At 40.1% G+C, this 211,826-nt stretch overlaps 5 protein-coding genes across 5 annotated transcripts; 2 read left to right on the top strand and 3 right to left on the bottom strand.

The window, feature by feature from the left end:
• Positions 1–429: 429 nt before the first annotated feature.
• Positions 430–37,445, bottom strand: RC3H2 (ring finger and CCCH-type domains 2). The gene is made up of 21 exons (XM_081104110.1): positions 37,226–37,445; positions 29,217–29,514; positions 26,150–26,267; positions 23,533–23,766; positions 20,693–20,868; positions 19,171–19,371; positions 18,565–18,697; positions 18,346–18,464; positions 16,248–16,360; positions 13,591–13,899; positions 8,235–8,449; positions 7,117–7,547; positions 6,380–6,550; positions 4,243–4,389; positions 3,738–3,951; positions 2,503–2,587; positions 2,156–2,201; positions 1,938–2,072; positions 1,571–1,678; positions 1,329–1,477; positions 430–780 (listed from the first exon to the last, which is right to left on the bottom strand). The coding sequence occupies exons 2-21, from the start codon at positions 29,445–29,447 to the stop codon at positions 582–584; spliced, it is 3,534 nt and encodes a 1,177-aa protein (XP_080960236.1). The 5' UTR covers positions 29,448–29,514; positions 37,226–37,445; the 3' UTR covers positions 430–581.
• A 5,103-nt stretch (positions 37,446–42,548) lies between these two features.
• Positions 42,549–43,799, bottom strand: ZBTB6 (zinc finger and BTB domain containing 6; the record flags this gene model as incomplete). The annotated part of the gene is made up of 1 exon (XM_081103739.1): positions 42,549–43,799. The coding sequence occupies one exon, from the start codon at positions 43,797–43,799 to the stop codon at positions 42,549–42,551; it is 1,251 nt and encodes a 416-aa protein (XP_080959865.1).
• A 5,623-nt stretch (positions 43,800–49,422) lies between these two features.
• Positions 49,423–53,682, bottom strand: ZBTB26 (zinc finger and BTB domain containing 26; the record flags this gene model as incomplete). Its single annotated transcript, XM_081103740.1, has 1 exon — positions 49,423–53,682. Exon 1 carries the CDS (start codon positions 50,746–50,748, stop codon positions 49,423–49,425), a length of 1,326 nt encoding a protein of 441 aa, XP_080959866.1. The 5' UTR covers positions 50,749–53,682.
• A 14,468-nt stretch (positions 53,683–68,150) lies between these two features.
• Positions 68,151–198,692, top strand: RABGAP1 (RAB GTPase activating protein 1). Its single transcript, XM_081104111.1, has 26 exons — positions 68,151–68,256; positions 82,853–83,052; positions 102,193–102,427; positions 103,294–103,498; positions 109,023–109,197; positions 110,281–110,438; positions 120,405–120,515; positions 121,281–121,347; positions 121,970–122,072; positions 123,185–123,354; positions 127,622–127,796; positions 131,405–131,498; positions 138,066–138,216; positions 166,371–166,484; positions 171,259–171,333; positions 174,811–174,936; positions 175,541–175,684; positions 177,952–177,993; positions 178,244–178,372; positions 190,061–190,153; positions 190,513–190,623; positions 192,462–192,566; positions 193,396–193,479; positions 193,866–193,937; positions 195,635–195,832; positions 197,080–198,692. Exons 2-26 carry the CDS (start codon positions 82,903–82,905, stop codon positions 197,200–197,202), a joined length of 3,210 nt encoding a protein of 1,069 aa, XP_080960237.1. The 5' UTR covers positions 68,151–68,256; positions 82,853–82,902; the 3' UTR covers positions 197,203–198,692.
• On the top strand, positions 145,750–148,723 carry GPR21 (G protein-coupled receptor 21). The gene has a single exon (XM_081102892.1). The coding sequence runs from the start codon at positions 146,018–146,020 to the stop codon at positions 147,065–147,067; it is 1,050 nt and encodes a 349-aa protein (XP_080959018.1). The 5' UTR covers positions 145,750–146,017; the 3' UTR covers positions 147,068–148,723.
• Positions 198,693–211,826: the final 13,134 nt, after the last annotated feature.

Here is a 211,826-nt window from a genome sequence, read left to right on the forward strand (position 1 = left end):
CAAGAAAGCTAGTATATAACCCTGCAAAATTCTATGGTAAGAACATCTAACTCCACTCTTCAAAGTAAAAAACAAAACTAAAAAAATTCATGCAAAGTCCCATGAAAAAGATAAATAAAGCAGCTGGAATGAGATGGAAATTTCTCTTAGTGAAACATAAAATAGAAATAAATAAGTTAATTAAGTCTACTTTCACTAGATGTATCATTGTAGGATCCTGCTAGTTTAATAACTGAGTTGTTAATTTTCTATAGAAGCCATTTAAAATAGGAAATGGCTCAGTTACTGCACCGGATTGCTACAAACTCATAAAAAGCTGCTTGAAGCTTAAGTTAAATGTCCAAATTCCAATCACTTCTGGAAAGTGAACATGTTACACCCTAGTAAATTTTCTTTTTTTCTTTTTTCATAATGCTAATGCAAGAGGGCTTGAAGTATCAAAGAGTCCACAGGAACTGGATGCCCCCAGTAATATCTTTTTTTTAAAAAAAATATACATTATATAATATATATTATATATATAAAAAGCTAGTGTAAATGCTTCCATGGTATGGTCACAAATTTGAAAGATGAATCTCCTTTCAGCTGTTAATCATCTTCCCATTTGCAACAACAGGTTTTAAAAAGTCATTTTTATCTTCAGACATAACGTGAGTTTTCAGAATGAGGTTGCCAACGCTGACAGATGTGGTGATGGGGAGGCAACTTGCATTGCTAATGGACACTGGAAGTGGCTGGCTAAAGCAAGCCGTTACCGGCAGAATTGTTTTTTGCTCCTCCCTGAGAAAAAAAAATAAATGACATTGAAAACAAATTAGCTTTAAGTGAAAAATTAATACATATGTGAAAAGTTATACCAAACTTCGAAGGCATGTCTTTAATACTAAAAAGTATCAGAGATCACTAAAAATGTTCTATTATTCCAATAACAAAAATACTGGGTAATTTCAGGCTAACAAACTATCAAGTTTAAGATTAGACCATATTTTTTACAGTAATTATACACAGCGGCAATATTAAAACCAAGTTCTCGTACCAAGATTTTTAAAAAGGGAAACCCTCAGACTGAGGAGTATAACCTGATGCTAGAGCACAAAGACTAATTTTTACCCCCCCCAAAAAGTAAATTTCAGGCTACTAAAATGGACTACTTTGTTAGTTCAAATTTAGTTATTCTCTCCTAAAAATCTAGACTGACCAAAATCATTGCCCATTACATAAGATCTTCCCCTCGCAGGATAAAAAAGTGCCAAAAATGAATTAAATTAAACACCGCATCTATTTCACTTTACATATTCATGGTTATGAATTTTCTGTCTAACACTCACAGAATCACATGGTCTTCACCTAAACTCTGTCTCTTCTGCTCCAGTGGCTCCTTTTGGTGCGGTTGGACTGGATGTCCATTTTCCACTGCAGTTCCATTCAGCAACTGATCATTTTGAGAACTGATACCAAGTTGTATATCCAGGATCTCCTAAGAAAATAAAGTGTTAATCCTTCAGTATAAGTATTTTATTTTAGTTGCCAATGGAATAAAGCCTCCTAAACATCTACCTGTGTTACTTACTTCAATTTGTTCACTCTGTCCATCAGGTTCATCAGTGTCAAGTGCCGATAGCTCTAATTCAATATCCCTATCAGGCTTAGTATCAGTTGCATCTTCTGTATAATCACTCTGTAATGTAAAAAAAATAACGATTTTATACCTGTGGAAACGGGGGCTTCCCTTTTAAATTTAAGTGGGAATCCCAATGATTGATCTAAAAAATTATTTAAGAAATCTGGGACCACAATTTTATTGCTACTATTAAGTTTTAAAAGCAAGCATGTAAGAAAAAGGCACACTAAAATGCACTAAGGACATAAACCTATGCACAGCAACAGCAAACAACAAATCCATTTAAACATGAAGCTGGTAGGCTCACTTTCTTTACCTCTCCATTTCTCAATTCAATTTCCTTGCTTAGTAGATTTAAGGTAAGGTGACGGCCTTCATCCAGGGAATTCCACTTCTGTTGCATGGCCAGAGCATTGGCCTCCCTCTGAAGAAGCAATGAGTTACTCTTGGCCTAGACGGGGGTGAAAAATAAAGTTAGCTTCCAACCACCATTCTATTTTTTAAAAAGTCAAAGCTGAGTGACACAGAACCTACCTGCTGAAGTTCAATGCTTAAAAGGTCTCCAGTACTGGAATGCTTTCTATGACAAGATAAATCAGTAATAACGAATCTGTCCCTTTAAAGAGAAACATGTTTATTGTAATAAAAGTGAAATAAGTGAAGCAGTAATAAGTATATTCTACATATGTTTTATGTAACAGATCAATCCTGAAAATTTCAGTCATCATTCCAAATGTAAAAGTAAATATTTTTTCAGAAATTTGTTACATAGTTAAAACTAGCAAAGCACATTTTATGAATAATTGGGGATAGAATCTGTACTCTGAGAATATATACAAGTCTGAGAATAGAAAATCCTAAAGAATTAAGAGTAACCTTACCGTTCGATATAGTGTGCTGATGATGTGGACTCACTACCATAAGAACTCCACCTTGAATCAACAGCATTGACATAAGGGACATAATCTACAGAAATGTAGAAAGAAACAATGACCAGAAAAGTGAAAAATCAGTATCTACATGTGAATACTTTTTTAAAAAAAGATTTACTTATTATTATTTTTAATATGTTTTTATTGATTTCAGAGAGGAAGGAAGAGCTAGAAATATCAATGATGAGAGAGAATTCTGAAAAGATGGTCTTCTTCAAATTTTGTCCCACTGCCTCTGCACGCCTGTGACTGGGGATCGAGACTGCAACCCAGGCATGTGCCCTTGACCGGAATCGAACCCAGGACCCTTCAGTCAGCAGGCCGACGCTCTATCCACTGAGCCAAACTGGTTAGGGCATGAATGGGATACTTTTCAAAAGATCCATATTTTATCCAACGAGCCATGTTCTCCTGGCTAAACCATTTAATTCTGAGTTGTTAAATTGAGGATTAAAAAAAAAATGCTAAAGATAACAACAAAACAACAAAAAAAACCCGCTGAAGAAAACTTTATCCTTTCCAACAGCATGGATGGACCTGCAGAACATTATGCTAAGTGAAATAGGCCAGTTAGAGAAAGACAAGTACCATATGTGGAATTTAATGAACAAACTGAGCTACCAAGCAAAATAGAGACAGACTCATAAATAAAGAGCAGGCAGACAGCCTGGGGGATGGGAGATAGGAGGAACTGAGATGAAAAAAAAAGAGAGAGAGAGAGAGAGAGACAGAGAGAAAGCTCATGGACACAGACAACAGTGTGGTAACTGTGGGGTGAGGGGTGGGAGTGGAGGTGAAAGCGGGCATAGAGGTGATAGATAAATGGTGATGGGAAAAATAAATAAATAAATAAATAAATAAATAAATAAATAAATAAAATTTCAAAAAACAGGGCTGCCCTAGCTGGTTTGGCTCAGTGGATAGAGCGTCGGCCTGCAGACTGAAGTTCTGCAGCCTGGGTTCAATTCTGATCAAGGGCACATGCCCGGGTTGCCAACTAGATCCCCAGGGTGGGGGTAGGGGGGTGCAGGCGACAGCTGATCAATGATTTTCTCTCATCATTGATGTTTCTATCTCTCTCTCCCTTCCTCTCTGAAATCAATAAAAATATATTAAAACAAAACAACAACAACAAAAACACTGTGCTAGAGTATATCAGGTGAGGTATTAGTTAAATGGGTTACCTGATATGCTGATGGGCTTAGTCGCACTTCCTTGGGAAGCAGTGGCCTGGACAGGATCCGTGGTATGGTAACCTGTACGGGAAGATCTGGAAATTGCACCCCATTTTGAGATGATAGGTCCATCACTAAAAGGAATTATTGGGTCTTCTTCTTTTGTCCTTCTCTGAGTTTCAAATAAATGTACTCTTCTCTTAACATCTCCACTGTCTAGGTCCTGCATAAACCAAAGAAAATCAGTAATAGGATTACTGGCAATTACTTCAGCTAGTATTACAAGCACATGCTTTCAGAAGACATATAATTAAGTTTTCTGCGAAATTCAACACTAGCTGTAGATCTCAATGACAATCCAACATCTATTTTAAACCATCAAACTGGGCTCAAATAATTAAAACATTAAATTCAATTCAGTTCAGACTTATAGCAACAATGAAGATGAAAGTATTCAAACATTCTAAAACCTGAGTCAACATGCGTAATAGCCTCCCAGCCCCTGGAATCATACCATTAACACAGCATTTGAATTAGCAATCACATCTCTGGGCTCTGAATCAATGACATTTATACAGGAGCCTATGGTGCCACAAGACCAGGGAGAATAATGGGAAAGATGGTCTTCTTCAAATTTTGTCCCACTCACACTGTCAGAGAGCTGATTAAAAAATAGAAAAAGGCACAGCCAATTAGTAAAAAAACCTTACATTTATACACTTGTAACTATTAAGCAACTACTATAGAATACAGAGGACTTCATAGTGAATAATTAAAACTTCAGTGACTAAAAAAACTGTCATAAATAACACATAGTATTTTTAAAATAGAATGTCTTCTCCTTTTACTTTGTCTTTAAGTGCTCATTAGGAATCCCTGACTGATACTATTAAAACCAATCAACAAATCATTTATAGCATGCCTCTAACATGGTATAAGGTGCTCCAGAAAAGAAAAAAAAAGGAAACAAACATACACATAGATCACAGTCCATGCCCTAAAGTAGTTTATCGTTTGGAGAAAAGAATAAGGAAATAAGGAAACATAACTGATAAACCATACAGTATTAAATAAAGAACAAAAATAATGCAAACAAGGCTCTGGATCTAGAAGGGGAAGTGGATAAATTTTAGAGAGACTATAAGGATAACTGTAGAACAAGAATACTAAAGTTGAAAGAATCATTAAATCTAGTTTATTAATTAGATAGATAAGAAACTCAAGGCCAAAAAGATTAAAGTACTTATCCCAAGTCATAGTACTAATAGCAGATCTGAGTCTCAGGGAAATACTTTCAAAAGCATAGTATAAAAAATGTAAATCCAATTTTCTATTATTAAGCAAGTGGCAAATCTATCACTCTGTTTTCAAGATATTTACCTGGTCTTAAGAAGCCTAAGTTTGGCCCTAACCGGTTTGGCTCAATGAAAAGAGCGTCAGCCTGCGGACTCAAGGGTCTCAGGTTCGATTCCGGTCAAGGGCATGTACCTTGGTTGCGAGCACATACCCAGTAGGGAGTGTGCAGGAGGCACCTGATCGATGTTTCTAACTCTCTATCCCTTTCCCTTCCTAACTGTAAAAAATCAGTAAAATATATTAAAAAAAGAAGTCTAAGTTTGATGAAAAAAATTTGGATCTAGTTTTAAAATTCAATAGTTTATTGCAATATCCATGGATGGGCCCTGGCTGGGTCGCTCAGTTGCTTAGAGCATCGTTCCAATACACCAAGGTTGCAGGTTTGATCCCCAGATAGAGCACATACAAGAATCAACCAATGAATGCATAAAATAGATGGGTCAATTAATCTCTGTTTCTCGCTCTCCTTCCCTCTCTAAAATCAATAAATACATTTTTTTTTTAAAGCTAAAAAAAGAAATGTGCATGGATGAAAATATTTGATGTCTAGGATTATTTCAAAATAATCCATTTGGAAGAGGCGGTTCAAATAAGGTTCACTGAGTTGGTAACTGTGGAATCCAGGTGAGGGCACACGGGGTTTATTATATATTCTCTCTACTTTTGTTTAAAAGTTTTCATAAGGAAGGGACTCAAAAAACTTTTTATATTAAAAACTTGTTTTGCGATGGCAAGAACAATAATTTACAGTGATGTAAAACACCATGAATAATACAGTAGGCATTCCTGCACCTTTTGTAAAGTAGGGAAGAAATATCTCAGGTAAACCAAGATTCAAATCTCAGCTACTTATAGACTGAATTTATTAGTTGGGCAAATTACTTAACTTCTCTGGGTAGGATTCCTAACCTGCACAATATGGATAGCACCTACCTTCTAAGGTTTTTGTGAGAATTAAATAACATTATGTAAATGCTTAGTACAATGTCTGGCACAAGTAGGTGCTCAATAAGTGGCAGATATAAATGCTATTATTAATAAAAACCATAAAAAATAATGAGAACTAGATTGCTGAAAAGATTTTGAATTCTTGGTGAAAAAGGGACTGTGTCCTAAAGGTCTTCAGTGTCTCATAAAATCTATCGATAATGCTTACAAATTTAACGTGTTGAACTAAATTCAGCTGCGAACCAAACCACTGCAGAATAGCCACCATAGCTAAGCCTGATTGAACGAGTGCTCTGAAGTCAGTTGTTTGACCTATCCCTGCATCAAGTGATTGAAACCTTGCTTACGTCAGTGCGAAAGTCTACACTGAACAGAGGAGAAGGTGGTGTTGGAGACTGTGTTGCCACAGGAAGAGCTGGAGAGACAAGAGGTGCTTTCTGAGTGTGGTACTGTGCCCACTGTTCTGGCTTTCTTCTTATCTGCTCCTCGCAACTGGTCTTCAAATGACCACAAGGATCCTAAGGGGGGGGGGATAAAAGAAACAATCTTAATCATGTAGGGAGCAGTAAATAAATTTAATTATATTCTGTGGAGATAAACAATTTATTATATATTTGGGACAAAAAATACAATAGGGAAGTCATCCTAGCCTATTCTTTACACAATTAAATGAAAGGGTCAAGGTATATTAAAGTAAAATCTGAGCACTCACTTTTGGGGTTTTGGAAAGTCATTTGTATGAATGTGGGGACACTGAAAATAAACCCTATTCCTGTATTTTGAAGATTTCTTTTTATCTTCCCATCAGTTTCCTATCCAAACAACAGTTACTGAGCATGAATATGTATCAGGTCCAGTTCTAAGAGCTTTGTTTTTCTGATTTAATCCTCACAACAGCCTTATGAGGTAAGTATTACTATTATTTCCATCAAACAGATGAAAAAACTAACAGAGAAGTCAAGTAACTTCCATACGTCACATAGTAAGTGGAGGAGCGAGGATATATACCTGGGTGGTTTGACACCAGACATTGGGTTCTTAGCCATTACACTACAGCAGCATTCCTATTTCCATCATCACTTACTCTTGGTAAAGGCACAGTTGTCCTTGGTTCACTTGGCTGCTGACAAGCCACTGAATAATACCCATCTAAGGAGTTAAATCTTTCTCGCAAAGACGTCTGATAGACAGACGAGTGCATCACATCCATAGGAGGTAAAGAATTGCTTCTAATAATGTCATCTCGTTGGTACATAGGTGGACGCCAGATGCGCCTACTGTCGTACACAGGAGCATACATTCCAGAAGGTACTGGAGGAACTGGTCCATATGGCTGCGGAGGAGGAGGTTGGTAAGGAGAATTCATTCGATCTCGAGGGGAAAATGTACTGTAATGATCGGCATATGGCATGGAAGCAGGTGGGAGGGAGGACTCTGGAACATTATTGGACCTCACAAAGCGAGGAACACAGGGAGCCACACCAGCTGGTACCGTTGGAGGTGGTGGGTAGTATCCTTAAAAATTGGAAAGAGGAATATTTAATGTAATCTTAGTAAAATCTTAGTAAAATTCAACATTTTATAATGGTATAAGTCTAAAGCAATCTTTAATGTGGGAAAATAAAATAAGCTTTGACCTTACTTTAGTTACCCCTGCTTTTGAAAGAAGCTATACCCTCTCAAGACACCACTATATGAAAATCATTAACATTCATTACTTTGTTCTCTAAAAACACATGATACAGCTATTAACAGATGGTTGGTACATTTCCTTCTAGGGCATCTATTCCCACAGGTTTTGAATTAAGTAATTATAATTACATCTTCGATTCTTAACCTTGTTGGGAGCCGAGGTTAAAACCTTTTTCAAAATCTATATAAGTTGTGTGTTGTCTTTCCAAAATTACACCTAAATATATAAATCAAACATTTTGTATATCATTTCAGGGGATTTACAGAACTCCCTGAAGCTCTTCTATGGACCCTATATTTAGTTCATAAGAATGACAACTCTAAAACTATTTGTATGTAGAATTATATATTCTTAGGGCAAAAAAGAAATTTAGGGGTCATGAAGTCCAAAGGATTATTTTTTAAGTGCAAATATTCTAGATAGACATAAATTATTAACTTACTTATCTAAGGGCAACAAATGTTATATTACAGTTTCTTTTTTTCTTAGAACTGTCTAAAATTACTTACCTGTCTGTGGGTACTGTGGGACTTCAAAGGGTATCTGAGTTCTTGGATCTTGAAAATACTGAATGTTTTCAGAATGCTGAGGATATACTGGTACTCTAGTTATAAATGGGCTGGATTTTGGAGGCACAGAATTCAGTTCTGTTCCAACATTAGAGGGCCCAGCTGAGGTAGCTGCTACACTGCTTACAGGAGTCTTGGGTGGAGAACCAATTTTACTGGAGAGAAAATTTAACAGAAAGCAAATGATGAATCACTGTCTATGACTCTTAAGTCTTCCTCAGTAGGCATTTTTTGTAATTATATAGCAAAACAACTAATAGAAAGATACTTTAGGAATTTCCATAGTAACAACTAAGAAAATGAACTTCATTGCCACCTAACATTGCTAACTCACAGCAGCATCGTGACAGATCTCTGATAAGAACAAAAAGAAATACAAACAAATCCCAGGCACTAATGTGACCCATCAGTCTCTTTCACTTGCCTTTGAACAAAAGTTTTTCCTATTGAAAAATTTTAAAAATTCCTTTTTCAGTAAGTTCTCAACAGAAACAACATAGTCTACCAGTAGTATTCTTAGGGACAAAGAAGACAGACATGAAAAGGGTTGTTCTGTTAAGAGTTAGCTTAGCTGAAATATAAACACACAGAGGAACAGCCATTTTGTTAACTGCTATCTCTCCAGGACTTAGAACAGTTCCTGGCACACAGAAGGCACTAAATAAACATTTGTTGGACAAATGAAATCGTTCTTGCCATGTAGTAAATATCTGTTGGATGAGCAAAACTCCAATGAAATATCTACTCATTAAATTAACACAACATACGCAAACCTTTTATCTTAAAAAAAAAAAAAACCCACAAAGGATTTTCTTTGTTGAGTCACCAAGCAATCAGCCCCACAGGACCTCATCATGGCTTTTAACCCTACCAGACTGATTTTTCGGTAATTTCCTCACAAAGGTGAAATATTGGCGCTAGATGAAAGGCAGATGAAAGGTAGACCTATTTTCTACAATGTCTCCAAGTTCCATCTTATTCTAACCACTTGTTTGCATGTAACTAACATTTTTCTATATCATGTTGTTTTTTTCTCTTTAATGCTCAGGAGCTCAGGTATAGGGGACAGTTAGGTTCAGAGCCTCAGGTCTGGTAGGATTAAGAAGTCAAAGTTTTAGCCCTGACCAGGTTGCAGGTTTAGCCCTCAGGTCAGGGCACATACAAGAATCAACCAATGAATGCATAAATATGTGGAACAACAAATCGAAGTCTCTCTATCTCTTTTCTTCCCCCTCTCTAAATTCAATAAATATAAATTTAAAATGTAAAAATTTAAAAAGTCAAACTTTTCCCAGATAAGACAAAGCTAAAAGTGCACCACCACCACCAAACCAGTATTAGGAGAAATGTTAAAGGGACTTACTTTAAGAATAGAAGAAAAAGATTTAAAAAATCCTATATAATAAAAGGGTAATATGCAAATAGACCAAACTGCGGAATGACCGGTTGCTATGACGCACACTGACTACCAGGGGGCAGATGCTCAAGGCAGGAGCTGCCCCCTGGTGGTCAGTGTGCTCCAACAGGGGGAGCGCTGCTCAGCCAGAAGCTGGGTTGACAGCTGGTGAGCATAGAGCCTCTCCCACCTCCACAGCAGTGCTAAGCAGCAGCGAGGCCCCCGGACTGCGCGAGGGCACAAGCCGTCTTCCCCCGAGTGCACGAATTTCATGCACTAGGCCTCTAATATGAATAATAAAATGGCAATAACTACACATCTAGCAACAATTACCTTAAGTGTAAATGGATTAAATGCTCCAACCAAAAGACACAGGGTGGCTAAATGAATAAGAAAATAAGACCCTTCATATGTTTTCTACAAGAGACTCACTTCAGTTGGAAAGGCACACACAGACTGAAAGTAAAGGGATGGAGAAAGATATTTCATAAAAATAAAAACAAACAAAAGCTAGGGTAGTAATACTTATACTAGACAAAACAGAATTTAAAACAAAGGCTACAAAAGACAAAGAAGGACCCAGCAATTCCACTCTGGGTATTTACCCAAAGAAATCCAAACACTAATTAGAAAAGACATATGCACCCATATGTTCATTGCAGCATTATTTATAACAGTCAAGATATGGAAGCAACCTAAGTGCCCCTCAATAGATGAATGAAGAAGAAGTGGTACATATATACAATGGAATATTACTCAGTTAAAAAAAAAAAAAGAATGAAATCTTGCCATCTGCAGGAACATGGATGGACCCAGAGGGTATTATGTATGCTAAGTAAAATAAGTCAGATAAAGACAAATACCATATGATTTTACTTATATGTGGAATCTAAAAAAAGCAAAAATAAATAAACAAACAAAACAGAAGCAAACTCATAGATACAGAGAACATTTTGATGCTTGCCAAATGGAAGGGGAATTGGGGTGATGGATAAAAAGGGGAAGGGATTAAGAAGTATAAATTGGTAGTTACAAAATAGTCACGAGCATGTAAAGTATATCATCTATATATATAAAAGCCTAAGCTGCTGTTAGGACTGGACGACTGGCCACTATGATGTGACCTGACCACCAGGGGGCAGATGCTCAACGCAGGAGCTGCCCTTGTGGTCAGTGCACTCCCACAGCCAACCTTCCGCGGTCCCTCCCCCTGGCCAGTCTGCCCCGATTGGCCCTGATTGCCAGCCAGGCCAAGGGATGCCACCTGTGCATGAATGGTGAAAGATGGGGGGATCACTTTGTAAATTATATAAATATCTAATCACTATGTTGTACACTTGAATCTAATATTGTATATCAACTGTAACTGAAAAATTAAAACATTATGAAAAAAAAAGCCAAACTTTAGCAGAGCTTGACATGTGGTGACTCAAGGAAATGATCTTATTAATGATACAGAAATTCAATATGCTGTATCTCAACTAAATTAGAAGGGTTTTCTCAAACTAGAGAAGCCCCTTTAAAGCTGGAGTAGCAACAACAAGGAGAATGTGCTGCCTTTAAGTCCAGTAAATGTTTACTTCTATGTGTAATTGGGTATTAAAATGTAGGAAATAAAGAACAGTGGGGTAATATTTGATAGAAATATACCGACTTATCGAGTTCAAAGATATTTTAGAGCTATATTTAGTCTTTGAAGTAAAATAATAAAGGCAACAAAGGAAATGATGAGAATTTCCTATAACGAATAACACTTACTGAGCAATTATTGAGAGCACTCTAGGAATATGTTAAGTGTTTTTACAAAGATTATCTGATCCTTTCATATCAAAATGTTATATACTGTAAATATGGGTCAGTACTTTGAGATGAAAAATTCTTAGATGTATCAAGAAAAAGACATCAAAATCCATGACAAAGTTCATGGGCTCAAGAAATCCTGTAAGCTGCCCCAACAATTCAGACTTAAGAAAAAACCAACTTTCAGTCAGACAGCTAGATGGCTATAGCTGTGGATGACTTTCCGGATTCTAGGCTCTCCTTTGCTGCAGCCCCTCTCATACAGACATGCTCTTAGCTGTGCCCCTTCTACTGATGAAGCCACTCCTTCCTAACTATCCATATTTTTGGAACCAGCTCATTGTCTTAACATCTGAGAATCCTTTCACAGTAACTCCCTGCAGAATCAGTTACTCTTTTTTTAATGTCCAAAAACACTTGGAACACAACTCCATTACAGTACCTTTCACAATATATTATATATTACATCTGTCTCTTAAACTACACGAGAAGACCGTTAGAGGCAGGAAGTATATCCAGTTCATTATCATTACTACACCAGCTGGCCTGGTGTTTGGCACATAGAAGACCCATAATTCTTGATTGAATAAATATATGATTTACTTATTTGTATTAATTTATTTTAAAAGTTTCTTCCTGGTCCATCATATTTAAAATGAGATATAATTTACCCTTTTAAAGTATGCACTTAAGTGATTTCTGGTATATTCACAATATACAACTATTAGCATTATCTATTTTTGAAACATTTTCATCAACACCAAGAGAAACCTGTACTCATTAGTATTCGCTCCCCATTCCCTTTTCCCAGCCCCAGCCCCTAGGAGCCACCGATCTACATTCTGTCTATACAGACTTGCCTGCTCTGGACACTCAAATAAATGGAGATATACACTATGTGGCCTTTTGTGTGCAGCTCCAGTGTTGCTTCATTTATGTAAATGCTGTCTTCAAAACTGTATCATCTTGTTTTTACAAGACAGACATCTTATACATCTCATGTATTTTCAAGAGTGCCAAGAACAGAATTCAGAATGAGTGCGCAAGTAACATTTGCTAACTAGACAATGTTGTCTGATATATATAATTTCTGAAATCTCCCCGAGGTAAGAGTATAATGATCGTTTAACAAACAAATTCCCCTATGACATGCTAACTGCAGAAATAAAAAAATATAAATGCTTACTTACCCATCATTTATTATATGAAACCACCAGCAGTTTACTGAGTGCCTAGCATAAACCTAGCATAAAGTTTTTTTCCTAGAAGGTATATACTAGATATTGACACACTAGATATGGGTGACAAAATCTGAACATGCTTTAACTTGGATTTTAAAATAAAAGAATAACAAAGCATGAAATTTTAGAGGTGGAACTTTTCAGATCATCTGAAAGTTTTAAAATTTTTTCTTAAAGCACCAAAACCCCTTTGCCAAATTAAATCTTATGCTGAAATCCAACAATAATGGAGGCAATAATAATGATAATAATGACAGATATTTATTAAATGCTACGTGGCAGGTGTTGTTCAAAGCACACTGCAGTATTAAGTCATTTTATCTTCACAATAGTAGTAGGTACTATTATTATACTAATTCTATGGATGAGTAAACTGAGGAAAACAGATTAAGTAACAGCCAGAATTTGAACCCAGAGAGTTTGGCTCCAAAGATTTCCCTCTTAATTTCTATACACCATTACAGAATATAGACTAGAACTGTTCTCATTAAAGCAGGAGCTGGAAGCTCAAGCCTCTCACCTGCTTAGGTTTCTACTTAATTCCTTTCTGGCAACTCTATGGACTCAACCCTCAAGTTTAAGGAAAGAAGGTGTGAAAAAAATTAATTGTGGTCCAACCTCTTCAGTTTATGATTGAGAGAAACAAAACCAAGTTAAAGTAACTTCCCAAGGTCACAAAGCTATTCAGTTACAGAGCCAGGACTAGCACTCAAATTATTTTGGAATTTCATACTGTTTCTACATGACACATTCTACATAAAACTTCTACTAACTGCTTTTCCTCAGGAAAAATAAAAATACTCAGGCATTTCTACAAAGTCTAAGTAACTCATATTAAGCATTTTTACCTACTACTTACTTTTCAGTTACTGACTCTGAAGAAGGCCCAGCAGCATTCTGACCATTAGTGCCAACCTTCCCCACTTTCTTCACAGTCTCCAGAGCTCTTAATGCACTGTCAGTATTACGTGGGATTAGCTGGGAAACACTGTTTTCTGCATTGGAAATTCCATTTGTACTTGGAACAATTTTCCCCGTTGCTTCAGTACTTCCTATGACAGAAATGACATTTCCGGCTGTGGTTGTGACAGTGTTGCTTACACCAACTTTATTTAGAAGAGGAAATGTTCTTACAGTTGCATTGATCTTTTTGTTCCTTAATCGATACCTGTTTTAAAAACAATTAATGTATTGATGACTATTTCACTATATCTTAAAAAAAAAAAGACAATGGGAAAAGATTTAAAAAGAAGGAAACAGTTTTGAAAGTTTCTTCAGCTAAATATCATATACGGTCTATATCAAACTCTGCTCTAATAGGTGCCACATGAAAATACATATGCCATTCACCTACACACAGACACCTGTACATATAGGCACATATTTAATAGCAAGCAAAGTACACATGCATCCAAAGAAGGCTTCTGAGGGAGTGGGAAGAGATCCTTTTGAAAATTTTGTCTATCTGGAATATAAAGTTCACTAAATAAAAATGAAATAAACCATATAAAATTTAATTGGGAATATAAAGAGAAAGGTATACAAGAGTTGAAAAAATTCTGTTGTTAAAAATTTGTTAATTACATAATTTTAAAGAAAGGAAAACACTGCCTTAGCTGGCTTGGCTCAGCGGATAGAGCATCGGACTGCGGACCAAAGGGTCTCGGGTTCGATTCCGGTCAAGAGCACATACCTCGGTTGCAGGCTTCTCCCTGACTGGGCCCTAGTTGGGGGCACATGCAGGAGGCAACCAATTGATGTGTCTCTCTCACATCAATGTTTCTCTCTGTCTCTTCCTCTCTCTTCTATTCTTCCTAAAAAAAATCAATGGAAAAATACCCTCGGGTGAGGATTAACAACAACAAAAAAGAAATAAAAAAATTAAAACTCATTTTTAATAAACAGATTAGTTTATGAGATGATTATCAGAAAGGTAGGCACAGACTAGATGATGCAAGGTCTTAGAGCCACAATCTAGATTTTACACCTTTATCCATATAGTAATGAGAAAATACCTAAGTACCTACAATGAGTCTTATGGCAAAGTTCTCCCTATTTTGTGGGAAACAATGAGATTGGGGTGGGCAACAGTGGCTGTAAGAAAACTAGTTAGGCCCTGACCGGTTTGGCTCAGTGGATAGAGCGTCGGCTTGCGGACTGAAGGGTCCCAGGTTCGATTCCAGTCAAGGGCATGTACCTTGGTTGCGGGCACATCCCCAGTGGGAGGCAGCTGATGGATGTTTCTCTCTCATCGATGTTTCTAACTCTATCCTTCTCCCTTCCTCTCTGTAAAAAAAATCAGTAATAAAATATATTTTTTTAAAGAAGAAAACTAGTTAGGAGGCAACTGTGTACAAGAAAAGGGGATGACAGCCCTGGTGGGTAGAGCTTCGGCCCTCAGACCAAAGGGTTGCAGGTTCCATTTCCGGTCTAGGCATATACCTGGGTGACGGGTTTGATCCTGGCCCTGGTCGGGATGAGTGCAGGAGGCAATCAATCTCTCTCATATCGATGTTTCTCTCATTCCCCCACCACCTTCCTACCACTTTCTCTTAAAAAACAAAATCAATGGGAAAAATATCCTCAGGCGAGGATTAAAAGAAGGGGGCAGAGGGGATGATAGTTTGGACTATAAGAATGGGAAGATGAAGGAAGAACTGAGAAATATATAGGAACTGATAGAACTTAGTGACTAAGACAAGCAGGTGAAAGAAAACTGACACAAAGATGATTCTTATAACATGACATGAATTAACTGGCTGGCTCAGGGAACACTGGGGCAGAGTAGAATGGAAGGTAGAAGAGGAGGGTGCATAGGACTAGAAAATGAGCTCAAACTGAGTTTAAAGTGTCTAAAAACAAAAGGGAAAGGTCCATTAAAAGTTGATAGTCAGGCCCTAGCTGGTTTGGCTCAGTGGATAGAGCATCGGCCTCTGGACTGAAGGGTCCCAGGTTTGATTCTGGTGAAGGGCACATGCACAGGTTGCAGGCTCAATCCCCAGTAGGGGGCGTGCAGGAGGCAGCTGATCAATGATTCTCTCATCATCGATGTTTCTCTCTCTCCCTCTCCCTTCCTCTCTCAAAGCAATAAAAAATATTTTTAAAAATAATAAAATAAAATAGCTTTTACCCATTTACTTTTATGTTTGGGGTAAATGGACCTAGAAAAAGGAATTACCCATAGGAGAAGAGAAAAGGAAAAGATACATAAAAAGGCTGTTAAAATAAGACCAAAAGTCATAAAAAGAAAATCTGCATTACCATTTACCTGGGCCTTTGCTGTTATCTTCAAGTGAACTGGAGCAAATAAGATTGCACATAGGAGTATTTTCATTGTACACAGGTGCTTAGCAGAAACATGTATTTCAGCTGGTTAACTCACGTTAACCTTGCTCCCAGAAGCAACAAGGTAGTTAATTCCATCGTGAAAACTCATCACAAACTTTAAGATTGTATCTAACACTTTCATAATGGCCCACAATTAAACCCATATGCAACAGAATTCTCATAACTTACTTTTCAAGCTCTTCCTGAGAATGGGCAAAAGTACAGTTTGTTCCTCGTGGACACCCTCCTTGCTGTCTTAGATCTCGGCACATGCTAGTCTTATATTTGCTGTTTGGCTGAGGCTACAAAAAGAATCAGTGTGTGGAAAAGTGAAGATTCCAGGTGTTATTCACTCTTGGGACTTCAAAATTTCATGACTGCACCTTCAATTCTTTTTCACATTAGATATAAGTAATTCTCATGCTGAAACAATTATCATTCCATTGTTTCTTATTAAGAATTACGTGGCATAACCCTGAGTTGGCATTTTAGACATTCCCTCTGGAGATTATCTGAAACTGATTCAAATGTTATGTCTATTTATTTGTCAGTCAACACAAAGCCTATGAAAATACAAGATTTCCTCATCAATTCACTGCTGTGTTAAAATTATGATACCAAGCCCTGACCGGTTTGGCTCAGTGGATAGAGCGTCAGCCTGCGGACTCAAGGGTCCCAGGTTCGATTCCGGTCAAGGGCATGTGCCTTGGTTGTGGGCACATCCCAGTGGGGGGTGTGCAGGAGGCAGCTGATCCGTGTTTCTCGCTCATCGATGTTTCTAACTCTCTATCCCTCTCCCTTTCTCTCTGTAAAAAAAATCAATAAAAATATATTTAAAAAAAAATTATGATACCAAAACCAAACAAAAACTTTAAAAAAGCATTTAAAGGCCGTAAGTTTGTTCAATTAAGCTTTCCCAGGATATGTAGAATATGATTTCCCCTGAAAGTGAAAAATTAAGAAATACCTATTTATTTGTCAAGTTGAGGGTACAACTCTCTTTTAGGCTCGGAGTTAAGTTCACATAATGAGGCAAAATATAAAAACCTCATCATACCTACTATGATTTGCATTAAAATCTAAAATGTCCTCGTTATTTTTGTGACCTTAATAAAGATGAAACATTTATCTTTCAGTTGGTGTTTGAATAGTATAATGTCTTCTAAAGGAATAAGGATATAAGATTGGAAAGATCACTTTGGAGTAGATTTGATCCTACCTCTGTCACCGCCCCATGACTTTAGATATGCTATTTAACCACTTTAAGCTTCAACTTGGGAATAGCAATTATCTTGCAAGTGACTGTGAGAATTAGAAATAATATATGTAAAAGATTGAACATAGGAACTGGCTCATAGTATCTTAATAAAAAAATGTCACCCTGGCTGTGTGTTTAGTGGTTAATGCATCGGCCCATGCACTGAAGGGTCAGGGGTTTGATTCCTGGTTAAGGATACGTACCTGGGTGGCAGGTTAAACCCCCAGCCCCAGCTGTGCCACATGCAGGAGGCAACCAATTGATGTCTCTCTCACATGGATGTTTCCCTTTCTCTTTTCCTCCCTCCCCATTCTTTCCTCCTTCCCACTCTCGCTAAAAAAAAAAAGGGGGGGGGGGATCCTCAGGTGAGGATTAACAACAACAACAAAAGTTAATAAATAATAAATAGGTGTTATTAGATTAAAGGAGTTATACCTTAAATAACTCCTTCTAAAGTACACTGAAAATGTGTTTTAAAATATTTTTATTGATTTTTTTTTTTTAAGAGAGTGGGGGAGAGGGACAGAGAAAAAACAACATCGTTGTGCCCCCTACTGGGGATGGAGCCTGCAACCCGGGCATGTGTCCTAACTGGGAATTGAACCAGCAACTTTTTTGTACACTGGATGACTGGCAACCAACTGAGCCACACAGGCGAGGGCTGAAAATATTTTAAAAATTCAATTTCCACATACTTACAAATAGAAATTCATTGACAGAAATGAAGAAAAAAGTGACAATTTCTCCACATTAGGAAAGAATCAGATAAAATGTTTGGAAGGAATCAATAATCTACATTTGGTAAAAGACATCTGCAATAAATTCATATTCAAGATACAATCCAAACTGTTGCTGTGCTCTGAATTATTTATCAGGTATACTACAACTTGAGTTTCTCCCAAAAGACTAGATAATAAAACTTATAAGAGAGTAGAGCCATTTAAAGAGTTCATTAGCCAGATAGCTTGTTAAATGTTCAGGATGAACCTCTGTTAGAGATAACGGTACAAGTACAATAAACGTGCTTACCTGAGGTGTCTCATGGCCTTTTCTACTATAATTCTGTATGAAGTCCACAAGGCCATGAACTACTGTTTTAACAGCTACCATTGCATTTTCTAGCTGCTCCCAAGTTGGTGAAACAGCATCTAAAATAAGCCAAGGAGATGGGATGGAGGAGAGAATTTGTTAGCAGAAATTATCTTGTTATTATGAAAAATAAAAGCAACTGAGTATTTTCCAACATACCTGGATTGGGGTCTATGTTTGCAAGAAGCTCTAAATGAGGCCTCAGTCTATTTAAGTTAGCTGGGTCACCTGTTCGTTGCAAAACAATTGTCAATTCCTGGACACTCTTTGCAAATGATTCTGGAGATTGCAGCTAACAAAACAGAAGACAGAGTGGTTTTTACTCTAATTCTTACATCTATTTTCAAATGCTTTCATTAAGTCAATATACTAAATAGGTTTTCGAGTGTCTTCAGACTCCATAGTAGGAGTATCAATGGTGAATTAGATTTTCACCTCAGAATCTGCCCTATGAAATTCATCATTAGACACTCAGAAAACTCATTTATAAGCTGTATTAGCTCTCTGGAGTTGGAATGTAGATAAATGACAGACTTTGTAAGCCAAGCTGCTTTTATCCTGTATTTGCTTCCCTATTGCCTCCCTTAGTTTATTTTGAAAGTTAAAAAAAAAAAAATAACAATTAAAAGGGGAAAAAAAAGATTTTATAAGACTCTGATTTTTAAAAACATAGAATCTTCAACTGGTTGTCTCTTTAGTCCTTTCAGAAGATTCCAGTATTTTCCAATGTAACAACAATAGATTAGGATCTCTAATTTCACAAACCTTATCAATAATAGACTGCATGTGTGATTTATGCGCTAAGTCACCATATAGAAGTGAGGACCACTGCTCGGGTGAAATACGAAGTCCTGCTTCCATAGCAATATGAACAATTTGGGCATCATGTTCTCTGCGTAATGCCTCATAGCTCCGAAATTCTTCTTTTAATTGCATCAGAGAAGAGTCTTCATCTCTTTTAGTAACCTAAGCAATAGAAAGGAGAAATACACCCAACCCATCAGAACCGGTCTGCTTTCCCTCCTTCCATAACCAAACCTTCTTTTTTTTTTGGGGGGGGGGGGGGATGTAAGATGGGGGAAAACTACTACATATCAGATACCACAAAAAGACGGTACAAGAAAGAAAAGTTTAGGACACCCAAAATTCTAATCTGGCATAATTTAAGAGCAGAGTATAACTTAGAAGTCACAAAAATCTATATTCTGTCATAACCTACTTAAAGAAACACTGAGGAAAAAAAAGGAGGAATTATCAATCTAAAAAGTAGAAAAAAAGAAACCCAAAAACCAGAGGATGCTAGCACCTCTCTAACCACCATCTATGGTACAGGGTATCTCCTGGGAACCATACGCATCTATCTACCTGAGTAGTAAAGATGGACACAGGTGATTAAGAGAACCTGGTCCTATTCAAATTCTATTAATATACATCAGAATCACCCATGAAGTTTTGAAAACTATAATTTCAGGTCTACTGAATCAAAACCCTTGGCTTGAAGATCACAAAATTTAAAGTATGTATGAATGCTCAAGTCCTACGTGAGATATACCCAATCTGAATATCTCTGCATTAAACAGAATCGTTAACTTCCCTTGTTCTGACTCCATGCTAAAAGCAAACAAAAAACTCTTTTAAAGAAAAATGAGAATTCAAGGCAATTAAGAGTTGCACTTCTGCCACAACCGGTTTGGCTCAGCGGATAGAGCGTCGGCCTGCAGACTCAAGGGTCCTGGGTTCAATTCCGGTCAAGGGCATGTACCTTGGTTGCGGGCGCACCCCCAGTGTGGGGCGTGCAGGAGGCAGCTGATCGATGTTTCTCTCTCATCGATGTTTCTGGCTCTCTATCCCTGTCCCTTCCTCTCTGTAAAAAATCAGTAAAATATATTAAAAAAAAAAAAAAAAGAGTTGCACTTCTTGCCCTAGCTGGTTTGGCTCAGTGGATAGAGCATGGGCCTGCAGATTAAAGAGTCCCGGGTTTGATTCCAGTCAAGGGCACATGCCTGGGTTGCAGGCTCGATTCCTGGTGGGGGGCATGCAGAAGGCAGCCAATCAATGATTCTTTCTCATCACTGATGTTTCTATCTCTCTCTCTCTCTCCCTTCTTCTCTAAAATCAATAAAAATATATTAAAAAACAAAAAGTTGTACTTCTCAAAAAAAGAGTTTCCTTCAACTCTTATAAGCATTCTGCATTTGTGGGGGCCTCTAACAGGATAATACCCATTACAGAAAGCCTATGTCCCACATATAGGCATGTAATATTTAGATGGTTGCTTATTACTCACCTTAAAACAAGAAGCTCGATACAGTAGTTGCACAACATGACCAATACTTGTTTTTGATGCCTGAGGAAATCTTGGTTCTAATCTTTGCACAACAAAAAGTACCAGAACTTTCCTTGAGAGAGCAGAACCATCTTCTAGTGCCAGCAACACCAGCTTCAAGGCCTCTTCTTGCATAGCTAGAAGAAACATGAGTTCATGATAAATGAGAAACCCTGCAGATCACGTCTGTCAAAGATTTCCTTGGTATTAGTTTACAGTGGTTCATTTTCCAGTCTGTATTTAATTAGAACAAAAATAGGACATCACACATACACAAATACAGCTTGATTAAAAAATACGGTAGTCTACCCTTATCCACAGAGGGTATGTCCTAAGACACCCAGTGGATGTCTGAAACTGTAGATAGTACCAAACTCCACATACAGAGGTGGGCAAAAGTAGGCTTACAGTTGTAAGTATGTGAAACAGAGCGTCTTCTTTTTTTTATTCCTCACCTGTGGTCCTGCTTAGAGAGAGGAAGGGAGAGGAAGAGAGGAAAGAGGGAGAGAAGGGGAAGAAAAGAGGGGAGTGGAGAGAGAAAGAAACCTCGACCCACTGCCTTCCATACCATAAGTGCCCTGACTGGGATCGAACCGGAAACCTTTTGGTGCACAAGATTACACTCAAACAACCGAGCCACTCAGCCGGGGCAGAGCTTATTTTTGTATGATTATTTATTTATTAATTACAGTATTATTAACACAACTGTAAACCTACTTTGCCAACCCTGTTTAATATGTTTTTTTCCTAAACAGTAAAGTCCTCACTTAACATTGTCAATAGGTTTTGCAACTTTAAGCAAAACAACCTATGATGAAACCAATTTTACCATAGGCTAATTGACACAAACAAAAGCTAAGTTCCTATAGCATCTCATCAACGTTATAATAAAATGATGTTGAATGTTATTCGAGAACCTGCTGTACATACATACATACATACCTATGTAAAGTTTAATTTACAAATTAGACACAGTAAGAGATTAACAATAACTAAAAATAGAACAATTATAATATACTATAATGCTTTGTGAATATGGTCTCTTCCTCAAAATATCTTACTGTACTGTATTCAAGATTTTTGTGAAGATACGAGATGATACAATGACTACACGATGAGATGAAGTGAGGTGAATGACATAAGCATTGTGACTTAAAGTCAGTCTACTATAAGTGTTAATTGAACACAAGCAGTGAGACACCTCAACAGACTAATTACCAAGATGGCTACTAAGTGACTAATGGGTGGATAGAACATACTGTAAGGACATGCTGGACAAAAAAATGATTCACAATGACATGAGATTTTATCACACTGCTCAGAGTAACGTGCAATTTAAAACTTATAAATTGTTTATTTCTGGAATGTCCCTCCTAATATTTTTAGACCTCAGGTAACTAGAACTGCAGAAAAAGAAACCACAGATAAGGGGTCTGCAATCAAACAAAAGAAAACATCTTTCCTGTTAAACAACCAATCAGAACACAAGTCAAGAACACAAGTCAAGAGAACTTAACATAAAGTGAAAAAAAGTCCTCATTTATAAAACACACACGCTACTCTGACAAATAACATGTGAAGGACACACAGTCTTATTTTTATTTATTTATTTTTTTAATATATTTTATTGATTTTTTACAGAAAGGAAGGGAGAGGGATAGAGAGTTAGAAACATCGATGAGAGAGAAACATCGATCAGCTGCCTCCTGCACACTCCCTTGGATGTGCCCACAACCAAGGTACATGCCCTTGACTGGAATCGAACCTGGGACCCTTGAGTCCGCAGGCTGACGCTCTATCCACTGAGCCAAACCAGTTAGGGCAGGACACACAGTCTTATGATAAATGGTAATTTTTTCAATGCATGAAACTATTACTCTGCCTGTCAGAACTAATTTTTATATAATTTTAAAATGATACTAGCCTCTAGGTGCAATACCTAAAGAAGGTATTAATTTACGTTGTTTTCCAGCCAGGGAAATATTTACAACATAAATGCCATAAAAAACATTTTTGGAATAATTGATAAAACTGGAATATAAACTATAGACTGTAGTATTGTACCCTTGTTTTTAGGAAACACACTTAAGGATTAATGGGTATTCAACCTACTTTCAAATGGTTCATAAAAGAAAGAGGGAATAATATAACAAATGTAGCAAATTAAAAAACTAATCAATGTGGATAAGGAGTACACAGGAATTCTCTGCATTATTCTGTATTTTACTTATGGATTATGAAGAAAGAGAAAAGAGAGAGAGAGAGAGAGAGAGAGAGAGAGAGAGAGAGAAACACCCATCTGTTGTTCCCCTTATTTATGCACTCATTGGCTGATTCTTGTTTGTGCACTGACTAGGAATTGAACCTGCAACCTTGGCATATCGGGATAAGGTTCTAACTGAGCTACCTGGTCAGGGGCTCTGCATTATTCTTGCAGCTTTTTGTTAAATTTGAAATTATTTCAAAATTAAAAGTTAAAAAAAATTTACTTTTCCTTTACTTACCACCTGTGCAATCTTAACTCACTCAGTTAACTCAGTTTTCTAATATGTAAAATTGGATGTGTGTTACCTCTCCTGAAGGACATTGAAGATTAAATGAGAGAATCTGTTCTAAAACATTATAGCACTTATCGTATAGATTATGATCAACAAAAACTGGCTGGTTTATCTGTAATTATGTCAAGCTTTGTATGTATAAATAAAGATGGGTTGAGTCTGGGGATTCTCACCTACCTCTAGAAATTGGCATCCTCTAGCCCTGATAACCAACAAGAAAGGCAAGATAGTGATCTATCTTACCTGGCCCTAGAAACTGGCATCCTCGAGCCCTGACAGCAGCCCATAAGTTGGCAGACAATTGCTGAGGGTTCTGGTGCTGTAATATTAGTTCCGTTACAGTTCGCTCTCCAAGTGAACGGGCTGCTCGCATGGCTCTGACACGACCTTCTTCCTCTACCAGTTGACAATTTACAAGTGTCACCAGTTTCCTTTGCATTGGACGGCTCAGTGCACTCTGGTTCAAACTAGCTACACCTTTAGGAAAAAGGAAACAAAGAAAACTAACGTTTTTTCAATTAAAAAAGACAAGCCAATTTTTATTATATGTATTTAACTATTAAGCCACAATTCCTAATGAGCCTCCTATGAACAAATTTACTTTTTTTTTACTCAATCTATTTCAGTTTATTACCAGTCACTGATAATAAGAGCCTAATTTTTAGTTTCTTCAAATTTTACTTAGGTATCCTCTTATCTGGGTTATATGAGTGCCTCAACGGAGAGTACCTTTGGTTTGTTTATTTAGTCTATTTACTAAAATTATTGAAGGTAAATATAAAGTTGAATGAATAAAGTTTAAAAGTAATTACTATTAACAGAGTTTTTTTTTTATTATATACGAGATATTAAGAACATGGCGTAGTGACAAAATCCACAATCCTAACCACTTTTCCCGACTCAAGGACATTGCTCCAACAATCCTTGTCTTTCTTCCATATCATCAGTTTTTCCCTTCCCACTGGATCATTTCCATCAGCATTAATAAGAACAAGCCAGTTGTATTTCATCTGTCTTAAAAGTAAATCTTATTTATTCTTCTTCCCCTACCTCTGTCCCATTTCTTCCCCCTCTTTTTTGAGTTTTTCTTTCCTTCCTTTTGTAGCAAATCTAGAATTATCTCAATTCCTTTCTCCACAATCTTTAAAATCTATTCCAAGTTTTTGCCACCATCACTTAACCAGTTTTGCTCGTCATGACAATTTCCTCATCTTTGCTAAATTAACGGTCCATTCTCAATCCTTATCTTACTTGACTTTTCAATAGCATCATCACAGATATCACCTCTAACTTATTTGATCACCTTTCTTTACATGGCTTCCAGAACACATTCTCTTAGTTTTCTAACCTTCTTACTTTTTTTTCCAGTCTTATTTTCTGATTTTATCTTTTTCTTCCTGTCTTCTTTTTTTTTTTCCTGTCTTCTTAATATTAAAGGGCCTCAGGACTCATTTTTCATTTTCTTCTCTATCTACACTAGATGATCTCACCTAGTCTTACTGCATTAGAACCATCCATATGTCAATGACTTCCAAAGTTACAGCTCCTATACTTCATTCCTTAATATATATCCATCGGTTACTCAACAGCATTCAAGTGAAGATTTGACATAGCAGTTAACATGACCAAAATTGAACTCCAGGTTTTCCTACTTAAACCTGATCTAGTACACTATCCCTTATCTAAATTGACGACAACCTCTCTTTTTCATGCGCAGGCCCCAAACCCAACAGTCATACTTGACTCCGCTCTTTCTCTCCTATCCCACATCCAGTAATTTAAGAAAGTCTCTGGCCCTAGCTTTAAAATAGATCCTTGTTATTCTTTGAAGATACTACATATGCCTTGAGGACTTTACTATTCTGTCTGCCTTTAACAGTCTTTTCCCAGGAACCTACATAGCTAACTACCTCACCTTTTATCTCAAGATCAAAAGCTACCCTTTAACTGAGGCCTACACTCATCACCTTATTTCAAATTGCAATCTGCCTTTCTCCACTCACTCTGACATTTCTTATCCCTCTAAATGTATTATTTCCTTTCCATAGCAATTATTTATAACATGTTACATAATTTTCTTTTTTAATATATTTATTATTATACTTTCTCTCTTTTCTAAACATGATTGCTAAAAGGGCACGCATATTTGCTCAAGTATACCCAAGTACCAAAATAGTGTCTGGTGCTTACTATATGCTCTTAAGATATCTGTTCAATGAATGAATGAGGTGTACAGGGTAAGTCTCTCAAAAAAAAAAATCACTATATCTAAAATATCGAACAGTGCAAAGCACAGAGCAGGTACAAAATAAATACTTGATTGATTTTTTCATTCAACAACATTTTATTACATATATGATATGCTAAACACTGGGTATGCAGTGTTAAACAAAACAGAATTTCACTTCTGTCACAGCACTTAAAATAATTTATTGTGCTTACATGGCTATCACCCCCAATAGACTGCGGGCTCCGTAAAGACAGGGACTGTAACCTCTATAAGTGCTCAATAAAATTTAATGAATGATTGAATGAATGCATGAACACATAAAACTTGTCTTATTAGGGCTTATCAAAAGTAATATCCTGATATAGCACTATTAGTTTAATCAATGAATACAAATATTGCTTAAAGCTCAATGTTGTATGTCTAATGAATTATTAAATTAATAACAATATTGGTTGTTTTCAGAAAATAGTGTAATAAATGTTTTCAATCAAAAAGTTTTCCAAGATCTCTCCAAGCAAACTCATTTTCCAAAACTCAAAATGTTTTAAGAGGGCATCAGCATCAAATCTGTCAGAGTAAATGTATTACCAAGTCCTCCTCACCAGGAAAAAACACTTTTTGGGAACTTACCTTTACCTCCACTTAGTGGTTTTAAGTAGAGTGCCAAATCTTCAACACATTTCTTTGCAACTTCATAATGTTTGTTCTCACCTAGATTACTTAACTTTATTGACTGATGGTCTGGTACCTAAAAACAAAACAAACAAAAAATTGAAGAAATACATTCACCCAGCTTACAAGCTGTTATTTATATATTTGATAATAGTCTTGGTGAGTATAAATTATAACAGAGACATACATCGAGGTAGTTTAAATAAAATTAAAGGCAAACATCTAATAAATCTGCTTTCCAAGAATCAAGAATATCATACTTAATAGCAGGGTCTGGGTGGGTTAATGGATGAAGAAAAGAAGCAGGCAGTTAATAGTACTGTATCAATGTTAATTTCTTGGGGTTGATAACTATGCTGTAATTTTATTTTTATTTTTTTTATTGATTTTTTTACAGAGAGGAAGGGAGAGGGATAGAGAGGTAGAAACATCGATGAGAGAGAAACATCTATCAGCTGCCTCCTGCACACCTCCTACTGGGGATGTACCCGCAACCAACATACATGCCTTTGACCGGAATCGAACCTGGGACCTTCCAGTCTGCAGGCCGATGCTTGCTCTATCCACTGAGCAAAACCGGTTAGGGCTATGCTGTAATTTTAAAAGATGTTAATATTAGGGGAAGCTGCAGGAAGTTATACAGGTCCTCTGCATAACTTTTGCAACTTTTTCTAAAAGTATTTCAAAACAAAAAGTAGGTAAAAGGAGAAGAATTTTTTCCCCTTAGCACTAAGTACCTTCTTACTATATAATGTACTTACTATATTCACTGTACCCCCTTGCTAGAATATAAGCACCACAAGGCACAGTGTTCTCAATGAAAGGTCAAAACTGCAGCTCGGCCATTTCTACGAGTGATCTTGAGTAAATTATGTAACTGCTCCAAGTCATGGTTTCCCTATCTGCAAAATGAAGATGAAAATCCCTATTTCATTGTGCCATTATAAAAATTCAATTTAGCTTGTTGGGGGGGGGGGGTGCAGGGCGAGGGGGGTCAATGGGGACAGAGGGGACATCTGTAATACTTTCAACAATAAAGATAAATTTTAAAAAATGTTAAAATTCAATTTAACAAATATTTATATTTATGGAGTTATTACCATGTACCAAGCACAGTGAGCTAAACAGACAAAATTTCTTGCCCTTGTGGAGCTTACATTCTAGTGGAGAAGAGAGAAGGCAACCAATAAATTTAAAAGAAACATAAATAAAAAACATAGTATGATGAAGGGTGATCAATATCAATTATCCAACAAGAATAAGGAAAATTACGAGTACTGGAGAGAGGCTGCCATTTTAAGGGGGATGGTCATGACATTAGAAAGACTTAAAAGAGGAGAAGGAATGAGCATTCTAGGCAGAGTCACTACACAAACGCCCTCAGGTGGGAAGACTTCTGGCTTATTTAACAACGGTGGGAGGCAGTGTGGCTTAAGCAGAAAGAGTGAAGACAGTAGTAGATGAGCCTGAAAAGATAAAAGAAATCACACTGCATAAGCCTGCTGGCTATTTTTAAGAACCAACTGAGAGGACATTTATTTAAAAGACAAACACAATACCTGCCCTATAGCAGATGGTAAATAAATGGTAGCTAGTATTATTACAAAAAAGTCAACAGTATTTTGTTGGATCTAAGATGCCATTATTTGCAAGAGCCACCATTATTTTCTGCACTATTAAGAAAAATTGCTGCCAATTAAATTATGATGCACTAATAATTACAACTGCATCTTGATTTCAGAGTGTCTGGATTATGAACATTGAGAAGAAATGTTGTTCTTTAATAGGAAAACTTCAAATATGAAGATAGTATGGAACGAGATATTTTAATTCATTGAATTTTCTAAGATGTGACTGATCAGAAAAATTCTTACTTTCTTATTTTATGTAATACACAATGTACAGAATCTTCTTCCTCACTTATAAAATGGGGATATTAAATACCTGAAAAGCAATAGCAAGAATCTATATATATAAAAGCCTAAGCAACTGGCCAACTGACCGACAGCTATGATGCGCACTGACCACCAGGGGGCAGATGCTCAACGCAGGAGCAGAAACCACAGGCACGGAAAAAGGGAACAGGCTGATGAATCTCAGAGGGAAAGGGGGTAGGGGTGATGGCAATCAAAGATTAACCAAAGAGCTCATATGCATACTAGAGGCCTGGTGCACGGATTTGTGCACTGGTGGGGTCCCCCGGCCTGGCCTGCAGGGATTGGGCTGAAACCGGCTCTCTGACATCCCCTGAGGGGTCCTGGATTGCAAGAGTGCAGGCCAGGCCAAGGGATCCCACAGGTACATGAATCCATGCACCAGGCTGCTAGTTAATAATAATAGATATTGAATGTTTACAATCATACCTACATAAAGTAGACTCTCATTAAATGAAAATTACTACAAATCTAGGACTTTGCTCTGATTCAATAAAATGATTATCAACAAGAAATAGTTATTTTTTAGCATGGTTTTCGATATACTTATCCCCAAATAGGGCTTATTTTATCACTAGAGGCCCGATACATGAAATTTGTCCAAGGGGTTTGGCCCTCGCAGCCACAGCAGCTGCCTCAGCCCTGGCTGTTCGGTCTAATTAGCATATTACACTTTTATTATTATAGATGTCAAGTGAAATTAAAAAGAAAACCAAAAAACTTCCATTTGAGGTTTCTAGTTGGTTGCTCTCTGGCCAAAACTTTGATTACATTTCTTCTCGTATCACCTAATGAATAAATATTGATGTATGCTTATATCAAAATTTTTCTTATCCACCAAAATCACTTATAAAATAAATTTTGACCACAGCATTGAACACAGAGAATCATATAGCCATAATAAAATTATGGTTCTGCATAAGGATTTATGACATTATTTAAAGAAAAACTTTTGCAGGATACAATCATGAGAATCAGGTACACTGAATATTTTTACGTATCAAATATCATTAAACATACTTTGTACCCCTTAATGAACTAAGTACTATAATTATTGCACATACCAAATTAGTGAAATCTTGGAAGTTTACCTGGGCTCCAACTAATTGGAGAAGTGCGAAGTTGACAGGAAGCACATCAATGTCGGTGTTGATGGCAGTCTGATCAAAGGGACAAGCTTTTCGGTGAAGTTTGTTCAAGCAGGTCTTGCAAACAGTGTGTGAACAACCTAAACTGATGGGTTTGTGCACATTCTCATCAAATTCATTATAGCAGATTGGACAGGACAGAAATTCTGTCCATTGAGCTGCCTGCACAGGCATTGTGGAAGCTGGATGCTCGGGTTAGCAGTCTAGCAGATCATTATTTTGCTGTGTAGTGTTTTGTAAGCTGGAAATGGACAAAAGTAAGAATTAAACATATATTCATCATTCCCTTTCAAGAGCTAATTGTAAAGACAACCATCACAGCCTCAAGACCTAAAACACTTCTGAGTAACTTTGTATGTTTTGGATATCTTTTTCTTTAAGTCTATTTGCTGAATTAAATTTCTGAAATTTTGCCCAGAAACATTATTCTAAGAGTGTTCCTTTCAACTAAAAATATTTATATTAGTAGCTAATAAAACAATCATCAGAGCTATCATTTGTTTTTCTTAACTACTACATCAAATGGACATATTAATATTCCACATTTCATTTTTAGGAACACATATTAATTTGGATAGCTGATTTTTTTTTTAAAGTGTTTCCCATAGGTATCTACTACCCCAAAACATATTAAAATAGAGCCTAGAGTTAGTGAACTTTGGAAACCATTGTTCCAAACAATATCATAGTGAATCAAGTGTGAAGAAACAGCTTTGCCACCTGAATGACCACATTAGTCCAGGATATATATTCAACTTGGCAGCTTCACAAAAGAGGAAATCTCTGGTCAGGACTTGATTAGGAGGCTAACTGAGGTACTGAAAATCCTATATAATAAAAGTGTAATATGCAAATCAACCAAAGGTGGAACGACAGGTCGCTATGATGTGCACTGACCACCAGGGGGCAGATGCCCAATGCAGAAGCTGCCCTCCTGGTGGTCAGTCCACTCCCACAGGGAGAGCGCCACTCAGCCAGAAGCTGGGCTCACGGCTGGTGAGCCCAGCATCGGAGTTGGGAGCCTTTCCCGCCTCCACTGAAAGTGGGCAGGGCAGTAAGGAGCAAGGGGTCTCAGACTGCAAGAGGGATGTCTCACTGCCAGATTAGGCCCACTTCCCCTTGGGGATCAGGCCTAAGCTGGCAGGCAGACATCCCCCAAGGGGTCCTGGACTGTGAGAGGGCACAGGCTGGGCTGACAGAAACCCCCCCCCCACCAGTGCATGAATCTTGTGCACTGAGCCTCTAGTAAGGGTATAAAAGGAGATTATAATGACAGAGCTGGTTATACATAAATGAAAAAAAGATGCTGACCTCAAAATACATTGCCGAAGTAAAAAAAGAAAAATATTGTCTTACAGCCCTAGCCAGTTTGGCTTACAGGATAAAGCATCAGCCTATGAAATGAAGGGTCCCAAGTTCAAGTCCAGTCAAGGGCACATGCCTGGGTTGAGGACTTGATCCCCAGTAGGGGCGTGCAGGAGGCAGCTAATCAATGATTCTCTCTCATCACTGATGTTTCTATCTCTCTCTCCTCACTTCCTCTCTGAAATCAATAAAAAAATATTGTCTTGCCCTAACCGGTTTGGCTCAGTGGATAGAGCATTGGCCTGCGGACTCAAGGGTCCCAGGTTCGATTCTGGTCAAGGGCATGTACTTGGTTGCGGGCACATCCCCAGTGGGAAGTGTGCAGGAGGCAGCTGATTGGTGTTTCTCATCGATGTTTCTAACTCTCTATCCCTCTCCCTTTCTCTCTGTAAAAAATCAATAAAATATATATTAAATATATATATATATATTGTCTTACAAATCTTGAATGTGGTGCTCTACAATACTTTCGACAAAACATATTTTGTGATTGATATATTAACATAAATATATATATGAGATAGATAATATACACACACACACACACACACACACACACACACACACACACATATCTCCAAAAACTGTCAGGTCCAATGAGCAAGATATAGAAGAAGAGCCCTGGCTGGTGTGGCTCAGTTCGTAAGTGCGTCATCCTATACCAAAAGGTGGTGGATTTGATTCCCAGTCAGGGCACATACCCAGGTTATGGGAAGGATCCCCATTGGGGCACGTGCAGGAGGCAACCAATCCATCTTTCTCTCACACTGATGTTTCTCTCCTTCTCTCTCTCTCTCTCTCCCTTCTTTTCTCTCTATAATCAATGAAAAACATATCCTAAGGTGAGGATTAAAAAATAAAATAAAAACACGTTTTAGAAGACTAAAAGAATATTAACATTTAATAATTATAAATTGAAAAACTGCAAAATATAAATTTCTATTTTTGATATTATAGTGTGAGAAAAATTACATTTGTATATGATTAAAAGGGACATGGGAAAAATAACAGTAAGTTTTCTTTTCTTATTCCTAAGATCCAAATGTTTGTTCCATAATTTTTAGTAAAATAAAATATTTAGTATCAAAACTATGCTGTCGTCTAATTAAAATCTTTAGATTCCTAACTTGAAGATTCTACAGTTCACAAATTTTCTGTATCTTCTAATACTAAACTTATATAAGTCTGACAAAGGCTCTTTGGTGAACAAGAAATCTAGGTATTTAGGGCAATTAAACAGCCAATGGTTTATTTCATAAAAATGTTTATCAGCCCAAATAGTTTAGTTCCACAGAAATTACATGTTTAAAAAGGAAGTCAGATTTAGAACAGAAAGGTCTATAACTCATTCTCCAATATCATCACATCCAAATGAATTTTATTTATTAGCCTTTATTGTGCTTTTATGTTCACAAAAACTTAAGGTTTTAAAAATATCTTGTAAAAATAAATGATAGGGCTTGCTATGTAAAAAGCTCCCTATACAAACTTCTCCTCAAATAGCTCTAATAGGATGCACCTAATATACATTGCCACACCTATTAATGCCATCAATCTTAAAACCAGTCAGTTGGCTTTCAGCTTTAAGGATGAGCACGAAGTAGGTGAATACATCACTCCTTGAAACTATATGACATTTTTAATGTTCAGCTTACCAGACTGCAGAATTATACAAGGAAAAGGCCTCTGAGGAAGAATAAATTTTATCTTAAATCTATGATTGAGGGCCCTAATTTAGTTAATAACTTGAACTGATTATTTATCAAAACAAGACACTGCATCAATTTTTTTTCCCATAATTCAGGGGGTCAGGGTATCAAAGGCCACTGAGTAATATAAAACTAGTAGCAAAATACTCTTTCCTAAAGGAACACTTGTGCACTGCTGGTGGGAATGCAGACTGGTGCAGCCACTATGGAAGACAGTGTGGAGTTTCCTCAAAAAACTGAAAATGGAACTCCCATTTGACCCTGTGATCCCACTTCTAGGAATATATCCCAAGAAACCAGAAACACCAATCAGAAAGGATATATGCACCCGTATGTTCATAGCAGCACAATTCACCATAGCTAAGATCTGGAAACAGCCTAAGTGCCCATCAGTAGATGAATGGATTAGAAAACTGTGGTACATCTACATGATGAAATACTATGCTGCTGTAAAAAGGAAGGAACTCTTACCATTTGCAATGGCATGGATGGAACTGGAGAGCATTATGCTAAGTGAAATAAGCCAGTCAATGAAGGAAAAATACCACATGATCTCACTCATTCATGGATAATAGAGACCAGTATAAACTTTTGAACAATAATAGATACAGAGGCAGAGCTGCCTCAAACAGATTGTCAAACTGCAGCGGGAAGGCCGGGGAGGGTTGGGGGGCAGGAGGGAGGGGGGTAAGAGATCAACCAAAGGACTTGTATGCATGCATATAAGCATAACCAATGGACATAAGACACTGGGGGGTAGGGGAGGCTAGGGGACTGTCAAGGGTGGGGGGAAAAAAGGACACATATGTAATACCCTTTGTAATACTTTAAGCAATAAAAAAAAAAGATACTCTTTCCTTATAGTTTTTCAAGATCATCCCCAAATGCTTTAAAGTTAGTGTGTGCGTGTGCATGTGTGTGTGTGTGGTTGGGGGGGAGGAATTGTTTGAACATAAAAATTATATTTTTCATATTTTCACCTATTAGCTTTAAAGTGTTTCAAACTATTCCAGAATATACTTGATAGTTGTATGTTATAATATTCTATATATATTTCTAGGTCAACAAACACCAGATGCTTTAATATTATTAAAGTTTAATTTCTAGTAATTTAATTTATACCTTTAAAAGACAGATTGTGCCAAAATTTTTACAGTAACTGCAAATTTTCCTTCTGTTGTGTGTCAGATTCTAACTTTCTAATAGGAAAATTATGAACTAAATTTTCCTTATTTAATATATAAGGAACGGTTTGATTTTTAAAAAATGTTTTTCTTCAGTACCATTATCAATAAATTCTAGATTCCTCAATAAATATAAATACAAAATAAAAATTTACCTAAGACAGAGTTCATGCTGTTCACTAAAACATTTAATTAATAATGACAAAATAGGCCTTTCATTTATTTAAAAAAGGCACTTTGTAAACATTTACCTAGAATATATTTTTATAATTATAAAAAGTGATAGCCTATTGTCTTTTTAATTTAACAATGGCAAGCTAAGAAAACATATTAATGTGTAAAGTTTCTAGATTTATATTAATACATTCCATAGTAACTTATTTGAATCTATGGAAACCTAAATTACTATTAACATTTATAGTTAATATTGATGTAGTCATTCTAAAAATGCTACCAAAATATCTGAACTTGAGGTAAAATGGATTAAAAAGCTCACAACTCTAGATATGCAAAGGGACTACTTAAGAAAAACATTCTAATTAATTTTTTTGTATTTAACTAACTTTAGTTATTAGTTACTAAAATTGAAGATGAGTAAAACCATAAAGCATAGGAGTGAGAAACATTAAAGGTGGGACCTTAAACACATTTTTACTCAAGTAATTTTTAAGACTATAAGTCTCATATGATGCAAATTATAAACTGCTTTAAAAGCAAACTGCATACCAGCTAAGTACTTTCATTTTCTCATAACAGACTGCCATGATATTGTGCAGCTAGTTTATGACTATGATATCTGATTTTAAAATGCCAGAATAATGTTTATGCCTCTTTCACTATTGTATAAATATATACATTACTTTATAAAGGTGTAAAATTAGGGCTCAGGTCTGTTAATTAAAACACTCATTGTTTTCATTCTAGTTTACCCATGTGAAGAATTTAAGCTACTGAAATGGACCTATAACAGTATTTAAAACCTTTAAAATAATTACTTTTGGACTTAAAATAGTATTTAAAGCATCCTAAGTACAATTTAGACCTTAACCTACAAAACAAACAAAACCAACTAAAATTAAGCATTCAAACATATCAAAAGGATTGGAGCAAAAGGAACAGAATTACCATTTTAAAGACTGCTATGTAACTTTAGTCTAAGTTAGGAAAGATTTTTGACTCAAGTTTTACTTCAGCTCACTATGGGGTTGAACTTGGTTTTTTATTAAGTATGAGGTTTTTAACTTTCAGTGTATTCCAAAAGAACAGTAATGAAATAATTCTTTGTTTTAATTAATATAAGCAATACAGTTTTGCTTCTTTAGTGATGATTAGACTTGAAATTTTTGGTTTTCATGTCTTTTAATTCAGGTAATTTATTTATTGTAAGAGATCCTCTAGAACAGCACTGTCCAATAGAAATAATGCAAGCCACAAGTAATTTAAAATTTTCTAGCAGTCATATTAAAAAAGGAAAAAACAGGTAAATTTAATTTTAATATCTTTTCTTTAACCTAATTTATACAAGGTATCATTTTAACATGTAATCAATGTAAAAATTAGTGAGATATTTTAAATTCTTTTTGTTGTTGTTGTACTAAGTTTTCAAAATCTTGTGTGCATTTTACACTTTCAGCACATCTCAATTCATACCTGCCATATTTCAAGTGCTCAACTGCTACATGAGACTACTAGCTAGTATTGGACAATGAAATTCTCCTTAAAATTAAAAATAAAGTAAATTTTATTGAGAATTTGAGGTGAAAGTCACACCTACACTTAAGAAGGTTTTCATAAAACTAGAAAACCCTGAGGATTATTAAAGATATAACTTACAATAGTTATAAGACTGGGTGCAAAACATTATTTTTAATTTTCAGCTAGCTTTATTTGACCACATGCTTCCTTTTTCACATCAGTAGAAAGTGAAACTTCAACTCAGTCCAAAACAATATGCAAGTACTTATCATGATAAAACCTTGTTGTAAGTTTACTTAGCATTCTTAGATATTACATACAATACAGAAGTTCTATTTTTTTAATATAAAATTCTGTGTAAAGAAAAATACTTTCCCTCCCAAAAGAATTTTTGTTAACTTTTTTCAAACGAAAAGACAGCAAATTACAAAAGCAGAAAGTGAACTAATGAAAACATATAAACAAAGGACATAAAGTATTTTTGCATGTCAGGTGAACACAACAGTAATAACAGATCAGGAGTAACTCAAAGGATTCACTAATCAACACGACAGCAATTAAATGCTCAAAGAATAGGAGCCAGCTTGAATTACATCTGCTTTTGGAATATATGTTTAACATTGTTTTTTTTTTTTTTCTAGCAAATTTCCAAACTCCACAACTCTTAAAACAAGAATCTCCGACAAAAATGGCAACGTTGGAAAAAAAATGGTCTCTATTTCTTCAAGAACTGAATGTGGAAGTAAACAGACAAGGGATGTTGTGTTAGAACAGTGGTGTAGCTCTTTAGGCAGATAAAAGAAGGTAACGATGGGAGAACTCTTCCTAATGTTTCAAGAAGCCTTAACTAAATTTGTATAACTATAAAAAGGCTCCACAGGCTAACTAAAACATTTGCTTCTTTGCTTTTGGGAAATTACAGCCGTTTAGTACAGCAACATTGGCTTTCTCAGGTTAACCCAAAGTTCCTACTGGAACGTAAAAGTTTGACTAACACAAAAATGGAAAGGATCCGTTAAGCCCTTTATTTGGGATACAAAGTCCTAATCGCAGCGGGTGGGAAAATAGGGATTAAAAAGAGAGGGTCTGGGTACATGGAGAGAAGGAATGAAAAGGGAACGTAGGTGGTTATAAAAAAAAATAAATAAATAAAACCGGTAGGGAATCACGAGATTAGCTCTCCTTTATGTCAGTGATTACTTGAGACTCTTGGTGTCAAGGTTCTACCTACTGGCATCTTGCAACTCTATTGTGACTCGAAAGAGGTAAATGACAGCTACCCTCATCTCCTTTCCGAAAGCTACAGAAAAGTAGCTCTGCATCTGAGAAACAAAGATGCTTTCTACCATTTTTCTAAGATGGTGGCAGAGTCTCCCCTTAAGAGGCTTCCCCAAGAAGGAAAAAATGCAAGAGGGGAAGAAAGCCGCAGCAGAATTCCCTGGCTCCGTGTCATGCCAGCGCCCCGTCACAGGCACGGGGCGACCCCTCCGGGCCGGCCTTCTCCCTCCCGGGAGGTTGAGCTCTCCCAGGGCATTGTCTGGCCAGGGTCCCCGCGTACTACTCAGACCGCCGCCACCATCCCTGCGTTAGGATCCGGGGAAGCCTCAGGGCAGAAAGCCGAAAGGCTAGGAGGGTACTTGGGTTCGAGAACCTCCTCCAACGCCCCTCTTACTAACTGGGGTGGAAAGGGAAGGGGAGCCTGGCCTTTGCTCGGGTGGATTGCTTAGGGGTCAGAGGCGGCCCCTCCGCAGGAGGCGAAGGGAGGTGGCCATTTGCGCCAGGCCTCGGCATTGAAAGAACCCGACCAAGGCCGGGGGCCTCCTTGATCTCCGGACTCCCGGTTGGGGTGTCAGGTGCGGCCCTCAGTTCCCAACCCTCTGTGCACCGACAACGACCGGGCACAGGCCCCGGGCTAACATAGGTCTCCCGCCCGATCGATCGCCGGGGACCAGGGACCCGGACTGGGGCCCAAGCTGCATCGTGCCCGCCCCCGCCCTACCTGTGGGGGCCCGGGCGGGGTCGCTAAGGGCCGCTCCCGGGAGCCCCGCGGCGGCGCGGCTCGGCGACAGAGGCGCCTCGTCTCGCCGGGGCAGAGCTCGGCGGCGGCTTCACGACCTCAAACTCCATCGGGAGCTACAGGGACAGCCCCGTTGGCGGCGGCGGAGGCCGCGACGGGGCCTCCTCCTCCTCCCTCCACCTCCTCCTCCACCACCGCCTCTTCACCATGGAGGCGGACCTGGAGGGATCCAGACCTAACTCTCGCGAGAAGATACTCCCCACATCACGCGAGATCACGCAAAACCGGGAGTAAGGGCGGTGGAAGGAAAGCGTAGTAGCTCCAGCCACCTGGACCGCGCATTAGCTTCCCTCTGCTGGAGCCGAACCACCCTTATCACGTGACATGGGAAAACTGGAATAAGGTGGGAGGTGCTGTTAAGATGCCTAGGCAAGCCGAAGGGGCTTATGGGAAACTCCCAGCACATTCATCTTCTCCTTGAGCCAGCCTCTTGGACATTGGTTTGAGTTAGTGTCTGACTGCCCTCATGATATTCGTGAAAATCGTGATATTCATTTAACTTAATCTGATACATTTGCATTACAATCTTATCACTCTCCCACAATCAGATGCTGACCCCATCCCTCAATCCCTCTAGGTGCCAACCGATCTCCCTGATTTAAAAAATGAAAGAAAAAGAGAGCATTTGTTTGGCAGGCAATAACGCACACCTCTTTATTAACGAGAAAATTGAGTTTCTCGGAAGCTGGCACGCATCAAAATTCAAGCACAAATTTTGGCACTAATAACTTCATAAATAGTTGTTGCAGGATTTTTCACAGTAAACTGCAAGGTATAAATTATTCTCACTGTTTTTATATCGGAAGAAATAGGCTTGGAATTAATATTTATGGCTAACTTACTATGTGCCAGGTCCTGTGTTAACAAAATTTTCATTTTTACTTTCATTTATATTTCATTTACTCATCAAAATAATCCTAAAAGGCAGATACTATGTATTCTGTTCCTGATGAGAAACTGAAAAACTCAGATTAAGAAAATGGTCATGAGTTGCAATTAAACTCAAGGCACTTTCCAATATGAAACCAGATATCCAACAAAAGACTCTATGGAAGCAAACCCACCATGAATTAGAAGACATATGGAAAAAGTTTATAAACTATAATGAACTTAATAAGTATGGTTATTACTGCCTGGAAGATGAAAAAATACCAATTTTTAAAAATTCAATGGCCACACCAAAGACTATTCTCCCACACATTTTTATCCTTCTCATACTCTTCTATTTATGAAATATATGCCAATCCTATAGGTTCCCAACAATGGTTCATTTGGTTCAGTTTTCCATTCAACTAGTGATGGGTGTGTGTGTATGCTTTCCATTTTACTGGATAGTTGTACATGATCTGAAAAGATTTTTCAAAGGTGGCCTGACCACTCACTATATTTAAAATTACAATCAGAATTTCCCTTCCCTTGCACTCCCTGCTTTATTTTCTCCATTTCCAAAATCTGAGAAATACATTACATTAATTTTGTTCACAAATGTTGTCTCCCTTCAGTAGAATTTAAGTTTCATGAGAGCAGGGATTTTTGTTGGTATACTTAACTTCTAGATATTGTAAGCACTCCATAAGTATTTGTTGAATGAATGAATAGCCAGGAGAAATAGTTTCCTTTTTCAAAATTCATAGATGTACACAAAACACAAAGCTCTCCATTCCCATCTCCAGTTTATTATTTCTTATGTAAACATATATGATAGTTACATCCAAGGAAAAAAAAAAGGATTTTCTCTTATACCAAAGTAACAACTACCTCTCCAAGATCTTTTATTCAAAAATGCAGTAAATGAAGAGGCTTAAGACAAACATTTTGCATTTTCCCCATCATATAGAAAAACAAACAACTAAAAGTGAATGTTTAAATGATTAAATTCAACACTTAACTTTGTCATGCCTGCATTTAAAAAAAGATTTCTTTTTCCTGAAATTGTTTAAGCACATCATGCAAACAGACATTCACCTAGAAATGTTATGAGATCACTCTGTGCTAAATGAACAGGAATAAATAAATAAATAACCATCACTTTCACAAAACACCCCTTCCCCACACGCAAAACATCTCAAAGTGCTTACAAAAAATTTCACAAGAATCTTACAAGGCACACATAAAACTTAAACATAGTTCAACCATAATTCTTTTTTAACATCAAAGATAGGTAATTCATAAAAAACAATAGCAAAAAAGTTTACTATTTGTTCACCCACCCCATCTTCATCCCTCCCCAACTAAATTTTACCGTAAAAAGCAAAAATAAGTATTTCAAACACAAACTATCTCTGATAGAAAAATGTCTACAAATGGCCAATCATAGATCAAATGGGAAAGACGATTAAGCACGGCACTATCATGTTCTCCAGTGGGAGGAAAACACTGTTTGCTTCAGAAAAATTCTGTCTCCAATGGAGTGAGCAAATAGTGCAAAAAGACACCAAACTCTCTTTTGCTTCCCCCTCTTCTCTGTTCTTAGGAACTCTGGAAGATTTAAATATAAAATCACAGAATTTTAGACTTGGAAATGATCTATAAATGGTCAAGATCAAAGTTATTATTTTGCATATAAATTTAAGAGAAGCTCAACAAGAGGTGACCTGTCCAATGATACTAAATGGTGACCTGAAGGGTCATGAAGTTGGCTTTCTTATCAAATATGAGAGCTAGATTCTTTAAAGTCTCTCTCAGAGTTAAAATTCTATAGAAAATATATTTTTCACAAGTATCACAAAAAGGATAATGAACATTTATAACAATCAACAGGTGATTCATCACAAAATTCTTATAAATGGTACAAAGTATATTACATATTAAAATATGGAAGGGCTTCAACTGATACTAAACATAGCAGAAATGCTACATAAAGCTGAGGTGAGTAGAAGAGGAATAGAACATCTTGAAAGTAAGATGCATCCAGTCAGGCTTCTTTACTAAAAGTGGTTCCTGTCTTTTAGAAGATATGACTTGCCCTGCAATATATTTTAATCTGTGTTATGACAACAAAGTTCTGTGTTAAATGTAGACAAGGCTATTGGAGAGCAATGGCTCATAACACAATCTGAAATATTACTGTAAGTAAAATAACCATATGGTCATGGTTTTGCTTTTGGCACATTTCTGGAAATATAGCATAAAACTCTAAAGATAGTTAAGCTTTTTGTCAACATATAGTAAATAAAAATTGCATTAATGTTAATGACTATTAATAATTAAGAAAGCACTAAGATTTCCATCTTTAAACTGTTTATCTAGTGATAACAAGAAAATTAATATGTATGACAATTCAGAAAGAAAAGGGAATGGACTACTAACATACACAAAATGGAAGAATCTCAAAGGGCATGATGCTAGGTGAAAGAAGCATCTCAAAAGAGCTCATGCTATGATTCCATTTATGACATTCCAGAAAAGGCAAGATATACTGAAGAACTATTGGCAGGGTGTAGAGTTAGGAGGAACTGCCTACAAAAGGGTAGCATAAAGGAGTTTAGCGGTGGTGATAGAATGTTCTGTATTTTGATTACAGAGGTGGCTGCATAAATCTATATATGTGTTAAGATTCATGAAACTGGCCCTGACCAGTTTGGCTCAGTGGCTAGAGCATCGGCCGGTGGACTGAGGAGTCCCAGGTTCGGTTCCGGTCAAGGGCATGTACCTTGGTTGCGGGCACATCCCCAGTAGGGGGTGTGCGGAGGCAGCTGATCGATATTTCTCTCTCATGGATGTTTCTAACTCTCTGTCCCTCTCCCTTCCTCTCTGTAAAAAAAATCAATAAAATATATTTAAAAAAAAAAGATTCATGAAACTGTATACCAAAAACAAATCATTTAGCAGACGGGATCACTGTTCGAGAAAGGAAACGAGAAATGAGAAGGAGCTAGATATGGAAAGTGTTCCTCTGTCTAATGACCTCAGAGATGTCTGCTACAAGTGTTTTGAGCATACCATTCCTATTACCTAGATACAAATTTGACAAAGGTCAACTTTACTATGTTAACTAGAAGATAAAAGGGTAGCCCAGCCGACATAGTTCAGTGGTTCAGTGTTGACCTATGAACCAGGAGGTCACGGTTCGATTTCCAGTCAGGGCACATGCCTGGGTTGCGGGCTTGATCCCCAGTATGGGATGTGCAGGAGGCAGCTGATCGATGACTCTCTCTCATCATTGGTGTTTCTCTCTCTCCCTCTCCATTCCTCTCTGAAATCAATAAAAACATATTTAACAACAACAACAAAAAAGGTGTAACAAATACCTTTGGTTAAGTTGGGATTTCTAAAAGTAATTTTTTAGAGCGTCAAACCAATGGTATGTTTTTACTAGCCACAAAATTATTAGATGCCACTGCATTAAATAAAATCAAGACATTTGGGCCTAATGAATAATTTATAAAATACGTATACTAACAAACCATGGACATAGTATTTTAAGAAAGGTATAAGGAAATTCTGCTATTCCCAAGTGAATATGAATTATGTTCTTTTACATTTTATAACAACAGGTACCTTGGTGTTTAGTTTGCAATCCAAAAGCAGTAGGTTAAAAAATTTATTAGTCCTATCTGATTTTAAAGTGACTAATAATGGATAATAGGATGTTTTAAATTTTATCTTTCCATTATCTTTTTTTTTTTTTAATATATTTTATTGATTTTTCACAGAGAGGAAGGGAGAGAGATAGAAAGTTAGAAACATCGATGAGAGAGAAACATCGATCAGCTGCCTCCTGTACATCTCCCACTGGGGATATGCCCGCAACCCAGGTACATGCCCTTGACCAGAATCGAACCTGGGACCTTTCAGTCCGCAGGCCGACGCTCTATCCACTGAGCCAAACCGGCTTCGGCATCTTTCCATTATCTTAACTCATTAAAGTTATTACATGGCTAGGTTATTTTACACTTCCATCAACTACATAGATACTCAAAATCTGAATATGGAAATTCTGCTGGATCCGCTGTCATTAGAATCAATAACATTTAAGAGAAGAACAGTATTTCTCTAGGTATACAACTGGGACTTATATAACACAAGATGTGAGATAGCATTCCATCAGCTTTATCATGTCTCCCACATTTTGGAACTCTTAGCATAAGTTCAGAAAGAATAATGTACAGGCAGACCAAAAATAAGACCCAAAGATGAGGAGAAAAACAATATTACAAATGTTGCATTTCTATAGAAAGACTTGCCTAACATAGCTTCCATAGCAAGGTGTGATTCTACTTATAATAGATTTTGTTTTCTGAGATCATGAATAGGTATTTTTTTCACCACTGCTCCGGCCATGCACAGAGGTCACATGCTTTTTCAGGGCAGATTTGTGCTTGAAATCCATGTCACAACACTGGCATTTGTATGGCCGATCCCCACTATGTATGTTCAAGTGGTCCTGCAACGTGCTTTTAGCGGTAAATGTCTTCAAGCACACAGTACACTGAAAGGGCCGTATGCCCATGTGCCCTCGAATGTGCCGGTTGAGATTTTTCTTCTGTGTAAATGTTTTCCCACACTGTAAGCACAAGAACAGTTTATGCATCTTAAGGTGGCGCAGATAATTTTCCACATGAAGAAATCCTCGTGGACACCTGGGGCACTGGTGCCTCAGTGAATAAATATCTTCCAGGTTCTGAATCTCATTTGCTGTTCCATGACTTCCTTCAGTATTCCCACAAAATGAGCCCTGATCTTGATTCCCAGGAACTTCTGCCACTCTGCTCTCAACCGTAGAATTGATCAGTGAATGCTGTGTTTCAGAGAAATACATGCTTGCTTTTGAAGAGGTACAAGGCTGTGAAAACTGCCCATTTTCTACACCATCGGTATTTATAGATTCCACACGGAGGATACAAATTTCATTGTCTTTAAAACCTATATCAACTGAAGACAGCTCTGGTGACTTCATTTCCTGTCTCTCTGATGTCAAGCTCTCTACTGTAGACTGCAACACATTGCTTTCCTCTTCTTTAACGTGGAAATCTATGTTTACAGGGCTATCTTCTGAAATTTCGATGATCTCACAGTCTTTATCTGTATTTTCTTCCTCATTTTTAACATCTGGGTTAGAGGATTGACACAGGTCGGTATGTTGATTGTTGTTTTTCATAGAAAGGTCGATTTCCAGGTATCCTGACAAAGCTTCTGTACACTTTTCCACAATGTGAACCATCTGAAGGTAACTAGCAGCAGTCAAGTATTTCAAAAGCTCTTTCCTTTTCACTTCAAGTGCTCCAGTATAGCAAGAGAGCAACAATTTTCTGCCAACTTCTGCACTCTGCAAGATGGTAATTCTGACATGTTTTGACTGTGTGAGTAAAAACTGATCTCTCATGAAAGTGGAGCAAGCAGCTAATATCACCTTGTGCCCCTGGAACTCGGTGTCATTAATATAAATTGATACATCACAAAATAAATTCTGCTGTCTCAAGAGATTCATTTTCTGCAAGACTGCATCTCCTTGCTGTTCAAACTGGAAGTGCAGAACATCAGACTCCGCAGCCATGGTCAAAATCTAAGCAAAATATAATACAAACACTGCTGTAAGGATAAGGAATGCTTTCCTACACTGTGCCAGTAAAAACAAACAGAATTTTAAAATCCCAAACCTGAATTGGGTAAAAGAATACTCACTCAAATTTTAATCTGGGTGCTAAGAATAAACTTCAGAAAATTAAACCTCAAAATCCAGAAAAATTAAAACGCATTTCTCTCTGATCTTGTGGCACATTTTTTATATTTTTGTTACAGCATTTATATTATATTGAATTGTAGTTAACAGTTTCTGTATTTTTCTCCTTGGCTAAATTTATGTGCCTTGTATAGTTAATGCCACTACTAAATGGCTGTAAGTTTCCCAAATTAGAAACCTTAATGTAATCTCCAAACTGTAGACTCCCCATCACTACTGCAGGTCTTTATTCTGTTCACCTGGACCACTGCCATGTCTTCCAAAAGTTCTCCTTGATACCAGTCTCTTACATTCCAAACTACCCTACTGAGTGCCACCAAAATTGACATCTTTTATTTATTTATTTTTAAAAAAATATTTTTATTGATTTCAGAGAGGACGGGAGAGGGAGAAAAAGATAGAAACATCAATGAGGAGAGAGAATCACTGATTGGCTGCCTCCTGCACACCCACTACTGGGGATCAAGCCTGCAACCCGGGCATGTGCCCTCCACCGGAATTGAACCCGGGACGCTTCAGTCCGCAGGGCAACGCGCCATCCACTAAGCCAAACTGGCTAGGGCAAATTGACATCTTTCAAAACTTTTCTCCCCCCGCCCCCTCTCCAGCTGTCCTCTACCTAAGGGACAGACTAACCTTTTTAGCAAATAAAAGGTCACTCATGATTTGGCCTTAAGCACCTTTATAGCTTTATCTTTTCTCTACTCTTTTTCATGGAAGTCTCTTTGATATTCATATTTTCACCATTGCCCAGGCAAGAAGACCCCCGAATGCACCTTTGCACATGTTACGCCCCAGTTACTTTTTCCAGCTAGCGATTTGGCTCCTTTAAGGCCTAAATCCAGTAAGGCTTCCTAGACGCCTCCTGTCTCCCCCTTAAGAGTCGGTTGCTCCCAGAGCATCACGAAACAGCGCCTCGTTCAGCCGAGTTCCTGCGGCGAACGCCGGGGGCCGGCACAGAGCAGGAAGAGCTTAGGGAACGTCTGCGGAGTTGAACCTGGGTTCCCCGGGGCCGGGAAGAGCCGCCAGCTTGCCACAGGTCTTCCTGAGCCAAGCCCAACAGGACCAAGGCCCTGTCGACCAGGTGGTGACAGGACCGGCCCAGCCACCGCCGGGCAGCACCCAGCTGCCCTCCTCCTCCTCCTCCTCCTCGTGGGGCTTCCCCACCCGTCGCGTCTCCCTGGCGCTCACTCACCCACTCGGAAAACCAGAACCGACGTTTCCGCAGCGAAGGACCCGGACCGGAAGGTGGGCTTAGTCTGGAAGGAAATACATCCGGTGTCAACCACCTTGACCCCGCAGGGGGCGGGCTGAGCATACCGGAAGGACATTCTGAGACATCCTCCCTTCCTCACTCCCCCACCCCTGCGGAATGACAGAAAGACGCCCGGTGCCGGCAAATCCCATTTCTCCTGTCCCTGATCAGTACGGGAGCCAGTTCCCCTCTGAGTTCTCCCCAACCTCCGAATCGCAGGAGGCTTGTGAAGTTGGGGTACAGTGCGTCCATCAGAATACCCCGCGCCGGGACCACAGGGAGGCCCTCGCCGATTATTATGGCCAGGTCCTCTCCTTTTACTGGGCCGCCTGCAATTTAAAAGGTGACGGAGGAAGGGGAGGAGACTGCCACGGGGATCAGTATCCGAGATTGCCTAGCTAATGGCCCATCAGGATCTCGCCCCAACCTCTGGATCTCTCTTCCTTTACTCTGTCGCTTCCTTCTCACCTTCATCCCCCGCCCCGCCCACGTTTTTGGGCAAACCCAAACCTCTCATCCACTGTTCTCTTCCATATGCCCAATCCCTCCTCCCACTTACCCTTCAAAATCCCCTCATCCTTAAAGCCACCAGGAACTGCCTTGAATTAGCTGGCTCCTAGTTGGGAGCCTGTCAAGCCAACCCTTTGGTTGCCTTCATTATTGCAATTATCATTCCGGAATTGAAATCTGCGTCCCATCCAAGCAGAGGTACTTGGGGCAGTGCCTTACCGATCTTTACATTCCCCAAGACTAGCACTCAGTAGGCATCCAAGTATTTGCCAAATGAAGGAATTTCTGAACCAGCTCTTAAAAGCAGTTGCTTTACCCCTTAGTCAACAGGCTCTCATTTAAGTAACTGACCGTAGAAACAATTTCTGGTTAACTCATATTTGGTTCTAAAGCCAAGCTCAGCATATTTTATTAATATGTGTTTTAAAGAATAGGAATGAAGGAAGTATTCCTGTATTCAAATTCAAGCAATTGAAAAGGAAAGGAGGGGAGAAAAAATAATTAACTACTCACACCAGAGCTTTAATTGTCACACTTTTATTAAGGAAACTTCCCCATAATAAGTGAAGAGGTAGTTCATAGTATGTCTAACATACAACAGGTTTAAAACAGCTATTCACCAGCTGAAATAAAATGTTCTAGGTTGTTTTTTTAGGACAATATTTAAAAGTAGTGACACTGGTCACCCTTCACTTACAGATTTTCTAAAAAAGAAACTAAAACAAATTAAAACCACATCTGATTTACCTCAGAGCTGCTTCGGTTTGGAGTTTGTCTTTAAAATTAAATAATAAATAAATAACTGTGATACAGTATCTTTTTTAAACCAACTATGGTAAAGAGTGTTCTCCCCTTTTTAGTTTTCCTGGGGATCCATAAAATACAAATGCTGAATAACTAAGGTTTTTAAAAATCTTCCTCTATAAAACTTACTTGATATCAATAATTTGACCACTTTGCAATACAATCTAAGAAACATGTATAAACAAAGAAGGAGAAAAGTAAAATCCCACCAAAATTAAGAAAATGTCTCACAGAAACAGAACACCGCCCCAGCCAAGAGGTTTGCAGTACAAAAGGTGAGAACTATAGCTTTTACAGATACAAAACCATCTAGATGCTGACTTTAAGTGATCAAAAAAAGCAAAGCAGTTTCCTTTATTACTCTTAGTTTAAAATCAAATTGATATCTTAGCTCCCTAAGACTACATGAAACTGTAAGATCTGTGAGAGCAGGGATCATTGCAATCTTACCTTCATGTCCTCATCATCTAGCATAGTGCCTGGCAATAGTAGGTGCTCAATAAATGCTTCTTGAATGACTAGATGAACCCAGCAATAGTCTCCAACCAAAGAGAGCAATCTATTTTGAACCCATGACTTTTAGTCTTCAAACCAGTAACAAAAACAGGACATGAATATAAACAAAGGAAGCACTCCAGCATGAAATTTCCATGCCAAAATGATGTTCAAAGGAAATAATGACTTGTTGGTTAACATGGTAATGTCACACTGTTGCAGAGAACTGGTACTCTGCTTGGGTCATATAAAAACGGGAATGCTTGGCAGCATCATTAGACCATATAATGAGTGACCTTAGGCCTAAGGTACCTATTAGTCTTATCACTCAATTTTATTCTCATTTTAAATCTTTTAACAAAAGGTAGAAATAATACCTCAAGTCAGATTCACATGTAAATGTATCAAATTATAACAACTTTAAGAATTCCCTGACTACTCAAGTTAAACCTAATTTTTGGTTTATCGGTATATGCACTCTCATAGTTCAAACATGAAAACAAAATCCTGATGGAAATTAAATAAACAGTTTCCAGACAAAATCAGTTTCACATTTAGATCCTTCTCACATTTATTCTTATTTGTCCTTTCCCTCCCTAATACCCAGCAAATCAGTCACTTGATTGGGAAGAATGTAATATTTATTCTAACTAAAAAATAACAAAAATAAATCCTCCTGTGATATTTTGTTTGCAAAATCCAGGCTGTCTTAGAAAGCCAATAGAGATTCACAAAGGTAAGTTTTTGCTAATGTATTCTTGATTATGTACTAGATCTTGTTAAGCCAAGGGATAGTGAGAAAAAATGAGGAGACATTAGCTCATATTTAGTCACTTATCTTATTTGGCCAACCTTGGCCAGGCCACCTCTTTGGGCTATTAATACCCCAACTTAAAAAAAAAAAAAAAGCCAAAACCGGTTTGGCTCAGTGGATAGAGTGTCAGCCTGCGGACTGAGGGGTCCCAGGTTCGATTCCGGTCAAGGGCATGTGCCTTGGTTGCGGGCGCATCCCCAGTGGGAGATGTGCAGCAGACAGCTGATCTATATTTCTCTCTCATTGATGTTTCTAACTATCTCTCTCCCTTCCTCTCTGTAAAAAATCAATAAAATTTATTTTTTAAAAAAAGAGAGAGGTGGAGTAAATTATCTCTTAAGACTCTCTAAGGACTCTAACACTTCTATTACCTATGTCTAACTCATGGGTCAAAAACTAATAAGACTCAAAATTTTATTTCTGAACTACAGCACACATTTGTTCTGTTTTACCATACTTGGAAGATCAACTTTGTATTAGCGATCTATCAAACATAGCAAGGTGGGGCTATAGGAATATCTGAATGCAAAAGCCTGGTTGCTCATTCCACAACCCATTTTTTTTTTCATCCATTTTAGAAATTAAGGTACATGAGAAAATGAGAATTCAGAGACTCTTAGAATACACTGAACAAAACTCTGAAGCCCAAACACCTTTCTGATGGCTAAACACCTCTCTGATAGCTAACCTCTAAAGCAGAGTCCAAAGACTGACTCCTAAATAGCTTCTTTTTAGAGAGACTATTATACTTTAGCACATTTTAAGTATGCTTGGAGCATCCTGACTTAAAAAGCATCAATAAGTTACACATGAATAAGCGTTTGGCTTCTTTTGAGGAAGACGTCTCATGTTAAATTGTTGTACAAAGGTACTTCTATTCTTTGTTGATTATGCTCCTCATGGTGATACCTAACTATGCCTGCAGGTGTTGCCGGAAAGATTGTACTCTGGTCTATGTGAACAATTCAGTGACATAAAGTTGGGGGCCATAATGCTGTTGAAGAGAGTGCTGAACAACTTAAAATACTTCTTTATAGCCAGTTCCAAGAAAAGTACAAACGGTAGGGAGTCATTCATTCATAGATGAATTATAAGTAGGCAACCAGAAGTTCTATCACATAGTCAGGCCAATAGCAATATCACTTTATATCTTAGCCTATTTTCTGCCAAAGAAAAATATTATTCACTTCTCTTAGCATAGCATCCATCAGTGGATTGCAGGTGATGTTATTAACTTGTTGGTGCCTTCCGAATGTGTCCAGTGAAAAGCCTAAAATGTGTCAGTCTAAAACATAAGTCAATGTTAGGTAGACAAATGGAATACTCCTTGGGAAAGGAAGACAGGCATCACAAGATAATTCAAAACAGAAAATGGGAGAGGGCAAAAGGAAGGCAAGACCACTCCAAGTGGTAAGTTGCCTGGTCTGTTAGTACTTTGATTCATTCTACAACCTGCACAGAGGCTTTGGAGAAGTCAAGCTAGCAAAATCTCTTCTAAAAACACTCAAGACTATTGCCACGTTTTCAGTCACTTCTAGTTTTGAGCATAAAGCCCCTACTCAGTTCACACAAGTACTATCATTCCTTAGGTTCAGGACAGCTTGGGCCAGTTTACCTGCATCCAGGACCTGTGTTGCATCAGGCTGTGGCTGACACCCTTTAGAGTCTGTAACTGTTGTACATGCAAAAGAATCAAAATCCACTGTGAGGTCTTGCACATTTCTCTCATTGGCATTATCAAAGCTGTTTTTGCCATGCAGCTGTTTAAGGTGTTTCCTCAAAACTGGCTTATGTGCAAAAACCATGTCACAATAGTTACACTTATGGGGCTTATCTCCACTGTGAAGGTTAAGATGATCCTGTAAGGAACACTTCTGAGAAAAGGTTTTCCCACAGATCTTACACTGGAAAGGTTTAATGCCGGCATGCACACGCATGTGTCGATGAAGGTTGCCTTTCTGAGTAAAAGTCTTGCCGCAGAGTAGACACATAAAGAGTTTGTGCATTTTTAAATGGTTGGCGTAGTTCTCCAGGTGACGGAACACCCTGGTACACTTTGGGCATTGATGATGCCACTGTAGGCCTTTGTCTACACCTCGAATATTAGGCCCAAAGACATCTTTTGAGGCCAAGACGATGTTATCACTGCCTGTGTAAGAGAGGGCATAATTGTGGAGACGGTTTTGTTCTATTTCACTTACTCTGTTTTCCACAGTTGAATTTATCAGGGAGTGCTGGGGCTCTGATGAATGTAAAGCAGTGGGTTCAGAAGAGATAAACTGGTTCTGATCTTTTTTACTTCTAACCTCTGATACATCCCCAATAGATTCTACCTTAACAATCTGAATATCACTGTCCTCCATATCCATACTGTCTTCAGATGGATGAATACAAGGTGAGTCCTGCTTTGGGGAGCCTCTGGCATCTCCCTGCTGTTCTTTTGACTGGGGAGAAGCACTCTGTGGTTCACATCCCTCTTTACTATCCAGTGGTTGTTTTGGCTTTATAAACTTCCACAAGGCCTGTGTGCACCGTTCTACAATGTGGCTCATCTGAAGAAAACTCGCAGCAGTCAAGTAATTTACCAGTTCCATCTCAGGGAATTCCAGCACACCACTATAACAGGATAAGAGCAATTGTCTCCCCACTTCGGAACTCTGCAATATGGAGATTTTCACCTCTCTGGAATCATTCAGTAAAAACTGGTCTCTTAAGAAGGGGGAACCTGCAGCAAACACAATTTTATGCCCCTGTACCTCAATATCATCTATGAGAACTGTAACATCACAAAATTTATTCTCTTCTCTTAATTTGTTCATTTTTTGTAACATTGAATCTCCATAATTTTCAAACTTGAAGTGAAGGAGATCTGATCTTTCAGACATTTTGGCAGACCTAAAGAACAGAAATGTAAAAAGGATGAATTTAAGAAAATTCAAACAATGAAGAAACCTGAATTTTCTTTCCAAAACCAAATTTGTGTTATCATGTCTGTTTGTATGTATCCAAATGAAATTTGCCTTGAAAGAGGAAACAGTATAACAGCTTTTAAAGGCTGTTGAAAATTACTCCTTGTCAACATCAAGTGTCAACTGCACCTGAGGAGTGGACTTGTATCAGTATAAATAGCTTGGCATTCATTCAACTTTTAAAGATACAGGAACAGTACTTGAGTTACTCCATGAGCATTTTTTTTCTTCACAAATGAGAATTCTTTCAGGTTTCAAAAAGAAACTAAAACATCCCAACAAGTAATAATGACATAACTATTTTCTTTTGCATGACACTGTGAACCTACTTCTTCAAAGACAAAACACTGCTCTTTTGCTTTGTATTTTAAAGAACTGCAATGACATTGCTTGCACCATTCCTGGGTAAACCGTCTTCTGTTTAAAAGGATGTGTATTTATTCATACAAGTATTTCTACAATAAAATGAAAGTTACAGACCTAAAGGGATAATGTATATCCTGTGCATTGGACAAATCTAATTCTCTCTTGAGAAACATTTCTTGATATAGAAAGGAAATAAAATATTTGATATAGAAAAAAACAAACCACTTGGTGGGAATCGGGGTAAGAGAAAATATCTAATTAATTTTTACTAGATTCTGGTCTTTCTTCTTTGCCCAACTTTATACATCATTATGCATCAACTGGACAACTAGAACAGACTCATACATGTTCCGTGGCTTCCTGGTTCTATTCCTTTTAATCCAACTCCTACATCACCACATGACATCTTTAGAAAACACAGTTCTGATTATATTCAACCCCTACCTAAAGTCCTGTGATTGCCCATTGTCTTGTGGATAAAGACCAACCTCTTGAGTATAAATTTTTAAGTAAACTAATAATAAGTAAGATAAACATTGGCATAACACATTCAATTATGGAGAAGGTGTCTTTGCCAAAATTCTCTGCATATCTGTCCCTTTATAGAAAAAATAAATATGGAAAAAGTCCCCATATTCTGATTCCATACACTCCAAATAATTTTCTGGTAACTTGGCTTCCTGTGTGTATCTCTTAAAGGAAGGATGAATTAGCTTTGCCACCAGCCATTGTAAAAATAATAAACTGGCATTCTCTGTCTATATACCAGTCTCCAGTGAGATCAGTAGAATATTAGCTATACCTTGAGAAATAGCTCTATAATTTCAGTCCATCAATAAATTCACCTTGACTTTTGAGCATTCATCAACTCTGTAGTTGAGAATTATATAAGACAACCAGCTGCTGTTGGCCACATTTGGATCCTAAAGCCCAATCTTTATAATTTTACCTTCTACAACACTGACCTGCAAAGGTTCATAGAAAACCAGCTCCTGAAGGCAGAGTCTAAGTCTTCTTTTAAAAATATATTTTATTGATTTTTTTTTTTTTTTACAGAGAGGAAGGGAGAGGGATAGAGAGTTAGAACCATCGATGAGAGAGAAACATCGATCAGTTGCCTCCTGCACACCCCCTACAGGGGATGTGCCAGCAACCAAGGTACATGCCCTTGACCGGAATCGAACCTGGGACCCTTCAGTCTGCAGGCTGACGCTCTATCCACTGAGCCAAACCGGTTAGGGTTTAAGTCTTATATTGCTCAGTGCCTGGTGCATGATGGCATTCTACTGACTCCAAGCCTTAGCACAGTTATTTCTTTAGTCTAGAACACTGCTCCTAGCCAATTCTGACTTTATTTCCTCTGAGAGGCCCTTCCCTGACCCTTTAGACCAGTGGTTCTCAACCTTCCTAATGCTGTGACCCTTTAATACAGTTCCTCATGTTGTGGTGACCCCCAACCATAAAATTACTTTCGTTGCTACTTCATAACTGTAATTTTGCTACTGTTATGAATCGTAATGTAAATATCTGATATGCAGGATGTATTTTCATTGTAACAAATTGAACATAATTAAAGCATAGTGATTAATCACAAAAACAATATGTAATTATATATGTGTTTTCCGATGGTCTTAGGCAACCCCTGTGAAAGGGTCGTTCGACCTCCAAAGGGGTCGCGACCCACAGGTTGGTGACCCACAGGTTGAGAACCGCTGCTTTAGACTAACAGTTTTCTCTACTGAACCCATTGCTTGGTACTTCTATCATAACACTAAAAATCATGTTAAATACTTGTTCCTTCCCCTCCAAACTGCAAGCTTCATGGCTTAGACAGAAACATCTCCATCCTATTCAACAGGCTAATGTTGGGAGCATCCATCTTCTAAAGCCAACCACTTTTTCCTTTCGCTTCAAATTATACTTATTGCAGCCACATTACTGGTCAAACCCTCTTCTGTTCAAACTGGTGTGTCCTCCTGCCACCTAACACTGTACTAACCACACAGCAGTGCTCGGGTTGTGTTTGTTAAACCTACAGGATTTGTTTGGCCGTGGTAAGAAGGAAGAATTGCTGTTAGGAAGATCAGTTCAGCATCTGCAGAAGCATTACAGATCTGAGGACATGGAGCTTAGGAAGGAATGAAAATGGGAATACGGAACAAAGAAAAACAACAAAAGCTATTTCATAGAACTTGGTAATTTACTGGATACAGAGTATGAAAAAAAGGAACGTGTAAAGGGTCTAAGGGTACCAGTTCAGCTAAATGAAACTGTCATTGAAAGAAAGGTGATATTTAGGAGGGAGAACTGGTAGGGTGCAGGTATATTAACAAAAATATACATAAGATGTAAAGAAGCAAATGTTGCATCAGAGGAAATATGGTGAATATCAGATAAAAAGGAATAAATCTAGGAGATACAGGAAATATATCAGTAAAGAAACAGCAAAACTGTATTATCACTGGTCAGTGTTAGCAAATACAGTAGCTTAATATATTCATTCTGGAAAGAGCAAATGTTCCAATTGAAAAACAGAATTTTAAAAATGGCTATTGTTTCAAATAACCAAACAAAAGGGGTATTCATTTTTAGAGTTTAGCTTGTCCTTAATCTACCCTCTGGTCAGTATTTTCCCACTCACACCCCAAAATGAGCATTAACGGCTTCCATCTGTAGTGTGACAGGACTCACAATACTTCATTGTTCCTTGGAGCTCCGAAGATGAGGAGCTGGAAGTTCCCTTTACTTACTCCTATCCATCAGTCTCAATAAACTTACCAGGAGGATCAGCCAAAGAGGTATTCAGGAAAGTGCTCGCATTGAATAAAAAAGACATTTTATTCCGTTTAAGAAGTTTTCAATAATATGTGTCAGCCCACTCTATTGTTTCCCGTTGATAAACTCTTATTTCCAGGCCACAGTTTATCCCTTAATTGTTTCCTGTCACTAGTTTCTCTTTCCAATAGACTGTTAATTATTTGAGGGCAAAGGTCAATTGCTACTTTTTACAGAGATCATTCAACAAAACACAGCAGAATAATAAAAGTTTATTAATAAACTTTAAAATTATTAAAATAATTTGAAATTATTATTGAGTGCCTTGGGAAAAATTTCTTACGAGGGTTTATTTCCAAAATACTTTTGATAATATAAAACTAAATTTTAAAAAAGCCTTTTTTTATTTTTACTTTTTAAAAATGACAAAATGAAAGGAAATAACTGTATTTCTTATAAACTGGCTTAATTTTATTTAAGAATTAAGAATTAAAGGAATAGTAGTTAATCTTTACGGAAACCTTGCTAATTTTACAGAAACCTTGCTATGTACCAGGTATAGGCTAAGTGCTTTACCAATATTGACCCATTTAATCCTCAAAATCCCTGTAAGGTAGGTATTATTATTTCTCCCACTTTACATATGAGGAAACTCAATCTTGGAGAACATAAATAACTTCCTCAATTTAAGAGAGGTAGAAAGTGTTAAATATTAGAGTGGAACTTGTGCCCAAGCTTCGTGATGCCAAAATGTGTCCAACAACTAGGCTAGCTCAAGTTTTATAGGAATAATGTTAACTGTGGAACTGTTCAAATTTCCCTCCTCATATCCATTCAGCTGGATGCTTATGATTTATATGCTTTTGTGTATTTACTTCAATAAAAGGCTTATGTTTAAAAACAAAAAGTACAACTTAAAGTGAAATCTGTGTCAAGTCTAGAGGACCTTAATATTAATAGTGATTTATGTATTAGTCTTATCCCTGATTGCATTTTATACCCTTTCCCTTGTTTTATCTTGTTTTCTCACCTATTTTAACTGTTATTTTTCCATCTTTTGTGTATTTATCTTTTTAGACTGAAACAATTCAATTTGCAAATAAAACAGAGAATAAAAATTACAAATATATTGGGTTTACAGAGTCCCCAACTGTAGTTAACATTTTAGTACAGTAATTATTCATACTTTTCATAAGAACCACTCATATAATTCTAGATTATGGCAGAGCTTCTAGTAACTGGAAGAAATAACTGAGCAGGTAGAATTGGTCACCACATCCTGTTGATTCTTTCCTCAGAATGATTTCAAAATTCTCTCTATTCTTTTTTAAAATAGATTTTTATTGATTTCAGAGAGGAAGGGAGAGAGAGAGATACATAAATGATGAGAGAGAATCATTGATTAGCTGCCTCCTAGACACCCCCAACTTGGGATGGAGCCCACAACCTGGGCATCAGACCTGACCGGGAATCGAACCATGATCTCCTGGTGGTTCATAGGTTGATGTTCAACCACTGAGCAACACCAGCTGGGCGCTCTCTCTCTCTGTCTCTCTTATTATTGCCATAGTTCTGGTCCTAATCATCTATTGCTTAGATTACTTCAATTAAATCTGAATCCGCCGTTTCCATCAGCAAGTTTTGAATGACCTATTTCTCAAATATCAATGTAATTCTCACTTAAGATCACTTTCTCTTTGTTTATAGTTACATAATTTTTCCATAATTATGTCCATGTAACAAATGCGTCAACTGATTTGAAAATTTCCCTTTGTTCAAATGTGTAACCAAAAAGGATCAGTGAATACGTATTCCAGGTTAGACAATGTTCACTGGTATGCTCTGAGCAGTGAGAATATACCCAAGTTTCTTATGTCAAATGCCTCTAATAATTACTGATAAGGAAAACTTTTCTATCTGTACAATAATCTCCCAAGCTGTATGTCAGTCTGTTTCCTCATCTACCTCATAAAAGTGTCTTTATATTTCAACTTAGCACTCACAACTATTTGGAAATCTTTGTTTATCTCACTAACATCATATGCCATTTTTTAAAGATGTTGTAATATACTACAGCCTTTCTCTCTATAAACCTCAATCCTTTTCTTCTTTTGGGTAACTGTCAGAACACTACAGTCTCCAAGTTTTCACACTTTTGTGTGTTTTCCCCCTTATTATTCTACATAACATATACAGAAATACATCATTTCTGGGAAAATTTTGAACATTATAGATAAAGCCAAAGTCCCCTTTCCCAACTACCTTTCACTCAGTACTCAGCTTGTTCTAAGTTTGGTCCTTAATGACTCTCCCTCTCCCCGTTTAACTTTTTTAGTTGGTTTATTTTAAAGAGAGGGAGGGAGGGAGGGAGAGATTTGTTGTTCCACTTATTTATGTGTTCATCGGTTGATTCTTCTATGTGCCCTGACCTGACCAGAGATGGAACCCACAACCTTGGCGTCCCATGACGCTCTAACCACCTAAGCTACCTGGCTAGGACCCCTTCCTCATTTTAAAAACACTTCTGTATGCCTACCCACAGAAAATATAAAATGATGTTATTAGACGTAAACTATACATATTGTTTGCAACGTTCTTTTCTCATTTATTGTTTTTGAGACCTATATGTGATGAATAATTATAGACCCAGTTCATTTTAAAACTGTTGTACAGAAGTGGGTAAGTTACTTAACTAGTGGCCTCAGTTTCCACCAGTCTTTTGCAAGCATGCACAAAAGTGTAACAGTACATATAACCTTCACAACTTAGTCCTTGATTTTTTTCTGTGTTTTATTTTTTTCAAGGCTTACTTCCTCAGAAAGCCTGTCTGGTTTCTCAATGTTTTATTACATTCTCTATTTTAAAAATTCCTAAATCCTCACCCTCAAGGCCAACCTTAACCAAACTTAACGCCAGTTCAAAGTACTCAAAATACTTGCCTAAGTCTATTACTGTATCACTTGAAATACATGATGTCCAAACTATTGCATTATCTTAAAATTCAATTAGTCAAAAATAAGAATTTATGGAGAATGGCTCTAAGGAAAGTAGATGTGGAGGCAAAGAAACCTGCTAGTATGCTATTACTCAAGCAGATCAAGATAGAAATGATAAGGACTGAACAGAGACAGTAATAATATGGATGGAGAGAAGAAACAGAATTGAGAGTTTTTCCAAACAAGCAACTGATGAACTTGGTGACCAAGGGGATGAACAAGAAAGGAAAGGTCAAGATGACACCAAGATATTTGGCTAGAGTGACTGGATGTCTTCAAGAGTGCCATTCAATAAGCTAGGAAATACTGGAGGGGATGATTATGGGTCTGGTCTTAAAATGTTTAGTCAGAGGAGCTGGCATGGCATCAAGGGGAAGATCCATTAGCTAGTTCAGTGGTCGGCAAATTGCAGCTCGCGAGCCACATGCGGCTCTTTGGCCCCTTGAGTGTGGCTCTTCCTAAGCCTTAGGAGTACCCTAATTAAGTTAATAACAATGTACCTACCTATATAGTTTAAGTTTAAAAAATGTGGCTCTCAAAAGAAATTTCAATCGTTGTACTGTTGATATTTGGCTCTGTTGACTAATGAGTTTGCCGACCCCTGAGCTGGTTGGATATGAGTCTGAAGTTGAAGAGGAGACTAGATTATAGATAGTAAGTGATAGATGAAAGCGTAATACAAATTGACCTAATTGTGAAAGAAATGGACCTAAAATGGCACAGATTGAAAGAAGATCTAAGACGGGAGGAAAGAAATAAAAAAGAAATACATAACAAATATAAAACCGTTACTTACCTTCTTCTCAATCTGGATCACTTTCCAAGCCTCTCCATTTTTTACCAATGAGCTTACCTTTGCTTAAAATTTCCCCACTCCTTTGACTCCCATATTTAGTCACTGCTTACTTTAGTAGTATAAAACCATGGATTCTGGAGCCATATTTCCTAGGATCAAAACCCTGCTCAACCACTTACTAGCTGTGTGACCTTAGGCAAGTTATTTAACCACTTTTGTGCTTCCATATACCCAATGTCAAATAGTAATATTACTTCATAGAGTTGTTATGGGAAATTAAATTCATTTTAAAGTAAATTAAATTTAAAGATTAAGTTCATTTAAAAAAAAAAAAAGCTTAGAACAATACCCAGAATGAGCTTTATAAGCATTCCTTAGGTAAATAAACAAATAAAGCCTGTAAATTTTCTCTGGGAAAGCCTTCATATGTGGCCTTTTCTCATTCTCATTTAACAACCAGTTGAGAACTCCATTATTTCATATATCATCACCTCATCACTCTGCTAAAATTGCTTTTTGAAGGATCATTAATGATTTCTTAATACAAAAAATTCAATATTTTTTTCCCCTCACTCCCCAAATGCTCTGCATGAATTGTTTCAGTGGCTTCCTTCTCAATATTCTCTTCTCTTGATTTCTGGGTCTTTTTGGTTGTAAAAACTTTATATTCTTATGCTTTATCCCCTAAGTCTGCTTCTGCTGCTACACCAACTACTATTTCATAATGCAACCATTCCCCCAAATTATTCCCTTCAATATCAATAATATCTTCCTGTTGGCAACTATTCCCATAGCTCCCACCTCTATGCAGATGACTCAAGCCTTTACCTCTAGCCACAATATTTAGGCTAAGCTGCAGATTTGCACCTCAACTATACACTGGAAAGTTCCATTAGACCTCTAATGCAACATATCAAAAAAATAAATTTGTAATCTACACTAAGCTTATGGCTTTATTGCTGACAATGGCATCAATGTTCTTCAAATACCAAAAGCCTAAAACCTGGGAATCGGCTTGGGTGCCTCTTCCACCCTCAAAAGCCAATTTATTATGGAGTCTTCACACCATTCACTATAGCACACTTGCTTGCTTTCCAGTAATACCTTCATAACTCGATTTCAGGACTTCAATACTGTTTACTAAGCTGGTGTCATTACTCCTTAAACACACACACACACACACACACACACACACACACACACACACACAAAACCTCCCATAAGTATACCTAGATTTTAGCTACAGAGTTCAGAATCAGTCTATAGAAATTTCTATTCTATATCCAGAATATGGCTTTCTACAGTGCAACTTTGTATCATTCTCCTCCTTAAAATTCTGAAGACTATCCACCTCCTTTAGGAGTGAACCTTTCACCATCTGGACCTTGGTCTACTTTCCCAATCTCACATCTTATCTACAAACAAGGACGCCCCCCCATTTCCACCCCCCAATTTCCTCCTCTCCCCACACAAGTTACGCTCAGTCATCCTTTCAAAGCATTGCAACTGTTTCTTCTGCCTGAAAAGCGCTTCACCTGATGTTCAAGAAGTATAATTCAGAAGTCACTTTCTCTCTTCAGCCTTCCCAGCAGCTGCCCCTTGAGCAGTTCACACATGTATGACTCATACACACTCGATTGTAGGAGCACTTATTTGTTTATATGTGGCTCCCAAACTTGACTATAAAAACTGGAACGGTATCTTACGAATCCCCAGTGCCTGGCACAGCGCCAGTCATAGAAAAGGTGCTGCAGCCAGAAGCTGATGCGCAGGAAACCCCGGCAGAAGGATAACCTCATAGTGCTTCCCGCGGGCTGGCACCAAGGCCTTGCCAAAGCCTCCGCTCTGGCTCTTCCTACAAGAAACCAGAGTCAGGCGTCCGAGCCAACTGCAGGGACCTCGGCCGGGGTCGCCGGAGGAGGTCCCGGGAGCATCCTTAAAAACTCCGGAGGAGGGAAGGGAAAGGGGCGGGGCGCAGCGTGGGCTGGGCCAAGGGCTCCTTAAGTCCCCCCGGGCCTAGGCCAGCCCCTCGGCCCCCATCACGTCCTGGCCCATCGAGGGCCCCAAGGGGCTCCATCCTGAGAGACCCCGTACCCCTGCCCGGTTCTCTGGCCGCCTCCGCACTTACAGACCCAGGGGAAGGCCACGGTCAGTATCCGGCACCACCAGGAGCTCCGGCCCCTCGGGGCTCCGGAATGGGGGAGGGGCAGGGAACCCGAGCCAAAGGGGGACCCAACGGAACCGGAAGGGCAGCCCTCGCGGACAGGGACGACTTCCAGGTCCCATGGTCCTCTCCGCCAATCGGAAGGCTCGGAAGGCGACGGGGCCGCGAGAGGGACTTTCCACGCGGAGGGCGGATCGAGTGCTTTGGGCTCCAGGTGCAAGCGGTTACTCCTGAGACTTGGAGGTGCGGGGGTTCCTTAGCGTTTGGGGTTCTGGCTTCTCAGCGGCTCCTCTCGAGCTGGACCTCGACCTGCCTACATGGTCCTGGTCTGCAGGGGCCTGGAGGGCGCCTCCGCCCTGAAGCTTCGGTAAGTCTCGCCGAGGGATGTGGACTCGCCTGGTGGGGCCCTGAAAGCAAGTTCGCTCTCCTTGCTTTGGGATGTGGGTGTTTCCCGGGGGCCTCGCATTCCCGTGGCTTCCTTTACGTACTGCGTGCTGACCGTTCCCAACTTTCTCTCGCCAGCCCAGACGGCTGTCCTGAGCTCCAGGGCCAACTGCCTACAAGACATCTTCAATTGAATGTCCTAGTGTGAATGTAGCAATGTAGCTCCCGCTCTCCCCGCCTCCCCCCCCCCCCCCATGTACCTTTTGACCTTATCTCACGTTCATCAGCTTCTTATCTCCTGTGGTCCTTGTATAGGTGACAGCATCATCCACGACGCAGCCCTGCCGACCAGGAAGCTTGATCATCCTAGCTCCTTTTCCTTCTCCTTGCAATCCAGTTGCTCTCTGGGTTCTCCCTACTTGGGGGACGTATTGTGGTAGAACACTCATAGTTAGTTATCATTTTAGTAATTTGTAAGTGTAAAGTTCTGGGGCATGAAGTACAGTCACAATGTTGAGTAATCGTCACCACTGCTATACCTAACCGACCTCATTCTTTTGCTTGTGGATAGCGTTTTCTCAGTACTATTGGTTGAAAAGACATTTATTTCCCCATTGAATGTTCTTGGCACCTTTGTTGAAAAATCAACTGACTATATATGTGAGGGTTTATTTCTGGGCCCTCCTATTACATTGAACTATATGTCTGTTCTAGTGCTAGTAATATATTTTTGTTTTGTTTTTTAATATATTTTTATTGATTTCAGAGAGGAAGGGAGGGAGGGGGAGAGAGAGAGAGAGAGAGAGAGAGAGAATCGTTGATCGGCTGCCTCCTGCACGCCCCCTACTGGGGATCGAGCTGGCAACCCAGGCGTGTGCCCTTGACTGGAATCGAACCTGGGACCTTTTAGTTGGCAGGCGGACGCTCTATCCACTGAGCCAAACCAGCTAGGGCAGTAACATAATGTTTTAATTGTTGCAGTTTTGTAGTATGTTTTTTGTTGTTAATCCTCCCCCTAGGATGTTTTCTTCTCCGTTGATTTTTAGAGTGGAAGGGAGGGAGAGAGAGAGGGGTATAAGTAGAGAGAGATTGGTTGCCACCTGCACTCTTTCCCATTGGGACCTGGGATCCAAACTGCAGCCCAGGTAAGTAACATCCACCAGCAATGGAACCCGTGACCCTTTCGTGTGCTGGCTGACACTTTAACCACTGAGCCACACTGGCCAGGCTGTAGTAAGTTTTTTTTTTTTGTTTTTTTTTGTAGTAAGTTTTGAAGTATGAGTTTTCCAACTTCATTCTTTTTCGAGATTGTTTTGGCTGTTCCAGGCCCCCTGAAATCCCATGTGCATTTGAGGGTCAGCTTTTACATTTCTGAAGAAGAGGCTGTTGTAGTTTTGATAGAGATTGTTTTGAATCTGTAGGTCACTTTTGGTAGTATAGACAACTTAATTTTAAGCCTTCCTGTTCATGAATACAGAATTACTTTCCATGTACATAGGTCTTCATTAATTTCAGCAATGTTTTCTAGTTTTCAGGGTATATAAATTATTTTTGACTAGAGGCCTGATGCACGAAAATTCATGTAAGAGTAAGCCGTCCTTCCCCTGGCTGCCTGCACCAGCTTCCCTCTGGCTTCCCTCTGTCCCAGTTTTGTCAGGAAGGACTTCCAGAATGATGTCTGGTCTAATTAGCATATTACCCTTTTATTATTATAGACTAGTAGCCCTGCACACGAATCCATGTGCCAGTAGCTTGCTGCCGCCTTCCTATAGCTCTCCGCCTGCTGCCCCACCCTCCTGTAGCTCCCCGACCCCTTCATAGCTTGCTTCCCTGCCCGCTCCTGTAGCTCTCCGCTGCCCGCTTGTAGCTCACTGTCCCACCCTCCTGCTGATCTGGTCAGCATAATGACCATTTGCATATTGCATCTTTATTATATAGGATACTATTGTAAGTGGAATTTCTTTCTTAATTTTCTTTTCATATTGTTGATTGCTGGTGTGTAGAAACAATTGCTTTTTTTGTGTTGATCTCATACCTTGCAACTTTGCTGAATTTGTTTATTAGCTCTAGAAACTTCATTTTCTATATTTATGATTATGTTGCCTGTGAATAAAGATAGTTTCACCTCTTTGTTTTCAATTTGGATGCCTTCTATTTTTTTTCTTTTTAAAAATAGCTCTGATGAGAATTTACAGTACAATGTTGAATAGCAGCAGGAATGTAAGTTTCCTTTACTTGCTCCTGATCCTAGAGGGGAAGCTAAACTATTTGAATATTGTTAGCTGTGGATTTTTCACAAACACCTTTATCATATTGAGGAATTTTCCTTCTATAACTAGTTTGCTGAGAGATCTTATCATGAACAGGGATTGTTATCTTCAACTGCCTTTTCTGTGTCAATTGAGATGATCATGTGTTCTCATACCCACACCCTCTAGTTTTTTAAAATGTGATATATTACATTGAATTATGGTGACCCTCCCTTGCATTTCTCTGATAAATCCCACTTGGTCATAGTGAATAATACTTTAATATATATATTTTTAAATGATTTCAGAGAGAGGAAGAAAGAAGGAGAGAGAGGTAGAAACATCAATGATGAGAAAGAATCATCAATTGGCTGACTCCTGCACACCCCCAACTGGGGATCGAACCTGAAACCCAGACATGTGCCCTGACCAGGAATTGAACCGTGACCTACTTGGTTCATGGGTCAACACTCAACCAGTGACACACAACTCCTGGGCTGAATAATCTTTTACTATACTGTAGGTGGTGGGGAGAATGTACTATGTAAATTGGGAAAGAATGTGTATTCTGTTGTTGGATAGATTGTTTTTTATGTATCTGTTAGGTGTACTCTGTTTATTGTGATGTTCAAGTCCTCTACTTCCTTACTTATCTTCTATAGCTTGTTCTATTTATTATTAATTTAAAATATATTTTATTGATTTTTTACAGAGAGGAAAGGAGAGGGATAGAGAGTTAGAAATATCGATCAGCTGCCTCCTGCACACCCCCTACTGGGGATGTGCCCGCAACCGAGGTACATGCCCTTGACCAGAATCGAACCTGGGACCCTTCAGTCCGCAGGCTGACGCTCTATCCACTGAGCCAAACCAGTTAGGGCAAGTTTATAATTTTATATCATCATGCTTTATTGAACCTTTTGTTAATATGTAATGACCTTCTTTGTCTCTTGTAACCTATTTATTTATTTATTTATTCATTTATTTACTTTTATTATTGTAACCTTTTAAAAAAAATTACATCCCTGTTTTGCATATCTCAGTATAACCAACCCAGCTCTCTTTTGGTTGCTATTTACATGAAATATATTGTATTTTATCCTTTCACTTTCAACTAATTAATGTCTTTGGATCTAAAGTGAGTTTCTTCTAGCCCAGTTGGTGTAGCTTAGTGATTGAGCATCGACCCCTGAACCAGGAGGTCATGATTGATTCCCAGTCAGGGCACATGCCCTGTTTTTGGGCTTGATCCTCAGTAGGGGACATGCAAGAGCCAGCCAATCAGTGATGTTTCTCTCTCATCATTGATGTTCCTATCTCTCCCTTCCTCTCTCTGAAGTCAATAAAAACATATTTTTTAAAAGAATAGTTAAAAAATAAATAAAGGGAGTCTCTTCTAGACTGCATATAGTTGGATCATGGTTGTTTTTTAATCTGTTCTGCCCATCTGTCTTTTAATTGGAGAGTTTTAGCAATTTACATTTTAAGTAATTACTGATAAGGAAGGATTTCTTTCTGCCATTTTGCTATTTGTTTTCTATAGGCCTTATAGCTTTTGTGCCTTCATTTTCTTCATTGCCTTTTTCTGTGTTTATTTGATTTTTGTTATGTTTTGATTCACCTGTCATACCCTTCTGTGTATTTTCTATAGATATTTTCTTTGTGGTTGCCATGAGAATAACATTTAATAGCCCAAAGTTACAACATTCTAATAGAATTGATACCAACTTCAATACCATACAAAAACCCCTACTGTACAGCTCTGTCCTCTCTTCCTATTATTGATGTCATAAATTGCATCTTTAAACATTTGTGTCCAATAACATAGATTAGTATTTTTATGCATTTCTCTTTAAGTCATGGAGAAAATAAAAAGTGTACCTACAAGTCATAATTACAGTAATACTTGCTTTTATAATTGTCCATGTATTGACACTGAAAGGAGATCTTTATTTCCTCATATGGCTTCTAGTTACTGTCAAGTGTCTTTTCAGGTCAACCTGAAGGATTCCCCTTAGCATTCTTGAAGAGCAGGTTTAGTGGTAACTAACAGCAACAAACTCCTTTGACTTTTTTTTTTTAATTAGGGAATTTGTTAATTTCTCCCTCATTTAAAAAAAAATCTTTTTATTGATTTTCAGAGAGAGGAAAGGAGATGGGGTGAGAGAGAGAAACATCAATGATGTGAATCATCAATCGGCTGCACGCCCCCCACCAGTGATCCAGAGATCCAGCCTGCATCCTGGACATGTGACCTGGAATCTTGACCTCCAGGTTTATGGGTCAACACTCAACCACTAAGCTGGACTCTCCCTTATTTTTGAAAAACAGTTTTGCTAGATAAAGAATTCTTTGTCAACACTTTTTTTTTTTTTCTGTCAGCACTTGGAATATTGTCAACCCACTACTTTCTGGCCTCCAAGGTTTAGGATGAAAAATTGGCTGTTTATCTTACGGAGGGTCCTTTGTATGTGATTAATCATTTCTTTCTTGCTACTTTCAGGATTCTTTTCTTTGGCTTGCTACAGTTTGGTAATTATTCTTCCTCCCCTTTCTCTCTTCTCTTGGGATTCCCACAGGGGTATTTTGTTTCTCTTGACAGTGTCCAATAGGTCCCTATGCCTCTGTTCATTTTTCTTTCTGTTTTTCTTTTTCTGTTCCTCAGATGGAGTAGGAAGTGCAAGGAACTCATCCCTCTACCTAGATAACAATTGTCCTGCCAGAATCTCAAGTAACTATTTTGGAGCTCTGGAGTCTATTTGAAAACTTGCATTTTCCAGGGGAAGGCTTGGTTGGTAAATTGAGGTTCATTTCAGTGTCAGTCTTCAGTATGATAACACCTAAGCTTCTCTTACCCCTTCAGCTTGTGGCAGAATCATCTTTACATTCAAGTGTGCTTGCTGGAGCCAGGATAGGAAATAAGAACCTTGTTCTCCAAATAGTTGAGTTCTGTATTATGTGACATAACCTATGGTATGTGCTAGCCCAAAATGTTTGACTTCAGTCCATTGAAACTTGAGATATAACTAGAAATCATCTCGAGGAAATACAAGGTCTAGAGCAAGCATGTCAAACTCAAGGCCCATGGGCTGCATGCGGCCCACAATGAATATGTTTGTGGCCCAGCTAATATAATTGTATGTAAGAAACATTTTAATAAAAATTTTGTAACTTGTTACAATATCCTGTTATACATAATTATTAATAACGAACTACAACATTTGCTAATGACTGATTACTCTAAACATGTTGCATTCATTTCCCTTACTTGCCTTACCTGCAGGTGCACCATTTCTCTCCACTAATACCAGCAGTGAATATTTTAGCAGTTGATTGCCATGTCATTAGTCTTGTACTTACTTGTTTGGTGTGCCCAACAGGAAATATTTCGCTTTTGGAGAACAAGAAAAATAGGTTTATTTGCGTTGCACTTATTAATTTGTGCAGTTATTCAGTATCTGGTAAGTTAATGTTAAAGGAAAAATATTAATTTTTATTAAAATGTTCTTTTATGTTAACGATTACTCATTTATTTCAGCCCTTTGGATTCAGCATGTCTCTATCGAAATAAACACGTTTCTATGAAAGTTGAAGCTTTTGTTTTTGTGCGTCCCATATAAACTTAAACCTTGTTTATTTGGCCCATGTTAGTCTTTGAGTTTGACATGCTTGGGAGAGGAACAAACTGACCTCCAGGAAGCAAATATTTGGATTCAGAAGGTGCTTAAAGTGGTCTAATTTCTTTAATAAGCCAATGTCTTTAAATTTTTTTCTTTTTTTTTTAATATATTTTATTGATTTTTCAGAGAGGAAGAGAGAGAGATAGAGAGTTAGAAACATCGATGAGATAGAAACATCGATCAGCTGCCTCCTGCACATCCCCCACTGGGGAAGTGCCCACAACCCAGGTACATGCCCCTAATCGGAATCGAACCCGGGACCTTTCAGTCCGCAGGCCGATGCTCTATCCACTGAGCCAAACCGGTTTCAGCTAAGTTTTTTTCTTAAGGGCTACATTAAAAAATACTTGGGAACACTACTAGAAGCAATATGTGGCCCTGGATTTGATACTAACTTGGGAAAACTAGCTGTTAAAAAATGTATTGCAGGTGACAGAAAATTGGTTATAGTTAGGTATTAAATGAGAGGAAGATTTACTGAAATATTACTGATTTGGGAAAGCCAACAGGAAAAACATTGTTAGGTTGATATATAATTTGAATATGTTCTAGGAATTATATGAGAGGAAAAGTGACTGAAATAATGTGTATGTTCGTTGACTAAAGTAGATTTCTATACTGTGACGTCATTTTGAAAAACTATGTTGACACAGAAGGACGTATTTAAAGTATTAACATTGGTGGTGGGAATGTGATATTTTTATTTATTTTAGCGTGTGTGTATTTTTCTCCAAGATATACTATTCTGTAATAAAATGTTGTTACAAAATTTTCTCTCAAGGTTTACATATATATTGGGGTGTACATGAGTCAAGAAGTTCATGCATGTATGGTCACCAAAATAAACGTGGTTGTCAGGAATTCAGGGCATTTTACTTTCTTCCTAATACTGTATCTTTTAAATGGGTATTATTACTATATAAGTGTATAAGGAGAAAAGGAGCAGAACTATTTCTTGAGGGAGTTTAGCTAGTCTATTGTGACAGACAAGTCACAAAGAGGACTGTAACAGAACACAGCTTTTTCTCTGGTTGATTTTGATTCAATATCCACAGGAAAACATTGGGAATGAGTCATTGACCAGGAAAGAGCATAAGCTATTTGAATTAAAAGAAAAGAGTAAGGAAGAGGTTGTAGAATTACAAATTATCAAGACTGAAATATAGCACCTTTAATCACTGTTTTCCAACTACATTGTAAATTTATTCAGGACAGGGAATTCAAAATTCGTTACATTGTCTTTGCTCCATATTCTACTTTTGAATGATTTTCAAATAAAATTCCAGCCGCATTTTCGAGTAACACTGAAACAACCTTGTTCATGTCTGTGCAATTCTGCGTGCCTCTAATAAGTTCAAGGCCTTGGACAGAGAGAAGTTTTACTTCTAGACTGAATTCTCTAACTTAGGTTGGGCTCCTTTGTAAAACGAGAAAACTCAGATTTCTCATATGTTTGTAGTGAAACCAAATAAGATATCCGGGACCCATCACTAGTGATCCTGGGCACATTCGTGCGCTCTCAATAAAGGCCAGGTGCGTTGACTAACGCTGTTAAGCGCTGCTTTTGAAGAAGTACTCAACGTGAAAGGTGAGCAGAAGATCCCCTGCTCAAAAGGTGCTAGCAGCCTGCGTCCTCTCCCGCTGCCTCCTAATCCCTCCGTCCCCGTCCTGCTTCCAGCCCCTGCTCAGCCACTACCTTGTCCAAGCCCACCGGCCACGGGGCTCCTCGCCAGTGCAGACCCCGCGCAGGCGCAGACTAGGGGCGGGCTCAAAGCCCAGGTGGGGCGTCGAGGAGAGGAAGTACGCCCTCGCCGCTTGTTGTTGGGCCAATGGGGCGGCGCGGCTCAGCCGCGGACCTATGACACGGGGCGGGAGGCGGGCAGAGAGCGGAAAAAGCCGCTCTCACGTGAATAGGGGGGCGGGGAAGACGGGGGCTGGGCAGCTAGGGAGGCCCAGGCGACGAAGCCTCCCGGACGGCGAACGGCAGGCGGTGGAGGAGGAGACGGCGGGTCGGGTAGGGCCGCGTTTCCCCTCCTCCTCCTCCCACCTTCCCTCTACCAAGCCAGGGGGTATCCTCCGCGAGGAGCCAACCTGTGTTCCCATCCCGCGGGCCTGGGCCGGGGAGACTGCGTTCAGCTCCCTCGAAGAGCCGTGTTGTGAGGGGAGCTGTGATTGGGGGGAGGGGAAGCTGCGGCGGAGGGGAGAGGGCGCATGCGCAGGTGGGAACGCTCTCGGCGCCCCTGCCCGAACCGGTTCCCCCTGTCTTGGGTGGGTGTCTGTCTTCAGAGTCTTACACTTGTGGCTGCCCCTCTGGGCCCCTAGCAAAGCCGGGTTGGCTTTTGACTTTAATGTTTGGGGCCAGGTCCTGTGTGGGCATCTGGCCTCTTCCTCCGCCTCAGTTTCTCCCTCTTGCCCCCAGGGCCCGTATCTGACTTGGGCTGGCCCCGGCCCGTCTTCCTGGGCTGTGACTCATTTGAAAGACTTGCTTTCTTCTGGTGTGGATCTGCCCTCTCGTGCTGGCCTTACCATCTCATTTTCCCCGCCTAAACTTGAAGTGCCTGCGGCATCCCACTCGCCCCATCTTCTTTAAATATCTGCTCCCAATACTTCCTTGCTGTGGATGCAAACTTCAGGGTTTTCGGTGTTAAGCCAGAAAATAACCAGACTTCCAGGAATTCGCTGTCCATTGCCTGGTAGTACTTTGGTCAGTATCATTGAGACTGTTACCGTCTGCACCTGCTTTTACAGGCATGTCCGTACTAGGGTTACTCGGGGATTCTTTTAATTTATATTGGAAGCAGAAGTAATCATGATACTGGCACTCTACTAGTTCTCCGTTAGTTCAAAATCCTGTTCCAATTTGAATGTGAGATATTTTAGCTTTTGCTATTTTTATCAATGGAGGGGAAAAAAAAAACTGCCAGGGATAGGTTTCATAATTATTTTGTTATTTTCACTCTAATAAACACCTGTATTCACATACGTGTGTGTGTGTGTGTGTGTGTGTGTGTGTGTGTGTGTTTCCAGCTGCTTTGTTTATTTAGGAAGTAAAAAACAATGGAGGGTGACTTGAACTGTGTCACATTAAACTAATGTTTGAAAAGTAGTTGAAAAAAGGCTTAGTTGCCAAGGAAGTGCACATTTAACTTAAAAAAAAAAAAGGGACCTGTTGGTGGAGAGTGCTGTTTTATATATTTTGAAGGCTTTTAAATAGTGTTTACTCAAACTGCAAATGAATAAGGGAGGGAATTCTTTGTGATCTTGCTTTGTAGAACTCAGTTTGCATTAGTAAAATTTGAATCCATGATTGATTTGTATGGGTAACATTTAAAATTCATAAGTGGCTTTAATAGGATTTATCAACTCAAATTTGTAATTGAACTGTTGCTACTTTTTGGTACATTTTCTTTTTGTTGTTTTAGTTTTATAATTCAGTTTACAGTTAATTAACTCGTTGGTGTTAAGGTATATATTTGTCTGGATAGTTAACCTATAAACTATATACACATTTTGGCCTTTTTTTTTGGCATGGTGTTCTATTAGCAGTTTACAGGTGCTTACTCTGGATTAAGAGGTAATTTAGTGGTACTGTAAAAGTGAAGGCACCTGTTTCTTATCTTTTCTACTGCATATTGAAAGAAGTGTATTCTGCATATTTTTTACATGAGGGTGACATGCTTTTCCACAAATATATATCAACTTTACAGCCCAGATTCTTTAAAGAAGTCATTGTCTTTTATTGAGTATATTTCCAGCTAGACTTTGCAGCCCAGATTCTTTTAAAGAAGTCATTGTCTTTTATTGAGAATGTGTCCAGCTAAAATAAAGCCTACTTTGAAGGTCTCATCATTTCACAGTAATTGTTTTAACAAGTGACCTTTGACTGCAGGCTTCAGAAAATAATTCATTTAAATTGGTGCTACTGTTGAGTGTGCTGAGGTTTTGACATAGGCTGCCTATAATATCTGTGTAGTTTTCAATATAATCAGATATCATTAACCTTTTCAAGCATGTGGAATAAATGAATAAAACTCATATCATCTTTCTTGGTGATAAAACTCAAATATTAAAGACATACTAATTTAGCCAACATAGATAACTCATAGTTGGGCATGACATTTGGGTGCTTTGTATGTACTTGCCTTATTTTATTGGTTTTCCATAGTTAGGTCCCAAAGAAAGAAAATCCAAGGCTAAAATAGAGTCATGCCCATTGGTATATATGAAAAAAAAGTGTATCAATTTAACAGCTGTTTTATTTTGCAATAATTTGGTTACCTTGTTCTGTCCCTCCTGCCCTCTTGTTTTCTGATCATCCTCAGATCATTATTCTTTAGAAAACTTGTAAGTCAAAACAATATTAGATAGACATTTAAACTTACATTGTAACCTCTCTTGTTGACCCTAACAGCTATGTTTCTCTTTGTGTGCAAAGACTGACCAAATATGGCAGTTTGCAAGTCATTAACACTTTAGTTTATAGAATTTAGCCTGGCGAGTTTTTCTCTTTCCAAAGCAACTGTAATACTTTGAGGTAGTCAACAGTGAGAATTTCTTAATGGTTCTTTATATCATAGTAGAGTTCTATAAGGCCTAACCTCCCCCCACCCCAACCCCTTTTTCTATGGATCATTAAATAGTAAAAGTAAAACTTGTTTTCAAGTTCATGCATGACATTAAATAGTGTATATTCCCTTGGCTTTAAAATGTGAAGGAGTATATCTATATTTTTGAAACTTCTTTTTCCCATTTTCCATTATTTGTACATTTTGGTAATTATAACCATCAACCTATGGTTATGATTTTCCGTTTTCTGAGGATGACCTTTATATCAGGGAAAGAAATTGGTATGTAGAATCTTTCTTAGGGGACATATTGTAAATATCATCAAGGGTATTAGAGACAGCATTTAAGGCTAAATTGGATTGAAAGTTGGGCATTTCTGTAATACGACTGTAGGGAAGAGGCATGAGTTAATCATTTTAATATTTTTACTGTATAGGCAATAAACTCTATATGCCCTTGAAGTATGCTGATAAATGGTTTCTGGCAATGTAAGAGTCGGAACATATCACATAAACCCCTTTGCTGTGATACACGATTGTCTATGAATAGACCTCTGATATATCTGCAGAAGAGAAATGGTATGGTTATATCTTTATTGTACTTACCTGTTTAGTTCTCTGTGAATTGAAGAAAAGAGTGATTTCTGTCTAAAATTGTTCCCTAGCAGAAGGTTTTATTTTTGCTTTTGCTTGTGAGAAAAGATCTTTTCAGATAGTTTTAAAAACACCTGTGGAACTTAAATATTTATTAAAATTTTTAATATTATGCAGTGCCTATTCCAGTGCTGTTAATGAAGATGCTCAGAAGGTGTTTATTGATTGCCCGTACTTGTCAAATGTCCCACCATCCTTGTGAAACTGTGGACCAGGGTCTTTTGTTTTTATTTATTTTTTTATCAGAAAGTGCATGAAACGTGTCTTTTGCCAAACATTTGTGGTTTGTCTATACACATTCCCCTGAAAATCATAGGTCATAGAAAGGAGAAACCATATTTACTGCATATATCTTAGGCTTTGGTTATCTATCAAATGATTTTCTTGCATGGCATTAAATTCACATAGTTTAAGGAGAAATGAGTAATATAAATGTTTCAGATTTGAGTGTAGACAGGTTGATACGCTAAATGGGATAGATTCATTTTCTTCACTGTAGATGAGAAGAAAACATGTGACTAATTTCCTAAAAGGAAGAAAAGTTTTTGAATGATTCTGTATTGCTCAAAAATATTCACATTTTTATATTTATAAAATGAATTATATTATGCTTTAGAAATTTGTTTCAGAATAAGTAAAGACAAGGTCACCTTTAAAAAATATCTATATTGCCCAACCGGTTTGGCTCAGTGGATAGAGCCTCGGCCTGCGGACTCAAGGGTCCCAGGTTCCATTCCGGTCAAGGGCATGTACCTTGGTTGCGGGCATATCCCCACTGGGGGGCGTGCAGGAGGCAGCTGATCGATGTTTCTATCTCATCGATGTTTCTAACTCTCTATCCCTCTCCCTTATTCTCTGTAAAAAATCAATAAAATATATTAAAAAACAAACAAACAAACAAACAAAAAACATTCATAAAAAAAAATCTATATTAGCAAGGTCAGAAAAACAATCTGACCTTGTGAATGAGTAGTAAAATAATATTAAGCTGACTTTTCCTGTGTTCCCAGAGATAAGTGTCTGTTGTGGAAATGCCATCGAATAATTTAAATATTTTGTTTCAGAGCTACTGTGTTGAAGTGAAGCTTACCTAGAGGTCTGGGGGTGGGGGTGGGGGTTCTGTTTCCTGAAATAGCCACAGGAACATGGGGGAAACCACTTATATGGGCTAGTTTTTTCAGGTGTCAACAGAATTGCACTTAATCAGTAGTGTTAAATGAGTTTTAGGTGCTTTTCATCTCCTGGCCTTACATCTTCTGTCTTTCACTGACTAGAGGTATCAGTATATAGAGAGGAGAGTGTGAACTTTAGAATAAAAATGATTTATATTTCCCAAGCCTGCCACTTACTGAGTATATTATATAACTAAAGGTAAGCTACTTAATGACTCTGAGACTCAGTTTCTTCACCTGTAAAAATGGAACTAATGCTTCTATCAAGGATTAGGACTTGAAAGCACCTGGCATCCCTGCTCCTTTCCTGGATACTCTCATTCACAAAATAATAGAAAGGGTTCAGTCCCCTCATTTTACATATGAGAAAACTGAAGCTATAATATCATGTATTGTATATCAAAAAAGGACTAAGAAGTTCAACTCCCAGTTGTTGTTTTTTTTAAAACCAGACTGTTGTTGACTTTTAAAAGTCTTAATGAAGCTTGATTATTCATGAGAAAGTGAGAAATAACTCTGAAAACATTGGCTGTCTTCTTTAGGCACTTTACTGATTTTGTGAGTTTTATTCTAACAATCCTATTAAGTTACAACCATTCTTTAAAAACTTCTATTGACCAAGGAATGGATAAACAAAATGTGGCATATACATACATTGGAATGTTATTGGACCTTAAAAAGAAAGGAAATTCTGACACAGGCTACAACACAGATGAACTTTGAAGTGATATAAGCCAGCCATAAAAAGACAAATATTGGTATGATTCCACTACTTATATGAGGTCCCTGGAGTAGTAAAATTCATAAAGATAGAAAGTAGAGTATTGGTTGCCTGTGGGAGTGGGAGTTATTGTTTAGTGAGTGTTATTGTTTAGTAGGTGTTATTTCAGCTGGAGAAGATGAAAAAGTTATAGCAATGGATGGTGGAGATGGTTGCACAACGATGTGAATGTACTTAATGCCACAGAACTGTACATTTAAATATGGCTAAAATGGTAAAGATTATGATGTTATGTATATTTAAGCACAATTTTAGAAGATTAAAATTTTAAAAATATTTTAAAAATTTAAAAACTTAAGATAATACTTTTTTCTTACAAATGCCTATATTCCTAAGGTGTTTATTTTTTTTAGTTCATTTGGAATTGAACTAAAAGATTAGCTCCATAGTTTAAGGAAGTAAATTGTCACAGGCATTATAGATTAAATTTTGCCTGACTGACTTAGATAAAGTGGTTTATATTGCCGAAGTGCTGTAGGGCCAAAATTAATAAGTTTTTTTCTTTTGTTTTTGCTTTTATAAGCTAAGCTAAAATTATTCAGAAAGCTTACTTTAATATGGTTTTCAAAGAATTACTTTAGCCCTCAAATTCAGAGTCAGTCTTAAATGAAGACACACATCTATTGTTTAGCAATTAGTGTGGTGATGGAAAGGAATTTATTTTTATAAATAAACTAGAGGCCCGGTGCACAAAAATTTGTGCACTGGGGCAGGGGGATGGCCCTCAGCCGGCCTGTGCCCTCTCGCAGTCTGGGACCCCTTGGGGGATGACCATCTGCTGGCTTAAGCCTCCTCCCGGGTGGCAGAGGGCAGGCCCAATCCCTAGGTGCAGCCCCTGGTCGGGCTCAGAGCAGGGCCGATTGGGGAGTTGGGGCGCCGCCCCCTGTCATGCACAGAGCAGGGTGATCGGGAGGTTGTGATGCCACCCTCAGTCACGCTCAGGGTAGGGCCGATTGGGGGGTTGGGGCACCGCCCCTGTCACACTCAAGGCAGGGTCGATGGGGAGGTTGCGGCGCCACCCCCTGTCAGGCACAGAGCAGGGCCAATCAGGGGGATGGGGCACTGCCCCCTGTCACGCACAGAGCAGGGCCAATCGGGGTTGGGGCGCCGCCCTCTATCACCTACAGAGCAGGGCCGATCAGGGGGTTGGGGCGCCACCACTGTCACACTCAGGGCAGGGCCAATGGGGAGGTTATGGCTCTACCCCATCACACACAGAGCAGGGCCCGTGGCGGGGGGGGGGGGAGGGGAGGGGTTTGGGGCGCCGCACCCTGTCACACACAGAGCAGGGCCGATCAGGGGGTTGGGGAGCTCCCCCTATCAGGCACAGAGCAGGGCTGATCAGGGGGTTGGGGCGCCTTTCCCTGTCACGAACAGAGCAGGGTGGATAGGGAGGTTGTGTCCCCGCCCCCTGTCACACACAGAGCCGCAGGGCGATCAGGGGGTTTGGGTGCTGATCCCGGTGCCGGGAGGCCTCGTGGCTCCACTGATCCCGGTGCTGGGAGGCATATTACCCTTTTACTATATAGGCTAGAGGCCTGGTGCATGGGTGGGTGCCGGCTGGTTTGCCCTAAAGGGTGTCCTGGATCAGGGTGGGGGTTCCCACTGGGGTGCCTGGCCAGCCTGGGTGAGGAGATGATGGCTATTTGCAGCTGGTCACACATCCTTCAGGGTGGGGGTCCCCACTGGGGTGCCTGGCCAGCCTGGGTGAGGGGCTGAGGGCTGTTTTCAGGCTGGGAGTGACTGAAGCTCCCAACTGCTCCTTTTTTTCTTTTTTCTTTTTTTATTCTAGGCCAGCTTTAGCTTTGAGGCTTGGCTCCAGCTCTTAGGCCTCCGCTGCTGAAAGTAGGTTTCTGGCCTTTGCTTACAATGTTGCGATCCTGCTGGCTGAAGCCCGGGCCGGACTAAAGCAGGTTTCTGGGGTTTTGTTTAGCTTCTATATTTGTTACATAGTTGCTTAGAGTTGCAGCTCAGAGGCCTGCAGTGGCAGGCAGGGAACGTTGGAGTCCTCCATCACTGAAGCAAGCAAGCCTCATGTTAGTTTCAAGCTGCCTGGCTGCCGGCCGCCATCTTGGCTGGCAGTTAATTTGCATATTGCCCTGATTAGCCAATGGGAAGGGTAGCGGTCGTACGCCAGTTACCATGTTTTTCTTTTATTAGATAGGGCTAGAGGCCCGGTGCACAAAAATTTGTGCACTGGGGCGGGGGGGGGGGGGTCCCTCAGCCCGGCCTGTGCCCTCTCGCAGTCTGGGACCCCTTGGGGGATGACCACCTGCTGGTTTAGGCCTGCTCCCTGGGGGATTGGGCCTAAGCTGGCAATCAGACATCCCTCTAGCAGCCCAGCAGCCCTTGGGGGATCTCCTCTTGCCAGCAGGGAGCAGACCTAAGTTGCAGTCGGACATCCTTAGCGGTGCTGAGGAGGCAGGAGAGGCTCCCACCACCACAGCTGTACTGGCAGCCATCAGCTTGACTTGTGGCTGAGCAGAGCTCCCCCATGTGGGAGTGCACTGACCACCAGAGGGCAGCTTCTGCATTGAGCGTCTGCCCCCTGGTGGTCAGTGTGTGTCATAGTGACCAGTCATTCCCAGTCTTTCTGCTGTTAGGGTCAGTTTGCATATTACCCTTTTACTATATAGGATAGAGGCCTGGTGCACAGGTGGGGGCCGGCTGGTTTGCCCTGAAGGGTGTCCCAGATCAGGGTGGGGGTCCTGCTTGGGTGCCTGGCCAGTCTGGGTGAGGGGCTGATGGCTGTTTGCAGCTGGTCACACCCCCTTCAGGGTGGGGGTCCCCAATGGGGTGCCTGGCCAGTCTGGGTGAGGGGCTGAGGGCCGTTTTCAGGCTGGCTGGCGACTGAAGCTCCCAGCCTCTCCTTTTTTCCTTTTTTTTTTTTTTTTTAATTCTGGGATTTATTTACCTTCTATAATTGAAACTTTGTTGCCGTCACTGGAGCTGAGAGCCGGCTCCTACTCGCTCCAGCTCTGAGGCCACGGCCTGCTGAAAGCAGGTATCTGGGGTTTGTTTAGCTTCTATAATTGAAACTTTGTTGCTTTCTGAGTTTAGAGCCGGACGCGGCAGGCGGGGAACCTTGGCTTCCTCCCATCACTGGAGTAAGCAAGCCTCCTGCTTGCTTCAGCTGCGTGGCTGTCGGCCGCCATCTTGGTTGGGTTAATTTGCATATCATTGATTAGCCAATGGGAGGTGTAGCAAAGGTACGGTCAATTACCATGTTTGTCTGTTATTAGATAGGATAAGAAGGGATGATTTTCTGTTGAGTTTTGTTAGATTTTCCCACCCTTCCCAGGGATAGGCTGTAAGAAATTTATGTGAAAACTAATGCAGGGAAACAAACTTCAGAGCCAGAAAAAAAAGAAAAAGGCTGAGATTAACATGGTGCAATTTAAAAAATACCATATCTTCTCTTGCACTCTGCTTGATTAGTTTTAAAGGGCTACAAACCCACAGGAATTCGCCTGCTATAGCATCTTTGAAATTTGATTCCTTTGCTGTTTCCTATCTTGTTCTTTTTCTGAGCAGAGAGTAATCTTATCAGATCTGTGTTTTAGAAGGATGCAACTAGGAGCAGCATAAGAGGATGGATTGGAATGGGGAGATAATGGAGACAGGAATACCACAGAAGAGAGCTGCATTTCAGAAAAGAACAGTCATACCTAGGTACCAGGTTTTGGATCAAGTTCCATAATTTTCTCTATGAACTTAAGTTATTGAACCAGTCTAGTTCCAGTTTGTCTGTCATATGAAGTTAATACCTATTTGGCAAGGTTAGTATAAAGATTAGCATTAATGCATGTAAAGCTTCTTAGTACCATCTTACCTAATAATAAACAAACATATAAATTGACCGTCTCTCTGCTATGCTCACCAGCCAATCAGGAGAGTATGCAAATTAACCCAACAAAGATGGCAGTTAATTTGCATACATAGGCGCGAAGGGCGGAGCAGTGAAGACGGAAGGCTCTGGGCCGGAGCGAGGGCCTGGGTCCCAGGTGCCGGAGGAAAACCGGTGTCGGCAGCCAAGGGAAGGGAAGGCCTATTGCACGAATCTCTTCATGCAACGGGCCTCTAGTGTTGGGTATGAAATCGGAACTCTTTAGGTTTAGCAAGGTGATTTAAATATTCCCCTTAAGATTCCCTAAAACTGCACTCATTTGCTCACTGGTTGACCAACAAAAATGATGGGCATTGAGAGGGAAGTGATAAGAGAGTATTTTGGTCCAAAGGGAATCCAAGATATGTTTTGTGACTCATTGTTGTTTAACTTGTTTTGGCTGTGAAAGTTGGCAACTTGCCAAAGAGTCAGCCACACTGGGTCTTTTTGAGTCTCTTCATTCCAGTCATCATTCGTATTCACATCCTAATCATGTGTATGTAGTATAGCATATTTGTCATTTGTCCTCACATTACTTAGACCCTATCAGTTAAACACTGATGAAAAGTATTATTCAACCAATCAAATTTATTGAGTACTGACAGTAGGCAAAAATAGGATATGAAGATAATATGAATAAAAATCTAAGTTCTCTGTCCTCAAGTAGTTTTATTTTTAAACTAGAGGCCCTGTGCCCGAAATCCATGCACTCGGGGCGGGGGGGAGGTTCCCTCAGCCCAGCCTGTGCCCTCTCGCAGTCCGGGAGCCCTTGGGGGATGTCCGACTGCCGACTTAGGCCCGCTCTAAGCCGGCAGTTGGATGTCCTTAGTGCTGCCACTGCTGCGCTCTCCAGCCGTGAGCCCGGCTCAGGGTTTCTGGCTGAGTGGCACTCCCCCTGTGGGAGCGCACTGACCACCAGGGGGCAGCTCCTCCATTGAGTGTGTGCTCCCTGGTGTTCAGTGCGCGTCATAGCGACCGGTTGTTCCATCGATTGGTTGACTTTCATGTTAACCTTTTATTATATAGGAAGGATATATTTTTATTGATTTCAGAGAGGAAGGGAGAGGGAGAGAGAGATAGAAACATTAATGATGACTGCCTCCTGCATGCTTCCTACTGGGGAATGAGCCCTCAACTAGGGCATGTGCCCTTGACTGGAATTGAACCCAGGACCCTTCAGTCCACAAGCCGATGCTCTATCCACTGAGCCACACCAGCTAGGGCCACAAGTAGTTTTAAAGGGACTGTGTGTGCTCAGGGTATTCCCAGCACTTATCTTGTGGTTTATATTTTGCAAGTGTTTCTGGAATGATCAACCAATACAGTGCAGTAGGAAAGATAGAATATTTTACTGTGTGATAAATGCTATAATTCTGTGGTAGAATTAAAAAGCAAATGAAAGCTTTAGGAACCCTAGAGGGAAATAAGGAATGTTGCAGAGGGAAATAGGGAGATTGAATGTTTGATTGTATCACCAGATTGTTGTTTGGGGAGAAGGACTAACTGGGAAAGTGAAGACATTCCTACCTTAGCAAACAGTGTGAGCAAAGCCTTGAAAGTATAAAAATGCATGACCAATTTAGTGAGTTGTCTAGTATGGTTTGATAGAAATAAGAGTTAAGACTAGAATGATAGAGTGGCTCCAGAGATTTTGAAGAATTAATGATATAAGGAGTTTGGATTATTATTTTTTTTAAAAATATTTTTTATTGATTTCAGAGAGGAAAGGAGAGGGAGAGAGAGATAGAAATATCAATGATGAGAGGGAATCATTGATTGGCTGCCTCTTGCATGCCCTCTATTGGGGATCGAGCCCACAGCCCTAGCATGTGCCCTCGACGAGAATCAAACCCCAGACCCTTCAGTCCACAGTCCATTGAACCAAACCGGCTAGGGTGGAATATTTTTGTTTTGAGTCAGGAGCAATCAAAGGTTTTGAGGAATGGGTGGGATATAAAATCAAATCTGAATTTTAGAAATTAACCAACTATGAGACGCTGATAACCAGTTACTAGAGAGTCTAGAAAAGGAACGTACATGTAGCAAAGTTGAAAGAGTGAGGTACTCACCAATCAGTGACATGAATGATAGGAAAGAAGGAATAGATTTGGGAAATACGTTTTGAAATTAAAATCCATTAGAGTTTCAAGGGAGAATGAGAAAAGGATTCAAGGATTTTTTGACATTCCTGTCTTGTATCAGTAGTTGTTAACCAGGATAGGAAACTTACAAGGAAGAATATGCTTGTGTAATGAATGGGGGTCCGCTTTGCACACGTGGAATTGATTTTGAGATGGGCATGGGACATGTATCAGAGCCCTCCTATGTGTTTTCATAACACCCTTTGCATACCTTTATTATAGCAAACACTAGACTGTACTGTATTGTAAGTACTTGTTTCCGTATGTTTTTTCTATACCACTGTAAGCCTGTCAAAAGTAAAGAGAAGTTAGCCAGTGAGCTAGTGAGATAGCCAGGAGGAAATGTGGGAAAAGAAGAGGAACGGGATGGAATTTAATGAATGGACAGAAGAGAAGGAACCTAAATGACAGCTGAGAAAAGGTAGTCAGGGGTAGAAAATGGAAGGAAAAAAAAGAGTTTCAGAATAAGAAAATGGTCAGTATTTTCATTTATTTCAGCTGGTAGAAGTAAGATGAGAACAGAAAAGAATTCTTTTGGTTTTGAAATTGTGTTGTTGATTTTTAGAAGAAGAGGTTCGTGAGGGTGAGAGGAGGGTAGGCAGATTTTTGAGAGGGACTGCTCAGTTTGTGTGGGGAATACCTTTGAAGTGGTAGAGCTGGAGGCAGTCAATACTGCTTTACGAAGAACGAGTTTCAAGAAAACTAAAGGAATAAAGATAAGTCTGAGCCCTGGACTAGTGCCTGGACTAGCACAGTTAGTCTCAAGCATGTCAAGTTCAGTTACAAGTACCACTCACACCTTTTTTATCAAGTTAAGTAGGTCATTGGGTTCACATTTTGGCTTTGCCTCTAAGCAGTTACATTACAACCATAACCTTGAATAAGTTACACCATATCTTTAAGCCTCAATTTCCTCATCTGTAAAATAGATATGTAATGATTAAATTAGGCATTCACCAGCAAATTGTAATACTGTATATAGGCACTATAAAAAATGTAAAATGCTGTGGGAGCAGAAATAAGGCAAATAATTCATTTGGCTTGGGGGTGAAAATGGGCAGACTACTAGAAAAGGGAGGATTAGATCATGAATGATGAGTTGCAGTTGATGGAGCACAGAAGCAAGGAAACCACTTTATGAAGAGTATACTATGAGTGCAGATACGTGGAGGTATTGAAGTTCAGATGTTTCTCGACTTATGATGGGGTTATGTCCTGATGAACCCATCATAATTTAAAATATTGTAACTCAAAAATGCATTTAATACATCTAACCTACCAAACATCATCGCTTAGCCCAGTCTACCTTAAATGTGCTCAGAACACTTACATTAGCCTACAGTTGGGCAAAATTATTTAACAGAGACTATTTTATGATAAAGTGTTGAGTATCTCAGGTAATTTATCATGTGTATCGCGTTTGCACCATCATAAAGTTGTACCATCATAACTTAGGGATTGTCTGTATACAGGGTGTCCCCAAAAATGTTTACACACCTTGATTATAAAGTCAATGTTTATTAACATAAAGTTCATTTTCAAAATTTAAAAGAATCTACAGAAATGAATTTATTTTTTTGTCAACACATGTTTTCAAACTGATGATCATTCTGGTCCAAGCACTGCTGATAACGAAAAACAATGGAATTGCAAACATCAAAGAAAGAATCATTTCGTTCCATATTTGTGCACCCTCAATTCATAGACTGTTGCTGGTTTTGTACTGTAACTTTATCTTTGATGGATCCCCATAAAAAGTCTAGTGGCACTATAGGATACATTTTCTTCAGAGCTTAGTCTGGCTTCATCCATTCTTTCAAATCAGTTTTACCTGAAAAGGAATAAAAATTGAGTTATCAGCTGTTACTTAAAGTGTGTGTACATTTTTGGGGTACACCCTATATGTCCTTAGCAAAGACATTATTACCACCTCTAATACATATCTTAGCTCCATGTCTAAGCGCCTCTCCGGACATGTCCCCATGTAGTTGTTTTTGTTTTGTGTTTACCCTAAATCAGTACCTGTTAACCTGTGCAGTTGCCTGTATTCTCAACTAAACTATAAACTCTTTTGGGGCGAGAATCTGATCTGTTCTTTAGACTCTAGTCACTCAGTATTCATTGACTGGATGAAGCAGAACTACAATAAAAAAAAGTTTTCAAAAGTACTTTCTGGAGCATGCATTTAGATTTTGCGCTATGAAATGTAGAGCTGTGATTTCCTGGAAGCAAAGAAATTAATTTAAGTAGAAAGCAGCAAAGAGTTCTCGATTAGAGCCTTAGTTATTCCTAGTTAAATGATTCTTTCTTGGGGTTGCCATTTCCTTATTTGTTTAATATTATTTATGATTTCTACGTTTTCTTTCAGCTATATTATTTAGGGATTGTGTGATTCATGCTGCCAGGTGGTTATCTAGGTGTGAACCTTTGAAGGAAAAATAGTGCGAGGCATGTGGTATATGTTCAATAAATATATGTTCAATTAAAAATCCAAAGAATAAATCAGAATTTCTTAATTGGAAAGATTAAACAGACTCTCAGAACCTTTACTTAGAGGTACAAGATGAGCATAGAGCTGGAGTTACTCTAGCTAATTGGTTAAAGCTTTCTGACTACATTATAACATTGTATTTGTTCTGTTGCTGTTTTGGCAACCAAATGAGAACATTACCACAAAGTATGCAGAACCAGGTTTTTAAATGGTAGATGAGTTTGAGTTTTATTTTAGGAGTCAATAAATAATTGAATGGCTTTTCATAAGTGACACATTTTTATACTTCCTGTTGGGAATTTATGGCTTAAAACACTTTTATTGGTAATGTTCATATTGAGTAGAGCTCTAAGAAACTGTGAAATGGGGAGGTTAAGTTTTTAATGGACTTTTGATTCCTTGCTACATAAGGTATTTCCCAACTGTAGAATTTATGATTGCCCTGACTTTAATTTATTTCTCTTGGGTGGTTAATGTAGAATTTTCTTTCTTAAAAACACATGTTAGTATTTATCAATAATGGTAGGAAAACCTTAGTGATTTACTTGAGTGCCTTCAATATAATTTATTTGTACATCTTTACAAATTAAAGGATAGAAAACAGAAGTGTAGTACTGTTACAATTTTAAAGGCCAAGAATAGAGTTGCAACATGTGCCAAATAAATTACTGTAGGTAGAGTTGTTCTCGAGGGAATATGTTTTATTTATTTGAAATCTGAAATATCTTGGCTCTAAATAGCATTAAATTCCCTTATTATCTAGATTAGAAAACCTAAACTGTAAGTGGTGAAAGTCTTGGGAAAATATTTTGGAAGTGTTTTTTAAATAGTTTTTCCATTTGTATTTTGTAAGAATTAGAGCATAAATGAATATCTGGTAGACATTCTATATGAGTATCTTTATGGTTTTTGTTTTTCAGGCATTTTAAAAATATTTAATCATTCATGAGTTGAGCTTCATTCTTGAGTCATGGATGACAAGGCTTCTGTTGGAAAAATCAGTGTGTCCTCAGACTCAGTATCCACTCTTAATAGTGAAGATTTTGTCTTGGTTTCCAGGCAAGGAGATGAGACACCATCTACAAATAATGGGAGTGATGACGAGAAAACAGGACTCAAGGTAAAACTCCATAACCTAAGTGTCTTCTGTTTAACCTTGCTAAGCCCATTGCAAAACTTGGCCTTAATGGGAAGGTATATGGAGTGCAAGTGAAAACATGGAAATAATATCCTTTCTTTTTTAATACTAAAAAGTTTTATTTACAATTAGTGATAGTGACACATTTATATTTGATTAAGAATTTTTAATTTGATTACTTCTAAACTTCTATTACCCCTGTCAAAATTAGTGGTCGTGTAAACATTTGTAATTTTAGTGTTGTTTTCACTTTCTCATTGAATTTGAAGTGATTGTTTTGGTGTATGTAGTGTAAGGGCAGTGGCAGGTCAGCAATGCTATTTTTAAAAAAGAATTTTAGGGTTATTGAAATGGACCTTTAAATTCCTGGCTTTTGGCCACTTCTGTTTGTTTATATTTTCTCAGCCAAACAGCTATTACTTCTTTTTCCATACCCGGTTATTGTTTTGCTCTTTATGGATATAAATAAAAAGTTCACCTGTTAGCATCATTTAAAATGTAAGTAGCTTTAGAAACATTGCTATTCCTGTTTACATATTTTCATTTAACAAGTCTTTATTATTACAACTGTGTGCCAAGTACTATCCTATATAATAAAAGCCTAATATGTAAATTGTCCCCTTGACCTGGAGTTTGACTGCTCGCTATGACATGCGCTCACCACCTGGGGGCGGTGTGGAACATGGTGGGTGTCGGTGATGGGGTGCTGGGCCCCCACGAGAGTGGGACCGTGGCGGGATGGTGGAGCGGGTGAGCAGATGGCGCCAGGCCATGGTGGGTGCAAGTGGGGCCTGATCACCCTGCAGACGACTAGTGGAGGGAGCGGGGCCGCCACCTGGCTCCCAGGTGCTAAGGGAGCCAGGTGGGGCCCAGGTGCTGCCCAGGGCCCAGAGGTCAGCTGGGACCTTCCCTTCCATGCCAGACCCTTGTGCTTCGATTGCCAGCCAGGCCTAGGGACCGTGCCCATGCACTAATTTTGTGCATCAGGTCTCTAGTTCTAAATACTTGAGATACAGTGGTGAATAAGATAGGTAAAGAAAGCTCTGTGTTCTTCTTGGAGGAAACAGACTCTAAGCAAATAAGAAAGCAAATATAAGTAAATGTAAGTGCTGTGAAGAAAATCAAAGTAGCATATGTGGATAATGAGTGAAGGGGCAGGTACTATTTTAGAGAATGTCTTGAAATGACATGTGAGCAGAGACCTGAATGAAATGAGGAAGAAGATCAAGGAGAAATCAGGGAAAAGAGCTTTCCACAGGGAATAGAAAACAGACCCTGAAGAGGGTCCCCCTTATTAGGACAGAGATAGAACAGAATGAATAAAGTAAATAAAAAGTGCTAGAAGACGAGATCCAATGACAGGTAGGGGCTGGTTTAAATAGAACTTTTTAGAGTTTAGTAGGAATTTGGGCTTCGTTACAGATGTGAAAGGAATTTTTGGAGAGTTTTGAATGGGGCATGATATAGTTTTCACTTTTAAAAAGCTCACTGGCTGGGCACCTCCAGCATAACAGCATGGAAGCTCTGTGGAACTGTTCCCCAGCAGCAGTGGTAATAGTTATTCAAAAACAACCACTGAAAGTCTGTGGAAATGTTCTAAAGGATGAAGAAACATTTATTCAAGGAAATTTACTAAAATTTGGCAAACAATTCTATGGTATTTGAACCAAGACCCGTTTTTTTCCCCCTCCTCTATCCCAGCCAAACATCATGGTAATAAGTCCATTTCACATTGGTGTAATCAAGAAAACAGGGTTTCCACCCCACCCCACTCCCACCCCCCAGCTCACAGGTCTGAGGGCTATCTTATAGACAATAGCATTTCTCACCCTGCCTCCAGCCTTTTTTTTTTTTTTTTTTGCTGGCCAAGTGTGACAGTGGTGGGGGCCCCAGCCCTTAACTCTCTGCATGGAGGCTATACATTGGGCGTAGTGCTGCTGAGTATACCAGGAGCCTGATTGCCCTCGCATGTAAAGTAGTGGTCCCCACGACTAGAGTCAAGCCAAAAGGACTTGAGACCATTATACCACCTCCCATACTCACCAAGTGCTCAGCTTCTGAAGTTGAGGTATCACTCAAGGAGAAGCATGCCATTGTCTATACTTTCAACCTTATAGCTCTGGCTCAGAGGTTTTGCCTATAGTGAGAAGGGGGCCATAAAACAGTTCCTAATCTCTTTCCAAAGGAATTGATTTTATTTACAACAGAGTGTGGATAAGTTAAAGCCTAGGGGTACTCCCCAAAACAGTGGAGGTGTAGTGAGAGGTAATTGGGAAGAGATTTGTAGATTGATTGGACATACAGGCTTAACTGTAGGATTGCTAGGCGGAGACCACCTCGGATCAGAACAAAACTCAAACACTGACTTCTGGAGCTCTCCCTTCAAAGTAACCTCAGTTTGGTATATTCTGTGGAACAATTTATATTTGTTGAAAACTATACAGCAGTCAGCCACAATTACTGGAGTGGTCAGAAAAGGAGACAGAGCATATTGCTAAAACCACTCTTATCCCGGAATGACTGTAGGCAAATCCTAATCTGATACCCAAAGGAGCAGCATCAGAGGCTTAACACTGTGGGAATTATGGGAATAGAATTTTCTAAAATAAGCCCGCTAGTCACTAAACTAACAAGCAAGCATAAAAAATAACAAGAGTGGGGAGACCAATACTGAAAATTGATACAATATAATACCTAAAATACCTAGTTTCCAACAAACAAACAAAAATTGTGAAAAATGCAAAGAAACAAAATACAATCCATACATCATAGAAAAGGCAGTATATACTGCTTGTGAGAATGTCATGTTGGAATTAATATACCAACTCTTCAAAGTAGCCATTATTAACATCCATGAATTGAAATAAATCATGCTTAAAGAAATAAAGTTCAGTGACAGTATAAAATTAAATAGAGAATATCATTAAGGAGATAGAAATTACAACAACAACAAAAAGCACCTAACTGCAATTCTGAATAGGAAAGCAAAAACTAAAATGAAAAATTCACTAGAGAAGCTCAATGGTAAATTTCAACTGGCAAAAGAAAGAGTTAACAGGAGATGATGCCATCAAAATAGTACAGGAGTTTTCTACCGCTCTGCTCTCAAGGAACACTGATTTAGATAATCACTTACAGATGAGAGTACCTTTGTGAAAGTCTGGGAGTTCTGCAGAGAAGTTCCAGCACAGTGCTGGAGCAAAAAACATCCTAAATTAGACTCATTGACGACTATCAAAGGACTAGTTTCACTTTACCTGTGTCACCCCTAATCCAAGGTGGCGCACAACTCAGTGCCAAGAGATACTTACTCAGCTAAATTGAGCAGCATGTTCTCCAAATTTAAAATGTTTTCTCTATTTCCATGTAATTACAGTATACCTATACAGTATATACCATTTTTTTGTGTGTGAAGACCTGGTAAGTGAAGTAGTAATAAAATTAGATAACTATGAGTTCTATTATCAGAGGAAACTATAACGGGATTATTGCAAGTTTGTTGCCCAGTTATGCTCACTCTTTTTGAAACATTTTCTCAGCCACTAGATTTTAAAACTGCATTGAATTTAGAAAATACATTTAATATGTCTATCACTCTTCCATCTCAAAAGTTTTAATTGAGTGGTTTGTTGAATATTCAGGTGATAGCTAGTAATCTACCAAGTGTTTTAGGCATTCAGGATAAGAACTCCTATTTTGAAAATAGGATGACCTAGAAAACCTTATAATGCCAGCACAAAATACTTGGGAAAGCTGGATGAAATATAACAAACACCCCTTTAATAATAGCTGTATTCATAAGACAATAAAGAAAATCCCTAAGGAACAAAAGCCAAGAGGAAACTGAAAGTTAGAACAATACATATGAGATGACATTGGGGCTGCACTGTTCTTTACAACCAGTGGACTTTGCTTTTGATAGCAGCTACACTGGGAAAGAGAGAACGCCTTGGGTTTTACAGAGAGAGTAGTTGGAACTGAGATTTCATTATAAAGCACTGTTAAGGGCTACTCCTAACTGAAAGAATAGACTTGAAAAAAAATTTTTCCTATAGTCACAGGAAAAAAATAAGGAATTTTATATATCTTAGCCTGAACGCCAGTTTAGAGGAGAGTCTTGTTGAGCTTTTTGTACCCATAGGCTTGCCTTCATGCATGTTTGGGGTGTAAATTTACATTACGTGCATGGTCCTGGGTTGTATACTCCTGGGGCACATGATAGAGTAAATTGTAGCACTACTCTGGAGGGACATACTTGCCACCCGGGCTGCATGGTAGTCTCACAGATAACCCTTATAAAAAGTAGTACACATTTCAAAATTTACAAATATATACAAAGGACAGTTTATTATAAGCAAGAGACAGCAAATCTGAGCAGGATCAAACTCACCAAAATTCAGGCACTTGCATTAGCTGTAACCTTAAGATATACTAATTTAAATGATTAAAGATTTAAAGAAAAATTTATAAGCATTACAAAAGAACAAAATTATCAAAAAATTTAAAAGAACAGGCAAATTTAAAATAGAACTTCTGCAAATGAAACTTAGAGGCAGTGAAATTAAAGATTCAGCATTAATCAGCAGAAGAGACATGGCTAAAGAGAGAATCAAATTTTTGTAATGTAAATCTTAGGAAATTACCCAGAAGATAGCACTGAAAGATTATAAAGTATGAAAGGTCAGTTAAGAGACATGGAGACTTGGATGAGAAGGATCGACATATCTATATCTATATACACTGAGTGGCCAGATTATTATAACCACCTGATGTTTGTAGGCAAATTAGTCGTACACTGCATCATATGGGATATGGAAGCCGAAGGCCTGTTCAAACACCTTTGCTGTCTGCGGTTACCAAGATAAAATATCTCCAATTTGCACAGGATCACAAGGATTGGACAGTCGAGCATTGGAAAAAAGTCATGTGGTCCGATGAATCACGTTTCCAGTTGCATCATGCAGATGGCAGAGTGAGAATTTGGGAGAAACAGCATGAAAGCATGCACCCCACATGTATGAGTACAACCCTTCAAGCTGGTGGGGGCAGTGTTATGGTTTGGGGCATGTTTTCCTGGCATGATTTGGGCCCTTTAATTCGTGTGGAACAACGTCTGAATAGCACAACGTACCTAAGTATCGTGCTGATCAAGTTTATCCTATCATGTTGATGGCGTATCCCAATGGAGATGGCTTCTTCCAATAAGACAATGTGCCATGCCATGGTGCTCGTATTGTGCAAGAGTGGTTAAGAACATGAGGGAGCCAAAACCGGTTTGGCTCAGTGGATAGAGCATTGGCCTGCGGACTGAAGGGTCCCAGGTTCAATTCCGGTCAAGGGCATGTACCTGGGTTGCGGGCACATCCCCGGTGGGAGATGTGCAGGAGGCAGCTGATCGATGTTTCTCTCTCATCGATGTTTCTCCTTCCTCTCTGTAAAAAATCAATAAAATATATTTAAAAAAAAAAAAGAACATGAGGGAGACTTTACCTTGCTTAGGTGGCCCCCCCAATCACCAGATCTCAATCCAATTGAGCATTTGTGGGACAAAGTTAAAAGAGGCATCAGGCAGCTGGTTCCACAACCATCAAATCTCACAGAACTGGACAGTGCTATCCATCAGGCATGGTGTCAGATTCCTCACATCACCTTTCAACATCTTGTGGAGTCAAAGCCAAGAAGAACTGCCGCAGTATTGAAGGCAAAAGGTGGCCCAACAAAGTACTGATGGGGTGGTCATAATAGTCTGGCCACTCAGTGTATATAAAAGCCTAAGTGACTGACTGGTCGCTATGACGCACACTGACCACCAGGGGGCAGATGCTTAATGCAGAAGCTGCCTCCTGGTGGTCAGTGCACTCCCACAGCAGGAGCGCTGCTCAGCTGACCCATGGGCGCCAGATGCCAGGCTCATGTCTGGCGAGCACAGCTGTGGCAGTGCACGCCTCTCCCGCGCAGGAACTGCCAAGCAATAGCAACTTTGCAGAGTGCCCTCTTGCACTCCAAGACCCCCTCAGGGGATGTTGGACTGCCAGTTTCAGCCCGATCCCTGCAGGCCACACCAAGGGACCCCACTGGTGCACGAATTTGTGCTCCTCTGTTGAGCATCTGCCCCCTGGGGTTCAGTGCACGTCATAGCTACCAGCCATTCGTCCGGTTGTCTGGTTGCTTAGGCTTTTATATATACAGGCAGTCCTCGGGTTAAGTCGGACTCGACGTACGTCATTTCGTGGTTACGTTGCCATCTCCCATTTACAGTATTTATTAAAAAAAAAAAAGTTCCGTCATTTCGACGTATGTACGTATGTGCTTTATGTGTGTGTTTTTTTTAAATATATTTTATTGGTTTTTTACAGAGAGGAAGGGAGAGGGATAGAGAGCCAGAAACATCGATGAGAGAGAAACATCGATCAGCTGCCTCCTGGGGATGTGCCCGCAACCCAGGTACATGCCCCTGACCGGAATCGAACCTGGGACCCTTGAGTCCGCAGGCCGACGCTCTATCCACTGAGCCAAACCGGTTTCGGCTGCTTTATGTTTTTTTAAATTTATTTACCAGAAGTAAAGGTCAGGAATTATTATCTTTCTTTTAAATTTTTTTTTACTGTTTGACTTCATTACTGCTGTGTATGTACTCCATGTGAATGATGTGGGTGCTCATGTAGGTGGGTTCTGACTTACAGGGAAATCGAGTTTCGTCTCATCGTAGGAACGAATCTCCAATGTAACCTGAGGACTGCTTGTATAGAATATATATACTTAAGTTTTCCTTTAGAATGGTGAAGGAAATACTTGAGATAATAGCTGAATATTTTCCAGAGGTGATAAAAGACAAATCCTCAGCTTTAAAAAGCAGTAAGTCTCAGGCAGAATGACTGTGAAACTGCAGAATATCACAGCCAAAGGAAGGCTCTAAAAAGGCTGAATGATGATAGAGATGAATTGAACCTGTTTCCTAATAGCTTAGGGTAAATGACAGTTGTTAAAAATCTTGTTAACAGTTGTTTCTCCTAATTTTTACTTCATAACTATCTATCTCATAACTCATGATTTGGTGGATTGACTGGGCAGTTTTGCTGCTTTTCCTTAAACTCACACAACTTTATTCAACTTGCGTGTTGGCTGGGGACTGGGCTTCACTGGAGTGGCTGGGTCTCTATCCATGTGGTCTTTCATTTTAGGCTTCTTCACAACATGATGGTCTTAGGGCAAATGTGGAATCTGTAGGCCCCTTTAAAGGCTAATGTTAAGAAATTACATGGTGTCACATCTAGCATATTCTTTTTGCCAAAGCAAGTCACAAAGGTAATCCAGAGTCATGGATTTAGGGAAATAGACTATACCAGGAGTCCTCAAACTACGGCCCATGGGCCACATGCAAATACAAATATTGTATTTGTTCCTGTTTTGTTTTTTTACTTCAAAATAAGATATGTGCAGTGTGCATAGGAATTTGTTCATAGTTTTTTTTTTAACTATAGTCCGGCCCTCCAACGGTCTGAGGGACAGTGAACTGCCCCCCTGTTTAAAAAGTTTGAGGACCCCTGGACTATACCTTGTGATGAAGGAGCTGTAGAGATTTTGTGGCCATATTTAATTTTTAACATCAATATAGTTACATAAATGCTATGGTAGAGGTTAACAAAAGGTGCTATAGAGTAGAGGGGATGGAAACCTACCTCAGCTTGGGTGGGGAGCCAAGAAAGACTTCTTGGAGAGGATAATGCTTTAGTTATGTCTTTTAAAGGAAAGCTTTATATGGTGGTATAGTTATAAAAAACACAGCTATATTTTTTAAAATATATTTTATTGATTTTTTACAGAGAGGAAAGGTGAGGGATAGAGAGTTAGAAACATCAATGAGAGAGAAACATCTATCAGCTGCCTCCTGCACACCCCCTACTGGGGATGTGCCTGCAACCAAGGTACATGCCCTTGACCGGAATCGAACCTGGGACTCTTCAGTCCCCAGGCCAACGCTCTATCCAGTGAGCCAAACCAGCTAGGGCAAAAAAACAAAGCTATTTTTATTCAAATATTTTGAGAACTCACATTAGAATCTGAGAACTTTCCATAAAAATTTAGAACATGTTGTGTTTTCACTGCTCGACTCCTCTGGTGTAGGAATCTTACACCTTTAGTTAGCTCTTAGCCAGAGATATTCTATAAATGCTGGTTGAGTTACGTTGATGAGCTAGTACTTCTTAGGTGGAAAGTTTAGTTAGAGAATTTTTAAAACATTTTAATCTTAATAGTTTTCTTTTTGACAAATCCAGTTAACATTATTTTAGTTGGAAAAAGTTGCCAAGTTTTATTAAAATAGCAGATAACAAAAATTACTCCTCACTTATTATTGCCTAAACTAATCTTCTGACTCAGTTTCTGATATTGTTTTAGAATTAGGTGATCTTGTCCTCTGTAATGCTGAACTTTTATTCAGAAAGCAAAGTTACTGAACCCTGAATGAACAGTTGAATTTAGAGGATAAGGGTGGTGGTGGGAAGACACATAAGTAAATTTGTCATAAAATTCATCAAGTGCTAGAATATAGATATGATAAGAATTACATGGGAACATAATTGTTGCTTAAAGAAAGGTTTCATAGAATAAACAGCAGTTCAGCAAAGCCTTAAAGAATGATTAATAATTTCCCAGGGAAGTGAGTCTGTTGACATGTGGAAAGATCAAAGGTTTGAAAGGGTCTGGAGTCAGGACCACCACATACAGTAGAATTGTATGTACTTTTCTTTTTCTCCCAGGGTGCAAATAGCCTTTCTGTCATTTGTTTTCTCTAATTAAAAGAATATATGCTTAATACAGGAAATTCAGATAGTTAGAAAAGTAAAACCCAGTCATAATTCCATTATTTAGCAAAAATGACCATACATTTTGAAGTGTTTCTTCAGTTCACTTTCTAGGATGAATTCACAAGGTGTGCTGTTCCCCCCCCTTTTCTTTTTATTTTACTTTTTAAAATTGATCTGAGAGAAAGGAAGGGAGGGAGGGAGGGAGGGAGAGAAAGGAAAACAGAAAGAGAGAGAGCGAGAACATCAGTGTGAGAGTCAGTCAGTTGCCTCCTGCATGCGCCCCAACCAGAGGTGGAACCTGCAACCTGGGTACGTGCCCTGACTGGGAATTAAACCCACCATGACACTCCAACTGAGCCACTCCAGCCTGGGCCCTTTCTTAAAAAAATTATATATATATATATATATATATATATATATATATATATATATATATATATATATTTTATTTATTTATTTATTTCGTTGTTGTTAATCCTCATTAGAGGACATTTTTCCATTGATTCTTAGAGAGAATGGTAGGGAGGGGGAGAGAAAGAGAGAAACATCAATGTGAGAGAGACACATTGATTGTTTGCCTTCCACAAACCACCCAGAACTGGGGATAGCCTCAACCGAGGTACATGCCCTTGACTGAAATATAATCTGTGATCCTTCAGTTCTCAGGCTGACGCTCCATCCACTGAACCAAACAGGCTAGGGCCCTTTTTTGTTTTAAATTAATGTTAATAATTCCTAATGGTAATTTTAGGTATTTTCTCTGGTCCTTCCTTCATGCAGTTAAGATAAAGAAATGAATAATCAAAACAGCTACAGTTTATAAATGAGGTACAAAGAGATTTAAGGTTTTATTGAAGATCCCAGAAGGAGTTTGTGAGGTGGATTTGAGATTAGTAACTATTCCTTCCAGTATCCAGATTGGGCTTCTGGTTATTTTGTGCCTTGCTTTCTGATAAAACTGTAATTTATATACTTGTTTTGAAATGACTTAGCTTTTACACTGAAGCTGAGCAAAATTACTCAGTTTGAACCATTTTGGTTTATATTTTCTTGCAATATGACACAAGTAGTGGGAAATGTAGATCAGGAATTTGTTTGTAATTTTTTGATCACCTATGGATTTCTCAAACACACATTTCATTTCCTAAGCATGCTTCTTTGAGGACATACAATCTTCACTGACAGCGGGTCCCAAACTGCCTAAAGGAAAGTAGCTTTGTGTAACTGGCAAGTCGAGAGGGGCCTCGTTGGTATTGTTGCAGTGAAGGGAAATAAGCTATACAGTGAGAAGTAGAAAATAAAGGAAATGACTCTGCTAGGTATTGCCTTTGGAACACTTTGTCCTTTGGTCCATAAGTGCAGTTTTTTCTCAATGACCAACTCTATCATAAGTTGTTATCTTTGATATATTTACAAAAAAACCCACACAGATGTTCTTCCAGTAATGCTTCTTTTGTACATGAATAGTAGGTGTGTTTTTAGTTTTCTCTGCATCATGGAAAGTAGAAGAACTGCTTTTTAAAAAAGTTACTTGCTTTTCTAAACCTTAACTCCCGTACATAGATCAGAGTTTACTTAGAAATAGCTGAAAATGGTGATACTAATTGGATGCCTACTGGTGACAGGTACTGTGAAGAAATGAGGTAATCTGTAAAAATCACAGGGCCTGAAATAAATAACTGCCCAGTGGTCATATTATTGTATCATTGATCCCTCATGACAATCCTGTGAGATAGACATGAATGTCATCATTTTAGAGATGAGACAGTTATGGCTCCCAGAGTTAATTTGTTCACAACCAACAGAGTTAGTGTCATAGCCATGTCCCAAACTCAGGTCTGTCGTACTGTGGAGCCCAAGTAGGGCTACTAAGGACAGGTGCGTAGGCTATACTCTGTGCAACCCCAGAGGGTGCTGTTCTCATAGTCCGTGATGTGAATGGTGCCTCCTGGAGTTGTGCCTCAAGCTAGCTTGTTTCCAGTATTTTTTCTACCACCTGCTTTATAAACAATTATGCATAAATCACTCACCATGCAGTCTCTGTCCTTGTAAATATTTATGTCTGTGTTTACAGTACCTACTAAATTGACTACTTTATACTTGTTTTTTTCTCATTCAAGACTGTTTCCTAAAGAACTCTCCCTTCCTCTTCATGTATATATCATGAAGAGGAACACAAATCTAAATGTTACTTTATTTGTATTATTTGTACATGTTTGCTTTGCTTTTTTATTTTTATATTGTGCTAAATAACTTGGAAGTCTTTGGACTTCAAAGTTTATTGTTTGTGAATTGCAGCATGCTATTTGGTCCTATAAGTAAGTAAGTAAGTAAGTAAGTAAGTAAGTAAGTAAATAAATAAATAAATAAATATTTGTTTTTAAATTTATTTAGTTTTTTGGTTAATCCTCACCCGAGGATATTTTTGCATTGATTTTTAGGGAGAGTGGAAGAGAGAGGGAAAGACAGAGAGAAACATCGATGTGAGAGAAACACATTGATTGGTTGCCTCCTGCATGATCCCCGACTAGGGCCAGGGCCTGAGGACCCTACGACCAAGTTATGTGCCCTTGACCGGAATCAAACCGAGGACCCTTTGGTCCACAGGCCAATGCTCTATCCACTGAGCCAAACCGGCTAGGTCCTGTACTTTTTATTGTAAATGTTAAACCTTAATGACACTCTCAGGATAATAGGAAAAGATGATATTTGTCTTTGTTTTTAAAACAAAGCTAAAATAAATCATTCAGATTAGATTTTATTTTCTGTAAACCAAAATCATATCCAAATTGGATAAAATCATACTATTTTGGCTTCTATTTTTTGCATGTATAAAATTCAGTTGAGTAAACATGTATTTTGGGTGTATTCTGCACTAGTCACTTATCTTTGGGAATATAAAGATAATTTAAACAGTCTCTGCTCTCTAATAATGATCACTCTGGTTCAAGAGACTCACTAAACAAATATTCTCTAAAACAAGTAGCAATGCTAGAATCTTCTTTATATATATTAAAGCCTAATATGCAAAGTGTCCCCTTAGGAGTTCAACCGACCGGGAGTTTGATTGCTTGCTATGATGTGTGCTGACCACTCGGGGGCGGAACGAAGGAAGGTCCTTGCTGGCAGCCGGCAGTTGGGGAAGGAAGGCCCCGGCCGGCAGCTGCTAGGGATCCTACCTGTGCATGAATTTTGTGCACCAGGCCTTTAGTAAATGTATCCTATCTAATAAAGTGGTAATATGCAAATTGACCATCACTCCAACACACAAGATGGCCACCCCCATGGACACAAGATGGCTGGCAGGGGATGGCAGTTGTGGGCGACCAGCCCAGCAGGGGAGGCCAGTTGGGGGCGACCAGGCCTGCAGGGGAGGGCAGTTGGGGTGACCAGGTCAGCAGGGGAGGGAAGTTAGGGGTGACCGGGCTGGCTGGGGAGGGCAGTTGGGGGTGACCGACCGGTCCGGCAGGGGAGGTTAGTAAGGGGCAACTGGACTGGCAGGGGAGAGCAGTTGGGGCCGATCGGGCCAGCAGGGGAGCAGTTAGGCATGGATCGGGCTGGCAGGGGAGTGGTTAGGGGGTGATCAGGCTGGCAGGCAGAAGCAGTTAGGAGCAATCAGGCAGGCAGGCGAGCGGTTGGGAGCCACAGTCCCGGATTGTGAGAGGGATGTCCGACTGCCAGTTTAGGCCCGATCCCTGTGGGACAACCAGCAGTTGGACATCCTCCAACGGGTCCCAGATTGGAGAGGGTGCAGGCTGGGCTGAGGGATCCCCCTTCCTGAGTACACGAATTTCGTGCACCGGGCCTCTAGTATGCTAATATTATGGTAGCACTTCCTAAGGAGGGAGCAGTTAAACCTGGAGGAGGTAACAGAATTTAAGCTTTGTCTTAAAGAAAACAAAGGAGAAGAGGGTGGCTTTCAGGAAAGCAAAGAGTCTATGCAAAGTCTAGATGCTTGAAAGTTTATGATGTGTCCTGGGAAAGTTGAGGAGTTTGATATGACTGATACGAGATGGAAAAGTAGATTGAGCAGAGTTGTGAAAAACTCATAGCATGTAGATATGAATTTGAGCTTTACATTACGGGTTTAAAAAATAATGCAATGCTAGATCAGAACTAGAATTTGCAATTATAACTTGAATGGCACTAAGGAAGTTCACAGCAGAGAGAAAGAGTCATGGAAACTACTACCTTTGCAGTATGCTTGTGTAAAATAAAAGACACTGTCATGTAGTGTTAGCTGTGCAGAGAGAGAGAAGGAAAATGTGCACAATTGAGCAAGGATCAGGAGGATGTGAGTAGTGTGGGAATGACAGGAGTCAAGGATGATCATGATCCTTCATTTGGCAACTGAGTGGATAGTAGTGCAATTCTAATTTTTACAGAGAAGAAGGGAGAGGGATAGAGAGAAACATTGATGAGAGAGAACATCGATCAGCTGCCTACTGCACAACCCCTACTGGGGATTGAGCCCGCAACCAAGGTACATGCCCTTGACCAGAATCGAACCCAGGACCCTTCAGTCTGCAGGCCAACACTCTATCCACTAGGCCAGTGATGGCGAACCTATGACATGTGTGTCAGAGGTGACACGTGAACTCATTTTCTTGGTTGATTTTTCTTTGTTAAATGGTATTTAAATATATAAAATAAGTATCAAAAATATAAATCTTTGTTTTACTATGATTGCAAATATCAAAAAATTTCTAAATGTGACACGGCCCCAGAGTTAAGTTAGGGTTTTTCAAAATACTGACACGCCGAGCTCAAAAGGTTTGCCATCACTGCACCAGGCCAAACTGATTAGGGCCAGTGAGTTAAGTTTTGATGCAATAAGTTTGGAGTATAGCTGAAGATGTCTGTCTAATAAATAGTTGAGGAAGGGATTGTAGGAATAGATTAGTGATTATTTATATATCCTGGGGAGGTGAGATGGCATAGGAGAGTCTATAAAATGAGGTTATTACCAAAAACAGAAACCTGGAAGAACACCTATTGAAAAACAGATAAAGAAAAGGAACAGCTGTATCCTTTAATTGCATTGTTAGTAGAAACCACATTTTTTTTTCTTTTTTCTTTCTATTTTGTAGAGCTGTTTTAGATTTATGATAAAATTTAGAGGAAGGTACAGAGATTTCCCATATAATGCCTGCCTCCACATATGCATAGCCTCCCACACTATCAATATATTCTTCTTTTTTAATATATATATTTTCATTTTGAGAGTGTTTATTAAAGCTGGGGACAGTGAAACAAGGAAGGGCCTAGGATAGAAAAAGCAACAGGAGAGAGAGACTAGGCCTGGCCGCTGTGACTCACTGAGAAGTCAGAGAAAAGGGAGTCTTGGAGACAGGTTCAGAGGGTTAGCCCTGGATGAAGTGCGACTGCCCATTGTTCCCGTTAGAAGACTTGGGTCCCTTAGGGTTTAGGCGATGCCGTGAGAGGGGGAAGGAAAGGCACGGGTATGCTCCTGGGAGGGAGAGCATGATCAATATATTCTTTTTTTAAAAATCTTTATTGTTGAAAGTATTACATATGTTCCCTTTTTCCCTATTGACCTCTCCCATCCCACCCTTGCCCCCTACCTCAATATATTCTTCCTGTTTTATTTTAAGTCAAGTTTATTAAGGTAAAATTTATACATAGTAAAATTCAACCCTTTTAGATGTATAGTTAGTTATGTGACCTTGAATGAATGTAAACTTTTTTGTCACCACCACCATCACAGTCAAAATGCAGAATATATTCATCACCCCAAAAGTCCCTTTATGCCTCTTTTTAGTCAATCCTCTTCCCTCCTTCATAGCCCTTGGCAACCAACGGTCTTATTTCTGTCCCTATAGTTTTGCCTTTTCCAGAATGCCATATAAATGGAATCATACAGCCTTTTGTGTCTGGCTTATTTTACTTTGAATAATGCCTTTGAGATTCATCCTTGTTTTTGTGTGTATTAGTAATTTATTGCTTTTCATTGCTGAGATGTATTCTATTGTATAGAGGCCATAGGCATTTGTTTATCCATTCACCAGTCGATAAATACTACTTTTTATTCAGTTTTTGTGTGATTATGAGTAGTGCTGCTATAAACATTTGCACACAGGTCTTTGTGTAGACTTATGTTTTTAGCCTTCTTCAGTAAATACCTAGGAGGGAGTCATATGGTGAGTATATATTTAACTTTATAAAGTTTTACAAAAAACAAGCTAAAGTGATTGTACTATTTTGCCTTCCCACCAGCAATACATGAGCATTTTTCAGTTGCTCTAATCCTTGCCAGCCCTTGGCATTGTCAGGATTGTTTTGTTTTAATTTTAGCCATTCTTACAGGTGTATAGAGGCATACTATTGTGGTTTTGATTTTTTCAAATGGCTAATGATACTGAGTTTCTTTTTTTTTTTTTTTTAATATATTTTATTGATTTTTTACAGAGAAGAAGGGAGAGGGATAGAAAGTCAGAAACATCGATGAGAGAGATCGATCAGCTGCCTCCTGCACGCCCCACAGTGGGGACGTGCCTGCAACCAAGGTACATGCCCTTGACCGGAATCGAACCCGGGACCCTTGAATCCGCAGGCCGACGCTCTATCCACGAGCCAAACCGGTTCGGCCTGAGTTTCTTTTATATGTTTATTTGTCATCCATGTATCTTTGGTGAAATGTCTATTTTTTTAATTGGGTTGCTTGTTTTCTTATTATTGGCTTATAAGAATTTTCTATAGATTCTGAATATAAATTCTTCATAGCATATATAGTTTGCAAATATTTTCTCCAAGTCTGTGGCTTCTCTCTTCATTGTCTTAACAGTAACTTTTGAGCAGACATTTATAGTTTTGACAAAACCCATTTTATCAATTTTTTTATGCATACTTTTTGTGCCCTAAGAAATTGTATCCCAAGATTGCAAAGATTTTCTCCTACTTTTTCTATAAGTTTTATAGTTTTAGAATTTATGTTTAGATCTGTGATCAATTTTGTATTAATTTTTGTATGTGAAATGAAGTATTGGTTGTGATTCATGTTTTTGCATGTGTATAGTTGTCAAATTATTGTTCTAGCACCTTTTGTTTTATTACCTTTCTCCCTTGATTTACCTTGCCAACTTTGCTGAAACCAATTGGCCATATATGTGTGGATCTATTTCTGGATTCTATTTTGTTACATTGATCTATATGTCTGCCCTTTCATTAATATTACAAAATCTTGATTGACTGCAATTATATTTATTTAAAGATGATTGTGTTATCTGTTAGGAATGCTTTTGACAGCACAGAACGGAAGGCCCTATTAATTGTGGGTTTATTTCCTGTTATAGCAAAAAGTTTAGAGATAAGCAGTTGCTGGTTTGTTTAAGCTGTTGTTCATCTATACCAGGCATCAAGAAACTACTGGCTTAATCTAACCTGCTATCTATTTTGTAAATCACCTGTGGAATTTCTTAAACATGCATATGCCCAGGCTCTACTTCTGAGACTAATGAGTTGTCAGAGTGCGAAGTGAGGGGACAAAGGGAGGAGCAGGTGTTTGAATTTAACATGGTCCCTGGTACTATTGGTAATTGTGTTATGTAGTCACTAGAGGCCTGGTGCTTGAATTCATGCACGGGTGGGGCCCGTTGGGCCCACCTCAATGGGGGCTGATTACGCCAGGCCTGCGGCGGGGAGGGGCTGTGGGCGGGTCAGCCCCGCCCCCAGGGTAGGGGGCCCAATCTGGGATGGGGCCAGCTGGGTGGAGGGGCCGCGGGCGGTTGGCCAGCTGGTCCTGCCCCCGATCAGGCCAGTTGGCTGGCCACACTGCGTCATAGTGACCAGTCATTCCGGTGTTCTGGTCGCTGGTTTTTTATATATATATAGATGGTTAAAGAACCGTTAATCTAAGGTTGGTGATTAGAGTCTGGTTCCCAGACCAGCAGCATCACCATCTCCTGGGAACTTTTAAAATGCAAATTATCGAGCCCACCCCAGACTTAACTGATTTGGAATTCTGTTAGGGCCCAACAGTTTGTGTTTTAACAAGTTCTCTAGGTGACGGATGCAGGGCAGCATTTGAAATCTTGGAAGGCTGTTTCCCTGTATACCTAGGAAAGATTAATGGACTATCTTTAAAAAAACACCTTAATTGATTTAAGTATGTATATTATAAATATGTATATTATAATTTTACAGGTAGTAATTTTGAAATTGGATTAAAGGTTGACAAGTGATATAACATGATAATTGTTGAGTGCTGTATTGGACCTAATTATTAAGGCTTATGTTAGGTTGCTATTTTTAAGCAGCTTTTAAAAACCAAATTTCGTGTGTACATATTCTTAGCCTTTAAAAATGAGTTAAGGTAATAGAAGGCAGTTATTAATGTTTATATACTTTATAAACGAGGGAAGAATGCAAAATACACATGTTTAAACACAAAAGGTAAACATATAAATATTTTCTTTCAGGTTTAGGTATATTTTCATGATTGGCGAATGTATTACAATATAGGCAGCTAATATAACAGAAAACTTGAGTTTTAGTCATAGTATATCCTATTTTGAAAAGAACAAAATCCTTCATAGCATGTAAAATGTCTTCTTTCTAATTAGGTTGTTCTTTTAATGATTGCTTCCTGAGTTATAATTACTAATTTCTTAAACATGGAATCTAATATCTTCATCTGTTTTTAGGAAGCTCTGCACTGTTCTTTTTTTATTATTATTGATTTTAGAGAGAGAAAGGAGAGAGAAACATTGATTTGTTGTTCCAATCATTTATGCATTCATTGGTTGATTCTTGTATATGCTCTGACTGGGGATTGGACCCACAACCTTGGCATATCGAGACGATGCTCTAACTAACTGAGCTACCTGTCCACAGCTTAACTGTCCTTCGATGTTCATTCTCCTTCCCTTAGAAAACAGTGTGGATGCAATTTGGTTATCTTTTATTTACCTCTGGTGATTCAGTATTTCTGAAAGTATAAGAGGTTAATTGAAACTAATTTCTAGTTTGTTTTCTAGGTGCTTTTGAAAACACAATTTCTGAAAAAAGAATTTTGATTCCAGTTGTGAAGGAGTAGGATCAGACATAAGCAAAAATTAAAATTACTTGACTTGAACCACTTGTAGTTCTATTAGCAGTGACTGTAAACATAAAATGAAGTTCACCGGAACAGACCTGTGTGTAATTGAAGCTAAGAGGCTGAACATCTGTCTGGCTCTTATTTCCAAGGCAGGAGTGGCTGATACGTTAGAATTTCCTTAGGAAAATGTCAGCAAAAAGGACTTAAGACTGTTTCTCAATCATAATTTATAGCCAAAGGGACTTGAAGTTTGTAAGTTATGAAAGATGTTTGAACTGGGTTCCTCGATAGTCCAGAGGTACCTCTGTTAACTGAAATTTTGCTTCCCAACTTCTGTGTTGATTCTACTGGGAAGACCTCATTCTCTAACAGTCTCTTAGTCCCACCTCTTTTAACATTTTGTCAGGGTTTAATCTTCAGAAAGCCTCCAAATCAGCCACCTTGTTTTCATCATGACTTTCCTTTTCCTAAATTAATTCTTTAAAATTTTTTCTTGAATAAGCATTTAATGTCCATACTGGGTTTTGTCACTGTGGATTTCTTTAGCATTGGGTAAGCTCCACTTGATTTTGTTCTTGTTTGCTTCCTTGTTGAGCAACTAATAATAAACCATCATGACTCTAGAAAAATACTTGACATTATTAAAATGGATTGCTTCTGTTTCTCAGGAACATTTTATACATATTAGAAGAAACATATTAGGGAAAGAAAGATTGCTTTATTCAAGTGTCTCATAACTTTAAGAACTTGTTTATATCAGAGAAGTCTTCCTCAGAAATATAAGAGATGTACTTACAGCAGGAGTGGTAAAATACATGGGAAATTTTATTACCTAATAAGTAATGTGTCTATTGATAACTTCTGGAAGCAAACACAGTTTCCTTTTTCTTAACAATAAGGGGAGCTGCTAAGGATATTCCTCTCAACAGCTTTGTTTTTCACCAGACAGTAAAATTAGAAATCTTTTCATTGTTAGTTTAGGACATTGTAGAAAATTTTTAATAACATTAATAGACTATTCACATGTATTTCTGGGTATTAGTCTCAAAGCCATTAAACTTTTTCATGAAAAAAATAATGAATTAAGAGGGCAGTTGCAGCTTTTATTTATTGCAGATCTTGATTTATTCTATTAAAAAATATTTCAGAAAATATCTTTGTATCAAAAGAAAAGCTGACTTTTCTCTAGATGCAGACCCATTTGAATCAGACCTGGCCTCTCTCACTTCGCTGATTGCATGTATTTGTGACCCTTAGATTATAGGGAATGGAAGTGAGCAGCAGCTGCAAAAAGAGTTGGCAGATGTGCTAATGGATCCTCCAATGGACGACCAGCCAGGGGAAAAGGAGCTTGTGGAAAGGTCGCAACTGGATGGCGAAGGAGATGGGCCTCTTTCTAATCCGCTCTCAGCTTCATCCACCATTAACCCTGTGCCATTAGTAGGGCTCCAAAAACCAGAGATGAGCCTGCCAGTGCAACCTGGACAAGGAGGTTAGGATTGCTGCATTGCTTACATTACTGAAGGTTATTGTTTTTAATATTTGAGCGTCTACCCTGTTCTAGGTTTGATTCAGAGTGAGCAAAAACCATTATCTGTGTTCTCTAGAATTGAGATTGAAGATTTAGGGGAATATGAGGGAAGTAATTAGATGTACCATTCTATCATTTATACCAAAGAAAGGGAAATAGTTAAATGGCATTAGGGAATCTTACTTCAGGATGATTAAAAGAGGAGTTTGTGTACAGTGTTGAACAAATGGAGGAGTAAAGCTTGGTGAGAGATGTTTGCTGTAGGCCTATGTTATAGCTCTGTGGGCATAGCTGCCAAATTGAAAAAAAGCTGCAGGAGGAAAAGGGCAATTAGAAAGGCGCATTGGTGTTAAAACTGCAGATGTTTATTGGGAAAGGGAGAGCAAGGGGATTGAGAGAACTTAATAAAGTGGCTAAGATGATGAGTGAGAGAAATAATTATAACAGTGCAGATTAGAAAGAAGACAGATGGGATTTTTCAGAGGGGTGAAATACTAAAGGGTTATTTTGTTTGTTTGTTTTGTTTTCTCCTAAGTGTAAACAACAAAGTCAAAACAAATGCGAAGCAGAAAGTTAAATTGGATCTGAATCTCAGGCCACCTTTTAGACTCGGGATTGACAATACAGCAGTAACTGAAAATTTTGGTGTTAGTGACAGTTCTAGTGTGAGATTTCTGGCTTTAATGGGCACTTCTTTTGGAGCAATGGAATATTATCTCATTAGTACTTAATTTTCAAACCTAAATATAACTTGTATATTTTTACTTGGATTTCATATTCAACAAAATATCAAACAAAATTAACCACCTTATTATCATTTCTTTCAGATTCTGAAGGGTCAAGTCCTTTCACACCAGTGGCTGATGAGGACAGTGTGGTCTTTAGCAAGCTAACTTACTTAGGCTGTGCCTCAGTCAATGCTCCCCGGAGTGAAGTGGAAGCCTTAAGGATGATGTCCATCTTAAGAAGCCAGTGTCAGATTTCACTGGATGTAACCCTATCAGTGCCAAATGTGTCTGAGGGAACTGTGAGGTAAGACCAGCCTCTTGAAGTATTTGTAACAGTTGATCAGACTTCTGACCTGTAGTTTTAGAAATAAACAGTCAAAAGACAAGAACATTTATTCATGTATTGTTCAGTTCTCTGGCACTTAAGTTATCATGTCTTCCAAGTATTGTGACCCTTACGAAAAATAGTCACTTGTTTGAACAGTATTTTTATACTCTTCTCTACTCCAGTTGTGTGTAGCAGCGGTCGTCAACCGGTGGTCCGTGGACTACTGGTGGTCCGTGAGGTCCAAAAGATTGGCGACCACTAGTGTGTAGAACATTAGAAATGTAAATGTTTGTAGGTTAATTGAAATATGTTGACATGAGAGTCTGCCTAACAATTTATGTTTTCCGTGTTCCCCCAGTGCAAATACTAGCTTGACATATTAGTTCAATAGGGAGTTTAATGCTGATTTTGGAAATTACAAAAACCTGTTGGTAAATATTAACTATTCCAGTACAGTTTCTTAATTTAAAAAAAAATATTTTTATTGATATCAGGCAGGAAGGGAGAGATAGAAACATCAGTGATGAGAGAGAATCATTGATTGGCTATCTCCTGCACACCCCACACTGGAGATTGAACCCATAACCCAGGCATGTGCCCTGACTGGGAATTGGAACGGTGACCTCCTGATTCATAGGTCAATGCGCAACCACTGAGCCACACTGGCTGGGCCAGTTTCTTAATTTTTATGACGGTGAGACTGAGGCCCAGAAAAGTCTCTAGAAATGGCTATTTTTATACTAACTATATTCTACATTTTTATAGAATCAATAACAACAAATATCTATAGAAACTAGCTAAATGCAGAATTCTAAATAATCAGATGAACACAGCTAAAATAAAATAACATTTCCCCCTGATTTCAGAAAAATCAGAAAACATAAATAAGCAAAAATTCAGGAAAATACTCAATTCTATTTCTATTAATAAACACAGTTACATCTTAGTTTATCAAGACCCTCTTTGTGTGTTTGTATGTGTATATGTTTATATATGTGTGTATATAACTACATATATATGCATGTATACTTAATAGAACTATTAGAATCAAACTTTTTAACAATAGAAATATACATACCATCTTGTAACATGCTTTCTTCACTTAGTTTTATATCATGACCCTCAGAAGCATTTTGGCTTTTCATGTTAGTAGAGTTGTAGTTGTATGGGGATAGAAGTAAGTTAATTATTCAAAATTTCAAAAATCTGCATATGTAATTTTTCTTGGAGTATTTAAAGAACGATTTCACAAATCCTAATTTTAGTTATATTTATTAATATGGAACTTTTGTTGTTAATCTTCACCCAAGGACATTTTTTCATTGATATATATATTTTTTAGAGAGAGTAGAAGGGAGGGAGAAAGAGATAGAGACAGAGAAAGAAACTTTGATGTGAGAGAAACATGGATTGTTGCCTCCTGCATGCCCTGACCATCACCAGGGGTTGAACCTGCAACCTGGTATGTGCCCGTGACCAGAAATCTAACCCACGACCCTTGGGTGCACCAGCCGACACTCCAACCACTGAGTTGTGCTGACCAGGGCTGATATAAAACTTTTCTTCTTAAGTTTTTAAAAATTTTTAAATTTCATTGTTGAAAGTATTACAGATGTCCCTGTTTTTCTCTCACTGACCCCCTCTAAAGCACCACTGGCTCAGGCCTTCACCACATTATTGTCTGTGTGCATAGGTTATGCATATGTGTGCGTTTAAGTTCTTTGGTTAATTTCTTCCCACCCAACCACCCCTGCCTTCTCTGTCAAATTCACCTGTCTGTTCCCTGTTTCTGTGTCTCTGGATCTATTTTGTTCATCAGTTTATTTTGTTCTTTAGATTCTGCATATGAGTGAGGTCATGTGATACGTGTCTTTCTCTGCTGGCTTATTTCTCTTAGCATAATACTCTCCTGGTCTTCTAATAAAATTTCTTTAGCACTCATTTCTATATGCTTCTAAGTCTGTAGTCGTTTCCCTGACTGAAGTTATACTTTGTTCTATTTTAATTCTGTAAAGATATAAGAAAACCAGTTTCTCTTGTCCTGTTTTTCGGAGTTTAAAAAATGTTTTTTAATTGATTTTAGAGAGAGAGAGGAAGGGAGGGGAAGAGAGAGAAAAAAAACCAAAACATATTTGTTGCTCTACTTATTTTTCATTCATTGGTTGCTTCTTATATGTGCCTGACCAGAGATTGAACCTGCAGCCTTGGCGTATCAGGATGATGCCCTAACTAACTGAGCTATTCAGCCAGAGTTAGAGTTTTATCAAAGTGCCTTTGAACTTGGATTAGTTCCCCTTTTACAGATTTCCATTATGCACAGGCCTTCCCAAAAGATGCCCCTGCATATTGTTGAAATGGCATAGTTTCTTTTTAGTCCTTTTATAGTTGTCTCCTCAGTGCTCAGAACAGAGCCTGGAATGTTGTAGGTATCACATAAATATTTCATGAATGAATGACCTTTCTTTGATTTTCAATGAATGGCATTTTATTTACTTTTATTTTTATTTTTAAACTATATTTTATTGATTTTTTACAGAGAGGAAGGGAGAGAGATAGAGAGTTAGAAACATCGATGAGAGAGAAGCATTGATCAGCTGCCTCCTGCACACCCCCTACTGGAGATGTGCCTGCAATCAAGGTACATGCCCTTGACCAAAATTGAACCTGGGACCCTTCAGTTGCCCCAGGCCGACGCTGTATCCAGTGAGCTAAACCAGCTAGGGCAATACATGGCATTTAAAAATTTTTAATAATGATTTTTTTTCTTAAGTGTTAACATTCTGTACAGTCTCTCTCCCTTTATTTGTCGTAAGTCAAAAGAACGTGTTTTACACTGACAAACACACTAGCTTTTTATTTTAAACTAGAGGCCTGGTGCACAAAAATTTGTGGGGAGGGGTCCCTCAGCCCAGCCTGTGCTCTCTTGCAGTCTGGGACCCCTCAGGAGATAACGACCTGCTGGCTTAGGCCTGATCCCGGGTGGCAGAGGGCAGGCCCAATCCCTAGGTGCAGCCCCTGGTCGGGCTCAGAGCAGGGCCGATTGGGGAGTTGGGGCGCCTTCCCCTGTCATGCACAGAGCAGGGTGGATTGGGAGGTTGCGATGCCACCCTCAGTCACGCTCAGGGTAGGGCCGATTGGGGAGTTGGGGCACCACCCCCTGTCACACTCAAGGCAGGGTCGATGGGGAGGTTGCGGCGCCACCCCGTCACGCACAGAGCAGGGCCCATCAGGGGGGTTGGGGCTCCGTATCCTGTGATGCACAGAGTAGGGCCAATCAGGGTTGGGGCTCCGTACCCTGTCACGCACAGAGCAGGGTCAATCAGGGGGTTCGGTAGCTCCCCCCTGTCATGCACAGAGCAGGGCCGATCAGGGGGTTGAGGAGCTCCCCCCTGTCACTCACAGAGTAGGGCCGATAGGGGAGTTGGGGCACCGCCCCCTGTCACACTCAGGGCAGGGCGGATCAGGGGGTTGGGGCGCTGCCCTCTATCACCCACAGAACAGGGCCGATCAGGGGGTTGGGGCGCCACCACTGTCACACTCAGGGCAGGGCCAATGGGGAGGTTATGGCTCTACCCCATCACACACAGAGCAGGGCCCGTGGGGTTGGGGGTGTTAGGGCGCCGCCCTCTATCACCCACAGAGCAGGGCCGATCAGGTGGTTGGGGCGCTGCCACTCTCACACTCAGGGCAGGGCCGATGGGGAGGTTATGGCTCTACCCTGTCACACACAGAGCAAGGCCCGTGGGGGGGGTGGAGGGGTTGGGCACCGCACCCTGTCACACACAGAGCAGGGCCGATCAGGGGGTTGAGGCGCCGCACCCTGTCACACACAGAGCCGCAGGACGATCAGGGGGTTGGGGAGCTCCCCCAATCAGGCACAGAGCAGGGCTGATCAGGGGGTTTGGGTGCCTTCCCCTGTCAGGAACAGAGCAGGACCGATAGGGAGCTTGTGGCCCCACCCCCTGTCACACACAGAGTCGCAGGGCGATCAGGGGGTTTGGGCGCTGCCCCCTGACACGCTGATGCTGGTGCTGGGAGGCATATTACCCTTTTACTATATAGGGTAGAGGCCTGGTGCACGGGTGGGGCTGGCTGGTTTGCCCTGAAGGGTGTCCTGGATCAGGGTGGGGGTCCCCACTGGGGTGCCTGGCCAGCCTGGGTGAGGGGATGATGGCTGCTTGCAGCTGGTAACATACCCTTCAGGGTGGGGGTCCCCACTGGGGTGCCTGGCCAGTCTGGGTGAGGGGCTGAGGGCTGTTTTCAGGCCGACTGAAGCTCCCAACTGCTCCTTTTTTTCTTTTTTCTTTTTTATTCTGGGCCAGCTTTAGCTCTGGCTCCAGCTCTGAGGCCTCTGCTGCTGAAAGAAGGTATCTGGTTTGTTTTGGTTCTATAATAGAGACAGTGTATAACTCCAGCTCTGAGATCCCGGGCTCGCTGAAAGCAGGTTTCTGGGGTTTTGTTTAGCTTCTATATTTGTTACAATGTTTCTTAAACTGTAAGCTCAGAGGCTGGCAAGGCAGGCGGGGAACGTTGGTTTCCTCCGTTACTGAAGCAAGCAACCCTCATGTTAGTTTCAAGCTGCCAGGCTGCCGGCCGCCATCTTGGCTGGCAGTTAATTTGCATATCACCCTGATTAGCCAATGGGAAGGGTAGCGGTCGTACGCCAATTACCATGTTTTTCTTTTATTAGATAGGACTAGAGGCCTGATGCAGGAATTTCGTGCAAGAGTAGGTCTTCCTTCCCCCGGCTGCCAGCACCGGCTTCCCTCTGACACCCAGGGCCCGGGCTTCACTCCTGCTGCCAGCATGCACCCGGGACTCAGGCTTCCCTCTGGCCCTAGCTTTGTCCCCAATGACGGCTAGTATAATTAGCATATCATGCTTTTATTATTGTCCTATATAATAAAAACTAATATGCTAATTAGACCAAACAACCAAACAACCTTCCAGATGACCTTCCAGATGACCTTTCAGATGAAGCCGGTGCTGCGAGGGCCAGCCAAGGCTGTGAGAGGCTGCGAGGGCTGGCTGGGGCTGCGAGGGCTGAATCTCTTTTTTTTCTTTTTTGGCTGAATCTCTTGCACGAATTTCGTGCATCAGGCCTCTAGTAGATAAGAAAGCAGAGTAGGTCATTCTTTTAGGAGAGAATGAGAAGCACATCTTTAATAATTCTGATAAGACTAATTTACTCATTGTTCTTGTTTTTAGTTACAGGGTATATAAGAAACATATGTACTTACTGATATTATTTATGCCTTCCTGATTGCCTCCCTAAAATATGGGGATTATGTAGTTTTAATATAATGAAATTATGTAATCAATAACTTTAGGAATCCATATATGACTTAATTATCAAGACTTAAAATTAATGCAGTTAGCTAATTCCACAAAAGGTATATATGAACTTCCTGCTAGAAAGATGAGTCTTAAATCATAATATAGATATAGTGAAAATAGTCCATAATCCCTCTAATCTTTTTATATATTTTTTTCTGGACAGACTCTTAGATCCTCAGACAAACACTGAAATAGCAAACTATCCTATCTACAAAATCCTCTTCTGTGTCAGAGGACATGATGGAACTCCTGAAAGTGACTGTTTTGCTTTCACTGAAAGTCATTACAATGCAGAGCTCTTTAGGATACATGTCTTCCGATGTGAAATACAAGAAGCTGTAAGTCCTTAAGCAAATACTGTTTGCAAATGAAATTTCACCTGTACCTTCACTGTGTTGAAATGATTGCAGTATTTATTATGGTCACTTATGAACCAAATGAAATTCTCTGCAAGTGTTTTGTTTATTCCAGCCTTATGGACAGAAATATGAATGAGCTAAAAGGTAGGTTAACCAAAACCTTGTTGCTGAGAGTGTCAGAGGAGACCAGTTGGCTGCTTCTTGGCTGGGTTAAATTGGCATCTTGGTTCCAGCAATGACACATTTGCAAACGATTATTTTAGAGCTAAACTTTTGTACTTACTTTTATTTACCAAAAGATGTCAATAGGAAATCTAAATAACAAAAAAGTCAAACTCATAGAAACAGAGTAGAAGAGAGATTGCCTGGGGGCTAAGGGAAATAGGGAGAGGTTGGTAAATGAGAACAAACTTGCATGAATAAAATTTGAGGGTCTAATGCATATCATGGTGACTATAGGTGATAACTCTGCATTGTACAATTAAAATTTTTCCCCCCTTTTTCCTTTTTCTTAAATATATGTCACTGATTCTTCACAGAGAGGAAGGGAGAGGGACAGAGAGCCAGAAACATTGATGATGAGAGGGAAACATCGATCAGCTGCCCCGCCCCCCCCCCCCCCCCCGCATACCCCCCCACTAGGGACGCGCCACAACCAAGGCACATGCCCCCGACTGGAATCGAACCCGGGACCCCTGAGTCCGCAGGCCGACGCTCCATCCACTGAGCCAAACCGGCCAGGGTTACAATTAAAATTTTTTAGGAGAGTAGAACTTAAATGGTCTCACCAAGGGATGGGGGAAAGATGACATGGATGTGTTAATTCATCATTGGGGTTTCACAATGTATAGATATATCAAATTACCATAGTACATACTTTAAATATCTTAGAATTTTATGTCACTTATACCTCAATAATCTGAAATTAAAGAATAATTATAAAAAAGAAGTCAATAGAAATAAAGGAATTATTCTCCCTGACAAAATAGGTAACTTTCAGTCTTAATAAAAGTATTTTATTTCCTGTGATAACAGCCTGTTTTCTAACATGTCTGGTTGTAGGTAAGCCGGATACTCTACAGTTTTGCCACTGCCTTCCGCCGTTCTGCCAAGCAGACCCCACTTTCAGCCACTGCTGCACCCCAGACTCCTGACAGTGACATCTTTACCTTCTCTGTGTCTTTAGAAATAAAAGAAGATGATGGTAAAGGTTATTTTAGGTAGGGCATCTGTATCTTTAGAAATAAAAGAAGATGATGGTAAAGGTTATTTTAGGTAGGGCATCTTATTTTATTTTTGAAATTGTATTACCCTGCTATATTATCTGTGGTTCAAGGAAAACTCCTAGTCAGATTATATAGCTTTCATACTATAAAATGATTGCCTTTAATAGGTGGAGTTTGTTTTTTTAATGTAAGTGATAAAGGAAAAGAAATAGGCAAATTTGCAGAGATAACATTTGAAGAATGAAAAAAAAAAATTGATGTGGGGAAATGTCCCGTTATAATATTCTTTTAGTAAGATAATAATGACAGAAACTAAGTCAGTTGGATTTGTTTTGCCAGGGGTTTGGTTTTGGTTTTGGTATTGGTTGGTTGCTTTATTTTAATGATCTAAAGATCTGAAGGCTGTTGAAATCAAGTTTTACCACTAAGGTTTATCTGAACACATTGGAAGGAGACAAGTGAGGTCTGTGACTGAAGTCTGACCTTGCATATAAGGTCAGAAATAAATGGTTTGACTTTTTAAAATTATACTTTTTTGAGTAGTGAAAAGAACCCTGTAATAGAAATAAAAACTTAGATTTAGTTTAATTATTGCTGCTATTAACAGTGTGAGCTTTTCCAAGTTTCTTTACATTTCCTCGCGATAGTTTCCTTACTTATGAAATGAGTAAGATCCTTTCATACTTTAAAATAAAATAGTTGTAAGATGATTAGATTTTTTCTCCATAGTCCATATCAGAAAATTGGTACTTTTAGGGATTAAAATTGATAATTGCATATAGAAGTCTCTTTTCTCTATAACTACTTCATAAAGTGGATAAAGTGAAATTACATGAAAATGTTAACTTCAAATTTTGGTTTTAAATCAAAAGGCACACTGGTACTAATTCATTTGGAAAACTGGTAACTATTAGTCTCCCTTCGAAGATTTTGGAATTGTCATGCCATCTGGTGGCCAATTTAGTGTATAATGCAGCTTCAACTTTGATGCATGCACTGTGTATGAGGCATGGTGCTCTGTGCTTTCTCATTAGCTTTACTTATATTCTCAGAGCAAAACTGTGTCATGGTGCTTCCTGTAGTATGCATTCCTTCCCTATAAACTTTGTAATAATTCTTTTCCTTTTTAAGAAACAAAGCAGTTTTAACTACATTGTTTTCCTTTATTAAAGATATTTATGTAGCTGCTGTTATAAATTCTGCTTAGGAACAGGAAAGATTTCTAAGATATCTCAGAGGAGAAGCACTAGAATAACTTCCTTCTGCAGTCAGTCGTATTCAAGGTAGAATGATCACAATTACTAGTACAAATATCTATTTCTATTCACCTTCATGCCAAGGAGATGCTATACAGAAAATTCCTGGATGGTCAGATTTGCTTGTCACATTTGTTAGGGCTTTGCTCTCTTTTTGTTGCATAGCTTTTCTGAATTTATAGTTTATAGTAGAAAATAGTGTTGTGTAACATAATAGTGATGAAATCATTGAAAAGTATTCTTTTGTCAGATTTGAACTTGTCAAAACCAGTTCCATTTATCCAGTGATTCTAACGTGGTTTTACCATAACATAAATGTAGGCAAAGTGCTGTGGCCAGGATTAATGCTCTTCTTTTCATTCTTGAAAAAGTATAATTCTTACATTATTAAAATTAGAATCATGGTTTTCACTTTAGCCCTTAGGAAGGTGGGGCATTTTCATTGATACCATTCAGATGACTTCTTTTTTTGTCTCATTTAATCTAACCCATTAGATAGGCTAGCTATTTAATATTGTCCTTGTTTTGTATGTATGTAAAGAAACCCAGGGGAGTTAAGCCTGGACCTCACTTTTTTTAAATTTACATAGTTGGAATTAAATGTAAAATTACCTGGTTGAAAGCATTCAATGGTACGGTGACAAGACCAAAAATATAAACTAGATACTCTGAGATCAGTGAGTAAACTTCCACTACTTACACTCTGCACTCTTTCTTATTAATGTGGCTTTTCTTGCCCTTCAAACTCAGGAGACCAAAAATAACTTTATTTCCATTGTTGATATTTTAAATGGTGCTGAGAGATATTACTGTTCATCCTTGATGGGTTTGAACAGTGTGGGTCCACACATACACAGATATTTTTCAATAAGCATAACCTACTTATCACCAGATTTCGCATCCTTGGGTAAAACAACTGTGAATCAACAGTAGTATTGCGATCCATATTTGGGAATCTACATATACAGAGGGTCAACTCAAGTTGTAGGTTGGGAGCAGGTGTTTGGTGTCCCTAATCCCCCCATTAGTCAAGAGTCAACTGAATATTTATGTTTCAGCACCCACTGAACATAAAGAATGAGTGTACCTATTGCCAGTTGAAAATTGAGTCCTATGTATATCATTATAGTTGAAAATTCTGTCAGCCACAAATATTTAACAGTTTTGTATGCAAAAATTTTTCTGTGTACATGTTTGTCATTTTTAGATTTCTTTGCTAAGATTCTTTGATTTTTTAAAAAAAATCTCGGTGTTACAAAATGTCCTTAAATTGGTTACTATATAAATGTAGAGGAGCTTCAAAATAATTGTTTCTTCAGAGCCACTTTTTAGTTTGAGTAGATACTCAGAGCTCTCATGTGGCTTTTTATAATGTCTTATAATAGTTCTGTTGCCATTCTCTTGAAGTTGTTTAGTAATAAGACAGAATTCAGACTTGCTGCATATTGGCTGATTACCATAGGCAGATGTTTGCCTTTGAGAACAAAGGAGCTAGAAAAAGGGTTGTATGGGAGACTAGGGGATTATTTTGGTAAAATGTCATTTTAAGAATATTTTCAACTTTTTTCTTAAGCTGATTTAAACTATATCATTAGTATTCCTTTTAGAGCTTATAGACATGCCTCAGAGATATGTGGGTTCTATTCTAGATCATTGCAATAAAGTGAATATTGCAATAAAAGTCACATACTTTTTTTGGTTTTCTAGTGCATATAAAAGTTATGTTTGTACTATACTGTAGTCAAAGTGTACAGTACCATTATGTCTAAAAATTTACATATCTTAATTTACAAATACTTTATTGTTTAAAAATGCTAACAATTATCTGAGCCTTTCGTGAGTCAAATTCCTTTTGCTGGTGAAGGGTCTTGTCTTGATAATAATGGCTGCTGACAATGAGGGTGTGGGTTGCTGAAGTTGGGGTGGCTGTGGCAATTTCTTAAAATGAGACAACAATGAAGTCTGTTGCATCAGTTGACTTTTCCTTTCACAAACAATTTCTCTGTAGCATGTGATGCTGTTTGATAGTATTTTACCCATAGTAGAACTTCTTTTGAAATTAGAGTTAGTCCTCTCAAATCCTGCCACTGTTTTTCCATAAGTTTATGTAATACTAGAGGCCCGGTGCATGTGCACCAGTGGGGTCCCTCAGCCTGGCCTGAGCCCTTTTGCAATCCGGGACCCCTCAGGGGATGTTAGACTGCTGGTTTTGGCCTTATCCCCGCAGGCCAGGCCGAGGGACCCCACCGGTGCACAAATTTGTGCACCGGACCTCTAGTATGCATATAAGATCTTTGGTTAATCTTTTCCCGCCCTCCCCCTTACCCCTTCCCTCTGAGATTCATCAGTCTGTTCCATGTTTCCATGCCTGTGCATTGAGCGTCTGCCTCCTAGTGGTCAGTGTGCATTATAGTTACTGGTTGAATGGTTGCTTAGACGTTATATTTATGTAATACTAGAGACCCGGTGCATGGATTCGTGCATAGGGGAGAAAGGCTTTCAGCCTGGCCTGCACTGTCTCACAATGTGGGACCCCTTGGGGGATGTCTGACTGCTGGTTTAGGCCCAATCTCCACAGGTGCCAAGCGGCAGGCATCCAGGGTGGAGCCTGAGCCAGCCCTGCGCTGCTTGCGCTCATGCTGGCCCCTTCCGCCTCCCGCCACCACTTGGTAGCACTGCTGTGGAGTCGGGAGAGACTCCCGCCACTGCAGCTGTGCTCACCTGCCATGAGCCTGGCTTCTGGCTGAGTCGCGCTCCCCCTGTGGGAGTGCACTGACCACCAGGGGGCAGCTCCTGCATTAAGCATCTGCCCCCTGGTGGTCAGTGTGCATCATAGTGACTGATCAACCGGTCGTTCCGGTCGTTCATCCTAACGGTCACTTAGGCTTTTACATATATAGACTAGAGGCCCAGTGCACGAAATTCGTGCATGGGGTGGGGGGGCTGTCCCTCAGCCCTGCCTACAACCTCTCCAATCTGGGACCCCTCAAGGGATGTCCGACTGCCTGTTTAGGCCCAATCCACCGACATTCCTCTCACAATCCAGGACTGCTGGCTCCAACCACTCGCCTGCCTGCCTGCCTGATCGACGCCTACCTGCTCCCCTGCCGGCCCGATTGCCCTCCCCTGCCAGCCTGGTCACCCCCAACTGCCCTCCCCTGCCGGCCTGGTCACCCCCAACTGCCCTCCCCTGCCGGCCATCTTGTGGCAGCCATTTTGTGTCCACATGGGGGCGGCCATCTTGTGTGTTGGAGTGATGGTCAGTTTTTTTTTGTTGTTTTTTTTTAGTCTCCATCCCTTAATCTTATTGGGATTATTTCTTTTCTTTTTAAATAAATCTTTATTGTTCAGATTATTACACTTGTTCCTCTTCCCCCCCTCCCCCCATAGCTCCCCTCCACTCGGTTCCCACCCCACCCTCTGCCCTTACACACCCCCCACCCACTGTCCTCGTCCATAGGTGCACGATTATTGTCCAGTATCTTCCCGCACCCCCCACACCCCTTTTCCCCCTGAGAATAGTCAGCCCACTCCCTTTCTATGCCCCTGATTCTATTATATTCACCAGTTTACTCTGTTCATCAGATTATTTATTCACTTGATTTTTAGATTTACTTGTTGATAGATGTGTATTTGTTGTTCATAGTTTGTATCTTTACCTTTTTCTTCTTCCTCTTCTTAAAGGATACCTTTCAGCATTTCATATAATACTGGTTTGGTGGTGATGAACTCCTTTAGCTTTTCCTTATCCGTGAAGCTCTTTATCTAACCTTCAATTCTGAAGGATAGCTTTGCTGGGTAAAGTAATCTTGGTTGTAGGTTCTTGCTGTTCATCACTTTGAATAGTTCTTGCCATTCCCTTCTGGCCTGCATAGTTTCTGTTGAGAAATCAGCTGACAGTCGTATGGGTATTCCCTTGTAGGTAACTTACTTTTTTTCTCTTCCTGCTTTTAAGATTTTCTCTTTGTCTTTTGCTCTTGGCATTTTAATTATGATGTGTCTTGATGTGGTCCTCTTTGGATTCCTTTTGTTTGGGGTTCTCTGCGCTTCCTGGACATGTAAGTCTATTTCTTTCACCAGGTAGGGGAAGTTTTCTGTCATTATTTCTTCAAATAGGTTTTCAATATCTTGCGCTCTCTCTTCTTCTGGCACCCCTATAAATTCGATGTTGGTACGCTTGAAATTGTCCCAGAGGCTCCTTACACTATCTTCATATTTTTGGATTCTTTTTTCTTTTTTCTTTTCCAGTTGGGTGTTTTTTACTTCTTCGTATTTCAAATCTTTGACTTGATTCTTGGGATCCTCTTGTCTGCTGTTGGATTTCTGTATATTATTCTTTATTTCAGTCAGTGTATGCTTAATTTCTAGTTGGTCCTTTTTCATATCCTCGATGGTCTCACTAAATTTATCTGCGGTTTCTAGAAAATTCTTGAAAAACCTTATAACCGTGGTTTTGAACTCTATATCCAGTAGTTTGCTTTCCTCCATTTCTGTCATTTGTGATCTGTTTGTCTCTGCATTTTTTATGCTTCCCTGTGTTGATAGAGTGGCTTTGTGTGCTATAGGGCCCAGTGGCTCAGCCTCCCCAATTACCTGAGGTGGACACTCTTGGTGCACCCCTTTGTGGGCTGTGTGCACAGTCTTGTAGTTAAGCCTTGATTGTAGTTGGTATCACTGGGAGGAATTGACCTCCAGGCCAATTGGCTGTGAGAATCAGCTGTGTCTGCAGTGGGAGAACTTCTGAGCTGGAGACACCCTTATGGGACAAGACTTGCTTCAGTGGGGCTTTGGTGCTCACTGAGTCTGCCCCCTGAGTGTGTCCCTTATGGATCTGAGGAGTTGTAATCTGGATGGTCTCAATTTGACCACTGAGTACACAGGCTCTTGGATCTCTAAGGAGGTGCTAATTTAGCCTCTGCCTGAGGCTACCCAGCAGGAACTACGGAGAGATCTGCAGATTCCCCGTCTTTGTTTGGGTTTTGGAGGTGCCCAGATGAGGCCCAGCTGTGAAGCAATGCAAGCTGCTGTGGGGCCTTGGGCCTTCTTTTGGATGTTCTGGGTCTTTCTGACCCAGCTGCAGTTTGTTAGGTAATTTTAGATCTCAAAGGGCCAGCCCATTCATATGCAAAAGCCTCTGCTAGCAGCTTGGGTGGGGCTGGGACTCAGGAAATCAACAGGGCAGAGCAAACAGCTATGGCTGATCCTCAGTCCTGTCCTAAGAGGTCCCGGGTCTCAGTGTCCTGGTAATCGCTTCAAGCACCTCTAAGAGAAAGCCGCCCTCGAGTTTGCCCACTGCCAGACAGTCCAGTTTCTCCCCGTATGAGTCTGGGTCCCCAGAGACTTGCCCGGAACTGGAGTCAGGACCGTCGGGAGCTTGTGCCTCCCTCCCGATTGCAAAAGACACTGGCGTCCTCCATTGCCAGCCCCTTTCCGTGCGCGCGTGAGCCTCCGTACTTCTGCACTTCCGTACCTCCTTTGAGTCTCAGTGTGCTTTTCTCTTTCCTTCTAGTTGTAGAATTTCCACTCAGCCAGCCTTCCTGTGGTTCAGGATGATGTCTGTTTTGTCTTTTAGTTGTATTTTTGAAGTGGTTGTGCGAGGCAGCAATTTCAGGTGTTTACCTATGCCTCCATCTTGGTTTCTCTCCAGTGATGGTCAATGTACATATTCCCTCTTTATTAGATAGGATTCTAAATCCTTTGTTGTCATTTCAACAGTTTTCACCGCATCTTCACCAGGAGTAGTTTCTATCTCAAGAAACCACTTTCTTTGCTCATCCATAAGAAGCAGTTACTTATCGGTTAAAGTTTTATTATGAGATTGCAGCAGTTCAGCCACATCTTTAGGCTCCACTTCTAATACTAATTCTCTTGCTATTTCCACCACATCTGCAGTTATCTTCTCCGTTGAAATCTTGAACCCCTCAAAGTCATCCAGGAAGGTTGTAATTAATTTTTTCCATACTCCTGTTAACATTGATATTTTGACCTCTTCCCTTGAATCATGAATGTTATTAATGAATCTAGAATGGTGAATTTTCCATAAGGTTTTCAATTTACTTTGCCCAGATCCACTAGAGCAGTGGTTCTCAACCTGTGGGTCGTGACCCTTGTGGCAGTTGAAGGACCCTTTCACAGGGGTTGCCTAAGACCATCCTGCATATCAGATATTTACATTACGATTCATAACAGTAGCAACATTTGCAGTTATGAAGTAGCAACGAAAATAATTTTATGGTTGGGTCACAATATGAGGAACTGTATTTAAAGGGCCAGAAGATTGAGAACCAGTGCACTAGAGGAATCACTGTCTGGCAGGTATAGTCTTACAAAATGTGTTTTCTTAAATCATAAGATTTAAAAGTTGAAATAACTCCTTGATCCATGGACTGAAGAATGGATGTTGTGTTCATAGGCATGAAAACAACATTAATCTCATTGTACATTTCCATCAGAGCTCTTGGGTGACCAGTAATATTTTGAAAGGGATCTTTTTTCTGAGCAGGATATCTCACCAGTGGTCTTAAAATAATCATTAAACTCTGTTGTAAACAGATATGTTGTTATCTAGGTTTTGTTGTTTTATGTATAGAGTACAGAGGAAGGGAGTGGGGGGAGGGAGGACTTTGATGTGAGAGAGAAACATGGATCTGTTGCTTCTTGTAGGCACCCTGACTGAGGATTGGATCTGCAACCTGAGTATGTGTCCTTAGTGGGCATCTAACATGTGACCTTTAGGTGCATGGGATGATGCTCCAACCAAATGAGCCAGATTAGCCATAATTCTTAAGGGCCCTAAGGTTTTTGGAATGGAAATGAGCATTGGCTTCAACTTGAAGTCATCAACTGCATTAGCCCCTAACAAGAGAGTCAGCCTGTCTTTCGAAGTTTTGAAGCCAGACATTGATTTCTCGTCTTTAACTATGAAAGCCCTAGATGGCACCTTCTTCCAATATAAGGCTGTTTCATCTTCATTGAAAATCTGTTCATCAGTGGAGCTACCTTCCTTAATTATCTTAGCTAGATCTTCTGGATAACTTGCAACTTTTACAACAGCATTTGCTACTTCATCTTGCACTTTTATTACGGAGATGGCTTCTTTCCTTAAACCTCATGAATCAACCTCTGCTGGCTTCAGACTTTTTTTCTAAAGCTTTCTTACCTCTGTAAGCCTTTATAGATTTGAACAAAGTTAACGTCTTGCTTGGGATTAGGCTTTGGCTTCAGGGAATGTTGTGGTTGGTTAATCTTTTATCTAGACCCCCTAAACTTTCTCCATATCAGCAATAAGGCTATTTTGCTCTCTTATCATTAATGTGGAGTAGCACTTTTAATTTATTTTAGGAATGTTTCCTTTGCATTGATAACTTGGCTAGCTGTTGGGTGCAAGAGGCCTAGCTGTTAGCCTGTCTCTGCTTTCAATGTGCCTTCTTCACTAAGTGTCATCATTTAGAGCTTTTGAGTTAAGGTGAGAGATTGTGACTCTTCCTTTTACTTGAACACTTAGAGGCCACCATAGGGTCCTTAATTGGACTACTTTCAATATGTGTTTCAGGAAATAGGGAGTTCTGACGGGAATGGCCAGTTGGTGGAGCAGTGAGAACACGTAACATTTATCGATTAAGTTTACCATCTGATATGGGTGCAGTTTGTGGTGTCCCAAAACAATTACATTAGTAACATCAAAGATTTCTGATCACAGGTCACCATAACAAATATAATAATAATGAAAAATTTGAAATGTTTCAAGAGTTACCAGAATGGGACACAGAGAGATACAAAGTAAACAAGTGTTTTTGGAAAAATGGTGCCAATAGAATTGCTTGATGCAGGGTTGCCACAAAACTTCAAAATGCATTATCTCAAAGCACAATGAAGCAACGTGCAATAAAATGATCTATGCCTGTATTAAACAGGTATACAATTAGCTTATCACTGCCTAAGGAAGTGATAGGCAACATCTTCCTGTTGGCCATATCATCTTCTTCTCTGATTTTTTAAAAGCGCCTTGATTGGAAATTCAAAGAATCTATGATTAAGTATATTTTCTTACATATTTAAACAAATAAGGCAATAATAATTTATTTGTCAAAACCAGTGACTAAAAAGAAAGGAAAGAAAACTTTTTTTTGAGCAGCTGTGTGCTGGATGCTAGGTGCTTTATAAATACTTAATTTTTACAGGAACAAAAATGAAAAAAAACTAAAGCCACATTTTAGGGGATGGAGGAGTGGTTTTTCTAGCTTTTATAAATAATTTAGTGGATTACATACAGTATACAGTAATGATGTTATTTTCACATCAAGGGGCAGATGCAGCCAATATGCAGCAAATCTGAATTGTCTTATTACTGTAAACTTGAAGTTAATGGCAACAGAACTAGTAGGAGATACTATAAAAGGCTGCATGAGAGTTCTTAATATCTACTCAAACTAAAAGGTAGCTATGAAGAAATAAAATTAGCTTGAAGCTTCTCTACATTTACATAATAACCAATTTAAGGACATTTTATAACACAGATTAAAAAATCGGTGAATTTTAGTAAAGGAGTCTAGAAAAATCTGTTATGATATGAAAACCAGACGCAAAAAAAGAATAGAATCTGTGATTCTTTCTTCTACCTGGTTTTCGTAATATAACAAAAAGTGTTCTGGTATATGTCACAAGAAAATACTTTGCAAAAATAATGAATTACGTTGTTCTACAGTGCAGTTCCTAAAGATAAGGACAGACAATGCTTTAAACTACGCCAAGGAATTGATAAAAAGATTGTCATCTATGTGCAACAAACAACTAATAAAGAACTTGCCATTGAAAGGTAAGCATTTCTTGTAAATTTAGCTTAAATATTAACTTCAGTTTTTATCAATCTAGTGGAGTAACATACTGTATTCAAAAATGTATTTGCATCCTGGCTGGGTGGCTCAGTGGGTTGACGTGTTGTCCCCATACACCAAATGGTTTCGGTTTGATCCCTGGGTGGGCTGCCTATAGATGTTTCTCTCTGTCTCTCTCTGTTTCACTCCCCCTCTCTCGCCCTCCCTCCCTCCGTACCTCCCTTCCTCCCTTCTCTCTCTAAAAATTTATACTTCAATGAGAAAAAATATATATTTGCAAATATTTTATACCCATGGAAATTCTTTTGGTTATTCACTTTGATTTTTTTGTAATTAAATTTTTCTTTTCTTTTAATTTTTAGAGAGGAAGAGAGGAAGGTGTGGAGGGGGGTGTATTATTCCACTTACTCATTGGTTGCTTCTTGTACGTGCCCTGACCAGGGATCGAACTTGCAACCTTGGCATATTAGGACAATGCTCTTAACCAACTGAGCTACCTGGCCAGAGCCTATTTCATTCACTTTGAAATAACTTCCATAAATCATTCACAAGTATGCTTACTTTATGTGATAATAGAAGGCAAACATAGAATATGCTTCTCTGAATTAATGAAGTAAGGGGGATTATTTTGGCAATAGTAATTTATTGTTAATTTTAGTGTGTCCTTTTTCTCCACCAGTAAGAATTTTTTTAAACATCTTTTTTGTGTTCTTTTTTCCAAATTTATGTCAGTTCTTTCTTTGCAGGTGTTTTGGTCTTCTCCTTAGCCCAGGAAAGGATGTACGAAATAGTGACATGCACTTATTAGATTTGGTAAGGATTTTCTTTTCTTTTTTTAAGTTATACACTATTTCTTCAATAAAGATTGTTTCACTTTATCTTATCTGAATCTAAAATTAAAGCACATTTATAAGGTGTTCTTGCAAGCTGTAAAGCAATAAAGATACGGACATTTATTTCTGACTTGATATTTACTAGCTTCTTAACTGTATTAGTAAATAATTTTTGTTTATCATGTAGAGTTGATGTGGGAATCAATGAAGAAAAGTTGTGAGAGAATTGTTTGCAAACTATCATAAGCTTTATAAAAGCAGGTAGTATTAGTGTTAGTTCTATTACATGTAATATTTTCAATTCTAAAATGTATGTAGTAATTATTCATTTGACAGAATTCAACATACAGGTTTAGGTAATAAATTTCTTTAATGTTTATACAGGTTGATACGATTTATGGCATTTATGTATACGTTTTCAGGAACAATTGCACAAATTATTGGAACATCTTTAATTTTAACTATAATTATTCAAATACACTTCTACCATTTAAAAAAACCTCTTTGATTCTCTTTCTTATTCTTATATAAAGGCAGCAAAGTGGGGGTTCGCTCTTGTTTCCTTACTTTGGCATTAATGTTTGTTTTACTCTTTTCTTTAGGAATCTATGGGCAAAAGTTCAGATGGAAAGTCTTATGTTATCACTGGGAGTTGGAATCCAAAATCTCCACATTTTCAAGTTGTAAATGAAGAAACTCCTAAAGGTAATGAAAATTGCAATCATTATAGATAGAATTTTAGTCCCACAAAGATACCCAAACCTTAGGACCACCTATTTGACAAGTATCCAGTGCTTACCTAATTCTAGTGAAACCAAAGAATTTTAATAGTTCTTTGTTATTAAATTTGATGTGTAAATAAAGTATCATTTTTCCTTCACTTATTTTTCCTTTCCCTGCTTCCTTTTCTACTTATGTACTCATTTATTTATAGGCGTTTAAATTTTATTTACTTTTGTGGAGAGATAATACAGGCACATGTGGTTAAAAATTCAGAGGATATACAGGGTATCCCCCCAAAATGTATATCCACTTTAACAGCTGATAGCTCAATTTTGAAAATGAAATATATTTTAATCACTGCCTTTATAATTATTCAAAGTGTGTGTATACATTTTGGGGGGACACTCTATATAGAGAAAAGTAAAAATCTACCAAAGTCCCCAGGGTCGTACTCTACAGGGTACCACCAGTTTCTTGTGTAGCTTTTCAGATATTCTGTGCATAAATAACCTTTTAAACGTATTTCATACTCTTCCCAAGTGTCTTTTGTTTAATTTATTGAGGTGACATTGGTCATTAGGTTTCAAGTGTGCACCTTCACCAAAAGTCATTTAATGGTTGGATAATGTCATATCCTGAAAATGTAACATTATTTGCTTAACTAGTCCCTCTTATATAGCATTTTCCCCCTTTATTTTTTCTTATTATTCATAGGATTATAGGTAAATGGATAAAGGATATAAACAGTTACCATTGTTAACCAAGATTTTAGAAGTTTAGAAACCCTAGCCTTGGTGAGAGTGGCATAAAGAAGACATATATCACTATTGTAAAACAGTTTGACAGTACTTTTCATTAGCTGTAAAGTGTATACTGCTCTTCTGTACTAATTCCACTTTAAAGATACCCAAGAAAAGAATTCTCAATATGGAATATAAATTTTCAAAACAGTAAATTATCTGATTATTTTAGATTTTTAGTTAATGGAGTACCTTAAGATATCTTAAAAGTTCATAATAAAAGTAATTACTTTTACATTAATCATATGAAAAAATATATTTCTATTTCTTAAATTTGCTTTTCCCCCTCTCTAGATAAAGTGTTGTTTATGACTACAGCTGTTGATTTGGTAATAACAGAAGTACAGGAGCCTGTTCGATTTCTTCTAGAAACCAAAGTCCGGGTTTGCTCACCTAATGAAAGGTTATTCTGGCCCTTCAGCAAACGTAGTACTACTGAAAATTTCTTTTTGAAACTAAAACAGGTACCATACCTTTCTATAAATATTGGAGTGGGGGTGGGGAGGAAATAAGAAAGGAGAAACCACTTTGAGTCTGATTTATCATTAATCTGAGTATCACTTAGGTCATATATATGTTAAATGTATTAAGAGGAAAAATTATTTTTTATTTTTACCCATTTATCAATTTTGTTGCTCTTCATTTCTTCTTTTTTTTTTTTTTTAAATATATTTTATTGATTTTTTACAGAGAGGAAGGGAGAGAGATAGAGAGTTAGAAACATCGATGAGAGAGAAACTTCGATCAGCTGCCTCCTGCACATCTCCTACTGGGGATATGCCCGCAACCCAGGTACATGCCCTTGACCGGAATCGAACCTGGGACCTTTCAGTCCGCAGGCCGATGCTCTATCCACTGAGCCAAACCGGTTTCGGCTTCATTTCTTCTTGAAGAACCAAGTTTCCCTTTATTTCACTTTCATTCCAGTAAGATATTTTCCCTGGATATAGGATGCTGGGTTGAGAGTTTTTCCTCATAAAGTGCTGGGTACTGGAAATATCAGGGGAACGTTGTAAAGTATATGTTTAACCACTATCCTGTACACATGAAACTATACAAAATAATATTGAGTGTAAACTATAATTGAAAAATAAAATTTAGCCCTGGGCAGGTAGCTAAGTTGGTTAAAGCATTGTCCAGATAGGCCAAGGTTGTGGGTTCTATCCCAGGTTAGGGCTCATACAAAGATTCAACCAATGAATGCGCGAATCTCTCTCTCTCTTCCCACCCCCTCTCTCCTTTTCTCCCTCGTTCCCTTTTTCCCTTTCCCTCTCCCCCTTCCTATCTCTAAAATAATTATTTTTTTAAAAAAGATGTTTCCATTAAAAAAATAAGTAAATAAAATTCTCTTAAAAAAGGAAAAGAGAAAAGTAATAGCAGCTACCATTAATTGATGCCATCTTAATATATTGTGGTCATCACTCTACTAGCTACTTTCATTTTTTCTGTCTTATGTAATTTTCTTAGTGATCCAATGAAGACAGTATTCTCATTTTATAGATCCAAATATGTAAAATAGTAGATTTTATGGGGTGTTGTGTGAAAAAGATACATACCTAAGCTTTCTAGGAGCCTTAATCAGGGCTCTTTCTTGATTGCGATGTGTTCCTTTTGTCTTTCTGTAAGAGTATTTTTAGTATTTACTTAAATCAAGTTAAGCATAATTAAATTTTTTTTTTTGCTAAATATATCATTTAAAAATATATTTTACTTTTTATTGAATTTTAGAGAGCAAGGAAGGGAGAGAGGGTGAGAGGGAGAGAGAGAAACATCGATGAGAGAAAAATAATTGATTGGCTGCTTCCTGCAAACCCCCACACTGGGAATCAACCTGAAACCTCTGGGCATGTGCCCTGACCGGGAGTAGAACTGGTGACCTCTTGGTTTATGGGTTGATGCTCAACCACTGAGCCATATCGGCCAGGCACAATTTAAATTTTTAAGTACTTTGCAGTTCTCATTAGAAAGGAACAGCAGGCCAAATTTAAAAAACATATATGTTGTTTATATTGCTGTATGGGAAAACAATCATAGAAATGTTTTTAAAAAATGCATGTTTATAAATGGAATCTTCTTTTACTAAATTTATCTGATGACTCAGTAATTCTTTTTTAGGCTGGAAGTCTTCCCAACTGTGGGGAATGTTATATTAAGATGGCATCATATTAGAGAAGAAACATATTAGGGAAAGAAAGATTGCTTTTTTAGATTTAAACTTTCAAATAGTATTTACTAAAAGAGGAAGAAATTGGTCTAAAGACTAGGTTTTCCAACAGTTACATAAGGTGAATAAAAGGCCAACTAAGCATTCTTAAAACTATGGAATTATGGAACTTTAATTGCCAAAGAGACTTTAGAATCTCTTATAAAATTATTTATAAATTGATAAACTAATGCCTGAAAGACTAAATGATGTGGCCAATGCCTATAGTCAAGTAATTAGTATAATTATACTGGAATCCTGGGCCTCTTATTTCTGTTTGCTGTGTATATGTATATATAGCCACATGCACACATACACACTAAACCACTGTACCTCTCAAGATAAAAAATAGGAAAATGCTTGCTATTCGAGAGCTCTTCCACTGCTAATGATCATTAATAGCTCATTCAGCTGTTTCAGATAACAATTAACTAATGTTTTAGAGTTACTTATAACAACAAAAGTAAATCCTGTTTCCTATCAAAATATATAAAAGTTAAAAATAATTCCAAATTTAAATTGAACATGTGCCAAAGATTTTAATTCAGTTCATTAAGTAATGAGGGAAACAAGACGGTAAAAACTGGTTCTAAGTTTTGAGGAACTTGAGTTTATCTAGTAGTCCTTCCTTTAAAAAGAGAATTAGAAAAAGGTTGTGCTAGGTTAAAAAGAAAACTGGTGAATATCCTGTAGGTCAGCGGTCGTCAACTGGTGGTCCGTGGACCATGGGTGGTCTGTGAGGTCCGAAAGGTTGGCCACCGCTGGTTTAAGGAAACCTTTGGAGCAGCGGTCGCCAACCGGTGGTCTGTGGACCACTGGTGGTCCGTGAGGTCTGAAAGGTTGGCAACCGCTGCTGTAGGTAACCTTTGGGTTATCTTTCCTGTTGGACACAAATCATTTGCGTATCTACTGGACACAAATCTACAGGATAATATATAACTTCACAGAGTCTGGGTCCTTAATAGTAAGTAGCTAAGTCAAAATTGTGTGGACATGTTGGAAAACAGTGCAAACTACATACAGTCTGTGGGTCAAATCTGGCTTGGTGCTTGTTTTTGTAAAATTTTTTCAGAACACAGCCACACTCACTGTCTTTGGCTGCTTTTGCACTGTAATAACACAGTTGAGTAGTTGTGGCAAAGACTATTGGTCCACATAGCCTAAAATATTTACTATTTGGCCCTTTACAGATAAGTTTACCAACTTCTGTATTAAACATTGCTTCAGGATGATATTCAAAGGACATGTTGCCATTATCTTGGAATGGGTTAATTTTTCTTAAGAACCCAAATGAACATTGAGATGATATAATCTGTTCTGTCTGGTATTTCTGTACCTAATGAACTTATTACCCTCTCCCCAATTTCTGTATTTTTACTTTATGCGTGTATGTCTTTCTCTTTGGTGTAGCCACCTTTCTAGTTGTTTATGTCTTTTCCTACGGTTCTGCCTTGTCCTTTTGGTCTGTATTTCACTCCTTTTTTTTCCCCAGCTCCCTAAACTGGTTGTGATACACAATTTTAATAATATTTAAATATTGTACTGGTAAAGTTTTTTATCCCATGTTCTTAATTTAAATTTAGGTCCACTTGAACTGTTACATGTTTACCTCAAAGTAAAACCAAAATACAAACCAATTTTTAGTTATCAAAATTTTGTTGATAATATTAGTCTTTTTTCTGCCACTCACCTCTCCTCCTGCCCCCAGTTGTAGCTTTCAGTTAGAGAAAAGTTTCCTACACTGTTTCAGTTAAGCTGAAGGAGTGGAAAACACACACACACACACACACACACACACACACAGAAATAAAAGGACTTTCTTAGTCCTAAACTTTATTTTAGAATATTTTAAAACATTTTTTTTTATGTAGAATTTTATAAGGGAAACTTTGAAGGATACCTTAAAGTAACTTGGAAGCCACAGAATGGTTAAATTTCTAATTCACACTTACTAAATATTGGTTAGATGTTTGATGATATAATCTTCTAGACCAGTGGTTCTCAATCTTCCTAATGCCATGACCCTTTAATACAGTTCCTCATGTTGTGGTGACCCCCAACCATAAAATTATTTTCGTTGCTACTTCATAACTGTAATTTTGCTACTGTTATGAATCGTAATGTAAATATCTGATATGCAGGATGTATTTCAAATTGAACATAATTAAAGCATAGTGATTAATCACAAAAACAATATGTAATTATAGATGTGTTTTCCGACGGTCTTAGGCGATCCCTGTGAAAGGGTCGTTCGACCCCCAAAGGGATCGTGACCCACAGGTTGAGAACCGCTGTTCTAGACAATAAATAAAATTGCAGAACTAGAGCCCTGCTTGATAAACATGCTATTTTCCTAAGGGTTTTAAAATCTATACATATACTTTTCTATTTAGAAAAGGCTACCTTTAGTATAGCTATTTGAAGTAATACTTTTTTATTCTTATATCCTGTATGAAGTCAGAAGTAGTACTCAATTTAAAAAATAAAGAATCTTACCACTTAATAAAATAATATTTTTCACCTTCAAGATAAAGCAAAAGGAGAGAAAGAGCAACACTGACACTTTATACGAAGTTGTGTGCTTGGAAAGTGAGTCAGAAAGAGAGAGGAGGAAAACTACAGCCAGCCCCTCCATTCGCCTGCCACAGTCTGGATCGCAGAGCTCAATGATACCATCTCCTCCAGAAGATGACGAAGAGGAAGGTAAATTGTAGGGAGAGCCTCAGTTCTGTTTTGAGGTGGAGGGTTTAATTTTATCAGGGAATTGGTAATGTGACATAGCATTTGGAATTCTTTCAATATGTACATCTTACTATACATAAAAAACTGGGAGATCCACAAAATGATTAACTCAGGACCTTCTTTAAGATAATTATAATCAAGTAGGACAAAATGAGATTTACAATTAGTTCTTTTTTAAAGAATCAGTCTAGTATTAGCACATTTTCAGAGTAAATTTTACACAGCTTCCACTTGAATGCTTTCATCTCATCAGATTCATTTCACAGGGGCAAGTCCACTTGCCAAAAGTGGCTTTCACATATGATATGTCACAAAATACTTAAATATACAAATTGATATTTACACATTTGGGGGTTTACGCTGATAAACATTAGGAATCAACCAGTTGGGGTTTTTCCCTCTTTTTTAATGGTTACATTTATGAACTGTCAGTCTACATAAAAGTGAGAAATGGGGGTGGGGGGAATAAAAGTTTGGGAGGCATTTTCTAATTTATAATATTGTACCAGGGCTTTATTTTTCATGGGGGAAAAGAGTGCTTATGATAGAAGATCATATGAAGCATCTAGCAGGTTCACGGGAAGTGTTCTGGAAACAGAGGAAAATCCATTTTTCATTGTGGGGAATGTGGTGTGGAGCATATGAAGAGTAGTTTTTGAACTGGGAGTTGGACAGTTCAAGGAGAATCCAAGCAAGAATATTTGGGTTGGTTTGGACACTCCTGGCTAAGAAAGTACATTAACAATGGCACAGAGGTGGCAGGAATGATTGATTAGGTTAAGATAAATAATATTCATTATATGGATTTTACTCAAGTTTAGAGCAAGCTCTGACTTTCCACTTCCCATTGTTCTCTGTAATTTCCACTTTTCCTATGACTAATCAATTTAGGATTATTTATTAGTAATATTAATTGCCACCAATTACTAATCTAGCTTAATATGTGGTAGGCAGGTACTTTGTTTATAATGTAATACTATGTTTATATAATCCTCACACAAAAAACCTGAAAAACGGATTCATTATTATCCTTACTTTACACATAAGGAAATGGAATCTCCGAAAAATGTGTTTGCCAAGGTCACACAGCTAGAAATAGCAGGAAGGACTCAGTTTAGGTCTATGAGTTCATGGTCTGAGCTCTAGTCTGTCAAAATTTCTGTGCATTTGGGTCACATGTAGTATTTTTGAAGTGCAAATAAAGCATATGTATTATTTTTGGAGAAGTCACTGGTACAATTCAGAGTCTCCTTGCAAAGCCAACTTCACTCCTGTGTTAAAACTGGGAAAGGTGAACTTGTTCCTGCTGTTTGATATTGTCTGCTGTATATACTGGCGGTCTTAAGACTTGTAGAGTCCCCTCTAGGTCAATGCTGCTTAACATGGAAAAGCAAGTAAAAGTTACCTCCACTTAAGCTCAGCAATAAAAACAAAAACCACCAAATTTAGGAAAGACACTATTGTGAAACCAGAGAATGCTCAAGTCTCCATACTAGAGATTTAAAGAGTATCTGCCAGTTAAAAAGAAATTTGGGCCCAGCTAAACCATAGCATTAGGACTGACATCTAGTTCTCATCTATAGCTGGCATAGATTTTATAATATAATAGAGGGGGTTCAGAAGTACTAATTAACTAGGGAGAGATAAGGACTAATGACATCATGGCAGAAATGGAAACACTTAGAGCACAAGCTCTGTGAAGGAAGAGAGTGTGTCCTTCTTTGCCCCACGTTGTTTCCCTGGTGTTTAACAATTCTCGGTATATATACCGTGCTGATTGGGACTGAAGGAGACTGTGTAGCCGTGCCATCTTTTAATTCTTTCTAACCCGGTACACAAACCAGGGAAACAGTCATATTGTGATCTGTTAGCTCCCTGGAAAGAAATGGCTTCAGTCTTCTACAGGGGCTCCTTATCCATAGGACATTTGTGCTTACAGGGCAGAAAGTCAGCAGTTATTTAGGACTGGTGGGGTGGGGGGAGGTTGTGTTCAGAAACATCCTGTGACTGAAACTGCCTGCTCACTCCTCACTCTTAGGTGCATGGAGCTCTAAACACAGATTTCAAACTACTATCCAGATTTGTTGAAAGCATCCAAAACAATAAAAGAAAATTTTGTAAGATTGAAGGAATTGTCATCTTGTAAATTTTAGTACATTTTTGTAGCTGCCTTCTCCCAAAGAGTTGTATCATATTGACATTTTAATGAGTAGAGAATTAGTTGAGGCATTAGAAAGTTGGGCCAATTCTGGCAAATAGTAAAGTACTATACAAGTTTATCTTAGTGCCCTCAAGCCTTTCTTTTTTCCTTATTCATCCATCTACACCAGACATCTCACATTCAGTGTGACCTCTTCCCTATCTCATCATCTAAACAGATAATGCCCAAAGCAAATGTAAGAAAGATTAATAACAAGTATCATGGATTTCTGAGTCTTGAAAAAAAAATCAGTTTATAATTTAATTATCAGGCATGTAAAGTCCCAAACTTTGTTAAGGAAAGTTAAACCAGAAAATGTAGAAAAACCGTAGTGAGGACGTATGAAAACAAGTACTGTTGTACTGAACCAGTAGAAATATAAATTATTAAAACCATTTTGAAAGGCAGTTGGTCAGTAAGCTTCAAAACCCTTAAAAGTATGCACTTTTTTTTTTTTAAACCCAGGAAGTTCACTTCTGGGCATATACCCAGCGAAAACAACAAGATATGTTCATCTTGATTCTATTTGTAGCAAAAAGTTGAAAACTCCCCAAGTGTCTTAACAAAAGAGGGTTGATTAAGTATATACTGAATCCTTATTTCCCCCCACTTTCATTACACTTTTCAGTACCTTTCACATGCTTTAATCCGTGTCACTTTTTTCACTGTCTTCATATCTTACAATCTTAGAATTTATATTTGAATTTACTTTTCCTATTTACTTTAATTACATTTGAAATGATTCATTTGGTCTTTTTTAATAGTTTTGTGCTTTATATTATAAATTAATGTATGCCGTTGTAGAAAATCAGGAAAACATAAAAGAGAAAAAATATAACTCCATCATTCAGAGGCAGTAATTACTAATTCTTAGCATAGTTCACTCCAGACTCTTTTTTTAATATAGATTAGATCATAATGAAGCTTTAGCTCTTTTTTTAAAAATTCATTTTAGAGAGGGAGGGAGGGAGAAAGAGATACATCAATCGATTGCCTCCCGCACACTCCCTGAATCTGTAACCTAGTCATGTGCCCCATCAGGAATCGAACCCAAGACCTCTGGTTCATGGGACGATGCTCCAACCAACTGAGCCACAGTGGCCAGGACTACGCTTTAACTCTTGATGTTTTTATGTAAACAAATGTCAATATACAATTACATTGTTTATTGTATGGAAAGCAAGAGAATGATAGATTACAACAACAGTCCATCTAAGATCATTTTTATTTTCTTTGTATTTATACCTGTATACTAAAAGAAAAATTATGCTTCCTGTGAAATCTTTCAAATTTGTTCCATTTCCATGTCATTCTTCTGGGTAGCATAGCCACTTCTGTTATCTTTCTGTGTGTGTTTTGTTTATTAAAGATAATGATGAACCCCTATTGAGTGGATCCGGCGATGTATCCAAAGAATGTGCAGAAAAAATTCTTGAAACATGGGGAGAACTACTGTCAAAATGGTAAGTTAGAATAGTTCTCCTTTTTCATCTGCAATTCTATTATGTTAACTTTTAGAACCAATAATAGAAATCTAGGTATAAGGTTAACGTTCTAGAATCCTCTGTTTTTGGAGTTTTTGAAGGTAGTAGTGAAGATCTGAAATCCGTGTTTGGAATATTAGAAACCTAATAAATTTTCATTGCTGTAGAAAACATTTATTCAAACATGGAGTCCATAGTGAGAATGATTAAGGACAGAGATCCTTTATATTGAAGAGGCTAGGAACCACTGACTGGTTAAGAAAATACACAATAGTTAGTCAATGCAAAATAATCAGTGAAGTGTAGAGGACGCTCACACAACATACAGAGCTACAGATCAGACCCCAGGTGGGATTTTCTTTTTATTTGTGCTATGTCCCTAAGGTGACAGAGCAGAATGTTATGAACGTTTTATATATATATATATATATATATATATATATATATATATATATATTCTCTTTTGAACATAGTATATATTAACTGCTCTACCAATTACTTTTCCTATTAACACTTATAAAATTTAGGAACTTCTCATCAGCTCAAGAGATAGCTTGACAATAAGGTCAAGAAACGCTATTCTGTAGACCAGCGATTTTCAACTGGTGTTATGCAAGAATTTTTAAAACATGCAAAACCAATCTATTTAATTGGGCACTGACCTCTCTTCACTTAGATTGTCAAATAAAAATTGACAACATACAACAAAACAATAGCATCTAGTCTGAATGAGTCAAAATTATACCTATTTTTGTCAGATTGGCAAAAATATATTTTTTGGTGTGTTGCAGAATGTTAGTAATTAGTGTATGTGTGCCATGAAATGAAGAAGGTTGAAAATCGCTGCTATAGACTGTCTAAAAAGAATATACTGCCTTCAGGTATTTATTAATGAAACCAGAGACACTCGGGTAAGTCAGTTTGGTGAGACGTTTATGTCATTTCTTTTTCCCTCTGTGTAGGAGGCCAGGATATGCTGAAAAAATCTGAGCTCGAAAGTGATCGTTTCACTTCTCTGTTTCAGACTTTCTGATTATTAGGGTTGTCATATAAGCACCCCATGGGCCTATTACTTTGGGGTTTGATTTTTCTCAGACATTTTAACTGTTGAAGCCTTTCACTCTATTCTTAGTAAAACTGTCTTCCCATTTTTAAAAACCATGCCCTTAAGGGACAGGACTACAGATGGCCATCATCTGCTCCTAGCATACTCACAATGCCTTATACTTTTGGGAAAATACTCTTCTTATTGGGAAATGTCAAATGTGTGCAGGAGGAAAATATGAACCAAAGCCTGGTTTGTCTTTCCATAAGTAGTTTTAATCAGTGAACTCTGCAAAAGCCCCCAGGGGAATAGTTCTAATTTATTTTTGCTATTCCTTTAGCGATCAGGAGACAAACCTGCTGATGTTCTCGTCACAATTATATTTTCAGTTCAGTGACTTTGGTGTGTTTGGACTGCTGTTGGCAGGAATTTCATCTGAATAAAAAGGTTTCTGCTGGAAATAGAAATGTAATTGAGTCTTGAATAGTTATATAATAGTGCATTTAAAGTCATTTAGATATAGCAAAGACTCTAGCTTTGTTAGATGAACTCACCAGTATTTTATACAGTTGCTTGGAATTTGTCTTATCAAGCTTTGTTTATTCATTTTGTTAATTCATTTAATTAGGTCCTTCTTCAACTCCCTCAAATATATTAACTGAGTTTACATCTATCTAAACTGTATTCAGCGTGTTTAAACTGTTTTTGCTGGTTTTCAGTCATGTCTTCAGAAATCATAATATAGTTTCTCCTCAATTCATTTAATTGTATTTTTAATCATTATTATATGTGTTCTATAGATAGGAAGTGTCACAATATTATGGAATTTTAGAACTTGGTAGACAAGGCTTCACAGACTACCTGTCCTGCCTCTAAGCTGTATTGTCTTAGGCAAGTCACTTAACTCTTCTGAGTCTTTCTTCATTTATATCATACACGTCTATAAAACTAGCACTCAGAATTATTGTGGATTAAAAATAATGGATGTTGTGGTAGTAGTGATTGTAGTAAGAACTAATGAGTCCAGTCAGTGTGGCTCAGTGGTTGAGCGTCGACTTATGAACCAGGAGGTCTTGGTTCGATTCCCAGTCAGGGCACATGCCCGAGTTGCGGGCTCAATCCTTAGTGTGGGCTTTGCAGGAGGCAGCCGATCAATGATTCCCTCTCATCATTGATGTTTCTCTCTTTCTCCCTCCCTCTCCATTCCTCTCTGAAATCAATAAAAAAGATATTTAAAAACAAAAAACTAATGAATGTACCATATGCTAGGCACTGTGCAATGTTATGTACTCTGTCTCCACAATCACAGTATTATGAACTAGTACTCCTTTTTATAGATGAGGAAACTGGCTCAGATATTAAATCAGCAATTCTAGTTAGTAAATTGCAAGCCCCAAATTTTTAATAGTCTAAAGTTTAATCCCAAAGCTAGTTTATTTAACTCTACATTAGATTTTAGTGGCCCTGTTAGCAATAATATCTTTGAGCTCTCTAATTCTCAAGTTTATTTTTAATGTGACTCTTAGGGGATGGGAACACTAAAGTTAATGGTATCAATGACATAAAATTATTCTGAAATTTTTACCAATATAATTAAGGTAGGGTTAGCAAATAAACTTAAGGTTAGGTTTATTTTTTTCTGTAAAAGGCCAATACTGTAAATACTTTAGACTTTGCAGCCAGATTGTTTCTATTACAACTACTCAACTCTGGTATTGTAGTGAGAAGGCAGTCATAGATAATACATAAACAAATAAAAATGGCTGTTTCAAAGAAGTTGATTTATAGAAATAGGTGGAAGGCTGGATTTGGCCCAAGACAGTGTGCCAATTCTAGAATTAATCAGCAGAATCACTTTTGTTCTTTTTGCTACCAGTATATATATATATATATATATATATATATGTGTGTGTGTGTGTGTGTGTGTGTGTGTGTACACGTATTTATATTTACATTTCTTTTTTTAATTAAATCTTTATTGTTCAGATTATTACATTAGTTACTCTTTTTTCCCACCATAACTCCCCTCCACCCAGTTCCCACCCCACCCTCCGCCCTTACTCCACACCCACTGTCCTCATCCATAGGTGCACGATTATTGTCCAATCTCTTCCCTCACCCCCACACCCCTTTCCCCCCCAAGAATAGTCAGTCCATTCCCTTTCTATGTCCCTGATTCTATTACAATCACCAGTTCATACTGTTCAACAGATTATTTATTCACTTGATTTTTAGATTCACTTGTTGATAGATGTGTATTTGTTGTTCATAATTTGTACCTTTACCTTTTTCTTCTTCTTCCTCTTCTTAAAGAATACCTTTCAGCATTTCATATAATACTGGTTTGGTGGTGATGAACTCCTTTAGCTTTTTCTTATCTGTGAAGCTCTTTATCTGGCCTTCACTTCTGAATGATAGCTTTGCTGGATAAAGTAGTCTTGGTTGTAGGTTCTTGGTATTCATCACTTTGAATATTTCTTTTTTTTTTTTTTATTGATTTTTTACAGAGAGGAAGGGAGAGAGATAGAGAGTCAGAAACATCGATGAGAGAGAAACATCGACCAGCTCCCTCCTGCACATCTCCTACTGGAGATGTGCCCGCAACCCAGGTACATGCCCTTGACCGGAATCGAACCCGGGACCTTTCAGTCCGCAGGCCGACGCTCTATCCACTGAGCCAAACCGGTTTCGGCATATATTTCTTGCCACTCCCTTCTGGCCTGCAAAGTTTCTGTTGAGAAATCAGCTGACAGTCGTATGGGTACTCCCTTGTAGGTAACTGATTTTCTTTCTCTTGCTGCTTTTAGGATTCTCTCTTTGTCTTTTGCTCTTGGCATTTTAATTATGATGTGTCTTGGTGTGGTCCTCTTTGGATTCCTTTTGTTTGGGGTTCTCTGCGCTTCCTGGACTTGTAAGTCTATTTCTTTCACCAGGTAGGGGTAATTTTCTGTCATTATTTCTTCAAATAGGTTTTCAATATCTCTCTCTCTTCTTCTGGCACCCCTATAATTCGGATGTTGGTACGCTTGAAGTTGTCCCAGAGGCTCCTTACACTATCTTCGTATTTTTGGATTCTTTTTTCATTTTGCTTTTCCGGTTGGGTGTTTTTTTTTTGTTTCTTCGTATTTCAAATATTTGACTTGATTCTTGCGATCCTCTGGTTTGCTATTGGGAGTCTGTATAATATTCTTTATTTCAGTCAGTGTATGCTTAATTTCTAGTTGGTTCTTTATCACAACATCGAGGGTTTCACCAGTCTTCTTGAGGATCTCACTACATTTATCGGCGGTCTCACCAGTCTTTTCGAGGGCCTTATTAAATTTATTGGCGGCTTCTAGACAGTTCTTTAAAGACCTTAAAAGTGTGGTTTTGAGTCTATATCCAACAGTTTACTTTCCTCCAATTCTGTCGTTTGTGTCCTGTTTCTTTGTCTCGGCATTTTTTATGCTTCGCTGTGTCGATAGAGTGCCTTTCTGTGCTAAGTGTCCCAATTACCTGAGGTAGACACTCTTGGTGCACCCCCCTGTGGGCTTTGTGCACAGTCTTGTTGTAATTAAGCCTTGATTGTTGTAGGTATCACTGGGAGGAATTGACCTCCAGGCCAATTGACTGTGAGAATCAGCTGTGTCTGCAGTGGGAGAACTTCAGTGCTGGAGACACCCCTCTGGGGCTAGACTTGCTTCGATGGGGCTTTGGTGCTCACTGAGTCTGCCCCCTGAGTGTGTCTTCTATGATTCCACGGAGCTGCAAACTCTATATATTTCTAAGCAAAGACAACACTGTATTGAATTGTCTGTGGCTCTTGCATTAGGGCACTAGCATCACAGAATTAACAATTTTTCAGTGTACTGTGCATTATTCTGCTAGAATTCTGGGAACATTTTGATAAGTCTCAGACCTTTTTATATTTTGACTAGAGGTCTGGTGCACAGATTTGTGCACGGGGGTGGGGGATGGGTCCCTTAGCCTGGCCTGCTCCCTCTTGCAATCTGGGACCCCTTGGGGGATATAGCAGTGTGCCAAGCGGCAGGCGGCCAGGGAGGAGCCCGAGCTGAAGCCAGGTGCTACATTGCTTGCGCTCATCCCAGCCTGCTGCGCCTGCCACTGCCACTTGGTAATGCTGGTGAGAGTTGGGAGAGGCTCCCACTGCCGCAGCTGCGCTGTGAGCCCTGCTTCTGGCTGAGTGGTACTCCCCCTGTGGGAGTGCACTCACCACCAGGAGGCAGCTCCTGTGTTGTGTCTGCCCCGAGGTAGTCAGTGCACATCATAGCAACTGCGCCCTCTTGCAATCTGGGACCCCTTGGGGGCGAGGGGGTGTCCAGCTGCCAGTTGTTCTGGTCGTAATGGTTGCTTAGGCTTTAATATATATAGACAGTGGTCATTTTATATCAGTAACTTCTGATAATCACGGGAGCTTCTCCATGCCAGAAGCCTGCGTTATTGACCCAGTAATGGTGGCTTTTAAATCACAAAGCAGGTGTGATATAGCACATAGAACACTTATTGGTCTTAGAGTTTGAGGACTACGTCAATCATTTAATTGACTTCCCTGAATTTCTTTCTTCATTTGTAAAACTGAAGATACTCCTACCTACTTCAGGTGCTTGTTATAAGGATCAAATAAAATTGTGTGCAAAAAAACCTAGTATATTGAAACAGTATATTGATAGTGAAATTTCAAGATAAGTTTTTCCCCATTTTATAGATAAGAAAGATGAAGCTTAAAGACTTTAACAACCTGCTTTCATGTTATTATAGAGTAGACACTGTCTTTTTTTTTTAAATATTTTATTGATTTTTTTACAGAGAGGAAAGGAGAGAGATAGAGAGTCAGAAACATCGATGAGAGAGAAACATCGATCAGCTGCCTCCTGCACATCCCCCACCGGGGATGTGCCCGCAACCCAGGTACATGCCCTTGACCGGAATCGAACCTGGGACCTTTCAGTCCGCAGGCCGATGCTCTATCCACTGAGCCAAACCGGTTTCGGCGTGTAGACACTGTCTTAATCAACATAGTCATTCAAAAAAGGCACTTGAAGCAAGGTTTCATAAAAGCTGCTGAAAGTATTTATTTTTATGTTTATTTTAAGTATTTATTTTAACTTAGAGCATATAAGTACACAGTTGGTCAGTTTTGATACAGGGTCAAGCACTTATCTTTGGCTGTTACTCACTGATGAGAATTTTGCTTTGTTTATCTTACATAAGCTACAACTATAAAGCTATAGTTTCTAGTTTTGCTTTTCTTTTTATTTTTTAAGTTGAGCAATGATTTAAAGATACTTAAGAAGTAGCCTGACTGCAGTATTCTTTCCTCCACCCAACCTTTATAGTTATCTTGGCCACATTTAATTCAACAGCTTTATGTATTATTTTTTCTTTATTAGTATGTGATCACTATTAAGTCTTTATAAATCATTTAGTTTAGTTTTCATAAAAATAACTATTTTTAGAGGATCTTACTCTCATGTACTTCTGGGTTATGGCTTTATTTTTAGGCATCTCAACTTGAGTGTGAGACCAAAGCAGTTGTCGTCCTTAGTAAGAAGCGGTGTTCCTGAAGCTCTTCGAGGAGAAGTCTGGCAGCTGCTAGCAGGTTGTCACAACAATGACCACCTGGTAGAAAAATACCGAATTCTCATCACAAAGGTAAGGGGATGATGATTCAGCTTCAGCATTAATATTTTGGGAAATTTGTTACAAAAAGATCATTATGACTATTTGATTTCCAATAATTTTCTTTATAATTCCTTTACCTTATAGATTAGAACTTTTATACTTCTAGCCCAAAGTTATTTCTAGTGTTGGCACAAAGGAGAAGGATAGTTTTTCTTCTTTGACCAATTTCACCTCAGGGGCAAAGGATGTCCTCTACCCATTGTGTACCTAAATCTTTTTTTTTTTTAAATATATTTTATTGATTTTTTACAGAGAGGAAGGGAGAGAGATAGAGAGTTAGAAACATCAATGAGAGAGAAACATCGATCAGCCGCCTCCTGCACATCTCCTACTGGGGATGTGCCCGCAACCCAGGTACATGCCGTTGACCGGAATCGAACCTAGGACCTTTCAGTCTGCAGGCCGACGCTCTATCCACCGAGCCAAACCGGTTTCGGCCTAAATCTTTTTTTTTTTTTACCATAATTGCATTCCATTCCATTTTTAGTTAGATCAGTTGTGCTATGCATTGTGCAAAAACTTTCTTTTGTTTATTTTAATCCTTTTTACATGTCACAGAATTGTACTCTTTGTAAGGTAAGGTCTACTTCTAGTTTCTGCAATTGGAAGAATATAGTTCTGTTACCTTAAACCATATTTCCTTTTAGCTTATTTTTCTAAGTTGAAGAATTCTCATTTTTTTAGTATCCCCATCTCAAATTCATGCATTCTTCAAGGTTTTGTAAGCAAAGTAACAAAAACTGTTTCTTGCAAAAGAATATAAGAATTTGAAAAAGAATTTTCTGCAAGGTTAGGTAATGCTTTGTGCCTATGTAACCATGTTATTGGTTTTAATTTTTATTTCCTCAAATTCTTGAAATGTTTATATTTAGGAAGCAATTTCTCCAGTGCTATGTAAATCCCAAACCTGGGTTATGAGTGAATTTCTCAGAATTCGAATAATGTATGATAATTATTCAATGTGACAAAAGGTGGGACTTCTTTTAAAAATGTATGGACACCTTATAAGAGATGAGTAATACCTCTATAAGATTTTTATTTAAAAACTTTAAGGGAAGTACAGCATTTGAACATGAAATTGGATCTTTCCACACCAGAAAATGAGACTGATTTGCTCAAAATATTAGTGTCCCTTCTCATCATCTTATTTCTTGTCAGATGTGTTTTCTTTCAAGAACTAATAGTCTAAAACACCAATCAGAAAGGATATGTGCACCCCTATGTTCATAGCAGCACAATTCACCATAGCTAAGATCTGGAAACAGCCTAAGTGCCCATCTGTAGATGAATGGATTAGAAAACTGTGGTACACCTACATGATGGAATACTATGCTGCTGTAAAAAAGAAGGAACTCTTACCATTTGCAACAGCATGGATGGAACTGGAGAGCATTATGCTAAGTGAAATACGCCAGTCAGTGAAGGAAAAATACCACATGATCTCACTCATTTCTGGATAATAAAGACCATTATAAACTTATGAACAAAAATAGATACAGAGGCAGAGCTGCCTCGAACAGACTGTCAAACTACAGCAGGAAGGCCGGGGAGGGTGGGAGGGCAGGAGGGGGGTGGGTAAGAGATCAACCAAAGGACTTGTATGCATGCATATAAGCATAACCAATGGACATAAGACATTGGGGGGTAGGGGAGGCCAGGGGATTGTCAAGTGCGGGGGGGGCGGGGGGGGGAAGGAGACATATGTAATACTCTTTGTAATACTTTAAGCAATAAAAAATAATAATAATAATAATAAAAAACTAATAGTCTAATCCCTTCCATTATCTACTATATATATAAAAGGCTAAGTGACTGGCCAACCAAGGTATGATGTGCACTGACCACCAGGGGCCAGATGCTTAACGCAGGAGCTGCTGAGTGACAGCAACTTTGCAGAGCGCCCTCTCACACTCAGGGACTCCTTGGGGGATGTCGGACTGCCCGTTTCGGCCTGATCCCTGCAGGCCAGGTTGAGGGACCCCACCTGTCGGAGGGATCCCACTCACTCTGCAGATGCCCTTCGGGCTCCAGGGCGTGTCCAGCCCATCTGGCCCAGTCCCACCCCCACCAGCCACCTTCTAATTAATTTCCTTTCCATGTGCATGAATCCGTGCACCAGGCCTCTAGTGTTGATATAATTGTTTAACCAGCATCTATTGAGTGCCTGTATTACAACCCTAATGCTGGAGTGAGGAGATCAAACATAGAAATAACCGTCATGTGATAGACATATGTCATATGATAGTCTGAAAAAGTACAGTTGGAGCCATCAAAAGTGATAAATTCAGCCTGGGAGAACAGGAGATTATCAGGAACATCACATTTAAGATGGGTTTCAGAAAAGAGCTCCCCAAGCCTGGAAAGATGGAAGACCATTGTGCTCATAGTATGAGTGGAAGTGAGGTATGTCACATGTAGTCATTTTAATTGTCAAGTTGATTTTTTCCTTTATTGGAAAATCATATTTTGGGTGTATAATTCTCAGTTCTAACTATCTTTCTAGTTCCTCTTTTGAAGTCCTTTGAAATGTTTGGCCAAAAATTATTTCTTAAATATTGTTGGTGGGGCCATTCATACAGATAATTTGTAAAACATGAAGTATTCTATTTTTCTGGTTCCATGAAAATGTGGAAGTCTGTTTTTTTAATAGGAATTTGATAATTACATGATGTGTAAAATATCTGCTATTAACAAACCTGATATATTTGATTGTTTTACATATGCTGATGTCATGTGCTTTGTATTTCACATTAAACTTTGATTATCATGCACATGACTAGAACCTAAAAAGGTCTCTAATGATGTGTATGTTAGTTTAAATTGCTGGTAGGTGATCAGAAAATACAAATTATTTAATTATCATAATATTGGCAAAAACAGTTTTTTATTTCTTTACACTACAGTGTTATTTGATGCAAGTTGGTATTACTTTAAATGCAGTCATTTTTTTGAGTGTTTCATTAGCTGTTTTTTTGTTTGCTTTCATTTTTTAAAAATTCCTGAGACTATTCCATTGTATCAGCAAACTACACTTTGAAAAAGTCTATTCTGCTATTATAGATATTTGTGGGGTTCCCCCCCATTTTTTGGCTTATTATGAAGAAAGTTGCTTAGGAACATTTTTGAATATAGGAGATGCTATGGTTTGAATATTTGTGTCTTTCAAAATTCATATGTTGAAACCTAACCTCCAAGGTAATGGTATTAGGAGGTGGGGCCTTTGGGATATGATTAGGTTATGAGGGCAGATCCCCCATGACAGGGATTAATGCCTTTATAAAAGAGGCTCTAGAAAGATCCCTTGCCACTTCCACCATGTGAGGACACAGCAAGAAGTTGACAGCCTGCAAGCCAGAAGAGGGCCTTCACAGGAACCCAACTGTGCTGATGCCTCGATCTTGGACTTCCAGCTTCCAGAACTGTGAGGAATAAATTCCTGCTGTTTATAAGTCATCCAGTCTGTGATATTTTGTTGTAGCGGCTCAAACAGACCAAGACAGCAGGATGTGTACATACTATTTTCATATGTAATTTTCATATATATGTATATGTGTGTGTGTGTGTGTGTGTGTGTGTATATTTATTTATTTATCTATTTATTTATTACTAATTTTTGGAAGTTATTTATTCTGGACTTGGGTTCTTTGCCAGATGCATGCTGTATATTTTGAAATTTCACATATAATATTACCTTGGAGGGGTTTTTTGGCTTAGCTCCTTCAAAGACTAAATTTAAAGGAGGAGAAAAGAGTGACTTGATTTATAGAGTGAAGGCCAAAAAAAACCTTGCAGCCAGGTTTTTTTGTTACCTTTCTCAAAGCGACATATTATATATTATTTTGGCTGTTTTTTTAAAAACAAAACACAAAATAAACCCATTAAATAATACATAGAAATTGGGAAATTTATAAAATAAAGAAAACCATAAAGGAGAAAATAAAAAATCACTTGTAATCCAACTATCAATGAAAAGTAGAGTTGAATTTTAATGAATTTCCTTCCAGTTATGTATATGCAGAAATATTTATTCTCTTTCATAAAAATCAAATACATCATGAGACTGCATTAGTTTTAAAAAGGAAATAAATGTATATGTAGGTCTTTGCGAGGACATAGATTTATTGCCCCCTTTCATAAATATTTTTTTTTTTTTCAAAATAAAACATTTAACTCTTGACTGATTTGATAAAGTGTGGCTATCAGGGTTGTTTGTTTGTTTGTTTGTTTTTATATGACTATTTTGATTACAGTTCCAAAGACTGGTTTAAAATAAAAAATATTTAGAAGACCTATTCTTGTACTAATGGTGGTAGTATAACAGCTTGTAGTTTTATTGCACTTTTATTACATTTTTAAATAAAAAATATTTAGAAGACCTATTCTTGTAGTAATGGTGGTATTATAACAGCTTGTAGTTTTATTGCACTTTTATTACATTTTTAATTCTTTCAAGTCATCAGCCAATGTAATATATTTTTATCAGCATAACCATCTAGTTTTAAACATGAGTAACCTGGGATGTAGAGATAGTAAGTTACATGGCCAAATTCACAAGGAGTTGGAAAAGACTGGACTCCTGACTTTGGCAAATGCCTTTTCTATTTATTGAACTAAAGCTTCCTTATTTTCATTTAATATTTCTTAAGCACTCAAAAATGGGAGTTCAAAAATACAGTCTGTGACGAATGGTTTGGCTGGAGCTCAAGCTGTTTGGGGGGATGTAGAATAGTGGTATCAGATTGGAAAGGCAATTGAGAGCCATTGACTCTTCTTGAACAGTGGAGTACTGTAATAAAGTATATGGTGCTGGATATTCAATCAGGCAGAAATAAATATACTAGAAAAATGAGTAAGATTAGAAGTCTAGATGATATTTAATGATGGCCTAATGTAAAGTAGTAAAAACTGAAGAGGAAGTGAATTTGAGAGCTGTTGTAGAAATAGATTTCTAGGAAATGGTGCCTAAGAACAGTGTATTGAGAGAGAGTGGTCAAAATGATTTCTAAGTTTCATTCTTGAGTGCCTAAAACATTGGGAAGAACAAGACAGGCTTAGTTGGTGGGGAAATTAATTTTGAGTGCTCTGGTTGAAATCTCAACAGGACATCTAGGTCTTGTAGTTGTGTGACAGCCGGTAAATTATAGATGGAAAAGGGAGCTTGGGGATGAATTTATGGCTGGTGACACAGGCAGAGAAATCATTTGTGTAGAGGGAATAATTGATGCCATATCACATTCTCAGGTACCTTCACTGGCCTCAGAAAGTATCATAATAACTGTGTGTGCCTTAGACTGGGCAGTCACAGTAAGAGAGGGCACTTTAGATTCAGGAGCCTAGCCTCAAGCAATGCAACATGATTGGTAGGAAAGCACAGGTTATTTTAATTGCGTGAGAAAAAAGTAAAGTTGTATACTCCCTGTGTGATAAATATTGGGAAGTCTCCTTTATTTTACAACAATCCCATGAAATAGGTAGTATGATCCTCATTTTACAGATGAGAAAACTGAGTCTGAGAGAGGCTAAGTAATATCAGAGCTAGGATTTGAACTAGATGAGTGTTCAGTCCACTGGTCCTTTTACTATGCCACACTTTGCCATGTTTTCCAATAAGACCTGTCCAAAATGGCTGTCAGGCTTCTTCTCAATAGGTTTTTTAGTTTCTTGCCTTTGTATAAGTGTAGTGCTTCAGATCTTGAAATGTAATTAATTGAGTTCTGGTTATGGCTACCCATTTGCCTGCAATGAGAAAGCATGTGTGTGAAACAAATAAAAAATGCAAATTGGATCACATAACATATATCTCCACTCAGGTATGCATACCTTCTGGAATGCTTTCAAGTACCAACTGTTGTTTATTTTCTTTTACTCTGTTGGGTCTGTGGAACTTTATTGAGAAGGATGAATTGAAAATCCAGAGACACTTGGAGGAAAAGATACTAAAAATAAGCATTTTCTAATTAGCTGAAATTTGTCGTCATTCATAACATTACCAGAAGAGCCACAATAAAATCTCACTTTGCATTGTTTTAAGTAGGCACAAACAAGATTGCGTATTCTGAGATACAAAGGCTAATTTATACCATGGAACTTCCTCTAATTTTCAAGCCTGGTGGAAACGGTACCTTTACTTTTCCATCTTTTGTTATATGTTTGTGTACTGTGTCTCAGCAAACTAGAAGCAAGACGAGGAATCTTGAAACTAAGGTAGTGTAAAATACAGGAATAATAAAATTCCTCTTTTGTGTGTACACAAGGGTAAAATTCTCTTGATTTTTAAGTTTGCTTGTTATTTTGGTCATCTTTCTTAATATTGGTCAATATCCAGTGAATCATGAGAGAAAATTAATGCTGAATATTTAGCCTTTTAGCTAGAACTTCTTGTGCTGCTGAATTGATTCCTCAGTTGCCTTGCACTCTTAACACACTTTCATTCTTTAACATTGCTCTTCGTTCCTTGGGAAAATGCTACAAGGAAATAGGAATTTTCTCTCAGCATTACCCCTCTGGCAGGGTGTTTCAGTTTAAATCCCGGGCTGGCTCTCTGTTCGGGTTACTACCCCTTCTCCTTACTGGCAGTTTGAGTTATGTTCCTCTACCAAAAGGGGGGATTCCAGTGAGACGAGGAAACAGCTTTGAAACACTGCGCTGCAGGCGTGTTCAGTTATTCCCCCACTGTGCGGTCTGGAAATCGGGGAGTGCCTCTCTGGTGATGAATCCGAATGAGCTGCTGAAGATGCCAGAGTGTGTGCCTGCACAGGCATTTTCTTTCCCCTCCCCCACTGCTTCCCTTTCCCAAGCCCCCTCTCTCCCCAGTTCCCCTCCTACTCCTTTATCCCCTCCCTCCGCGTCTCAGTTCTGCAGTAAACCAGGCTGAGGCACATTCCTGCTTTGCAAGGCTTTCTGTTAAGGATGTTTTGTGGCTTTTGTTTGGATTGCAGCATGCAGAATTACAGGTAACATTCTGAAATTGAGCTAGACAGATAAATTCTGTTGAAATGTTTTGAAAGAGGCAAGATATTACACGGGAATCAAGAAAATAAGTTATTTTATTCATGGTAATTATGGTAAAATGTTTTTAGAAATCCAATAAGCAGATTTCCTTTTCTCCCCTAAAAAGCTCCAATGAAGGGAAAATGGGGATAGATTGTTCTGATTGCAATTGACTCGTTTTATTTTTTGTTTTGTTTATCATGAAAGCTTGCTGTTGCTGCACCTCCTCTGTACAGTAAGGACCAGTTAGTTATGTGGGGTGCTACTGAGGGTAGTACGGGGTGGGGTGGAATGGAGTGGGAGGGATGATAGCCTGAGCTAGCCAGATTCTTTGATTTTTTTTTATTGGGATGCATAATGTAAAATGCTCTCTCCTTTTCTTCTATCAGCTGTTCAGAGGAGACTCATTACAACTCCTGCTGAAGCTCCTAATTTTCTTCCCTTCTCTTCTGCCCCTACTCCCTACCCTCATTGGCCTGAAGACATTGTACCCAGCATTTGCTTTACTCCCCTGGCACTATGTGTATGGTAAACCTGATACTATGGCCGCGTCTGGGACTGGCCAGACTACGGCTGCTGGCTCTCCCTATTCCAAGGATTTAAAGGGGGATTGTACTGCAGGCAATGCATCAGAGCAGCACCATCGTGAGCCTGGGGACTGAGGCTCCTTGGGCGTTATTACAAACACACAGAGCTGACCGCAATGACAGCAGCTGCTCCTTTGAACTGTTGGCAGCGGCCAAGCGGCAGCATGAAGTGAGAGATTACTCCTGAGCTCAAGATGAACTCCACCTTGGATGGTAATCAGAGCAACCACCCTTTTTGTCTCTTGGCATTTGGCTATTTGGAAACTGTCGATTTTTGCCTTTTGGAAGTGTTGATTATTGTGTTTCTAACTGTATTGATTATTTCTGGCAACATCATTGTGATTTTTGTATTTCACTGTGCTCCTTTGTTGAACCACCACACTACAAGTTATTTTATCCAGACTATGGCATATGCTGACCTGTTGGTTGGAGTCAGCTGCCTGGTTCCTTCTTTGTCACTCCTCCACTACCCGCTTCCAGTAGAGGAGTCCTTGACTTGCCAGGTGTTTGGTTTTATAGTATCAGTTCTGAAGAGTGTCTCCATGACCTCTCTGGCCTGTATCAGCATCGATAGATATATTGCCATCACTAAACCTTTAACCTATAACACCCTGGTTACACCCTGGAGACTACGCCTGTGTATTTTCCTGATTTGGTTATATTCCATCCTGGTCTTTCTGCCTTCCTTTTTCCACTGGGGCAAACCTGGATATCATGGAGATGTGTTTCAGTGGTGTGCAGAGTCCTGGCTCACCGACCCCTACTTCACCCTGTTCATCGTGATGATGTTATATGCCCCAGCAGCACTCATTGTGTGCTTCACTTATTTCAACATTTTCCGCATCTGCCAACAGCACACAAAGGAAATCAGCGAAAGGCAAGCTCGCTTCAGCAGCCAGAGTGGGGAGACTGGGGAGGTGCAGGCCTGTCCCGACAAGCGCTATGCCATGGTTCTGTTCCGGATTACTAGTGTGTTTTACATCCTCTGGTTGCCATACATCGTCTACTTCTTGTTGGAGAGCTCCACTGGCCACAGCAACCGCTTCGCCTCCTTCTTGACCACCTGGCTTGCCATTAGTAACAGTTTCTGCAACTGTGTCATTTATAGTCTCTCCAACAGTGTCTTCCAAAGGGGACTAAAGCGCCTCTCGGGGGCTATGTGTACTTCTTGCGCAAGTCAGGTCATAGCTAAGGACCCTTACACAGTTAGGAGCAAAGGCCCTCTTAATGGATGCCATGTCTAAAGAGGTTCAGATATTGGGTCATTGTATGTATGTGTGGGGAGAGGGCAGAGGGGGGGTCCCTTTTTCTCTCTTTGTATTCCTTGTTCACTAGAAAATCTGGGACAAAATAATTTGAGCAATAGGAAACAATCCATCCAAAAAAACCTAAGTTTGCAGAAATGATTTTTCTTTAAAAGTGCTTTTAAATCAGAAGAATCAGGACCATGAAGATAAATTGCTCTTGGTTCCAATTTTTGTAATGCCATGGAAATGACTGAAATTCTCAGATTTAAAATGAATAAAGTCATATCTCACACCTCTCCGGCTGGCATGACTAAACATGGGTGTGAAAAGCGTCACCATTTTAAAATACCATCATTTTCTTGTGGCTCTTCTGGGTTTATTCCAGTTGTTTGGGCTTCATATGCAATTGGTTTCTTTTAACAGCAAATATTAAAATACGGTGATGAATTAACAGGGTTTTAAAATTTTGTTTATGTATGCCTACGTATAACACTGCAAGTTTCAGCACTGTCATTTAGATATCCAAATGTTTTATGTCTTATTCTCTTGAGAGAATTCTCAATACAGTGAATAATGTGGACAACTAACTAATTTTAGAATTTTGCAATGAAAGTGATGCAAAAATGCAGTCAAATACTAGACAATTTATGAAGAACTGAGCTACTTTTTGTGTCATGTTTGAGAGATCTAAAGAAATGTGTGCATTGAAAGTGATTACAGTATTTTTGCACATGCCTTTGTGTATATGTGTATTGAGAATATTTGAATTGAGTTAGATTTCACTTTTACAGTAAAATGTACATTTAACTAGTTCATTTTTAAAATAGAAGAGGATTAATTGAGATGTTCTCTTTGTGGTTAAATGGAATCAACTACTAAAGTAGCAACTAATTCTTTTTTAAAGAATTCTTTTAGTTAGTGTTAAGGAGTCTACATTTGCATAAGAGGAGAAATTCTGATTTGTCTATGTCTCCTTTACTGCTGTAATCCTTTGGATACAGTTACTTTCTTAATAGTCTTTTTCTTTTCTTTTTAAGCCAAAGTACTAGCCAAATCTGTAGGATTTTATTATTGTATAGAATTATTAATTGAGAATGCAGTGTATTTGTATGTAGTAGTGATGTTTTGTTCTTAGATGATTATCTTTATAGCAAGAGGTTTATTTTCTGAAAGGAGAGAAGGGTTTCCCAGCAGCTCCAGGAATGAGTATTCCTTGACTTATCTGCTGGTTTTAATGTTTTGGAAGCCTTGAGGGAACTTGTGTGATCTTTGACTTTGGCTAGAAGTTGTAATCTGAATGCTATAGTGATGTTTAGTGAGATGGAAGATGGAAGAAACCCAAGGGACATAAGTGAAAGTAGATTTTTGAATCTAATAAAGGACATGGATATTTACAATATAGGCAGATAATGCTTTGGTTTTCCATCATAATATGAGGAAAGTTCTTACCCCTTTTAAAATAAAGGGCAGCCGAAACCGGTTTGGCTCAGTGGATAGAGCATCGGCCTGCGGACTGAAAGGTCCCAGGTTCGATTCCGGTCAAGGGCATGTACCTGGGTTGTGGGCATATCCCCAGTGGGAGATGTGCAGGAGGCAGCTGATCGATGTTTCTCTCTCATCGATGTTTCTAACTCTCTATCTCTCTCCCTTCCTCTCTGTAAAAAATCAATAAAATATATTAAAAAAATAAAATAAAATAAAATAAAGGGCAGCTTTATGATTTTAGGTTTTAGATATTGATTTATTTTTAACTTAAATGTGTTCTATTTAAATTATTTTAGTGATTAAATAATATATAAAATTTAAACTTAAGATTCTGAGTACTTCCCTAAAACTTGCTTGCTCTTTATATTGTATATTGGAAAATTTGATTCTAAGTTGTTTCAAAATTTAGAATTCATATTGAAATTGCAGGTTAAGTTAGCAAAGTCTTTAAATTGCCAGGTCAAGTGGAAAACCTTTTCTTTTGAATTCCAAAAAAGCAGTTGTGCACATTCTTCTTTAAGTAGCACAGTTCTAAAAAATTTTTTTCATGTATGCTGGAGAATTTAATCTGTTCAAATTTGCAGAGTTAGCTTGAGAACTTTTCGTTAAGCAAATATGGGAATTTTAAAGACTCTGAGTAGATTTTACTTTTTGGTGGACTGAGAGTCCTTTTAATCTTTCCCTTCAATAGGGTTCCATCTTGTGAAAATGGAAAAAAAAATAAAATTTCTGCTTAACTTTCTGGAAATGGCTAATCAAGTTGGTTTTTAGTGACTGGAAAGAACTCTTTTTTAATAAGAGTCTTTGTTAATAGATTTTTACATTTTTGTTCTAATACCAAATTTAGATGTCATAGAGGTATTGTTTTTTTTTTTTCACATTAGAAACTATCAGTGTCTTAGTCTAAAACTGAAGTAGAAACTAAGTAGATTGAGTAATTTAAAGAAAAAATAAAGCTCCTAATCCCCTTGCCAATGATACTTAATATCAGATGTTTTTTTAGTTTATCTTGTCTTCATTGGACTGTCTGTATGAATTCTATAGTTTCTTCCAGGTATCAGTTCTATTCTCACATTTATTGTCTGTGTTGCTGTTTTATTTTTATTTTCCTGTGTATATGTGTGTATGTTGGTGAAATGGGGATATGCTTGGATTCAGTCTTCTGTGGCAGGGGGCAGTTTCTATGGGATACATTTGGAGAGTTTGTATTTAAGTAATCTTGTTTTTCTGCCATATTTAATGCAACATTCGATGTTTGGGTTAAATACCAATCTGACTAGTTCAGAATGAGAAAAAAGTATATTTTTAGACTCCAATTACCTTGGGCTTTGGCAGTACAGCACGTTTAACTTTATATGGTATATGACTGATATATGAGGCAGCATGAGCTTTTGGTGATTGTGTCAGAATTATTTCATAACACATTTTAAAATAAGATCATACTAATTGTTGTATTTGTAAATTAGTTGTGTGGTTTTTATACAATGATTAATTTCAGTGACGGTGTATTTTTTCCCCTTAGAGCAGAAAAGCAATTACAAAAAGACAAATGCTCCACTTTAATAAAAGAACTACCTTACACCAGAATAGATATTTAAATTTTTCATGGACCTGTTGAATCACCCTAAATTCCATTTTGGAAAGGGTTTTCTTTAGGCTTTATCGCGGGATAAATTCCATTTTGAGCCTGTAATTTTACAATGGCGTTTCCTTTTTACTTGAATAGTGTTCTCTGTTTTAAGGATTGGAAAAACTTGAATTTTTGTGATATAAATGCATTGTCCACCTCTCTGAACTTGAAAATAAAGCAACAAGGTTGCAGGCTCTCAGAGAGTTTTTGAAGGTTTTTAGCTTTGATTTTAAAATCTGCACAGTGGTTTTGTGGGAAATGTTTTAATTTCACTGACTATGTGTTTTTGTATCATTAAAGATTTGTTAAACAAATTATTGGCAAACCAAAACTTCCTGTTATATGAGCAGATTTGGGGAAGTTTAAGGATGGAGAATTGTGGCATGATGAGAGTTGTTAAAAGTCTTCATTAATTAGTCTATGTATTGATTTTTTCATGTTAGGTTTAAGAAATACTAAATATTAAATATATATATTAGTATATTTTGCAGACTCTGAGAATGGTCTATACAATTTTTCTATGGCTGTAAATAAGTAATTTGGCTTGTCTTCAAAATTTGGGAGACAATGGTATCACAATATGCTTAAACTGAACTTTGAACTGATAATCAGAAAATCTGGGTTACTATTACTAGTTCGTTTTTTAGTCCTTTGCTTTTAACCCCTTGCGGTCCTATTAAATTTGGACATGGGTGTCGTACTGGTCGGAATTAATTTCCATTGAAAGAGCAGTGATACATAACATGCAAGATTATGAAGGATAAACAAGATTTATTAATTCTTTTTTGGAACTACGTCACTACTAGTAGAATCACTACAAACGTTATCACTTTCTGCGTCAGAGTCAGTATTCAAGGTGCCAAAATAAAACTCTTCATCGTTACTTTCAGATTCGCAGTACGCTTCTTTCGGTAACTTTCTTTTTGCCATTTGGGAGTATTATTTTGAAATATCTTAACAAGCGAGAATGCCTAATTACAGTTAAACGTAATTTGTAAAGCTTTATTTGAAATTCTGCGAAGTATCTCTGAAGCTTGTCGATTTCTTCACTCTCAAAAGGCGACTGACTCGCCACGGTGTTTTGCCTGGCGAGTGTGGAATGACCGCGTTTGTTTATATTGAGTTTCGATATCTCCGATTTGTCAGGGCAGTGTTTTGGTTCGTGACAAGGTTGCTTAGACACTTAAGAGCTTTCAGAGAAATTATGAACTGATACATGAATGAATAGAGTTAAGATTCGTACGGTTCCTTGCTGTGGTGGCTGAGAGCAGACATACGACCGGAACAGTAAAAAAGCTTTGGTGGCTGAGAGTAGATAAACGACCGCAAAGGGTTAATATTAGCAGTCAGCCAGAGATCACTGGTCTTTTGAGAAAATCTTTTCACATAAAACACAGAGCCCAGAACAAAAGAAATCAGAGGAAAGAAAACAATGCAAGTCACTAGCGAAAACTTCAAAAAAATATCAAGTATAACATTTCCAGAGATTTTGGATCCACTAAAAGAGAGTAGGATGCAATAAAAAAAAAAAAAGCCCACACAAAAACAAACAAAAAAACCCCCAAAATACAAAGATAATGAGAAAGAGCTCTTGAGATTTAAAGTGTAATCAGACTACTAAAAAATTAGACAAGTTGGAAGATAAAATTGAAGTAGGCCAGATAGTGAAACAAAAGTCAATAAAGTAGACAGAAAGCAAGACAAATTAGAAGTTCAATCAAGGAAGCTCAGTACCTAACTAGCATGATTTTAGAAACAGAATAAAGAAGGAAATTCTCAAAGAAGTATGAGAAGAAAAATTTCCAGAACTGAAGGATATGAGTTTTCATAATGAAAAGGACCAGCTTAATGTAATAAAAAGACTTTGATGGCAAATCATTATAAAATTTAAGAACACTAGGAATAAAGAAAAATCCTAAAAGCTGCTTGGTCTGGAGTAGGGGTGGGAGGGTGGAATCATAATTTAGTTACAGGGATCTGAATAGCCTTAGACTTTCCACCTTAAAAAAGCAAGAAGATAATGAGTAATAACTTCACAATTTTGCACAGTGATTTTTAACTTAGAATTTTATGCCCAGTCAGACTTTTCATTCAAGTGTAAAGAGTAAAGTAAATCCATTTTGAGATATACAGGGTCTGAAAATATTTACCTGTCTTAAATACTTTCTCAGAAAGTTACTGAAGGATATATTTCCCCAGAATGAGAGATGAAATCAAGAAAGAGGAAGATATAGAACCCAAGATACAAGGACTCCAACATAGGAGAGAGGTGAAGAAATTCCCATGTTATAGGGAAGGAAAGCCTTAGGAAGTCACAGGTGCTGCAGACCTAGAAAGCAACTAATCCAAATGGGAACAGGCAGAAGGAAGGGGGCATTAGGAGTTATATCTTTAGGAAGTAATAATTGGGAGGAATTTACAATCCTGTCAGGTTTGTAGGGGAAGAATTGGGCTGTCAGACCTTTTTGATACATAGAATATAGAAGGAAAGAAAAAAAACAGGTTATAAGACCTTTTTGATTCCTAATTTACTATGTCACTATGCCTTATAGGTATATGTTTGGATCTTTTTAGATTTTTAAACTTGTTTTTTTGTTGTTGTTGTTTTTTTTTTTTACCAATAGAAGACAGGTATACCTGTGTAGTATTTGTAGATAAGGCAATATATGTTAGATTGATTTCCTTAGAAAGCAGTATATGAGATGGCTAAACTTTGGGTGAGTAGGACTCTATAGTCTTATCTGCCCCTACTGCTTGAATGAGATTGGCATAAATTATCCAGTTGGACAGAACTAAAGAAACCTAAAGGATCAATAGACAAAAGATTCTAATAAAGTGACATAATTATCAAACAGTACCAGTATATAACATGAGAAAGCCCTTTGCAAAGTAAAAAGCACATCTTTATGTTAACACTAGGGGCCCGGTGCACGAAATTCGTGCACTGAGTGTGTGTCGGGGGTGGAGTGTCCCTCAGCCCAGCCTGCCCCCTCTCACATACTGGGAGCCCTTAGGCGTTGACCCCCCATCACCCTCCGATCGTCTGATCGGCCCCTTGCCCAGACCTGACACCTCCACCAGAGGTGTCAGGCTTGGACAGGGGGCCCCCATCTCCCCCCGATCACTGGCTCTGGCCCCGGCCCAGGCCTGAGGCCTCTGGCCCAGGAATCATGCCTGGGCAGGGGACTCCCATCTCCCTCTGATCGCTTGCTCCACCCCCCGCCCAAGCCTGACGCCTCTGACCCAGGCTTCAGGCCTGGGCAAGGGGACCATCATATCCCCCCAATCCCCGGCTCCGCCCCCCACCCAGGCCTGATGTCTCAGCCAGAGGAGTTGACCCTCATCACCCTCCGGTCACCAATCACCGGATCGGCCCCTTGACCAGGCCTGAGGCCTCCTGGGCAGGGGACCCCCAGCTCCCCGCGGTTGCAGGCTCCGCCCCTGCCCAGGCCTAACGCCTCTGGCCTAGGCGTCCGGCCCAGGCAGCAGGGACCTGCAGTGGCAGCGGGGGGCGCCATGATCGTGGGCTTCGCTTTAGGCCCAGGCAAGGGACCCCTAGCTCCCGGGACTGCCAGCTTCGACCGTGCCCAGCTCCCATCGCTGGCTCCACCCCTACTTCCTGCTATCACTGGCCAGGGCGGCAAAGGCGCCTGATTCTCCGATCATGGCTGGGGGGCAGGGCAAAGGCGGCCCCAGGGCCGCCTTCGCCCTGCCCCCCAGCTCTTAGCTCCCCCCTGGGTTTCCGATCACTGTCAGTGGCAGGGGGCTTCTTCCTGCTTTCCCTTTCGCCTCCCTGCATTGTGCCTACATATGCAAATTAGCCGCCATCTTGTTGGCAGTTAACTGCCAATCTTAGTTGGCAGTTAACTGCCAATCTTAGTTGGCAATTAATTTGCATATAGCCCTGATTAGCCAGTGAAAAAGGTATCGCCGTACGCCAATTACCATTTTTCTCCTTTATTAGTGTAGATGACTGTAGTCACTTAATTAAAGACTTATTTATTGGTTTGTTACCAAAAGATTGTATTGGTTTGAACAAAATACAGAAATAAAGTCTTTTCAAAGTAAAACTTTAAATTCTGTTTATTAGCTTTCAACAAATCCTTGTTGAATTGAGTTAGTAAGACAATATTTGGGGGAGAAAGCAAAAGTTACAGCATTGAAAGGCATGATTTATTTCTGAAATTTATTCCGGAAAGACTTGGGAAATCCCCACTGCTAAAGCCATTTATTTATAGCTAAACAACAACAACAAAAGCATTTGTGGGTCTCTGTCTTCATCGACTCTTGGGGAGTAGAATCTGACTCAAAAGACTTTCATTTTTAAAAGTTTTTCTCCTTCATGACATGATAGATGTAAGGATTGAAACCATTTCTACTTAGATTATGGTAACACCATGTATTGTTAACATCATCGTATTGACTATGTGTATTATACCCTACACTAGGGGCCCGGTGCACGAAATTCGTGCACTGGGTGTGTGTGTTTTGGGGGGGTCCCTCAGCCCAGCCTGCCCCCTCTCACATACTGGGAGCCCTCAGGCATTGACCCCCATCACCCTCCAATCACAGGATGGGCCCCTTGCCCAGGCCTGACGCCTCTGACAGAGGCGTCAGGCCTGGGCAGGGGACCCTAATTTCCCCTCATCACTGGTTCTGCCCCCAGCCCAGGCCTGATGCCTCTGGCCCAGGCGTCAGGCCTGGGCAGGGGACCCCCAGACCCCTCCAATTGCTGGCTCTGCCCCTTGCCCAGGCCTGATGCCTTGGCCAGAGGAGTTGACCCTCATCACCCTCCGATCACCAATCACCGGATCGGCCCCTTGACCAGGCCTGAGGCCTCCGGCAGAGGTGTCAGGCCTGGGCAGGGGATCCCCAGCTCCCCGCGGTTTGCAGGCTCCGCCCCTGCCCAGGCCTAACGCCTCTGGCCTAGGCATCCGGCCCGGGCAGCGAGGACCCACAGTGGCAGCGGGGGGCGCCGTGATCGTGCGGGCTCCGCCCCTGCCCCTGCAGGACGCCTCTGGCTGAGGCGTCCGGCTCAGGCAGCGGGGACCCGCAGCTGCAGCGGCTCCGCGATCGTGGGCTCCGCTTTAGGCCCAGGCAAGGGACCCCTAGCTCCCGGGACTGCCAGCTTCGACCGTGCCCAGCTCCCATCGCTGGCTCCACCCCTACTTCCTGCTATCACTGGCCAGGGCGGCAAAGGCGCCTGATTCTCTGATCATGGCTGGGGGGCAGGGCGAAGGTGGCCCCAGGGCCGCCTTCGCTCTGCCCCCCAGCTCTTAGCTCCCCCTGAGTTTCTGATCACAGTCAGTGTCAGGGGGCTTCTTCCTGCTTTCCCTTTCACCTCCCTGCATTGTGTCTACATATGCAAATTAGCCGCCATCTTTTTTGGCAGTTAACTGCCATCTTAGTTGGCAGCTAATTTGCATATAGCCCTGATTAGCCAATGAAAAGGGTAGCGCCGTACGCCAATTATCATTTTTCTCTTTTATTAGTGTAGATAGCACTGGAAATAAAGTTAAAGCAAAATTTGATCCTACTTCTGGCAATTTATTAGGTAATCTCAATATTTCTGAACTTCAGAAGGATATTCATCTTTAAGTGCAGATGGCACCATCATAACAGGAGTCGTTTCAAGATTAGATGCATGTTACATTAATAGTAAAGCTCTTATTAGCACAGTGCTTAGCCCTCAGTGAACATTCCGTCCATGTTGTCTATGCTGCTCTCTTCCTAGTGAATAGGGCAGTCTGGATGAACCAGAGGTTTCAAGTTGAGGTTATAATGGAGAGTATGGTCAAAAGCTAAATTGGGCCTACCTGGTCTGGAATAAATGCTAAGGGATTTGATTCTAATTAGGAATTGGAGATGGATTAAAGGGTTTTGAGTACATGAATGACATAAATATAGAATCCCAAAGTAACTGACCTGGAAGATCCCTTAAAGGTCATAATCTAGGCTCCCCTTTCACAGATGGGGAAAGAGAAACCCAGAATAGTGACAGAGTTCATTAGTCACAGAACTGGGACTAGAACCCAGCTCTTATACCTCCCTTAGACTCAGTCATGGCACCAAAATAAGTCCAAAGGACTCTTCAACATTGTCAAGTGCTTAGAAAGCGGGAGTTTCCAGCCGGACTGGAAAAAAAAGAAAATTGTTTAGATTTGGGTGTGTATTAAATAAAATAAATAAAAGTAATCTTTCATTGGTACTTTGAGTCAAATAAATCAAGTTTTGCAAAATCTTAGAAAATTCTCTTGATCACTAGCAACCACCTGAGAAATGTTGCTAGGGGAAGTAAATATGAATGGGTGGTTCTGGAACGGCTTCATTGGTGTTTGTAGTATTTGTACTGCTGGTAAGATTACAGGATGAAGTTTTTGCTTAAATAAAAGATAACTGCTCGTAACTTTTAAAGTTGCTCTTTGTCTAGAATTTTAAGTAGAAAAAAATAAAAATAATTGAATACCAGGAGGACTTTTACTAAGGGATTATAAGAGAATTTGGTTGGTATTATACTTAGTTGCTGATAATTTTTTAAGTTTTTAGATTAATAAAAACATCTAAGTAATTATAGCTTGATACATTAATGATGAAATAATAGCTTTTAAATATTCGTTTCTTGATCATTTGTCTAAGATTAGTTCTTTAGTAGAAAAATTAAGTCTCAAACATGATATTGGGGCTCAAGGAAACATAACTTTTGCCTGAAAGCTATATAAAAATATGTAATGGAAATAAAGGTTGAAACCCAGAACATATACCTGTAGTCTGTGAATGCGTATATGAACCCAGACCTCTTATGGAATATTAAATTCAGTTCAGTAATACACTCCTAAAGATGTTTGTGACCAATATTCAAACACAGCTTCTCATTTTAATGTTTTGTTAACTGTTACATGAGCAAGGAACTCTATAAAGTTGTGTGGGTTTGTTTTTTTTAATATTTTTGTATTGATTTCAGAGAGGAAGGGAGAGGGAAAGAGAGATAGAAACATCAATGATGATAGAGAATCATTGATCGACTGTCTCCTGCACACCCCGCACTGGGGGTCAATCCCACAACTCAAGCATGTGCCCTGACCAGGAATTGAACCGTGACCTCCTGGTTCATACGTCAACGCTCAACCACTGAGCCACACCGGCTGGGCCTCTATAGTTTTAAAGTCGTATTTTAATATCTCTAGCCATTTATAGCTGCTATATATTTTTTTACTTAGCAAGTACACTTTTATCTGACTTATTTTCAGAAAAAAAAAGAAATTTAAAAATAAAACTGAGTATCTTTAGAATTCTAAAACATTTTCTTAAAAATCATAATTTGATTTGGTTATATAAAAATATTGCTTAAGGAATGTGGGTCTTGATTGTGTGTGTGGTATATTATGAGTGAGTGATTTTGAGAGGATTTTATTTCTAGCACATTAATGCTTTACAAAATTTTTAAGCAAATCAATCTGTATTAAGCTGTACTGAGAGCGCATTTGATGTGCAGTTTTGCTCAATAATATAAAAATACAATTTAAATAAGTATTTGAAAGTCATCAAAGTTATAAGAAACATTTGTTTAGCATATGACTTTGTATGTAATAATTTTGTGGCTTCTAATTTAGCTGACTCATAAGTCACCTCCCCTGCCACTTTTTAACTCAAAATGACACTTTCTGTATCACTTTTGTCAGGCAATAGCTTTTGAGTATTTCCTGCTCCTTGGCCTCTCCTTGGTGGATTATTGTGTAGGCGATTCAACAATAGCAAAGCAGGAAAAAGGTTGATAGTGCAGTTAGCACTGTCCCAAATCAGTATCTATAGATGATTTGGGACAGTTTTGCCAAACATTGAATAATTTCCTGTGGGAAACTTGAGCCCTAAAAGGAAATGAACGTAGCTAAAAGGCTGCATATCGCATGGGACTTAGATTTATTTTTAGAATGGCACTATCATGCCATATTTGGATTGAAACAATGTGATAGCAGTACATTATTTTATTAAAGAGCTATTTTTTTTTCCTGAAGAAGTCATCTAATTTTTTATTGCATTTGTATGATATAGATTTAATATAAGTTATAACTACTCAGCTGATATAGTGCTTAACTATGTATTAAAGTTAGAGGCACTAATTTGGCAAACTTTTCTGGAGCCTGTTTTCTGGGTCAGTTGTCTGTAATAAACTCTTTGGCAGTTCATTGATTACATAGTTGTCATGCTTGGGATACATTGTTTTCTCTATTGGAAGAAAAGGAGAGTAAATAGGATTATTACCAGTGGGGGTTGGTATAGGTATTTGATTGTCTTGAAATAGAAGAGCTCTTTACTAAATGAGGCAGTGATAATAGAGAAACTCAAAAGGATTTTTTTTTTCTCTGAGAAATGATTTTTTTGAAAAAGATAATCAACAGAAGTACTTTTCTGAGCTCTACGGTGTTTTGTTTAGCCCAGCTCATAGGTTAAAAAGCCACTTATTGAACCATTTACATTGTGTATCAATTTTTCTGTTGCCTGACTTATCTTCTTTATAATTGCATTTGGATAAGATAAATTACAATGTTGGTAAAATACAATGGATTTCTGAATTGCATGCTATCTAGAATTGCAGATACCCGACGGGGCACTAAGTCCCAAACATGGGAAAATCTGCCAAACACATTTTGTCCCTTGGCTTCCCTCCTAAGGTTGAAAATATGCCAATATCAGAAATGTCAAGTATGATGGGATAGAGCCACCACTGATGTACAGGACCTCATGATACCTGCTTTCCATGCAGTATCTCATTTGTTTCTCATAAACTCTGTAAGGAAGGAACCATAGCTTAGATTTTACAGAGAAGGATATTAAGGCTCAGACTAGTTAAGAGACTTGTCCAAGGCCACACAATTAAAGGGGGCGGGGGGCTGTATTCAGAAACAGAATTTCCTGATCCCAGAGTTAGAGTTCTGTTCATTATATTGTGTGATCTCGGTAGAGCACCCAAATACTGCCTTCTCCTTTCTTTGTCAGAAGTCCAACTCCAGTCGTCACAGTTGTGGCCAGATTCTGAGATGCCTTCAGTTACTTCCATGTTTGTGGAAATCTAGTTCCAGTTTGCTCTCTGTGTAATGTGTTGGAAATGGAAGTTTTAAAGTGTTAATTACTGAATACCAACACAGTGTTTTATTTGCTTTTATATACGTTAAAGATCAATTTCTTGTCTGTTTTTGGTTCAGCTTTTTAAATCTTTTATTAAGTGTTATTCAATGACAGTTTTACAGAAATTATTTTTGCCTCTAAGAGCAAATCCCCAAGATAAATACACAAAGCAATATCTAACGAAACCAGTCCCCACTAAAATAAAATCCCTGTTATTGCACTGGTGGGGAATAGCAGCACTGCAGGCTGAAAAGATGCTGATTTGAGGAGCAGTGGTGCTGGTCACACAGGGACAAGTATCAGTATGTGTGCATAGGTGCATGTGTTTTATGTTCTTAAAATCTGAGTTTAAGATAAAGATGACTTGCCCTGCCCATCAATCAGATATATTTATTTTTAGAGTCCTTGTTGATTAAACTATGAAATGGACTTGTAGGGCTTTTTATATAAATACACCCTACCTCATATTTTTAGGGTATGGAGGTACTTCATTAGAATACCTATAATTCAATAAAATAGGAAAATTTAAATAAGGAAGAGATTTGGAAAATAGATGTAGAACAGGAAGATAATACACAGACAGATAAGCCATGAAATCCTGTATTGCTTAAAGTTGGACTGTGAACTTGGTCCTGAGCTTTCTGTTTTATTGTTTTCTTAAGTATTACATGATGGCTTTTAACAAAGCATGTATAACATTCTGGACTAGCCTTAAGATCTAATTTTTTCTTTAGGCATTAAGCTACTATGGAAATAATAATCTTTCCTATGCTGGTTATTTCTCATGGCAACCTTCCATTACATTTTCTTTGTTTGGGTACTTTCTTTTTCTTCCTGCCATTCTTAGCTTTCTATTTTTTAACTTGAGTTTACAAAGGGTGTGTATTCAAAGGGTTTCCTCTTGTTCCCATTACCCTGTTAATCCTGAGAAGTTACCCAGTGGGCCAATTCTCACAGTAAGGTATAAAAATAGTCATCCAGAAAAATTACAGAATGTGGTACCACTGTTTGAACTAATGGACGACTTTCAAAACCAACACAGGGAGAAGAAAACGACACAAACATCATTTCCTTAGATTTTTCTCTGCGTAAATTATTTTAGAAGAGCCTTAAAAATTTAAAAAGTAACAAAGCCTCACCATTGCTTTATCATATACACTAAAAGAGCATAAGAATTGGGGCCAAGAAAGAAATCTCTAGAAATCACTCACAATAACAGAGCTTACTTTTGATTTCTGTTGAACTTACTCCCAGTGTTCATTTCACCGATTTTCTTCCACAAATTTAGTTCAGCATTTTATTGATTGCCTAATAAGTACAAATAAGGGGCTTACCTTCACTAAGCCTGATTCTCCATTTTGTATAATAAGGAGGTGATACCTGTTGCGCTTTCTTTTAATACAGCTTTTAAAAAAAGTATTGATTTTAGGGAGAGCGAGAGACTTCGATTTGTTGCTCCACTTATTTATGCACTCATTGGTTGCTTCTTGTGTGTGCCCTTACCGGAGATCAAACCCACAACCTTGGTGTATCAGGACGATGCTCTAATTAACTGAGCTACCTGGCCAGGGCTTTTTCTTTTTTAATAAACTTTATTTTTTTTTAAAGAACCGTTTTATATTTATAGAAATATTGTTAAAATAGTACAGTGTTTCCATATACCTTGCACTGCTTCCCCTATTATTAACATCTTACATTGATATGGTACATTTGTTGCAATTAATGATTGTATTGATGCATTTTTTTGTTAATTCTCACCTGAGGATATTTTTTTCCACTGATTTTTTTTTTTTTTTTTTTTTTTTTAGAGTGGAAGGGAGGGATGGGGGGAGGAAAGGGAGAGAGAGATACAGACAGACAGATATTGATGTGAGAGCGAAACATTGATTGGTTGCCTCCTGCATGTGCCTTAACAGTCCTTGACGAGGAATCAAACCCAAGACTCTTCTGTGCACAGGCTGCCACTCTAGCCACTGAGCTACCAGCCAGTGCGATACATTATTATTAACTAAAGTCGGTACTTTATTTAAATTTCCTTAGTTGTTACCTAATGACCTTTTTCTGTTTCAGATTTCATCCAGGATACTGCATTATATTTATTCCTCATGTCTCCTTTTGACTGTAACATCTGTTAGACTTTCCTTGTTTTTGATGACTTTGACAGTTTTTAAGAGTACTGGCCAGGTATTTTATAGAATGCCCTTCAACTAGAATTTGCCTAATTTTTCTCATGAGGTTTATAAGTTTTGAAGAAGAGCGCACAAATAAAAGTATCGTTTTCATTACCTCATATCAAGGGTCACGTCCTACCAGCATGACTTATCACTGTTGATGATGACCTTAATTACCTGACTGAGGTCATGTTTGCCAGATTTCTCCATTGTTAGGTTGCTCTTTCCCCCCTTTCCACACTGTATTCTTCTTAAGGAGTTTACTATGCTAGGTATTTATTTTATACTTTAGATTATAATCCAGTGCTACGTCATTTATTTTATTGCTAAAGTTTCCCAGCTTTGGCCATTGGGAACTCTTCTAATTGGCTCTTGTGTCCCTCTGACATACTCCTGTTGTTGTGCATTTGTGTTCTTTGTGTTGGGGGACTTGGTATAAAAGTAGTCATCCAGAGAGCATTTCCTTACTCTCTGGTACTTCTGTAAGTTCCAGTTCATCTTGTATATTTCCTACCCCAGTCCTAGAATCAACCATTTCTCTAAGAAGCTCTGTTTCCTTGTATTGGTAAATTAGAAACCAAGATTCTGACACCCATTTCTACTGGGTGTTATTGTTTCTGAGCCCTCTTAACTGACAAAGCAAGAAAATGTATGTACGATAGTGCCTTTCTTATCAGCCAGCATGTGGGTTCAGCATTGGAATTAGAAAGGGATGGAGTCAATAAACTTTAGATGCAGTTCTCTGCAACTTGAAATACAATTCTTAGTTATATGTAGACTAGAAGGAGGGCAAGACAAGTATATCAGTGACTGTTCCAAATCAGCAGGATAGCTGCTGTTAAGAGTCCTACCAGCGTGATGTCTGAATTGATATAACTGTTCTAGAGGACAAATGGGCAGAATACCTCAAAATCCAAAACACAGGGGTCATGCCGGATCTTTGGGGGAATAGAGTGACTGTGGAAACCATTTTCTTTCCCTTAAGAATCATGGCTCTACAAAAGAAGTGGTATATATAGCCTGAATATTCCAGAGTTGGATATTTGGCCTAGTAAATTGTGGCATGGCCATGTGACAAGTTACTGTGTGATCATAAGATTTTTCACTTTTAAAGAATAATTCTTTTACTGTATTTTTTTAAAAATATATTTTATTGATTTTATACAGAGAGAAAGGGAGAGAGAGAGTTAGAAACATCGATGAGAGAGAAACATCGATCAGTTGCCTCCTGCACACCTCCTACTGGGGATGTGCCCGCAACCAAGGTACATGCCCTTGACCGGAATCGAACCCGGGACCCTTCAGTCCGCAGGCTGACGCTCTGTCCACTGAGCCAAACCGGTTAGGGCTAGAATACAGTTTTTAATGAAATTCTCTTCAGCAACATATGTATTATTCCATACATGAATATACCATTATTTATCGCTTTCTCTATGGGGGACATTTGAGGCTTTTAATTTTTAGCTATTACAAATAAGGTTATGCTGAACATTTTTGTACATAGGTTGTTTCTATTGGATGTGTGTTTTTGCTTCTTCTGGGTAGGAGTGGAATTGCTGGGTGTCGGTAGATGTGTGTTTACTGCCCTATAATTCACCAAATTGTATTATTTTACACCTCCATCAGTAACAATTGAGAGTCCTGATAGTTTCATATCCTCACCAACACTTGGTATTGTCTGTTTACTTTAGCCAGTCTAATATGTTGCAGTGTGTGTGTTTATAATTTCTGAACTATATACTGTTTATATTGCTCCTTGAAATGTAGGGGACAATAGATCACTATAATTATAGGGTTTTCTTTAAACCTTTTCAACACAGGCGATACAGAAATACATAGAGTACTTTGAGAATTGACTTTTGTAAATTGGAGCAGACATTTAAAAAAATTTTTATTACATGAAAACCATGTATTCAAAGGAATATACATTTCAAGTTATTGCAGCTTATTGCAGAATTTCTTCAGGTAAAGCATGCATGAACTTAATCAGAAGTAGCATGTCAGTGTATTTAAAATCATTACAAAAAAATCTTTCCAGTCATGTTGCCCATAATAAATTATTTAAAGCAGGGATTGGCACAGTGTGGTCCGGGGGCCAATTTAGCATGCTTCTTGTTTTTGTAAATAAAGTTGTATTAGAATATAGAAATGTTTATTTAAATATTATTGCTAGCTACTATAGCTCTACAAATGGAAGAGTTGAGTAACTGCAACACAAAGCCAAAAATATTTGCTATCTGACTTTTAATAGAAAAAGTTTGCAAGATGTTAATACTGAGTAATCACGTGGCATTTTAGTTTTCCTCTGGAGATTAAAGCTGTTTCTCTTGAGATTAAATGAAGCAGCCAAAAAATAAAACCAGCTGATCAAAAAAATTATTTCTACCTTAACTTTAGTAGTTTTCAGGGCATAGCAACTGACAGCAGTTTTGCATTCCCAGTTCTTTTAAATATATATATATATATTTTATTGATTTTTCACAGAGAGGAAGGGAGAGAGATAGAGAGAGTTAGAAACCTCGATGAGAGAGAAACATCGATCAGCTGCCTCCTGCACATCCCCCACCGGGGATGTGCCCGCAACCAAGGTACATGCCCTTGACCGGAATCGAACCCGGGACCCCTCAGTCCGCAGGCTGACGCTCTATCCACTGAGCCAAACCGGTTTTGGCTCCCAGTTCTTTTAAGTTTACGTCTCTGTATGATTGCCTTTAGGACATTTGTGAAAGCTTGTTTGTTAAGCCATTTTACCAACTACAGTCTGGTTGAGAAGCTGTATGTAGTTGACTTAAGCAGCTTGGCCATATGAATAGTGTTATCCAATATGCTTTGTGCCAGCAAATTCCCTGTATCAACTCTGTAACTGCCTAGAAATAAAAGACCTTTGCATTGTTATATAAACCTTACTTTTACAAGCACTTGGGTTTGGATTTTTTGCAAAACTCTTCGCTGTGTCCTCTTAGGAAGGGATCATCCATAATGTTACTGTGATTTGTTTTCAGATTCTTTTCAAATTTAATTATGGCATTGTTCTAATAGGGCTTTACTAAACTTTTTAATTTAGATGAAGTCCAGTTTATCATTTTTGTTTTTTGATTCATGACTCACAGGGACCCTCTAGATAGCTCTGCAGCTCCCTCTCTGTTCGCCTTTTTATCTTCAGTATTTCTAAGACCTACACAGTCCAGCTATCTTGCCCTCCCTCAAAATCTGCTCTCTCTTATCTCAGCTCGAGACACTCCCCACCCAAACCTGTTTCTGTTCCCTCTCAATGTGCTGCAGCCTGGAAGCTGCCACCAGGTGATACTACTGTAGTCGTAGGTCTCACCTTGAATTTTGTCCTTTTGTCAGGAATCACCACAGTTCTGAGTTGCCTTAACTGTTGTTGTCTACGCCAGTAAAGCTCCTTGGAAAGCAGTTTGGCGATGTCTTTGAAGGTTTTAATAGTTTACCGCTAAGAAAGAGCATGGGCTCTAAATTAGTCAGGTCCCACAATCGTAAAGGATTTATGACCCTGGGAACATAGTTAGCTGGAAGGCTAGAGAAATTACTGGACAAGAGAGGAATATCACTTTAATTTGTCATCTTGAAACAGGAGTTGTCAGGCTCTTGGATGGTGTCCTGAATATGATGTAGGCTCCTTAACACGTTAAGCACCCAGCCTGTTTTGTCTTCTGGACGGAAAGTATATTGTCAGTCAGTGGTGACTGACTGGGCGCTTAATGTGTTAAGGAGAATCAAGGCTATTGTCTTGACTATGAAGACAGTGCATTGTTAAAATTGAAGGCCATGCTTCTGTTCTCCAGTTCTTTAACATGTGAGCAAATAAAATTTAACAAGGGGAAGATATTAGAGCCCTAACCGGTTTGGCTCAGTGGGTAGAGCGTCGGCCTGTGGACTCAAGGGTCCCAGGTTCGATTCCGGTCAAGGGCATGTACCTTGGCTGTGGGCACATCCCGGGTAAGGGGGCGTGCAAGAGGCAGCTGATCGATGTTTCTCGCTCATCGATGTTTTTCTCTATCCCTCTCCCTTCCTCTCTGTAAAAAATCAATAAAATATATTTTAAAAAAGGGGGGGGGGAAGATATTAGAAATAGCTGGATGCTTGGTATATTTTATGAAGGATTGCTGACATTATTGACATTTGTTCAGTTTTAGTTGTGTCATGACAAACAAGGAAACAGTTTTTCTCCATTGGCAAAAGCAAGGGATATTTTCCCATAGCCTGTTTGAATCCCTTCGTATTTGGTGGACTGGCTTCATATTGCTTATACTGCTGTGTAAATTTTTATGCCACTTGCACCTAGGATAAACCCAATTCAGGGGCTTCTCTTTTTTATTTATTTATTTATTTATTTATTTATTTATTTATTTATTTATTTGATAATTCTTTATTGTTAAAAGTATTACATGTCATGAGCTTCTCTTTTCTATCGAGAACCTGACATATGCTCTTCATGTCAAAGGATCAATTAAAGTAGCAATTCTTGTACCCAGTTTTTTTTAAACAGGAGCACTTTCCCTCCTTTTGAGATTAGCTATGGTATTTTCCAATGGGAAGTCTGTTTTGAATAGAACATTTTACCTGTTACAATAGAAAGGCACCAGCTTCACTTTCTTGCAGCGGGATGGACTATACATGAGGTGTATAGAGTGAAACAGGTTGCTTTTCTTCAATCTTTTCTCTCCCCCCCTCCCTTTGTATTAGCTTTTGCTTTTGTTTGAGTAGTTGGTTCCTGAAGATGTAGTAACTCTGGGCATGCATATGTGTATATATGTTCCTGAAGCATCTTAAAGCATGTAAATGAGAAGACTTTGTTGTACTAGTATAAACCGAAACAAATAGGTACATGACAGACTGCTAAGCCTTCTCTTTCCTTATGTTTTCACAGGAGTCTCCTCAGGACAGTGCTATCACCCGGGATATTAACCGGACATTCCCAGCCCATGACTACTTTAAGGATACAGGAGGAGATGGACAAGATTCCTTATATAAAATATGCAAGGTATTTCATGTCACAGACACAAAAAAAGACTCAGTTTTGAATTGTCAGTTTGGTTCTTTGATAGTATGCAAAAAATAACTACAAAGTGTAATGTGTATATGATGTTCAAGAATAAAAAAAAAAGACTGTAAAATCAACGATAAGAACACAGTTTTAGACCATGATGAATAGGAATTAATTAGAAATGAAATGATAGGGCTCCTTTTTACCCTTTTAATCAGGACTTTCAAATGACAGTTGCCTGGCTCCACATTTATACTTTAGAAAATTGATTTTATGAAATCAGTTGAGTTCTGTAACATTGCAGGCTCCTTTTCAATATGCACAGTGTAAATGATGCACTTGGCACCTGGGATACGTCTGACAGTAGGGCGTGCCAGTGCCTATCCAGGTGGACCTTTAACACTGCAGCATAGTAAATGCTGGGAAATACTGATGAGCCTGTTAAAAGGTCTGTACCTGGGAGCTTCAAAGGAAATGGCACACTGTTCAATATCAGTAGCTCATTTTCTAGTAGATTTTGGTAACTTCAGAGCCAAAAGCAGGATTTGGGACCAGAGTTCTTCAGCCTTCCTCTGTTCTTCTTATCTTCCTCACCCCCTCCAAAAGCTAATCAGATACCTACTTAACATATACTACATATGAAATACAGTCAAAGAACTTACATATTATGATTGAAAAGGTGAAACTAAAAACTAGTTTTAGGACAGGCCAGCAATAAAGGGTGATTCTCCAGTTATAAACTAGGTGCTTTAAACTATATGGGCAGTTAGAATTTAGAGAAATGTTTCTTGGGTTTAATTTTAATTTCCCCATAGGATGCACAAAGCTCTGGTTTCAGTTGTAATCCTCTTCTCTGATCATCCTTTTCTAGCCCTTCTCAGTTATGCTTCTTACTTAAGCAGTTAATCCAGCTTCCCATAAAGAAACCCTGTGGCTCAGTGGATAGAGCGTCTGCCTGCAGACCAAAGGGTCCCAGGTTCGATTCTGGTCAAGGGCACATGCCCAGGTTGCGGGCTTGATCACAAGTGTGGGGTGTGCAGGAGGCAGCCAATCAATGATTCTCTCTCATCATTGATGTTTCTGTCTCTGTCTTCCTCTCCCTTCTTCTCTGAAATCAATAAAAATATATTTAAAGAAAAAGAAACCCTGTGTTCACTGCCTTTAACCCTGTTGCACTCTGCTTTCTACCTCATGATGATCTTTGCACAACTCTTTCTTCTCTTGACTTCTCACCCTCCTGGTTGTGCTCTCACGTCTCTCACAATGTGGCTCACTCCCTCATTATTTCATCTCTGTCTGCCTGCTCCTGAAACAGAGGCCTACCTCCTGAGACATAGGTGCTCATTCATTGGTTGCTGCACTCTATACTGTCTCCCTGGTGAGCCATTTCACTCCCAAAGCTTCAGCTGTCACCACTACACAGATGTTCCCAAATCTACATTAGCTCAAGGCCTAAATTTCCAGCTGCCAGTTGGTCTCCATGTAAGTCTATCAAGTAAATCAAACAGATCTACTAAAAATAGAATTTTATTTATCCACGGGTGTCGCATCCGCTGAATCAACCAATGGCAAATCAAAAATATTCAAGAAAAAAAAAATCCCAGAAAGTTCCAAAAACCAAAACTTGAATTTGCCATGCCCCAAGCGTTATGTTGAATCCAGGAGAATAAAGTGATGTGGAGGCATACCTGCTGTAGCCTATATGCAAATATGGATTGCATGCAAATACTGCATCATTTTATATAAGGGGCTTGAGCATCTGCAAATTGATATCCACGGGGGTCTTAGAACCAATCCCCTGTGGATACTGAGGGACAACTGTATTATGGCAAAAAAAAATTTTTTTTAATTGACTTTTAGAGAGAGACAGAAACATCAGTGTGAGAGTGCAACATCTAGCAACTGCCTCCTGCATGTTCCCTACGTGGTCATGTGCTCTGACTGGAATCGAACCAGCCATCTTTCGGTGCATGGGGTGATGCCCAACCAACTGAACAAAACTGGCCAGGGGAAAATGTTTATGAGAATTTTCAGATGTAAAAGCTGATAGTGTAACTGTCTATCTCTCATCACCTAGATTTAATATTTATCAATGTGTTGCTACAATTGCTTCATTAACATTTTCTTTGAAGTTGTTTAAAGCAAATCTCAGCCATCATGATCCTAAATTCTTCACTGTACATCTCTAAAAAATAAGATCATTATCCATCAGTATCACTTAATAGCCACTCCTTATTCAGATTTCCCTAAATGTCTATAGTTTGGTTAGAATCAGGATTCAGCAATATCCATATTTTAGTTGTTCTCTTTTAATTAAAAACAGTTTTCCTTTTACCCCAAATGCTATTGTCTTGCTGAAGATACAATCACTTCTCTGTTAGTTTTCAGTTCCTTCCTTTGGCCTAAGTTTGATATGATTGATGTATCTTGTTAGTCATACTTCCCTCTCTGTCCACGCCCTCGTACAGGACTCTGTCATACGGTGCCAGCACTTTTACAGATGCCACCGTGCATTCGTCTCCATGCCTTTGGATTCTAGCCTATTTATTATCTTCTCTTTGTTGACTGAAGAATCACTTCAGTGGCCTCCACTGAAGCCTTTAATGCTTTCCATAACCCACAGAATGAAATATAAAATTCTTAGTTTGGCCTGGCCAGCATGGCTGAGCATTGACCTGTGAACCAGGAGGTCACAGTTCGATTCCCAGTCAGGGCACATGCCCAGATTGCGGGCTCGATCCCCAGTGTGAGGCGTGCAAGAGGCAGCCAGTCAATGATTTTCTGTCATCATTGATGTTTCTATCTCTCTCCCTTCATCTCTGAAATCAAATTTTAAAAGAAGATCTTAGTTTATTTCCTGGACCTGGATTCCTTAACTTAGCAGTAAAGGCATTTTAAATATATCCTGGCTTATTCTCTAAATACTTTACGTTTCAACCACATTGAACTTCTTACTGTACTCTGGTTGATTCACTTGTCAAACTTCTCAAGTGAACTGTGAAGTTCTTAAGGAACAGGGATCATTGCTTATGTATGTTAGCATGTGGAGCACTTGGCACAGTTCTTGGCATTAAATGTTGGATTGATGAAATGCCTTTTCTTCTTTTTTAGAGCCTCCATGAACCTTATATTCCAGATTTTTTCCAAATGTATCATGTACTTTCATGTGTGTAGGCATTCCTTCAGGCTTTTTCATGAGCCTGAAAAATAGGCTCCTCTCCATTCTCTATCTGTAGAAATTCAATACATTTTCAGCCTAGTGCATAATTGATTAAACCATGTGCTGAATATGTGACATGAGAGGACTGAGAATAACACATCAACTCTGTTATAAATACTATGATATTCTCATCTTATAAATAAAGAATATAAGTAATAGGTTTAAGATCTTGACCTGGATATTAGCTGCTTGGGATTTCGGACCAACTCTAACTCTGAAGCCTGTGTTCTTTCTTCAACGATCAACTGTTGATTGATAACCTTCACAAACATTGAGCTGTGTTTGCACATATTACTATTAGTTTGTAACACAGTCTTAACAACGTAGGTATTAACACTTGTTAATTTTTACACAGTTGAACGGTGCCTCATTATATTATAAACAGGTCATTTCTAAGCCCTGTACACATCTTGTTTTTGGAAAAGTATGTGTTTCTCTTTCTGTGGCCCTCTCATCAGACAAGCTTTGATCAAATGGGAGATATGTTATTATATTGAATTTTACCTGAATTTATGAAAGCCTGATTATAATATGCATATTTAAAAGCTAGAGTTTCACCAAAGTCAAATGATAAAACTTATGTATATGTTGACTTAATTGTCATCTAATTAGCATTGGCATAACATTTTGTTAAGTGATCTGAACTCTAAACATACCCCATTCTAAATTGCCTTCTGGGACACAAAGGAACCTTGTGGACAATAAAAGCAGTTTCATTAGAAATAAATTTGTCATACAGGAAATAGCATCTTGAATCTATAGGAATTCCCCTTTCCACCACAACTTACATGAGGACTCTAAGTATTAATTATAAAGACAAGACTGAGAAACAGCTAAAGAACCAAAGAGCAAACCACAAGGAATGTTAAATGTCAGTATTCTGTTAAAGATAATGTTCGGAGAGATGGGTAGTGATCTTCCGCTGCCAAGAAAAATACAAAATAAGAATTCCAGAGGAACCCACAAGCAGTTTCAGAGCAGTCCCTCTTATCAGAAAAGTTATTACTGGCATTGCAGAGAGAATTGTATTTTGGTGTCTTTGCCAAAAGACTTTTTCCCAGAACGAAGATGAATAACGTTAACAGTGGTTAGTGAGTGCCTGCTCTGTGTGAGGATGAAGGTTTAAAATGCAGTGAGGTAAGGGCCATAACAACCATGCATGTGTAGCAAGTACCATAGAAACACAGAGAAGAGAGGGAATTCTGGGGGAATGGAATATGTTTGGAGTCTGAAGGAAGAGCATATTTTCAGACGGAGGGAAAAGCATGAGCAAAAACAAGGAGTTATGACAACCTTTTTTTAGTGCCCAAGTGGTGTTTGCATAACCTTCTCTGCTCCTTGGCAACAGAAGGTGGTGTGGTGACAGTTTTATTTATTGTAAAATAAAAAATGGGATTGGAAAGAAATGTCTGCATCATTCATTGACCATCAAAATGCCATAGTGCAGGGTGGGTAGCATCTCCCAGGTTCCTTTGTTCTAGGTCCTATAGGGCAGCTATGGCCCATGAGTGACTACATTCATTTACATCTGTGTTGTTGTTGTTTTTTCAGGCTTATTCTGTATATGATGAAGAGATTGGCTATTGCCAGGGCCAGTCATTTCTTGCTGCTGTTCTGCTTCTCCATGTGAGTAAATGCATCTCTGTTATGACTTAGACATGGCCTACCCCAGCTTATACTGGCCTTAATCTTGAGCATGGTTTTATATTGGCTTTGGCCAGGCTCTAGGACAATGATGGCGAACCTGTGACACGCGAACTCATTGTTTTGGTTGATTTTTCTTTGTTAAATGGCATTTAAATATATAAAATAAATATCAAAAATATAAGTCTTTGTTTTACTATGGTTGCAAATATCAAAAAATTTCTATATGTGACAGGCACCAGAGTTAAGTTAGGCTTTTTCAAAATGCTGACATACCGAGCTCAAAAGGTTTGCCATCCCTGCTCTAGGACATGAGTTTTAGCTCCTGTATCTGGAAAACTTTTTCTTAAGTTAATGTCATCGTGGAAGAGAAACGTGAGAATGAGTGACAGTGTTGAAAACTGGTACAAGGGTAGATTTTCTTTTTCTTGCTAGGATGTTTGGATAGGCTTAATTCTTAGTTGGACCCTTGGGGACATTTTATCTTCTCTAAAGTAGCCACCTCATTATTATTTGTTTTGGGATTTATATATTGAAGTAGGAGGAAGGCGAAGGAGTTGGGTTTCTTTAGTGCCATTTTTTTTCATCCAATTTACTGATATTTTTTTCAGATCCACAGCAAAATTGAAAAAATCTTAAGGTGAACACCCATATACTCTTCACCTAATTTACCAGTTAATATTTTTCCATACTGTTTTCTCTGTCTCTCCCTCTGCATTTTCTCTTTTCCTCTCTTACACACACACACACACACACACACACACACACAATTTAAAAAAAAATTTTTTTAATTCAGTAGCAAACATCGACATATTTCATTCCTAAATACTTGAGCATGTATCTCCTAAGGACATGACCATAATATCACAGTCACATCCAAGAAATTTCACACTGATTCAGTATTGGCTTACACCCAATTCAAATTCAGTTTTCCCCAATTGTTTACACAGTAAAGTCCTTTATAGGTGTTTTTTTTTCTAACCCAGATCAATGGATTGCATTTGATTGATTCCAGCATTGCATTGGGTTGTCATTTCTCTTTATTATCTTAATCTAAACTACCCTTTTGCCTTTTTTACGTATTTTGAAACATTTTAGCAAATTATCTTGTAAAAAGATCACACTCTTGATTTGTCTGATCATTTCCTAATGATTCAAGTTAGAATGTTTGGCAAAAAATACACCGGTGATGCTAGCTGATGTTTTTGAGCACCTGTGTGGTCCGTACTGTGCTGGAGATCAGGCGAGAATGATGTAGTCATGGTCTCAGCCCTTGTGGATACACAGCTAGTGAAGCTGGCCACCCGTAAGCAGAAAGTCACATACATATATTAATTTCAGTGGTGCTGTGAAGACATAATAAAAAAGTTTGATGCAAGATTGTAACAAGGGAGCCAGATTTAGATTCCAGGCTCCTCTGGGGAGGTAACCCTTAAGGTGAACCCTGAAAAATGAGAAGGGTTCTCATTTAACTTTTTTTTAACATTCTTATGAAAATAATAAAAGTATTTTAAATAGCAAGAGAGTAGAGAATAGAACATTCCCAGAAAAGGAAATAATAGAATATATAGAAGCACTGAAATTGGGAAAACTTGGCATTTGGAAGGAACTGAAAAGACAGTAGGACTGGAGTGTCATGAGTGATGGGAAGAGGAGAGGGAACTGGAGGGACAACAAGACCCGCCTAGTAGGCCCCTGGAGGCCAGGCCAAGAAGGCTGGATTTGTTGCTCTAAGCACGGGGAAGCTGTGGAAGAGTTTAAGTCCTTTTGTGTTGTAGTGCAAGTAAAATACAGGGTTGTAATACAAGTAAAACAAAAACCACTTTCTGTCTTGTTATTGGACCTAGCTTATTGGTATTGGTAGACATGTAAACATAGGATAAAGCTTTGATATTAATAAACAAGTCAAGTAAGTGTGTGTGTGTGTGTGTGTGTGTGTGTGTGTGATGTGATGATTTGCTGTAAATGATGAAATACCTACACAATCAAGCTAATTAACACATCCATCAACAGGTAAAGTTTTAAAATTTTGTTTTGTTTTGTTGTTTTAGGCAAACTTTTTATCTCAAAGTCTCACAGACCTTTGTGGTTTATCTTTGTTCTCAACTTCAGTCCAAGGACATTTATCCCCATACAAGTATCACAACCCCTTTAAAATGGATTTCCTGATCAAATCCACAGTGTCTTCGATTGAATTCTCTGCTGCTTGCCATTGTGTTAGGTAAATGTCAGCCTCAGGGCAGATGTACTGCCTAACAGAAAGGCCACTCGGGGTCAGACCACATCTCCTTGAGTGGGGAAGAGTGAAGTTCCCTTTCGTGACAAAGACCTCAAAGGTCTGGTCCTTTGCTCCAAATCCTTAACTTTCCAATAATATGCTTCATTGTACTCGTTTATTACTTAGTCTGATTTTCTCTTTAGCTCTGCCTTATTCCAGTGATTTCTGTGCTCAGCCCACCTCCATCGTCTTGTTCCACAGAAGCCTGCCCACCTTCTTGACATTTGAAGGCTTGCTATAGTCACACTAAGCCTCAAATAACATTTCCAGTGCTTTCTTTTTTATTTTGAAAATGAGACATTTGCCATACTCTTGAGGAATATTTTTCTGTAAAGCTGTGAAAGATGTAGGTATTATTCTAAATAGGTAACATCTGTAAATAGACATAGGGTTTTTGTAGTACTTGAAGTATTACTGTGAGTGTTAAACTATAGTAGCTTAAGCATTACCACAAGCATTCGAACATGTAAGGTTTCTCTAGCCATCTTTTTAAATAACAGCGAGGAAGTAAAATATTTTTACTGTAACAAAATGGCGGCTAAGGATGTAAAATGACTTATAAAATCTCATGATTTGGGAAAGATGAAACCTACACTTGTTATCCGCCTGTCCTGCCCTGTTCCAGTCCTGTCCTCTCTACAGAGCCTGTCTGTCTTCCCAGGCAGACTCAGGCTTCCCTGTCCCTGTGTTCTCATCATCTTTCTGCCTAATCTGTATTACAGTGATTGTGTGCAGTATATGGGAGGCTCCCCAGGGACAGGAACAGTGTCTGACATAGAGGAGGCACCATTAAGTATTTCTTGGTTGAGTCTTGGCTGGTGTGGCTCCGTTGGTTAGAGCGTCATCCTGAACACCAGAGGGTGGCAGGTTCCATCCCTGGTCAGGACACACCCAGGTTTCGGGCCCAATCCCTGGTCTGGACAGGTGTGGGAGGCAACCTATCCATGCTTCTTTCTCACAATGTTTCTTTTTCACATCAGTGTTTCTCTCTAAAATCAGATTTTAGAGATTTGATTTCTTGGTTGAGTGAATGAATGTTATGAAATACTGAGTTACTGCATATCAGTAAACTTCCTAGTATCCAGATAAGAGAGTAGAAGGATGAATTTAATATACTGAAGCACTTCTGTATCTGTTGTGTGATTTTATTTTTGTTTTCTGCCATCCCCTGTCGGTCACAGATGCCTGAAGAACAGGCGTTCAGTGTTCTGGTCAAGATCATGTTTGACTATGGTCTCAGGGAACTTTTCAAGCAGAATTTTGAAGATTTGCATTGCAAATTTTACCAGTTGGAGCGCCTCATGCAGGTAAATAAAGAAACCAGCTTGCCTTTGCCAGTTAGAGCATGAGAAATAGATTGATGAAATGGTGCCAAGGAGCAGTGGTATTGCCTTAGCCATCCAGGGTGAAGGATAGGTGTTTTTGTTTGTTTCCATTTTTCACAGTGTGATATGATGCCAAGGTTAATAAGGCATGAACCTGTTGGGTGTAAGCTGGGTTTTCAATCTTGTCAAACACTCAGAATATCAGAAGACTTTGTCGGGGCCTCTAACACAGCACACTCAGTCAGGAAGTGTTCGCCAGGGCTCTGACGCTGACTGGTTAGAAATCCCATAACAAAAGTGAAACAAACTTTCCCAAACATTTTACATCTTGGAAAGAAAAACTGCCTTTCCACATATTTGTCACCATTTGGGGGGGATTCCTCTTTAGAGCTAGTGTGTGGACTGGAAGAGGGAGCTGAGTGCCAGTTTAATGCCAGATGATAAGTGTTCTTCTGAGTCCTTGGAGGTTTTCAGAAAAACACAAGTATGTGACTTCTTTGGCCTATTCCTGTTAGATTTATGAGCCTCCTGAGTGGGAGCTGAATAGCTGCATATGTGCCTAAAACTAATTAGTTTTCTATTTCAGGAATACATTCCCGACCTGTACAACCACTTCCTGGATATAAGCCTTGAAGCACACATGTACGCCTCCCAGTGGTTTCTCACACTTTTCACTGCCAAGTTCCCTCTCTACATGGTCTTCCATATCATTGACCTGCTGTTGTGTGAGGTGCGTATCGGAGACCATAGCACTTTGGAGTGTTACAGTGCCCTTCCCATGACAGCTGTCAAAACAGAACTTGTTCTGCTCAGTTGTTTTAGTTCAGTGCTGGGAAATTCAAGTCTCAGTGACTCTTCCTTGGGCCGAAGCTAATGGTCACATTTTGTTAAAAGGCGCTCTCAGCTTAAAAAACAAACAAACCATATGTTAGACATTTGTATTAGTTAGTATTAGGTTTGGTTGATGTTTTGAAGAAATTCAAAACAGCAGCAATTAAATAAAATAGAGGATTTTCTATGGCTGGTGAGGGTGCTAGTTATCAACTCTGCATTTTAAGCTTGGAGGATTAGAAGGGAACAGGAGAGGTACATGGCCTCTTTTTCAAAGAGACTTCCTGGAAGTACCACCTGCGTTTCCTCTTACTCTTATTGGTGAGGGGAAATGCACTTAGGTCATGACCACTCCTCACTGCAAGAGAGATTTATTTTTTTTTAAAGCTTGGTAGGAATTAGCTAAAAATGGGGTGGGGTGGGGTTTTATTGCTAAAAGAAAGTAGATAATAAATAACAGTCTTAGCCACAGCATAGTTTTGGGTTTTGGGGTGTGTGTGTGTATTTAAGAAAAAAGTTACTACTTTCAAAAATATATGTTTATTATAGAAACTGTAGAAAATATAAGCAAAAAGATTTAAAGATACATCTAATCTCACTGTCCAGAGGGTAACTACTTTTAACATTTTGATACATATTCATTCTTTCAGCTTTTTTTGTGTTTATATATGTGCATATGTAATTTCTAGTTGGAATAGTATTTTTTCTATATGGAATATTATATAATAATGCATATTATGGGTCAGTATATATTTAAAAATATGATTATGCTATATATACTATTTGGTAACCTCTTTTTTCATTTCATGTACTTGAACATATCTCGATACACATCAATACCATCTTTCTTTTTATATAAGCTTACCATGTGCAAAACATATGAAAGTCCATTAAAGAATTTGTACCTTCTATCCAGCTTGAAACATTATGAGAAATAACATTACCAAATATACCATTACTCTTATTGCTGTCAAGTATCCCATTTGGGTATACCATATTTTGTGTAACCAATTCCTAATCTCAAACCTTTCAGTTGTCCAGTTTTTACTATTAAAAACAACCATTTGTTAAGTAGTTAGGAGCCCAGTGGCATGCTAAATAATTTAAATAAAATTTCCAAACTAATTAGCTCAGAAAACCCTTGGGAGAATATTAGTTATGGAAACTGAGGTCCAGAAACTTAAATAGTTTAATTTGATCAGCAGATGTTAGTGCCTCCCCTCATTTGTCCTTTGCCCCCATCCCCCGACTCCCAGCTAGTCAGATGAAGGAAGGCAGTTTGGAGGGAGCCCGGAGCAGGGTTGGCTCAGGACACCAACAGGCTTCAGAGTGATTGCTGTACCTCAAGTGGGGCCACACAAAATCAAGTTCTATGGGAATTAGTCCGGCTGGTGGTTGAGTGTTGACCTATGAACCAGGAGGTCACGGTTCAATTCCTGGTCAGAGCGCATGCCCGGATTGAGGCAACCGATCAATGATTCTCTCTCATCATTGATGTTTCTCTCTCTCTCCCTCTCCCTTCCTCTCTGAAATAAATAAATAAATATATATATATATATATATATATATATATATATATATATATATATATTAAAGTTCCACAGGAATTATTTTCTGATTATAATTTTTGTTGTTGTTAATCTTTCCCCGAGGTTATTTTTCCATTGATTATTAGAGTGGGAAGGAGGGGAAGAGAGAGAGAGAACATCATGTGAGAGACACATTGACTGGTTGCCTCTTGCACACACTCCCACTGGGGCCAGGATCGAACCTGCAATTCAGGTATGTGCCCTTGACCAGGAATCAAACCCGTGACCCTTGGGTGTGTGGTCCAACATGCTTTATCCACTAAGCCACACTGGCCAGGGCCTGATCATAATTTTATGAGTCTGATGTTTTGGTTGGGAAGTGTAGGAAAGTATTCTTGTTGAATGTGAGAATAGGGCTAGAAAAGCTCTTCTGTCACAAGAATGGGAGACTGGATCTACTTTACGTGGTATTTCAGCAGTGGCTCTAGTTTTTATTTTCCAAGGTATTTTCAAGATAATTCCATTTCTTAATTAATGTTTTACAACTGCTCTAAAATTGTGGGGTATTCTGAAGACAAATGGCTTCATAGTCCAGATGTAAACACTAAAAATGTTCTTTTTGTGTTTTCTCTTTTAGGGAATCAGTGTTATTTTTAATGTTGCCCTTGGATTATTGAAGGTACACATTTATTCATAAGCTGAGTCATCTGTTGTTCTCGGTTCAGCACTTGCAGTAGCTTGGGTCTTAGCCTTGTTCTAACAGCCACTGTGCTTGGACATTGTCCCTGGCAGTGGAGATGAGCACGTGGCTCTGATGGAGCGGAGACCTATCTTCTGGGGCTTAGAAAGCTGCTGGGATTATAAAATGCTTCTTGTGCAGCCTTAAAGCAAGGAACCTTTTCTCCACACAGTTCTATCTCTTTTTCTAGACGTCGAAGGATGACTTGCTTTTGACAGACTTTGAAGGTGCCTTGAAGTTCTTCAGGGTCCAGCTACCTAAGAGGTACCGCTCGGAAGAGAATGCAAAGAGGCTCATGGAATTGGCTTGCAACATGAAGGTAAAATAATTTTTGCATTAATTTAGATTTTTTTTTTTGTTCAGTTAATGTCTCACTATTGCTCATCAAACTAATAACATTTATAATACACTTAAATAATATTTTATTTTGTATATTTTTCCAAAAAAATTTTTCATACACTTTCTCTTTTTGTTAATCCTCACCTGAGGATATTTTTCCATTGATTTTTAGGGAGAGTGGAAGAGAGAAGGAAAGACAGAGAGAAACATCGATGTGAGAGAACCACATCGATTGGTTGCCTCCTGCGAGTCCTGACCAGGGCCCGGGCCAGGGAGGAGCCTGCAACCAAGGTACGTGCCCTTGCCCAGAATCGAACCCGGGACCCTTTGGTCCACAGGACGCTCTATCCACTGAGCCAACCCGGCTAGGGCACTTTCTCCTCATTTTGGATAATTCTTCCTTTATTTAACTTACATAATACAACATAGAGAAAATGTCTGGTTAACATAATTCAGAATAACAATGTTTCCCGCATCAAAAATAAAAATAAAATCACAAACAACATCAGAATGCCAGGTGTGCACCATATATCAATTCATCAGTTGTAATGGAAATTTTTTGACACTTTGCATTTCCTTCCCAGTTTAGACTTAAAATGATTCTCCCATAAGATCTCAAATTAGATACTTCTGTTTTTCCCCAGCTTTATATGTAATGTTAGGTAAGTTTAAGGTGTAAGCGTGATGATCTGACACATGTATATATTTCCAAATGTTTACCACAGTTAAGATTAGTGACCACCTTCTTCATCTCACAAAATTACTGTGTTTTTGTTGTTGTTGTTGTTGTGATGATGAGAATATTAAAGTTCTGCTCATAGCAACTTTCAAGTATACAGTAGTCTTGTTAACTATAGCCATCATTCTCTTTCTTAGATTCTTAGAAAGTGTGTACCCTTTGACTGACATCTCTCCATTTTCCTCACCCCTCAGCCTTCCAAATATTTTCTTGTGTTATAGCCTATGCATTAAATCTTACTGCTTCCCCCAGCCTTTGAACTCTAGGAAAGATATTATCATTCCCATTTTGAAGACAAGCCAAAGCAAAAAGAGCTTATAGCTCTCTCTAGTCCTATAGCTAGTTAGTGGCAGAACACAAGTTTTGTGATTTCTATTGTGCTGTCCTTTAACTTTCAGTATGTATTGTTGTGGTCAGAAATTCCCTAATAAGAAACTAATACATGAGGGAAACCACTTTGTTTTTCACTTCCAATGGCATTTATGATTTGTACAAATTCGTAAGGTAAAAAACACAGGGTTATAAAACAATTTGGTCTTAAAGAAGATCAAGTAATTGAAGGAGTTTAGTTTGGAATTTTCAGCTGGAGGCAAATGGGGGACAGAATAAATAGTTGTATTCATATTCTTTAAGGTGCATAAAAGTCTTGTTTACTTTATGTGACTCCAGAGAGTAGAACTGGAATTAGTGTGTCGGGCAGATGTGAGCAAGAAGCTTCCGTCTATGACGAGAGCACGGACTGGGTATCAGGGAGACCTGAATTCAGAGCTAGTCAGTTACTTAAGAGGCAGTCTTCTCATCTGTATGGTAATATTGGACTCTGGTTCTAGTTATATGTCAGACTGAGCTAATGCAGGCCAATCTTCCTTAGACACTTAGAGATGCTAAATAAAATAAGGCCCAAGAAATGTTAAAATACCTGAATGAACTTGAAAGAAAAAGAGAAATGCCCAGGTACCTGAAGCAAAGTAGCTCGAAGCTAGTGTGTGTGAACTGATAAAGAGCGTCCTGTGGAATGTGGAGGTGTAGGTAGGTATTTCATGCTCACACAGACACACAATGTGACTGGGCCTCCAGCAGGACCTTGGCCTTGCTGCTGTGTTTTTGAAAGGGTGGGTACAAACTATCTATAATCCCAAGAAAGAACAGAAATGATAAGGTAAAATGAATGGGGTGTTTAAAAAGAAAAGGAAATAGAACTTCTAGAAATTAAGATAATCATTGAAGTTATCATTCAAATTAAAAGGTGACATACTTCACAAGTATTATGGATAACATTTAATGATATTGTACCAGTGCCAAGTACTGAGGCTCAGTACTTCTGTGTGTGAGGATTAACTACAGCTATGTACAGTGCCTGTTTGCCACAGTGCCTGCTAACTGGTAAGGGTTCAGGACATGGTGGCTGCTACTGTGGTCCTTCCTCTCTGGTTTTGAAGCAGATATGAAACACTTCTCAGGGACATTTTCATGGATGTTTGGTTTGTGCACAAAGCAGAGAACCAAGTGAGCGCTGAGGTTCTCTGAGTCTCTCTCCACCTCAGCCTGGGTCAGCACACAGAAGTATCTGCCTCTTTCTCAGTGTCCCGTCTCAGGTCGTGGTACCCGGCTGGTTGCTCGGGCCACAAATCTCAGTAGCATCCTGGACTCCCTGTCACACTTCCCATCTTCCTCCACATGCAAGCCCTACTACCAGAATGTATCCTAAATCTGGTCACTTCCTGCTCCCTTCATCACTAACACCCTAGTCTAACCTCCTCATCGCCTCTCCCCTGGAATATTCTAAAGACTGCTTGTCTTCCTGTTTCCACACTGGTTTCTTCCCCGGCTTTTCTTGATCCCATCTCTCTTGCTTACAGCTAATGGCTTCTAAGAATAAAACTCGAGTTTTAGCCTTGGCCTGCAAGGCCTGCCACCATCTGACCCCTGATTTTATCTCCTGCTTACTCCTTCCCCCCTACTCTTCCCACTTCAGACACTTGGCCTCCTCGTCGTTCCTAAACAGGCCAGCGTGCTCACTCCTCAGCCTCTGCCTGCAATGTTCTCCTCGCTGTCCTCTAGCTTCACTGCTGCCTCATTCAGTCTTGGGCTCAAATATCATGCCATCAGAGAGGCCCTCTCTGATTACAGTGTTTAAAGTAGCAGCTCCCCCAACCCTTATCTCCTGCTCCTATCTTATTTTCCGCTTATCACTGCTTCACGTTATCTTGTTTATTTGGTTATTAATTCTCCCTCTACATTAGAATTAAGCCTATGACAGAGGGGACTTTATCTCTTGCTTCTGAATCCCCAGCGCAAGAACAGAATCTGCCATATAAATAGTGGTTGAATAAGTGAATAAATGAATATGCTGTTGAGTTTCTACCAAATGGTTTACAAACAAGGGTTCACATGGATTTGGGCAAGGCTTAAAAGTAGCTTCCAGCGAAGGTTTTACCTTTTGGGTTTTCATTAGCTTGAAACACTTTAATAATATATGGATCCTTTTTTCCGTAGGCCAGATGGGAGGTGTCTAATGTCTTCTTTTTCTTGCCTCTGCTTTCAAGGAGTTAAGGCAGACAAGGCTGCACAGCACACACGTTTTGTACTTAGATACGTAATTCCTTCTGGCCCTGGAGAACTCTGCTTGGCGGGGGTGCTCTTTGGATGATACCCCTACTTGCAACATGGTTTCAGGGTGAGAAAGATAGTAATTTTTTAAATTGATTCGAAGCATGGAAAGCCTTACAGATTCACCAGGACATGAGCGAATGAGATTTTTCTGCTAAAGGTGGGATATGGTGTGCACAGTTTAGTTAGTAATGATTAGTTATGCTCTGGCAGCTATACTTGAATACTGGCAAATATTAATGGAGAGTTGAGCCAATTATCGGCAAAGAACCTTAGTCACAGTATAATATGCCAGCTCAAAATAAGAAAATCCTTGGCAAGCCCTGCGTGTGTTATGTGGGCAGCATGAGGTTGGGAGCACCTCAGTCAGCACGGTGTGTGTGTGATCGCCTATGGGGGCAGAGTCCCTCTGGACATGGAGAAGGGGGCTCCTGCTATGGAATGGTTTGGAATCTAGCTTTTTAACTTTTTGGTGTGCAATTTAGAAATGAAACATTGACTCTGGCTCATTGAAATTCCATTCCATTATATTTTTATTTTTAAAAAATTGTGGCTTGGTTTTCAGAGTTGTGCTTCCTGATTGAGAATACTTTGCCACACATGCAGGAAACAAAGATCTGTTTTTCTTATTGTCATTGTTGTAACATTTATAATGTTGTAATTTCTGGTATTTGTATAGTTTTTGGAAGTATCTCATTTCTTCCATATGGTAACTGATGAGGTACATAGGGCAAATCAGGTGTGGAAACTGAGGCACACAGAAGTCAGGTAACTTACCCAAGTGGTACCGGCTGGGCACTGACAAGCCCTAGTGGAACTCAGGCCTTCAGACTTTGCATTCGCAATGTGCTTTCCACTCCTTTGCAGAAATACAACAGGAGTTAAGTTTATTGTGGCAATACCCAAAACAGCCACAAGATGGAGGTGTTGTTCAAAAAGGTCTGTATTCCTCCCTGTACCTGTGTGTGTGTCCCTTTATGTCTGTCTTTTCTCTCTTTTCTACCCTTTTAACTTCTCCCCTTCTCCTTAGTTTATTATGGGACTAACATATTTATTTTTTGAGGAATTTTTGATCTCCTGTTCTTCATCTGTAATTTAATAGCATGTATAAAAACTCATTTAGCGGTCCATTGATTTTCTCTTTTTTTATGGGCCAGTGCCCTGAAATAGAAAATTTTTTTCACTTCTGCTATGAAGTCTAAAAGGAATTTCATTTTTAACGATTGTTCTAGGAGTTAATGAATGGCCCTAGTAGCTCCATAACCCATTCATACTCATAACTGTACTATGCATTATTTAGAGGGGGGTGGGAATACAATCACAGTTAGATCTTTTAAATTTTTGATTTGAGAATTATGTTAAAGCAATGGTTTCTTTATGTCTTTACAGGTATTTTAGAGAATAAGTCAGATATATGAGGCTAGTTTAGAAGAAACAGGAAACAGCTGAAAGAGATGGCTCAGTTGGTTCCTTAGATCAAGCTTGAAGACTTGACCCTTTTGTTGTAGAATCCTCACTAAGGTGAAATGTAATTTCTGAACCACTGTTTCACTAGAATTTATAAAGTGGTTGTGCTAGACTTCAAACTACCTGTAAGAAAAGATATTATTACAAAAACCAAATAGCAGTATCTCCAAATTAATGCAATCCTAATCACTTGCTATTTGGGGAAACAGAAAACTCTTTTGCATTTGGGAATCTTTTCCTTGGAGAATATTTTTATTTATGAGCTAAAAGCCACACTAGTTTGAATTTCATTCTCTGCTCTTATCATTTGTGTAGTTAATATCCATTAGGATTAGGGCTTTAAGCTCTATGATTGCAGTGACTTCATCAGTCTTTCCTTGGTGTGTTCACAGAATCTTCCATAGTGTCTATACATGGTAAGCTAATCATTGCAATGATGACATGAGGTCATTTTTCAAATGCATACATAAAGCTTAGAAAATTGAAGAAAACTCCCAAAGGGCATAAAATTTCTAAGTGATGGAATAGGGATTAGATCCTGGGAGTTTGACTCTAAAGTCAATGCTTATTGTCACTGTACTTTACTGTAAAGGAGGGATTGAATGAACAGGACAAGCTTAGTCTGTGTCAGTGTTGAAACTCTGTGTCTACACTGTACCTAAGTTCAGTTTTCCCTGTAACTAGACCAGGCTATAGTTTTACTTCTTTGCTTGTTGTAACCTTTTAGAATTGAATTTCATGAGGAAACTCCTGAGTGGCTGCTCTTTCTCTGCACTATACCCTAAATTTTTCAATGTCGTAAGGGTAGGCAGTGGTCACTCCCTTCTTATTTTAATAAGTTGGTCTCCCCTGGTGCTTATCTGTGTTTGAGTTCTCTGCTACTAATTTGCTTCTGCATTTTAGAAAAATACTCTGATGGTAGGACCAGAATGCCTAATTCTATTTAGTGATTTTAGAGCGAGTTTGAGTCTGAACTATTTGAACAAATGAAATAAAAAGGCCCAGAGATTAAATAGAATGTTGATTTGTTTCAAGTGGTTACAAGGGCAGGCCTTGGAGTCGCATGGCTCTCATCCTGGCTCTGCCTGTGCCCTGTGACCCAGGCAGGGTAGGTTAACACAGCAGGGTTGGAGAGAGAGCCATAAAGATGAAGCCTTTAATGTAGCTGCTGATCTTCGGATCATCATATCATCCCTTAACACCGGTGATCTCTTGAACTGCCCTGTTTTGACCTCCTCTGCCCAGGTATCTCCTTAAGTCAGTAAAATTTTATAGATTTTCTTACGTGTCAAGAACTGTCCTCAGTACTGAGCATGCTGCAGAGATGGATAAGAAGCAAGAATCACCCCGGATCACTGTTCTTGTGCTGGCGTCGTCACTAAGCAGTCACTGTACCTGTCTAGGTCTCGATTCCCCATCAATAAAATGAGGGTGATAATTCCTGCTATACCCATTTCAGAGAGGTGTTTGGAAGATTAAATAAAATGGTAGGTATAGAGGTATCTTGTTATCTTGACAGTCCTGTGTGAATCTCAGGTTCTTCTAACTACTGAAAAGCCAAGTTCTTAACCAAGCATTCAACAAGAGGGAGGTGGGCTTGGTCAAATTTCTTTATTTTAGCTATGAGGACTTTGGAGTCAGGATCTCCTTAACGTACAAGACCTCTTCCTACCCACCCACTCACCCAGACAATATCCTAGAACCCTGCCATGCAGGCCACTAACATTCATCCTCCCACATTTGCCGACTCCCTATGTCTCCAGCCCAGCGAGGGGCCTTTGGGAATTCGCTCCTCTTTCCTGTCAGCAGCCAATTTCCTGCTCTTTTGTGTGAAATGGGCTTTGTTTAAATGGCTCATTCTCTGCAGCACATGTGCAGAGGATAGTTCTGCTTCTGATTCTATTAGTAAAAGTAGTAGCTACCACCAAGTGAAAGACCTCACTCTGCGGGGCACTCGGTGAGCTCTTCAAATGTTTGATATCATGTGATCCTCATAACATCAGCCCTTAAAAGGCTTGTGGTGGTTTTCACAGATGAGGAGCCTGAAGCCGAGGCAAGGCAGCTTGACCTTAGTTACACAGAGTCATGAGCAGAGCCAGGACTCGAGTCTTGGTCTGTCCACCTGCAGACTGTACCCCCCCGCCCCCAGGCAAGTCTGCAGCCACTCCCTTTCTCCCACTCTGGGCCCTGACATCCCTGCCTGTGCCAGAGGCTGGCAGGTGCTGCCTTTCCTAGGGCATGTGGCCCCTGTGTGAAGAGAGAGCAGTGTCCGATTCCTGTGAAGATTGATGATGGGTCACCAAAGGGAGGGATTTGGGACTAGCTCTGTACTTCTACCAAAATGTCAAACTGACATTTCCAAGTCTCCACTGTGGAATTCTAAGTTTCTTAACTGGGGACTGTGTGTGGCTGGGCCTCAGGGAGCCTGGGAGCCCTCCGGGATGGGATGTCGAATGTTCTGTTGCTGTGGGTGGGTAGGGGCAGAGTTGCCTTCTGTGCCCTTTTATGAGGACGTCGCTTTTTATGGGAACCATGGCTCTCAGGACACTTTCAGTTTGGTTCTGTTCCTGACATGTTAGGAACCTCGTACAGATTGCAGTGGGTATAACATTGGTTTTACCTAAATTTAGTACAAACTTGGTCTGATCCCAGGACACTCTTAGATTTCCCCCCCAAAAAAGAACATTTAAACAAAAACTTTTAAATACCTTTTTTTTAACCCTCACCTGAGGATGTACTTTTTTAGTGTTGTTTTGGGGGGTGGAGGGTGTAGAGGAGAGACATTGATGTGAGAGAGACATCGATCAGTTGCCTTCTTTATGCGCCTTGAGGGGATGGGTACAAACTATCTATAATCCCAAGAAAGAACAGAAATGATAAGGCAAAATGAATGGGGTGTTTAAAAAGAAAAGGAAATAGAACTTCTAGAAATTAAGATAATCATTGAAGTTATCATTCAAATTAAAAGGTGACATACTTCACAAGTATTATGGATAACATTTAATGATATTTTGGTGTAAGGGACTATGCTCCCACCAACTGAGCCACCCAGCCAGGGTTCAAATATAATCTCTCAGGGCAAAAATGCCACTGTGTGTGAAGCTGTGATTTCCACCGCCTCCTTAGAGGTGTCAGCCAATAGAGGGTGTGATTCCTTGCTCTGGGGCTGATTCCATAGCTGTCCTACTTCCTGAATTCGATTAAAATGTTATTGGTATAACTAAGAGACAGACAAAATGACCCTTGAACTTTTTAGAGTGGGGACTATGTCTCTATTCATTAAGTATTTTCATGCTTACTCTGGGTCAAGCATTCAGAATTTTGCAATGAATAATAGTTCCTGCCCTGTGGAGTTTGCATATTGTGACCTGTATACATCTTTGTATTATAATGCCTACAAAGAACATTCCCCTTAGCTGTGCTCAGTTGTTGGGTAAATAAATGCCCCTGCTGCATCCTGATTATAGATGTAAAGGATGGCCATTGGCTTTGATTTGTTCAGTATCTGATTATTGGAGTCCCGATTGTGTTGTAGGCATTAAACTTGGGCACTGGAGATATGGTGGTAAGCAAAGCAGATGAGGCCTGCTACCTACTGGGAAGACAGACAATTAAGTAAGCACATAAGTAAATAATTGTGGATTTGGACAGGTGCATGAAGGAATTGCCCTGATGTCATGAGAATATATAAGGAAAGACCTGCCTGATGGGGGAAGGAGGTGTCAGGGAAGGGTTCCTAATGAAGTGATGTTGGAGCGCTCATTTGAGAGGTGAAGAGGGTGTGGGCCTGTGCAGGCCGAGGGGCCAGGCTTGCCTTGGACGCTCACTTTGTTGCCATTTCCATTCAGAGGAAAGGTAGATGTAAAGGGTGGTCAATGTAATTCATCGTTTCTGTGCACTCTGTGTGGGCAGGGGATGGAGAAATGTTCTGACCTAGAGACTGATAATGAGACAGGCAGGCGAGAGGTGGGTGCTGGTCTCTCCTGGGTGCAGCTGCATGTGGAGGCTGCATTGGTGCCTCTCCATTCCGCATTGCGGGGTCAGGAATCGGCCTTCTTTGTGGGGTCTGTACCTCCGAGACAGCCTGAACTATTGGCTCTGGTGTGCAGCCATCCATGCTGAGAGGCAGGGTCAGTGCGAGCCCATGATAAGCAGTGCTGCTTTTACTTATTTTTGTTTGTGATGGGGTTGGTGGGTAAGGGCTTAAGGGAGGGAGGGAGTAAGAAGGAAACAGAAGCAGTGAGGCTGAGCAGTGGGAAGGGAGCCTGAGCCGGTGAGAAGGTCTGGGCCACAAGCTCCGCGGAAGACGGAGCTTTGCCTGTGTTCAGTCCTGGCACAGAAGCCCAGAGTCGTTATGAGAGTTCTTTCTAACAGCATGCACTTTGTATACTTAATTATAAAAGCACCTTATGCTCACTGCAGAACACTTGAAAAACATGGGAAATGCATAAAGAAATGCCCATATCTTATCACGAAAATCTAAGAATCCATGAGATAACCAGATGTAGAGGGTCCAGCATTTATCAGGTGCTCGTTAGACGCGCACAGCTGTGCCAGTCTGAGAACGAGGCTTTTATAATTAGGGGTAATGAAATGTAGAAGACATTATTTTGTAATTAACCTTTTAAAATGTGTTTATAGGAAAAAATTGTTAATTCTTCCTTGCCCCTGCATGAGAATGAAAGTTGGAGAATCCTGAAGATTTGTGAGAATGAATGTTCTGTAGGATTTAATGTCAGTTCTTCTTTTTTTTTTTAATGAAGCACCAAGGGAGACTCCTAACCAGTCCCTCCTTGTTATCTGCCACACTGACAGCAGAGCGCGCTGGGAGGCGGGTTTTGCCTCCCACACATCTCCTTTAGTTTCTGTTGCTCCACTATTGATCTGTTAGGATAGTTTATACACTTATTGATCATGCAGATGTTTTATTTAGGTGCTTTCTTTGTGAATGACACCTATATATGTAAAAGCCTAAGTGACTGTTACGACCGGGCCACTGGCCGGTAGCTATGATGTGCACTGACCATGAGGGGGCAGACGCTCAATGCAGGACCTGCCCCCTGGTGGTCAGTGTGCTCCACAGCCAACCTCCTGCAGCCAGCCAACCTCCCTCAGTCCCTCCCACTCGGCTGGCTGCGGTCCCTTCCCCCCCAGCTGGCTGGCCCAGTCGGCCCTGATCACCAGTCAGGCCGAGCAACCCCACCTGTGCATGAATTCGTGCCCCGGGGCCTCTAATTATACAATAAAAGTTTACCCCGGCATTGGCCTTAAACTGCAGAAGATCTGAGTTTAAAAATGTCACTCCCCCACTTGTAGCCACACCCCCAAGTGTTTAATGGACATTTCTATAACTGCAGCCAGGGCACAGTGCTGTGTGCTTGGTGGCCTCCCCTTGGGCGGCAGCCAGACTCCAGGATCAGCTCTGGTTGAAGCAGACATCAACACCCCGAGGAGCACAGGGGTCTACAGAGTTGGTGGGAGGGGGAACACCAGCAGCACGAGTGAGGTGGGACAGAGAATTGGAGGCGCTGCAGACTTGGGCCTGTCCCGCCCCCTGGAGGTCTCAGTTTCTTCAGTCTATAAAATGAGAAATGTTGGACTAAACAAGCTCAGTTTCCGCATTGCCTGGAACTGGCAGCTGAGATTTGTGAGGCAGCATGGTGCTGATTCTTGAAGCTTTGGGAAGGGATGAGCGTTAGCTTGTCATCATTCCTTAAGTTGCATATACCTGTTTTATCACTTTTCTGTTTCTTATATTTTATAATTCTTAAAAATATAATTTTAAAAACACCAAAGAGAATGGGTTAGTGGTTTAGAGGAAGGAATAAAACAAAAGACTAAGGGTTGTGTCTTGAGGATGCCCTCAGTTACGGTCCAGATTGAAGAAAGAGAAGGGTTAATGAGTAAAAGGGGAAACGGCCTGTTCGGGAGGAGAGCTAAGAGGAAGGGAGAAAGGATCTCCTGAGAGGAGAGGAGCGGGTTGGTCATGGTAAAGCATGAAAGTCAAGAGATTTGAAGTCTAGTTGGGAAGAGAGAGAATGCACTGGACGGAGTGAAAAAGACACCACTCTGTGATCTTCAAGGGGATATTTCATAAAGAGTCGTTAGAGCAGGCCCCGAAAGAGGTGGAAGTGACGGGTGTAGACCTGTGGTTGGCAGTGGTTGTCGGTAAGAAAAAGCTTGAGAGAAAGAGGACAGTAGTTTGATGGGGCAGAAGAGCAGCCAAGTAGAGTGGTCAGCAGAGCTGTGTGTTGAAGGACAGAGAGAATTGTGCCTGTTTGATAGCACAGGAGCTAGTAGAGAGGAAAGTTGACAGGTGGTAGGACAGTGAGATGGCTGTAGCTAAACCTCGGGTGGAGTCGCGCTGCCTGGGTTCAAATCCCAGATCTGCCAGCCCCTCACTGAGTGACTGTGGTCAAAGTACGTAACCTCCTTATACCTCAGTTAAGTTGTATATAAAATGAGGAGGAGGAGGATGAAGAATACTGTACGTGAGGGCAGAGATTTGAAGCCTCTTGTCGCCATGCTGGTGGGTGCTAGATAAGATGGGGATGGGGATGAGGATGATGATAGGGACAGTGGGACCCAGGCTCAGATAGGAAGAGCTCTCTGTCGGTGGTCCTTCTAACACTTAGTAAAAACTGTGAGCCAGTTATTCCCAACAGAACCCTGGACACAGTAGCCATTGAGTGAGAATTCTGGGTCCTGGACGGTGCCCCATTCTGATGATTTCCCTCCCAAATTAGGAAATAACATTTTCATAGTGACTGGGACAGCTCTGTCCTTAGTGAAGTCCCTGAAGCGCCCACCACTTTTGATACTTTTTAATTCATGCTGTGGTTTATCCTACAGATTAGTCAGAAGAAGCTGAAAAAATATGAAAAGGAATATCACACCATGAGGGAACAGCAGGCCCAACAGGAAGACCCCATCGAACGATTTGAGGTTCGCCTGTCATTTCCTATCATTGTGCCTGTAACAGCCTTGTTGCATTCCTTTTAAAATTCAGTGCTACTGTTTCTAGATTCAAGTTTCAGTTTGAGTTTGCAAGTAAGAAAAAGTTTGTTTTGCTTCAAACCAGCGGCCTAGTTTGTTACAGTTCGGTGGCATTTTGGCACCGTTAATAAGACATAGTTACTTGACGAGGTCACTTATCAGTTAAGTTTTTCTGAAATTATTGATTGGTAGCCCATTAGGACCAGCTACATCTCCCACAATTTCCATAGGACTCAAGGGAGTTTTGAAGGTTAGCCCTGAAACACTGTCATTTTCATCTGATTTTTATGTGTCTTTTCATCTCTCAGCGGGAGAACAGACGTTTACAAGAAGCGAACATGAGGTTGGAACAGGAAAATGATGACTTAGCCCACGAGCTTGTGACCAGCAAGATCGCGCTGCGCAAGGACCTGGATAACGTGAGTCTGACTCGGCTGCAGGGAGAGATTGTGTTCAACACTGACTTCTCCTTAGTCACGTGAAAGTACTGTGTGTTGTTCTGGTGAGTTATCCTCCTCTGAAGGTACGGCTCTTGCCAGCATTCCTTCCCCCTCTTCCTACAGGGGTCAGTGATGAGCTCAGGAAGCCGTCCTTCAGTCCTTGAACTTCCTCCCAAGCATTGTTGGATTGAGAGGCTTCTGGCGCTTCTCATGCTGCCACAGTTGGCAGTAGCATGTGATCACTATGATTTTCTTCACCTCCCCCTACAACAAGAAGAGACTTTGTTTCTTGCATATCCTGTGCCTGTTGACTAAGCACTGCCGGTTATAGCAAAGCCCGGTGCCCAGGATGCTTGATTTCGTCAGGAATTTCTGTTGGCAGATAGGCCGTCTTTCTTTGCTTCTCCGAGTCTTGAGTTTGAGGTGATGGCTTTTCTGGCAGGCATTTGTCCATTCTCTCTACCACAGGCCTCCCTTAGAAGAAGTGTAGTCTCTCATTCAGGGTTTAGGTCAGAGGTTGCAAGCTTTTTTTGTAAAGGGATAGATAGTAAATATCTTCGGTTCTGTGGGCCACATGGTCTCTGTCACGGCTCTTCAGCTTTGCCACTGGTGCAGAACTAACCACACATAGATAGTAAGTAAATGAATGAGCATGGCTGTTTGCTTATGATAAAACCTTATTTGTAAGAACCAGCGGATTTGGTGCATAGGCCAGAGTTTACCAGCACCTGACTTAGGTAGGTTTCCCTGTCAGGCTCCTAAGACTACTTCCTGCTCATAGGTTTCCTGATGCTCTAGAAAGAGGCTCAGGCTGCTGCGGGTTAACAGGGGACTTACATGGTACAGTGTACCAGGAGTGTCTGTGACCCATGAGGCCCTTGCTCCACCGAATGTGTGTGAAAATGTTGTGCACTGCTGTATCCCTCACTGCCCTCTGTGCTGCCACAGTCGTTCATTCCTCGGTGTCCTGGGACTGTCCGTGTCGGGGACTCATATCGTTTTCACTGGGACCCACAGGTCTGCCTTCCAGACCTTTGTGTGTCTTAGGAGAAACGGGTGGAGGATCGCCATTAATGGAATAAAAACAGGAAAGGGGTGGCTTCCTTTATCAGGTGACAAGGAGACCAAAATGTGGAACTTGTTTGATGAAGCAGAGGAAATACTGAGAGTTTAGAGGAGGAAAACCAGAATTTATTATAGCTATTAGTGATTATGACAGCTTCTGTTTACCGAGGGTTTACTATGTGCTAGACCAGCGATGGCGAAACTATGACACGCATGTCAGAGGTGACACGCGAACTCATTTTTTTGGTTGATTTTTCTTTGTTAAGTGGCATTTAAATATATAAAATAAATATCAAAAATGTAAGTCTTTGTTTTACTATGGTTGCAAATATCAAAAAATGTCTATATGTGACACGGCCCCAGAGTTAAGTTAGGGTTTTCCAAAATGCTGACGCGCCGAGCTCCGAAGGCTCGCCGTCACTGAGCTAGAGCCTGTGCTTAGTTAGTCCTTCCCACACTTCATCCCTCAGACGAAGAGCGAGGCGCAGACAGGCTTCCGTGGCTTGGCCAGTGGCACGTGGTCGGGGAACGATGGGACGGAGCCTAGGCTCCGAGGCCCAAGGCTGTGCTCCTGGCCAGTGCCTTCCCGACCTCCGAGCCGGCACTGGGCACGGCCTCGCCTCCGGGCGACCGTGGGCGTCTCGCCTCTCCTGTCCCCATCACAGTTCCCCTTAAAATGGGGTTGTGCTGGGTGGCTCAGAACCCTTCCGCTCTCCGTTCTGGTCACTGACAGCGTCTCTTACCTGTTTCAGGCCGAGGAAAAGGCAGACGCACTGAATAAGGAGCTGCTTATGACCAAACAGAAGCTGATCGATGCAGAAGAAGAGAAGAGGCGGCTGGAAGAGGAGTCTGCTCAGGTGAGGGAGCTTCGCCCGCCCGTAGCCCTGGTGCCCTGCGGACACGTGATGGGGGGAGTGTGGCTGGAGGCTTCCTGTTGGCACTGGAGAAGCTGGGACAGGTGGCTCAGTTTCCGTGAGCCTTTTTAATGTACCGTGTAAAGCGTAATGATTCTTAATAATTACAGCACAGTGAGGCAAGAGAAATCCCTGTGTGCCCACATCTGAGTGACAGGCAATAGGGTTAGCATCTCTGCAGAAGGAAAGCAACACCCTAACATGTCTGGCTCTTCTACCTGTCCACTGACATGTCCTCCGAGAGCAAACTGGAAGGCTTGTCCGCAGCCAGCTCTACAGTCCCTGGGGCACAGACCTGCAGCCATAGGAAGAGCTTAGGGTGCTAGGTGCCCTGGGGCCAGCCCCATCCCCTCCCCCTTCCCCCCCGTTTTCCGTAAAGGTGACTCCTGGTCTCAGACAGGGCTGCCTGAGGTGCGAGGTGACGGCACTTTGCACAGACGGGAGGTCAGTTACTGAGGCGGCCGTGGCGCTCCATCAGCTCCGTCCCTGCTCTGTGGCTCCTCAGGCCCACAGGCCGGGGTGCTCTCAGGCAGAAGCTTCAGCAAACCCCGGAGTGGGGTGGGGTGGGGTGTTTTGGGACATTTTGACTCTTCCCTCCCTCTCCTGGCATCAAGAAAACGGGTTAGTGATGCCAAGAAGAGGGAGGGAGGGAGGGAGGGAGGGAGGGAGGGAGGGAGGGAGGGCGGGCGGGCCCTGGCAGAGTCAGGTCTGGGCTTTGTGGGAAGCCCTTTATATTTCCCTTAAAACACTTCTGCCTCTTCCATGTACGCAGCTAAAAGAAATGTGTCGGCGGGAACTCGACAAGGCAGAATCTGAGATTAAAAAAAACAGTTCTATCATCGGTGACTACAAGCAGGTGGGTCCACGCACCAGGGGGTTGGGCTGTGTCCCCTCCTCACCCAAGAGCTTCCGGCTCTGACCAGTCACTTCACGCCCGGCCACGTTGCCTCGCTGGTCAACTGCAGAGTAAGGGAGTTGCGATCTCGGTGTGTAGGTAGAGCACCAGGCACAGTGAGTGCCCAGCATGCATGTGGGCGCTTATAAGTGAAGCCACACTGTGTTCCTGGGAGCATTTCAGGTGCAGGTCGCACCTTCTGTGCATGTGTGTTTCACGGTGCAGAAACGGTGGCCATCACGTGTGGTGCTGACAGGGGCCTGCAGGCTGAGCGTGGACCCAGCCCAGAGTATGCAGCTGATGGTGTGGCTCCAGATTTTCATTTGATATTATGTCTGTTCCTTTAGATTTGTTCTCAGTTGAGTGAAAGATTGGAGAAGCAGCAGACAGCTAATAAAGTGGAAATTGAGAAAATTCGGGTAAGTCTTCCTTTATCAAAGAAATTTTATAGCACCTAGCTCAGTTTATGGCTGTAACCAGCACTGCAGATTTTGAGTAAGGGCGGTACTTTGATTTCAGAAGTGAGAGAAGCTGACAAACACCACAGCCTGACTCAGTAATTGACAGCTGATCCCGTGCTTGTGTCCTCTGGAGGGGAATACAGATGAGACCCAAAGAGCTCTGGCTTTAGATCTCAAAATCCAAGGTCCTTGTCCTTATAAATGTGTACAGCATCTCCTCCGGGGAGTTTGTAAGCAAAAGAGGCGGCTCTAGATTCCGGGTGCTGCCGCGTGGGCAGTGCATGCTGCGCAGCACTGGGGCCTGGAGGCCAGGACTGCGGTGTGACTTGTCCCTCCCACCTGCGTGGACACTTCCCTCTGCTGTCACAATGATCCACGTGCCACGACGACGACTTGACTTTTTAAAGTGTAGTTGTTGCCAATTTGGGAGCTTTTGTAACGATGCTTCTTTCTTTAAGCTGTACCTGTATAAGAATACTTACCAAATTTTACTAAGATGAGTCATTTACTGAAAGATGCTTCCCTCACATACTTACGCTTGAGTGGAGAGGAAAATGGAGAGTTCTGTGCTCATGACCATGTTTGCTTAGAACATTCTACCTGGAGCAAGATGATGCCCAGTCCCCACAAGACGTGTTTAACCAGCAGTAGCTATTTTTTAAATATAATTTGTTGTCTGATTCCAGAACTAATAAAACTCATTGCAGAAAATTTGGAAGAGTATATAAGAAAAAAACCTCTTACAATTTTTTAAATACATTTTTATTGATTTCAGGGAGAAAGGGAGATGGGGGAGAGAGAGAGAAACATCAGTGATGAAAGAGAATCACTGATCAGCTGCCTCCTGCATGCCTCATACTGGGGATTGAGCCCGCAACCCAGGCATGTGCCTCAACTGGGAATTGAACCATCACCTCCTGGTTCATTGGTCCATGCTCAGGCACTGAGCCACGCCTGCTGGTCACCCCCTACAATCTTGTTATCCACAGATAACCACCATCGTGCACACTTGGTTGTATATGCTTTCAGTCTTTGTTCTGTTTAACACACAATTTCATTCATTCTAAGATATGCATTCACACTCACATCTCTGAAATTGGGGCAGGTTTTGGTTTAGTTGGCAGAATGTTTTCTTAGAAGAACGTAAGATGATGTTTCTTACAGTCAGTGGCATCTTATTTTGATGAGTAAGAAAATATGTTTTGAAAATATATTTTATGTATTTTAACCATACTATAGATACATTTTTTGTTTACCATCTTATGAAAAATTCCTCAGAAACTTAGAGGCTGCATGCTTCCTGTATAAATACAGCCCAGTGTATTGAATTTCTCCCAGGTGTTGGGTAGCTTCTCTCTCATTCTGCAGTGAAATCCTTGTACATAAATCGTATCTAGTCACTGCTGCTTCATTTTTTAGCCAAGGTTCTTAGATACGATTACTGACTGGATCACGACATCAGACTGTTTTTACTGCTTTCAGTGTAGAGCGCCAGGTGGTTTTCCCATAGGCCGTCTACCTGGTTACAGGGGGCAGGTTTTCAGAAGCTGTGGTGCCCACTGAGAAGCCACCTCTTGGCTCCAGGAGGGTGATGCTCACACTTTCTAAACGACCAGTTCTCTTCTTGTCTCTTTACATCTGACATTCAATTTTAGCAAAAAGTAGATGACTGTGAGCGCTGCCGAGAGCTTTTCAACAAAGAAGGGCGCATAAAGGGCATCAGCGCAGCTAAGGAAGCTTTAGATGAGGACACAGATGAGGAGAAGGAGACGCTCAAGAACCAGCTGCGAGAGATGGAACTGGAGCTGGCCCAGACCAAGCTGCAACTGGTGGAGGCCGAGTGTAAGATACAGGTAACAGCACCCCCCCCCCCCCCCCCCCCCGCCCTGGGACCAAAGCGCTGCCTCTTCTCTTGCTGCCATGAGACTCGGACTGGCCAGAGGGGTCCTGGTGTGGGGAACGCCAGCATGATCTTTAGGGACTGGGGCTCTTTTCTCTTGTCAGCTTTGACTATGATGCTCACGGGAAGAAGCCCGTTACATGTTATTTACCAGTGGATGTTGATGTGGCCTGTCCTAAGCATTGACCTTTTTCCTAATGATAATTATCAAGCTTGGGAGCTTCTTGGTGGAGCAGAGAATACGTGCTTTCAAGTCACAGCTGTACTATCAGTCTTCGACCTTGAGTTAGTAACCTTTCTCCATTCCAGTCTCATCTGCAAGTGGAGATGATGAGTGAGGACAAGGAGATAATGCGTAGAAAGGGTTTACGCAGCGTGTGCCGGCTTCATAAATGCCGGCTCTTATGTCCCAGCTCCCATCACGTAGCTAGCTTGGTGACTTTGGACATGTTACCTAATTTATCCGAGCCTCCATTCCTGGTGAAGGAATTGGGGCTGATCTTGGTCCTCTTTATACTGTCTGGCTAGTTCTGTCAGCACCAGTGCTGAGCACAGGAACCAAGCTTAGGCTGGGCCTCCCACGTCTCATACATTCACTGGGTACCTGCTCTTCGCCAGGCCCTGTTCTCGATGCTGGGGCGGCAAAGCTAAGACATGGCTCATAAGACTGCCCAGGACAGGCAAGCAGTGTCTGAGCTGTGATCAAAGAATTGGACAGGTTGCAGCTACAGAAGAGAAAGAAGATTAGGCATTCCTGGGGGAGGGAGCAGCACAGGGAGGTGTGGGCTTGCCCAGCAAGGAGCCCTAGGAGGTAGGGGTGGATGTGGGTGCTGATCTCAAACAGCCTGCGTGTTGGCCCAGACCAGCGTCTCAAGTGCCTTGCTCAGGAGTGTAGACTTGAGGTTCTTTCTGCAAGTCCAGGATGCAGCCTTACCCGGGCATGAGCTCTGTGCCTGATGTGCCGCGGTGGACAAGGGAGGGAGGGGTTTGTGTAGGAGGCAGTGTTAATAGACTAGGCAAGAAACAAGGAGGGCTTAACAGCTTTAGGCATTCCAGCTCTTTCCATGTCAATGTGAGAAGGGGGAATTTCCAGAGGCCTCTCAAAAGTAAATAGACTGAATTCCTGTCCTGGCTCAGCTCTTGGGGAGGCAGCGTCTTCGGCACTGGAGCCAGCATCCTCACGCAGTCTTCCGCTTGCAGGACTTGGAGCACCATTTGGGCCTTGCCCTAAATGAGGTACAAGCAGCCAAGAAGACGTGGTTTAACCGAACACTGAGCTCCATAAAGACAGCGACTGGCGTTCAAGGGAAAGAGACTTGCTGAGAGCAGCTGCGGCCTCCAGACGCCGTCAGAAAACACACCACCTTTTGTTGCCTTCTTTGGCCAGATGTGTGATTCTGTGACATGTCCCAGGACCAGATGTACCTAAGTCAGATTCCTAGAAGCATACTGGTAGGTCATTGGCCCAGAGCTCCTGAAGCAGGCGCCTAACTACTGACACTAACAGGCCTGCCAGCCCAGCGGCTGCTCTGGACGCTCTAGGAAATCACTCCCAGGCGACTCCCAGGCTCACCCAGCCCACAGGCTGAGCTGACATGATCAGAGTTGGGGGAACCCTTTCAGGCTGTTGGTTTTTTTCCTAAATCTGTAACTTTTTTTTTAATACACGTTATATATACTGTGGCTGGGTGGGGTGGGGCAGAGGATCAGGAACTCCAGTAATTCTTACCTGCGTCAGTGCCAGCAGAGGGTCCTCTGGGTAATGGAGAAGCACTTTGTTTTAAAGAGGAGGAGGGTTTCATGGGTGCAGTGAAGCAGTCTAGTTTTGTTAAACTATATGATGCACAGGTTTTGGTTTGGCATTTTTCACGTTTCAGATCAATTCTATGCAACTCTCATGGTTCCTGTTGTTTTTTAGTGTTAGCTGCCAAAATGACTTCACAGGGCTGGGGTGGGTGACCATGAGACTGGATTAATCATAATGTGGACAAATCTTATTTTGCTCAATGTGTCATGTGTGTATATGTATATATATATAAAAATATCTTTTCCCAATGCCCCCAAATGACAGTGTTTAAATCCCAGACTAGGACTGATCTGCACAACTTAATTATGTGGTTATGTGGGCACTTAATTTCACTCCAGGTCTGTTGGGTTCTGCTCTCCTCCCTGCCGTTCTGAGAGTTGTGACAAGCTCCCTCACTTCGAGATTCCAGGTGTTTTGCACAACAGATTGTGTAAGTGAGGAGGACACTGAGCTGTGTGTGTCTGTGTAAATGTACATGTGGGACACCCAGGCCCCATCCTGCTGGCCCGTGTCCTCCCCTGGAGTGTGGCTGGGTGCAAACCTCGCTGTTTAAATGGGCTGCAAGTTCTCGCTTCAAAACTATGGAATGGAGGTTTTAGCACCTTTTTTTAAACAAACACAGACTTTTAACTTCTCTAGTGATGTGCCAGCAGGCTGTCTTGCAGATGGTTCGTCGTCGTCTCTGCGTGGTTGGAGGTAGCAGGTTACAAGAGGCGCTGGTTTGTATGTAGACACTTGGGTTGTTTTGTATCTTTTCCCATTGGCTGTACTGACACTTGCTGAGGTCATCTCCCCCCACCTTCCCCCCACCACTTTGTGTCTTTCTTGTTCAGTTACCAAAACAGCTGTAAGCCCGTCTAAATCTAGGTGCGTGGACATTGTGTTAGGGTAGTCTTAGTGTGTTAACTTTATGAATTGAAATATAAACCAGTAAAATTGTATTACTATTTCTTCCGTTGGTTTTATTTTAACAGCATATTCATTAAATATTTTGGTACAAACAGCACTGCTTTGTAAAAACCAGTTTTATCACGTGCAGCATCTCCCCAACCCCCACTGTCAGCGAAGTCAAATGCGGTGTGAGAGCCGCAGCCACCTCCATTCCGATCCTTTGTAAGCAGCTGAGGTGCCAGGCCCATGGGGTGAGAAGACACAGGCTCCGCCTTCATCGTGAGCATTGTCCCGCTGAGAAATAGGTGAGGCACTGTTTGTGTGTTCGAGGTTTAGGGAAATCATAAGGGTGTAATTAAGCCTTAAAAGACAAAAGCATCTCGCCCGGCTGAGATGGAAGAGTGGATTCCCGCCCAGAATGAAGAGCAGAAAGGTAGGCAGATTACCTGGGGTCCAGGTCTGCTCTGCTGGAGCTCAGAAGTGGTGGCATGGACAGCCAGGGGATGAGGCTCCCAGACCCTGCCGACCTTACCGCCCCACCCCTTCTCTGCAGCAGGAGGAAGAACAGTGCTCCCCGCTCTGCGTCGCCTGCCTGCCCTCCAGGACCTCAGCTACTACACCCAGGCTTGGGAGGAAGTGGGTTGAGATGCAGGCCACAAAGAAGGGAAGGTGGTGAGTGAGCCCCCCTGAAGCTGGGCAAGGGCCTGGGCCATGGCAGGGCCTCCAGAGCACGGCGGTTTCTTTCCCTTTGCCTCTCACAGGCTGGCCACCCTGGGCAAGAAGCCAGGACAGCCTTTTCTAGGCTTTTCCACTCCCAGGGGTCTCAGTGACCAGGAATTAGGGATTCAATAGCAATCCTCACCTCTGCAGCTATGCCCTGGCCCAGACAAAGGAGTCCAAACACCAGCCCGCCTCGGCACAGAGGCTTAACGTGCCTCAGAAGGAGTCCTCTTCCGGGAGGTCCCCTAGTTACGTGAGACCCAGGATAAGAGTAATTGCACCTGCACCTGTATACTAAGTGCTGTAGCAGGTATATGGGATCCTGTAAGAACAGGGAGGGTATATGCATTGGCAAGGAGAGTTTCCTGCACTGACAGCGAGGGGAAGTGCTGGACTCTGGAGCAGGAAGACAGTGTTGAGCACTGTGGTCTGATGAAGGCAGCATGATGGGAAGTGAGACTACCAGCAGGTAGGTCCAGGCCAAGGTGTTAGAAGGATAATTACTGGAGAGTTCTAAGCCAACTTCCTTTAACAATCTTTAGACAGGGGTGGCAAGAGCCATTTGGATATTTATTACATCATTCCAGGGCCATAGAAAATTACAGCTTAAAAATTGGCCTGCTATATTTGGTCAAACATTTGATTCATCCGTAATGCAGTGATGGAGAACCTTTTGAGCTCAGCGTGTCAGCATTTTGAAAAACCCTAACTTAACTCTGGTGCCATGTCACACATAGAAATTTTTTGATATTTGCAACCATAGTAAAACAAAGACTTATATTTTTGATATTTTTTTATATATTTAAATGCTATTTAACAAAATGAGTTCGCGTGTCACCTCTGACACGCATGTCATAGGTTCACCATCACTGCCCTAATGCCTTGGCAGGGCCAGACCAAATGATTTCATGGGCCTTGTACAGACTGCGGGCCAGATGTTCCCCATCCCTGCTTTTTAAAGAAATTTAGTCTGAAGATAGGTGATAGAGAAGCGCAGAAAGTCAAAACTTGATGAGAAAAAGGGGAGGAAACACCAGGAAGATAAATTGAGCTTTTAATGTATGGATTGGAGCTCACCTGGGAAATAGAAGTTGGAGATGTCCAGAATCGACACATCAGGAACTGTGTGGGCGGTGCCACCACAGCAGAGGCTGTTCTGTGCGTCACAGGAAGGTCAGCAGCATCCCTGGCCTCTGCTCACTAGGTGCCAATAGCACACCCCACCACCACCAGTTGTCATAACCAAAATGTCTCCAGATGCTGCCAGATGCGCCCAGAGTAGGGGGAGGAGTTCCCCTGGTTGACAGTCTTGTTCGGGCATGTAAGGTGAAGCTCGGAAGGCAGCAAGTGCCCAGGGGATGTCCCAGTTAAGCAAGGGCAGGATTAGGGTCAGCGGGGAAGAGAAAGGACAAGGAGCAGGGACACAGCTGTGGGCCTTAAGAACTAGCAAGCTCTACCTGGGAGTGATGGCAGGACCGGAAAGGCTGATTGGATTGGATGACTGCGGAGTCACTGATGCTTAGGGTGGGGTGGGGTGGAGGGAGCAGAGAAGTGTAGATTTTAAGCCTGGCTGTGAAGGGAAGTGGGGGAAAGGTGGTGGTTGGAGGGAACTGTGGTAGGAAGACCATAAGGCTTCATGCTAGTCAACTCAGATCCTGGTTCTGTGACCATTGTTCTTCCTTGACGGTGACCTTGGGACTAATCACAAGGTATGAAAATACAAGACAGGCTGAGTGGACATCTAGTGGGCCCTGCTGAGCGGACCTGGAACCTTGTTAATAACTCATGGGGGAGGGAGAGGCAGCTCAGAATGAAAGATAGGCGGCATTTGCCTTAGTCTCCCAGGAGTACTGCTGCCCCATCCACTCTGAATTCTGCCCACGTCCCAGTGGCACAAGTGAGCAGAGAGGGTTCGGTGAAGGAGAGAAAAATCCACTCCCAACTCTGAACTACCCCAACAGAGGTGAAAACCGGAGTCTGCACAGAGAGGACATGGGGCCCAGGGGAGTTGCTTGGCCTCTGGGACCCTGTATGGTCATCTGTGTAATGGATGTGTGGATTATAATGCTTTGTTTGGTCAGAGATATGCCAGGGGGAAGGGCAGAGGAGTCAGGAAGACATTGGGCCCTCAAAGGATCCTGGCCCAGGCAACACGGCTAGGATGTGCACTCACGTTTCTAACTCCCAGTGGGCAGCAGGAGTATAAGCTCTGAGCACTTCACTCCAGATAGCATACCTCACTGAACTTTTCCTTATCTCTGCAGTGGGCTCAATGCCCGTCTCCTCAGGGTTAACGAACTCCTGTTAAGCTTTGCCGAGTTAAGTAATGTGCGATTTGACAGTAAAGGTGAAAGGCTGGGAGTTTCAGGGCCCAAGAGCAAGAAAGTGTGGGAGCAGGGGTCTGGCCCGACAGTTCTAGCATGGTTGTAAATCCAAACCCAAATCGATGGTGTGCCGGGGGAGAAGGCAGGCCTTTAGTTTGTAAGATGAAACAAACACCCAGTGCCTCTCCACACAGCTCTTGGCTTACCTGGGGCAGCAGGAAGAGCTTCAGCTTTGCCTTCCGATTGCTGTTGCCATTTAGAAGCTCTACTCCCTTGGGCACGTCCAGTCCTGGGGAGCAGGTATGAGGATTAAGCCAGGGGTGTGAAACACACCTGGTCAGCTGAGGTTTAGGATTCGGCATCCGTACCTCACCACTCACAGTGCTGGGTTACAGTTTGAGGTTGTGTGAACTTTTTGTACTGTTAGCACTCTGGCTCAGTCCATGTGGCAAGATCTTCCTGTTCATGGTTCTCTCTGCTAAGTGCCAGGAAATTTGTTGTGCACTTGACCCTTTTTATCAAAGCACCTTCGTTTAACCAGAGAAGGCCCTGCTTAAGACAGAAGCTTTTATTTTTATTCATCCAAATGGGGAAAATGCAACATGTCAGGGCATTCCGGCAGACTGCAGCAGCCAGACGAGAGGGTCAGTCTATGCAGAATCCAGCACAGTCAGTGGGCGCAGAGTCCCTGTGGATGAAGGGCAGGCATCTCTGGACGAGGCACTGGTGACAGTCCACACACGCAGGCTGCTGCTTCAACTGTGCCGAAGGGTTCAAATTCAGAGTCCTACATGTAACCACTGCCCCAAGGGGAAAGACAATCCGTGGTGCTCGCGATTTCCAGAGTTTTTTAACATAATACACAACAAAGTTATTGCCAAGGGCTTTGCACTGCAAATTATACTATTTACACTTGCGTATTCAGAAAAACACACACAATAAATAGGTATTTTAAATAAGATTACTAAAATTGCCTTGGCCACCACCAGACCAGAGTGAGAGTAAACGACAGCCAGGAGCCCAGTGTCATGTGGGAACTGCGCAGTCTTCTCCAGGACCCCACCCCTGGGGCTTAGCAGGGCCACCTTACTGCTTTTGTGAGGCAAGCGAGCCTCTTCTAGAACAGCCCAGAGCTTCAGGTCTAGACTGGCTGCCTTTTCCCCAAGGAGTTCTGCATGGAGTGGGCAAGAAGCAAGTCTTAGAGGCCAGACCAGGATGCGTAGGCTGTGAGGCTGATAGGCTGGAACAAGCCCAAGACCAGCCCCACTTTTCCTCAAAGTGCCCTCTCCCTCATTAGGACCCAACCAGCCCCTAACAGAGACCAAAGATTCACAACAGACCAACAGATGCCCCTGATGCAAGGCCTGAGTTCAGAGAAAACAGTGAACACTGCTAAGGGCTGAAATCTGCCAAGGAAGGTGGCTCGTGGCTCATTAGAAGAAAGACAAGGACAGAGGCAGGGAGGACAATCCCACTTCAAGCCCCTGGAAAGGAAGTCTGTCTGGAGATTGGAGATAGCTCACAAGACAGCCTGGATTCCAGGGAGATGCAGAAAGTAAGGACCCCAGATTACAGGCTTTGAGGATGCCTGCAGTTTGGCTCACCAGTTTCCACGAAAAGTTGGTAATAACTGGTAGCTAAGCCACGGCAGGGCCCCCTGCTGAGAAACAACCACATTAAGTGAGCAAGGGAACAGGCCATGCATGTGGTCCCTTACACTAAGTTGTGGTACAAGCCTTCATGGCCAGGGAAACGGATGTGTCTAGTGGTGGCTCGTCAGGTGAGAGAACATGTCTGGGTCAGGGTTGTCTGGCTACTGACCCACCAAACCAAAGTGCTTGTCTTAAGTCCGAGGGGTGTTTATGGCAGCAGGAACCCAGTTCTCGAGGAGGATGGGAGCAGTGCTCAGCCCGGAGGAGGGGGAAAGAGGCTGCATACTTCTAAACTGCTAGCCCTAAATTCACTGCCGTGAACAAAACAAACCTGACATCTCAGAACAGCAGAAATATTTAGGCAGGAAAAAAACCAACAAAAACCATTTTGACCACCATCTGCTTCCCTAAGCAGGAAAATGAGATGTGGGCCTCACACTCCAGAACCACAGCACAGGCCGAGCTGCCTGATGAGAGCCTCACCTTTCTCTCCCATGAGCCCAGAAACGCCTTTAGAAAACACAAGGAGTGCTGCTCAGAATTGAGAAGTTACCCACCCACTAACAAAGACAAGACCGGGCAGCAAAATTCAAGAGGCACATCCCCAAGCATTATTGCACTCACAGCATCCAGTTCCCCAGGTGTTCAGTGGTTTCCTACCCAGACATCCCACCACCCTCCCAGGGCCTGGAAGGCCACCCACTGACAAGTGTACCTGATTGGCCAGAGGACTAGGGTGTCTGCAGGCTGCACTGGGAGAGCCCTGCACGGAACTGGCACGGCCACCTCCCGCTCCGAGGCTCCTCACCTACTGCCACAGGCCTGTTGAGGATTCAATAAAACAGTATCTGCAGGCACTGCTATTAGGTCTCCTTTCATGACAGCTCCTGTCACCGCCCATAAAGCACCCCCCACCCCCTCATTCCAGTGCCCATTAAAGGGCAATGGTGGCAGTTCAATTTACTTGCCTAGAAACCTCTCTGAGGAGAGAATACTTCAGGAGTAGAGAGCACTATATACACTTAGGGTTTTCTCTGTCACCCCAACTACAGTGAGCACCAGGTCTGGTGTGCCTCGAGCCATCTGTGATGCACCTGAGCAGCACTTGCTTCAACCTGCACACGCGCACCTTGCCGCCGTAGTTTGTACAGACACCACCCTCTGTGTGCTGGTCGCAGGCCTAGCTACATGCACAGAGGGTGCGAATCAGCTTCTTGAAGCTTTAAGCTTTCTTGCCACATAACTCCATCTGAAGCAAGGGATGGGCTTCCCTAGATCCTTTTGTTCACACACCACAGCACTGGGACAGACTTTTATTTGCCTGCGGTGGAAGGTTCTGTTACCTCTGCCTGTTGAGAAGTGTGGCACTCTAGCCCACTAAAGCCCGTGGCCAGGACCGCCCTGCAACTCTGGGCCACTTCTCTGCTCTGGTGCTGACAGAAACCAAACCCTGGGCTGAAATGTCCATACTAACCTGAAAGATACCGCTGGAAACCACGACCAGAGTAATGTTTCAAAAGTGCATCTGTGATCACCTGACGGTCCTGAGCACAACCTTTCAAACTGGCTCCCCACCACCTGCAGAATGAAGCCCAACACTCAGTCCTTCACAGGCTGCACCAATGTGCCGGCGACTGGACAGTCTGATCTCCTGACTCGGCCTGGCCCTTCTCTCTGGAGCTGTCAGTGCCCACCTCTCACCTAAAACCTACGATTCTCAGGGGCAAAGACTCACCCTCCTCGTCCTCAGTGCGCACTCGGACCAGGTGTTCAGGAAGCCTTCGTAGGAAGCTGGGTAAGTCCCAGCAGAGGGCAGGAAGTTCCCTATCAGCATTAAACCAAAAGGTGTCTACAGTCTAAGAGCCAAAAGCAACCAGTGCCTGTGTTGTGAGTAGGATTTGTTGGACCACAGCCAGGCTCGTTTGCTACAAAGGCCGAGCTGCGTAGCTCCAACAGCGAATGGTTCACAAGACCTCAGGTTTATTGTCTGACCCTTTATAGAAAAAGTTTTCCAAAACCATGTCTAAAAGCAGCGTTCCCATATATTCCCAAATTGAGACACTAAAAGAAGAGACGATACCATGGGGCCCGGGGGGTGAACAGAAAGGCCTCTGGTAGCCAGACAGACACCTGGCTGCCCCCAAAGCTAATGGGGTCAGCATGTCAGTGCACCAGTGACCTCTCATAGCTCTGACCTAAAGACTCAAACCACAGCTGCCTCTACCCCTATGCCCCAAAGAGCGACAGAAAGAGGGCAGACACCCACCCTGACTCCTCTGCTCTCCCTGCCCACCTGTCCAGGATGAATCCAAGACAGACACAGACCTGAGGCCCACAGCAAACCCTCCAGTAACTACAATTTCACATTCTTTCCCTCCTTAAAGCACCCTGTAAAACAAGTTGACACCTTCCCATTGGCTGAAGGCCATGTCCTACAGATGCTGAATTAAATGAGCTCCAGCCCTTGTCCTGGCAAAGAAACCAAAAATGTCACTTTTTAAAAAGCACAAGGTTCCTGTATGAACAAACGCCCAGTACCTGTCATTCCCTTGGACTGGTAAGCCCAGCAGAGCAGAAACTCGGGGAAAGAGTAAGATGCTGACTGACCAGCCTGCAAACCTGTCTACCGGTTGCTAAAAGATACACTTCCAAGAGAGCAACCCCGCTCCTGGCCCAATGGAGATGGCCCTTCCTACGTTCCAACTCCTTCCCCTGCACTCCCTTCTGCCTTGTCAGCATCTTCCTGCTTCACCTTCCCCATCTTGGGTCCAGTCACCGAGTGACAGTGGCTCTGGAGAAATGCTTGGGCAGGCGCCTGCTCCCCTGGACATGGTTCCCTGGCCCTGGGCTGGGTGCTGCCAAGCCTACCTTCCTGCTCGGTCCATGAGAGAACCTGCCCTCTGAAGAGACACCATTTCTGCCTCTGCTCCCCTGTGTGGCCCTCAGTCAGCCTCCTCCATCCCTCACCTGGGCATCTGCAACAGCCTCTGCCTTCTGCCTCTCATCCTTCCAAATCGACCCTCCAGAATGCTCACCATTTTGGAAGATGGTAATCACTGAAGGGCACCAAGCGGCCCTACTCTATACATCCCACCTGCTCCTTAACCCTTCTAACCAGGTGGCTTCCATTAACACATTAAGCACCCAGCCAGTCACCGGTGAGTGACATACTTTCGGTCCGGAAGACAAAACAGGCTGGGTGCTTAACATGTTGACAAGGACCATGCTGTCCCCAAAAGGCCATGCCTGTCTTGAAATCTCACCACGTTACAGAGCTCCTCTGACTCTCGCTGCGTCAGTCTCTCCACAGGCCTGGCTCCTCTCCAGGACTGAGTGGGAGCCCTGCACACCGTTCCCCATCCTGTGCTCTCACCTGCTACTCAGTTGTCTAAGCTGAAAATCTTGTTATTTTCTCTGTTCCCTTTCCCCCACAACAGAGCCTGGTACACAGTACCAGGTGACAGTGAATGTTTCCCAATAAATCCACCTGCCCAAGAGGAGAGAAGTGATCTTGTCAACGTCAAGAGTCACATCAGCGCTGCGTCCACACTGACATTCCATAGGAAAAAATTCCTCTGTACCAGCCAAACAGTTGGCTTCTTGCTTAAACACTCTGTAACATGGAGTGTGCTGCTCACCACACCTGCTCCCAAGGCTCCATCAGCCGTCCTGAGTTCATCGGGCACTGTGGTCCGGTAGCCTCCACTGGCATGAAGGATATAGGCAAGCTGAGCAATTTCTGACACTCTGATGGAAAGGTCCAAAGAGAGCCCAGCATCAGAGCACGCAGGAAGCGTGTTCCTGTGAAGGTGGCCCGTTTGGTTAGTGCACGCAGAAAAACCTAGCCAGGAGCAAATGTCGGCCCCCAGGATCGTGGAGGAAGCCAAAACAAGAAAGCACACGTCTACTCCAGCAGCCGTCCCGCTGCCGTCAAGCCTGGGCTCCCCATGGCAGGTGCTGGTTTGCACTTTCCTACAGGGTTTAGTTACAGCACAAAAAGGCCGTTGGTGGAAGTAGACGCAACTGTGCGGCTGGCACCAACAAAACAAAACACCCCACACAGGCTGCTTGGCCTGAGACCGACCAGTCCAGGAGCAAGCAAGCACATAGTTGAGCCTGGCGTCTGGATTCTTTTTTCTCCCAAAAGGGGTGGCGGAGGCAAGAAGTGAGTTGGCTTCTGCTTGTTTTATTTTAAACTGAGAGCGGTAAAGTGATACATCCTGGGAGAGGAAACTTGCCAAGGGGTCTTGGGAATCAGGACAGGCTGCAGTCTGGACCAGTAATGCACACCACAGTATTGGCACAGAGCAATCCCAATGGGAGGGCCTGGCCACTTACCAGCTGGATAATTTGGGGCAAGTTATTTTGTCTAAGCCTCCATTTCCTCATCTGTAAAAAGGAAATTTCTATATCCCACAACCGTGGTGGAACTCAAATCCCATCCCTAAGAAAGTGCTTCTGTTAACTAAAAAACAGTAGAATGTTACTTCTTCTCCATGGTTAAAAACTCACTAATTGGGAGCCACAAAATGTGCCACAAACAAGCTAGGTGGTTTGGAGGTCTCTGGGCTTCCGTTTCTGTTTGTGCCGTGGGAATGACCTATGTATGCATTCTCCAGATCGAGGGCAGGGCAGGCAGTGGTGACTGGGGGAGAGCTTTGCTAATTGGCCCCTACACTGGCAGGCACTCAGTCGTCCTCAACACAGGTCCCTGCTCTAGACCTCCTACAACCTGGGTTTAAAAGAAAGTTCCTTCCTCTTGCTCCCCTCCAGGAAATGGCAGGTAATCAGAAAAAGGCCAGTTGCCAAGGATACTGACGACTTGGGGTGAGGGAGGAATATCTTCCCCTAACAAGGATTCTGCATCCATTCCCACACCCACTGAGCCCCAGCAGAAGCCCAGTTGGCATTCATTAGCAAAGGAGCTGGTGAAGTGGTTTGTAGCACAGACGAGCAGACCAGCTCAGCAGAGACTCACACAGCCATTCAGAGACAGATGGGAGTCCGTCCCTCCAGCACGGCTCACCTAGAGTGAAGGCTGGCAGCTTCCCTAAAGCCCCGGTCAGGGGAGGCCCCTCTTACCACAACCAACCATTGCAGTCTGCCCTCAGCACTTGCTCAAGAACCTCCCTACGCTTCCGCCCCAAACCTGGGCTACCGCCGACCATGGCCCTCTCCCTGAGGCCCACTGAGTCCAAGCCTCACCAGCCTTCCTTCAGAGTCTGGCTCAAGTCTTTTAACACATATCACCAACCTCAGGCCAGACAGAGTGTACTCAGAAAGCATTAATTAGCTAAATGAAAACATACCTCAATTTCTCATTGATCTTCAAATAAAAACAAGCTACCAATACAAAAGCTTCCTCAGTTTATACAGCCACACCTTATTCTTCAAGTCGATCTTGCTAGTTAAATAATCTTTTTCAGTTGGTCAGAAAGAAAACAGCTCTATTTTCAACCAGGGAATCTTGTCTAAAATGAGATCAAGACACAGAGCCTACATTCCAGCCCAGGAGGCTCGGGTGGCTTCTAAGCCTGAGAGCTCAAAAGATCCAGCAAAGTCCCGGCTGGTTTAGGCCCTCACAGCTCCTCTGGGCCCTGCCCACTGCGCATACCTCCTTCCTGTCTCCCAACCGGCCGCCCATCTTCATCCCCAGACTTTTAAGCCATAGCATGTGTAGTGGAAAGAGGCTTTGGCACTCCAGCATTCAACTCAGCCTCATTTTTTTTTTTCATCTGCAAAATAGAGATAATACCACCTCCTGCAGGTTGCCTGAGAATTAAGAATGTCCAGTGCCTGGCACACACAATACAGTAAAACTTCAATATAATGAACTAATTCAAGCAAGGGGTGTTCCACTAAAGCTGAAAGCCCATTATATAATAAAGCAGGTTTTCTGAAAGTGTATGTTAAAAATTTGACAAATTAGTTTACCTGTTTTTACTCATGTACAGGTTTGTGTAATAAAAATTAAATATGCATGAACAATTTAATTTTACAGAACAGTCTTCTATATGCATTACTGTAATTTTAAATGTAATACTGCGTAGGTGTAGTAAATGCATGCATTCACCAGTCACCGTGAGTAAACAAATGCTCAGGGCCAGGGCATTGGAACATCACCTGGCACACCTTAAAACTGCTGCAGAAAGTCCTCTCTCAGAACCAGTCACCTTGTGCGATGCGGGGTGAGCAGGTGCTAATCATTCACCCAACGTTGTTTATGAGCGGTGACTTGGATTTAATGATGTAGACTATACTTGTAAATATGTAATATTTATGGCAGCAAAATTACTACAGTGGTTTTTCCAACATACGGCCTATTTGCTAAATTTTGTTAAAAATAAGTGGATAACAAAAGAAACCCTGTTAATTTAATTATAAGCAAGTCTTGGTTAAAATCATTTTTAAATTAACATACAAACTGGAAATTGTATCCATTAAATCTGAAGTCCATTAAATCCGAAGTCCATTAAATTGAGGGTTTACTGTATACCAATTTTAGCATGTTTCTTTGTTCTTTCCTTTCTTCCATTCCTGCTTAATCAAACTACTGCTGCCCACAGCCCAAAATGGCCTAATTTGAAGGCTACTGTTAATTTATTTACCTGGGACATTGAGCTGACATTTGAATGCAGAGATAAGTCATCTAAATCACACAAAAGGATCAATAGGAGACACTGAAACAAAACAGAGACTGGGCTCCTAGGGGTGGTAAGAGATGTCCTCACAGCAACCAGGCTAATCAGACGCTTAAACTGCCCTGGTGGATGGTGGCCATCTCCATGCTACCCACCAGCAGAGGCAGCACAGTTTGTTTGAAGAAATGGCAAAGTTCTGCCAAGAAAGACCAAGACCCTCCTTAGAAGGACCAAGTAATTAACATACGGACAACTGATTGGTCTAGGCAAAAAAGACATCTGCCCTCAACCATGGCTCCATGAGGCAATGATGTCATCATACAGCCATAGCTGAGGAAAGGAGTAACTTCTACCAGGTCATCAGCTACACAAATATCTCGGGTTTAAGAAAACCCTCTTGAACAGAATGCAAATCTATCTTATTTGCCTTTAAAGGTAAGGTAACACCCAGTCCAGTCCTGTCTATACAGTTTTTATAACTTTAGAGCATCCCAGAACTTAATCTCCACTGAACTCATCTGCCAGCAAACAGGGACACATCTGCTCACCTTTCCTCAAAGACTCTGGTATCCACAGACACATGCTGGCCAGAAATGGACAGAAAGACACATATCCTTTACTCAATCCAACAGTTATCACCTACCCATTTTTCCTTTTGCTGAAATGCAACTTACCAACTGTGCCTGGACAGACAGATAAATCGATGGATGGATGGATGGATGGATGGACGGACAGGTTTGATTCTAAAACTGGCAGACGGAAGGAAGGCCTGATGTAGTGATTACAGATTTTTCCCCCCGTCAAAGTGTTGAAACAAACTGGAATAGAGAAGCTGCAGGAATGCTATTCAGAGAAGCATCTGAGTCAACAGCCTAAGCATGCCGCCCAGACGCCTTTCTCTTCTGTGGTTTTTAGTTTGCTTTCTACCTGCAGGGCCCTGGTGACTGAACATTGGATTTAGGGGCTGGTGGTAATCAAACACACTCTTTTTTCTTACTGATCACTGGTAGGAAACCTGGAATTAGCAGGCTATTCTAAACTCAGCCTCTATAAGCACACTTAATCCCACAGCAAGTATTTACGAACCCTGGCAGCAGACTGGCCAGTGATTTCACCAGCACAGCACAGAAGTGAGCCTTTGCGTTCAGCACAGATCTGCAGTGACACCCCCCCCACACACACACACACACACTAACTCTCACTAAGTGTGTGCTTTGTGTTTCCTGTCTAACCCCCAGATGCTAGGACAGGCCTCTCCCAAAGCCCGGGTGCACCCCAACCCTGTCAGCACTAAGGAACCAACACAGCTCCCCCTTAAGCAGGCCACACACCTGCTTCTCAGCTACCTGCCAGCACAGCCTTGCCTCCCTCACATATTTTGTCACCTCAGCCAACCATGGGAAGGACAGTCAACAGTTCCTGAGTACTAACTATGTGCCAGGTACTACTCAAAGCACTTCCGTGTTATTAACTAATTCTCAAGCCCCATAGCAATTTGCTGGAGGGAGAGAAATTCTTTGGTCCAGATTCCCACAAGGTTTCTATTCCCTATTTCTAGCTGTGCTGTAAAGCTTACATAACCTAATTTGCATTATGATGCTATTTTAAAAATCTCCAAAGATGACTGCTTCAAGCATCAATGGAAGCTGTTAGCTCCCACCTAAAATGATGTGAGAAAAGACATCTATTCTTAAAATTAACTCAACTCAAATTCTTGACTTAACGCTGCCTTTCTGGAAGATGCTACTGGAAAGGAAGGAGCTCATTCCTATGTAAGAAGTGCTAGTTCTATGCTCTGCTCATAAGCACTAGAGACACATCAGCACAGAAGCTCACCTCCACGGGGATGCTTTCTTGGCTCTGGGGTTCTTTCTCGTTTACCACCCACCTCCCTTCCAGGCCTCCTGGTAAC

Source organism: Myotis nattereri (genome assembly GCF_964212035.1).
Source record: "Myotis nattereri genome assembly, chromosome: 12".
NCBI classification, from domain to species: domain Eukaryota; kingdom Metazoa; phylum Chordata; class Mammalia; order Chiroptera; family Vespertilionidae; genus Myotis; species Myotis nattereri.

Excerpts from the sequence above, each read along its gene's own strand:
- RABGAP1 (XM_081104111.1), top strand. The coding sequence starts at position 82,903 with ATGGATGACAAGGCTTCTGTTGGAAAAATCAGTGTGTCCTCAGACTCA. Across the intron at positions 178,373-190,060 it reads AATTGGCTTGCAACATGAAG|ATTAGTCAGAAGAAGCTGAA; the intron begins GTAAAATAATTT and ends TTTATCCTACAG. Across the intron at positions 195,833-197,079 it reads AGGCCGAGTGTAAGATACAG|GACTTGGAGCACCATTTGGG; the intron begins GTAACAGCACCC and ends TTCCGCTTGCAG.
- GPR21 (XM_081102892.1), top strand. The coding sequence starts at position 146,018 with ATGAACTCCACCTTGGATGGTAATCAGAGCAACCACCCTTTTTGTCTC.
- RC3H2 (XM_081104110.1), bottom strand. The coding sequence starts at position 29,447 with ATGCCTGTGCAGGCAGCTCAATGGACAGAATTTCTGTCCTGTCCAATC. Across the intron at positions 23,767-26,149 it reads ACCACTAAGTGGAGGTAAAG|GTGTAGCTAGTTTGAACCAG; the intron begins GTAAGTTCCCAA and ends TTTTTCCTAAAG. Across the intron at positions 1,679-1,937 it reads TTGAATTGAGAAATGGAGAG|AGTGATTATACAGAAGATGC; the intron begins GTAAAGAAAGTG and ends TTTACATTACAG.